The 263,895-nt window shown below is 38.1% G+C and overlaps 30 protein-coding genes, 1 long non-coding RNA gene and 1 pseudogene across 53 annotated transcripts; 15 read left to right on the top strand and 17 right to left on the bottom strand.

The window, feature by feature from the left end:
- The first annotated feature begins 4,720 nt into the window (after positions 1 to 4,720).
- Positions 4,721 to 6,372, top strand: LOC137941395 (myb-related protein Hv33-like). Its single transcript, XM_068786782.1, has 3 exons — positions 4,721 to 4,995; positions 5,092 to 5,221; positions 5,333 to 6,372. The coding sequence occupies exons 1-3, from the start codon at positions 4,863 to 4,865 to the stop codon at positions 6,129 to 6,131; spliced, it is 1,062 nt and encodes a 353-aa protein (XP_068642883.1). The 5' UTR covers positions 4,721 to 4,862; the 3' UTR covers positions 6,132 to 6,372.
- Positions 6,373 to 14,180: 7,808 nt separating this feature from the next.
- On the bottom strand, positions 14,181 to 18,743 carry LOC137941131 (mitogen-activated protein kinase kinase 3). 2 transcript variants are annotated; one of them, XM_068786405.1, is made up of 10 exons: positions 18,486 to 18,743; positions 17,035 to 17,193; positions 16,716 to 16,970; positions 16,215 to 16,433; positions 15,977 to 16,114; positions 15,672 to 15,839; positions 15,416 to 15,529; positions 15,094 to 15,201; positions 14,819 to 14,910; positions 14,181 to 14,704 (listed from the first exon to the last, which is right to left on the bottom strand). In XM_068786405.1, the coding sequence occupies exons 2-10, from the start codon at positions 17,134 to 17,136 to the stop codon at positions 14,344 to 14,346; spliced, it is 1,557 nt and encodes a 518-aa protein (XP_068642506.1). In that variant the 5' UTR covers positions 17,137 to 17,193; positions 18,486 to 18,743; the 3' UTR covers positions 14,181 to 14,343. The 2 variants fall into 2 exon arrangements, with proteins under 2 accessions (XP_068642506.1, XP_068642507.1); XM_068786406.1 differs by lacking the exon at positions 18,486 to 18,743 and having other exon boundaries at positions 16,716 to 16,963; positions 17,035 to 17,112.
- Positions 18,744 to 24,486: 5,743 nt separating this feature from the next.
- LOC137941595 (LOB domain-containing protein 25-like) lies at positions 24,487 to 25,084 on the top strand. Its single transcript, XM_068787076.1, has one exon. The coding sequence runs from the start codon at positions 24,487 to 24,489 to the stop codon at positions 25,039 to 25,041; it is 555 nt and encodes a 184-aa protein (XP_068643177.1). The 3' UTR covers positions 25,042 to 25,084.
- Positions 25,085 to 27,865: 2,781 nt separating this feature from the next.
- LOC137940900 (oleosin Cor a 15-like) lies at positions 27,866 to 28,382 on the top strand. Its single transcript, XM_068786015.1, has one exon. The coding sequence runs from the start codon at positions 27,866 to 27,868 to the stop codon at positions 28,349 to 28,351; it is 486 nt and encodes a 161-aa protein (XP_068642116.1). The 3' UTR covers positions 28,352 to 28,382.
- A 2,095-nt stretch (positions 28,383 to 30,477) lies between these two features.
- LOC137940899 (uncharacterized) lies at positions 30,478 to 30,912 on the top strand. The gene has a single exon (XM_068786014.1). It carries the CDS (start codon positions 30,478 to 30,480, stop codon positions 30,910 to 30,912), a length of 435 nt encoding a protein of 144 aa, XP_068642115.1.
- A 4,940-nt stretch (positions 30,913 to 35,852) lies between these two features.
- On the top strand, positions 35,853 to 39,117 carry LOC137940898 (lysM domain receptor-like kinase 3). The gene is made up of 10 exons (XM_068786013.1): positions 35,853 to 36,498; positions 36,587 to 36,802; positions 36,986 to 37,128; positions 37,403 to 37,492; positions 37,586 to 37,691; positions 37,846 to 37,997; positions 38,214 to 38,311; positions 38,451 to 38,589; positions 38,718 to 38,816; positions 38,953 to 39,117. Exons 1-10 carry the CDS (start codon positions 35,853 to 35,855, stop codon positions 39,115 to 39,117), a joined length of 1,854 nt encoding a protein of 617 aa, XP_068642114.1.
- Positions 39,118 to 52,925: 13,808 nt separating this feature from the next.
- On the bottom strand, positions 52,926 to 57,889 carry LOC137940317 (tryptophan aminotransferase-related protein 2-like). 4 transcript variants are annotated; one of them, XM_068785304.1, is made up of 7 exons: positions 57,738 to 57,820; positions 57,570 to 57,648; positions 56,447 to 56,644; positions 55,452 to 55,755; positions 54,224 to 54,504; positions 53,554 to 53,855; positions 52,926 to 53,314 (listed from the first exon to the last, which is right to left on the bottom strand). In XM_068785304.1, exons 2-7 carry the CDS (start codon positions 57,638 to 57,640, stop codon positions 53,124 to 53,126), a joined length of 1,347 nt encoding a protein of 448 aa, XP_068641405.1. In that variant the 5' UTR covers positions 57,641 to 57,648; positions 57,738 to 57,820; the 3' UTR covers positions 52,926 to 53,123. The 4 variants fall into 4 exon arrangements, with proteins under 4 accessions (XP_068641405.1, XP_068641404.1, XP_068641406.1 ...); XM_068785303.1 differs by lacking the exon at positions 57,570 to 57,648 and having other exon boundaries at positions 57,738 to 57,889; XM_068785305.1 differs by lacking the exons at positions 57,570 to 57,648; positions 57,738 to 57,820 and adding an exon at positions 57,142 to 57,488.
- Positions 57,890 to 66,795: 8,906 nt separating this feature from the next.
- On the bottom strand, positions 66,796 to 77,771 carry LOC137941272 (uncharacterized). 3 transcript variants are annotated; one of them, XM_068786603.1, is made up of 7 exons: positions 77,466 to 77,771; positions 74,224 to 74,342; positions 73,931 to 74,133; positions 69,223 to 69,374; positions 68,724 to 69,033; positions 68,122 to 68,438; positions 66,796 to 67,651 (listed from the first exon to the last, which is right to left on the bottom strand). In XM_068786603.1, exons 1-4 carry the CDS (start codon positions 77,531 to 77,533, stop codon positions 69,282 to 69,284), a joined length of 483 nt encoding a protein of 160 aa, XP_068642704.1. In that variant the 5' UTR covers positions 77,534 to 77,771; the 3' UTR covers positions 66,796 to 67,651; positions 68,122 to 68,438; positions 68,724 to 69,033; positions 69,223 to 69,281. The 3 variants fall into 3 exon arrangements, with proteins under 3 accessions (XP_068642704.1, XP_068642705.1, XP_068642706.1); XM_068786605.1 differs by lacking the exons at positions 66,796 to 67,651; positions 68,122 to 68,438; positions 68,724 to 69,033; positions 69,223 to 69,374 and adding exons at positions 70,232 to 70,288; positions 70,889 to 70,975; positions 71,058 to 71,208; XM_068786604.1 differs by lacking the exons at positions 68,724 to 69,033; positions 69,223 to 69,374.
- Positions 77,772 to 79,046: 1,275 nt separating this feature from the next.
- On the bottom strand, positions 79,047 to 92,676 carry LOC137941769 (zinc finger CCCH domain-containing protein 27-like). The gene is made up of 7 exons (XM_068787344.1): positions 92,258 to 92,676; positions 89,673 to 89,791; positions 88,681 to 89,582; positions 87,369 to 88,574; positions 86,726 to 87,070; positions 85,772 to 86,285; positions 79,047 to 79,430 (listed from the first exon to the last, which is right to left on the bottom strand). Exons 1-6 carry the CDS (start codon positions 92,323 to 92,325, stop codon positions 85,797 to 85,799), a joined length of 3,129 nt encoding a protein of 1,042 aa, XP_068643445.1. The 5' UTR covers positions 92,326 to 92,676; the 3' UTR covers positions 79,047 to 79,430; positions 85,772 to 85,796.
- Positions 92,677 to 93,454: 778 nt separating this feature from the next.
- LOC137940315 (ENHANCER OF AG-4 protein 2-like) lies at positions 93,455 to 97,694 on the bottom strand. 2 transcript variants are annotated; one of them, XM_068785302.1, is made up of 4 exons: positions 97,604 to 97,694; positions 97,300 to 97,530; positions 95,812 to 96,090; positions 93,455 to 94,755 (listed from the first exon to the last, which is right to left on the bottom strand). In XM_068785302.1, the coding sequence occupies exons 2-4, from the start codon at positions 97,525 to 97,527 to the stop codon at positions 93,661 to 93,663; spliced, it is 1,602 nt and encodes a 533-aa protein (XP_068641403.1). In that variant the 5' UTR covers positions 97,528 to 97,530; positions 97,604 to 97,694; the 3' UTR covers positions 93,455 to 93,660. The 2 variants fall into 2 exon arrangements, with proteins under 2 accessions (XP_068641403.1, XP_068641402.1); XM_068785301.1 differs by having other exon boundaries at positions 97,300 to 97,694.
- Positions 97,695 to 99,151: 1,457 nt separating this feature from the next.
- Positions 99,152 to 102,106, bottom strand: LOC137941358 (galactinol--sucrose galactosyltransferase-like). The gene is made up of 4 exons (XM_068786724.1): positions 100,883 to 102,106; positions 100,429 to 100,606; positions 99,965 to 100,332; positions 99,152 to 99,857 (listed from the first exon to the last, which is right to left on the bottom strand). The coding sequence occupies exons 1-4, from the start codon at positions 102,104 to 102,106 to the stop codon at positions 99,294 to 99,296; spliced, it is 2,334 nt and encodes a 777-aa protein (XP_068642825.1). The 3' UTR covers positions 99,152 to 99,293.
- A 4,830-nt stretch (positions 102,107 to 106,936) lies between these two features.
- On the top strand, positions 106,937 to 109,342 carry LOC137942181 (uncharacterized). The gene is made up of 4 exons (XM_068787875.1): positions 106,937 to 107,557; positions 108,351 to 108,440; positions 108,522 to 108,589; positions 108,685 to 109,342. Exons 1-4 carry the CDS (start codon positions 106,937 to 106,939, stop codon positions 108,806 to 108,808), a joined length of 903 nt encoding a protein of 300 aa, XP_068643976.1. The 3' UTR covers positions 108,809 to 109,342.
- A 594-nt stretch (positions 109,343 to 109,936) lies between these two features.
- LOC137941959 (SUPPRESSOR OF ABI3-5) lies at positions 109,937 to 113,838 on the top strand. Its single transcript, XM_068787596.1, has 10 exons — positions 109,937 to 110,036; positions 110,528 to 110,633; positions 110,732 to 110,798; positions 111,113 to 111,176; positions 111,240 to 111,331; positions 111,426 to 111,533; positions 111,790 to 112,059; positions 112,613 to 112,824; positions 112,953 to 113,171; positions 113,429 to 113,838. Exons 1-10 carry the CDS (start codon positions 109,945 to 109,947, stop codon positions 113,522 to 113,524), a joined length of 1,326 nt encoding a protein of 441 aa, XP_068643697.1. The 5' UTR covers positions 109,937 to 109,944; the 3' UTR covers positions 113,525 to 113,838.
- A 682-nt stretch (positions 113,839 to 114,520) lies between these two features.
- On the bottom strand, positions 114,521 to 120,593 carry LOC137942069 (kinetochore protein SPC25 homolog). Of its 2 annotated transcripts, none has more exons than XM_068787744.1 (8): positions 120,369 to 120,593; positions 119,654 to 119,710; positions 119,134 to 119,280; positions 118,427 to 118,540; positions 118,241 to 118,330; positions 117,946 to 118,107; positions 117,665 to 117,852; positions 114,521 to 114,889 (listed from the first exon to the last, which is right to left on the bottom strand). In XM_068787744.1, the coding sequence occupies exons 1-8, from the start codon at positions 120,529 to 120,531 to the stop codon at positions 114,878 to 114,880; spliced, it is 933 nt and encodes a 310-aa protein (XP_068643845.1). In that variant the 5' UTR covers positions 120,532 to 120,593; the 3' UTR covers positions 114,521 to 114,877. The 2 variants fall into 2 exon arrangements, with proteins under 2 accessions (XP_068643845.1, XP_068643846.1); XM_068787745.1 differs by having other exon boundaries at positions 117,665 to 117,876; positions 117,985 to 118,107.
- Positions 120,594 to 123,610: 3,017 nt separating this feature from the next.
- Positions 123,611 to 127,493, top strand: LOC137942120 (leucine-rich repeat receptor-like serine/threonine-protein kinase RGI4). The gene is made up of 2 exons (XM_068787805.1): positions 123,611 to 126,753; positions 126,866 to 127,493. The coding sequence occupies exons 1-2, from the start codon at positions 123,903 to 123,905 to the stop codon at positions 127,363 to 127,365; spliced, it is 3,351 nt and encodes a 1,116-aa protein (XP_068643906.1). The 5' UTR covers positions 123,611 to 123,902; the 3' UTR covers positions 127,366 to 127,493.
- A 141-nt stretch (positions 127,494 to 127,634) lies between these two features.
- On the bottom strand, positions 127,635 to 131,613 carry LOC137942119 (cell division cycle protein 48 homolog). Its single transcript, XM_068787804.1, has 9 exons — positions 131,460 to 131,613; positions 130,938 to 131,100; positions 130,584 to 130,812; positions 129,731 to 130,497; positions 129,409 to 129,630; positions 129,234 to 129,305; positions 128,726 to 129,007; positions 128,242 to 128,601; positions 127,635 to 128,146 (listed from the first exon to the last, which is right to left on the bottom strand). The coding sequence occupies exons 1-9, from the start codon at positions 131,492 to 131,494 to the stop codon at positions 127,850 to 127,852; spliced, it is 2,427 nt and encodes an 808-aa protein (XP_068643905.1). The 5' UTR covers positions 131,495 to 131,613; the 3' UTR covers positions 127,635 to 127,849.
- A 462-nt stretch (positions 131,614 to 132,075) lies between these two features.
- Positions 132,076 to 137,400, top strand: LOC137941149 (25.3 kDa vesicle transport protein SEC22-1). Of its 2 annotated transcripts, none has more exons than XM_068786438.1 (6): positions 132,076 to 132,366; positions 134,356 to 134,570; positions 134,818 to 134,978; positions 135,092 to 135,238; positions 136,117 to 136,193; positions 137,096 to 137,400. In XM_068786438.1, the coding sequence occupies exons 2-6, from the start codon at positions 134,383 to 134,385 to the stop codon at positions 137,177 to 137,179; spliced, it is 657 nt and encodes a 218-aa protein (XP_068642539.1). In that variant the 5' UTR covers positions 132,076 to 132,366; positions 134,356 to 134,382; the 3' UTR covers positions 137,180 to 137,400. The 2 variants fall into 2 exon arrangements, with proteins under 2 accessions (XP_068642539.1, XP_068642537.1); XM_068786436.1 differs by having other exon boundaries at positions 132,077 to 132,366; positions 134,365 to 134,570.
- A 492-nt stretch (positions 137,401 to 137,892) lies between these two features.
- Positions 137,893 to 145,521, bottom strand: LOC137940266 (hexokinase-1-like). Of its 2 annotated transcripts, XM_068785219.1 has the most exons (10): positions 145,245 to 145,521; positions 144,009 to 144,075; positions 143,075 to 143,225; positions 142,794 to 142,976; positions 140,996 to 141,070; positions 140,627 to 140,782; positions 140,413 to 140,511; positions 140,184 to 140,314; positions 138,624 to 138,705; positions 137,893 to 138,511 (listed from the first exon to the last, which is right to left on the bottom strand). In XM_068785219.1, exons 2-10 carry the CDS (start codon positions 144,041 to 144,043, stop codon positions 138,164 to 138,166), a joined length of 1,260 nt encoding a protein of 419 aa, XP_068641320.1. In that variant the 5' UTR covers positions 144,044 to 144,075; positions 145,245 to 145,521; the 3' UTR covers positions 137,893 to 138,163. The 2 variants fall into 2 exon arrangements, with proteins under 2 accessions (XP_068641320.1, XP_068641319.1); XM_068785218.1 differs by having other exon boundaries at positions 144,009 to 145,521.
- Positions 145,522 to 149,467: 3,946 nt separating this feature from the next.
- LOC137940439 (protein neprosin-like) lies at positions 149,468 to 153,949 on the bottom strand. The gene is made up of 7 exons (XM_068785504.1): positions 153,300 to 153,949; positions 153,112 to 153,198; positions 152,783 to 153,025; positions 151,392 to 151,556; positions 151,251 to 151,304; positions 151,005 to 151,151; positions 149,468 to 150,095 (listed from the first exon to the last, which is right to left on the bottom strand). Exons 1-7 carry the CDS (start codon positions 153,648 to 153,650, stop codon positions 149,718 to 149,720), a joined length of 1,425 nt encoding a protein of 474 aa, XP_068641605.1. The 5' UTR covers positions 153,651 to 153,949; the 3' UTR covers positions 149,468 to 149,717.
- Positions 153,950 to 163,246: 9,297 nt separating this feature from the next.
- Positions 163,247 to 166,931, bottom strand: LOC137941928 (uncharacterized). Its single transcript, XM_068787542.1, has 3 exons — positions 166,733 to 166,931; positions 165,833 to 166,016; positions 163,247 to 163,723 (listed from the first exon to the last, which is right to left on the bottom strand). The coding sequence occupies exons 1-3, from the start codon at positions 166,872 to 166,874 to the stop codon at positions 163,501 to 163,503; spliced, it is 549 nt and encodes a 182-aa protein (XP_068643643.1). The 5' UTR covers positions 166,875 to 166,931; the 3' UTR covers positions 163,247 to 163,500.
- Positions 166,932 to 168,537: 1,606 nt separating this feature from the next.
- Positions 168,538 to 180,218, top strand: LOC137941646 (glycosyltransferase BC10-like). 2 transcript variants are annotated; one of them, XM_068787147.1, is made up of 11 exons: positions 168,538 to 169,291; positions 170,244 to 170,357; positions 173,704 to 173,804; positions 173,997 to 174,068; positions 175,110 to 175,191; positions 175,319 to 175,399; positions 175,655 to 175,693; positions 175,913 to 175,978; positions 177,145 to 177,294; positions 177,462 to 177,590; positions 179,859 to 180,218. In XM_068787147.1, exons 1-11 carry the CDS (start codon positions 169,013 to 169,015, stop codon positions 179,874 to 179,876), a joined length of 1,131 nt encoding a protein of 376 aa, XP_068643248.1. In that variant the 5' UTR covers positions 168,538 to 169,012; the 3' UTR covers positions 179,877 to 180,218. The 2 variants fall into 2 exon arrangements, with proteins under 2 accessions (XP_068643248.1, XP_068643247.1); XM_068787146.1 differs by lacking the exon at positions 179,859 to 180,218 and having other exon boundaries at positions 177,462 to 177,926.
- Positions 180,219 to 180,890: 672 nt separating this feature from the next.
- LOC137941647 (uncharacterized) lies at positions 180,891 to 187,568 on the bottom strand. Its single transcript, XR_011110424.1, has 2 exons — positions 187,397 to 187,568; positions 180,891 to 181,152 (listed from the first exon to the last, which is right to left on the bottom strand). It is a non-coding gene; the product is annotated as an uncharacterized lncRNA (long non-coding RNA).
- Positions 187,569 to 188,437: 869 nt separating this feature from the next.
- LOC137941969 (uncharacterized) lies at positions 188,438 to 192,633 on the top strand. 3 transcript variants are annotated; one of them, XR_011110454.1, is made up of 3 exons: positions 188,438 to 189,105; positions 189,217 to 189,284; positions 191,600 to 192,633. XR_011110454.1 is itself a non-coding variant. In XM_068787614.1 (3 exons), the coding sequence occupies exons 1-3, from the start codon at positions 188,790 to 188,792 to the stop codon at positions 191,917 to 191,919; spliced, it is 558 nt and encodes a 185-aa protein (XP_068643715.1). In that variant the 5' UTR covers positions 188,438 to 188,789; the 3' UTR covers positions 191,920 to 192,633. The 3 variants fall into 3 exon arrangements, 1 of the variants encoding a protein (XP_068643715.1); XR_011110453.1 differs by having other exon boundaries at positions 189,195 to 189,284; XM_068787614.1 differs by lacking the exon at positions 189,217 to 189,284 and having other exon boundaries at positions 188,438 to 188,945; positions 189,024 to 189,105.
- A 7,396-nt stretch (positions 192,634 to 200,029) lies between these two features.
- LOC137941137 (high affinity nitrate transporter 2.5) lies at positions 200,030 to 203,744 on the bottom strand. Its single transcript, XM_068786417.1, has 3 exons — positions 203,656 to 203,744; positions 202,104 to 203,543; positions 200,030 to 200,595 (listed from the first exon to the last, which is right to left on the bottom strand). The coding sequence occupies exons 2-3, from the start codon at positions 203,246 to 203,248 to the stop codon at positions 200,220 to 200,222; spliced, it is 1,521 nt and encodes a 506-aa protein (XP_068642518.1). The 5' UTR covers positions 203,249 to 203,543; positions 203,656 to 203,744; the 3' UTR covers positions 200,030 to 200,219.
- A 2,509-nt stretch (positions 203,745 to 206,253) lies between these two features.
- LOC137940897 (high affinity nitrate transporter 2.5-like) lies at positions 206,254 to 207,186 on the top strand (annotated as a pseudogene).
- A 738-nt stretch (positions 207,187 to 207,924) lies between these two features.
- On the top strand, positions 207,925 to 208,455 carry LOC137940550 (putative invertase inhibitor). Its single transcript, XM_068785673.1, has one exon. The coding sequence runs from the start codon at positions 207,925 to 207,927 to the stop codon at positions 208,453 to 208,455; it is 531 nt and encodes a 176-aa protein (XP_068641774.1).
- Positions 208,456 to 208,599: 144 nt separating this feature from the next.
- On the bottom strand, positions 208,600 to 214,288 carry LOC137940549 (uncharacterized). Of its 5 annotated transcripts, none has more exons than XR_011110333.1 (7): positions 214,049 to 214,288; positions 213,235 to 213,366; positions 212,857 to 212,991; positions 210,654 to 210,883; positions 210,315 to 210,362; positions 209,004 to 209,269; positions 208,600 to 208,920 (listed from the first exon to the last, which is right to left on the bottom strand). XR_011110333.1 is itself a non-coding variant. In XM_068785670.1 (6 exons), the coding sequence occupies exons 1-6, from the start codon at positions 214,137 to 214,139 to the stop codon at positions 209,111 to 209,113; spliced, it is 795 nt and encodes a 264-aa protein (XP_068641771.1). In that variant the 5' UTR covers positions 214,140 to 214,288; the 3' UTR covers positions 208,600 to 209,110. The 5 variants fall into 5 exon arrangements, 3 of the variants coding, with proteins under 3 accessions (XP_068641771.1, XP_068641772.1, XP_068641773.1); XR_011110334.1 differs by having other exon boundaries at positions 208,600 to 208,917; XM_068785670.1 differs by having other exon boundaries at positions 208,600 to 209,269.
- A 625-nt stretch (positions 214,289 to 214,913) lies between these two features.
- LOC137941451 (monodehydroascorbate reductase 4, peroxisomal-like) lies at positions 214,914 to 220,529 on the top strand. The gene is made up of 8 exons (XM_068786875.1): positions 214,914 to 215,088; positions 215,263 to 215,410; positions 217,431 to 217,482; positions 217,869 to 217,949; positions 218,136 to 218,254; positions 218,614 to 218,833; positions 219,357 to 219,475; positions 219,593 to 220,529. Exons 1-8 carry the CDS (start codon positions 215,045 to 215,047, stop codon positions 220,328 to 220,330), a joined length of 1,521 nt encoding a protein of 506 aa, XP_068642976.1. The 5' UTR covers positions 214,914 to 215,044; the 3' UTR covers positions 220,331 to 220,529.
- Positions 220,530 to 220,785: 256 nt separating this feature from the next.
- LOC137940490 (pantothenate kinase 2-like) lies at positions 220,786 to 232,382 on the bottom strand. Of its 6 annotated transcripts, none has more exons than XM_068785589.1 (23): positions 232,319 to 232,382; positions 231,344 to 231,666; positions 227,825 to 228,034; positions 227,610 to 227,701; positions 227,323 to 227,439; positions 227,088 to 227,207; positions 226,900 to 226,994; positions 226,715 to 226,808; positions 226,334 to 226,465; positions 224,964 to 225,076; positions 224,620 to 224,812; positions 224,305 to 224,513; positions 224,124 to 224,168; positions 223,980 to 224,028; positions 223,592 to 223,674; positions 223,107 to 223,223; positions 222,900 to 222,963; positions 222,415 to 222,561; positions 222,145 to 222,303; positions 221,801 to 221,884; positions 221,493 to 221,690; positions 221,141 to 221,212; positions 220,786 to 221,045 (listed from the first exon to the last, which is right to left on the bottom strand). In XM_068785589.1, the coding sequence occupies exons 2-23, from the start codon at positions 231,591 to 231,593 to the stop codon at positions 220,956 to 220,958; spliced, it is 2,733 nt and encodes a 910-aa protein (XP_068641690.1). In that variant the 5' UTR covers positions 231,594 to 231,666; positions 232,319 to 232,382; the 3' UTR covers positions 220,786 to 220,955. The 6 variants fall into 6 exon arrangements, with proteins under 6 accessions (XP_068641690.1, XP_068641692.1, XP_068641689.1 ...); XM_068785591.1 differs by having other exon boundaries at positions 232,248 to 232,325; XM_068785588.1 differs by lacking the exon at positions 232,319 to 232,382 and adding an exon at positions 232,022 to 232,162.
- A 9,064-nt stretch (positions 232,383 to 241,446) lies between these two features.
- Positions 241,447 to 243,536, bottom strand: LOC137940896 (MYB-like transcription factor EOBII). The gene is made up of 3 exons (XM_068786011.1): positions 243,401 to 243,536; positions 243,134 to 243,263; positions 241,447 to 241,747 (listed from the first exon to the last, which is right to left on the bottom strand). Exons 1-3 carry the CDS (start codon positions 243,534 to 243,536, stop codon positions 241,447 to 241,449), a joined length of 567 nt encoding a protein of 188 aa, XP_068642112.1.
- A 5,567-nt stretch (positions 243,537 to 249,103) lies between these two features.
- LOC137940895 (type 2 DNA topoisomerase 6 subunit B-like) lies at positions 249,104 to 256,954 on the top strand. The gene is given in 13 exon segments (XM_068786010.1): positions 249,104 to 249,136; positions 250,219 to 250,271; positions 250,389 to 250,497; positions 250,824 to 250,907; positions 251,457 to 251,483; positions 251,574 to 251,682; positions 251,787 to 251,862; positions 251,994 to 252,014; positions 252,309 to 252,505; positions 254,285 to 254,432; positions 255,109 to 255,319; positions 255,734 to 255,849; positions 256,652 to 256,954. Coding segments are annotated over 12 exon segments (1,437 nt in total). The 5' UTR covers positions 249,104 to 249,136; positions 250,219 to 250,226; the 3' UTR covers positions 256,946 to 256,954.
- A 1,602-nt stretch (positions 256,955 to 258,556) lies between these two features.
- Positions 258,557 to 260,248, bottom strand: LOC137941635 (galactinol synthase 1). Its single transcript, XM_068787132.1, has 4 exons — positions 259,919 to 260,248; positions 259,479 to 259,799; positions 259,071 to 259,205; positions 258,557 to 258,977 (listed from the first exon to the last, which is right to left on the bottom strand). The coding sequence occupies exons 1-4, from the start codon at positions 260,246 to 260,248 to the stop codon at positions 258,756 to 258,758; spliced, it is 1,008 nt and encodes a 335-aa protein (XP_068643233.1). The 3' UTR covers positions 258,557 to 258,755.
- Positions 260,249 to 263,895: the final 3,647 nt, after the last annotated feature.

Below are 263,895 nucleotides of genomic sequence, written 5' to 3'. Positions count from 1 at the left end.
CCTGAACGTTGCCATCGATAAGCCTCTGCGATAGACGAGACAATGCCGTTTACTCTGTTCCCCAGAGACAAAGACGCCGAACGCCAGAAATTGACTCCATGCCAAGAGGTATGTTCATGAGTTTCATTTATGTTTTTATTGAGTGTAGACAATAAAAGAGACTTAACAGTGAAATAAAAAGGGCGTAGTGACCATTGCCGACACTAATCTAACCAACTTTACAGAGTTGTCTGAACATCACTCGGTAAGCCCTATTTATTCCAATTTGGTCTCCAGCTAGCTAGCAAGTTCCATCTTTTTCATGCTATTGTGGAACTAATCTCAATTATCTGCCTTCATCAATCATTCCTAGTTAATTGAGTTCAGTTTTGACATGACAATTGTTTGAAAAGAGTGGCACTACAGCTCATACCCATTTTGATGACTTGATCTTGTCACACAACCTCAAATGTTCCACCAATTATGCCCACTGAAAAGCCATTTGTTCTCTAAAAACGAATAGAGTGTGTAATTCCCAATGTCACATAAATATGTTACTCATAAGGATTATGTCAAGTGTAACCATCATTTTGACATTGTCAATGCACTCAAATCAACTTTTGACCCTGAGCAAAAGTGATTATAATGTGCATGGATGGATCAAAATCGGGTCTTGGAAGGAATTTTGACTCTCACACCTCACCACTAGTGAAAATATCCAAAAACATTTCATTCACAATGTACACAATGTAATGAGACCACCACCCACTAGACCAAAAGGCTAGACCAAAAGGCCAAAAAGGCAAGATTATTCCTTTCTATGGAGCCAAGCAAGAAGCCCCTCCTGAGTATTAATCATCTCTTGTAAAAGAAGCTTTATTGATGGTTGATTGGGTCCCATATGAAAAAGACACCTTATATGTACAAACCCCACCAAACTAGCTTCATCCACCATATATGTACAAATTGACCTATGTTGTACACAAGGAGAATGTACAATTATGCATGAGATTTCCCTAACTCTCATGCCAAATCTTATATCAAAATTCTAAAATCTCAGATAAGTTAATTTTACTTACATAAATATCCGTCAATATCGTCTCTTGTATGTATTAGATATTTAATTAGGAGACTAATCCCTAGATATTTTATCGGTGAAGTCTAAATTAAAATTTATGTTTTTGCTTAAACAAATCAAACTTATAAAAGAAGCAAAATTGGTAACAAGGTCCTTACCAATGGCATATTTGTAAATATAACAAAAAAAATTGAGAATTTTGTGTAGAATCTACTAGAAAGCCATTCATCAAAGATGTTGGGTTTTATAGGTAGATACATTGAAAAAAATGAAAATGGCATTCCGTTATTCCTCTTCCCACCAACCCATTATTTCAATGCACGTAAGATGGTGAGATTTGCTTCAATGTGCATCAAGAGACACTTCAACAAACCCATCATCATCACATTATTCATCCATTGGCTTTGTCTAAACATATATGATGCCTTTTTCTTATTCAAAACTTCACGAATAATCAAATTATAATAAAAAACACTGACTAATCCTAGATTTGTTTTTTTTACCAAAAGAAGTTAAATTTGTTGGATTCACACCCATAATAAGTAATACGATCTGGATTCGGCCTTTCGTTATCGAGTATTAGTTTATGATAAGATAAATGACAATAATAATAATACAAAGTTTATAACATATATCTACCAGAGTGCCTAAAAAATGCATCAGTTAACTGTTACCCATTATGTGTTATATAACTAGAATTAGGGTTGTTCTAATCAAGTTTTTTCAACTCAGATTCGGAACTTAACTTGAATAGATAAAAATCCAAGTTGGATTGGCTGGGTCGGGTGTGTCAGAGTGGTTCTGTCCACTCTTGTAGGCGGTAGCTTTTAGCACCTAATAGACCGGTCTTTTGGGTGCATTGACTAGTTGCTGTTATGGTATCAGAGCTGGGCACGCCACGTCCCGTGTTTGAATCCCATGAGAGGCGGTAGAGAATGGGCGGGGTGGGTGTCAGAGTGGTTCCATTTATTCTTGTAAGCGGTAGCTTTTCGCACCTAACAATCTGGTCTTTTAGGTGTATTGGCTAGTCGCGGTCAGGGTGATTAGATTCAAGGGAAGTTGGAAGGGACTCGGTTAGAGTAGAAGGGTTAAGCCCTTCCCTTTTAACTCACCATGGTTCTAACCCATCTCCGAGTTAAGAAAACCATACATGTAATGTGTGTCTACCCTAAGATCTAGGCCCTATCAAACCTTAACACCGTCCACCTTAATTAATCTGGTTTCATAGCCCCTTAAATACGCTTAATTTGTGACGGATCATAAATCGACTATTTTAATGACAACTCGTATGGGAAGCTCATAAACAAGCACTTATACAGAGAATTTAAAACAATTTCTTTAATAATAGCTCCCGCACGTGAGAATTGTTCACATCGGGCCTTTTTAACGAGAAGCTACGTGGCAGGCGGAGAGGGGGCCCAGATTAGTACACGTCACGATGCCGTAGGTTAGGAGCGAGAAGTTGGCGATGAGGTGGCAGAGGGAGGAGAGTGAAGGGTCGTTGTCCAGGGCGTTTAAACGCAGTCGTAAAGTTAGAGCGTACGTGCGAAGGCCGTTAGTCAACGACAAATGTCGACCTTCTAACGACAGCAGTGAGCGGACTCCCGCCACTTTCTCCCTCCTTCACGTTTTCGCGTTTCTTAGAGTACTTACTTATTATAATACGTTAGTTTAATCACTTAATCTCCTTTCGTTTTAGACTTAATTAATCAGCTTCCTGTCACCTCTTGCTCTCGTTCCTTTGTCCTCGAATGCTCTTTTAAACTGTCTTTTCTCTCCCGATCGATTCTGGTTTCAAACTGTAACAGCAATGGGGACTTTCTTTCTTTTCTGTTTTTTCATCGATCTGCTCGGATTATATTGCTTGTCTCCTAAGTGAAGACAGAATAGTAATCTGTTTGATTGCTGGTGTCTTGGTCTTGTTTTGGTTTGTACTTCAATTTGTACTGTAACCATTCTGGATATGGATCACCAGATTCATCAGTAAGAAAACACTGAAACGGTGATATACGAAGTCGTCCTCTCCGATGAGAGTGGATTCCAGGGTTTAGTCTTTTTCATACGATACTGAAACAAATTAACCAAGAAATATTGTTGGGTTTTCATCACCAAGCAGTACTAAACAGTATTAATAAAATGGAACAAAGTGCAGTTTTCTGGTGGGAAAGGAAACCGGACTCCGGTCTCCTAGTTCCACTTTGTTCCCTAATCCCATCATTATAGTGTGGAGTGTTGATTAAAACACCAGAAGGAGGGAGCCAGGGAGGGAGAGAGACTTCAGAGGGGTTAAACTATAGGGTTTTTTCTTCGTTATCATCGTCTAGGAGAACACGCCAGCACTAGAAGTAGATTATTAGGGTTTTTTTTTTTAACGAAAAACTTGAAAAGAAAGGTGGATTTGGAGGGGAGAGAGGAAACTAGCACGCGAGGGTGCGAGAACGGTACTGGTCGTGGGCGGAAGCTTGTTTAATTCGTCTGCCCATGGCGGTTTGGTGAGGGAGGAGGGAGAAAGACGTAGAGAGATATATCATGCAAGGGCGCACGTTAGCTTCAGCCTTCGCGGAATGATTTTGCTTTCAGACCGAGAGAAGTTTGGTGTCACGTGGTTTCCAAATTCTTCGTCCAAATGCACACATTTTTTTCCTTTTTTCCCTTTTTAAAATAATGTTTTCCATTTTTTCTATTAAATAATAAAAATATTAATGAAAATAGAGTAAATTAAATTTAAAAATCCATCAACCAAATTTTCGTTTAAATTTTTAGTAGATAAATAAAAAGATAAAAGAGGGTCAAAATGGGAATAGAAAGGGCAGCCCCGCTGGCCGATGGCCACTGGCGGCGTATTAACCAGTAATTATTTGCATTTAGTACACGAAAAAATCGATGCTGTCGGTAACTCAAACAACGGCTATCGGCCATTATTCACTCCACAATCATTGAAATAAACCAATTTTACTCTTTTTTATTTTCTCTTTTATCGCCTTTTCCTTTTCCGTGACATAATTCTCCAAAAACGGCCTGCCCGACAAACAGATACGAGAATCTTCCACCGGAGATTGGTCGCTACACCGACGCTTATAGGGCACTGTTTGTCGGCCGCCAGATAGCGTTGAGTTGATTGTGGGCTGAACCCGGAAGGGAGCGGTTCCCATCCACCATTTTTATTATTATTTCAGTATCAGTAATCAGTAATCGGTATCAGGATCGACTCATTATTGGGGGACATTATGCGACTGTACTTTGTATATGGAGCAGAAGGTGCGATCATTAATGATCTTAAGTTCTCTAACCATCGAGCCAAGGGATTAAATCAATTCGATTAATGGAGATTTGGGGAGGTTAAGAGCTGTTTTTTAAGTGTCGAAGTCTTTTCAGAGCTGGCCAGATTGGAGGAGGTGAAACCCAGAATCTGAAACCAATCGTGTTGTCTTTTCTCTCTCTCTCTCTCTCTCTCTCTCTCCGTTTCTCTCTGTGTTGGGTGTACATGCTTAAGTTGAAAGCTGGGATTTCTGTGTTATTTGTCTGCAAATGAAGGTATCTTAGAACCCAATCCAGTCCAATGCAAGAGCAGCAGAGTATTTGCGTAAAAACCACTTGATTGCTTCACCTTCTTCTTCTCTCTCCCTCCCTTTCATTTCCTTAACTTGAAACTTAAGCGTGACATTCCTCTTTCTTTCTCTTCTTGATCTCCTCTTTAAATCGCCCGAACAATTTCTTATGTTTCCATTCCGACATCGGAATCAGATCTTCCCTTGTCTCGGAGTTGTTCATTTTTGTTGGGCCTGAAAAGAAAAAAAATTAAAAAATGGGGCGCCATTCTTGTTGTTACAAGCAGAAGCTGAGGAAAGGGCTCTGGTCACCTGAAGAAGATGAGAAGCTGTTCAATTACATAACCAAGTTTGGTATCGGCTGTTGGAGTTCAGTGCCTAAACAAGCAGGTGATTAAAGCCTCGTCTTGGATAGTCTTTTCATATCTGAATTATTTTCAGCCATGATTGAAAATGAAATGACGTTTTCATTCCGTGTTCATTCAGGTTTACAAAGATGCGGAAAGAGCTGCAGATTGAGATGGATTAATTATCTGAGACCAGATCTCAAAAGAGGCACATTCTCTCAGCAAGAGGAAGATCTTATCGTCAGTCTTCATGAAGTTCTAGGCAATAGGTAACCAGCTCCTTTCTTCAAACATTTCACATAAGATTTCAATTTTCAAATGAGATGGAAGGAAAAGAATGGGAATTAATTAATTCATCATTTTCTTTGGTGGGTTTGCAGGTGGTCTCAGATAGCAGCACAATTACCAGGAAGAACAGACAATGAGATAAAAAACTTCTGGAATTCGAGTCTGAAGAAAAGGTTGCGGCAAAGTGGCATCGACCCTAGTACCCATAAGCCACTGAGTGAGGAAGAAGAGAAAGACGAGAATCGTTTCAAAGAAAAAGCATCACGAGCGAAGAAGCAACGGAACTCGTCGACCGACGAACTAGGCCAGGCAATGTTTCTCAATCCAAGCTGCGACAATACAATAAACAATCTAACGAAAAGCATCTTCGATCCTTTCTCCGTGTTCGAGCTTCAGACCAGCACTTTCGATCCCATCTCCACGTTCTCAAACAGTTTACCACTCCAGAATCTAAGACCTTCAGAGCAGACACATTTCGACGAGAGCTCCAATCTCGGTTCTTCATTGGTCCCCAACTTCTCCATCTACGGTTACAGCAATGTAGCAGAAGTTTCAGACAATTCGGGCATAATGATGGGCCGCAACCCATTATTCTTGAATGAAACAGGGGAAAACTCAATCAACAGCAGCAACGGCAGCAGTTTCGCGGAATTCCCAGCTACAGATTTGATGGGAAACTCGGGTTTTACCTGGGATTCTATGATTAAACCGGAACCAGTCTTCCAGTGTCAGATAAACGAGATCAAAGCTCATGAACTGAGGACGGCCGGGTCATGGCGAGATCAGGAGCAGAAACAGATACATTATCCCGAAGACTACAGTAACTTTGCGATGAATTCACTGTCAGAGGATCTAACCTTGGCGAATTATGATCTGTTTGAGGAGATCTAGAGGGTAGGATGTTTTGATGTCGACGGGATGTTGACAGCGCGGGGAGATCCTACTAAAAGCTAGGAAATCCCATTGTTCGAGCTTTCCATTTCCATTTTCGTTTTTATCTTCTTAAATGTTGTCCAGTTACGATTACAGTCACAGAGATAAAGCTTGGAATAATCAGGCGTCAGCCTGTGAATGAGCCATTGAAATGTGTCACATATTTGTAAATGTAGTTAAAAGAATTTAATTCCACATTCAGCAGAAATTTCTTTTCAAAACTATGTTAATTTGGACTCATTTCTTGTTTGTGGCCCATAGAAGCTGAAAGCAGTGTGGACCATCTGGGCATGGGCCTAGGCTTAGATGGATGCTTGTGAAATAGCACTAAGTAACAGAATTGTAATGGAGCATTAATTTCTATTGAATTTAAAAAGGCAGATCATTCTGGCCAGGCAGATGAAAGGGGCCCATTTGAAAACGAAACCCATGGGCCCAGCTTAATTAAAATCGTGCCTTCTTGGGGATAAATGGAACTTAAAAAAAAAAATCTTCGCCTCTTTTAACTTCCCATTGAAGCATGAGAACAGATATAAATGGGATAGATGGACAGTTAGTCTGTCCATGGCGGTCCCCTAAGAGTGATTAAATCATTATTAAGTACAAACTGTTATACCTAATTAAGGAATCAACATGGACATTCTTGTTTAACCCAACTATCACTAATTAATTCCTTATTAACGCAAATGGAGAAATCAGCTGTCACCTAATCCTGATAAATACCCACATGAGAGGGCCTTGACACAATCAATGCTGATGAGTTTCTTTCTTTTCATATAAGCCATTAAAGTTGAATTTGTCAAGGCCTTGCTGGTGGGGGAACCAGAAATTTTTTAGCTGGTGGTGATTTAAAGGCTAAGAAACAGAGCAGAATCATGATAAAAAGGTTAAGAGATAATTGCTCCCATTGACACAAATAAGATGAAATCGTAAATCTCTCTCACAAAATTACGCAAATTTGCATGGAACTTACTCTTTCTTTAGGTCCTTTGACATGAAAAACCAGAGAGAGATGATAAGGAAAAGGTCGTGCAAAGAACGCAAATAAGGTTGGAAGAGGACAATAGACAAGCTCTGAGAGGCGAAGAAGATTAACGCACAAACTGCACTCATGTTAGGTTTTTTGAAGGAGAAAAAAGAAAAGAAAAACTCGAACTCGATTGCTTGTTCAGGAAATGCCAACCAAGTTGAGGGAGAAAGAGAGATGGAAGAGACAAATGCACGGATTTTCTTTACAAGTAGAATCATTTAAACAAACTACACTCAGATACAAGGAGATTAAGGGCCTGTTTTGAACCCGCAGAAAAGAAAAGAAAATGGAAAAGAAAGTTATTTTCAATTGTTTGGTAGTAAAAAATATTTGAAAGAAAAAAACAAAAACAAAGGAAGAATCACTCTCTTAGTTAACAAATTTTCTCTAAAAAAATGATATAATTTGGGGAGAAAAAAAGAAAAAGAAACTTAAGAGAAAATTGTAATCATTAAAATTTTAAAATATTATTAATTTAATTTTCTTTTCTATTTTCCACATAGAAACTTCTCTATGCCCAAACAAGAAAAAAGAAACTCTTTTCATTTCTTTTTCTTGCTCTTCACTTTCTGTGTTCCAAACACAGCCTAAAGTTTCCCTGTTAGTTCACTAAAAAAAGGGAGGATATTCCTCCCTTGCTCCTTAGTTTCCCTGTCCATAATGAGTAGAGAAAGAAGGGTCTTCCCTGCTTCTCGAGCCTAAAATTGTTATCGATCTCGAGCCCAAAAATTTTAACCGAGCTCGAGCCGAGTTTTGAGCCGAACTCGAGCCTCAACATACATTTAAAAATTTTTTAAAAATATATTTCAAATAAATTATATATAAAATTATACATACATTTTACATAAAATTGGGCATGACCTCTACATAAAATTAGGCATAACCTATATATATATATATATAATACATGTATAAGAGGGCATAACATCTTCTTAAAATTGAGCATAATCTATGTATATAATACCTGTATAAAATTCGGCATGACCTCTACTTAAAATTGGGCATAATCAATATACATAATACCTGCATAAACACTCCATAAAATTATCTATACATTCTATAAACACTCCATGAAATTGTTTATACACTCCATAAAATAGTCTAAACACTTCATACACTGTATAACATTATAAATAAACTCCATACAATAATCAAACTCAACAAAATTAAATGAAATATCACTATCAATTTACAATCACCCAAAAAAAAACTATAAATCCATTATAAAATTACAAACTATAGTTGTTTCTCTTAATGCTAGAAAATAATATATGTCCCTGCATGAACAAAATCTCCACCTATGACAAAAACAAAAAAATAAAATTAGTTATTGTCAGATAAAAAAATACTCTTCCACTACTAGTTACTTAATGTTGTTAAAAACATTAAAATTACCATGATGAGAGAAACATGAAAAATCATGTAGCTGGTAGCATTATCTCTACACTCTTCTTCTCAGGCTGTAATCATAAAACAAAAATTTAATAAATAAAACTAAAAATTATATTAAAAAATATCATAATCAAGAATTAATCAAAGAAATTCACCTTTTGATTTTTCTTTACACCGTGAAGAACCCGAACCCAATCATTGCCACAAATTAAAGCTTGAACTGTATTTGGTGCCAAGGAAGAACGATATGAGTCTATTACTCTACCATCAACACTAAATGAAGACTCTGAAGCTACTGTGGATATGAGAATTACAAGGATGTCTGCTGCCATCTTAGATAATACCCAAAATTTTATATGATTCACTTTCCACCATTCTAAAACATCAAAATCATATTGTGAAGTTTCCTCACAACTATATACACATTTTTCAAGATAAATTCCCAATTCTGACCTTGGTGAATTAACTACATCCTTTTGTTTCATATAACTCATTAACTTTGACCAACCTGAACTTGATGAAGGCCTACGACTTGTGGAAACACCCATAGAGCTAGTACTTGAAACAATCTCTTCATTTCTAATATCCACATTATATAAGGATACATATTCATCGTAGATCTCATATAAGGTGCGTCGAACTAAATTTATATTCATTGTAGCTTCCTCCTTAGAATATATCACTGGAAAACACATTTCGATCAACTTTAATTTAACCCTTGGATCCAAAACTGAGGCAACAACCATCAATAAATTGCATTCACCCCAATACTTCTCAAATTTCTCTTTCATTCTACTAACCATTGTCCTAATGAAAACATTTTCATTTGTAAAATGAAAATCCAAAACTTCTTTTACCCTATATACCTCATTAAGGTACAAATTAGAAGTAGGGTAGTCACTCCCAGAAATTATATTAGTAACTGCATTAAAAACTTCTAGAATCTCACACACCATGTCAATCTTTTCCCATTCATCAAAACTTGGCAAACAATCATAAGTTGGTTCTTTAACTTTAAATCTAGAGAATGCATCTTTGAATTTTAATGCAGAAGACAACATGTCATAAGTAGAGTTCCAACGAGTTGGACAATCAATAACCAACCTCTTTTCACCAAGTTCTAATTGTTGTACAATTTCAGAAAAAGTGCGAAGTCTAGCCTTAGACAGATTTATGAATTTGACACTTTCATGCACATTATCAATGATATCCTTAATCTGAACAAGGCCACCTTGGACTAATAAGTTGAAAATATGAACACAAGAACACACATGAAACAACTTTCCACCACACCAAATTTTTTTTCCTTGAAAAATCTTGTTTCAAAACTCTAATACAAACATCATTATATGCAGCATTATCAACTGAAATACTAAAAACTTTATTTTCGATCTCCCACTCTTTCAAACACTTGTAAATAGCATCTGCTATATGAATGCGACGACGAGGAGGAGGAACATGCACAAAACTCAAAACTCGTTTTTGTAGCTTCCAATTACTGTTAATAAAATGCCCAGTAATAACCATGTATTCAATTTTTTGATTTTGGGACGTCCAAAGATCCGTAGTAAGACTAATCTTGTTAATCTCTTTTAACAAAATTTTCAATTTCTTTTTCTCTGCCTCATACACCTCCATACACTCCTTCTTAATGGTCTTACGTGATATTTTCTCATAATTCATATTTGTCATCTTCATTACAAAATTAAATCTCTCCTCTTCTACTATCATGAATGGATGCTCATGCATAAAAACCAATGAGCAACGAGTACTCTCATTTTTTCTTGATCGTATTTTCCTCCAAAATCCATAAAAGGAAGTCCAGATGGACTCTGATCAACATCAGAGCCTGCTCCCACTGGTTAAAAGTTTAAGGTTTTTTGTTTTCTCATTGCCATTTTTCTACTAATGCAGCGTTTCAAATGTCTACTCATATGTGTGGTCACTCCACTACTAATAACACTCAAATTGATTTTACAATGAACACACTGAGCCTTTTTTGTACCATTAAGTGAGACTTCTTTGAATTCCAACCACACATGAGACTTTTTTTGTCTTTTTGAAGTATGGGTAGAATCACTTCATCCTAGAACTAGTGTTAATTATTGATGTCAATTGAGGAGGTGTTGACATTCTTACTTCTACAAAAAAATAAAATTACAAATTAAAAACATAAAGAAAAGAAAGTTATCCAAACAACAAAAATCCTACACATAATTTAAGATACTTGTCTATTCTTAAAGGAAGGTACGTGACATTGTGACAATCGGGAATGACCCTTGTCTTTCAATGCGGCAGAGTCTCTTTGAGGCTGTAGCCCTGCACCCAATAGTTTCCAGTCCAATATACTGATCCTTTTTTTTATATATAAATTTAAAAACTTCTAAGAGAAGGAAATAATCACACCAACATTCTCTTCTAATATTCTGATGAAATTCAACCTCAATACCAAGAAATTAATGATAAAAAAAAAAAATCAACACTTACATAACCCGAAAGTGTGTTCGCCGTTTAGGGATATCTCCAAAAGCCTTTCCAAGAATGAAGGAGCACTGCTAAAACGAAGCGAGAGTTGGAAATTTTGTAGGGTTACGTTGGCGACGAAAAAAAGAACAGAACATTAAATAAAATTTTTACCTCCCGTCAGACCGTCATTTTCTTCTTGTCAACCAAGAACTTCGGATGAAGAAATCGAAGAGAAAGGATAAAAATCGATTGTAAAAAAGAGAGATAATTTACATCCATCTATATCTAACTTATCAATTCAACGAAATATGAACATTTGACAAGGTTTAGGCATCATATATCATCCAATGAGTGAATTTAAGACATCAAAGGTTCACACACAAGATCTCAATTTCCAAAAGATAGAAAAGGAACTAGCAAATCACTTTTGCTAATACATCAAGCCATATAACATTTTTGAACAACAGCAGATATAAGTTCAATGGGAATTAAGAAAGAAGGAGAAAAACTAACATTTTTTATTTTTTTTTATAATAAAGAGAAGTTGGATGCAATTAAGAAAGTTCCTGATTCCATTAACTATAATAGAGTATTATTGAACAGAATATGTTATCAACACTAACATTTTTTGTTTTTTTTACAATAAAGAGAAGTTGGATGCAATTAAGAAAGCTCCTGATTCCATTAACTATAATAGAGTATTATTGAACAGAATATGTAATCAACACTAACATTTTTTATTTACTTTGACAATAAAGAGAAGTTGGATGCAATTAAGAAAACTCCTGATTCCATTAACTATAATAGAGTATTATTGAACAGAATATGTTATCAACACTCAAAATCATGAAATAAAATTCCATTGCTAAAATGTATCAAGTAACAATTTGAATACCATTGCTGTTTATTGCTGAAATGTATGATAAACGTACAAAATTTTATAAGAGGTCAGACACCTAAAAATAAGAAGGCAAAAAAGAAACAAGATCCCAAAACATAAAAATATTTGAAAGTCTAGAATAATAACTTCATTTATGAAGAACAGTGGAATTTGATCAAAAAAATCATTGATAACCAACTATTTTTCAAACATTATAGCACTTGAGCTTAGTAAGTCATTCTGAGATATACAAAAACATAACAAATGACAAGGTGAGGGATTTTTCTCCCCCACCCTTCCTTTCCTTCTTGAATGTCATAACTCAGTATGAAGTTTCCTGGCTCTCAGCCAGCTAGAATGCAATTGATGGCACACTCAAGCAAAAAATAAAAAAAATAAAAAATAAAATAAGAAAATAAAATAGGTCAACCTCTAGTAAGAACATGTGTCACTGAAGCACCATTGAACTATTTGAGGTGCAAACAATTGCAAGAAAAAGAGAGTACACAAAAAAATCATCTAGTGGAGGAACCTATATTACAATACCAACTTCCAGAATTTGAATGCCCCTCACCCACCAAAATCACTTAAAACTAACTTTAACATTAACATTAGGATTGGAATTGTAAAAGAGATTTCCTTGAAACAGTGGAGGTTGTGCAGATAAGACTTGAAATAAGACATGAGAACAAAGAGAATAATTATGACCATCTCTGTTGGAAAATCCATCCCCCAAAGCTCTTTTTCTTTAAGTTATAGAGGAAAAGGAAACATCCTTATACAATCTGTATAAAATGATCTTCCCAGTACGTAGTGATAGTGCATTTCCTTCTATCCTTAAATCAAGAACTCACCGTTTCAAAAAATCAAACAGTATCAATACTCAAAATCATGAAATAAAATTCAACACTCAAAATCATGAAATAAAATTCATACCGGCAGTTTTCTTCCAAGGATTTCTTCCCGAGTGTACTTTGTAAGTTCAAGAAAACTGTCAGCTGCAAATATTTGCAAAAAAAAAAAAAAAAAAGATCGTTATGTTTGCTTAGGCATAACTGCATTCTAATACAGGACATTTCACTTACAAAAACAGAGTGTTTGCCGTTCAGATATCCAAAAAGACTTTCCAAGAATGAAGGAGCATTGTTGAAACAAAGCGAGAGTTAGAAATTTTGTAGGGTTAGGTCAACGACGAAAAAAAAACAGAAGATTAAATAAAAATCTTACCTCCTTCCGTCAGACCGTCGATTTAGTCTCATCGACGAGGAAAAACTTTGGATGAAGAAATCGAAGAGGAAGAAGAGAAAGAAATCGCACAAGAAGAAGAGACAGAAATCACAGAGGAAGAAATTGAGCAATCAAAGAGGGAGAGGGAGAACGAGGGATTTGAAGACCAAATCCCCTATTTCCCCTAAATACCTGTCGACTAACAGCGATTTCCGCAAGAAATCATGCTAAAACGGCATGAAAATGGCAGAGTGAAGTATGGGTTTCGCAGGTGGGAAGACAAAACAAAGAGAAGATTTCCCCAAAAATTTCCAAATCCCCCGATCCTCGAATCGCTCGTTACATTAATGAGTCGACTCGCGAGCCGAACCTGGCTCTGCTCGAGCTCGACTCGTTAATCTAAACAAGCCCATTTCTGAGTTCGAGTTCGGCTCGAACTCGAAATATAATGAATCGAATCGAACCGAAACCAAGCCAAACTTGAGCAGCTCGCGAACCAGCTGGGTTCGAAGCCACCCTTAGGTAGAGCCTCTCTCCTCCCTCCTTAGGAACAGAGAAGAGGGGAAACGCTCTCTTCTCTTGTTTCTTTGCAACCCATCTTATGAACCATTTAAGAATTTAACCATGTCCAGAATTACAATATTTAATTGACTACATTTATAAACACAACATTAAAAGAGCCATATATGAAAATTACCCTTTATATTCTACATTCACATGACAACATAATGCCATCAAGAACAAGCCTGGTCTCACCCTCTGTTCAAAACTGAACCATAGAGTTGAACTTTTTGGTGGGGCAAGGTAACAGGTACGACATCTGAAACAAATCTTACACAATTACATATTTGGATGTTTTAAAGGAGATGGGCAAGAGAGTTGCATAAATATTGGGTCCCACCTGAACATAGGAATAAGGAAGGCAGGTGAAAAAGGGCCAAAAAACTCCTGCCTTAGCGAAGATATTCATAAAAGCTGTTAAATATAAATAAGATAAACATAGTGCCAAAGCTACATGCAAATTTCTTAATTGCTTTAGATTTGGGAGGCAGCAACCAAAACAGCTCTACGTTCACATAATATTCACGTCAAAAAGAGCCGAATCGGTGCCAATTCCAAACTGTGGTTTAGAAAGAAAAAAACAATTAGGAGTGATACCAAACAAATATATATTCCTATTGGAGAATGAAAAGTTCCTGCTTAGCAATGAAGAAGCGCCCAATAACACTTCCCGGCTCCATGATGAACTGTTCATGGAATGTCCCCATCCGCTTGCTGTTGAGGTCGGGCGAAAGATCTTTGAAATGAGGCATTCCCTCTACCTGGATGCCATTTCCGCATATAAGAAAGTGAGTCCCAATTATGAAGGACCCTGAAACCCGGATGGCCACCCCATCCTCTCCATGAGCTCGACATTGCAGAGTTTCTACCACATGAACTAGCTTTTCCTGGGGGCATTCACCTGCTAATGTTTTTCGTACGTTTGACAAAGTTGCGAAGATGTTGTTTGGGCCTGCTGACACTTTATCTGAAAATCTAGAACAAGGAAAAAAGTTTTTTTTTTATAAAGATTAACAAAGAAAATTCGGAGTCCTAAGGTCATTGGTCATCTTGAACTGATTCTACACCTGCACTGAGAAAATTGCTTACTTTAGTGTTGAACCTTGATTATATAAAGTCTTTGCGTGATGCCAGAGCTCATCGGATCCGTCAAAAAGTAAGTAATAGTGAATAGTGAGCGTCTGTCCAAGCATAAATGAGCAGAAATAAATCAACTTTGTCAGATAAGGGTAAATCTTTCTCTCACAGATCAGCCAAAAGTTGTTATGGTTATTCTAAAATCGCTTTCAATTTAATAGTATGGCCAACGGTGTTCTGGTTAAAACCTGGTGGAAATCTTGCTATTAAAAACATCAGCAACTCACATCTGCTAGATCCTTCAATCTCTGTGTTGGATCAAATACGCTTCGGACAAATGCTGTCAGGTCCACTTTTGTCTTCTCATACTTCTTAATAAATGGATGTGATAGAAGCTACAAAAATGCTCAGCAATTAAACAAGTAAACTTTCAAATATGTGGAAAGAAATGCATAATAGTGGTTGAATCAAAATAATACAATTTTCTGAATGTCACAGAACACTTCAGCAATTGGTGCTGAATGAGAAGGGAACTAGGACTAAAAACTAGGTAAAGCTCCCCAACACAACCAATCACCATATCTTATACCGTAAATTGTAATCTTTTACCTGCTCAGCTGTTGGCCTTGAATCAGGGTCCTTCTGCAAGCAAGCGTCAATGAAAGAGCATAACTCTGGGGAAAATCCTGCTTCAGGAAGTGAAGGAGATGGATCATCCAAGATCTACACAGAAGGAACAAATGAAACAAACTACGTTTGTTACATATATGGGCCTTAGTTGACAAAAAGCACAAATTTAGTTTAAATTTAATGGGTGGCATTACCTAAAAGAGAAATGGAACCTAATGACCCAGCAATCTCTCACCTGTAACATGAGATTAACTGGTCCATCATCTGCAGTATATGGAAACTCTCCAGTGCCACACTCAAATAAAGCGAGTCCAAGGCTCCAAATGTCCGCAGGGTAGGAATAACTCTCATTCCGGATTCTCTCAGGTGACATGTATGTAACAGTGCCAACAAAAGTAGCACACTTGAAATGACAATAAGATCAGATGTTAGATATGAAAATTATGATAACTTGTAGCAGCAAAATTATATACCTAAGGAATCCTCAGGATGATTATAGTTCTACTCCACCTGTTAATACAGACTTAGAAATTCACATACCATGGCCACAGAATTCTCTAAACCTGCACTTATGCCAAAATCTGTAATCTTTGGCTCCCCCTTCAGGTTTATAAGCAAATTTGCAGGTTTTATGTCTCTATGAACTAAATGCCTAACTCCATGCAAGTAGCTTAGCCCCTTTAAAATATATGAGAGAAAACAATAAGTTTGGGTGCCAAAAAATGGTTAATAATAAGGAAACTGAATAAGTGAGATGGAAAGTCGTTAAAGCATTCACATGCAAAAGTTTTTGAACCATAGATGAAAGGATTGGCTCTGGGATAGATTTCCTCAAGCGTAAAACATCTGCCAATGATCCACCATCTACATACTCCAAAGCTATGCTGATTTGCCCTGAATCTGGACTATAAAATGCACCATGAAACTCCACCAAACCCTCATAACAGGGTGCCTCACATAAGGTACGTATTTCATTTAGAAGCTGCTGCCTTTTTTCCTTTAAAGAGCAAAAAGTATATTAACATAAGCAGATTAGAACCAAATGCAATCAGCCAAATCATCTTTTCTCTTGTCCAACATGACAGAAAAAAAAAAACATGGAGATAATGCACATTGTTCCATCAACAAAGGCATTGGTGGACAAATAGAAAAAAAGGAAACAGACGCAATACATACATCCACAATGATAAATCAAATTCACAAGTACCAGGAGTTCTAGAGTTGTCTTCACTTAAAATCTAAGTAACTTAATGTCAAGAAAGAGAAAATAGATGTGCACCTTTTCAAAGATGTTAATTTTCTTGAGGGCTAGAATGCGATGAACAGGTATATGAATGGCTCTCTGGACAACACTGCTAGCCCCACAACCTATAGCTCCAAATATGCGCATCTCATGAGAAGCACATCGGTATGTCTTTTCACTAGCATCTGCTTCATCTATGGGCCCGGATGTGCGCTTTTGCAAGCCAAGCTCATTGATATTATAGACCCCACATGATCTACTCAATAAATTCACGGTCCCACCATCTGATACCTTCAGAAAAATTAATGCAGGATAAGAATGATTCCAGAACTAGAATATTGATCGAAAAACGTACCATGTATGAAGCACTAGGATCCATGGTGGTTCCCTCTGACAGGCCTTTTTCAGCATCAAACAAAGGCCTTAACTTCTTTTTCAGCTCCTCCAGCCCAGCCATGGCGACCAATCAGTAATCCTTGATTGATTAGAAAATCCTCAACGAACAGCTCATTCTCTTAAAACATAGAAAAAACAAAAAAAAAATCATATCAGACTGCAGTTAGACCATACCTAACCAAATGCAAAAAAAAAAAAAAAATGTTGAATAACAGATAAAAGGAAAATATAGGAAATTTTAGTAGAACAATGATTTTGTTTAATCTTCATTATTGGGTTCTTAGACAATGAAGATGATCTTAAGATGAATGAATTATCTACATTTTATTTTCACTGTAGTATATACTCTCTCAATCACCTTGCTGCCACTACAGATCATAAAAATAACCACGACTATACCCAATTGACAGGAAAAGACAACTGGGAAATAAGAATGACACCCAAAGAATTTGGAAACACAGAAAATTAATTTAAACAAAATGAAACAGCGTCTTGATTATATCTCATACTCCCCCTATACTATAATGTTCCTCAAAAGCATGCAAAAAAAAAGTCAATACGCAGGTAATAAGCTTTTAATTTGCTTGGTGTATCCAATAAGTTAAATGCCTACCAGTACTACCAAATTTCTCTACTATGCTATTAAGGTGCTCCTCGTTTACCACTTCAAGAACCCCAACTTAGTCATGCAACTTGTCTTTGAACTACGAATCAAGGAAAAACTCTTCAACAAAAAAATGAAAAAATAAAAATAAAGTCAAGATAATTGAAATCAGCCTGCGGAGAAAACACTGTGCAACGAATTAGTGAACCTTCTAGAAGTTTAGTGGTCAGCGTCCCCAAACATGAAGTATGGTAGGATACCTGAAGAAGTACTCATATAGCTCTCTATGATTCTGGTCTGTAGGTTGATTTCCATTCATCCAACCAACAGAACCCAGTTTGGATTGCTTATGGCCTACATAGATTGATTAACTCATCCATGCATCAATTTATTTGAGTTCTCTCATAAATCCGGTAACTCAGGATAATGAAGTTGAGAAGCAACCGAAAGGAGCAGAATCCGGGGACTGCTAATGTAGAATTCCAATTCTACCGATGATACCACAAATATAAAGTCCACTACCAGAAGAAAACGATTCATTTACAATGTTTTCGACAACTGAAATCCAAAGTGGGACAGGATCCCAGCCAGAGTCTTCCGGAGACCGAGACGTGAAACTAAATATGCAGATCCATTAAAGTTAAAGCGCAAATGTAACTTCTAAGCTTCATTTTAAATTAGCAGAAAAAAACTCAGAAAATTACTGAGCCTAAATTTCAAGTGATTAACTACATTTTATGACTGAGCCTAACTTCGATCGTGCACAATCGATCCAACAGAAACGAAAACTGCTAACAATCACTCACAAAGTGAACAAAGAGGCAGGCACAGTGGAAACCCTAGAAATCTGACAGCCGTTCTTCTCCGCTTGTCTACACTTCCGTTTTCTTCATTTCCTGGAATGAAACGCCCAATGTCGGAGCGAAATTCATGGCTTGCCACGAGGAATTTCCTTCGCGCTCGCGGGGTTCGTCCGTTAATTCTGTTCTTCATCCATGATGCGTCGAGTCATAAGATCTCGCTAGCCTGGACCTTACCACGGGTATCGGGATGTGCGTTGTCAGTTGTCACTCGTCCATAGAATGGGCTCGCGGGAAAACGTATGTGCTAGTCCACTAGTCACTAGTCCATGATTCAGCCCAGCCCGCGTTGATGAGCTCAGTTAAATTTTAAAAAGAAAGAGGCCAAACATACGTCAACGGCTGCCCATTATTTCTGATTACAGCCTCATTAGCGACAAAATCTTTCCAGTTATTTTTCAGTTTTTCATTTCTGATTACAAGCAATTTAAAATGGGTTCTATCAAGTTTATGTGACTAGTGGAGACTGACCCTAATACCCATCCGTTTTTTCTCTTAAACGATGATGCCTTCACAAGTGCCGAGGTCCCATATGCTTGCCAAGAATAAGAAACTGACCTTTCCTTGCTGCATTGGAAAGGAAAGCTGCAGTGATCAGTCACTGGTCAGTGGTCACCATTAGGTAGCAATTGGCCATGAGCTCTAAAAACCAAACCAAACTCCACTAAATCCATCTGCCTCACTTCATCTTTCCCATTTTAACAAATTTCAAGTACTTCATCCCTTGTCTAAGCCTTCCAAAATTTCGGTTCGGAACTCGCTTCTTTCCAATCGTGGACTGAAAGAGGGAAAAAACAATCCAAATTGGGTCAGTCTCCACTGAAGGCAATGCTCCATCTGCTGTCCAATCAAGTCTGATGGGAGAATCTTTACTGTCCATGCAAATGAAAGGTTTTGAGTCAAAATGAGTGGGCCAGGAAGATTCTGGAATGGCCTCCACCGTCTGTATGATTTGGACCAATGATTAGACCCTCTTAACTTTCCCAAACAGCAGAATTACACGATGAGAGAGAGAAGACTTAATTAGGGTTTACTGGTTTCTCCCTGGGTGAAAATTGGAATCATGGTTATGGAAAGCAAAAAAGGACCCAGAAAGCATCGGGTCTTTGCATCTGGAACCACTTCAGTGAAAAGAGAATGGGCATTCACAACCATTGCTAGATCGCCTTTCTGTAGGTCAAAGAAAGGCATAAAACAGAAATTTGAGGACAGTGAAACCAAATAGAGAAACTAGAATAAAAAATAAAGCCGTTGAGAGCAGAGATTTGTTAGAAACGGTAATCAGAGTCCTTCATTCACGAGAGACTTATATGAGTACCCATAATAAGATGGTTCTCAAGAAACCCCGGGAGTCTCGAAACACTCATTAAAAAAACCAAAACCCAAGCCTGATCTCCTCCTAAACTGGATGTTTCAAAAAGCCGACGTGATCCCTAAGTCTAGGAACTGATGGATTTGCTTCTTGTGTGTTAAGAATCAAAATCTTGTGAATTGGTGGAGAGAATGATGCTTGCGCCCTTTGGTTTCACTCTCAAGGCCCTACTCCATTTGTCTTACAGGTAGCATTGATATGAAAGTAAGGTGTAAAACTCAAAGAAGAAGATGAAAAATTGACCGGAACTTTTATCTCTACTGCTAGCTATTTGCTCGAGTTTTCATCCTTCTGTTCTCTTACACTCCATCTTTCTTTCAAGCTAAATACAGGGAAACGTTACCCACTGATATGAAAAATACAGAAAACACAGTTTTGAGTCTAAAAGATGTCTAAGGATTTCCATATAAAAAGAGAGAGACTCTGCATAAGATAAAGTGGAAGTCAGCTCTACATTTGTTTAATGAAATCATTCGGCTAATAACCAATAAAGACAATTCTAATCATTGAGCCACATTGCTAATAGTTAACTTAATCAGGTTCCAGTCTTCAATAACCTGACCCACAGGCAGCGATTTGCAGGAAAAAAATAATCCTTCAAAGGCATGATTGGATCACGCAAGCCCTTGGAAGTGGAGCTAAGGAGGAAATAATAAACGGGCATGATCAGATTAAAGCTGCCATGAATATAGTTTTGGTATAAGACGTGGAAAGTATAGGATTAGGGATAGAGGAGTGGAGAAATGATTTTTATAGTTGTTCCTAATCTAGGAAAGTGCTGTAAACAATCATAAATTCAGTATGGCTTGCTTAAGTAAAGATTGGGTGTAATGATAACGGAATTATACGCGTCACAAACTTAAAATGTCTAATTTTTCATTATACAAGTCTAAGAGATAGATTTAGAGCACGTAAAGGAGATTCACGCACCTTTGTGAGGGAGATCATTGTTGATGATACAAATCATTCTCTCATTTTATAAAGGAAATGGGAAGTATATTGTAAACAAAAATAAATAAAAGGTCTATCAGAATCATGGAGACCACTTCACCCTCTCTTGAAGCTTGAAGCTACTCTAAATGAGGTCGTTAGACCCGGATTTCTGGGTTGAGTTGGAACTCATTCATGGGTTTGAACCCTCGAATTCGGGGGGAGGGTGGGTTTCCATATGGAGATGTAAGGTGCCCAGATTGTATTTTCTATTCCTTTCCTTTTGGTTTTACTATTGATCATCTTTTCATTCTTCTTAACAATACATGTCCTAATGTTGGACATCATGGTATTATATGTTTTTGATCATCTCATCATTCAACAGTCAGATGCAGACTACTCATTTGTTATTAAAAAAAACCCAATTAATGAGATATGATGGAGTCATGGGCATGCATCAGACTCTCCTCTAGAAACATGCCTTGTGTTCTTGAAATAATGGACTTCTCATTTTATTTAAAGAACCAGTCCCATATCATTGTCTCTACATCTAAGATCAAAACGCTGGATTCTATAGCTAATCTAAGAACTTGAGTTAATCTGTATTCCATTTTATTGGGGATGGGTGCAAGTTGCTTTCTCCATTGCTTTTAAATTTGGACTTCAATCAAGTTTCTCTCAGTTCAAATAACCATCTGAATATATATATTAATGACATTTTTACTTTCATAATAGAATCCAATCTTCTAAAAAATTCTCTCTGATCTTAGCGCACCCATATGGCTATCTTTCGTTTGGGGGAAGCATCAATGATGTGAAAAGTCCATCTAAAACTAGAGCTACATCTAGCTGAATGAGGTTGAATCAGTTCAGAAGCTTCAAGCAAGAAAGGCCAAAAGGTGAAGTGCTAATAATTTTGTAAAGGCAAATATGATACTGGGTGTACTGTTGCTTCAACAAAAATCAGTAAAAGGATCTTCTGGATTTGAATGGAGTAGTGTCATGGATCAATTAGTTCCTAGGAGCTGATTATTGTTATATAATCATTCCCACAACTACTGATCACTTAGATTCTTATTCCAATTCCAACAGTTCATTGGGTTTCTAATATCTTGTCAAAACTAAACCATTCTGACTCTGTAACTTACCAGCTTGAGGGTTCATTTTCAGAAAACTTATTGGAAGTTTTCTGATTTTTTTTTCCATTTAATTTTAATCTCTTGGAATGGTTGAATCTGCTTGGGTCAGCGCCTACATTGATTCAAACTTAAACTCCAAGAAGCAAACACTAATTTACTTTTTCTGGTCGGGTGAGGATCTACTCTCAAATGGGCTTCCGGTCAGTGATATCCAGGTCGGCAGCACCCAAAAATGAAAGATTTGGTTCATGCTCATGTCTTATTGGAGGGGCCGAGAGTAAGTTTCTCGTGTATACTATTACTTCTGTTCATGTATGTTGACCAGTAATCTAGAACCAGAAGTGCAGGAGATTATTTATTTATTATTATTATTATTATCATTAAAGGAGGCTAACCATTATGAAGACAACAGTGAGAATTAAATTAATGGAGGTTTCAGAGATGGTGCTGATTTTGGGCCTTGAGGTAATGGATTAAGGCAACGAGCGGAGAGACTTCTTTTGGAAGAGACGACGATTTCTCATGCTCTGCTGCTCACAATTAGTGCATATTCAATTCCATTTTTTCTGCCCTTGCTCAAAAGTTGGTATAGAAACTTTCATGACGATGACTGCTCTTACATAGGAGAGGAAATAGTTACATGTATACGGCACCGGATGCCATGAAGAAATAATTTCTGTCTTCAATATTTCTGTTTTCTACAGTTCAAGTACAAAGGGTTGCAGAGTGAGGGACAACGAACACGAGGATCCTCGTTGACGAACGAAGATCGTTAACGAATTTAATTTATCTTTTTTTCCTTCTTTTCTCTTTTTTAAAGAGAGCAAGCCCGAGTCAGGTTGCATTCATTCGTTAATGTTTCACATTATCATATGTGGATATTCATGGTTTAATTTCTAACAAACTGGGCAAGATCCAATAGAGGAATTCATAATGAAAAAGAGATGCTCAGCCTGACGAGAAACTCAGAGTCTCCTGCTGGTGGTTGTATCGGGGAAGTCGGCGTCACTTTTCCCTCTTCTGTTGACACAAGATTTTATGCTGAGATTTGTTGTCATGATTGATCATGAATGAGAATCTGAGTCGTAAATCCTGCGCGGAATTAAGGTGTTAATCTTCAATCTTTGAAAAGAGAAGAAAAGAGAAGAAAAGAGAATCATAATCGATCTTCATCCATGGTGGGTAACGGCGATTTACGTGACTGAAGAGTCGCACCAGTCTAACCTCTGAGAAGCAGTAATGAATGAACAGTGCAGTAAGCATAATTATCAGAAGAATACGGTGTATAGTCACTTAATGGGCTTTTCAGATTTTTATGATTCTCATGAGACGAGAAGTCGTAGTAGCTAAACAGGAGATCAGTCAGGAGGATTATATACCACCCATGAAATAATTATAAGTGCACTGTCATAGACTTCCTTTTTTGGTACCTTCTATTTATTACCCTTGTCTTTTCCCTTCGATTCCTCCTCCATCACTAAATGCTCTTTGCCCCTCTCCATCTCCTTCTTTGTCCCTCAGTTTGCAGGGCTTTCCTCCAATTAGGGTTCTTTTGTCTCCAGGAGTTACCTACTGGACTACCTGCTTTTTCATTCTCTGAGTTATAAATTTCTCAGGAAGGTCCGTGGCCCTTGCCTCGATAACTACAACTTTCGCGATTCGTAAGACCCCCCGAGAGCAGTTTTTTCAAAGAGCTTAAAACAAGGGTCAAGGAACCACACCCTATTCCCCCCCTGATCGCAGGGCCTAGATCAGCAACAGGTAACCTCATGGAGCCGCTCTTTTGCTTACAAATGGGTGCGTGACGATAGATTGGTTTCTGTCAGGTCTCCATCAAGAAAACCAGAGAGCTCTGGATTTGAAGCTTTGATCTTGGCTCTCTTCAAAGTGGGTTTTCTTGGGGTGAGAATAATAGTTGCTACATGTCAATTTACTATTTTTGAAGTAAATAACTGTTAGAGCAGGAGCAACCTAGTAGCTCCAGTTAGATCCACCCTCAGGTAGCTTTCCCAAGAATAGAACGATCTAAAGTAATCAGTGCAACGAAATTATATGATTTTAAAGAATCATCGAGTCGCAGAAAATAGTAAGATATGAAATATGGAGTCAAGATTAAAGGAGCGCTGCAAGAAGCATCGCCAGATTGTAGGTGTTTTTACTGTAGATGTAATGACCAGCTGGTTGTCTCAACCCTAAACCTAGATGTTTGAGAAGCCCCCAAAAAAAGGGATGTGGCTAGAAGCGCCTCGTTTTTGTGCAGCAGCAATACTTTCTCATTGAAGCTCAGTTTTCAGGAGAAATTAAAAGAAGAAAGAACGAAGCAAGTACTGGAGTACCCTAATGCAGGGAATACGTGCAAAGATGGGTGTTGATGAGTCTTGTGCCAGCTTTATGATTATTACTGTTGCTATCAGTTTTTTGTTATGACATATCATTATCGTTATACTTACAGTATCATCAGATCGTCGTCATCATCATTGTCATCGTTTCTGTTGCTTCAGCAAATATGGCATCATCCAGCTTTTCCAATTCCCCGTGCGCGGCCTGCAAGTTTCTGAGGAGGAAATGCATGCCGGGTTGCATCTTTGCACCCTATTTTCCGCCAGAAGAGCCTCAGAAGTTCGCCAACGTTCACAAGATTTTCGGGGCAAGCAACGTAACAAAGCTTCTCAACGAGCTCCTCCCTCACCAGCGAGAAGACGCGGTTAATTCTCTGGCGTACGAGGCCGAGGCCAGGATGAAGGATCCCGTCTACGGATGTGTCGGTGCCGTCTCAGTCCTTCAAAGGCAAGTCCACCGTCTCCAGAAGGAACTCGATGCCGCAAACGCAGATCTGATAAGGTATGCTTGCAATGAAATCCCATCAGCTTTGTCACCCCAGCCGGCTTTGCCTCCCATGACTCCTGTGCGGCAACGAGCTTTTGAATTTGGTAGGAGGGGTAATGGCGGATCTTCTTTCTACTCTCCTGGACTGCAACTTCCTTACCCTCCACCATGGACTAATAATTCTTCAGAAGATATGAATGCAAGAGGAGGGGGAGGAGGAGAAAATAATATGTGACTGAGACACTGTGTGGGTATTTTCTGATCTGCTCTGCAAATCTACCTCTAGTAATTTTCTCCTCATCTGTTACGGTCTGTTCATGGTGTTGTGTGATTGGGTGTTCTTATGGGAAAAAAAATTGTCATGGACTGGTTCTTGATAATTGGATTTTTTTTGCATTTATTGCGTCCTCTACTCTCAGCAAATTCAATATTCTGAAACTATTAATTATGCTTGTACCTGAGGCCAGAGGTTAGGGAAGGCTTTAGAAGAACTGGGTTGATCATCTTTCTGCTCTTGTAGCCTTCAGTGCATTATCATGGCTAGTGACAGATTATAATCTTGAAGTTAACATCTGAAGAGGATTCCTTAGCTATTGTCATAGTAACTTAATAGTGGCTTTAGTCTTGTTTCAAGTCATAATATGCCCATGCTCCTCTTTTGCTAGCCTTTCCTCAAATCATATTTGCAGGACGACTTAAGCTTCCTCTAACCTTTCCTATATGAGGACTTTTTATTGGTCTCCACATATAATTCTTTATCATCAGATTTTAATCTCTAGTTTCAACCCCAGAAACTAATAGTTAAGCAGTTTTTTTTTTTTTTTTTTTGCCAATCCAAAGAACGAAGAGATGAAAGTGTTGCTTTAAATTCATCCAGAAGCCCTTGTTCTCCTCTATGATCTCATGTCTTGTGTCCTATATATGATCATGATCAAAACTGGCTTCTTAAGTTGTCAGCATAGTCAAGTTGAGACAAGGCTGTCCATCTAGAAATTTTCTATTGGTTGTATTTCATATCAAACCCACCTTAATTCTTGTCATTAGAGCTGAGTTTTTCTGGTTTGTGCTTTTCTCATGTTAAATTCATGTATAAACAAGAAACCCATGTAAGAGGGCTGTAGGGATTCTTTTCTTTCTGCCACTAGGAATGATTTCTAATTAACTTAAGCACCTCTGCCTTGTGTACTGGGTACAATCAAGTCACCCCTATAAGAATTAATGTCTGTGACTTTATGGCCATCCGCGTACACAGTTCTATATTCCAGATCCATGTGCGTGTACCTTCTGAACAAAACTATTATTTGTCTCTGGCTCCTAATTTGTTTTTCACCTTTCTCCTTTCAGTAACTCTACTGTTCATTCGTCACCAACACTTTTCAGTTCTCAGACCATGCCACAAGAAAACATATTAGCACATATCCTTTTATTCTCGTTTTTTTTTTCTTTTCTTCCTTCTATTTTCTCGTGGTCGTGTGACAGTGAATGATAAAGCTGAACATGGAGTGGATTACGAATAGATGAATCTGCTTCACTCTTTCTTATTGGGTTAGTTTTCATGGATGCTGCTCGATAGATGAATCTGCTCTTTCTGTTTTGTTTTCAAAAATGAAAATACTGTTATTGCCACATAATATTGACGTCGTTTTCCTGAAATAGAGAGACCTGTAGCTTCTGCTAGATTTGACAGATCAATGGATCGACAATTTCCTTATTTTCATCGATCTTTCCCCCCCTTCTGGCGTTCATCTCATTCCTGATCTTTGCTCAGTCCTCACGGCCTCATGTCCTTGTGTCAGAACAGATAATCCACATTCGTAGAGCACGGGCTGAGCCTTGAAAGTTGAAGGCAGCCCGTCGCTCAAATCTTCCCGGTCAGAGCTTACCCATGAAAACAGAAGAAAGGAAAAAAACCAAGGAAAAAAGGAAGGGAAAAGAATGCCAGGCTCTGCCATTGGCCCTTCCAGCGTCACATCCATCAGATCACACAATTCCTCGGCAGCCACAAGCCCACTAGTTCTCTACTGCCCGTCTTCTCGAAATCGCATAAAAGATCATCTCTCCAAACATGTGAACGAAATCTCAGGTGGAAATCTCAAACAATGCCTCTGTGGGTTATCCGCTTCGCTACCTTTCTCAATCTTCAAAACATACAAACTCGTAAAGATTGAAGGCATGGGATATGTTCAGAGTGCCAAAAAAGATCAGGTCCGAACAGTAGTGGCTCACAGAGAGCAGAATCAGAGGGCCCCATTGCCCCTCTGTGACTGCACTTGTACTTGTCTCCTTGTCTTCTCCTTTTGCTCTGGAGTCTGCCATCTCCTTCCCATGTAAAATGACAAGCAGGTGTAGGAGTGTAGCAGCTTTCGGAGAGAGATGATTAAAAGTTTTTCAAGTGAAAAGAAAGTCCAAATCTTTGTTCTTTGCAGTTGTACTACTCTTGCTGCAGTATTCATAGACTCATAAATAGTTCTAGTACTTGAATCTGTAAGATTTTCCGCCTTCTCTTTCTCTGGAGGACCTTTCCCCTTTCCCCAATTTCACCTTTTCTTGCACAGTTGCACTCAACCCATTTCAAGTTTTTAACCGTCTGCGACTCACCATGCAAGTTTCCGTTCACATCGATGTAAGATCCAAAATTAAATTAATTTCTTAATTTGAATCTTAAAAATGCTTATCTTATATTAATTGAAAGAGGATAATGATAAACACGGTGGGCCCTTTGAATGTGTGAGCCCTTGATTGCCCCAACGACTTAAGGGGCCCCATTATGGAGTTTGGCCCAGTTGCTGTGTCGGCTCCAAAGGGCTTTCAAGAGAGTTAGACTGCATGGGAGAGAGCGCACCTTCCCACAAACCAACAGAAAGGTGTTGAGGAAGACCTCGGCTGTGTCGCGTGAGTTGTGCTCCATGCAGCCATCCATGCCCAGGTAGCTCGCCACGTGGTGACCCTGTCCCACGTGCCAACCTCCTCTCCTCTTTTAAAAGCTTTCACGCCTCTTCGCCTTCGGCCTCGTAAATCTTCCCTAGTAGTGATCCTGGTCCATCCATCGTTCGAGGAAAATGGCCGAACATCAGCAGCACCACCCGGGCCACCAGGCTGGTGAAAGCCTCAAGGGTATCTTGCCGGAGAAGGGCCCTTCCTCTTCTCAGGTAATCGCGGTGATCGCCCTCTTCCCCGTTGGCGGCATCCTTCTCACCCTTTCCGGCCTCACACTCGCCGCTAGCATCATTGGCCTCCTCTTGGCCACCCCCGTCTTTCTCATCTTCAGCCCGGTGCTGGTCCCGGCCGCCATTGTGCTGTCCCTGGCCGTCACCGGCTTCCTTACTTCGGGCGCTTTCGGCATCACGGGACTCTCTTCCCTCTCCTGGATCGTCAACTACTTTAGAGGAGCGCGGGAGAAGGTACCGGAGCAACTGGAGTACGCGAAGCGCCGCATGGCGGACGCGGCGGGGCACGTGGGGCAGCGGACCAAGGAAATGGGGCAGACCATACAGGGCAAGGGACATGAAGGAGGCAGGGGCGGACACGAAGAAAGGAGGACATGAGAGAGCAACGCAAGGCGGTTGCAATAAAGGAGACGGGTTTGATTCTAGTTTATGTTTAGGGTCTCTCGTGGGCGAGAGAGTTCAGTTGAATCAGATCGCGGTTTATGTGTGTCGCCTCTACTGTGTTGGAGTGTCTTCGTTTTTTCCTCGTGTCCTTTTCTCTTCCGTGAGTAAATACTAGTATACATAATAAGTCTAGCGATGTTCTGTGCAGAGTCACGGTAGTGGGAGTTTTCAGTGAGTATTTGTCTGTAATCCTCCTCCTCCTCTTCTTCTTCTTCTTGTGTATTTTCTGTAGATACTACTGAGGCTTTTATTAAGGATATATATTCTGTTCACAAAGTCTGGTCCAAGGAACCTGAAAATAGGGTTGCATACTTTAATTACGTAAAAATTGCAACAACCCAAGTGGGTACATTGTCTTTGAGAAACGAATCAATTGAAATGGCCAGTCCTTGTAAAAGGCTAAAAGCTAAAAACTCAAATATGACATCTCCACAGTCCATCCTCATCAATCTTGAGCACACCTCAGAGACAGAACAAGGGCGACGACTAGCGAGTGAGGACAGATTCACTTTTGCCCTTCTTTGTGTGTAACGAAGGGCTTTCGATTGAAGACAAGGGCTAACCTCGATAAAAGACAATTGGGGTGTTCTTATTGTAGACAAATCAACCCAGTTTAACAGTTAGTTATTCACGGTATTTCAGAGTGCAGGCGGAGAGAGACAGCAATCTCTGTAAGTGGATCAGAACACCACCTGTCGGCTAACAAGAAGTTTCTGGACTCATTCTCGATTTCGCTGTTCAACAAGTTCACTTGTTTGGAATCAGCCGGAAGCGATATTTGTTGCAGGTCTCATAACCGTCCAGGCTGGAGAGAGCTCCAATTAAACGTATGAAAATTACGAGGTAACAAGTCTATGGTAAATGGTAAAGTCAAAGCTTCTATGTTTCTTCCCGCTTGGTCGTCAGTTCATTTCTTCTGATAACAATTTCACTTTTCCGGTTACCCGCCATGGTGATGACGAGAACTTCACAACTCTTCCTTCTTCTCTTTTCTCTTCTCTACACCAAGAGTCATGGCGGCGTCCTCAGCGAGCAAAGCCTCGTCAACCCTTTGGCTCCAACAGTATTACGATAAAAACCTGCAATTCATACTTGTATCACATCTCCAGAGATTTCACGATAGACGACATCTATTAGAATGTATTTACTTATTTTATTATTTTATTAATTCATTTTTATGTAATAACTATATTTTACTATTTTGCCCTTACCCTTTAAAACCTCATCTGTATCCTATAAATCGATGGAATTTTCGTCTTCCCGACTGTGCCTTCCCGACGACAGAGCTCAACGGCTCTTTGCCATTCGAGGTTCTAACATGGTATCAGAGCGAACGATCCGCAATTTCTGATTCTCTTTCAGACGACAACTCTTCCTTTCTCTTTTCGGCTACCGTTTTTCGGCGGTTTCGCCATTATTTCCGACAAAGGGGTTTTCGCCCTTTGTTCAGACGGGACTCTGCGATTCAAGCTATTGGGAGGCTCTTCTGGTATTTCCGGCGTCTTGATTCCGGTGGTTATTCCCGGCAAAGAGGTTGGGTTTTCTTTGCTGCGTTCGTTTTCTGGTTTTTGGGCGCCGATTTTGGGTGTTTTTCCTTGATTCCTTGAAGAGGTATCGTTTCCGGCGCCGAGAGGGTCGCGCTGGTTCTTCTTCTGGCCTTCTCTGGTTGGCCGAGCACTGGTTGGATCTCTCTGGCCTTCTTTAGTTGGCCGAGAGGTGAGGACTCTGTTGGTTTAAAAATCTCGAGGGCAGTGGCCACTTTGGGTATTTTCTGTGGATTATTTCTGCTCGAATTTTTTTCGAGCTCGTTGTTGGATTCTGAGGTCACGGAAACGGATTTGATTTCTTTTGAAGAGCTTTGGTGGTAGATCTGGTAAAAAAAAAGTTATTTTGGAGTTGCATTGTTGGTCAGTGCTCCATGGAAACTTATTCATCTTCAGATTCGTTCAGTTTTTGACGAATCATCGAATCCGTACTATATTCACCACTCGGACAGCCCCAGGCAAGTCCTTGTCTCCCAGCTACTTACCGGTGAAAATTACACTAGTTGGAGTCGTGCGATGTTGATCGCCTTATCCGTGAAGAACAAAGTCGGTTTTGTCGATGGCTCCATCCTTGAACCTCCAAGTGCTGATCCTATTCTGCTCAACTCCTGGACCCGGAACAACAATATGGTCATCTCTTGGATCTTAAATTCCGTCTCCAAGGAACTCTCTGCGAGTGTTATCTTTGCTGCCTCTGCCCGAGAAATTTGGCTCGATCTTTGGGATCATTTTCAACAGCGGAACGACCCTCGTATTTTTCAGCTTAATCGGGAATTGATAAACTTGCGTCAAGACAAGGATTCAGTTAGTACTTATTTTACCAAATTGAAAACCATTTGGGAAGAATTGCGCAACTACCGTCCTCATTATTCTTGTGGGAAATGCTCTTGCAGTGGCGTTACAAATCTTAATGATCACCACCATATGGAGTATATCATGTATCCTTCTTAATGGGCCTTGACGACTCTTTCTCCCATGTTCGTGGTCAGTTGCTCCTCATGGATCTGATGCCCCCTCTTAATCGTGTTTTTTCTCTGGTTGTCTAAGAGGAACAACAACGACGAACTACTCATGCCTCGGGTTCGAATGCTCCCACTGACACAATGGCGTTTGCGGTTAAATCTGACAAGACAAAGGTTAGTAACTCTGGGAACAACAACGACAGAGGTTACAATGCTCCACGCCATCCGCCTTACCATACTTCCCGGACTCCGAATTCCAGTGCTCCTCGGAATCAAAACAAGGGCAAGTATTACTGTACCCACTGCAAGACTGCTGGCCATACCATCTCTCGTTGCTTCAAGCTCCATGGCTATCCGTCTAGATCTACATTCAACACCAAGCAAAATTCTCCTGCTGGTGTTCATCAAGTTTCCCTTGCTGATGCTTGCCCTGGTTCTTCTTTTGTCGGGGGTTTTATTCAGAATCTGAACCCCACTCAATGTCAGCAGCTCATATCCATGCTTTCTACGCAACTGAGTAGCTCAGCAATGGTCACCACTGCTCTAGACTCTTCTACATCCAGCTGCTTGGTAGGTACTTATTTTTCTGTATCCTTACGTTCTCTTAGTTCTTCCACTCCATTCTGGATTGTCGACTCCGGAGCTACTCGACATATTTGCTCTCAAACTCATGTTTTTATCTCCTTGCATGTTATTCCTCATACTACCGTTACTTTGCCAAATAATTCTCATCTTTTGGTCCGTTTTGCTGGTGATATTAAATTACATTCTCACTTTATACTTAAAGACGTACTATTTGTTCCTCAATTCAAATTCAACTTAATCTCTGTTAGTGCTTTAGTTACTGCTTTTGGCCTTACAGTAAGTTTTTTTCTTGATTGTTTTGTTATCCAGGATCTTTCTACCCAGCGGACGATTGGCAAGGGTGACAAAGTCCAAGATCTCTATGTCCTCCGTGCTCAACATTTGTCCTCTGCTTCTCATGTTTTTGTTAGCAATGTTTCTGCCCATGTTTGGCATAATAAGCTAGGACACATTTCTTTCAAGCGACTTGATTTTTTAAAGGATCAGTTGCACTGTGATGTAACTAGATTACACAAAGCAGATCCTTGTTATATTTGTCCTCTTGCTAAACAATGTAGACTATCTTTTGAATCCCATAATCATTTATCAAAATTTCCTTTTGATCTTGTGCACTGTGATATTTGGGGACCATATCAAACTATCTCTTATACTGGCCATCGTTTTTTCTTAACTCTTGTTGATGATTGTACTCAATTTACTTGGATTTATCTACTGAAGACTAAATCTGATGCTATTTCTGTGATACCGCATTTTTTAACATGGTTTCTACGCAGTTTAATGCCAAAATCAAAAAAATTCGATCTTATAATGCACCTGAGTTATCCTTTGTTGATTTTTTTCACGCTCACAACTTTTTGCACCAGTTTTCATGTGTTGAACGGCCTCAACAAAACTCGATTGCAGAAAGAAAACATCAACACCTTCTGAATGTGGCTCGGTCCTTGTTTTTTCAATCACGCATTTCTGTCTCTTTTTGGACCGAGTGTATTCTTACTACGACTTTCTTGATTAATAGAACTCCTTCTCCCCTCTTGCAACACAACACACCATTTCATTTTCTCTACAACCACTCTCCTGATTATTCCCTCTTTCGTGTTTTTGGCTGTTTAGCTTTTGTTTCCACCTTAGCTGCTCATCGCCCCAAGTTCCACCCACGTGCTCAAGTTTGTGTTTTTCTTGGTTATCCAGCTGGTGTGAAAGGTTATAAATTCTATGATGTTGAGACTCACCAAGTTTTTCTTTCAAGAGATGTCGTGTTCCATGAAGAAGTTTCCATTTTCATACTATTACCAGTTCAACTCAACTTATTGACCCCTTTCCTGATTTCGTTCTGCCTCATTCCTCCCTCCATGCTCCGCCTTGTCCTGACCTTGATTCTTCCCCCTTTCATGATTCTCCAGTTATTTCTGGTGTTCCAGTTGATGATCCCTCACCTCCTACTCTTTCTACAATTGTTCCTTCCTCCTCTGTTGTTGCTCCTCTTCGAACATCTACTAGGGCGACTCATCCACCTCATTACCTGCAGGATTATCACTGTAATTTAATTATAGGTTCTTCATCCTCTGCTTCATCCTGTACATCTTATCCAATCTCTAATTCCATTTCTTACCATGCCCTTTCTGATTCGCACAGAAATTTTGTACTCAACCTATCTTCTCAAGTTGAACTTCAGTATTATCACCAAGCCGTGAAATGTCCTGACTGGAGGTTGGCTATGCGTGATGAGTTGGCCGCCCTGGAAGCCAACAATACCTGGACCGTCACTCCTCTACCTCCTGATAAACATACTATTGGCTGCAAATGGGTCTATAAAATCAAACTTAATTCTGATGGCTCTATTGAGCGATATAAGGCTCGTTTGGTAGCTAAAGGCTACACCCAACAAGAGGGTTTGGACTTTGTTGACACTTTCTCTCTAGTGGCCAAATTAGTCACTGTGAAGGTTTTTCTTGCCCTTGCTGCTTCTCACGGTTGGCATCTCGCTCAGCTTGATGTCAACAACGCCTTTTTACATGGTGATCTTTTTGAAGAAATCTATATGGATCTTCCTCTTGGCTACCTTCGATAGGGGGAGTCTTCTCCCTCTTCCACCAAACTCGTTTGCAAGCTTCACAAGTCCCTTTATGTCCTCAAACAAGCTTTGCGGCAATGGTATTCCAAATTTTCTCATGTTTTAATCAATTTTGGCTTTCTCTAATCGAAATTTGATTACTCTCTCTTCACCAAAGGTCATGGTTCCTCCTTTGTTGCACTATTGGTTTATGTGGATGATATCATCCTAACTGGTCATTCCTCTAGTGTTATAATGAGCTCAAACATTTTCTACATACTCAGTTCAAGTTCAAGGATCTTGGTTGTCTTAAGCACTTCCTTGGTCTTGAAATTGCTCACTCCAAGACCGGTATTGTGCTTTCTCAACGTCATTACACCTTACAATTATTTGAAGACTCAGGTTACCTAACTTGTAAACCTACTCGTGTTCCCATGGATCCCAAGCTTAATTTAACTGCCACTGACGGTGACCTGCTTCCTGATATAACCCACTATCGGTGGCTTGTTGGGAAACTACTTTACCTCACTTTATCTCGTCCCAACATTACCTTTGCCGTTCACAAGCTCACTCAATTTGTGGCCCAACCCCGCCTTCCTCATCTCCAGGCAGTACATCACCTACTTCGTTATCTCAAGACCAGTCCTAGTCAAGGTTTGTTGTTTTCTTCTACTTCTTCCTTGCAGGTATGCGCCTACTCTGATGCTGATTGGGGATCATGCCTTGATTCTCGCCGCTCTATTACCGGCTTTTGCATCTTTATTGGTGATTCTTTGGTCTCTTAGAAGGCCAAAAAGCAAACCACCGTCTCTCGCTCCTCCGCCGAAGCTGAATATAGAACATTTTCTTCAACTGCCAGTGAACTTATTTGGTTACAGCAACTGCTTCAAGATTTTCACGTCAAAGTCGACTCTCCTGCGTTGCTATACTGTGACAATCAAGCTGCGATACATATTGCTTCTAACCCTACATTTCATGAGCGTACCAAACATATTGAGATCGATTGCCATTTTGTTCGTGAACGGGTTACTTCGGGCGTCCTCAAGTTACTTCCTATTCGTTCTCCATACCAGTTAGCTGACATGTTCACTAAACCTCTTCTCTCTACTCACCTTTTTTCTTTGTTGTCCAAGATGGCTGTCAAGGACATTTATAAACCACCTTGAGGGGGAGTATTAGAATGTATTTACTTATTTTATTATTTTATTAATTCATTTTTATGTAATTACTGTATTTTACTATTTTGCCCCTTACTCTTTAAAACCCCATCTGTATCCTGTAAATCGATGGAATGATAATTTGATTTTTACTCCCGTTTTCGTCGCCCCTTGCTCTTTAAAACCCCATCTGTATCTTGTAAATCGATGGAATGATAATTTGATTTTTACTCCCGTTTTCGTCTTCCGGACTGTGCCTTCCCGAAGACAAAGCTCAACAGCTCTTTGCCATTCGAAGTTCTAACAACATCGCTTGTGGGAAAGAAGATTACATCGTTTCTGTTCCTGCCATTGTGATAGCATCAACGGCACAATTGGTTACTTCTACAACACTTCGTATCAGGTGCTGCCCGGCGACACGCTCTTCAGCGTCACAAACGAGATCTATAGCGTGTCGTTTTTATTCCCCAAACTGTTGAAAATTTATTTCCTGACTCTTTCTCTCGATGACAGCTTCCAATTCTTTTAATTTCTTAGTAGATGATCACGACGCATTCTACTAGCAAAAGACAGGGGCTAACCTCGATCGAAGACAATCCAAGAGTTTCAATTACAAAAACATATCATCCAAGTCTATAGATTGGGAATTTTATTAAATTAACTATTTTTAATAAAATATTTATCAAAATAACCAACTCATAAACTTAATTAAGTTTCAGAAAGTGGTTAGGGTTAATTAAATTCTATATCAGTGAAGACGGAGACAACGAAATCCGTACAAAAATGTCTAATCATTTTTTGTCTAGATGGGTCGTTAATGGATTCGCGGGGAATTTGAGGTACTGCCAGCTTTTCTTTATACGGTGGGGGAGTGTCATGGAGTCCTGAAGCTCGATTTTCACTGTTAAATAAGATTCTGAAGTTTTTAAATTTCAGGCATCGGCCGGCCTTCATGTTGCAGACAAAGCACTTCTTCTGATGCAGGAATTTCATATGGCGGAAACTTTCTCGAATGAGTCATTTGAGCCAGTAGAAGACAAACTGGTATTCAGAAAATGATAGCAAGCAAGTGCATCCTTTTCCTTCGCCTCCAGTTCAATTCTTCTGATATTTTCAATTTTCCAATTTCCTGAAGCAATGGCGAAGTCGATAACTGCACATCTCTTACTACTCTTCTCACTGTTCTTCTCCGGAAGCAATTCCGGCGTGGTAAGCAAGGGAAGCCGCATGTACCCTTTTGCTTGTTCTAACAATCCCATCAAATCCTGCAGATCGTATCTGTACCACATCTCCAGAGGCCTCTCTATAGTAGATGTCGCCAAATTCTACAATGTACAGACTTCAGAAATAAAACCCATCAAGCGGCATGGCGTAGAAGATTATCTCATCCAAGTTCCATGCAGTTGCGGCGTAGCCAACGGCACAACCGGCTACTTCTACAGCACTTTGTATGATGTGAAGTCCGGCGATACACTCTTCGGCATCACAAATGAGATTTACAGCGGCCAAGTGCTGACTGAAGGAAGAACAGGGCTTCTCGCAGGAGAAACTCTTCCGATACACCTTTTGTGCGGGTGTTTGAACGTAAACGCTGAGATGGTAGTGACGTACACAATTCAGGATAACGATACTGCATCTGGGATTGCAGATTTGCTGTCTTCTAGCTTGGGAGGAATCAAGAGACTGAACACGGAACTGGAAGATCTAACCTTCATTGATGTTGGGTGGGTGTTGTTTGTGCCCACCATCGATCCCAACGCCGTGGTTCCGGATTCAAACGAAAGTGAGTAGGACATTTCCAATACTACTGTAATTGTTCCTGGTTTTTTAGACTACGAAAACATATTTCATTTTTGTAGCATTTTTCACAGAAAAGAAGCGGACGGTACCGATAGTACTCGGAATCGTAATCCCAGCAGCTATAATGGCAACTGCAGCAATCCTGGTTTATCTTTATAGAAGAAGGAAATTGCAGAAAAGCGAGATTAATATAGAAGATCCGAAGGCAAAAACTACTGCCAAAATCCCAACCAGCAAGAGTATAGCTTCCTTGAAAATCCAGTCCTTACGCAGAGAAAGTTTAGAAAGTAAGATAAGAATCGAACAGTCCTTATAATCTTAATTTGAGACTTTTAATTTCGAATGAACTACTCTTTCTGATTCTGCAAACTCGTTCTATACATGGTTTTCTCTCGTTGACGACTCTTAAGCTAGCGGGTTTGATTAGTGGTATCAGCGATAGGAATTTTCATGAATCTGCAATAAATACTATTCTCTGGCAGCTTTTGAGACAGAAAGACCAGTGATATTTGGGCTGGATGAGATTGAACAAGCAACAGCCAACTTTGAAGAAAGCAGGAAGATAGGAGAGGGAGGGTACGGAAGTGTATATTTTGGCGTATTGGGAGAGCAGGTGACACAGTTCTTCAGCACTTTCTTCTTGTTTTTCTACATTATGGTCCCTGAATTAACTTTATAATCACCTTGCCAAGAGCGAGTTAACTCGTTGTGCAAATGAGTTAATCCGACTCTGCTCCAAGTATACGAGCCACAGTACTAATCATGGTCCTATGGTTCTCTGTCTTAATTGGGTGGATCGACATGAATTTTGGGGCGAGTAAAGCGGTTTGATGAGTCGACTCGGCCGCAAATTGCAATTAAGACTGTGTTTGTTGCTTTAACTATAGGAAGCTGCGATTAAGAAGATGAAATCCAGTAAATCAAAGGAGTTCTTTGCGGAGCTGAAGGTGCTGGGCAAAGTACATCACATAAACGTGGTGAGTTATATTGATTTCTCTTATCCTTCAACAGCTAAAACCTCAATAATAACAGAATAGCGTAACTCATTTCTGCAATGAATCTGTTCCAAGGTTGAATTGATAGGATACTCCACTGGCGATGACCATCTCTATCTGGTTTATGAGTATGTCCGGAACGGCTCTCTCAGTGACCATCTTCATGACCCACTTCTGAAAGGTAATTTTACAGCAGTTTTCTTCTTGATATCAAAGTTCCCAACTGCTAGTTTCTTTTTCTTTTTCTGGGTCAGTTCTCATTACGACTCACTTTTATCCACAAATTGTAACTGTAAATTTCTGGGAAGTCTGCAATGATAAATGGATTGAATCAGGTCATCAAGCTCTATCCTGGAATGCGAGAGCTCAGATAGCGCTTGACGCAGCCAGAGGAATCGAATACATCCATGATCACACAAAGGCTCGGTATGTGCATCGAGATATAAAGACGAGCAACATATTACTCGATGAGGGTCTTAGAGCAAAGGTACTTGCAACAGCTTCAGATAGCTCTTTGACCAGGAATTATTCAACCAATTGTCTTGTAATCTTGTGAACCCTTTTTTATCATCACCTCATAGACCATAAAAGAAAATCCATCAAACCCATCTGCTGCAAACGCTTCGTTCTTATTTTCTTCTACCAAAGAAATGGAAGACTAGGGTGAAACAGATTGTGGATTGAGGCATAAGAATTTCTGCAGGTTGCAGATTTTGGGCTGGCAAAGCTTGTGGAACGAAGTAATGAAGAAGACTGTATCGCCACTCGCTTAGTGGGCACTCCTGGTTATCTTCCTCCTGAGTAAGTTTAAAATCGCAAGTGTTGAGCACAAAGACTCGTTCCATATTTTTTGGGTGAAAACTTGCCTTCATTGATGTGGGGTTATTCTTCCCTATTCAGGCTAGTTCAGTTGATGATTTTCACTGTAATTGTTTTCCAGATCTGTCCTGGAGTTGCAGATGACCAGTAAGACAGATGTCTTCGCATTTGGGGTGGTCCTGGCGGAACTTATCACCGGCCTGCGAGCTCTCATCCGAGACAACCGGGAGGCCAACAAGATGAAATCCCTGATCTCAGTCGTGAGTCTCTCTTCACCTTAATCAGGAGAATCCTTTCTGGAACCGGCGGCGACCGTCTGGTACGAACGTAAATCCAGACGTTTGAGTTGCTGTTGTACTAACTTTGAGTTTATCAATGATGTTGGCAGATCTCTTCAGTATTTCAAGCAGAAGAGACAGAAAGCGCACTTGAAGCTATTATAGACGGAAATCTCAAAGGCAGCTATCCAATAGATGAAGTAAACAAGGTGTGTTTGCTACCCCAAATCTGATACATGCCATTACCAATTCGAAGAGTGTTCTTTGCATTTGGTGAATTCTTGTATTTGTCCATAAATTTCTCCTAATTGTGTACTTCTTTCGCCAACAATTTTTTATTTGTAGATGGCCGAGCTTGCCTTTTGGTGCCTGAGTGACGAAGCTGTAGATCGACCAGAAATGCACGAGATTGTCGTGAAGCTTTCCCATATTCTGATGTCTTCCATTGAATGGGAAGCTTCACTTGGAGGCAGCAGTCAGGTCTTTACTGGTGTCTTCAATGGAAGATGAGAAGACCCATGACGAGCTTTGAATGAGTTGCAGAAAGACGCCTACGTTTTACTGGCTACATTACCGTAAGTTATGCAGCAAATTAATGATAAAGAGTTTTGCTGAGGGAATGCCCTTGAGCTTTTATACTGTTTCATTGGGCTTCTAATGGTTATTTTGATGTAAAGAGCAAGGCCGACGTATCAGAAGCCGCCGAATACAGAGTGGGAGGATCCGCTGAGGCATCTGTCTAATACTCGCCTCTTCTTTTGGGTCTCTGCTGTTTGATGTATACTTGATTCCAGGTTAACACACTGACTCGTTTATGGAATCCAAATAAGTTGGTAAGTAGTAAATCCAGATAAAATGTGAAAATAAAGAGAAAATGTTTCTTGTGAGTTGTGAGTTCACCTAGTTCGACGCAATGATTTTCCGAATCATCATAAAAAAACTTTCCCATGGCATCCTAGAAATAGAATGAGAAGGCGCAATGTTGGAGAAGTCCCGCTGCCTGTCTTTAATATCCACGTTGCACCTTTCTCCAAAAGGTTGACCTTTTAGCGTAATTGGTTTCAATATAGTATCAGAACAGGTCGGTCGTGTGTTCGAATCCTCCCACTGTCCCCGTATTGGTTGTCAAATATGATCCCCCGTGTTATCATGGTCCCCGGTGTTGTGGGCGTCACAAGTGCGAGGGAGTGTTAGAGAAGTCCCGCCGCCTGTCTTTAATATCCACATTGCGGCTTCTCTAAAAGGTTGACCTTTTAGCGTAATTAGTCTCAATATGGTATCAGAGTAAGTCAGTTGCGTGTTCGAATCCTCCCACTACCCCCGTATCAGTTGTTAAATATGATCCCCCGGGTTAACACGGTCCCCTGTGTTGTGGGCGTCGCACGTGTATAGGAGTGTTGGAGAAGTCCCGCCGCCTATCTTTAACATCCACGTTGTGCCTTCTCTAAAGGTCGACCTTTTAACGCAATTGGTTTCAATATGGTATCAGAGTGGATTGGTTGCGCTAAAAACTCGAGCTTTTAGCGTAACTGGGTTCAACATGGTATCAGAACAGGTTGGTTCCGGGTTTGACGCCCCCATGTTCATTCTGGGGTGTTTAATTAAATTAATTATGCTAGATGTTCATTCCGGGTTCCGCGCCTCCCGTAAGGGGGAGTGAGTTTCATTACGCAAAACAGAAGAATGAAGAAGAAGAAAACAGGGAGAAGATGAATTTACCCGTTAGCTGTTTCGATTACCGTCGGCTACCACAAACAACGGGAAAGGAATGCTGAACGTGGGAGGAGGGGTGAACAACGAAGGAAATGGGAGTTCCTCCTTCTCGCTCTCTCCCTGCTCTCGCAGTGGCTCGTCGCTCTCAATCCTCCGGCTTCCGATTTCCCTCTCGTCGCCCCTCATCATTTTCTTCTCTTCCGCTCTATCTCGGCCCCTCTACTTTCTCTCTTACTCTCCTGGTGGGAACCATTGTATAGTTATCGAATCTATCTTCTTATTTGAAAGCAAACCATTTTCGAAGCTAGAAATTGGGTCCTTTCAACTGATCAATCATGACGGCGGAAGATGGAAAAACACTTCTTCAGGGGATTTGGCTGATGTTCTTTCGATAGAGAGGGAAATGTTGAATTAATTTCACAACCACACCCACAAATCTACTAATTTATTCAATCCACGTACTTAGTACAAATCATAATGGACACATACACATTCTCATAGCAGAACACACATCCACAAAACATAAATACACAAATAGGGTCTACAGATACAGTATTAAACAGAAATCAAACTTGAGAGAAAAATGAACCTCCTTTCTTCGCACAGTGACACTATTCAGCAGCTACGTCGCTTCTCACGCTCTCTGTCCAGCAATGACAGCGTTGGCTTCTAACCCTGACCTCTTCCGACAACAATCCCGAGTCCCGAGCTCCGGCTCCGGCACCAACAACAAGAGCCTCCCAAACTCCTCTTCCGTCAATGGCGAGAGTCACTCAACTCTCCCTCTTTCGGCTACAACGAGAACCACCCCAGCTCTCTCTCTCTTCCGTCAACAAAAAACAAACTCCCGAGCTCACTCTCCTTTCTCCCCGGATTTCCCTTTTCAATTTCTTCCCTAACGCATCGCCGCTGTTTCCCCTTTTCTGTATCTCCCCCCCCCTTTTTTTCCTTTTTCCTCTGTCTATCGCACCAGACGCACTGTGCATCTTGAACTTAAAACAGAAGGTGGGCCCACACGGGTTGGGCCCACTGGTGTTGATTTTCAACACTCCCCCTCAAGACCAGCTATCACTAGTTGGACTGTGCCGAGCTAATAGCGAAACATTTTGAACTTTCCTGTACTCAAACTCTTTGTGAACAAATCCGCAACTTGATCATCCGTCTTAATTGGTCTCATCTCAATTTCTTCTTGCAGAACCTTTTCTCTGATAAAATGATAGTGCACTTCAATATGTTTAGTTCTAGCATGAAAGACCGGATTCTCCGCCAAACGAATTGCCGACTGATTGTCACAATACAACGGAACTGCATACTCTACTGGTTGATGTAGATTATTCATCAGTTGTATCAACCATGTACTCTCTTGAGCTGCCAGTGCTGCTGCTCGATACTCAGCTTCAGTGGTTGACTATGATACCGTCGGCTGTCTCTTACTACACCAAGAAATTGTTCCAGAGCCAAGCTTAAACACATACCCAGTTGTGGACCTCCTGGTGTCATGATCTCCTGCATAATCAGCATCACAGTAGCCAACTAACTTGCAGTCTTCACCTTTCTTGTACACAAGACCATAGTCAATTGTACTCTTCACATATCTCAGAATTCTACGAACTGCTTCCAAATGAGGCTTCTTTGGATCTTGCATGTATCGACTCATCACGCCAACTGCATAAGATATGTCAGGTCGAGTCAAGGTTAAGTAGATCAGACTACCTACCAATTATCGATACATTGTCGCATCTTCCAAATTTTTTCCTTCATGTGCACACATTTTGGCATTTGGCTCCATCGGCGTAGAAGTCAACTTGCATTCAAGCATTCCAAACTTCTTCAACAAATCTTTGGCATATTTCTGTTGACAAAGAAATATTCTTTCTTGTGTGCGATCAACCTTTAAACCAAGAAAGTGCTTGAGCAGGCCAAGTTCTTTCATCTGGAAACGAACTGATAGATTCTTCTTCGTCTGAAGAAGTTTTGCCTCATTATCACCAGTTAAGATCAAATCATCCACATACACTAGCACAATGGCTAGTTTTCCTTCATTGGCTTTGACAAACAAGCTGGAGTCTGCAGGTGTAACAAAATAACCAATTCGCGTTAAAAATTCAGCAATCTTACCATACCACGCCCTGGGTGCTTGTTTCAATCCGTAGAGTGCTTTCCGCAACTTGCAAACATGTTTAGGATGTTCTTGGTTCTGGAAACCCATCGATTGAATCATGTATATCTCCCGATCCAACTCTCCATGAAGAAAAGCATTCTTCACATCCATCTGCCACAAGTTCCAGTCTTTGTTGGCTGCCAATGCAAGTAGGACTCGTACGGTTGTAAATTTTGCCACTGGACTAAACGTTTCATCATAGTCTAGTCCGTACTGTTGAGAGAAACCACGAGCTACCAATCGTGCCTTGTACCTCTCAATTGACCCATCTGAACGACGTTTGATCTTGTAGACCCACTTGCACGATATGGGTTTCACATTGGTTGGCTTTGGCACTAGATCCCAAGTCTGATTTTGCTGAAGTGCATCAATCTCTTCTTTCATAGTTGTCCTCCACTCAGAGCTCAGCGATGCTTCTTCAAAGGTCTCAGGTTCTATCAAACTTTCGTCTTTGGCGACGGATGCATTGACGTATTTGGGATTTGACCTTCGTGTTCTCGTTGACCTTCGGAGTTGAAATTGTGGGATTGATTCCTCCATTTCACTGGGTTCACCTTCTACATGTGGTTGTTGATACACGCCAGTTTGCCAAGGGCTCTCAGTCCCTCCTTGCTCAACATCATCATCATTTTGATCTCCTGATTCACCTGAACTTGATGGGAGTTGAGCAGTATGCTCCCCCATCTTTTGTTGTAGCTCGTCTCCAAATTCTCTTGAATCTGACAAGACTTCTTTCTCTGAGGACCACCACGAAGATACTTCATCAAATACCACATCTCGTGAAGTGTAACATTTTCCACTCATTGGGTCACAACATCTCCACCATTTTCTCTGGCTATCATACCCCACAAAGATACATCTAATAGCTTTCTTGTCAAATTTACTCCGTAGATGATCAGAAACAAATACATAACATACACAGCCAAACACTCGAAAGTAACTAACTGTAGGCTTCATGTTCCACAATTTCTCATAGGGTGTAGCAAATCCTAACCTTGGTTGAGAAATTTTGTTGATCACAAAGGCTGCAGTCCTCATTGCTTCAGCCCAAAACCTTCCAGGTACATTTTTCCCATGTAACATGCTCCGACACACCTCTGCAAGATGACGGTTCTTTCTCTCTGCTACACCATTCTGTTGTGGCGTGTTGGCACACGTGTACTGATGACGTATGCGACATTCCCTTAAATATTGGGAGAAATTGTTTGAGCTGTATTCGCCCCATTGTCTGTGCGCAAGCACTGAATCTTCTTTCCTACTTCTCCCTCTGCTGACTCTCTGAACTCTTTGAACTTTGAGAATGTGTCAGATTTTTCTTTCATGAAGAGACCCACACGTACCTTGAGAAGTCATCAATGAATGTCACCATGTACCGCATACCACTAATTGATGGTTGCTTAACCGGCCCGAATACATCAGAGTGGACTAACTCTAGCGGTTCATTTGCTTTAAACTTTGACTCCTCATACGGTAATCGGTATTGTTTACCATATTGGCATCCGACACAGATCGTGTCTGTTTGAACATTTACTTGAGGAAGCCCCTTAAGCATCAACTTTTTCACCATCACATTGAGCTTCGAGTAGCTGACATGACCTAACCGCATGTGTCATAGATCTCCTGTCTCATTTTTTTCTTGTCTTATCTACATATGCAGACTCTGCTGACATTACGTAGATTGACTCCAACCGTCGCCCCTCCATTGTCGGTGTTTCTGAAATTTTGAGATCACGATACACCTTCACATCTCGAGGACCAAACAAAACATAGTTGCCTGATGATGTCAACTGAGCCACAGATAACAAGTTTTTCTTCATTCCTGGGACATGATAAACATCTTGAAGTGACATCTGGTTGGGATTATATCGTGGTGTAAATATAGTCTTACCGATGTAAGCTATCGGTAACCTTGAGTCGTTGTCTGTCACCACCACACGATTTCCCTTGTACTCATACATGTTTTGCAACTTCTGTTTATTACCCGTCATATGATTTGAGCATCCCGAATCTACGATCCAATCATTCTTGTAGTCAATCCGTTCAGCCTTACCCTTTAGCAACACTTCTCCCATTTGTTTAGCTAAAACTTACTGCTAACAACTCAGGATAACTTCACCAAAACAAACAACGGTCCCTGATCGTCCCGCTCTGATACCAATTGTTGAATTAATTTCACAACCACACCCACAAATCTACTAATTTATTCAATCCACGTACTGAGTACAAATCATAATGGACACATACACATTCTCATAGCAGAACACACATCCACAAAACATAAATACACAAATAGGGTCTACAGATACAGTATTAAACAGAAATCAAACTTGAGAGAAAAATGAACCTCCTTTCTTCGCACAGTGACACTATTCAGCAGCTACATCGCTTCTCACGCTCTCTGTCCAGCAATGACAGCGTTGGCTTCCAACCCTGACCTCTTCCGACAACAATCCCGAGTCCCGAGCTCCGGCTCCGGCACCAACAACAAGAGCCTCCCAGACTCCTCTTCCGTCAATGGTGAGAGTCACTCCAACTCTCCCTCTTCCGGCTACAACGAGAACCACCCCAGCTCTCTCTCTCTTCCGTCAACAAAAAACAAACTCCCGAGCTCACTCTCCTTTCTCCCCGGATTTCCCTTTTCAATTTCTTCCCTAACGCGTCGCCGCTGTTTCCCCTTTTCTGTATCCCCCCCCCCCTTTTTTTCCTTTTTCCTCTGTCTGTCGCACCCGACGCACTGTGCGTCTTTAACTTAACACGGAAGGTGGGCCCACACGGGTTGGGCCCACTGGTGTTGATTTTGAACAGGAAAGTCTCTGGCGTTCTCATTTCAACGAGAAGAAATGGCTGAACTTGAGATAGGAAAAACAAAGTGACGGACGATCTGCGATCCAGGCCCGTAAAAGGAAGAAGAAATCTATATACTTACAAAAACGAGTCGACTCACTAGCCGGCCCACCTAAGCTTGGATTCACTCGGGTTATGACTAAAACGAGTAATTCCCTTTCACTCGGGTTATGACTAAAACGAGTAATTCCCTTGCACTCGAGTGAACTAACACCCAGTGAAAGTGAAATGCATCTCACTAACAGAACCTTTCTGAAACTTGCAGTGTTGCTTGATGGTCAGGTAGCCACGGTTAGTTAGTACAGGGGGCGAAAGAATCGCTGTCGTGGACCTTGCAGATCGCCATCCTCGTCCACGACAAATGTAACGCCAGGAACAGGTAGACTTCTCTGTCAAAGATGCATCCAATTTTTATTTCTTCTCTCCTTCCGCATCCGAGGCCCGTCATCCAAAACCTGATTTTTCGTCCCAAATCCTTCCATTTCCAGACATGAGGACCCAAAACATCAATTTCCAATCTTCTTTCCCCCTTCCTTCCCCAATCTCAGTTATCAAATGTCACCCACATCTGCTCCTCGCTTAAACAGAAGAGCAGTGAGTATAGGAGTTCCATCCTTGAGAAACAAGCTCACCTTCTTACTCTTCTGGGTCCTCCTCAGATGTCTCAAATCTTGCTCTGACTGCAGTCGGATCCTTTCACTGCTCTTGGTTTCTTTGATTACGCTAAAACTAGAGCGGGTCGTTATCCCGACATTCAACACTACTGTATCCTAGTCCAGATCATGGCGTGGTCTCGAGAATTTTCGCTGGGAATGAATTTTTTTGTCAGAGTTAGTACTTATGTCCCACAATCTGGACATTTTTTACAAACTGATGTCGTCGAGTGAGGACTGTAACTCAAATCCTGCCATACTTGACATGCTTATTAAGGCATATGTCAAGAATAGGAATACTGAAGACGGGTACAAGCATTTAAAAGATGATAAATTTTGGTTTGTTCCTAATATCACCGCTTATAATGGTCTTTTAAGCGGTTTGCTGAAGACTAATTCAGTTGATTTGTGTTGGGAAATTTATGAGAAAATGGAGATAATTCGTGTCTCGTTGAATTCTTACACTTTTAACATACTAGCACATGCATTATGCAAAGAAGGTGATGTGGTTAAAGTGAGAGAATTCTTGAAGAAAATGGAAGAAGAAGGTTTGAATCCAGATGTAGTTACATACAACACTCTGATTGATATCTACTGCAAGAAAGGAAGACTGATTGATGCCTTCTACCTTTACAAGATTATGTGCAGGAGAGGTGTAACACCTGATATGGTACTTATACAGCTTTAGTGAATGGTCTCTGTAAATAAAGAGGTTCATCAGTTATTTCACAGGACGATTCATAGAGGTCAACGCCCTGATGAACTTTCATATAATTGATTTTCTTGGATACTCCAAGCAAGGGAAGTTATGAGAATCCAGATTGTTACCATATGAAATGACTGGATGTGGTTTGGTACCCCAATAGTTTCACTTGTCTCAATCTTATTGAAGGACACCAAAAATGTGGTCGATTGTTTTCTTCAGTGAATTTAATCTCTCACCTCTGGAAATTTGGGGTGTCAATCTCAAATGATGATCGTTCGTATCTGTTGAGTTGTCTGTGTGAAGGGAATAAGCCAAATGCAGCAAAAAGTTTCTCCAATGGAATGTTGCAAACTGCATACCAACCCAATTTGATGGTCTACAGTATGTTAATTGAATCTTTTTCCAGATGCAGTAATGTTACTGAGGCTTTTGCATTGAAGACTAGATGAATGAGAGAGAGATCACGGCTGATTTGGCCAATTATAGAGCCTTTTAGGGTGTTTATGTAGATCGGAAAGATGCGCTGAAGGAGAAGAGCTGATGAAAGAGATGGTTGGAGATGGTTGAGTTAGATGTTCCTCCAGATTCTGTGATTGTACAGATTTGGTCAATGGCTTTCACAAACAGATGGATATTGGTAAAGCAGAGTACCTTTTTGAGTTACTTTGCTGAGAGTTTTCATTTTCATGATACATGAAGTTATAATGCCCTCATCCAAGTCTTTTGTGAGAATGACGATATGAAGAAGTCATTAGAGCTTTAGGATAGAATATTGATGTTGGGTATTCTACCAAACAGTCTTACATGTAAGTCTTTGATCCATGGGTAATCAATCACTTGTAATCGTTTGTAGGTTTCAGATTTTAAAGCTAGGGTCGGAGTTCCATCTCTTGCTTCATGGATTATGCAGTTCTGAACTCATTCATGCCATCTCAAGGAGATCGACTGAGATCCTCATATCAAGGTATGTAATATGCAATATCTCTAAACTTTCTTCCATGTATTTATTTGTTCAAGATCTTAATTCTTCAGTCTATCTCTTAGTTCTGAAAATCTGCCCAAGTCTTTCTGACTCGCCCAAGTCAACAGAGATTAGCAGAACACCAAGTGATTTTCGTTAAACTTGGTTCATAAACAATTTTTGGTCGACTCACTGAGTTTTATCAACTGATTATAAAAGTTGGATGATCTGAGTTTACACAAGAATTCGGAGCAGTCAAGTCATTTGTATATCGTAAGACAGTTTGTTAATTTATTCTTCATTAAAACTATTGGTATTTTCATAGGTTAAACAAATTTTTTCAACAAGATATCACTGTACATCGATAATGTAATATTTTCAAATTGTAAAACCCAAATTAGATGCAGGTTTTATGATTTCGTTAAATAACACAATCTTATTGTAATACTTACAATATATTTAATCTTTAGAATTATTAATGAGTACATGTTTATCCCTTGATTAATATGCCGTGTATATGTATATATTAACTTGGTGTTGATGTTAATATGCTTCCATAAGAAACCAAACCGAGTTGTGTTTCCTTTTTTTCTGAAAATGGAATATTTATTGAGAAAAGAAAGAAAAAAAACAGCAAGGGCAAGGAACCCACTAGCAAAAAAGAATAAAACAAGCCAGCAAGAGGCTGTCAAAGAACAGAGAGAATTGAAAAATAGACTTAGCCAGACTTCATAGAAATAGCTAAAATCTGCTGAGAATTCCCCAACTTCAAAATGATCTGCTGCTGAGTTTGCGTCATGTGAACGTGAAACCGTTTACTCTGTAATGATGTGAGTTCTCAATTTGGATGAACTGCTGATCGAACCTCCTCCAGTTGTGTTCACCCTAAGCCCTAGATATGACTGTGTTAGATTCCCCTCCACTATCACTGAATCTGATAAATGCTGTTGATAGATCTTCAAGACCATTTAAAAGACCATGCAACTTGGCAGAAGTGGAGCCTGAAATGCCAAGGAGACCATAGAATGGATAAAAGAGAGATGTTGTTATGATATTGGATAACTCATCCATACCCAGAAAGACTTGCTGTTATGATCCTAGATGACCCTATCATACCCAGAAGGTTCCAGATTCCCAAGAGAGCTACCATCAAAATTAACCATTTGAGGGAGGGGTTGAAGATGATAAGATAACTGGTCTTTAGTGGGGAGAGCAGGAGGCACATGTTTTCCAATTTTTCCTAATAGTGACTGCATCCACTCATCCAACCATAAATCAATTTACCACTGCAAAATCATATGCATAGCCTGTGCAGCAATTGGGTTGCTGCCCAGATGTCTGTCCCTTCCCATTGCCTTGTTGCTCATAAATGGAAACCTCAGCCACTAGGCATACTCTAGCTTAACTTTGATGGCAGTGCTCTTGGCAACCCTGGGCTATCCAGAATTCAGATGTGCCACCCTAGTATACTATTCTGGACCTTTGGGGATCTTAGACTCTACTTTTGCTAAGCTCATGGCCCTTCTCCAGGGTCTCATTCTCTTCTAGGACCACATGACCGGTCCTCTCATCATTGAAGGTGATTTCTCAGTGCTCCTCCCCCTCATCTGAGCCTCCCTAGTGCCACCGGTGACCCTTTTATGATATCTAGGACATCTTTTTATTTTTTATTTTCTTGTTTTTGGAATCATTTTCCGAGATAACCAATTCTTTGACGGATTCTCTTGCTAAGAATGGTGTCTCTGTCTAATCTCTTGCTAAACCCATTCCTGATTGTTTGTTTTTTGCTCTCCTTTGCTTAATAAAGCACATCAGTTTCAAAAAAAAAAAAAAAAAAAAGAATTCAGAGAGGGAAGCAGGCATACATCTATGAAGCGTAAGCCTTCTCAAAAAGGATTTCCAGACCTCTCTAGCAAATGAACAGAATAGCAAGGAGTGATTGATGGACTCAGGCACCAAAGCATTGAACATAGATACTAGGTTAGAACAATTCATGCCTCTCGACTGCAACTGGTCACGAGTGAAATAATTTCTTCTTAAAGACACCATGAGAAGTGGAATGATGGGGCCCTCTTTCATGACCCTAATCCCAAAAAAGGAGGGGTGGAAAACCCAGGTGATTTTTGTCCTATCAGCTTCATTTCTGGTTCATACAAAATCATTGCTAAGGTCCTAGCCACGAGACATAACCTGTTGCTCCCCAGCATAATCAGCAATAACCAGAATGCTGGCCTCAATGGCAGACAAATCTTCTATGCAGCATTGTCTACTCATGAAATCTTGCATACCCTTCACAAAAGTGGCTGGAATCATCCTAAACTTAGACATAGAAAAAGCCTTTGACTACATACTAGTCATTCTTGGACATTCTTCTCCTTAAGATGGATGGGGTTTGGGAACCGATGGAGGATGTGGATAAGGAGCTGCCTCTCTTCAGCCACATTCTCTCTTGATGTTTATGGATTCACTCACAGCGTCGTCTAAGGTTCCATAGGCCTCAGGTAGGATCCTCCCCCTATTCTCCTTAATGTAGTTGATGAAGCCCTCACAACCATATTCCTCATTGCAAGAGAGAGAGGATGGATCTCCCTGCCACTATCCATTGAGCACTTCTCAGAGGCCCTCTTGATTCAGTTTGCTGACAACACAATTTGCTTCACCAATAGAGATATAGACCAAATAACAAGCACAAAAGCATATTTGAAGCTTATGAAACATGTTTGGCCAATGGGTTAATTGGTCAAAATCTTCACTTTATGGTGTAAACGTTGACTCCGAAACTATTGCTTTGTTCACTAATGTTCTTGGATATGCTGAAGGTACTTTCCTTGTATCCTACTTGGGTCTTTCCCTCTTCATTTGAAGACCTTTAAGATTTTTTTGGAGCCCAATTATCGAGCATTTTGAGAGGCACCTGGATAATTGGCATGGGAATCTTCTCTCTTTGGCTGGTCAAGCAATTCTCATTGTGGCTCCCTGGCTGGCCTCCCCAACTATTACTTGACCTTCCTTCGCTGTCCTACGGCAGTAGCTAATAGGTTGGAGTCACCGAGAGGAGATTCTTTTGGCAAGGTACCTCTACTGATTTTAAGTACCATTTGGTCAATTGGAAGGAGGGTTTGGTAGGCAATAAACATTGAAGGACTATGCATTAGATGCATGAAGAGCATGACTTCTGCAATAGCATGTGGAGGAAAATCATTACTAGGAAACAGTGCTACTCAAATGACCTATGAAATATAGCCACAGCGCCCCCCACCCACAAAAGCGGTGGACCACCTTTTCCTCCACTATGCCACTTAAAGGCAGATGTAGATTGCTTTTTTCTCCAAATTGGCCTTTATTAATGTGTCCCTTCTTTACTTCTCTCTCTCCTTGAGCACATTAACTTTCCTTTGTGGGGAAAAACTAGTAAAAACCTTTGGTTGCTCTCCTTTGTCGTGGTTGTTTGGAATATTTGGAATGAAAGGAGCCAACAGACTTTTGAAGGTAAGCAAAAGTCTGTTGGAGGCCTTCTATCCATTACATTCTCCTTTGGGAGAGTCAGTTGCATGACTCAACCTCCCATCTCCCCAGCGATCTCATCAGACGCAGTTGGAAGGTGGTCATCTACACCTTAGGCTGCACTTACCAAACCTTGTTGCTTGGAACCTTCCTCCTGTGAATTGGCTAAAGTTTAATTTTGATGGGAATTCGAGGGGCAATCCGGGTTCAGTTGGAGGGGGTGGTGTGATCACAGATTCCTCAGGTAATATCCTTCTTGTTTACTCTGCTCCTTTCGACTTTGGAGATGCTATTGTGGTGGAGTTGAGGGGGCCTATTGGGGAGAGTAGACTTTTGTGGGGAAGGTTTTGCCACTAGAACAATCTTCTCAGATATGAATCAGGTGAATTGAACATATCTTTGTTCTACTAGTTGTGCATTGTTACTCTTTGTTCAGTAACTATTAACACCCAAGAATTTGGGGTATTTCTGTGAGACTGCTTGTGTTTCCTGCTTTCCTTGATTGGAAGGTCTAAACTCTTTAACATGGCAGACACGTAAAGGTTCGCTGGTAATTTCTAATTATACTATGTTTGAAGAATTCATCTCTTATGTCAGGTTAAACATATACGCAGTCTCTGTTTTGCACTCTTTCTCAACCACTCTTAACATCAAGGTCCTGGCATAGAACTATTTTATGAGAATGATTTTTTTGGCCTGCTTTCTCGATTGGAATCTCTAAGCCCTTTCATATTGTAGACATGTTAAAATCCTCCGATCACTTCCCAGTAATTAACTATTTCCAATGGTGTTTAAATAATTCGACCGGTTCATGCCCATCGTATTCATAGTTCCAAAATTCCAGTTCTTGTCAAAAAACAGAAAAACGAAGCGACGGAAACCAGAAAGTTAAATGACAGGAGATATTTTATGAAGGACCACCCAGTAATGGTGATAAATGGCATTGAGGTGTTGATAAGAGGGAAAGTTTCAAGCTTCTGTGCTTTAGATTTGGTGATCTTCACTGGCAGTGTTCTGATTAAACCTGTGGCCCTTTGCAGGTTAAAATATTCTGAAATTTTGACCCCCACTCTTCGATATGGGGTTTCTGCAACCTGACTCTGCTGCGGAGTTGATTTTCAGCCTCTCACAAGCTGAAAGTCGGGGAACCCGCCATAGAGGCTAGATTTAATGAATGTGCCCACCTGATTCAGAAAGAGGGTAATTGAAGATGGTAATGAACATATGAGAGTTGCAGTAACTCAGCATTACATTGGTCTGCTGGAGTGTTGTTGAAATGCATTGCATTGCATATTTTTCTCTTTTCCTTAAGATTTCGGCAGTTCATCTTCGGGGGAGAGAATCAGTTCTCTTTTTGTTCAGGTGAGTAAATATGTTATGTAGTTGGATCAGTTTGATTGTCTTGATTATTACTCTCTGAGTGCAAGGATCTAAGACGTATTAGTGCCATGAAAAATTCACCTTGTTCATTAATTGAAATAGAGAAAATGAGATTCCATCTAGAAGGGGTGGACTTTTTACTTCCCTAGACACTGTTAATATGGTGGATCAAACCAATTGATACCAACTTGGTCAATAATCAAACTAGGTTTGATAACATGGCATACGAATTATGCCGACATTTTTTTTTCTTCTTTCTCTTTTTTCAAACCGACAAGGTCTTGCAGAAGGCATCTATTAAATGTTGAAGGACCAAAATAGGAATTTTTTTTATAGTGTCAGATGTTAAAGTTGAGGACAGGAGGTTCCTCATAACGCAGCTATTGACAAGTAATATTCATGGGCCATGACACCCATACAAGCCCTCACCAATCTTAGTATGTAAAAACAGCCCCGGTCGATTACATTCAGCTACACATAAAAGATGAAAACCTGTAACCCATTAAGGGGCAATTCTTGTAAGCCTCTCTAGCTTCCCTGACGGGGAGGGAAAAAAAAAAAAAAAAAACGCAGGCAGATAAGAGTGACATTACATTAGCACTGGTCATGGATGGTCGACAATCGTTCGATGAAAAGGGCAAAAATTTCATCTCGATCCAACATGCTGATCCTAACATACTTGGGGTCATCTCCGAAGTGGATCCCACTGCGAGTCAGGATTTTGTGACTCTTCAGCAAAGCCTCGCAGTCTTCTATTTTTCCTTCGCATTTCAACCACGCAAAAGCTGTAAAAATCGCAATGTACTTCATTAAATCAGAATGTTTGAGATTGAATGGTAGGGTCAGATCTGTTTATAATAAGTGTATTAGCGTTAGATTTGCTCCTTTCCGGTCACAATGGAGAAGATGAATAGGATTTATTTCCGAATAAATGGATTCTATTCACCCTTTTCATGTGATTGGAAATCCTAACTCTGTTGTTACTACACGCCTAGCAAATCTGAACTTGTAAATGGTTGCTTACCAGGATGTGATGTGCACATTTCACCGAAAAACTTGCAATAGTCCCAGGGGAACTCTGGCAAGCTGAAGATGGCACTGCTGTTCACGACTTCTCTCAGTTTGTTCCATCGCTCAGTCATGAGTCGCCGGCCATAATTGAAAAACACATCCATTTCACAACCCATGCCAATCTCATGTCCTTCTCGCACTGTTTGTAGGATCTTAGCAGCCCGAAGCTGTGAATCCTTTGACACCCCGATAGTGTTCAGCTCGATGAATTTTGTCATCTTCCTTGCCACTTCACAGTCCTTGACAAGAGCCCACCTGCAACCCAGATTCAGATAGTGTCAATCAAATTTTTTACTCACTTGTTTCCCCACCGGCCTTTAGCCGAACAAACTAAGCCCTATCCTCAATTTCCTTTTGAGATTGCTTGTAATGTAATGCTGGAGGCTGTCCTTATTAATGTACCAGAAAGAGGGGTGTTTTTTTCACCACGACTCGAGAGTAAAAACCAAGAATTCAATCCTCCACAGTGGTGAAAGGTTGGCTCGAGTTGGGTAGCTTAAAGCACTGACTGATAGGTGCAATAATTACACTTGGAATTTGAAAAGACATGTCTATGAACAACGCATATGAAGACCGCTATAGAGCACTAAAAAAATATTCAGCTTTAAAAAAGAAAGACTTACCCAATTCGGATGCCAGCATGTCCAGTGCTTTTAGAAACAGTAAAGAGCATAACATCATAATCTGCTGGCTCTGTAATAGGAGTATATTGCGGCCAGTAATATGCAAGATCATGGACAGTCTTCCCTCCTTCCTTGTTAATCACAGATTGCCTGATAAAACCATCTGGGTTGTTCGGAGACGCGACCATCTCTATGTATGGTGTATCGGACTTAAACGTGTACGCATCTCCCTGCCACTTATAGAGACCTGATTTTAAGAAGTCTGTGATGAGTGGATAGGACTGCAACAAGAAAGCAGTCAATAAGATTAACTTGAGCACTTTTGCCGCATATGCAGGTAAAGGCAATTTCACTGAATAAAATATGATTCCACATCCTGTTCACTGTATGTTTTGACTAATCAACATATAAAATAAAGAAAATGTGAATTGTCAACAATTGAACAATTTGGGCCATGTTCTAAGAATATACCCACAACACATGTGAAAAAATGTTCCAAACTGTGAGCCAAGTGCGGTGGAAGTGCTTCTCAACAGATACCACGTTGATTCAGACACAAAACTAAGCATCAAACATGTCAAACGTGGCTGATAGTTGCTTGAGTTTGATTATTTAAGATTGACCTTACCATCGTTTTCAGAGTAATATCTACTGAAGTTGGGTTTTTAATATAACCGAGAATCAAGGGAAAGCAGACATGTTTAAGGAGAATACTGAGACGGGAGGACATGGTGGAGGCAAAACACGCACATATATATTTGAACAGAAGAGATATTAAATTAAAGAACAATAGAGGCATTACAATTGTTTGACGTAATGGCTCACTCATTAATGTCGAATTATAAGCCACCAAAGAACGCAAAAGCGGATCATTCATCTGACCCTTTAGAACATCCAGGAACAAGTAACGGGGCAATGTAACCATATGGGTAGGCAAAGAAGCAGGGGAGAGCCACATGCATCTCTTGGTCCCCGTTTTCAGTTTCAATGGAATCATGGCCATGTGCACATGCATCACATGATTAGCGCGTTTGACTACATGGCCATTATGACAGGCCATGAACACCACACAAGCTTGTTATACAGGATTTTGGAGTATAATTTCATCTCAAGTGAGCGAACAAAAACTGAAACACATGGAAATAATTAAGCGAACAAAAACTGAAACACATGGAAATAATTAAGCGAATCAAGCAAAATAGAATTGCAGCTCGAACGTGGAACTCACCGAATAATAGGGAGCGGCAGAGACGACGCTCATGGGCTCGGATGCATCTGGAGGAGACAGGGCATACAATGCGGCTTGGAGCAGTTGGGTTGAACCGGTTCCAACGAGTACATGACGACCCTTAGTCTCTGCGTTGCCTACTAACTTATGCAATTTCTTTATCTCCTCGGCGAATTCAGGCACCAAGAACCAGCAAAAGCTCCCGACATCGGAGAAATAGCTCATGGTTTGCCAGCCGGGAATCACAATTGTACTTTTATCACCTAACTCGCGCCAGAAAGCCTCGTACATGATCGGATCACCACTGCATCGAGTTTTTCATTAGTTCGCGAAATCAAATCGGGAAGTTCGTCAGTGGCGCCACATATACAAAATATAACACTTTAATAATAGAGGCGCCAGCAAAAAGGGAGTAGCTCAAATAATCCCTCCCGCAACCACTAACCGAACACATGGCACCTCTGCCCACCACTGATACACGAGACCAACAACCTCATTGGCTGTCTTACCAGTCGATTTGGTCCAGTCAACAAGTAAACATTCGCTGACCGTTTGATCGAGCGAAGTAAAGAAAAAGTTGACAGGCGAGCCCACATAGAAAAGAGGATCCAAACCAAATAAACCACCGAGAAAGGCAAACTGAAAACTGAATAGAAACAAATAACTTTTTTCCTGTTCCACGTTTTCGGATCCTCTCGGATCAAATCCCAGTGAGAAAACAGGGCTATGCGTGCGCTATAACCTGAACTAGAGGCAGAGTGACCAGGTGTCCGCTTTGAGACGGCGGCGCACAGGTATAGAAGACCCCGTAGAGCATCGAGAAAGCAAGCAGCATGCGCGGCCGAAATTATCCTCAGAAGACACACACGAAAGCCACTAGGAGGAATTCAAGAGAGAGAAAAAAGGAGAGTAAAGAGAACTCATGAATGTACAATGAACAAATCAAAACGAATTCAAGAAAAAAAAGTGCCAATTAAAGATCTCGTTGGACTTACTGATCAAGGTTAATGACGGCGTCGGGGGCAAGCTTATTCCGCGCTCCCCCCGTGCGTCCGCTGCTAATGCGAGGTTCCGTCAGGTCGAGGCTACCCATTCTTTCCCCTTGCTTCCTCTCTTCAACACAAAATCTCCCTTGGCTGCTCCGCTTTGGTTCTTCTTGCAACGACGACTCCCTCTCTTTCTCGAATATAAAGCTGGAGAACGAGAGAGAAATAGCCACGTTTAGAGTAAACTCAAAGAATATCAAGATTCCCAACATACCCCTCTGAAAGAGATCTAGGGGGCTCATCCTGCTCCGCTGAACCGTTGGAAACTGCCTAGTTTAGCTTATCGTAAGTTATTATAATGTAAAATAAGATTAAAACCGTCTTGCGATGCCAGAAATCGCACGCGGGTGCACATTGGATAGATTTCCGCAGACCGCAATGATATTTACTTCTGAAACTGTAAATTTCTTCCTCTCTCGCTCTATTTCCTAGGTTCTACTTCTAAATCGAAACAGATTCCACCGAACCCGAGGTTAATAACTATGGCACCTGATAACTTCTTGGAGTTTGCGAGGGAAAATTTCTGAGATTCGCTTTCAATGCTTGCGGTTCTTCGCATATGAAATAATTTCTTTTCCGGATCTTGCTTCCTTATCCGGAACAATAATGGAGGAAAGAAAAACAGGGGAAAGTGCCGAAATCACCTGTTCCAGCGGTTCTTCAGCGATTTTGAAGCGTTAAGAACTGAGCAAGAAAATCGCATTTTCTTCGGGGAAGGAGCGATACCGTTTTACTACCTACAGACACGGACTCCTTTTGCTTGTCGCATAGAGGAACAATAGGAACGGCTCCGAAATGCTAAAACCATAAGCGATACGAAGCTGCTGCACTTCCGAGCTAAAACCTCGACGACTTCTCTCTTCACACGAATAATCAATACAACTGAAACTAAGAATACGACGATCGTAATCCTAACCCCTCTGCAGAGTCGATAACCTAGAGTTTGAAGCAGAGGCGACCGATGCAGATACAAAAACGGCGACGAGAAGCGAAAGCTAACAAGATTGTTTCTAATCTCCTTTTCGAAAAGCAGAATCTCAAAAGGCTAAAAACAAAAAAAACTCAGATTCACCTCTTGCTTTTTTCGGTCTCAGAGCGGGTGGCCCCAGTCCTTTTCTCGAGGAGGTAAAAGTCGTTGTTCATTTTGCCTCCTGGTTGATCAGAACTCAAAACTGCTAAGAAGTTTAAGAGGAGAGAGTAAACAGTGAAGACTCGAAAAAGCTAGAGAAAAAGAAAATACTGTTTGGGCGATCGAAGAGGCAATGGCGCTGCGAACTCTGTGAAGTGGGACTGACTTCTTTTCGTGCTGGTCCTTCTACTCGATGCCTGCGCTGCCTTCTCTTGATCGCTTTTTCGCTTTCTGCAAATTTTATATTTCCGTCCCTCTGGCATTCGAGGCCTGCTCAGGTTTCCACTTCGAACGGTCTTTATATCGCTCTGACTTCACCACACTGTCAAACTGCTTTCCTAGGCGGACGAGTCATCTTCTCCCTCGTGTACAGAGTCAATAGGTGCTGACGTGGCAGATACTTTCTCACTGTCTCAAGTGCCACGTTTCATAAATCCTTGGGATCCGGAGGTGCCCAAGATTTTCTCTGCCAACAGCGTGAACCTCCGTGCCACGCTGATGACACGTATGAATATCTTTTTTCCGTGTTTTGATTCTTTTGAGCTTTGGTTAGCCCTTTCCGTAATTTCGAAAAAGGCACTACAGTTCCAACAAATTTCAGAAATAGGACTTGTAACTGTCTATTTTTCAGAAGAGGACCCTCTCGTAAAGAGCGGAAGGGTGGGTTTTGGCAAATTAACAAAAGAGCTTGAATTAAATGAAAATCACGCTTGAATTGAAATTCCGGATTTGGATGAAGTTTTTTAAGTCTGGGCGGGCATTGAATTGACGGGAAACCCGCGCAGATACGGATCAGAAGTCACATAAACAATCATGAAGTGAGAGCAATCGATTATGGGGACCATGAAGACGGCTGGACCGCCGATTGATTGCACGCCGCAGATAAGAGGTAAAAATCTAGAAAAAAGACGAAGAAAGAAGAAGAAAATGTCGATTTCCGGATAGCAAACTCCGGTTTGATCGAAATCGAATCCGTTTCGTTTGGGGAGCTGCGATAGATCGTTGTCGAATTCAGCGATTTGAAGATTCTCCTTCTTTGCGCATCAGTAGTGGTCCTCCGCAGGTAAAGCTCGAGGGAGGTGCAAGCTCGGAAGGGAAAATGAGGATGGTCCTGCGTTAACTACCGAAAGCAATAGCTTCGGAAATGGACGATTCGGCAGGTGATTTGTGGTCCACCGGAGGCTTTTATGGTGCGATAGCGACGATTTGGTTCGAATGTAGATTGTCGCGACGTTACGAACCGAACTGCGTGCATGTTCAGGACTGGTCCATTTTTACAAATGCGAAGTGAATACTGACGAGACTAGGGCTGAGATGATGGCAGGTTGAACATGGAACCCGACCCATCCTCTCTGCGCACAGGAACTGGACCTCTACTTTCTGTTCTGTCAAGTTATTCAATCAACAATAAAACCTTGCAAAGCGAGTCTGCAATGGCTGCTGCTGCTGACACTGATTTGTGTGATCCTGATTAGGCTTTGAAGCGGAAACAAATTAGAAAAATGTCTGGTCAGTTCTTTTCCGTTAACTTTGAAAATGAAACGAGAGAAGATCAAAGACTCAAGATGGGATTATTGCTGACTGACATGATCGCCTCTGAAGTGGAATCTCAATGACTTGGTCGCAAAGCTGCAAATTTCAATCAGGGCTTTTAATCATTTGGATTTATTCAAGTCCAAATAAAAATTTCATGTAAAGGGGAGAGGGAGTAGCAAATCCGACAAGCAACCCATCTCATTCTTTACAGACAAACCACTGTAACAGAAAAAAAAAAAAAAAAATACATGAGAAACGAGTAACAGTTGGGCCAACAAGCAGTTCAAAATAAGAAACAAAAACAGTCCTAGGACACTTTTTCGTTCATCAATTTCTCAAAGAAATCTTTTTTTTCCTTCTGACAAATGAACAAAGAAAAACACCTTTGAAAACTTAGATAAAAAATCTACAGCTCAAAGAAATCCAAGAGAACAACAAATATTTCATATGAATTAATATGCATCCAAATATGAAAGAAATCCAAGAGAACAACAAATATTTCATATGAATTAATATGCATCCAAATATGGTGGAGTCTTACAAAAGTCTCATAGGATAAGGTCTCATAAAAAAGTTTCATTTAAAGGTGATTTAATTATGTTAGTCATGTTCAATTGTTCAATTGTTTTAGGACTAATTTTTTAGTATTTAACTTTAGATGTAAGTGGGATAAGGGTAGTTTAATTGTAATTATAATGAATGAAAGATCTTCGAGTCTAATTTCCAAGACAAAAATAAGTTTGGCAATCGGATTTTCTATAAAGAGAAATCGATATATGAAGCAGAAAAGATCAGATTGCAAGAGAGGTTCAAGCAATAGCAAAAAACTTCAACTTTGGAACCATTTTATACCATCAAGAATATGAATAATTATATATCAAAAGAAATATTTGTAAGTCTATTTTTTTAACTATCTAACCAATTCTCAATCTAAATTTTCTAGATAAAGATATAAATCTCGAAAGAGTCAATGGTCATGCTGACCGAAGAAGGAAAAGTACTTAGTTCGGCCAGATTAAAGAGTCTGAAATCTACCAGAATATTTTTATGAAAATAAGTATATTTTATGAAGAAAAGTTATATTTGGATGCAAGTTATCAAAGCTTAATTTCATAAGGAGAAACTTTCATGTCAATCTGATATATTTTTAAGGAGATATTTACAATGGAGTCTGTAAGGGTCAAACTACAAAATGAAGAAAATCAAGAGGTCATAAAAGATTTAAGAATGAAGCTTTTATGTCAATTTACGTATCAACTTAAAGCTCTTTGAGTCTATTTTTTTTTATCAACAAACCATTTCTAATTCCAAACTATATTTTTAAAGATATCTATATCAGAAGTACTAAAGGTCAGTTCTGAAAAAAAAATCTCTTTTTTTCTTCCTATTTTCTCTCCTGTTACATCTCCATGTATTGAAGAGAATTCAATTTCCTTTTCTCTTAAAATCCAAGTTTTTTAGCCAAATTTCTCTTCTAATCAGAGAGTATTGGTCAGACTTAATCACTCCATGATGTGTTCATTCAAGGTATGTAATATCTTGCTTCGATGATGCTTTCAAGTTTTGTTTTTGTTACTTGGCCGTGTATTTTTCACATTGTTAACTTCAAAAAAATATTGTCACCCTATAAAAAGTTATATTTGGAATTTTTTATTAAGTTATATCGTTATAGTCTCCCCCAGTTTTCAAATATCTAAAAAAGCTCGCTTTGGAAGTATGAGTGTTGCATAATCACCTCCTTCAATTTTAAGTTGTTTTCCTATAGTATTTCTTCAATTGTCATCTTATGTTTTTATCATTTTATTGCAATGCCTAGACTCACTACCAAAAGTATAAGAATGTGTCCAACAACAATCTTGAGTCAAGTTTTTTATTCTTCACCCAATAAATCATTTGTGTTTGAGTTATCTTTAAAAAGTGAGTAGTCTCTTTGTTAAGCTCTAAAGTTAGGCAGTTTTTTTGCCATTAAAATTGAGCGGAGTGTGTTTTAGGCTATGACCATTTTGACTGTTGTATGAAGCTTTGTCTTATGAATAGAAGTGATTTTCTCCTCCCACGTTGTATTTTTTCCAAGTTGGGTCTATATGTCTTTTTTATCCCCAACTTGAGGGGGAGAAGTAGAATAAAAAGTATAGAAAAGATGTATTTTGCTCTAAAATATGTGGAAACTTTTATGTGACCAAAATATTCAAGAAAGGGGGAATACAAAAGATAAAGTTTTTGCAACTATGAAGATTTTTTTTTCAACAAGAGAAAATTGAAGACCAAAAATCATTTTCATTGCAAACTAAAGTTATAAACTCCAGCTTGAAGGGGAGTGTTTAAGAGCATATATGGAAGAGCTTTACATGACTCTCACAAAGCCAGAATTAATATGGTGGTCTTACAAGAGTCTCACTGAAGAGTTTCAGTTAAAGTTGTTTTAGTGTTCAATTGTTCCAAGACTTATATTTTATTGTTTAATTTTATTGTTTAACTTTGGGTCTAACTGGGATAAACGTAGTTGTTTTAGTGTTCAATTATTCCAAGACTTATCTTTTTATTGTTTAACTTTGGGTCTAACTGTGATAAAGGTAGTTTACTTGTAATTGGATTATACTAGTTTCCTTTATTATAAATAGAGGTTTCTTTTAATCAAATTATAACAAGTTAGTGAAATATTTCTTCTTTCTAGAAATTCAACAGTCCACCACCATGAGATCCAAGTTGAGGTTCGTAGGCTACAAATGACTCTACAAACAACCGAGCTCTTTGCAATTTCTACTGATCCAAATTAAATACCAAAGTAGCAACCATTTGCACTGGACATTGGAACTATGATATTGATAACAATACTTACATCATGTCTCACCCTTGCAAGCAAATATTTACAGATTGCATGTCGTAAGATCATATAAATCAAACAAAAGTTCAAATCAGTGCTTCAAATAGCCATTATAGCAAATGGGTCCACATAACCCAACAAAGCTAAAACCAGCAGAAAGATAAATACAATCCAGATGTAAATCACTTGTTTTGAGAATAGATTTAAACACGAAAAAAGACATGGTCAATATAGAAATGATGAACAATGGGGTGATGGATCAACATTAAAAGGATAATTTTTTTTTGAGAATCTCACAAGCAACCAATCTATACTTTGCAAATGAAACACACTAACCATCTATAGAACTTTGAGCCAATTCACCACACGCAAGAGGTCGTTTACCAAGAAAACATTCATGTCCAAATTTTGGCTTTATAACTAAGAGAATATAAAAAATGAAAATAGAAAAGGCTTATTCAGAATTCTCCAATATAAATTACAAAAGTTCTCCAAGACACATGCGTTTGACTAGTAATCTACTTAGACAAGTATCTGGTGGTAGTGGAAATTGCACAAATTTAGGTTCCAGGACACCATTGGGTGGTGCTAGAGTACTGTCATGCCAACTTCACTAATCACATGACTATCCTACATCAACAAGGTAGTGCTACTTCGAACAGGGAGTTATGGTGATTGATTTGTCATCTAGTGAAACAAAGAAGGTTGAAATAGATGGAGATTCAGAAGAATGAACGGATTTTTGAGCTAAGGATATTTGTTGTCATTCCTCTTCGTACTCGCACAATACTATGACACTAATAAGAGAGAAGAAGAAAAGAAAAAGAACTCTTCACGAGAGAGAAGGGAGAACTACTTCCTTTGATGATTTTAATTCCAGAGTACAAGGTCCTCTGTTTATAGTAGAGGAAAGTGGTAGAGTCCACGTATAATTAAACTTCATTCTCCTAACTGCATTCCAACTCTAACTCTTAAAGATAAACTTAACATGATAAGATAACTCAACATAATTAGAAGTCTAACATAACTCAAACTCTAACTTTTCTATAAGGACGTGACCATAGGCTGAAGATGTCAACTTGTTGTTTACCTTTGTGGGTCCCACTTGATCTTCCAGCTCATGTGATAAAGATACCAGCTCGTGGTATCTTTGTGGGTCTCACTTGATCTTCAAATCTTCCAACTCATTCCAACTCATGCTTCTTATCTTCCAACTCATACTAGCTTGTGTGATGACTCCTCTTGGCTTCTCATGTCCTCATGGTGGGTCCTACATTGTAACACTCCCCCTCAAGCTAGGGGTGAGAAAACATTGTAAATGCCCAGTTTGCTGCAGATAGTGGACAAAATTTTATGAGTGATTGGTTTGGTGAGAATGTTTGCAACTTGGCTCTGTGAAGATATATGCTTGAGAGATAATATGCTGGTTTAGAATTTTTCTCATATGAAGTGGCAGTCTACTTCAATGTGCTTTGTTCTCTCATGGAAGACTAGATGTGATGTAATATGTATGGTTGCGTGATTATCGCAATATAGATCCATAGGAGCTTCTTTATAGAATCCCAATTCAGTGAGAAGAGATTTGATCCATAGAAGCTCACTAATTGTGTGTGCCAAGGCTCTGTATTCTGCTTCTTGCTTCTCCATGTAACCAAGTTTCCTCCAAACATCGTACAATATCCCGAAGTACATTTTTTGTCATTAGGGGATCCGACCCGTCTGCATATGAGAATCCTTCGATATTGAAGTGACAATGCTTCGTATAGAGAAGCCTTCTTCTTGGAACTCCTTTCAAATATCGCAATATCCTTTCTAGCGTGTGTCAATGACTGAGTTGTGGTTTGTGTATGTATTGACTCACCACACTTACTGCATATAATATATTTGGCCTTGTGACGCTGAGATAAATGAATTTTTCCACTAGTTTTTGATATTTTTCGATATCAACATCTTCTCCAATACCTTATGGAATTGAGGAAAATGGAGGAAAATGCAGTTATCTGATTTACCTTTGGAAGTTGTTGTTATTGGTTGTAGATGAGTGTATACAATGATGTATAAGGTAGATGGTTCCATTGAACGGTTTAAGGGCTGGTTGGTAGACAAAGGGAACACCTAGACTTATGGAATTGATGTATTTGAGATGTTTTCTCTGGTTGTCCGATTATCATTTGTTCGTATTCTAGTGTCTATTGCAATAAATTAGGAGTGGCATTTGTGTCAATTGGATATAAAAAATATTTTCTTTTATGGTGATTTAAAAAAAAAGTTTATATGAAGCAACCTTCAGAGTAATCAAAGGGAGAAGCATAAATTGTGTAGACTCAATAAAACTATATATGGCTTAAAACAGAGCCCACAAGTGCGGTTAGAAAATTTTAAACAAGTGGTGATGTCAATTCGTTTTTTGTAGTGTTGCGGGTGTATAATGTTTGGTAATGATGTGGCTAGCATTGAAGAGGTTAAATCTCATCTAGCAAAACATTTCTAGACTAAATATCTAGGGTTATTGAAATATTTTTTTGGAGATTGAAGTGGCAAAAAGTACGAAAAGATTTGTGTTGACATAGCTAAAGTATGTAACAGATATGTTACAAGAATATGGACTATTGGGGACCAAACCATTTGATACTCTAATAGAAATTGAACATGATCTCTATAATGATCAAAGTGCAAGAACTAAATGATTAGACAATATACCGAAGATTAGTTGGAGAGCTCATATATACAACAATTACTCAATAAGATATCTCATTTACCTAAGTGTAGTGAATCAATTTATGGAACACCCATGTAAAGTCCATTTGAAAGTAGCAAAAAAAATCTTAAATTATTTGAAAGGGTCACCAAGGAAAAGTTTATTTTTTATACGCAGTGATCATTTAAAAATTGATTTTTTTTTCTGATGCTATTTACGTTGGTTCCAAATTAGATAGGAAGTGCACCACTAGTTATTGTGTATTTCTAGATGGCAACTTGATTAGTTGAAAGAATAAAAAGCGAAATGTTTTGTCTTGATCTAATGTTGAAGCAAAATACAAAACAATACTCGCATTTTTACTAAATTGATGTGAGTCTATCACACAAGAGTTAGGTTTATGCATAGATGAATTATGACTAAGTACTGTAACAACCAAACAGTTATCTTTTTTGCCAATAACCCAGTATTTCATAAGAAGAGAAAACACATAGAGGTGGATTGTCATTTTATTTAGAATGTTGTTATGAAAAAAGAGGTAGTCACCCCGTATGTTTGGTCTCAAGAATAGTTTGAGGATATATGCACTTAAGCGTTGGGAAAATATGAATTTGTGATTTACTATGACAAACTAGGTCTTATGAACATATATGATCCACTTGAGGGGGTGTTAGAAAAACTGTTCAAGGGCATTTTGGTCATTTTATCTCAACATATGATTTATACTTCTATGTGATCTTGTTCTGCATGTTCGATTATGTCTAGGGGGTCCAAATTTTATATACATAGGATATCTAGAATAACAGATAAGAAGTTAAGTGGTTTAAGTTTAAGAAGGTTTTTTTTTTTTTGTAATTATGCTAAACCTATCATTAATTAGAGAAGGGGGTCAAGCATGACCCCCAACAAGGGGTGGCATCAAACTGAGCCAGTTCACGAGCGGCTCGAGCTTGGCTTGGTTCTGACTTGGTTCGATTCAAGTTATCTGGATCTCGAACTGGGTTCGAGATCCAAATGAGGCTCGTTTAAGTTAACAATCCGAACTCAATCGAACCATGGTTCGATTCGAAAGCTTGAGCGCCGGCTCATTAACTTAACGATCGGCCTGGGAGGCGGGAGACGAGAGTGGGAGTCGACAAGTCGTCTTCGACTTTATTTGACCCTTCGACTTCGAGTTCAATATTTTCGTTCTAGCTTCTCGAGAATCAGGAGAAAGATGGAAGAAGTCGCCAAAGCACAATTTTTTTTTTTTTTTTGTGTGGTTGTACTGTCTTTGGTTGATCTAGACCGTACATTCAGTAGGGTTTGCACCCAAAAATGAAAGAAGCAACGTTCAGTGGACCAAGGTGTGTAACAGATTCTTCCTGAACTCTCGGATTTACCTTCGGAATCTAATAATCAAGGGCACCGACAGATTGACAACCGCAAAAACTTGTTGCAAGCCATAACTCAAGTTGTTTCGTTTGAGGCTCTGAGTCGGGCTATCACACCTGCTTGGTCCGATGTCGTCTCCTTTGTTTCGACGGGAGAGGAGCACAGAGAAACCCATACAAGGGTTTAAGTAACAATAATAACATAATCTAATAGATATGATTCAGAAAATATTTTGATGCCAAATTTATTTTTTTCTCTTCTAAATTATGGCCCGAATAAGTTAAGTACTTAATTTTCTAGATGTTGATTATTCTTCAACTTTTTATCTTAGGTTATTGGTGATGTGCTATGGATTCATCAAATACTGACCAATTTAATCAAGTGAATACAACTATTTTGTATTCTTACGTGATCTCCTAAGCAAAAACATACATATTTAAGTTTTTTGATTTGTTACATCATATGCTTATCTCACGTGAGAACAATTTGTACCTTATTAAGCACAAATGAATAATCTTTTTTTTTGTTGAATAATGGACCTGGGAATTCTGAATGTCAATAATTGTTAGAGAGAGGGCAAATGCAAAACTACTATTTTTTTACAAATGAATTATTTTTTTTAGTAATTTTTATGCATAATTACACAATTATGAATAATTATACACGGAATGTATAAATAATTATATATACAACTTATTTGACATATATTTTATGCAAAAATTATAAATATAAGTAGAAACTCGAACTCAATTAAAATTATTAAGCTCGAACTCGATTACAATATTAGGCTCGAGGCTAGGCTCAACACGAACTCGAGTTCGTAATATTTAAATCAAACCCAGCTCGAACATAAGCAAGTTCGGGCTCCGCTCGATTCAATGCCACCCCTACCCCCAACAAAATCTGTTTTCTGAGTTCTCTCAAACTTTCCAACTCCTTCCTCTCAATCTCTTATTTCCCTCCAATCGTCAATTGTTTCAGTCTTTCATGCTGGTAAAGCAGCATTCTACCAAATCAAACTAAACTCAACTCTCACTGGGCCAAACAAATCCTGTCACTTCGATAAATCACAGGTGGGGGTATTCTTCGGGTTCTGTTCCCAAGCAACTGACACCACCATTCACACCTTCAACCTTCTCAAGTTGTACTACCCCTTCCTCAGTTCGAGCTTCCTCTCCAGCACAAGTGCTACTACACCTTTGTATACTTGACAAGGAACATACTAGCGGTTTTACATCAGTATATACAGTCACCTTGAGAAGGTTGAAGGTGTGAATGGTGGTGTCAGTTGCTTGGGAACAGAACCCGAAGAATACCGGATGCACTTAGAGAATGTTTACCAGCCCTTCCATTGTCCGTGTTACCAGAACTACTGGAGTGTGTAAGCCATGTGAACTGCAACTTGTAGTCTCGCCAGCATCTACCACCTTGAAATGCCTTCACAGCTGAACGACGAGAAGTGAAAAATATACAAGCAGAGCACTTAGAAGATGGCATCAATTCTGACGTGCTAACCTGGTCACCTTCAGGGTCCTCTATCTCAACTTGAGATAGATCCCCAAATGCTGAAAAAATGCTCCTTCAAAACTGAACCTGACAATGGTTGAATCATTTAACTCATTAAAGAAATAAAAATGGAAGAAAATGGATATGAGGCTTCTGTAGTCCATGAACAAAAAATGGAAAACCAATTAACCATGAACGCCCAAATACCATTTAAATTGAAACAACACAATCTGGGACAAAAGAAACTTTGCAATCACAACATGAGTTATTCCTCCAAAGGATATGACCAGAACGTGGATAATGGAATTGCTGTGACATAAAGAAGATATAGCACCTCCACAATCAGTTGCATGGGCAATGCCCGTTATCCACAGAATATTTGATGCTACCTCACATTGAGAAACCACCAGGAGGAAAAAATTTAGAAAATTCATAGCTACATCAGTCACGATCTTCTACGAACTAGTAATGCAGTTCAGAACAGAAATAAACTAGTGAAGCAACCAATATCTTCTCCTCTAGAAAGAGAGAGAGAGAGAGAGAGAGAGAGAGCTTACATTAGCAAGATCATGTGGCATCGATTGTCCAATTTCAACCAGTTGGCAAGAAATGGAGGCCCTAGCATACGAGTTGGCTGTTTCAAACATTTTAGTGGCAATTATGTCGAACTTGTCTTTAAACCATTTGGGGAAACAATGCTTTCTCCGGAGCAACAGTTCTTATCTTGCATCCTATCTGTGACAGGTCGAATCATGGCACCATTATTAGGTTTCATGGTAGCGAGTGTGAAGACAATTTTAAGGGAAGCAGCTGTATCTGCCTAATGCTTTTCGACAGTCTCTTCAGAAACCACCTCACCCTTGACAGTAATAGCCTGCACAAAGCCAACTTCATATGAACTACTACTTAAATACTGAACAGCCATATCACACCAACATGATGTATGTACACATAAGTATTATTTGTGTGCCATAGTGTAAATGCCAAAAAAGAAATATGCAGATAAAATAGCATCATCCATTTCAATAAAAAAAAATAGTATCATCCAACAATATCATCCACAAAAGGATGAGGATGGCCATTTGGTTTAAAAGCACACCATGACTTCCTGACTTCTAAAAGACCCAAGAAGTATAAGAAATGAAAGAGGATCTCTCACCTGTTTCACCATGCTACTTCGACCAGGTAGTTATGGTGATTGATTTGAAATCTTGAAACACAGATAAGATCGAAATAGAAGGAAATTCAAAAGAGTGAATGGATTTCCTAGTTTTCATTGTATATAGCGGCACTGATCAAACGGATGTAACCATCACGGACAAGGAAGGGACAACGTCCGATGCAGCTGTCGAGATCTCCACCCAACTCGTAAATTCATTCGTTCTTCTGAACCTCCATCCATATTTCAATCTCCTATGTACCTAAAAGTCCTCCATTACCACACTGCAATGTTAAACTAGCACCGTTTCCTACAAGAAAATGTCCCAAAAAAAGTTACCCTCGTAGTAAAGCTTGGATGTCAAGTACTCGGCAAAGTTTCCAAACATCTTCCACCAAGATGACATCCGAACAGAGGTCCATAAGCCAACAAATGACTGTACACCTAATTAAACTCTTTTGTAATTTCAAATTAAACACCTAAGTCAAAAACTACTTACACTCGGCTTAGGTGTTATGGTTTAGATGCCAGTACTTGCATCGCGTTGTGATCTTTCTTTTAGAAATGAGATACACTAACCATTAGTAGAAGTTTGAATAGATTCACCATCCACAAGACCTTGCTCTCCAAGAAAACACTTGTACAAATTTCCTGTTTTATAATCAGCATAACAAACGTAGTTATAATAACAATTTCAAATAAAAAAAGGAGTTTTAAATTGAGAAGATGTATTCAGATTTTCCCAAAGAAATTACAGGAGTCCATCTAGACGCATGCATCCAACTAGTGACTTACCTAAACAAGTATCTGGTGGCGATGGACGGCACACAAATTTAGATTCCATGACCACGAGTGACGACAAAGTACTACCATCCATACTTAACTAAACACTTCACCATGCTACTTCGACCAGGTAGTTATGGTGATCGATTTGACATCTCGAAACACAAAGAAGATCGAAATAGATGGAAATTCAGAAGCACGAATGGATTTCCCAGTTGGGTCTTTGTCGAAGTTGCTCCAAGTTTTCACGGTATATAGCAGCACTGATCAAACGGATGTAACCATCACGGACAGGGAAGGAATAACATCCGATGCAGCTGTCGAGATCTCCACCCAACTCGTAAATTCATTCGTTCTTCTGAACCTCCATCCATATTTCAATCTCCTATGCACCCAAAAGTCCTCCATCACCACACTGCCTTGTTGAACTAGCACCGTTTCTTACAAGAAAATGTTCCAAAAAAAGCTACCCTCGTAGTAAAGCTTGGATGTCGAGTACTCGGAAAAGTTTCCACACATCTTCCTCCAAGATGACATCCGAACAGAGGTCCAGAAGCCAACGAATGACTGTACACCTGATTAAACTCTTTTGTAATTTCTAATTAAACATCTAAGTCAAAAAATACTTACACTCGACTTAGGTGATATGATTTAGACGCCAGTACTTGCATCACGTCATGATCTTTGTTCCAAAAATGAGATACACTAACCATTAGTACAAGTTTGCACACATTCACCACATGCAAGAGCTTGCTTTCCATGAAAACACTTGTCCAAATTTCCTGGTTTATAATCATGAGAACAAAAGTAGTTTAAAATAGCTATTTCAAAAACAAATAGTTTAAAATAGAGAAGATGTAGTCAGAATTTCCAAAAGAAAATACAGAAGTCCACCTAGACGCATGCGTCCAACTAGAGACCTACCTAGACAAGTATCAGGTGGCGATGGACGCCACACAAATTTAGATTCCATGACCATGGGTGACGACAGAGTACTACCACGCATACTTAACGAAGCACTTGACCATGCTACTTCGACCAGGTAGTTATGGTGATTGATTTGACATCTCGAAACACAAAGAAGATCGAAATAGATGGAAAATAAGAAGAACGAAAGGATTTCCCAGTTGGGTCTTTGTCGAAGTTGCTCCTAGTTTTCACTGTATATAGCAGCACTGATCAAACATATGTCACCATCATAGATAGGGAAGGGATAAAGTCTGATGCAACTGTCGAGATCTCCACCCAACTAGTAAATTCATTCGTTCTTCTGAACCTCCATCCATATTTCAATCTCCTAAGCACCCAAAAGTCCTCAATTACCACAGTGCCTTGTTGAACTAGCACCATTTCCTTCAAGAAAATGTCCCAAAAAAAGTTACCCTCGTAGTAAAGCTTGGATGTCGAGTACTCAGTGAAGTTTCCACACATCTTCCACCAGGATGACATCCGAGCAAAGGTCAATAAGCCTACGAATAACACTACACCAAATCAAACTCTTTTGTAATTTCTAATGATCCAAATTAAACACCTGAGTCAAAAAGTACTTACACTCGGCGTAGGTGTTATGATTTAGACGCCAATACTTGCATCACTTCGTGATCTTTGTTTTAAAAATTAGATACACCAACTATTAGTAGAAGTTTGCACATATTCACCACACACAAGAGCTTGCTTCCAAGAAAACGCTTGTCCAAATTTCCTGTTTTATAATCATGAGAACAAAAGTAGTTTAAAATAGCTACTTCAAAAAAAAAAAAAAGTAATTTTGAATAGAGAAGATGTATTAAGAGTTTCCAAAAGAAATTACAGAAGACCATTTAGACGAATGTGTCCAACAACTGACCTACCTAGACAAGTATCTAGTGGCAATGGACAACACACAAATTTACATTCCATGACCACGGGTGACGACAGAGTACACCACCATGCATACTTAACTAAGCACTTGACCATGCTACTTCAACCGGGTAGTTATGGGGATCGATTTGACATCTCGAAACAAAAAGAACATTGAAATAGATGGAAATTCAGAAGAACGAATGGATTTCCCGGTTGGGTCTTTGTCAAAGTTGCTCCTAGTTTTCACTGTATATAGCGGCACTGATCAAACGGATGTAACCATCACGGACAGGGAAGGGATAAAGTCCGATACAGCAGTTGAGATCTCCACCCAACTCGTAAATTCATTCGTTCTTCTGAACCTCCATCCATATTTCAATCTCCTATGCACCCAAAAGTCCTCAATTACCACACTGCCTTGTTGAACGAGCACCGTTTCCTATAAAAAAATGTCCCAAAAAAAACTACCCTCATAGTAAAGCTAGGATGTTGAGTACTCGGCGAAGTTTTCACACATCTTCTATCAGGATGACATCCGAGCAGAGGTACATAAGCCGACGAATGACTCTTTACCTAATTAAACTTTTGTAATTTCTACTAATCCAAATTAAACACCAGAGTCAAAAACTACTTACACTCAGCTTAGGTGTTACAATTTAGACGCCAGTACTTGCATCGCGTCGTGATCCTTCTTTTAGAAATGAGATACACTAACCATTAGTAGAAGTTTGCACAGATTCACCATCCACAAGACCTTGTTTTCCAAAAAATCATCTATGCAAATTTCATGGTTTATAATCATCTGTTAAGGAATGTCCCACATGGATTAGTGAGTACAAAAATCTGGAGTTTATTAGTTGGGAAAAAGGTTTCCTAAGTTGACTAGTCATTTTGGGATAGGGCCTTGGACCCAACTTAACATGGTATCAGAGCAGGTATATGTGGGCCTACACCTAAAAACTATCTACTTGTAGAGCGACAAAAGAGGGCCTACACCTAAAACTATCCACTTGCAAAGCCACAAAAAGATGGCCTACACCTAAACTGCTTACTCCTAAATTATCCACTTGTAGAGCCACAAAAGATGGTCTACACGTGAGAAGGAGTGTTAAGGAATAGTCCCAAATGGATTAGTGAGTACAAATATCTTGAGTTTATTAGTTGGGAAAGAGGTTTCTTAAGTTTGTCAAAGTCCTAGGCAAGAGTACTTCCCAGGAGGTCACCCATCCTAGAATTACTCTCGCCCAGGCTCGCTTAACTACGAAGTTCTGAGTCAGATACCTAGCCAATATAACCTGAAAAGACGGTGCAGAAAGCCAAGTACCTAACTCAGAACACAAACTCTAACAAGAGTGGACGGAACCACTCTGACAAAGTTGACTAGTCATTTTGGGATAGGGCCTTGGACCCAACCTAACATCATCAAAACAAAAGTAGTTATAATAGTAATTTCAAATAAAAAAAAGTACTTTTAAATAGAGAAGATGTATTAACAGTTTCCAAAACAAATTACAGAAGTCCAACTAGATGCATGCATCCAACTAGTAACTTACCTAGACAAGTACCTGGTGGCAATAGATGGCACACAAATTTAGATTCCATGACCACGAGTGACGACAAAGTACTTCCATGCATACTTAACTAAGCACTTCACCATGCTACTTCGACCAGGTAGTTATGGTAATCGATTTGACATCTCGAAACACAAAGAAGATCGAGATAGATGGAAATTCAGAAGAACAAATGGATTTCCCAGTTGGCTCTTTGTCGAAGTTGCACCTTGTTTTCACTGTATATAGCAACACTGATCAAACGGATGTAACCATCACAGACAGGGAAGGGATAACGTCCGATGCAGTTGTCACGAACTCCACCCAACTCATAAATTCATTCGTTCTTCTGAACCTCCATCCATATTTCAATCTCCTATGCACCCAAACGTCCTCCATTACCACACTGCCTTGATGAATTAGACAAAAGCCACGTTCCTCAAAGTCTCTACAGCGCTGATGAGGCACCCCCATATTAAGAGGGGGATTCATCAGCAGCCGAAGTTTCCCCTGTAAACCAAGTGGATACACTATGTCTACGCATCCCTATCAATCCAAATGGACCCCATGATGCATTTTGTATGCTTGAAGCAAAAAGACCAGCAATGGGCCCCCGTGCAACCATTTGTTATCCAAAATCAAGTGTATCAATAGTACCAAATCTACAATCATGATGGCTTCATGGGATAGAGTTGCATCTTCTCCCCCGACCAACAGGGAAACGAGAGAGATCAAAAGGGAACCAGTAAATCCCTGTAACCCACTTGACCTCAGGGATAAATCCTGTGAAGATCTGGGCATTTGCCCAAACCCTCAAAGCTGTTTTGCATACTTTACACTTTCATCAACAGCTAGGCTATGGTCTCTACGAAAATCACTTGCAGAGAAAATATATCCATTCTCATAGGGCTTGTCACGTTTCCTGTTCGGTTTCTGCACAAATGGTTCTTGAACATCTTTATCTGTAGACAGTGACCTAGTGTCCCGTCTTTAGTGCTTGTGATTGTGGTCATCATCATCATCCTCACTAACCTCTTTTTCTTCAAGGTCACTATGATGTCCAGAAGAAGATAAAACCTTCTTTGCCTTCAGTGACAAATTATTTACAGTGGCCTGCACATTGGTGACTGCTGCAGATGGTTCAACAACTTCTGTCTTCACAGAACTCTCACCAAACGTGGTAATGCAACCATCCTCAAGAGCCTGAAATAATGTGGTAATAAAAGTCTTCATATCTGCAAATAAAGAGAAAACAGGCAGTTATGATAGCATTTGTAGACAAGCTCAGCATAAAACAAAGAACAGCATGATCTGATATGGCATACCTAGACCTAGAAAGTCAACCAAATTCTCAGTACAGAGTTGTTCCAATTTTTTAGTAGGCTTATATTTCTTTAACAATGTTGCCACATATTCGGCAAAATTTACTGGAACAGCTTCTGTCCTGTAAAATACAAACAAAAAGTATCAAGAGCACTTCTACAGAAAATAGGACCCACTTCCATATTGATCATGTATTGCCATATCAACACCCATTACCACACGCTGTGAATTCTACTGTAGCACTGGATGGCTGAACTACCTCAATTATCCAAACATCAAATAAGACAATTTATTGATCCATCCATTCAATGCTTATAGTCAAACAGACCGAGAGACTAACTTATGGTTATTAAAGTAACTCAAAAAGTAAATTACATGATGCCATCAAAAAACAATTGTATTCAAAGATGTTGAAATGAAGTTTCTTATGCATATCTTACAATCAACATATATTTTTTATAAACTATCTTGTACAAATGCAAAAACAAGGAACTTAGTTTTTCAAGCAGAAAAAATATAAGAACGCCTCTCAGTTTTTAAAATATAAGTACTTTTCAGGTTTTCTAACAAAAATTGAAACTCCATGACTAAACCATCATTGCTAGTTCAACAAGAGTCGCTAGGTTGTATCTCTCCTCTTTTTGAATTAAATTCACACTCTTTCCTCAAAAAAAAAAAAGGTATGTCAAGAGTGATTCTATTAAACCGTTCTTGGTTGTTAAACACAAAAGGATCTGTAATTGCAAGTGATCACCATTATCTTTTTCAAAGATAGAAAAGAGAAACACAATGACTAAACTTTCAGCCACTAGGTAATAAATGAAAAATTGAACAAGAAATCATATGTTTACAATTCTATAAAGTGGGATAGCTAATTGTCTCCATATTGTTGTTAAAAAAATAAAAAAAGTAATAAAAGAGAGAGTCTCATACAGAATTCAACCAGAATGTGTAACTGCTAACCCAAATAAATAAAACAAATAAACATTCAAATATCTTTCACTAATTACATATTCAAGAAATCAACTATTTGCGGATTGGGCCTTTGGATCAGTGGCTAGTGTGAGGTCATGTCAAGACACACCACAGTCGAGAGTTGAACATTCAAAAAAAAAAAAAAAAATGGTTGATCATTCAAAAGAAAAACATAAAAAACAAGAAATTTATGTTCAAAACAGTTAATTATGCATGGGCTAATTGAAGTCCATCAATTCCGTGTCCAAGGATAACTAGCTTATGGTTGATGTGCAAATCTTTGACACATATTTGAGTTCAATAAATTAAATCTCCCATGCGCTGTCCACTTGGAAGGGTAGGATGCTCTCTACGGCGGGCAGACAAACTCTCCTCAATTCGTGCCTTGTAGGTATCCCAAACTATTTTCCCTATTTCCTACCATGCCCTGCCTCCATCAAGTGGCGCATTGACATGATCAAGAGACGCTTCCTATGGCGTGACACTAGAACCGAGTTTCGTTACCACCTTGTCAGTTGGGATGATGTTTGTATGCCAAAGTCCTTGTGCAATTTTTGGGATCAAATGCACCAAGGAAATGGGTCAGGCCTTGCTCCTTAAATGGTTCTGGAAACTCAACTCCCCTCAGGAGCCTCCTGGAAGCTTATGGTGGCCTCTAAGCTTCGGTGTCTTGGTGATAGATGGATAATCGATGGCAGCAGACGCCACCTCTCTCCTATCTGGAAGGCCATGTTTCATCTGTTTGCCACATTTCATAATGCTATTAGGTTCATGGTTCTAGCCTTCGCTTTAGGAACACGGGTTTGGCTGGCTTGGAGGGGGAGGAGGGTGACTCCAAAGTCGTCATTGGCAGGTGCTCCACCGCCTCCTTCCCCCCATGGCATCACTAACAACTTTTTCTTAATATTATGGACATTGTTTCCACTCCCTCTTGTACTTGGTCCCATGTTCTTAGATCAGCCAATTCTGCTACTCTTGCAATCTTTTGTTGTTAGGGGAGGCCTCCCTTAATGTACTCTTTTGCTTTCCTTCATAATAAAATCACCATCATTTCAAAAAAAAAAAAAAAAAAAATCTCCCATGCATTGTATTTTCTGTTGGTTGCAAGTTCCAATATAATTGGTTCATGTTCAACCAAATAAAAATCATATACATATGACCACAAATTAGGTATACGTTAAGACTTGACAAATCTTTCACAATCTACTATTACTTATGAACTGAATGTACCTCATATACATTAGTGAGAATAAATAATCTACTGCTTAAATTCTCATTACCATTTACTCAGATAGTATATATTTTAAAGGTATGTTGACTATGATCCTGATCCTATGCCCACGCCATGGTCTAACAGTTTATAACTGATTCATTCACTTGGAGGCTTACTTTTATTTAAAGTAACTGCCATTTAGCAATCCAAACCAGTCATAAATTATGTGACAGGGATCTGCCATTTCCCTCTATACTAAAGCATAGATAAGCTGCTCTTCTGACCTTTCTCACCATAAATCCATAGTTGTAATATCCTCTACTTCTATCTATCAATCAATCTATAATTTTAAATATCAACCTCAAGTTAAATCATAAAATGACACTTATATTAATTATGAGAAAAAAAAAATCAACTATATTAACAACCTCTAGGTAGCCAGATAGCAAAAACCAGGACAGTCATTTTCTTGTAACACTCTCTACAGACAACATCAGTATTTCAGAGCTTAACCATTATTACCTCACTTCTTAGAACTTCAACTCAAGATGTTATAAAGTAAGAAAGAGGCTAAATCTCAAGTAAACAGGCACTTCTTGTGGAATAAAGGGTGTGGGGGTTCACCCTATTAAATGACTCTGTATGTCCTCTTAATTTCTTGTTTCCATTATTTTAGATTTCTCTATTTTGAATTCAGTCATTCGGAGATAGTAATGTCCATGAGTGACATGAAGCACACTAAAAATCAATGAAAATATAGAGAAAAGTTAAAACCGTGTCACCACTAACCAAGCTGGTTACAACAGATACCAAAGAACAGAAAGGTCGTAATGTCCATGAGCGATAGAAGCACAGAACCAAGAACTTACAAAAAATCACTGAAACTATAGAGAAAAGATAATACCACAATAGCACTAAATCAAGGACACATTAACGCTTCTAATTTGATAAAGAAAACCAGAAACCAATAAAAGAATAGAAGAAGTACCATATGAAAGAAATGTTCGAGAAATGCCAAGAAGACAAGGAAGAAAAGAATGAACGAATATCACTTACAAGGGTTCGAGATTCTTTATGAGATATCCAGTTAAAGACGATTCCTCAAATTTCATATCTTCAATCATCACTCTTCATCGCTGTCGGAGTTGAAAGGGGACGAACCGAAGGGGAAACGAATGACAGAAAGAAATTAAATATCTGTCGACGACCAACTGCAAGAGCTGTTCGGGGTAGTGCGGTAGGGTTTTTCGCGTCAGAAGATTACCTATCAACTACTAACCGCGGGAGATCTTCCAGGTGGGGTGGTGGTGGGGTTTTTCCGCATGAGAAGATCTCTTCCTGTTCGACCGTGAAGAACGTTGAAGGAAATTCCAAGAAAATTTTGATAAAGAGAAAAGAAGCCAAGAGAACCAGACTCGGAAAAGATTATGAATGAAACCAAGACGGCCTTGAAGTTTGATTTATTGACGAGGATACCCCTCATGCTTATAGACTAAGTTCGGGCGCGCGCGACCTTTCGAGAATCGATACGCATTTGGAAGACGCCGGCTCATGCTTGATGCATCTTGGATGGTCAATGTTGCCTTCGCTCGGTTCTCTACTCACAGTCACATGCTTTTTAGGACTGTCACCCATATAAAAATGGGACGATATATATAGAATGAGTTGTTTTGTACATCATTTATTTAGTAACCAAGGTATAATGGATAATTAGGTAAATAAATATATAAATAATAATAATAATTTATAACCTTATAAAATCATAAAAATCACTGAAAATATAGAGAAAAGTTAATCCCGTGACCACACCAAAGACGACAGCAACGTATAAAGAAGGCACCGCCAAAAGACCAAAAACAAAATATTACTAAGAAGCGAAGTGAAAAAAATAGATGCAAGCTAAACTATGCTGCGCGCAGTTTCACTAAAAGACGGGTTGCGGAATTAAATTGCACTTAGGGTTTAGAAGAAGAAAGAAAAATTCTGAATTAACATGCTCAAAATCTGCTTCAAAAGTTATCTCCGAGATATAGTCCGTCAATTGATTTTTTTTCTCACATTAACGCTTCCAATTTGTTAGGCACAACAACTAAAGACAGTAAAAGGATTTCAGGAAATAATTGCAAGCTTGAAATTTTAGTCTTACTGGAATCAAGGTATTATAAAATTGATCAATACTTGTCGCATCCTACCGTTGCAAATAAATATTTACAGGCTATTATAAATGCCAAATGTAGAAAGATCGGATCAATGCTTCAGAGGGCCATTAGAGTGAACAAGTCCAGAGAAACCCAATACAAGCCAAAACAAGCAGGAAACCCAAGACGGCCAAAACAAGCAAAAGGATGGAATTTTGTTGGGTGCATGGAGAATCACTTCTTTTGAGAGTAGATTTACACAGAAAAAAAGATCAGGTCAATATAGAAATGATAAACAACACTGTAAAGGATCAACATGCAAGGATAGAAAGAATTTGAGAATCTCATAGGCCACTGATCTCTGTTTTACAAATGAGATACACCATCCATCTATAAAAATTTTGCAACGATTAAACCACACACAAGCGCACGTTTACCTAGAAAACACTCTTGTTCAAATTTCTGGTTTTATAACTATGTGAATAGAGAGATGAAAATAAAAAAAAGACCTATTCGAGGTTACCAACAGAAATTACATTTTAACAAAAGAAATACAAATAAAAAAGAGCCACCAACTGGGCGCCAGCAAGCAGTTCAAAATAAGAAACAGATCAATCCTAGGAATAACTAAAAAATCACTTTTTCTTTCACCAATTTCGTGAAGGAATATTTTTTGCTTTTTTTGTTGTAAAAGAAACAAACACTTTTTGAAAAGCTAGATACAAAATCTGCAGCTCAAAGAAATTTAAAATAACTGCAGATATCCTGTTCTTTGGTTGAGAAAAGAGGCGATGGATGGTTTACAATGACCTCTTGGAAGAAGCTCAGGTTGACAATATATCTGCGAGCTTTACTGGCGGTTGAACCCCGAGTAATTACTATCCTGCATACACAAATATCAGGAAATTCAGGACATGAGTAAAAAATCAACTTCATTAATAAACCATTTGTAGGACCCAACAACTATTCAATACATTAATGTAAAGAGTCAGAAAAACTCGATTTCAAGGAGGATGGTAACTAATGCACAACAAATACAATAGTAAATTTATAAATGAAGAAGTTGATTAGAACTGCACAAACAATGAAGTTTAGAAGCCTTTCACTATGTGAAAGTTTCTAGAAACAGAACAAAATAACAATAGTAACAACCAAAAAAAGAAGAAAACTCTTAGCTCTAACCATGCAAACAGCTCTTTGACCCTTCACATGATTACTCAACCTCATTAACATATGCCAAACAGGTACAACAATTGATCAGGTTTAAATTGGCTTGAACTTTTCCAAAACTGGGTTGATATCCAAATAACTTCCATTAGTTGGGTCAAAAATAAAGATCCAAAGCAAGATTTCTAGTTCAGGGCAACCAGGTTAAAAAGTAAAATTTACAGATGAAACAATAAAAAAACACATTAAATTCGCAAATTAACAGTAAAAGAAAATATAAAAATAGTATGTTTATAGAATAACAGAAATAATTAACAGCATCTAAGGGTTCTAAGGTTATAGACTTCATAGAAGACTCTTCTCTTGCCCAATGTCCAGGTTGAAATCAGGGTACAGGATTTAGCCTCAAAGCAACCTGATTAATGATAGGATCAACACCTCCACTGCTTGGGTCGGAGAGATGGACCTGACAGAGTTTGGATTTTGAAGATGAGTCACAGTTACTGGTGCTAGGTAGAAATGGCCCTAGTACTACAAGGTAGTACTTACGAACAGGGTAAGCATCTACTGTCTTTGTTAGCAAACTGGTGCTAGGTAGAAATGGCCCTAGTACTACAAGGTAGTACTTACAAACAGGGTAAGCATCTACTGTCTTTGTTAGCAAATCTACTCAGGAGCATTTTGATCATTTCACCTCAGCGTAAGATTTGTATTTCTGTGTTATCTTGTTCTACATGTTTAATTTCATGTACATAGGATATGTAGAACGGGAGCTATAAGAAGTTAAGTGGTTTAAGTGTAAGAAGGGAATTTTTGTAATTATGCTATATCCTTAAATAGAGAAGGGAGTCAAGCACAACCCCCAATGAACTCTGTTTATGAGTTCCCTCAAATTCTCTCCCTCCTTCCTCTTAATCTCCCAATTAGTTCTCTCCAATCTTCACTTTTTTCATGGTATCAAAGCAGAAGAGAGCATCTAGGAGTCCCATTTTTTTCAGTAACATCCATTTTTGGAAGAGAACAATCTCCTAGAAGAGGGATCATTCAAGTTTTTCGGTAACTGAATGGTAAAAACTCAATTTTTCTCTTCTCTTTCCCTACCTTAACCCTAGAATTAATGGTTCTGCTGCTTATTGAGCAGTTCTCAAGTATTTAATTGTCCCATGAAAGTTTTTTAAGCATTTCTTGGAATGAGCACTAGTATTACCTGTCCCTGTGCCTACGTCATCCTGTTCTAGGCTGATGTCAGCCTTAATTGAAGGGTTTTTGGGATTATTTTCTCTGAATTTGTAATGTGTGCAATTGTTTGAAGGTGATTACAGTGTGTGCATCATACTGTTGCCCTAACCCTAATTTTCTTAGGTGGGGCCCACATCCCTGGTCCACAGACAATTGTTCGGAAAGTGAAAAATTCTAGGCTGTTGTGATACTATTTTTATAGAATAGCTGATTCAGGTAAAGTGTACACACCATCTACAGAGTTTATTGGCTCCAATGGAAAAGATACAATAGCAATTACTTCGAAAAGGTTGACCGGACCAAACTATCTTAATTGGGCCAAATCTATCAAAATGTACTTGAAGGCCAAGAAGAAGACTAAATTTATTAGAGATGATCCTCCAGTCCCTACGAATGATGATTGGGAAGCAGGAGATAACCAAAGTTATGACTTGGATTGTGAATAATATTGATTCTACATTGAGACATCAAGTGATAAATTATGAAACTGCGTAAGTTATGTGGGTGTTCTTAGAGCCATTGTATGCACAAGGGATTAACTTATCTCAAGTGTAAGAATTGTAGACGGACTTCTTTGGTCTTAAAAGGGGTAACGGTTCAGTTACTGAGTACAAAAGTGCATTTTTTGGAATTTTGTAGGAAATTAATGTGTATCATCCTTTTACTACAAATAAGTATGAATTGGAAAAAAAAAATAGAAGCACCTACTTGTTGCCACATTTCTTGATGGCTTGGGTTCTGAATTTGATGGGATTAAAGCCCTAGTACTTTGAAGTGCCTATATTGTCCACCACTATTAATAGAATTTGCGAGCAGAGACAACAATTGTACCCAAAGGGGGTATGTTAAATTGGTGGAAGCTATTGAACAATACTTCTAGTTCTGTTTCAGGTTCCACAAAATCATCGAGAGGTCGTACTAGTAGTGCCAGAGGTAGAGTTAGAGGTAGAGATGCTCAGGTCCAGGTTCAGGTAAAGGCCAAGGTGATGGTAGGTCCAAAAGGAAGTGTATTCATTGTGAAAGAAAAAATCAATTCTCAGATAAGTGTTGGACAAAATTTGGCAAACCAACATGGGCCAATTCAACTACTCATGACAGCAGTGGTGTCATGCTTGAGATAGTGAATCTTGTTACACCAGGAGCTCCAGATGAGTTGTACCAGTTACTTCAGCAACAAGAACAGATTGTGCGGTGATTGGCTCAGTTTCAGTTGCCTCCTCTTCAGCCTTTGTTGCTTAAGTTTTTGCTTCTACTACCACCCTGACAAACTCAGGCATGTCTGCTTTTTATGTGCATCCATCATCTACTTGGGTTCTTGACTCAGGGGGGGCTACCACTCATACATCAAGTATGATGTCTCAATTTTCTAATCCAAACGAGTCTCATGTTAATCTAGCTGACAAGTCTATCACCTCAATTCAAAGAGTCGGTACTACTCTTGCGTCTTTCTTATCTCCTCAATCAACTTTACTTGTTCCAAAATTTACTTTGAATTTGTTGTCTACTAGTCAACTAGCTATGTCTATGAACTATTCTTTAATTCTATTTTACTCATTGCGTTTTTCAAAATCCCACGACGAAGAAGACTATTGGTTCAACACGTAAGAGAGGCAGATTGTATTATTTAGAGATTTATTCGTCAGATAATACCCTACATACGTTACACTCTACAATCTGACCTCTACAGTGGCATTTAAGATTAGGTCATCCGTCTCCGACAAAACTGGTTCAAGTCTTTCCAGAATTTCCATCCAACCTTTCTTTTCAATGTGAATTTTGTCAACTCGACAAGCATCACCGAAGTTCATATCTAGCTAAAATCAATCAATTGTTTGAGGTTGTCCATTCAAATGTTTGGGGTCCTTGTCATATAACTAGACCAGTTAATTATAGGTATTCCGTTTCTTAATGAGGATTTCAGTAGGTGTACTTAGATTTATCTCCTTCGGCAGAAGTCTGAGGCATTTGACGTATTCCAACTATTTTATAATAAAATAAAGAATCAATTTGATATTTCCATTCACATTTTGCATACTGATAATGGCCTTGAATGTAAGAATCGTAAATTTGATGATTTTTGTCAAAGTGAAGGGATCATTCATCAGACTTTCTATGTATTCACTCTTCAACAAAATGGAGTAGTTGAACACAAAAATCATTACTTGCTTGAAGTCACTTGTACATTGATGTTTCATATGAATGTACCAAGTCATATTGGGGTGATGCTGCCCTTTTTTTTTAGTGAAATTGATGTTGCCCTTACTGTTGCATTCTAATAAACAAGATGCCTTGTTCTGTTTATGAGGGTAAAATTCCTATCCAGGTTCTGCTTCCTTCTGCTCCATTGTTTCCTATGTCCCCTGATGTGTTTGGTTGTGTTTTGCTCATGTTATGAGTCTATCCAGAGATAAGTTGTCTCCTCATGTTGTCAAGTGTATTTTCTTAGGGTATTCTCAAACATAGAAGGGTTACAAGTGTTTTTGCCCATATATTACAAAAATATTTTTATTTTTTCATGTAACTTTTTTGAGGATATCTTTGCCGCATCTTCTTCAGATGTTATACCGTCTCCTTCTCTTGGTACTGGATTAATTATTCCTCTCCCAGTTGATAATTGTTCTAGACCTCCACCAAGTGCTACTTCTAAGAAACCATTCTCGGTATATCATCGTCAATAGGTGCACTCTTCTCAGCCTACAGCTTGAACTCCTCTCTTATGTCAAGCCATGACCTTGATTTGCCAACGGATCTTGAGGTAAGTGGCCTACATCTTCCTATTGTTCTTTCAAAGGGTGTCAAAAAAGGTACTCGTTATCCATTGTCTCATTTTGTTTCCTGTAGTTCCTTGTCGGACAAATACAAAAATTTTACATTATCCCTCTCTACTTAGTGTTCCTTCTTTCATGCCAGATGCTCTTTCTTCTCCATAGTGGAAGTAGGCCATGAATGTTGAAACGGAAGTTCTATTAGATATAGGAAAATGGCAGTTATGTGACTTACCTTCGGAAGTTGTTGTTATTGGTTGTAGATGAGTATATACAGTGAAGTATAAGGTTGATGGTTCCCTTGAACGATTTAAGGCTATGTTGGTAGCCAAAGGGAACACCCAGACTTATGGAGTTGATGTACTTGAGACGATCTCTTTGGTTGCCCGATTATTATTTGTTCGTATTCTAGTGTATGTTGCAATAAATTAGGAGTGGCCTTTGTATCAATTGGATATAAAAAATGTTTTCTTTTATGGTGATTTAGAAAAAGAAGTTATATAGAGCAACCTTCAGGGTATATTGCCCAAAGGGAGATGCATAAATTGTGTAGACTCAAGAAAGTTGTGTATGGCTTAAAACAGAGCCCACAGGTGTGGTTAGAAAATTTTAAACAAGTGGTGATATCAACAGGGTTCTCTAGAAGTCATTGTGACCATTCGTTTTTTGTAGTGAAGAGGTTAACTAGGATTGTAGTGTTGCTGGTGTATAATGTTTGGTAGTGATGTGGCTAGCATTGAAGAGGTTAAATCTCAACTAGCAAAACATTTTTAGACTAAAGATCTAGGATTACTAAAATATTTTTTGGGGATTGAAGTGGCAAAAAGTACGGAAAGATTTGTGTTGACATAATTAAAGTATGTAACAGATATGTTACAAGAATATGGACTATTGGGGACCAAACCATTTGACAGTCCAATGGAAATTAAACATGATCTCTATGATGATCAAAGTGCAAGAACTAAATGATTAGACAATGTACCGAAGATTAGTTGGTGAACTCATATATACAACAGTTACTCGACAAAATATCTCATTTACCGTAAGTGTAGTGAATCAATTTATGAAACACCCATGTAAGGTCTATTTGAAAGTAGCACAAAAAATCTTAAAATAATTGGAAAGGTAACCAAAGAAAAGTCTATTTTTTATACCCAGGGATCATTTGAAAGTTGAATTTTTTTATGATGATGTTTATGTTGGTTCCAAATTAGATAGGAAGTCCACTACTGGTTATTTTGTATTTCTAGGTGGCAACTTGATTAGTTGGAAGAGTAAGAAGTGAAATGGTATGTCTTGATCTAATGTTGAAGCAAAATATAGAACGATGTGAGTGAGGTCTGTCACACAAAAGTTAGGTCTATGCCAAGATGAACTCGTGACCAAGTATTGTAACAACCAAGCAGTTATCTTTTTTGCCAGTAACCCAGTATTTCATGAGAGGAGAAAACGCTGGATTGTCATTTTATTCAGGATACTGTTATGAATAAAAAGGTAGTCACCCCATATGTTCGGTCTCAAGATTAGTTTGAAGATGTATTCACTAAAGCGTTGGGAAAACATGAAGTTGTGATTTACTATGACAAACTAGGTCTTATAGACGTATATGATCCAACTTGAGGAGGAGTGTTAGAAAAACTGCTCAGGGACATTTTGGTCATTTAGTCTCAGCATATGATTAATAATTCTGTGTGATCTTGCTCTGCATGTTCAATTATGTCTAGGGGGTCCAAATTTTATATACATAGGATATCTAGAATAGGAGATAAGAAGTTAAGTGGTTCAAGTGTAAGAAGGGCATTTTTGTAATTATGCTAAACTTATCATTAAATAGAGAAGGGGGTCAAGCACAACCCCCAACGAACTCTGTTTTCTGAGCTCTCTCAAACTCTCCCACTCCTTCCTCTCAATCTCTCCCTTATTTCTCTCCAATCTTCAATTGTTTCAGTCTTTTTACACTGATAACATAATTAATAACTTTTACTAATAAATAGAACTTTGATAGAGTTTGATGCTGGCAAAGCAGCATTCTACCAAATCAAACTAAACTCACCTCTCACTGGGCCAAACAAATCCGGTCACTTTGATAAATCACCGGTGGGGTAGGTTTCTTCAGGTTCTGTTCCCAAGCAACTGACACCACCATTCACACCTACAACCTCCTCAAGTTGTACTTTCCCTTCCTCAGTTCGAGCTTCCTCTCCAGCACAAGTGCTACTACACCTTTGTATACTTGACAAGGAACATACCAGCGGTTTTACATCAGTATCTACAGTCACCTTGGTTGTAGTTGATGCACTTGAAGAATTTTCACCAGCCCTTCCATTGTCAGTGTTACCAGAACTACTGGAGAGTGTAAGCCATGTAAACTGCAACTTGTAGTCTCGCCAGCATCTACCACCTTGAAATGCCTTCTCAGCTGAACGACGAGAAGTGAAAAATATACAAGCAGAGCACTTAGAAGATGGCATCAATTCTGACGTGTTAACCTGGTCACCTTCAGGGTCCTCTATCTCAACTTGAGACAGATCCCCAAATGCTGAAAAATGCTCCCTCAAAACTGCAACCTGAAAATGGTTGAATCATTTAGCTCATTAAAGAAATAAAAATGGAAGAAAATGGATATGAGGCTTCTGTAGTCCAAGAACAAAAAATGGAAAAACGCCCAAATACCACTTAAATTGAAACAACACATTCTTGGACAAAAGAAACTTTGTAATCACAACATGAGTTATTCCTCCAAAGAATATGACCAGAACGTGGATAATGGAATTGCTGTGACATAAAGAAGATATAGCACCTCCACAATCAGTTGCATGGGCTATGCCTGTTATCCACAGAATATTTGTTGCTACCTCACATCGAGAAACAAAATTTAGAAATTTCATAGCTACAACAGTCATTTTCTTCTACAAACTAGTAATGCGGTTCAGAACAGAAATAAACTAGTGAAGCTAGCAGTATCTTCTCCTCTAGAGAGAGAGAGAGAGAGAGAGAGAGAGCTTACATTAGCAAGATCAGGTGGCAAAGGAGGAAGAACTCTAAATGCCGTAGGTCGATTGTCCAATTTGAACCTGTTGGGAAGAAATGGAGGCCCTGGCATACGATTTGGCTGTTTCAAACATTTTAGTGGCTGGTGTGTCGAACTTGTCTTTAAACCATTTGGAGAAACAATGCTTTCTCCGGAGCAACAGTTCTTATCTTGCATCCTATCTGCATCAGGTCGAATCATGGCACCACTATTAGGTTTCATGGAAGCTAGTGTGGAGACAACTTTAAGAGAAGCAGCTGTATCTGCCTTATGCTTTTCGACAGTTTGTTCACAAACCACCTCACCCTTGACAGTAATAGCCTGCACAAAGCCAACTTCATATGAACTACAACCTTAAATATTGAACAGCCATATCACACCAACATGATGTAGCACACAGAGATGTATGTACACATATGTCTGTGTATTTGTGTGCCTTAGATTAAATGCCAAAAAAGAAATATGCAGATAAAATAGCATCATCCATTTCGATAAAAAAATAGTGTCATCCATCAATATCCAAAAATGATGAGGATGCCCATTTGGTTTAAAAACACACCATGACTTCCTGACTTCTAAATGCTCCAAGAAGCACAAGAAATGAAAGAGGGTCTCTCACCTGTTTCTCAAATTTATCCAATTGGCGACGAAACTCATTACGCTTTTGCTCCAGCATTTCCTGCTTTTTTCGAAGTTCTTCTTTCAAAACTTCCAAACTCTCCAGCTTCTTTTGTGATGGAGGTGGTCCTTTGGATCCACTTGACATAACAAAAGTTTGATGACCACTTACAGACACAGGAACACTGGTAGTATGTGCAGTGCCCTCTGCCTTGGGAGCTGTAGAGGGAACATTTTCTTTTCGTTTGTCAACTGATGGCTTAAATGTGATATTACCTGCACTCATACCTCGTGGAGCAGTAGACAAAGTATTTCCACTACTTTCATTTTCATCGGGTATGCTATCACGATTGGCCCACCATAGCTTGATGAAGCGGTTTCCCATGACAGCATCTGGTGCCTTAAGTGCAGATTCTGCCTCCTCTCTTTTAGCAAACTGGACAAAGGCCTTTTCACTATTATGTGGAATGTGAATGTCAACAACCTCTCCAAAATTTCTGAAATGGGAGTAAAGTGCATCTCTCCTGTTGTTCTGAAGGGGAATGCCATAAACAAATAGGGTTCGTGATGCTTTTTGAGATGATCTCCCAACATTACTCTGTGCCACATCTGCACGAGGCTGAGGGATGGTATTGAAATTTGATGCACTGGGACCTAAGTCATAGCAATTTCGCTTCTCTTGTGAGGCAACATTGTGAGAGTTAGAAATAACCGCATCTTGACCTCCTTTCATTTCATTTTCTAAGTAGCCAGAACACAACTGACCAGCAATTTCTAATTTATTTCCAGCATTCTTAATTCGGCCCCAAACAGATGACTTTGTACTATGGGAAGCAGTAAACGCTTTACCCACTCGTTCACTAACTTGGGTATGTTCCGCTAGTTCCGTCTCCCATTGAGTATCGGGTTCATTAATCTTGGGAGAGGGAAGCCTAAGACGTGGGCCAGACATTTCTGGTTCATCATTAGACCACAAAGGTTGGTCAGGATCATACAAATCAGTTTCAACGGCAACAGAACTGGACAATAGTCCCTTCAATTCCAGACCATCGTCACCCACTACAGATTTGCCACTTTTACTTGACAAAGCTTTATTGTTTGTAGATATTGATGAAGCGCTGACTGAATGTAGTGGTCCAGGTCCAGCTTGCCCTCCCATCATCCGTGTGCTTGTAAGTGAAACAGGAAGATTGAACAGGGAGAGGCTCTGTCATTTCCAAAGTCATCATTTTATAAAGACAAAGTGCAAAGCAAAAAGACTATCATAAATCAGAAAATGTAAGAAGCTTAAGGTTGAGAAGGAAAAAGTTTACCTGCACATCCTCAACAACTATTCGATTAACCCCATGCTCCATTGGGCACAATTCCCCACTTAGACAAAAGCCACGCTCCTCAAAGTCTCTACAGCGCTGACGAGGCACCCCCATATTAAAAGGGGGATTCATCGGCGGCCGAAGTGTCCCCTGTAAACCAAGTGGATGAACTGTGTCTAGGCTCCCACTAGGCATCCCTATCAAACCAAATGGACCCCATGTTGTATTTTGTGTGCTTGCAGCAAAAATACCAGGTGTGGGCCCCCGCACAGCCGTTTGAGATGCAAAATCAAGTGTATCAATAGTGCCAAATCTAGAATCATGATGGCTCCAGGGGAAAGAGTTGCGTCCTCTCCCTCGACCAACAGGGAAACGAGAGAGATCAAAAAAGGAACCAGTAAATCCCTGTAACCCACTTGACCACTGGGATAAATCCTGCGGAGGTCTGGGCGCTGGCCCAAAACCTCGAAGCCGTTTTTCATACTTTACACTTTCACCGGCAGCTAGGCTATGGTTTCTTCGGAAATCACTTGATCGAGGATCACTTGCAGAGAAAATATGTCCATTCTCATATGGCTTGTCACGTTTTCTGTTAGGTTTCCGGACAAATTGTTCTTGAACATCTTTATCTGTAGACAGTGACCTAGTGTCCCGTCTTCGGTGCTTGTGATTGCGATCATCATCATCATCCTCACTAACCTCTTTTTCTTCAAGGTCACTATGATGTCCAGAAGAAGATAAAACCTTCTCTGCCTTCAGTGACAAATTATTTACTGTGAGCTCCACATTGGTGACGGATGCAGATGATTCAACTACTTCTGTCTTCGCAGAACTCTCACCACATGTGGTAATGCAACCATCCTCAAGAGCCTGAAATAATTTAGTAATGAAAGTCTTTGTATCTACAAATATAGAGAAAGAAGGCGGTTATGATACCATTTGTAGACAAGCTCAGCATAAAACAAAGAACAGCATGATCTGATATGGCATACCTTGACCTAGAAAGTCAACCAAATTCTCTGTACAGAGTTGTTCCAATTCTTTAATAGGCTTATCTTTTTTTAACAATGCTGCCACATATTCAGCAAGAATTAGTGGATCAGCTTCTGTCCTGTAAAATACAAACAAAAAGTATCAAGAGCACTGCAACACAAAATAGGATTCACTTCCATATTGATCATGTCATGCCATTTTTATTTTTTTTAAGAAGTCATGTCATGCCATATCAACACCCATTATCACATGCAGTGAATTCTACTTTAGCACTGGATGGCTGAACTGCCTCAGTTATCCAAACACCAAATAAGACAATTTATTGATCCATCCATTCAATGCTTATAGTCAAATAGACCAAGAGACATTATCTTATGGTTATTTAAGCAACTCAAAAAGTAAATTATATGATGCAATCAAAAAACAATGGTATTCAAATATGTTGAAATGAAGTTTCTTATGCATTCCTTACAATAAACATGTATCTTTTATAAACCATTTTGTACAAATGCAAAAAAACAAGCAACTTAATTTTTCCACAAAAAAAATATAAGAATGCCTCTCCGTTTTCAAAAATTGAAACTCCGTGATTAAACCATCATTGCCAGTTCAAGATTAGTCAGTTAGGTATGTCAAGGGTGATTCTATTAAACTGTTCTTCATTGTTAAACATAAAAGGACCTGCAATTGCAAGTCATCGCCATTATCTTTTTCAAAGACAGTAAAAAGAAACACAATGCCTAAACTTGCAGCCACTGAATAATAAAATTGAAGCAGAAACCATATGTTTGCAATTCTATAAAGAGGGATAGCTAATTGTCTCCATATTGTTCTTAAAAAAATTAAATAATTAAAAAAAAGTCTCCATACAGAGTTCAGCCAGCATGAGTAACTAAACCGAATAAATAAAATAAATAAATAATCAAATATCTTTCACTTATTACATATTCAAGAAATCAACTATTTGCGGATTGGGCTTTTGGATCAATGGCTGTCTAGTGTGAGGTCATGTCAAGGCACACCACAGTAGAGAGTTGAACATTCAAAAAAAAAAAGTGTTGATCATTCAAAAGAAAAACATAAAAAACAAACATTTTTTGCTCAAAACAGTCAACTAAGCATGGGCTAATTGAAGTCCATCAATTCCATGACTCAGGATAACTAGCTTATGGCTGATGTGCAAATCTTTGACACATATTTGAGTTCAATAAATTAAATCTCCCATGCGCTGTATTTTCTGTTGGTTGCATGTTCCAATATAATCGGTTCATGTACAAGCACATAAAAATTAGAGATTTTTGGGCCAACATATACACATATGACCATGAATGAGGTATAATTTTAGACTCGGCAAGTCTTACACATTCTACTATTACTTATGAACTGAATGTACCTCATGTTCATTTGTGAGAATATATAATATACTGCTTAAATTCTCATTACCATTTACTCAGATAGTATATATTTTAAAGGTATGTTGACTATGAGCCTGATCCTATGCCCACGCCATGGTCTTACAGTTTACCACTGAATCATTCACTTGCGAGGTTTACTTTTATTTAAAGTAACTGCCATTTAGGAATCCAAACCAGTCATAAATTATGAGACAGGGACCTGGCGTTTCCCTCTATACCAAAGCATAGACAAGCTGCTCTTCTAACCTTTCTCACCATAAATCCATAGTTGTAATATCCTCTACTTCTATCAATCTATCAATCTATAATTTTAATCATCAACCTCAAGTTAAATCATGAAACACCACTTATATTAATTATGAGAAAAAAAAGTCAACTATATTAACAACCTCTAGGTAGCCAGATAGCAAAAACCAGAACTGCCAGTTTCTTGTAACACTCTCTACAGAAAACATCAGTATTTCAGAGCTTAACCATTATTACCTCACTTCCTAGAACTTCAACTCAAGATGTTATAGAGTAAGAAAGAGGATAAATCCAAAGTAAACAGGCGCTTCTTGTGGAATAAAGGGCGCGGGGACTCACTCTATTTAATGACTCTGTATGTATTCTTATTTTCTTGTTTCCATTATTTTAGATTTTTCTATTTTGAATTCAGTCATTCGGAGATAGTAATGTCCATGAGCGTCATGAATCACAGAAACAAGAACGCACTAAAAATCAATGAAAATATAGAGAAAAGTTAAACCCAAGTTACCACTTGAGTCTTGTACCTCCATTTGCACCAAGTCCAACCAAAAGAACCAAAATTCAGCTTGATGAAATAATTCGTTTTCAAAACAATACTAAGAAACAAAGTGGAAGAGATAGATGCAACCTAAACTGCACAGGGCGCAGTTACACTAAAACACGGCAGTTGCGGAATTGAATTGCATTTAGGGTTTCGAGGAAAGAGAAATTCCGAATTAGCATGCTCAAAATCTGCTTCAAAGTTATGTCCCTAAACACAAGATATACTTCGTCAATAGATTTTTAGTCCCACATTAACGCTTCTAGTTTGATAAAGAAAACCAGAAACCAATAAAATAATAGAAGAACTACCATATGAAAGAAATGTTCGAGAAATGCTAAGATGACTAGGAAGAAAAGAGTGAACGAATATCACTTACAAGGATTCGAGATTCTTCACGAGATATCCAGTTAAAGACGATTCCTCAAATTTCATATCTCCAATCATCACTCTTCATCGCTGTCGCAGTTGAAAGGGAACGAGCCGCAAGGGAAACGAATGGCAGAAAGAAATTAAATATCTGTCGAAGACTAACTGCAAGAGCTGTTCCGAGTAGTGTGGTAGGGTTTTTCGCGTCAGAAGATTTCTTCCTGTTCGACCGTGAAAGGAACACAAAGAAAAAAACGACAAAGAGAAGACGCCAGACGCGGTAATTAAATACCTAAAACCTATTAACCGCGGGAGCTCTTCCAGGTGGGGTGGCGATGGGGTTTTTCCGCATGAGAAGATCTCTTCCTGTTCGACCGTGAAGAACCTTGAAGGAAATTCCAAGAAAATTTTGATAAAGAGAAAAGAAGCCAGAGTACCAGACTCGGAAAAGATTATGAATGATACCTAGACGGCCTTGAAGTTTGATTTATTGACGAGGATACCTCTCACGCAAAAAACGACCAGTTGGGGCGCGACCTTTCGAGAATTCGATACGCATTCGGAAGACGCCGGCTCATGCTTGGTGCATCTTGGATGGTCAATGGTGCCTTGGCTTGGTTCGCTGCTCACAGTCACATGTTTTTTAGGGCTTTAACCCATAAATCTATCTTCTTTGGTATACTATATATAGATTAAGTTGTTTTACATATTGTTTGAGTAGTGATCCAGGTATAATGGATAATTAGGTAAATAAATAAATAAATATTAATAATTTGTAAACTTATAAAATCATAAAAATAGAAAAATCAGATAATGATATACACATAATCCTAAGAATAAATTTATTGTAAAATATAATAAATTTCTGAAATGAATATTATACAATTCAAAGTGACTCTTAACTATTTTTATTTTATTTTTTTTGGTAAGGGAAAGTCTAATTTGAAGTTTGATTTACCAAATAATGGATAAATTATGCATGCATTTAGAATAAAATATTAATAATAAAAATTAATTAAATATATTTTAATTTATTTTTTTCACTAGTTTCAATCGAAAGCGTATTTTCTTTTTAGGTCCTTTTTAACATTAAATAAAAAAGAATAAAAAAATTTATCTGAAATATGACATAATCAATAAAAAATTTGACATTTTTCCTTGGTTTTTCCAACTTTCTGGGAAGGTTTTCTAAATAAGCTGCCAACTCTGAAACAAGAGAAAATAAATAAATAAATATAACCAGTCCCTTGCGAATCCAACAACAATATCATCTAAATAGTCCACACTAGCAATCCTACAAGATCAAGGAGGTATGGCAAGGGCAATGTCACTCAACATACTGAAACCTTGAAGGATCAATTAGTATCAATAGCAATAGATACAACTCTGTACAGAAACAAATTTGATGAACAATCACCGTCCAAACCAACCTTTCTGCGGCTGGACCTCTCCATCATTCATCAGTTTGTCCAGCACGACATTCAGGTCAACTGACTGCCCATTCTCAGTCAGCTTCCTCACTGTCGCCCTCACCAGATCCCTTGAGAACCCCATTGTTGTCACCTTATCAACCACATCATCTACTGGAACTTTATTACTGCTTCCACCAGTTGTAGAGCCACTGCCAACACTAGATGCAGTGGGAATGGCTTGGGGTAAAAGTTGTGCAGTTGGAAGCCGTGAATAACCACTTCCACCAGGGGCAGATGGTGAAGAGTGACCCTGCTGTTTCAAAGAGCCTCCATTGGGAGTTCCACTGTAAGGGTATGAGTCACTGAAATTGGAGCCAGGTTGTGGTGGCCCATATCCAGTATGAAATGGTGCTTGCCCTGATCCAGAATGATTTCCAGACGATTCATATATGTGGTTGCTATGACCGTAAAATTGTTGGGATGGAGGTGATCCACTTGGTGCCTGTGATTGTGGAGCAGGGAGGCGCATATTAGGAGGATAGCTTGGAAGTTGTGGGGTCATATACGCATGTTCATCAGGATGATGACTCAACTGAAGCTGGAGTGGTGGAGTTACAGGGCCAATCACTTGCTGCTGCGGGGGCAGCTGAGAAGGCTGTGAGTATGGAATCTGCTGAAAAGATTGATGTGGCACGGACTGATGCTGCTGAGAGGGAATTTGAAGTTGTGTTTGTGTGTTATCTGATGGCTGACCCAGAGATTGATAGTATGGGTCACGTGGTAATGATGGGGATGGAGCCATCTGGCTCTGAGTTAATTGACTGGGAAACGAAACAGGTGGGGAAGTTGGATTTTGTTGAGATGGAAGTGGAGGTGGCACATTTGGTGGCGGGAGAGATGGAGGTTGAGGTACAGGAATAGGAGGGGGTGGGGTTGGTTGAACAGATTGGGAACTCTGTTGCAAACCTTCTGTTTGTGTTGTGTTAGGGGTTTCTCTTGACTGGTCCAATGGCTTAGATACTTGAAACTTGGCAAGTTGTACCTGTGCCTCAGCTATCTCTTGCTTATCCCGGAAAACCTGCACACCAGTTTGCACCTACAAGAGGTAAATGTAAAGAAATTAAAACACCACTGGTCCTGTCTCGCTTGTTTTATCAAAAACTTTCAGGGAAAATGCCTCACAGCTGGCTCATTACAACATGCAGAAGATTTGAACGAAGGTAAGTCCACTCCCCTCCATCCAATGTACGAGGCCAAATAACAGATTAATAAAAAATTCAGAAAATATAATTTCACATATTACTTATTTTGAAAACAATGAAACACCTGTAAGAACTAGTTATCATCTTGTTTAACGAACCTAGTTATATGCCACTATGGACTTGAGCAGCTCCAAAAAATGGAAGCTCCATTATGAATATCTTGACTAGAATACAACCTAACTTCTTCTGATGAACAAACTGACCTCATATTGAGTGGAATACTGAAGGTCAACTCTGCACCAAGAGGATATGTTTTTGGTTTTTGATTGGTAAGGAAAATCAGGTCTCATGCAGCAATGCTCCCACCCCCAAAGGAAGGGAGAAAAAGGAAAAAAAAATCCTAGAAACTAAATGTAAATTACTAATAAAGTTTGGCTCTAAAAATTGCACTCTAAGAGTTACATGCACCTCTAAGAAAAGGAAAAACTAGAATAAGCAGTAAAAGCTGTCATCCTCGAAATTTCAAAATCAGTTCTCAACTTGTTTATATGGAGAAGGCAACATGGAAGACAATACTTCTAACTACTTCAACTTAGTACTCATCCATTCATAACTTTCAAGAATGAACATAAGAAACAGCAACAATAGGAACCACAAATCTCTAAAAATAGCCAAATCTTGTTCCTTACGAGTGGTAAGCAACAACACAACCATTTTGTCCAGTTTGGGCTTTTAACCTGTGAAGAATATCGATCCTACTTAATGAGCACAACATGAACAATGCCAAGAGCAATAAGGAGTAAACAAGCACAAATATGGTAAATTATATGTTAGTATTTGAAGATCTTAAATGAGATAATAAAGGAACATGGTGTTCTAAGTTCCAGATACAATAAGAAGAAACAACACTCATATGTCAAAAGTGGGATGTAAGCGGAACAGAAAGATACCTCCCTAAGTATATTCTCCAATTGCCTCAGCCTCCCATCAATGGTGCCACGATGATTCCCTATTGAGAGCTTCAGATCATCAATGGAGCTCTCAAGGTGGCGTGCTCTGGTCTCTATCTGTGACACTCGAGCACTAAGACCATCCAATGCATGCAGTAGATTATTAGTATATTTTTGCATAATCCTACCAATCTCAGACAGCACATTTGTATCATAAATGCCCCTTTCCTTTTCTGGAGTAACTTTAGATGAATCAAGTGATAGCTGAGAACCATAATCCTGTGTCAAACATTTATGAGAAACAGAAATTAAAATATCCTTCTAAGAAAGCAAAAGCAAACATAAAATGCACCATAAACCTTATTATTTTAACACATATTGAAGAAATCTTTTACTGGCAATAATGCCTATGAAACACTCCTTTTTTTTGTCTTGTTTATTTTCCAATAAAAAGTCAGTAACGAGAAGCGGTGCTACAAACAGTAAATGTGATACTGCCAAAGCATATAAAGAACTACAAGATAAGGGCAAGGTTCCATAGAAGATCACCCAAACACTAATACAAATAAAAAATGCTGAAGAAGGCAGCAGATTTCAACACTAAAGTGCATTCAGTAATACTTGTCATGAAATCAAATGATGCTCATTCAATTGATAATTATCCTTATGATCCAAAAGATATTGAATATGTAAGGTACACCAACTTCACACATGAAAACTCAGGAGATCTCCGGTTTATGCTTTCAACTACTGCAATAAAACTAGCCTAGCATCAAAGAAACCAAATTGCAAATGCATATAAACAGCAAAAACAGAAACCAACAATGCTCCTAGATCCCACAAAAACATATCTACAGTGAAACAAATGAAACACCAAAATCAGAAACTCAAAACGAACTGCAATGGTCAAGGTATCCATATAGCAGCAGCAACATAACACATAAATGACAAAAGTAAGACGCAATTCACAAATTCACCGAAAGTTCAATGTAGAAGCATCCACTTCCCCAATAAAAGATCTACGCCTATCACCAGTGCAACCTCAGAATGGCTGTGAGTATGGAATCTCGAGAAAAGAAAAGCAAAACGAATGAACCAAAAACAATACCTCCAAAATAAGAGATCAGAGGAGTTGATGAAGGCCAATAGGATATTAGACGTTGGAAAACAAAAGTAAACTAGAAGAAGCTTACACGTTGAAAGTCGTATGATCATCATACATAAACCTTAGAGATGAACAATTTCTTTCCACGTTAACTAGAAAACTTCATCACTAGAGTTCGACTTGCAGAGATTTAAACTGCGCACATTCCTATGAGCTATCCAATAAATCCCATGCCAGTTAAAAACAATAAACAAAAATAAAAACGAGCCGACTAATAGCCGTGATAAATCGATATTCTGCAACCCAATTTCACTAAATATTTCTACCTCATAGAAGACAGAGAAAGAGAGGAACAGAGACGCACCAAATGAGAAAAGACTTACCCTTAAGCTCGATGCGTTCGTCTTAGAATCAGCCGAATTCCAACCCCTGGCAACGCCGACTCCGCTCCCCGCAAGATTTGATGCCGAAGCGAGGCGAATCGGCTGAAAGTCGTAACTAGGCAGGATCTCTTCTTTCTTCCCCGCTCCATTCTCCTCTTCCTGCGAGTTCAAAAGATCCATGATGTCGCTGCTTTGTGATCCCGAAAGCCCCATGATCTGCTTGTCCATGAACTGAGAGGAATTCATTCAGTCCAGTTACCGACGATATATAAGATTGACTCAAGAATCGTTTCCAAATCTACACCTCGGTTTTCCCCAACGTGACAAAGACGAGAGAAGGGTTTGGCGTCGACACTTGGTGCTGTTGCGGGACGAAGGGGGAAACTTAGCCTTTTCTTGAGAGAGTAGGTGATAGAAAACCGACTTCGAGTCCTGGTTATATATTGCCACAATAATAGCGACTCCCTTGCCATGTAATAAACTGCAACCAATTTTACAAATAATTATTTACTTTATTTGTATTTAAAAATAAATTCAACGTTAGTCACTACTTATATAAAAATATTTATTAGTCGTATTTGAAAATACGGCAATTAGAAAGACCACATAGAAATTATCGATTAATTAGTTAAAATATAATTTTATTAAATATTAAGGTATGGTACGAATTTGTTGGAAGATAAGCTCAAACCCATACTACCAAAGAAGGTCCACATATCTAAGATTATTATAAGATGGACCCACAATAATTACTGAACTGGCATTATTATCACATAAGTTGGAAGATCAAGAATAACTAACAAAAGTATCTTATCTTACGGTCACGTCAAAAAAAATTATAATTTTAGTTATATTTATCTTTTATCTATATTAAGTTATTTAATTATGTTAAAACTTATTTTAAGTGTTAAAGTTTTGGTGTAATTGGAACAGAGATAGTTTTATTGTAATTGGTATCTACTATATTTATCTAATATAAATAGAGGTTTATATTCTCTGATTACAACATGTTGTTGAAGTTAATTAAATGTTTTTTTCCATAAATTCAATAGAATTTAACATCAACGAACAGTTAGCAACATACCAGCCTGCAGGTACAAGGACAAGCATCTAATCTCGAGGTGCAGAAACCTGAAAATCCTTAGAAGCCGAGAGTTGTTAAAACTTCAAGAGACCAAGTCCACCGTAAGATAAATATATGGGGCTCGTAATCCATAAAAATAATGAGTCCACTCCACTTTGTGAATACAGAAAACAAGGCAATTTAAGTACTTAATCATGCATAATTCCAAAGAATCGAATCGAGGAATTTGAGAAATTTTTGGAATTGGCTGAATTTGTGGTCAACCACTCTTCGATTCACCTCTGTGTCCTCGTCCCTCAGCTTCTCATTCTTCCGTCTCTGCTTCAATTGTGCCCCTCCAAATTTCCTCTCCCGCCGCCTCTATTTTCTTTGTTTACACCAGCCGTGGTCCCTCTCTCGCCGCCCCTCTCTCATAATCTAACCCTAATAATCAAAATGTTTCCAATCGCTTCCCCTCTTGTCTCTGAGGTCTTCTTCTCCTCCCCTCTTCGCAGCCCCAAATGGCCCTCCTCATTTCTCACGTCACCAACTCTTCTCCTCTCTTCATGGGTCTTCACTTCCTCAGATGTCCCAAACGTTTAGCGGTATTGTTGCTACCAAGGCGCCTGAAATACGTTCAAACACAATTTACTTTGTTCCCAAAGAAATCTTTTCGATTTCCTGCATTTTCTGCTCAAGATGAAACTACAATGACGGAAGAAATTGAAGAAAACAACGTCGGAGGTACTATTGTTACTGTGGATAGTTTTCGTTACTGGCAAAACTCTATAAACATGAAAAGCTCTGAAAGACAACCGTTTCTGAAACAAAAAAAAATGAAGATTACAACAACTGGTCTATACATATTACAAATAACAATCACAGCAAAAACATCAGTCTATTCGTCGATACAGACAGGTTTCGTTACCGATTAAAACAGATATTCAACAAGGGATAATCCTGAATAGTGAGGCCAGGGAACTTGAATCACCACCAGCTTCTCATCATACACGAATTCCACATCCGTTCCGTCAATTCTGCAAGCATTCGGTTTTACAGATGAGAAGACTTTCAATTCTCCTCTACCCTTCACCCCAACTCGAACCACAGTTTCCCCTTCGTCCAACTCCAACGACTGAATTGCTCCTCCGGTATTCAACATATTTACCAAACCAATCGGAGCAAACTCAACCGATTTCTTCGAAAAGACCTTCACCGGAGAGACAGTCAGCAGCTCGAAACCGAACGGGGCGAGTGTAATTTCCACATTCTCTTTCGGTTTCAAGAGCATTAGCCTCTTTGCCTGGTACAAGTATACCGCGAAAGTTTCCACCCCTTCCACATCGAAAGGGATTTTATCATTCTCCCATTCGATATCACTGGGATTTGCAGTCGAAGTGATGTCATGGGAATATTCTGAAGCACTTTTGTTTTTTCTCTCTTCACGGTCCCATCCTCCTCCTTGACAATTGAATGCTCCCAGAGCTCCCGTGAACTTTTCAGAACACACAGATTAATCACAATTAGCAAATATTACAATGGTAATCTTTAAGAAAATAAAGAAAGAAAAAGAGAGTATCGAAGAAGTATGATTGGGTATACCTTATTGAGGTTCCATATCTTGAGCATGGTCTTGCCATTGTGCAATGGGTCTTCAAACAAACAATCCCTCGTCGGAAGGGCGTAATGCTCGCAGCGGAGGATTGTACCGTCGGGCAAGGCGAGGCTCTTTAGCAGATCGAAATCGTGCTTTCCGACGGAGTCGCTAACGTAGATGGGGCCGCCGGAGATTGCACGGGAGGCGGCGTGGAACTTGGCGCAGGGATGGGTGGACTGAAACATATCCCAGTCGGGGTGTATGACGTTGCCCATCCACAGGCTATTGTACGCACAGTGTACCATATGAAACCCTTGCAGCCAGAACGTGCCGTTCGGATCCCCCGCCGGGTCGGTGCACCAAAAGTCATCCCCTGTTCAAAAATATCCACTCAGGCCCATTGGTTTATCCAAGTTCATTTTTCCTAATAAAATATTATTTAAAAACAAAAATAGTTAAAAATACTTACCAACGCGGCCAAGGGTAACAGTGTCGGTTCCAAGGAGCATGAAGTCGTTGCAATGCTCCATGCTAGCAATCACCCCGTTGCCCTTGAAGTGTTTCTTCACCGAGTCGCTCAACGCCTTGTAGTAAGCCTTGGCCAGCTCCACCCGCCCGCCGTACTCCTCGCACACCAGCTCCAGCAACTGTTCCCGATTCACAGTCCACAAACCAAATCAAACCAGAGTTTCGAAAATATTAAATCGTAAACCACAATAACGTACAACATCACTGGAGGAGATTGTGAGAGAGACTTGTCGTCTCTTTCCAGCAGAAGCAGAAACAGAAGCAGAAGGGACCCAGCTTCTAGCTGCTTCGTGAACTGGAAAGGTCTATTGTTTTTCTTTTGGCGAGAAAGGAAATAAAGGGGCTAAATTCATTAACTGTGCCACCGCTGCATGATAATGGTGTCAGCAACTTACATGAATGACATCGACTTTGACGCCGTCAATCCCCGAGGCGGCGAGGTGGGAGTGAAGGCCCTCGTACATTTGGTGCACCTGTGCCGGCGGAACTACCCCGACTGCGTTGTTCACGATCTTGTCGACCGCCAGGTCCTCCATGGTGGTCTGCAGGCCTGGGGTGAGCTTCGGCGGGATCACCTTCGCTTCCGGCATGCCGGGGACGTTTGGCCGGATGCCACCCCAGTATCCGCACAGCGCGTGCCACACGTATACGTGTTCGATGCTGGTGAACGTCTCCTTCAAGTCCCTGACGAAGGCGGCCATCCCGGCGCCGGACTTGGGGGAGGGACTGCGGTAATCCCGGAATTTGTAGTTTTCCTGGAACTTGATCAGCCTGCAAGGCATTTGTTCGCCAGCGGAGGTTCTGTTCATGCCTTCCTGGTCGCTGATGGAATCGTCGTCGTGGCAGATGGACTGCCAGCCGTCATCGATGAGGACCAGCCCCGGCGGACAACCGCCGCTCACCAGGTTCTGGACGCCTTCCCAGATCCCTTCCGGGTGAACCTTCAGGTAAAATGCATCCCAGGTGCACCACCCGAGCTTGTCAACTATCCCCGGCGGAGTCTTCTCCTCCAAGAGCTTGAAGGTCCCCAAATGGGCTCTCACCACTTTCATGGCGTCTCGCACCAGTTTGTAAGGATCGTCGCCAGCGTGCATGTAGAGCACCGTCCGAAAGCTGGAGGCTGTCACTTTTGTCGAGCTGCTCTCCACGCAGATGGCCACGTTGTCGTCCTCCCCAGCTCGTATAGAACCCCGGAACGCTCCTTCGATGATAGGTAGGAGGAGAATGTAAGGCCGCCCAGTATCAGACTTTTCTAATATCATCATCTGGGTCTCGTGCTCGACGTCGCTCCCTCTGCTGCCGATCCAATGCGTCGTCCACCAGACTTTGAATCTGAAAATGCTCATGAATCTGATCCCCGAGAGCTTCCCGATGGGAGCAACGTGCCAACTCTTGGGACCGTCGGAATCGAACCCCACGAAGCATCCGCTGAGGCTAGAGTTGGCCCCTTTGACCGGTGAAGTCGGAGTAACCACAATGTTCGAAGGAACGTCTGACAGAAAGTGGTGGCCATTGACGCAGAACTTTCCACCTTGGAGACTGAACGACTGAGGGCAGGGATGACCAGCAAAATCCATCATCGGGTCCGCCGCGGTGCCTTTACTCAAGTTGGGAGCCATTATTGATCAGCAAAAAGGAAGCGGAAGGTTGATGGATTACAAGGAAAGAGGAAAACAGAAGACAATAATTTGCAGCTTTGAACAAGACTATAAAGATCGGAAGAGAGCCGGAAACTTGGAGAAGACGAATGCCCAACGCCCCAATTTATACATAAACGGCTGCAATGTCGTGCGATGTTATCACTAAATTAAAAAAGAAAAAGATAGAGGAATCACTCAATTCAACTTTTTCCGAAGCTTATCATGAAGATTAAACGTTTAATTCCTCAAAAGATAAAAATCGTGCGTCGTCAATTTCGTCATCCTGAGAGCAAGTAGCAAGTCGATGTAACCGGTGGGGCGTTCGAATATGTGCCTCACAAACACCAACGTGCTCCGTTGGGGTCCTTGTCGTAGAATTCTGTGAACCACCATGCTACTTTCAATCTCCCTAGACAACCGTCCACTAATCTCCTAACGTGGCCAATGCTGATTGGGAATTACGATGATTTCCTAACGTTAACGGTTTTTAATCTTCTTGGTAGTTGATCAGAATTTTCTCGAGATCAATCTTCTTTGGAAGTTGATGACCACATTAATGATATGTTTCGTGCATTTACTCTTAATCGGAACCGTCCCACGGGGAAGCTTCGTCGCTGACGAATGGCACCGGTTCCAACGTCCAAAAAAGTCGGTTGGATGAGAGGACGATGGCGCGAGGGCCCCGTACACTACGTGCCACTACCACTGGATGCCACATGGCACTACGGTCACTCGTCCCCATTCAACGGTCTATACGTGGACCAATCTGATTGTTCCACCTTGTCATCAGTCGCAGTGTATTGTCATCTCCGCCATTACCGGCTACAGTTTTGAACTTTGAACGGACGCTTCCTGCCTGTAGGTATAGGATAATGGGGGAAATTATCGCCTTTACGTGGCGGTCCGATAGCTTATCTTTTCTTTTGAGGGGTTCTTTTTCCGGTACTTCGGGGTTGTTCCTGCTTTCGGTCAAGGGGATGTCCTGCCTTCGGTCAAGGGGATGTCCTGCTCTGTGCTCACAACATTGGCCGCCGACCTTTTCTTATCTTCTTTGGTAGAAACCTTGAATCTCTTTTTCTTTTTCTTTTTTGCTGAGCGAATCGGTTACAGAAACAGAAAACATAACCGCGGTTTGGTGACGGGACGGGTTGTCGTTTTTTTCTAGATTATCTTCTCGGTGATGGGTAAACTGTGCATACGCTCAAGAACTCGTCTATCGATCCGCCGGACACCTGTGTCGAGCAGACGCGGAAGTCGACTCGACGGTGAGAATTGGGTCATTAAACGTGTTGAATCTTTTCTTATCCGAACTTTGTATTTTAATTCTTGCCCTCTTCAACCGAATGACCGACAAGGTAATATGAAAAACAGAAGATCAGATCCCGACAGCATTTCGGTTAGCTCTGTACGATTCAAAGGGACTTTCGTCGTCGCTTGACAGAGAAGTAAATAAGGATAACTGGATTAGTGTAATCACAACCGAACCAGATAAACTGAGTTAATTGGATTAATCAACCAGAATTTTTCTTTCATGTTTTGAAATCATAAAACATAAAAAAATGAACGAGAAAAAGACCCACGTGTTGAGGGAGAGGGGTAGCAGCAGCCTGTAGCCTTCTGTACAGTGAAGTTAGCACCAGACAAGCGAAGACAGTCGAAGTTCGTGGGTGAAGGGGACCATTCGTGCTTGAGCCAAAGAACCAAGACGATAAGAGCAAATTGCTTCGAACAAAACGATTCTGTCCATTTGTAGACCCGAACCCACTGTAATGTCCCAATCAATCAAAAAATCCCTCGAGTCCCCTCGTCGCTACTTGCGAGTTGCGAGAGGCAGATATCAAATTTCGCTGTCTTATTGACATCCAAAGCTGCCATGTTGAACCACAGAAAGCACAGGACGACAGAAGAAAAATATCGGGTGCATCTCTGAGGTGAAGCGAAACCACCACAGATTGGCGAGTACAGTGAGAGTTCATTCATGGCGGGGCCTGCTCGGCTGGCCTTGGTTGCGCTCACCGACCCTGCGGTTTCTGTAGGCAACCGCGTTGTGAAAACTCGTCTTCTTTCCAGCAACTCGAAAGCAGACCGGAAGAGTAAAGAGGCAAAAGACAAGAATGCTAAAGATGCAGATATCGAAATGGAACTCAGTAATCTGTTCTTCAAATTAATCAGAAATCCGGTAATTAGCTCCAAATCAATCAAAGTTAGCCGTAGCGCTGGAGACTGCTTTCAGACACTCTATGAAGCTGTTCAATAAGGATTATCAAAAAAAAAAAATCCATACTCTGGATAACGACGAAGAACTCGGTAGCGTTTGACATGCAGCGTTCGAAAAAACAATAGATAACAAGCTAACTAAAGGACGGAAAAACAACGAAAATCAAAAGGTCGTAAACGGCGACCACCTACAGTGAAAAAACGTCCGACGGATGGGATCGTGAACCGCCGCCTAGGTGACGATTAGCGAACCCTCGTACACGGATCACATCTCGATATGAATATTCGCCTGGTTAAAATTCTTGTCCGAGATGACTAACAAAAGCGTGGACGTCGAATCAGGCCCCCTGCGATGAGAGATTCTCTTCTCCTGAAGAATCCTTCATGGACGATGTGACAGTGAAAGGTCCCATTAGATCTTTCTGTATTGCACAAAGCAGATTCGTCGTGGTTGTCCTTTTAGCCATTCGATGCGGTGGAAATATTCGATTTTCACCTCTGGATGTGTTGGTCAAGAAACATATCGGGAGTCTGTCGCCTAAGCTTGTATAAGTATCAGAGGGCTCTCTTTAGTAACAAACCGACGTCAGGGCACAGAGTCCACATTGTCTAGCTTATTGCATTAAGGTCCCACAAAGATAAAATAATTTATTTAAATAAAACTAACTTAGAGTGTATGGTGTGAAAGTATTGTGATAGTAAAAAAATTAATTATGACGATTTATCCGAATATATTATACATATTGTGTTGTTTTTATGTCAACTGAATTAAAAAAATATATTTAATTAGTATCCAATAAAAATAAGTTTGTTATTTAGTCGAAGATATCATGTTTCTTGTTAATTAAATTATCGTACAAAAATTTAGACAGTACACCCAATAAAATTTAGACTTATCAAAATTTATCTTATGTAAACATAAAAAAATTAATTACCCAAGTTAAAACCCCCATCGATGGTCTAGATTATCAACATTGATCATGACCAGATTAAAGGAACCTAATCACTGGTTGACCAATGGTCTTAATGGTCGAAGTTTTGTGAATTAGATAGTAAATTGTCAAAAGCAAGTTTATATGACAATACAAATCTGTTGTTTAAATAAAAAAATAATCAACGGTGAAGGTGAAGTGGATTGTATAGGGCCGTTGTCAAAATTGAATTTGAAAAGAATGACACTTGAGAGCCACTTAAGCAAACGAGGTGGCACATTTTTGGCATATAACATCACCAAAGGGTAGGGGTGGCATCGAATTGAGCTGAGCCTAAACTTGTTTATGTTTGAGTCGGTTTTGATTTAAATATTTCAAACTCGAGCTCGAGTGAGCCTAACCTCGAACCTAAAATTTTAATCGAGCTTGAGCCCAATAATTTTAATTAAGTTTGAACTCCAACCTACATTTAAAACTTTATATAAAATACATGTCATATAAATTGTATATAAAATTATGCATACATTTTACATAAAATTAGGCATGTCCTCTACTTAAAATTGAGCATGGATAATAAATGTAGTTGAACGAGTTGATTTTCATCCCAAGTCTTTTGATGGTAGACAGATCCATTCAATTTCATTGATAACAGTAAACAATGAAACAAATATTATCTATTTTTTATTTATTTTTTATAAAAATTATCAATTCATAAACAAAATTTTAGAAATAACAAAGTTTTAACTAGTAAATTGACAACTTGGAAAAAAAGAGACACATCAGCATTCATCACTAATGTGGCATCACATCATCAGCCACATCATCATGATATATCAGCAACACACCACGTCAACAAGTTTTTTTCCCAAAATTTTCTTTTATTATTTAGATGACTTCTTTTGAAATTAATATTTTGAAAAAAATTAATTTTTGGTTCAAAATTTCTTATTCGTTGGTACAAGTTTCATAATTTTAAGTTTTAGAAAAATAAAATAAAATGTGAAAAAATTATTATTTTTAATAAAATCACAATTTCACCAAATAACTTTAAATAATAATTTTAATATTTTTAAAAACAATTTATATATTTTTATTTAATAAACTAGTTTTTTCTTAAATAAATTATTCAAATTGTAATATTTAAAAAAATTTGCATAATAGCTTTAAAAAAAATACATTATGTTTTTTAATAATTATTTTTTAAAAAACAATTATTAAATAAAAAAGGTAATGAAAGTTTATGGTTTTTAAAACCAGAAATTAATGTTTTAAAATTTTTTAAAATACAAAAGAACAATTCTATAATGAATGCATGTAGCGGTGACACAGTACCTTGATGACGTATCATGATAACATGTCGTCCACATACCTGATGATGTGGTGATGTGCATGTTATAGTCGTAATGTGCATGTTACATTTCGTTATCGACTTAAGCAATCAAACTTAGGTATTTTTTTATATTAACTTTACAAGTTGGTTATTTTTGTTAAAAATAGGTAATTTTAGAAAATGTAGCGGCCTGAAAGGCTTATCTACCCAAAGATGTACCTTCAGTAACAGGAGAGGGTAGGGTTGCATTCCCGAAGGATTTCAGAGCTGACCTTGGGTAGAAGGCTCACGTCTCGGATCCCGCGACGAGGTTGTCTCCGAAGAGATCAAATGGTGAACTTGCTGAAAGCACTGTTGCCCGTCTTCCATGGGATGATCAGAATATTAGCAGGTCTGAGGCGGCAGACTGTGGAGATAGAAGACGGAACCGTGATGAGCTTCTGGATTCCGCGCAAGTTGGAGAAGAAGAAGCCTGCTGTGGTTTTGCTTCATGGGTTTACAGCAAACGGAATTCTAACATGGATGTGTCAGGTGGTGTCACTCGCCCGCGCAAAGTACGCAGTTTATGTGCCGGATCTCTTGTTCTTCGGCGGGTCAGTCACCTCCAGCACCGACCGGACGCCGGCATTCCAAGCTAGGTGTTTGATCAAAGCACTGACGGAGCTGGGCGTGGATAGGTGCAGCGTGGTTGGGTTCAGCTATGGAGGAACGGTCGCGTTCAAGATGGCGGAGTTGCAGCCGACACTGGTTGTCTCTCTCGTCATCACCGGAGCGGTACCTGCCGTGACTAGCTCCATGGCTGCAACAATAAGCCGCAGCCTGGGCTTCCATTCTTTCTCCGATTTATTGCTCCCAACAACTCGAGAGGGCCTCAGGAACCTGTTCGCCATTGCAGTTTCCCCTGACACAAAACTGATGTTACCCAATTGTTTCTACACTGGCTACCTTAAGGTACATTTTTTCCCCTGGATTTCTTCTTTCTTTGAGTTCCCTGGATTGGACTATCGTTTGCTCAAAGCTTATCAATTAACTTACTGGAAACATGTATGAATCCGAAAGCCTGAAGAAATATATGTTGTTCGTAGAGATCAAACTCCTCCACCTTCGTCATGTTTTCAAGGGAAATTTAGGTTTTTACCCAAATTTTAAAATTTTTATTAGATAAATAATGATGGTTTAAACTTATTTAAAAAAATACCTAATTTTAACTTGTCAACTATAAATGTATACAATCACAGATGACCTATAGGATTTGACCGATTACACATCATTAACATTCAGTGAGTGTGAGTCGACTGACACCTTTGACTGTACACCGAGTGGTGCGCTGAGTGCTGTTGATGTAGTGACGTGTAATTAGTCAAAACCTACGTGTTACTTTTGACTATACATGTATAATTGATTGATTAAAGTTGGGTATTTTTTGAAAAAATTTCAAACCGTCGTCATTTATCTAATTAAGATTAAAATTTTGGGTAAAAAGCTAAACTTCTCTTTTTTCAATTGGTAAAAGAACAAAATGAATAAAATAGGTTACTAAATAAAAACGTAATAATAATATTAAAAATCCTATGAATAAAGAACCGATAAGAATATTAACCAAACATATAATTAATCAATACTTTGCTAAAAAAAATTTAAATTAAAACTATCTACTAATCTAAACAAAATACCCAGCAAATGGCACCACTATCAATGCCGCCATTAAACCAATTATAGGCCTTTAACTGGTTGACTGTTGCAGTCGCTGTTCAATTACAGGGAGGAGAGATCTCAACTTCTAGCGCGTTTGGTTGTCAGCGATGAAGATACCGTCATCCCCAACTTTCCGCAGGTAACTTTTGCTCTGTCTCAAGACTGAACTCAATGGCGTTGTTTTGTTTCAGTATTTAAATTTTCTGTGTTGTCGTTGCAGAAGATACTTCTACTATGGGGAGAAGACGATAAGTTTTTCCCACTCGACCTTGCCAAGATAATCATGGAGTTAGTCCGCTCACAGTTAGCTTCTCCATTTTAAGTTTTGAATTGAGAATTGGATCGAAATTTAAGGGTATTGACATTAAATTGAAATTGTACAGGCAACTGGGCGGCGGCGGCAACACGACGCTGCTGAGCGTAAAGAGGGGTGGTCACTTGGTTTGTTTCGAGCGACCTTTCGTTTACAACAGGCTTCTGAAGGAGCATCTGGCCTCCTGCTCCTAATCCAGTTAAACTCGACCCTCCTTGCTCCTTCAACAGGCTTACAACAGGCTTCTGAAGCGATTTCCCACTGCGCATCTCTCGACCAGCTCGTTCCAGCGCAGCGAACATGTACTTTGCCCAGAGGAGAAATCTTGTTGGAATATGTTTGTGATATGTGTATAGTATTTAACTTTCAGTATTTTAATGAACTAGTCTTTTTGGGTTATATTGATTAGGTATTTACATAGTATCCCCACACATTCGCATGTTTGCATTTGTGTTTGTATTTGGAATTTTTGTCCTGGGTTTAACCCGGAGGTTTGGTTTACGGGGGAGTGTTGGAATATGTTGGTGATTTGTGTTATGAACTGGTCTTCCGCACCTTAAACGGTTAATCTTTTCAGGTGGTATTGGTTAATTATCTTACATAATACCACAGTGGGGTGGGTGTAAGTGTGGGTCCTTGTCCCACTTAATAAACTAGTATTTTAGGGTTGTATTGGTTATGTACTTACATGTTATCAGAGCAGGTTTCGCCCATCCTGCTTTTGAATCCCCGCGCATTCGCATATTTGGTGCGGGGACTTTGCATTTATATTTGCATTTGGAATTTGTCCTGGGTTTAACCCGGGGGTTTGGTTTTCGGGAAAATATTGGAATATGTTGTATTTGACTTTTTGCATTTTAATCGATTAATCTTCTCGGGTTGTATTGGGAATTGGGTCTGGTTTATTTTATTTTTTTATTTTAAATAATTTTCATTAGGAAATTTTATTTTTAACCAATTAATTTCGTTGTTTATGTTGATGTAACAAAATAAAAATAATTCAATTTAAAATAATAAACAATGGATAATTAATAAATAACAAACAATAAAAAATAGTCAGTATTTATATTTATACTAGAAATAAAATATTTTTTATAAATAATAAAAATAAGGTTGAAGCTATAAAAGACAAGTAGATTTAACCTTTTTTCTATTTATTTTCTCATATTTTTGTATAGAAACAATTCATAACATTTCATGAAAGTGAGAGAAATTACGTAATAAATTTTATTACCTTAAAATAAAAAGATTAATTAAAAGAAAATTTTATAATAAGTATTTCTTCCATACGAAAAGCCCCGAAACCGTCAGGGGGACTGGAAACGAAGAAATGGCGGGAACAGAGGAAACCGCTTCCGGAAGTAAGCAGGCGAATGATTGCTTCCAGTGGGACGAAGATTCTCAGCTCTATTTCCATGCGAGGTCCAAACTTTTTCAATATGTTACAGAGGTTGCTTTTCAGATATTCGTATATGTAGTTTCGTCGCCACGAATGAATTTTATTACATAAAAACCCTAACGGGTAATCTGTTTTCCGAAGGCTCATCCGTATGATTCGCCATTTTTAATTGATATACGCATTGATCAATTCATTTCCTAATTTTTTGGAATGGCCTAATCGAGTTTCACAACCCTTTTTATGCTCGTTAGAGAGTTAAGTTTGTTTTGTTTTGAATTCTGTCTTCTTTTAAGTTTTTTTTTTTTTCTGCAATGTTCGATTTCCTCTGAGGTGTTCTATTCGTTTCATTAGAATTCAGACGGTTTATTTAAAGCTCGTTATTTTCTAAGTTTCAATGTCCTGTGAGATATTCCATTCGTTAAATTAGTCAATGTGAATGTTATTTACTTTCTTTTTACCATGAATTGGTTATATTGTTAATCCTGATTGCTGTTGACTTGTGAATCCGCTGCAGTAGTGGTTTCTATCACGATCCGAATGCTGGCTGGTACTATAGCAGCAAAGATGGCCTATACTATACTTATTCTAATGGAGGATACCAATTGTTGGAACCTGAGAAGGTGTTGCAAATTGTTTATCCAGCTTATTTGATTTTTTCGTAATCAATAGCTTGTCTGATATTTTTATTTAGGTATTGGATCTTTTTCTTTTGTTCCAGGGCAGAGAAGATGAAGGTTGTGAATCCTCCGCAGTGACTTCTGATGAGCCTTTTCAAAATGAAGAAGGTAAGGTTTGAAACGAAAACTCAAAAATGCTAACATTCAACACAGACAAGTTGCATTGATTACTTTGTCAATTATGTTCGTTTAGATACCATTTAAACTATCAGATTACCTTACTGTGCAATAAAAACTCTTTGGTAAGATTACATGATTGAGCTATATTACTTGAGCCATGAGCTCCAAGTATGTAATGTTGTTACTAACTTGAATACATGCTTAGGCATCAATTTCAACATTGTTTAAAATATTAAAGAAATAAAAAACTGTTGGGTAAGCTGTAATATGGGTCACTTAATTCATTCAGATGCACTAAACAGGCAAAACCGAGGGCATGATCAATGGCGACATCGAAAAGCTGTGTCCTTGCCCACCATCTGAATGGTTTGTGCTGGCAGAATCTTTTGCTTAATCTTCCTTTCAGAAGCTTTAATTTGCTATGTTCAGGTTGGAGGACACACTTATTGATCTATATTTGGCGGGCTATTCAAACTTGTCAATTGAAAAGGATGAGATGGCAGGAAACTTGGAAACACATGGTGATTCTGACCTGAAGTCTCTCTTTTGCTGTTGATTACGAAATATCGTCTCAGATTATGCAACTATGAACTGGTTTTACTGTTTGCTTTTCAGTTTCATCTACTGAAGAAATCATGCTTGATGCATCTGGTTCAGAGATGATCCTGTCTGAGGAAACAACAGATTGTGTGCAAGGTGCAAATGATCAACCAGAACCACAAGGTAGTGCTCATCGTTCTTCACTTATCTTCAGATCTTGCTATCCTATTGTATTCACAGCTTGGAGCTTCTTCTCTATCTTGTTCATATATCACTAGTTTTCCTGTCCTATTGCTATTGCATAACTCTGTACAAATTTCTCTTTTGTCAAGTTATATATGTTGTAAACTCTGTCATATATTGGGATGCATGCCTATGAAAGTTTGTAGTGATACATGTACATATAACCTAGGATTTCACGCAGAGTATTTTTCTGCAGATATTTCCTGGGAGGAGGAAAATTGGCTGGCCCAATATGGTCAAGTTGCACAAACAGGGGAAGATAGTTTGTCATCTTCAGCTATAGATTTGTGGGATTGGGAAATGGTCATCCAAAATGAAGAGAAAAGGCATCGAGAGGTAGCTAGACTGGTGGGAAGACTAGTGAAAAGGTCCTCTAAGCTTCATCCTTCTTTGCCTGCCAGTGCAACTCTTCTAAAAACAGCTGCCATATGTGAATCACACCTTGATCTGGTACGAGTTGCTTCAGGTTTGTGTCTCTCTTTTTTCTTTTTTGGGATAAAGTCTGTCTACCTAGTATAGAACTTCTAGTGCTACTGTATTTTTTAAACATCTCCAAAACTTGAAAGAAATAGAGAACAGAAGAGAGTTGTATTGATAAATCAAGGTGCAAGAGGCTCATAAGAAGCTATTGGCATCTTATTGGTTTTTGTTTTTTGTTTGTGAATGTAAATGGTTTAAGAAACTGCCTTTCAAAAAAACAGAAAAAGTGTAAGAAGCCATCAGATAGGAAAATACATCTAAAGATGAGAGAAAAGAAAACTTATTTCCCTGCGACATGGGTGTCTAATTTAGCATTCGTGTTCTTCTGTGTGTTGTAACTTGCTAATCTACAATGTAATCTTCTATACACTACTAATTGAAGCAAGAAAATTGTGTTAGCAGACTCTCCAGGAATTTATCCTAGATATAAAATTTGATTTAGAAAAGAAATTTATTAGTGTGAACAGACTTTATTCTTGCTCATGGTGTGTTTGTTTTCTCTTACTCTTGTTCTCTGGCAAATTTATATTTTTCTCCAGGGCAGGTTTATAGATTGAGGACTCCTAACTCAAGATATCTAGCATCCTTGTCAAAATATGATTCTTCCAATCCCACGGGAGACTGGGGCTTCCCTGATTTAGTTAGTGTGCTTAGTACATCCTCATCTGTTCTTGGAGAAGGTTGCGAATATGAATACTCAGATCAGCTGTCTATTTCAACACCTGGTGAGCTTCCATCTGTAATGGCAAAGGTGAGCATTTTGTGAACTGTACCTTTTTTATTTCAGTTCTCATCAAGAAAGCTGATATAAGTATACAAGAGTTTTTACTGTTTTCTTCACACTGAACTACTCTCCTCTCCCCCACCACTCACTTGCAGCATAGAAACCACACATACAGAGACAGGGCAGCTGAGAGAAGAAGTCTACATGGAGGTTTTGGTGTAGGTCCAGGACAAAAGCATCCGGATGGCACTTCTTGCAAAGAGGAGCAATCATCAGCTTTCAGTACAGAGGAGGCTGCTGCTGAAGCTGTCAAAATGTCTTTCGGAGCTGGTAGTTATGGTAGAAGAATTTTAGAAAACATGGGTTGGAAAGAAGTAAGCATCATACAGACATGGTTCATTTTCTTAGGACTAGGCAAACATCATTTTTCATATTGTAAGCCATTCAAATGACAATCTTCTCGTTCCAAGTGCCTGGCTGTATCCACTAAACAAGAGCCTGCCAGCACTGATGTTTTGACCCGACGTGGGATAAAACATTAAGCATAGTCCATTGTAGATGTTGTAGCTAGGATCCCTTGCTCCGAAAATTGACATTCTATATAACCTTCTATTTTGTTGAACATTGACAGGGAGAAGCTCTCGGGAATACCAATAAGGGTCCTATAGAACCACTGCAAGTATTTCAAAACAAAGGGAACGCAGGAATTGGATGGAACCGTCCCTAAGTCACGGTTATTCTTGTTTTCCTCTTACCATTCCTTGGTCGCAAAGAGTGAGACCCTTGCTCTTGTCTGTGACTTGGGTGATGTTTATTTTTAGAGATCCGTCTGTGATAGTACTACAGTGGATGCAAGTATAAATCAATTGTGTACTTCGACTCCTAATTTTTTTTATGTATTTACACAACCTATACTTTGAAAGGCCCTCTCGAGCTGTTTATACGGCTTTTCCCCTCAAAGTGGCCGAGCGGTTCGAAAAGAGCAGATGAATTCCTGCAACCTGGTGAAAGGCGTCAGCCATCATCGTCATTGGTTGTCAACAAGGGGTCTTCTTGTCGAAAATCAGGCCAAGTAAAATTTATTACGTATTAGATTGTTTCAGTTTTTAAAATGTTAGAATAATAAAATTGATGAGACACCTATATCTTGTACAACATTAAGATTTACAGAATCAAAACAGATTGGATGAGCCACATAAGTCGCCATGTCCGGTTTACATTTTTTACTCTTAACGACCTAACTATATGCATATTCGGTATTTTCCCTTTGCGAAATCAGTGAACCAGCTTCTCAACTACATTCGTCAAGCTTCATTTTTCAGGTAAGATGCCAAACCTCTTCTTTAACAAGACCACACTCATCCTATAATCAACCTTTCTATCGTGAACTTTGATTCAGTCAAATAACAAGGGCATCCACAGCATGTCTTGTGGCTTTGGGTCCACAAATAAATACAGCTAATGGAAAATAAACTGTGATTAGAGTTCATTTCATATCTAGCGAATGATGAAACATTTAACCACGAAGTTGTTGATGCAAAATGACCCAGTGATCCTTTGGCAATTATGAACTATTAAGTTTAATTACATAATGTAGGGCATATTTGACGCATCGCCTAAATGCGCTAAGCAATTACAACACTCAAAAACGATGGATCAGCAAGACAGACCCAGTCTTTAATCAGTTAAGCTTTGGCAAAGACATTAACATTAACAGGGGAGAATCAATACATTAATGAAAATCCAGAACAGGACGGAGAAGTTTTGGAAGGGGAGAATCCATAGGCATATGAAAGCAATTTTGGCTTCTAATACAGCAAAAGTTAATTAGACTTACATAGATACATTTCAGGAAAGAAAACAATAAATGACAAACATGTTTAAATTTTCATAAATTACCCCATGGGATAAAAAAAAAAAAAAACCGTCTTATGCTTGCTAGAATGATTCAACAGCATATTTACCTTGGTCATGGCCACCAAATCGTTCAGAGATCATTTCAATTGCAGCCGTATAGACAACCTCTCCAAATCAAGACACTTCCATATACAACAGTAATTCCGTAGTTGTCTTCATGCAGTTATTGTATATTCTGTTATTCCCAAGTACTCAATTATGAGAAGCTGAATAAGATTTTTTTTATAGTATCACTTCGAGCAGGTTACTACTATATGCATTTAAACACAAGTTGTCTTAATCATAATCAATTCAGGCAGCGGAAAATTCATGCCCTACTTCACGTGAGAAGTTGACAATAAATACATTCATGAAAATTTTGGGCCGGGTTACAATTGCCCGTCTGACACATCAATGCAAGTTAAAAGGATGAATGACATACAAGATGTAGCATGGGAGTTTTCAGCAGATATAGACACAGAATAAGGAAAAGACAAAATTACTATGGACATTGTAAGAGAAAGAAAGTAACAGTCCCTCTTCTGTACCTTTTGGGCCAGGAGGTGGGCACAAATGTGTTGACTCCTTAAAAACTTCAGTTACAACAAGATGCAGTGTGATGGAGAGACAGGATCAAGTTAAATAGACTTAACCAGGTTGCATCACTAAATTAACAGGACTAAAATTTTAAGATCCATAAATTTATTTGCAAAGTTTATTTTTAGTTTGATGTACAAGGTACATGGACCTGGCACAGGTTTCAGGCTAGGGTCAAATCAGTTACAGCATGCATCTGAAAACAGCAATAAATTTGCTGTGAAAAATCTAATTATGTTTCATTTTTAAAAACAAAATTATGGTTCACTGAAAAAAGAAGAAGTCTATTATTAGTCAGTTAGCATGATCCCACCAAGGAATACATAAAAATGTGGGTGAAACAATCGTATCATGCACAATTCAGTTCCGAGATGCAAAGGTTCTTGTTTTTCTTTCCCTAGCACTGGAGCCTTGACGCTCTATCCATTACATTACTTGAATCAATCATATTATATGTCATTCGGGTTTCATAGTCTGTGCGATAATTTTAGTTCACTGGAAAATATTGGAAAACAATCTAGGGAGCTCATAAAAACTTGTTAATCATGAGTAAAGTTGCAAGAAAAGCAAGAGAAAAGTTGAAGATCTAACCCCTTGATGCAATACATCATAATGTAGAAGATCTAGCTGAAGAATATATAAAGACAAGAGATCACTTCAAAACCACTCATGCTTATGAAAGAAGAAAGATGGAGACCCAATATAAAAATGCCTGAATTTTTAATTTTAAACTCAAATTCTAGAAATTAATAGTTTTAAATGGAAAATCTCAAAGTTGCAAACTTGTTAGAGAGTTTAAGAAGATGAGTACCTTATTGTTTTGATGGGAAGCATCACTTAAACAACAACTTGTTGATTTGGTTAAATGCTTCAATCAGAAGTTTTTTCATGCAAAATTTTCCTGTTTTAAGTTTGGGTATTTGTTTCTAATTTTTTTTTTTTTTGATGAATGGTGCATATATTGATAAAAAGGAGAAGAAAAATTACAAACCTAGGTCCAGGGGCCTGACTCCACAACAAAGTGTTGGAGAGAAATGCCCGCCTTGGCTTGGGTGTCTGCCAGGTGATTAGTAGAGCGGGGAATGTAATTCTATTTACAGCTTAAATGGGAAAATAAATTACATGTTTCATTACTCATATCCTAATGACGCTATGGGGGCCTAACAGAGTTTGCACACCAATTGATAATCACTTTTGAATCGCCTTCAATACAAAGAGGACCAGAGAGGTGGCTAGAGAAAATTTTCAGCCCGTGCAATAGTCCCGCAAGTTTTGTTGTGGTAGAGTCAGAGTTGCCAAGGGGGCCTGCATAAGAGAAGAGGAGGTCACCAGCTGCATCGTGGATAACACCACCGAACCCGAGCAACCGAGAACACTTCCATCAAAATTGAGCTTTATATGCCCGGGAGGAGGGAGGGCCCATATAGCCATTGTTGGGGGGGGGGGGGGGGGGGGGGGTGAGAGGGCAGAGATAGACCAGCGATTGTTTGCCAGTTTCCCTTGAAGTTTCTGGATCTTTTTTATTTAGGAGCCAAACAAATACTTGGTTGGTGATTGCTCCGTCAGAACCTCAAAATGAGAGGTTTTGAATTTGAATTTCCTCCGGTTACACTCTTTCCAGAGTGCCCAAATGATATGACCAATACAACATGATATAATTATTTTACCTGTCTTTGGGAGTTTGGAGTCAATGAGTGAGAGGACAGCGTCTGCTAATTTCCCGAGGCATAGTATTGGAAGCCAATTTTCTTTAAAAGGGATGTCCAGACCAGATGGGCAAACTGACATGATAGGAGAATGTGGGTTGCCATTTCTGGGGCATTTTTACAGAAGGGGCAGAGAGGGTCCAGTATATGGGTGCCCCGACGGATTAAGGAATCAGAAGTATTTGTTTCTAAATTAGTATAGCCTAAAGTTAGCAAGTCTTTAAGATAAAAAATAAATTCCAGTTTTTAAATTTCTTTTCCAACAAGTAAAACTAAATTTAGAAAGTTCTAATTAGAATCTATTTTGTAGAAGGGACAGCATAAGAGTTTCATATTTTGTTGATTTGTATGCCTACAAAATAGCTTCATAGGTAACACAATCAATCCTTTCTGTTTTTCTCTGTTTGGTATTTTTTCTTAGTAGCAGCAACAACCTTACTTTATATCCTTCAAGTTTTATGTATTAAACTTAAATTCAAAATGTAGTTTTCTTAGTTGTTGTAGAAATCTAGATTACCTACACTCTAGAAGAAACACAACTTTGGTATTCCTTGAATCTAAACCACAAGCCGGTAATCAACTTTTCCAAAAAAAAAAAGGGTAATCAACAAATAAATGGGTAGAACTTAAAAAGAAAAACTAATTTTTTAAGTGGGATCTCCATGCACCTTAAAACGTGGAGAACGGCGAACTGGAAGTGCAGATCCAGGAGATGCAGTTAGAGGCTTATATGGTATGCCATGATTGACTTTTTTTGAAGGTCTATCCAGATCTGCTCGTTGCCCGGTTTGAGACTTGTTTTGACCACTCACAGATACTGAGGAAGCAGAAGCTGTTATACTGGTTGAAGGCATGTCTGAATAAGTGAAATGATGTGGAGCTATTAGAAGAAGACAAACAAAGAGAAAATAATTAGTTTTTTCAAAGATTCACAGGTTCATCAGCCTACAGGTATAATCAGAAAGTTTCAGCAGGTCAGAGATTGCACCATCTGATGTAGCAAGCCGAAATTTTTCTCTAATAGTCCGCACAAACTTGTACAACTCATTGGTCTGGTTCAAGTCTTGAATCAAGTCTTCTATGTTATCCAAAGATGGTTCACAATCTACCACTGATATAAAATAGAAAAGCATACCCAAGATGGGAATTTTTCATATATATCAGATAGTGTGGAACAACAAGAATAACTAACTATTGTCAATACATGAGATTAAGAACACACTAGGAGTACAAGTCATACTTACAAGTGTAGGTATCATTGTCATGTCGAATTGTAAAGGAAAACTTCTTATTTGGACTTTTCAAATCAATTTTGTTGAAAATGAACTTGACCCCTTCAAAAACCAAGGTACAAGAATAATCATGAGGAGGAATTCTAATGCAAATAGGAAGAAATGATAAATCGTGACAGGCAAAAAGGACTTGCTTACCCTGGCCTCCTTCAATGTGGATGCCAAGGACCCTATTGTACCAGCAAATCGGTTCCTGAAAGTCTTCATTGTGCTCCTTGACTTTACTCCTTTTTTGGTCCAGTGCAGCCAAGGCTGACAAGCATGAGAATAAAAACAGACATTCAGGAAAAAAAACACACACACACACAAAAGTGGCAAGAAAACCTTAGGAACCAAATGTAAATTTTTATCTCAATCAATAAATTCTTTAAACAGGACAAAGATTAAGGTTTGAGGAAATACTTATGCAAATCCCTTTCAGAATTAAGAAAAAAGGAGGTAAGACATCTAGTATTCATATGCTTTTAATAGCTTAACACTAGAGATTAGTAAATCTTAAATTTTAATCTGAGTTAATAGGATTCTATGTTCATCACTCTTTTGAAACCCTTCAAAGAGAGGATTTAAATCTCTCAAATCAATTTCATTGTTTACGAACTGGCAAAAAGTTATTTTGTTCAAAGAATAAAAAAGAACAAGGATCAAAATTGAAACTGCAGCCTAAATTTTATCTAGATATTAAGCACTATGTTTAAAACAGAACTCCATTGGCCAAGAAGAACAAAACTTTGTAACAACTGTCTTTATAAACCAATGACATCTACTATAAAAAGTCATAGTAACCATTCAACGACCACATTGAAAATGGATTGAAACATGAGAACTCTAGATTGAATAAACATTACCGAGCAATTGTTCGGATATTATTTTTTTGCATCTATCTCTTCTTCTCTGTTGTTCTAGTAACACCTTCTCGAGTTTTTCTACTCTACTTTTTACGTCAGAAAGAGCTTCAATGGTACTGCGATGCTTGGCTTCCTTCTGAGTCTTCACTGCAGAAGCAACAGATACATTGAAAGGAATACATCAATCTATCATTTCAAGGCTAATCTTATTATATAAAAGATCCAGCACAAGAACATTTTATATGCTAAAAATAACGTGATCACAATGAAGGTCTTCCTCAGTCAGACTAATACTAGAAATGAAACCCAGCTAAGAATCAACTAATAAAAAACAAACCAACAAGGATATCCAAAGCTACTTCAGTCCTATATCTATATACAAAATAAATTTAATCTCAATTGCTATTGACCTAAATAAAGAGTAAATAAAAGCCACTTGGAAACTGAAACAATTCTAAGAGCTGAAGATATTGAGGAATAGTGCTTTTAAAAAAGGAAATAAAAAGAACTAACTGCACACCTGACACCATATCATCTACCTGTTGTCTATGGTAATCCTTCAGTTTCAACAGTTTAACTGCAAAACATTGATAAAAATGAAAATGACAGTCATACAAAGATAAGCATAATAACCACGGTGGTGATACAATAGAGATGCCAACTGAATTCAATCTGAGATACAAAGGAAATATATATTAAAAACTACAGTCTTGCAAATTTCCATTTAATTATCATGGTCTCAGAACTCGGTAATTTTTTTTTTTTTTAAAAGTGGAGTTTAAAGGGAAAAGAAAAATTATTAACAATGTCTTTAACATTGAATTCAATGATGACCAGATTGGAGCAAATGCGCGGCGACCAAAATCTTGAAAATTATCACATTTTTTGTTCTTACTGCTACCTTGGATTACAAAGCCTAGAAAATTCGGCTCTGAATTTTGCAGTAAATATTCTTTCCCTCGAGAGTATCGGGTGAAGTCTAAAAATATAAAACAGGACGCACCAATTCTGGCTATAAAACATGATCAGCCATGATTCTTAACTCGAATTTTAGAACCGTCCAATTAAAATTTTGGACTATTAAGTAAACAACCAAAACATAAGTGTCGGTCCCAAGTTTCTTATCAGTAAACTAGTTGGTACAGAAAGAACGACCAATACTTAGGTGAAGTGCAAAGGAAACTTAAAGAACTATCATGAGACACCTCGGACCTAGACAAGAACACGAAAAATACCTTGATGTTGAGCTGTTTCTTCTGCTTTCATTTTAATCGATTGCAGGGACTCGCACAAAGAGTTAATGGTCGAAGCCGCTTTGTGCCGATGGATTTGCATCTCCTTCTCGGTGATCAACCGAATTTCGGCCATTTTTCGTGGCAAGTCTGAACTTTTCTGCATGATTACTGTGTCCCCGCGTCGCCAGAGAAGGCCGGTTCGAGTGCCCAACAGGGGCTTCGCGCGACTGCTATCCCGCTCTTTCCTTTCTTTAATTTTCGAAGTATAATTTTCCACGCACCGCTCTCCGGTGCGGTTAGCGCATGCAGGCCCAAATAAAGAGCTGTGATGGGCCAAGCGAAGTTTTTAAAGGCAATGGACCAAGTGTCACTTAAACCCCAAAACGGCCCATCCTCTATGCTTTCCGTCTAAGGATGAGTCAGTATCAATCTCGCACGAATGAATGGTCCCGATTCGATTTTATACATAGATGCAGAGAGCACCCGGAGCTCATCATATTGGGTCCAGCCCTCTCTGAAGCCCTTAATATTTAACTTCATAATAAAAATAAGATAAATAAATTATTTAAAATTTTTTAATATATTATTTAATTAAATATAAAAAATAATATACATAAACAAACACGGTTATTTTTATAATGTCTATATACTTAATCAAATTCTTACTATTACAATATCTAAATTATCACTCTTATATACTATTAAAAGTCATGAATATAAAAAATAACTAAATAGGATAATTTATTAATAAAATAAGATAAATTTTTATTTAGTCTAAATTAATAACTCTAAATAGTAATTTAATATAATATTAAAAATCATAAATATAATAAATAAATAAATTTTATTAATAATAAATTTAAGTATTTCCGTTAAAATCCAACTGAATTAGTGAAAGTGAATTCATTTTCACTCTCCCCTTAAGCAACTCACTAACGCTTTTGGAACCACTTTCACTTACATAGTGCTCTGACAGCCCTCAGTCAACAAGTGTGATCACTCTCCACTTAGCTAATTTTTTAATAAAAATTAAAAATAAAATAAAAAATAAATAAATAACTCTTTCTCTTTCTGGTTTATCCATGCCCGATTCCTGCAAATATTTATCCCTTCTTTCCCGAGTTGTCTCTTAGCTCATTCAAACAAAGTCCTCTACCATCATCACTTGTACTCGTATGACGCTTAAATAATGGAGAAGAGTGAAGAAGCACCCTTCGTTCTGTAGGGGCCAACTGCCAAGCCCGGATTGTTCAGAAGCAAATTCAAATGGTGGTTCAGAGAGCACAAACTTACCAGTCAAAAAGAACAAACAAGACCTCCATTAAAGCCCAGTTTCACGCAAAACGAGAGACTGAGTCCGGCATTCCCGACCAAGTGGCTTTCCCACTCATCTTCCAAAAACCCCTTCCTCCTCCATCTCCATTATAAGAGTTGTAAAAATTCAGTCGCAGACGAACACTATATTTTAATCTTCGTTTCTCTTTAGCGCCAAAAGGAAGCCCCATTAGGCTACTAATCTCGAAATTAGGAAAGAAGATAAAGAACACAGTAATCTGACGAGTGAAACGTCTCCTTCAAAGCAAAGGATAGAGTCTAAAGAAGCGGGAAGATGATAATTCGAATGCTGTTCAAAGATTTTCTGATAGTCAAAAGATTTTGTCTAAGCTTCAAGTAAATTGTTGTGACATAACCATAATGTCGGAAGGTACATTGTTTTATTTAATAAATTTAATTTAATAATTTTGACACCCTGACAAGAAACTTCTCTTTCCATCACTAAAGTTTGCAGCTTTTCTGTCTAAGATGCTTCCTTACCTATCATCATAGTCATCTTGACGGTTCATTTCATGGGCCCACGAGTCTAAATTTCATCAATCTGGAACGGTCACATCATTTTTGTTACTATGTCCCGACTCCCAATTTATGCATAAAAGATACCCTATTCCAGTGAAAATTGCACTCTCATTGCATAATTTCAAAGCTCCACTGTGGGCCCTGGGCCCACAATCACAGATCTATTCATCATGGAAACTTCTTGATTTAATCCCTTTATCCCCCCTAAAAGTGGACACTGATTGCCATTTGCCTCTTGGTAGGAGTCTGACACGTGTCCTTCACGTGGTTGTACGTGACACCGTTTTCAACTGGTTTCCGTGACGACATTTTGCGGCCGATGTGGCGATTTATTTTTTTACGCGGTTCTTTTTCACGGATTCGAATGTCACGTGGTGTCATTTTTTTTTCCAATCTAATTTGAATGGGTGCGGCCTGCTGTCTTTGCTCTTAAGCAGTGGATGCACGTGCAGGCAATAGGCTTATTCTCCACATTCTTTTTTCGTTTTACACTTTTGCCCTTATTTTGGTTTTTTTAAACTTGGATTCCAGAAATACCCCCGTTGGGCAGCAGGAGCGTGGCCACTACCTGCCGAAGGCCCTAAAGAGTTGAAGAGGTCCCCACCGGAGCTTAAATGGGAAAAGTGTGGCCCACCAAGACATTAAAGTTTTCAATTTAATTTGAGATAAATTTATGATTTTATTTATTTATTTATTTATTTTTATCAGGGTGGCAATGGAGGTTTGGTACCGGAAACCCTTTTATCCGAACAATCATGAACGGAATCCTGGAGGACGCGAAGAGGCGAGGAGAGGGGAAGGAGGTCGGATGTCGACGTCAAAGTGGGCTTCTCTGCTTTTGATGAGGGTCGTCTCTTCCTCTTGCCATCGACAAAAAAATTCACACCAAAAGCTGTCCGACACAATGGACTCTTTGCCCTTTATAATATCCATCTCCTTCGTCCTCTCCCTCTCTCTCTCTCTCTCTCTCAAACTTATTCCTTACTCACTTCCATGTGCGCTGGACGCCCCCCTCCTCGTGCCTTTAGATTCCTCAATATTTTTTAACTGATATTAACCAAGTAGAGTATCATGGTCACCGAGGCCCTTAGGCGTGGCCCCTATCATGAGCAAAGACGGAGTTACTTCAACAAGAAGCAGTTGTAGTTGAGGCAACTGAGTAGAAGACCGGGAGAGAGACAGTGAGGCTATGGGAGATTAATTTTACCGTGACTGCGTCTCTGTTGAGGTCTCTGTGTGTGAGTGAGATCATTATTCTTTTCAATGGCAGTCATGCGGGATCCGTCCTTGCTACAGCTTGAAGCTCTGTGTTTCCGTTTCTTGAGAATCGAAGATCCGTGTTTTAATAATTATATGAGATGAAGAGATAAAGCTCATAAAATATGGAGGAAAGCTCGTCGCCCATCTCTCCCTTTCACTAAAAAACTCCTTTCCACTGCTCTCCATCCATAAACTAATTGGAAGACACCATCTAAATTCTATCGCTCTGCACCAACATCATGGCCTAGCTGGTCTTGGATCCGGAGATTTTGGGTCTCGAAGTTGCATTTTTTTAAAAGACAGCGACATGGGTGTCTGTAATCTCCCTCATTTCTCCTCCATCTTCACCTCCTTCCCTCCCCTCAAGGCCTCCTCTCCTTCTCGCGCTCTAGTCACCCAATAAGGGGATTGAGTTTAGTAATGCCTTTGATTCGTCAATGGACCTGCCTCTACTTGCTGCTCTTCGTCTCCTTCTCTCTCCTGGCTTCCGCCGTAAGCCCACAAGGTGAAGCCCTGCTATCCTGGAAATGGGCGTTGAATGGATCAGTTGAGGCGTTGAGCAGCTGGAATGGATCAGATTTCACTCCATGTGGCTGGTTTGGCGTCTCCTGCAATGCTAATATGGAAATTGTAGAGCTCAACTTGAGGTACGTGGATCTGTTTGGCTATGTCCCCTCTAACTTGACTGCATTGAAGTCCTTGAGCAAGCTGGTTCTCATAGGGACCAACCTCACGGGTCCAATCCCCAGAGAAATAGGGAATTGCCATCAACTCAGTTACTTGGATTTGAGTGATAATAGCCTCATTGGCGAAATTCCCGCTGAGCTTGGCCGGTTGGGCAAGCTTGAAATTCTGCTAATCAATTCGAATCGGCTCGAGGGGGCGATTCCTATGGAGATTGGCAATCTCACTAGACTCCGATGGTTGGTGCTCTACGATAACCAGCTCAGTGGCGCAATACCTTCCTCCATTGGGAACTTGAAGGGTCTCGAGGTGCTTAGAGCTGGTGGAAACAAGAACCTTGTTGGTCCCTTGCCGATGGAGATCGGGAATTGCAGCAATCTGATAATGTTAGGTCTTGCAGAGACCAGCATGTCCGGGTTTCTGCCAAGTAGTCTCGGCCTACTGAAGAAGCTTCAGAGTTTGGCTATCTATACAGCTCTTCTTTCTGGCCAACTCCCTGCCGAACTGGGTGACTGTACCAGTCTCCAGAGCATCTATCTGTACGAGAATTCTCTATCCGGTTCAATGCCGACTCGGTTGGGAAATCTTCGGAACCTGAAAAATTTGTTACTCTGGCAGAACAACTTAGTGGGGGTGATCCCTCCAGAGCTCGGAAATTGCAGGCAGTTAATGGTTATCGATCTCTCAATGAATTTAATCACCGGCAGCATCCCGCAGTCTCTCGGAAATCTGACCCTGTTGCAGGAGCTGCAGCTGAGTATGAATCAGATATCCGGCCGCATTCCCACAGAGCTGTCCAACTGCCAGGGCCTCACCCATCTCGAGCTCGACAACAATCAGATCTCCGGGATAATTCCTCCGGAACTCGGCCGGTTGACCAACCTCACGCTTCTATATCTGTGGCAAAATAAACTGGAAGGCAATATCCCATCGTCTCTGTCCCAATGTTCCATTCTCGAAGCGGTCGACCTCTCTCAGAACAGTCTTGTTGGCGCAATCCCGAATGGGATTTTCAATTTGAAGAACCTCAACAAACTTCTACTCCTATCGAACAATCTGTCCGGTGAGATCCCGCCGGAGGTTGGGAACAGCGAAGCTTTAGTCCGGCTCAGAGCCAATGACAACAAGATCGCCGGGAAAATCCCGCCTGAGATTGGAAAATTACAGAACTTGAATTTCTTAGACCTGGGTTCAAATCACTTGACGGGGGCGATACCGCCGGAACTCTTCGGCTGCCGGAATCTGACCTTCCTCGACTTGCATTCGAACTCCATAAGTGGGTCACTCCCGCCAACTTTCGGCGATCTCGTTTCCCTTCAATTCGTTGACCTCTCCGACAACCAGATAGAAGGAAGTCTGACTTCCGATGTCGGATCATTGACTTCGCTGACCAAGCTCGTTCTTGCGAAAAACAAAATTTCCGGCATGATTACACCGGAACTCGGTAAATGCATTAAGCTCCAGCTAGTTGATCTCAGCAGCAATGGCTTCAGCGGGGAGATTCCACAGACTTTGGGTCAGATTCCGGCGCTGGAGATTGCACTGAATCTCAGTTTCAACAACCTATCAGGCGCGATTCCAGCTCATTTTTCCAACCTCGAGAGGCTGGCAGTTCTCGACCTCTCACATAATGGTCTCTCTGACGGGCTTCAGTTCCTCTCCGGACTACAGAACCTCGTCTCGCTCAACATCTCTTACAACGATTTCTCAGGGCGAGTTCCGTATACACCTTTCTTCGCTAAACTCCCGGTCAGCGACCTTGACGGCAACCCAAACCTTTGCCTCGCGGGAGGCAGGTGCTCCGCCATCCGCCCCGGCTCTGCACAGGTAACGACGGACGCCGCCCGCGTGGCGATGATCGTGCTACTGTGCACAGCGTCCGCTTTACTAATGGCCGCTCTGTTCATTTTCCTCAAAGGAAGACGGAGAGGGAAAAACGGCGCGCACGAAAATGGCTGCGAAGATGACACCGAGCTGGGGCCACCCTGGGAACTGACGCTGTTCCAGAAACTGGACCTCAGCATCGATGACGTGATAAAGTGCCTGACCGCCGGCAACGTTATCGGCAAAGGGTGGTCCGGCGTCGTTTACCGAGCTACCCTCCCTGCTGGGCACACGATCGCCGTAAAGAGATTCCGGTCTTCGAAGGCGTATTCGGCGTCGGCGTTTTCGTCGGAAATCGCGACGCTGGCGAGGATCCGGCACAGGAATATCGTGCGGCTAATCGGGTGGGGTTCCAACCGCAAGACGCGTCTGCTGTTCTACGACTACATGCCAAACGGGACGCTTGGGGCCCTCCTACACGACGCGCCGGCCGCAGGAGGTGCGGTGGTGGAGTGGGAGACGCGGCTCAAGATCGCGCAGGGCGTCGCGGAAGGGCTGGCTTACCTGCACCACGACTGTGTGCCGGCTATCATGCACCGGGATGTGAAAGCCTACAATATCTTGCTGGCCGACAGATACGAACCGTGTTTGGCGGACTTTGGGCTCGCCCAACTCGTCGAAAGCCAGGATGGCTCACAAAGCGCTGGAGCCATCTCAGCTAACAATCCAAGGTTCGCCGGATCCTACGGTTACATCGCACCCGGTAATTCCCATTTTCCTCGATCTGAACCATACATAAAGCGGGTCCCAGTTTGAATTTTCTCTTACAACCATTCGATTTCTTTAAGGTTAGTAAAAATCTTAATTTTGTGCAGAGTACGGATGCATGCTGAAGATCACGGAGAAGAGCGACGTTTACAGCTTCGGGGTGGTTCTACTGGAGATCATAACCGGGAAAGAACCGGTCGACCCATCATTTCCGGAGGGCCAACACGTGGCCCAGTGGGTTCGGGAGCATCTCAGAAGCAAAAAGGACCCGGTCGAGATAATAGACCCGAAGCTGCAAGGTCGACCCGACTCTCAAATCCAGGAGATGCTCCAAGCTCTGGGAATCTCTCTCCTCTGCGCAAGCAACAGAGCCGATGATCGACCCTCCATGAAAGACGTCGCAGCATTGCTGAGAGAGATTAGACACGAGCCTTCAACTGGATCTGAGCCGAGTAAGTTTGGCGACGATTCTTGCAAAAGAGCGGATGCTCCCTCGTACTCTTCATTGGTTACCCCTGCTCAGTTCCTGCTACAGGGATCTTCACATTGTTCAATAGCTTACTCTTCTTCGTCTGGTGGGATCAGTCGAGGAAGAACTTTGTACTGAAAAAGAGGGATTGAGAGATGTAGTTTGATTTTTTTTTTTTAATTTTAATGTCGAGCGTTTGGTAACTGTAAATGTAACAGGGATTATGGGTTAAACCTAGATGAGCAGAGTGTATAGCAGCAAACAAATCAGTAATCATCTTTAAAAGTGGGGAGAATCACGGAGAGATTTTGGTTACTGCAAACTCAAATTCTTAATTTCGTGAATAGAAGTTAAATTGCTGGCTAGCTACATAACAATTTAAAATACCACAAAAACAGTAATAGAAGTGTATGTAAGAAAGATCAGGGGTTGCCCCCTGCCTCTCGTTTTTCTATTAGTATTCTTCTCAACAAAAACAAAAAAACACGATTCGTACATCAATTTGTGGAGCGGGGGAATCGAACTGCATCTCCAAACCATTACCCAAATTAAAGAGAAAAAAAATTACTATACTGCAGCCTCATAAGCACTACAATATAAGTAATCTTTTGCCAAAGGTTTTTCAGTTGTACAGATCATCATCTTCTCCTGCGGCTGCAGAAGAGAATGGATCTGCAGCAGTGGTCGCCTCCGTATTTTCTGGCCGGTCTGGAAACCGGAACTCGGACCCAAACCCACGAGACTGCTGCAATGTTTGAGCAAACAGTTGATACTTTCGGATGTCCGCATCACTCACACTACGACGAGCATATTTCATGGATTCCTCGAAGTGACCTGCCTTGATCTCTGGGACATCATCTGTTTCATCTTCCTCCATGGCTTCAGGATTCTCTCTGCTCTTCCTTTCCCGCTCAATATCCTATCATTCCCCATCAGAGAATAATAAAATTAAAAACAGCAATTGAATAAACAAGACAGAAAACACCCCAATCCAAACAGTAATATTTGACTGACCTTCTCAATGTTTTCTCGGATGGCATATTTGCAAGCACGTTGGCATATTTCAGTAATATCAGCACCACTAAATCCATGGGTATATTTTGCCAAAGCAGCAATATCAACATCCTTAGAGACAGGCGACTTTCGGAGGCATGCTTTGAAAATTTGCAGGCGGGAAGCCTCATCTGGCAACGGTATGTATATTAACTGATCCAATCTACCAGGCCTCAGTAATGCCGGGTCAATGATGTCTGGCCTATTTGTCGCTCCTATGATGAACACTGTCTTCTTAGCTGTCATTCCATCCATCTCGGTCAACAGCTGGTTCAAAACCCTGTCTGCAGCACCACCAGCATCTCCAACTGAGCTCCCACGCTGAAAGAACATGATCAATACAAGATTAGTTTTCACTATCGGTAACATTCAACAGCACAAAATTGCAACCAAGGACTTGAAGTAAATAACTCAAAATTAAAACATTTAAACTTTGAAGCAATACCTGTGTGGCAATCGAGTCTAATTCATCAAAAAAGAGAACACAGGGAGCAGATCCACGGGCTTTATCAAATATCTCCCTAACATTAGCTTCACTTTCTCCAAACCACATTGTCAGCAATTCAGGACCCTTGACACTGATGAAATTAGCTTGGCACTCGTTAGCAATAGCCTTTGCAAGGAGGGTCTTGCCACACCCAGGAGGTCCATAGAAAAGGACTCCTTTAGAAGGTGACATGCCAAATTTCTCAAACTTCTCAGGGTGCTCCACAGGGTATTGTACAGTCTATCAAAAACCACCAAGATAGTATCGGTTCAATTATTTCAATTGAAATAAAAAGCAAAAGAGAAAAAATTAATATGAGGAGCCCAGTACATCACCATGCGGATAGCAAAACATTCTAACTGAAATGGGATAGAAAATGTAAACATGCCAGAAATATATGCAACAGGCATAGTATGCATCTTCCCAAAAAAAAAAGAAAAATTATAGAAAGGAACAGTTCGCATACCTCCTGAAGTTCTCTTTTGACATTTTCCAATCCACCAATATCTTCCCAGGAAACATTAGGCACTTCAACAACCTGACAATTTCAACAATCAAATGAGCATGTATATTCGTATATATAGAAAAACAGAGTTCCTACTCCATGGGAATATGTAAGATGGATATGAATAAAAACTTACAGTTTCACGCAAGGCAGAAGGATTTGAAGATCCTAAAGCAGTCTTGAAGTGTTCATTAGTGACAGCCATGGAGTTCAGAACCTCAGCATCAATTGACTCATCTTCAAGGTCGATAACATCCATCTTCTCCCTAATGCATTGAAGGGCAGCTTCTGTACAAAGTGCAGCAAGATCAGCTCCTACGTAACCATGTGTATCTTTTGCAACTTTCTCAAGATCAACCTGCAGATAAGAGTTAGATGGAGTTAGTGCAAAGCTAGCAACTACTTTGATTTCTGAAAGAGTTAGAGAAACTGAATAAGGACCCAGCTTAAAGCCTTACATCTTCAGCAAGCTTCATGTTCTTTGTGTGGATACGGAGAACTTCCAACCTCCCAATCTCATCAGGAACACCAATATCAATTTCTCGATCAAACCTTCCAAATCTCCTTAGTGCAGGGTCAATGCTATTCGGTCTGTTGGTGGCTCCCATTACAATTACATGGGCACGGGATTTGAGACCATCCATCAAAGTCAGAAGCTGAGAAACAATGCGTCTCTCCACTTCACCATGTGTCTTCTCTCTTTTTGGAGCAATAGAATCTATTTCATCTATAAAGATGATTGAAGGTGCATTCTTCTCAGCTTCCTCAAAAGCCTTCCTTAAATTACTCTCACTTTCTCCAGCCAATTTTGACATTATTTCAGGTCCATTGATAAGGAAGAAGAAAGCCCCAGTTTCATTAGCAACTGCTCTTGCAATCAAGGTTTTGCCGGAACCTGGAGGGCCATACAGTAAAATACCCTTGGGAGGCTTCACACCAATAGACTTGAAAAGTTGAGGGTGTCTAAGAGGAAGTTCAACCAATTCACGAATTTGAGCCATTTGTTTCCTAACCCCACCAACATCGTCATAACCAACTTCGTTCAATCTTTCTTCATCCTCACGTTTGACAGGTTCTCCTTCACAAAAGATCTCTGTATCTGGGGCAACAACACAGTATTCGCCAGGGTCTGTTTCAATAACTTTAAACTCAACACTACGCATGCCTCCCCTCACAAGGAAAAGGTCACCTTTACGGACAGGTCGATAAGACTCCAAAAAGTATGCTGTTACGTGACTCATAAAGTTAGCAACAGAATTATGGAATGGCATATATAAAAAAGAAAGTTGTAAAACAGTTAGTTACTCTTACGTTTCAAATAAGCATCGAACAGATTGCCAGTGACACCCTCAATGGTGTCATCGATGGGAAGAATGTGGACCTGCTTCCCATACTTCACATCTGGGCACTGATGAACAGACACAACATCTCCAAGGCGTACCCTCAGATTTGCACGGACAACTTTGTTCATCCTTATTTTGGGCTCTTCACATTGTTCGTCAACAAGCACAATACAAACAGTGTCCCTCCTCTTCTTTCCCTGTGCACGCAGAAAAAAAAACTGTTAAACATTTTCAATGGCAAACTTGATCCCACAAAAAAAAAAAACAAAGGAATAAAAGAATGGGAAAACAAATTATTTTTAAAAAAATAAATAAAATTTACCTTTATAAGTATTGTGTCCCCCCGGAAAAACTGCAGCTTCTCCATAGTATCGGGATGCATCGAGACAACAGAATTGTCATCGTTGACAGCTTCATCAACAACAAGGCGATTGGGCGACTTTTTGCGTTCCAGAATTGCAGTACTAAAATCTTTCTTTCCTTTGCTGCAAGAGCAATAGAAACATCATAAGAATCGATCCATTATACCAACAGAACAATTGGAAGTAAACAGAGATATATTCGCACTGATTTCTAAAACGAGCTCAGCTATCTAATCAAACTGCCACGACGACCTAGCTATGTTTTCGCTTATCAAAGGAAAGTTAGGTTTCGGTTATGATAAAGATGAAAAGAACTGCATTTAATAAAAAACCAACGTAAATTAATCCGCCGATCATGAGAGAATATTGGGGCAAAAAAAAAAGGAAAAAGTGGATCTCAGCCCTAATTCTACAATTTCCTCGTAACACATCTTCTGAACGAAACAAACACTTGAAGGGCAGTTAAGGAGAAAGGAACTCACGATTCGGACGAGGACGCTTGGCCTTTGTCCGCCATTGCTAGGGTTTCGTAGTATCGGTAAGAAAAAAGAAAACGAAAATCACAATCTGAAATATGAGAGAACTGGAAGGACGGTCACTGTATCGAATGGTCTCCTTTATAGAGGAGGGAGGAGGTGTTTTAGTTTTACACCAACACCGCGAGATGAATCCTACCCACGCGCCTCGTTCTATCCAAGGATAAAGTGAAAATAGAAACTCGTTAGGCAGGTTTCGATTAAAAACTGATAATCCAAACTCATCATTGACCCAACCCGGTTCACCCAACTCGAGCTCCAGGTTCGGTTCACCTGCCTCGTCATGGCTTGGGGATTGCAAGTTTTGCCTTTTGAACAGACGTGTCTGGTTTGTTTCGTCCAAGACCCAAACCATGATTTTTGTCAATCTTCATTCGAACCAAACCCGTAATTCAACCAACTATGAAAACCAAGTACAGAGACCTGGTTAGTGAGAATAGAAGCGTCAGGCCCTCAACTTTGACCTAGTTTGTCGAGTTTCAAATTTAATATGACTAGCCGAATCACGAGTCAACTCGACTAATCTTGAAACTATGGTCGGTGCACAGGACCTGCGTCGGCGTTAGCATAAGCATTTACGCGTCTCGTCTTTTCGTTGCTCCTGGCTTGGTTTTCTTTTCTTCTCCCGATATATACAATAGACAAATTTTAATCCTCCTTTCTGGGACGAAGGCGTCCTCGTGTTCTTCTCCGTCAGTCTTTCTTCTCATCACGACCTCGACTCTAACTTCTCGATCTTTTGGCACTGCTGTTGATCACGCTTTGATCGGTGTCATCTCTTACATAGGTCAAAGTCTATCGGAGTTGCCCTCCTCCTCAAGCGCTCTCCTCCGACTGCAACCGTGGAACACAGGTGAGACCCAGCTGCACGAAGTACAGATTTTTGAGAATTAAGAAAACAGAATTCCTGTATGTGCGATGTTTGTCTCGTGAAATATCTAGGGATAAATAGAGGTTACTTTATTGGAAATTTGGTTATGAGCGGATGGATTTGGGCATGAGATCTGGTCCTTTTATAGCTGGATCTGTCGTGGGTAACGTAATTATTTCAAGTTTTGCGTTGGGTTCGAGTTATTCTAAGATTACTTATACGGAAACTGCAGACTGATTTTAGTTTTTAAAAATTAAATGAAATAAAAATTCCACTGTAACTCTGGAGTCCTCTGTTAGGAAGTGAGCAATGTGAGAGTTTTGAAATTGTTGAAGGGGAACCCGGTTGATTGTTTTATGGTCACAGTTACCGAAGCATTTGGAGTTTCGTGGTTTTACTCTCCAGGTGCCTTAAGACGATGATTGTACAGAGAAGCTGTTCAGAATTGGCCTGTAGAATCCTGTTAAGAACCATTTCTTTTTGGCTGTATCATGATGTGGCTTGGGTGTTCATGTGAGAAATCTACTTCCACATATCTTGCAGACATTGGAGATGTGTTTGAAGTTAATTGGCTGTGTGATAAGTCAAAGACATTGATTAGTGGGTGGGTTTCAAATTTTCTTGTGTAGTCAACCTTAAAAGTCAGATGTCCAGGGTGGGAATCTCTTACTTGTAGACAACTTGGAAATTTTATTAATATCAGCAATACATGGCTCTGTCTGATAACTGTTAGCTAAGATGTGACTGAGACATTGTTTTTTTTTTAAGTAGTTCCAAAACACTTTTCACATTCTCATATGGACACAGCATTTTTTTTAAAGTGCACAGTTGCTAATCAGTTACATTTTTTACTTGGAGGGGATTTTGAAAAATGGTGGCTCTGATATTTTTTTAAAGGAAAAATATTCAGTTCCTTTTGCTTATTAAATCTTTCGTTTTACTTCTTGCTTATTCCTTTTTGCATGCAAATATGCTTATTCTCCAGGTTTTGATTTTAAATGGGTGAGGAAATGGTAATCACTTCTGATTTAATTTCAGCTACCCATCTATTTAGTTGTGAGTTTTCTTGCTTTCGTAGATAGGGTAGGGCTTGAAACTAAGACCTCTACTCACTGACAACTGAATGTGATGGTTGAGCTAAGGCCCTGTGAATGTTTCTGGCCCCGTCTCGACTCTAAACTTCTAAATGCTCTTCATAGTCAGTAATGCTTTGATCTATCTGCTCTTTGAAGTGATGTACACAGCTATTTTCTATTCTCTCTCGGGAGCTTTCTTAATAAAATCCCTTTTCTCATGGTTAGAAAAATAAATGCTAGTCACATTCATCATGGAACCAACATCTTGTAAGATTTGTTGGCTCGAAGACTCACAATGGCCAAGGCTGCATTTATCCACCTTTTGTGTGTGTGTGTGTTGTTCAATAAGCAAATAGAAAGATATGAATACTTGGTTTCGTTTATACTTCATTTGGAAACATCTTTTCATTGAGGAACTGGCTTTTGTATTCCCCCCCCCCCCCCCCTGCTTTTTTCTGACTTGGTTTTGTTCCCCATCTGTTTGCTGATTCTTGTTACTTCCAATGTGGAGTTGATAAGATGAAAAGTTGGAGAAGAGCTCTGTCTGTCTCCCGCTCTCCCTCTCTGTTTTTCTCTGTTTCTCTCTCTTCCCTCTCTATCTCTCCCCCTCTCTTTCCCTCTTTCTCTGCCCACCTCGCTCGGATTTTCTTTATCTTCTCTCTTTTGAGAGTCCCTCTTGGCAAACAAGGCACTACTTGTAGCATGAATATATGTGATATTAAGTTTGTTAAAAGAAGTTTGTACAGGTGCTAATGTTTTGTCTGCTTGAAATCATGGAGAATATGGATCTGGGAGGAGTAAGTTTCACTGAACAAAGCAATATGCATGTTTGAACTCCTTTCCTTTCTGTGAGGGGCTGCCTGCAAACTTGTGATATATTATTAATCTTTCTTAGTTCTTCCAGGAGTGAAAAACAAAGAGGATGGTGAAACTGACAATGATAGCTAGGGTTACCGATGGCCTTCCTTTAGCAGAAGGACTGGATGATGGCAATGATACAAAAGATGCTGAGTATTACAAGCAGCAGGCCAAGGCCCTGTTTAAGAACCTTTGTAAGGGCCAGAATGAACCGTCCAGAATGTCAATTGAGACTGGTCCTTACGTTTTTCAGTATCCTAATCCAGTGATCTCATTTCTGAGAATCTTCTTTATGCTGTAGCATCGATCTAGATCTGTTCTCTCATTTTTGTTATCCTTTCATAGATTCTGAGTTGTAAACTGATTATTTGCTGGTTGCACATTCACCTGGAAATGGCTTCTTCTCTTCATTTTTCTGCTTTTGCATTTTCTTGTAACCCACTTGTCCTTCAGATGCATATCAGTTTTATCATTTTGTTGGCCTTAAGTACCTCTTCAGCTATATCATTGAAGGCAGGGTATGCTATCTTACAATGTGTGATCGTTCTTATCCAAAGAAACTTGCGTTTCAGTATCTAGAAGACCTCAAAAATGAGTTTGAGAGAGTCAATGGTAGTCAAATTGAGACTGCAGCGAGACCTTATGCTTTTATTAAATTTGGTAGGTCTTTTTTATGTGTTCTTATTCCACGTTTTATTTTATATATTGATATTCTTTACTTATGCTTCATAACATAAAATAGTTAAAAATTACTGTCTTCCTCCTGCTTATAGATACATTCATACAGAAGACCAAGAAATTATACTTGGACACCCGCACTCAGCGGAATCTTGCCAAGTTAAATGATGAACTTTATGAGGTCCACCAAATCATGACCCGGAATGTGCAGGAAGTCCTTGGTGTTGGCGAAAAGTTGGACCGTAAGTTAGATATGTTCCATTTTTTATGCATCTTATATCAATTTATTGGCTATATTGTGGAACTGAAAGCTAGGATAGTGAATATGAAAATTCTTGTTTTAAAAGTTTATAAAATAGGAGTTGATGAATTGGTCAAGGACCTGGGTTCTGTAGAAGTTGGACACCTTGAAGTCTAGGTTCTAGGAAATTACTAAGTATATTATAGTAGCAGCATTTTTGGCATAGTAATCTCTTGATCTAGAGGAGATTTGATGCTGCACTTAAAGAACGAATCATATATTGAATTTTTGGATGGAATTTTTGTCAAGAAGAAGACAGAAAAAAACTGTACATTTTGGGGTCAGGGTAGTCTTCTTGAGGCTAGCTCTCTTCTTTGGTTTGTGGAACTTGGTTGGTTCAGTTAGCTTCATCTAGAGACTTGGTTTGAAATTCGATTTTTAAGCAAATATCCATTATTTTTTTTATGAGAGAAAAATATTCTATATTTAAATACAAAGTAGTAATGGAATTATGCATTGAGAAGTCCCCATTAAATCTGTATGTATCTGATGTGCAACTTCAAAGGAATTCCTGATAACTCCAACTGGAAAGTAAAAAATTGTGTTTATCAAACTTACTATCCTAATACCCTCGTGAGGTTTGAACCCAAGACTTCACTCTGGAAACTCCCCCATGTGGCCTCTTTGATGAATTACAGGGCCTTTGCAGTTACAGTAGTAAATATCTTCTGTTTCTCTCTCTCTCTTTTTCTTTTTTTTTATGGCTACGCCTCTTATTGAAATGTTTATATTCAAAGTTCTGCTGTTTAACATTAAAATACATTTTCATTTAAAAAAGTAAACTTATTCTAATGCCTCTATTGTTTTTTGTATTTGTAGATGTTAGTGAAATGTCCAGCCGACTGACATCTGAATCTCGTATTTATGCGGATAAAGCAAAGGATTTGAATCGGCAGGTAGGCTGTTTCTATTCTCAATAACAATATTTAGCTTCTTTAAACATTTTATGGTGCACATCAGGATCTTTCGACTTGCCTCAGTCACATGCTGAAGTTTGCTTATCAATCATGGAAAATGCTCTGAAAAACAGAGAAATCATGGATTGGCAAAGCACATGAGCATGTTATGACTGTTTGCTGTTGAATGTGTGAAATACTGTGTATTTTCTTGACTGTGAAACTCAATTGCTGGTAGGGTTGCAGTCAGGAAAGGTTGACTTGGGATCAATTTAGTCAGAAGTTTTCTATGAATTTGTGCACCAATTATTTCTGAATTTTTTCTCTCACAATTTAAATTTGGCTGCAATGGAAGTTCTTTTTCTCTCACTCTGAGTTATTGAAGTTCATATTTTTTAAAATCTCTACTGATGCTGGCATTTCAAGAATCAACTTGTTGTACGGTCACATTTTTAATATTGTAATATATTTCAAGAAAGAAAAGGGAAAGAGGAGTTCAGTAATTATCTTCTCTCCACCTTTACTGAATCTTGTTTCTGTCTCTGCTTTTATACCTTTTTTGTTGCTTAAATCTTATGTGGAGCTTACTAAAAGTATTACCTGAGCGTTGCTTTCCTGCAGTTTACTCTTTTATTCATATTTTAGCTATTGTTATTCTGGTAGTTGTTAGTTGTCCTTATTTCAGAGAAAAGAACCCATCTGTCATGAATTTCTATTGCAAACAAACTACAAGATGGCAGTTCTATAAATACATCAGTGATCCATCCAAGAATTCCTCGTTTCCTGTGTAAATCAAGGCGACAATCCATATGCTATGCCTTTCAGTTTTATTTATTATTGTGACATTCCCCTGTTACATTTTTTTAAAGCTCAATATGTGTATCAATATTACTGTTTTGCAGGCTCTGATTCGTAAATATGCTCCCGTTGCTATCGTCATTGGAGTTGTTCTTCTTCTCTTTTGGGTCAGAAAGAAGATTTGGTGATTTAGCTCTCCTTCACAACTTTGGAGTGATGGCAAGGATCACCAGCAGCTCATTTCAGAATTTTGCATGTAGTCTACTTTGAAAGTTATTCTACAGAAGCGGATGTGTCAATTTTTACATTACATTACACTGTATAGGACAAAGTGTTCAGTTCACTGTGAGGAAAGGATCTCAAGTGTAGGTCTGATATGAGCAATTCTTTTAGATTTCTGTTCTGTTGAGAGTCGGAACTGGTCACCAAATTTGGCTTCTCATCATTCCAGTTTAAGAAGTTTAGTTTAAGGTTGTTTTAGAAGTACCCTATTAAATATTTCAGGCTCTGCCGAACTTGGGTCAGCATCAGGGAAAGCAGGATTTTGCAGAGCAGCTTGGGCTCTTAAATCTTAATGCTATCATGCCTGCCATTGAAATTGCCCAAAAAGTCATTTTATCCTCGAACCTATGGTTGTTATGGACAAAACAAAATGGGTTTTCTGTAACCCGTTTTAACTTTTAACTTTTAATTACCATTCTAGTATTTTGTGTCTATTTTATCTGATTATTTTTTCAAGGCACCCAAATTTCTATAATTAACCCAGTTAATAAATAGGTAATTAAACGAAAAAAAGGAAAAGTTAATAAAATGATATAAATATTTAAAATTTAGATAATAAATAATAATAATTTTTTAATTTATATAAACAGTAAAAAATTATATAAATATATACATAAAAAATGAGGGAAACTGCCGGGCTCTCTCAATACCCACTTATTTATAAGAGATGCAGGAATGTCCAAGAAGAAGAATTAAAAGAAAAAAAGTGAATTGAAATTTTTGCAGGCCGGAGTGGATATCCAAACTAGGCTAAGATCACTTCCATGTCCTGCAGCTTATACAGTTCTTAACGATAAATAAAAGACAGCCGAATTTCAAGAATTCCAGAATTCCCTCTGAGATGTAAAAGGAAAAAGGAACAAAACAAAGCAGAGGCGCCTCGTTCCTCTTTAGGACTCATCTGGCTTAAGGTACTGAGAATGAGAAGCCGCAAGTAGAGCTGCACCAATGCCTGAACCATCATTTGCATGCTCAATGGCAACAGTGTCTGCAACTACTTCCCCAAGCAACTCCCTAAGAGTGCTCTGCAAACATGTGCTATATTCACTGTAGTGCTCAAACAGTCCACCGTCCATGGCTACTACTGTTCTCTGTTTTTCGCCATCTCGGACTACGTCTCTTCCTACTTTCTTCAAGATTCCATAGATTCCAGCAGCTGCAAGCCGAGCCCCTCGGGTGGAAACTATGTTACAGATCTCAACAACCACTTTCCGGATCTTGAGGGAAGTGCTAGATATCTACAACAGTTGTCGGGTAAAAACATGAGCAAATCTAGATAGCATTCATGGATCAGCTTAAAGAATTGCAAAATGAACAAATAGCCAGCATCGACTTTTACAGGGAACTTACTCCCAAAATATCCTTCATCTTGGTTCCAACCACCTTGAGATCCGGGGATGAATCACGATGCATCGCAGACATTTCAGGAGTTCTGCATATTTCAAAGAAGAGACTTGTTACTTGCAGTTTATGATACAAGAAAAGCCAAAATTATCAGACACTTAAGAGATGCAAAACATCATTGGGAAGGGAGCTTTTGTATTCTTGGATCATGAAAACCAATTCACCATTCTGTACTCAGTTGAAAAGTGCCAAGACACTGGATTCAAGCTAAAACTTCAACAAGGTTTTTGTTTTCAGACATTCAACAAGTTCTCTATTCTTTGTTTAAAAAAATCGACATGATTTCTTTTGAACATCGATGAACTGCGAGACAGACCTGAGACCACAACAAGAAGTAGCTATTTTGAGCATTGACCCAAAAAATCCATACACAAAGCGTCAATAATCGTATTCCAAATTTAATATGAATTAGACCTCATTTGGTTGAATACAGAAAATTATTCAATGCATTCAAAAAACATATTAACCAACTGCAAGCCATAAAGAAGGTGAAGCATGCCCAACACTGCCCCAGTGGTAAACTATAATCAAGTTTCACTATATTTTCAACTAGATAATCAAAATCCAACAGAGTAACATAGTAGCGCATACAGTTTAAGTTAATTAACATTCTGTGAATGAAATATATATTTCACAAGAAACTTAAAACACACAAAAAGCTAACACAGCATTCGGAAATAGTCGATAAAGCTGAAAGAATTTCAAAGTTCATATGAGGCTTAATGAAATTTGAAATTACTTAAAGAACAAAATTTGCAATACGAATACATGGTTCATGAAAAGCATTAAAGGAATACCAACTGCTCTGACTCCTACAAATTATAAAGGCTAAGGCTTAACCCTAACTATTTCAGAATCCCCACCCAGTCCATTCTGTCCTTGACTCCACTTACTTACCTTTTTATAAGTCAACTTCTTTTGCTTGTATTGAGCCCCAGGTCCTAAGTATGATCCATTTCTAATTTAACCTTCCTCATTTTTCCTAGCAAGGTAAGCTACCAAATAAATAAATAAATAAAATAAACAAGCAAACAAGGTAAGACATTGAAACTGGCTCCACCAACAACCAAACAAGGATTTCAAGTAATCCGAACATTTTGTACTCCAGCACATAAGCTTGTAATTTATTTATATAAATGGTTAAACTCAGGGGCATTAAACATCCAGACTTCCAAGGGCTTCCTATTATTTTTGGATATAAAAAACCAAAGGGCTGATGAGGTTGGCCAATTACATACTGGATTAGATAACACCAGTATGACGTAGCTATGAGCTCATCCTATCTTTAGGCACCAAGATTGGCACCTGTTTCAATAGAAGAAACTATGAAATAAATAAATTACAATGTGCCAACTTTATCAAGACCATTTTTTCTCAAGCAATTCCAGGTAAGAGCTTCAACAGATTTGACTAACTGAAGACAGTAAAAGGATTACAGAGAAACATATGAACCACTCAGCAATGCTGTTTTTGCCAAAGTTGACCTGTTGACAAACATAAACATACCTCAGTACAAATGGTACTTGAAGCTTCGGAGGAACTGTATCACCAAAAAAGGCAGCTTCTTCAGCCATTCTACACAAGACCCTCCGAACAATCTCTCCCAGATACATACCAGACAGCATCTTCTCAAAAATCTACCAACATCAAGTGCACATATCCATCATCATGTTATTCCAGAAGGAAAGACATGAAAATTTTGCATTGGAATAGAACCAATCACGTTCACAAGCACCTGTTCTCCTGGGTTGAGACTATCACTGTCTAATGCCTGATCATATTCTGTTACGGGAAGATGTGATGACCTGAAATTTCCCCATTCCATGTTGATCACCTGCAGGAGAATGAAACTTTTAGAATGTCTCCATCATCAACTAAACTTAAAAGTTTGGAGCATGTTTACTCAAAAAACTTTGAGAAATCAATAAAACAAAGACAAAATCACTAACCATCTCTCCTGACTTAGGCAGCAGACCATGCCACTTAGGAATTGCATGTGCTCTCTCCACATAAGCAGCATTTGTACCCGTACCAAGGATCACAGCAATAAGAACATCATTGTCATGGTATCTACCTCCAGCCAGTGTCCCTATTGTATCATTGACCTGCATAGTGCATTTATTGGCATTTATTTTGAAGAGATCAAAGAATACATGCAAAGGCTACTCACAACTTTAATATCCTCTCCAACAGCATCTTGTAGGATGGTTTTAAAAGTGATTAAAAATAACAACAATAAGCTCTCTTGCTAGAAGCATTTGACAATAAAATGAATGATTAAGTTTTACAATGTTTAAATGCTCCAAATATGGACTTACCAGTGCTGAGACACGCATATCAAGTCTTTGTCTCTCCATAGCCCTTGTGAGTTCAGCCACCACATCTTCCCCAACCTGGTTCAACAATCATGAAATAACAATCATAAAAAAGAAAAGAAAAGAATCAAATATGCGAATGCTCCTCAAACTTTACTACTTTAAAGAAAAAATAGAGATTCTTTCCCTTCTAGTATCACAAAAGCAACCATTACTGCAACTATTATTTCTATCACTACTGCTACTAAGGTTTATATGATCAACATCAGTTTATAGAGAAAAAATAATTTCTAACATATGGTAAAGGATTTTAATGTAGAGAATTTGCTATGGACGAAATTTATTTAGTTTCATCTAAGTTGAAAAAATCGCAATGCCAGCAATCAACTTTAACATGGAAATAAGAAGAGGTTTGAGGATAAAATTATTGAAAAATGAAATAAATTTAAGATGCCTGTTCCTATCAGATGCGGCAAAGGGTATTCTGTTTATCAAAATAATTTTTTGGTAGTACAGTTTAAGACATTACTTTTGAGTGGAAATAAGGTAGAAAGTCTGAAATTGTCACATACATATGTTGCTTTCAATCTCTTGATTCAACGTTTTATTTTCATGAATTGATATCTGGAGTCATGAAAAAGATTTATTTTATTTATACAAAGAAAAGTTTCAATAATTACAAGTTCAGATGTCACCTTCATTCAGAACGTTAGACAAAAAGGTTTAAAAAGGCAATAAAAATAAGTAGCAGTCCTTACCTCGGTCACTACATATCCTGTTTTACCACTTACCCTCGCACTTTTCTTTAATTAAATGCTTGGATAATTTTAAATGGAAATAATGAAAACATAAATAGTAAAAATGTCAAAGAGAATATAGCTACATGTAAGTAAAGACGAGAGAGTGGCTTTTCTTCTTTAGTTCTTAAGGAGATAATTTTTGTAATTCTGTTCTTCTTCCCCATTTTGTTCAAGTCATATCTTCTTTCTTTTCTTATTATCCAACTTATGGTATGTTGTTTCTCTGCTTTCCCTTGTCTTTATCAATTTTTATTTTCATATCCTCAACAAGAGAAATTATGTTTGAACAGAGGATTCACAGGAAATTTTGCAAGAACTGTAGAACACTGCAAGTCTTTCTTCACACTTCACCTTTTCTATTTAACATAGTTATTTTGTTTTAGATGTAAGAAACCTCACAGAAGTTTTACTTGTGGTTGCTTCTAGTATTTTTATCTTTCAAATTTCATCTTCTGCAACATTAAAATGAAATGGAGATAGTTAAAATAAAGGTGATGATGTACAGGGATGGGTAAGAACAGAGTTGAAAATTCAACCTATCATGGATTTAAGCGAAGATGGGGTTTAAGATAGGGGTAGTGGGGTGAGGTCGGGTTTCTATAACACGTTCTCATCCCTATACAAGAATGATAAATTGCAAAGAACTAACGATGACCACTATCAACATGCTTCACATAAGATTGCAACAAGGTAACTCATCAAATAAGTCAGTGTCTCCTATATGATACCACCATACAGTGAATCACTAAAGGGTGGCAAGTCAAGCATTTTATATGTGATAGGATTACTATATATTTGTTTTCTTGTTTCAAACTAAACGAGCCTATATTTTATGATTATTTTCAGAGATCTGCCCGACTCTATTCACTTGAGCAAAATCAGATAGATGAAACATAATGAAAACAAATAAAGACACTTTAGAAAGATAAGCATACTTAAGAATTAAACGAGAGATAATAGACATAGCTACTATTTAATGAAAGAAGGTGATCAGAATTAACCGCATCTTCAATAGAGAATCCCTTTGTCCATTTTATGAGTGTACCAGAGGATATTGATGTCTGCCTCACAGGGAATGAAAATGTAAATCCAAGTTCTCTCTGCCTGCCTACTGAAAGATGGAAACCTTCACCTTCCATAGCCACAAATTTTGCTAGCTCAGCAGCAATATAATCAAATAGAGCCTGAAGAAGCACAAGCCTTTTAGAACATTTGATAAACATATAACACGAAAATGAGATACTGATATCAAGCCAGAGAAGGAAGAAATACAGAGACTTACATCTGAAGTTCCAGTCATTAAATGAGGGGGAATGGAGACTTCAGTGAATTCTTGTTTAGCAACTCGCCCTTCTCTGCCACCCAACTGTACTCTCAGTACACGGAAATTTGTCCCACCAAGGTCCAATGCATAAAATAATCCTTTTTCATCCCTAAAAAGAAAATTAAAAGGGAAAACATGTAAAATAAATCTCATTCCAGAGAGGGGCCAAACGAAGTCACTTGAGCAGATCAGTAACTTCTATTGTAATTTTGTGTTTCAACATGACTTGCTTCTTGACTTTCACTTTCAAGTATCTAATGCTTAAGAAAGAACCAAAGCCAGTACAGTTCGTATTTCCTTTCATCATTCATGTCATCGACACTCTAAAATGAACTACCTCACAAACTTGGATTTGAAGAGAACGTCCAAATGGTAATGTCTATCTAACTTAGTTTCATCGATATGGTACAAATTAAAACTATGTTCACGAACAAGCTTTAGAATAAATTCACAGACTCCGTTATGCTGCTCGAAGAATTAGTCCAACACTCTGTGATAACAAAAAAATTTAATTTCAAGTACAAGGAAAGCAAATGGGTCAAGGAAAACCAAATAAATACTTAAATTATATAGTGATTCTTCTCGTTTGCTTTTAGTCATGAGGAAGAAAAGGCAATTTCAAAGACAGAAGATTGAAAGGAAATATCGTAAGGAGCCTATAATTATTGAATGGACTACCCGTACGCTTTCACCGATGAAACAAGAAAAACATATCACAATAAAAATTTAATGAATTCATTAATAACCGTAAGCTAAATGAAAAAGAAGAAGAAGAAGAAGCAGAAGAAACAGAATCAGAAACAAAAAAGAAAACCCATAACGAACAATAGCGGAAACTAAATAAGATTGATAAAAATAAAAAAGAAGAAAACAAGAGAGCAAATGATCATACCCAGTGGGAAGGTTATCGACATAGCTAATGAGCATCTTCAGCTTGCTCCCGCCCTCGGATGCTAGACCTGCATGCATTTCAACGGCCATTGCATCCGCTACTTGACGCAATTTTGAGGTGGAAGTGGCACATTTCTCTTCGAATTCTTTCAAAATCGCCATAGCGCGGGCCCACCTCCCAGAGTTACGCATCCGGTGGCGGACTATAAGCGCTGCCACCGCGCAAGCGGTAGCAGCACAGAGAACTGCTGATCCCACGGCCACTTTCCCCATAATGAATAATCACGAAGAAAGCAGTAGCAAAAACTAGTTTTTTATGCGATTCTTTCGCGTTTCCTCCAAAATCGCGTCCCAAAAATTACAAAAAAAAAAAAAAACCCACGTTTCTTTAACTGCCGGGAACCTTTCAAGAGGCTTCTGCTCCTCTGCTTTTCAATCAAAGAAAGCCTTCCGACGAAATCTATATCTTCCGAAAGAGAAAAAACCCTAATATGGATCAAGCTTCCCTCCTCCGGCTGGATCTCTCAAAGAAATCTTGATTGCCGGAATTACGACCTTATACAGCGACCAAATCAAGGTATAAACGGGATTTGATTCCCAGCAGCTTCAATCAATGATCTCAAAAATCTCTTTTCCCGTTTCTATGGCGTTAGTCATCGAAACAGAGCAGGCAAGCAAGCAAGCAAGCAGGCAAAAAACTAGGATCTTTGGGCTCACAGTCACTTCTACTCCCTTTTCTGTTGCTACTGCTGTGGAGCGTCCGAAGGAGGGGATAAACAAATAGTCACCTTTTATCTAGAATTTACAAGAATAGATGCAAATGCTAACAACCCATGAGTGCAAGTCTGCAAATATATTTAATCGTACTTGTCTGATGTAAGCCAATTTCAGATAACGACGATTAACGGATAACCATATCAATTAATCTAGCTCCAGTTCAATTAATTGTTACCAAAACGAGGTGCGAAAAGGCTAATCAAGAGGAACCCATACAAAAAGTTAGCAAGAGATTTTTTTTATTTTTTTTTGCTGTTGCACGATTCGATTCCTTAATATTTAATTCACATAATCTCGACTACGGGAACAACTTTTACAGGAACCAAAATCACCATTATTAGGTCAGGTAAAAGAGTTTGAGTTAAACAAAAAATCCAATCTAGTTCGATCTTTTAAAGGAGGCGCTTTCCCCTCGACTGAGTTCAGAGATGGGTGGGAGCAAAAAAAAACCCAACTCTACCTTAACAACGAACTTGTTGCAGAAACTGGGAGCTCTAATTGGTAATTCGGGCGGAAGAGAGGGAGCATAAAGGGTACGGCGGAGTGGAAGACTCCGAAGTAGTGAGAAAGAAGCCTAGGAGTGAGAGGTTCCTTCTTGCCGTGTTCCATCCTACATCCTTCGTCCTCCATCCTACATGTGACCTGTGAACCCGCCTGTTACAAACTTACCACTCGCCTGCAGATTCCTCCAAAAGCCACTTAGCTGGAGCAGACTACCGGAAACTGGTAAGTGTCACGCACTCACCTTTATCGTCTTAAGAAAAAGCTAAAGGAATCTAATAATCCCCGGGCGTTCTACTTCAATCCATTTCCAAGAAGATTAACAGCTCGACCCCCGCCAGCGTAATTCGGCGCATCCGATTCGCGGGATTAATGGAGAATAACCGAACTGCAAAAGGTGAGACAAGAGCGACAGATGTCCAGCGCAGGGCGACACCCAACCCAACCGTTTCGACGTCATGCGTTTGGAGGTATCGCGGAGCGAACCTAACCGGAGCAGGCAAGCGTAGGTCCCTCAAAAGGCCATCACTGAAAAAGCCAGGTTAGGCCTGTGTTGCTCCGAGGCTGAGGTTCGGTCGTCAGTATGTCTGATTCAGGCCCTGCGAAGCAACGATCCCAGTAGGTGTTCACTCTTCACACTCGAATCTCGACTTCCGATAATTTCATCATTGTCCGAAGATAGTGCAGAGGCTTTGCCTGGGCCTTTGTCTGGCTTCTGAGGACAAGAAACGAGGACAGATCGAGCGTGAGGGTGACCAGCTCCTCCGAGGAAGGTACACTTTTCCAGGCGCTATGTCCATACCAACTCTCGTGAACCTTTTTTTTTTTTTCTTTAATGGCAGTAAGGAGAGATTGCAGAAAGCTTCCATCGTTTCTTGATCGCTGGATATGAACACGGTTCGGATTCCGCAAAGGAAAAGCACGGTGGCAGAGGGTTGGATGTTGGAATTCTGATTGATATCTAACCACATAACCATTTGTAATAGCAAATTTTGAATTAAGATTTATATTGAAATCCTAATCTAAATCATTGATCAACTAGGGCCTAAGATTTAAGGTTTAAGGTTTATAATATATTGAAATTACTATGATCTTTGATTCATCATCTCCTGCTTCAATAATTTTAGTAGGTAACATCAAAAGAATTCATTGAAAAACCTAAAAACAAGAAGTTATGTGCATTAAATCCTAACAATAACTTTAGTTTGAGTCGGATCCTAGTTAAATCTTAAACCCTAATTAAACTCTAACTAAAACTAACCATAACCATAACTCTAATTCAAACCCTTATCCAAAAGAACCTAAACCCTAAAGTTGATGAGACAAAAGTGTTGGACTTTTCATTGTTTATTTCTTTTCTTTTTTTATTGGCGAGAATAAGTTACTTTTAATAATACACTTAAACAAACATGGTTACTTTATAATTAGTAATTTAATATAATAAATAATTAAGATAGATTTTTTTAAATTTAAATTAATACAATAATTACGAGTTAAAATTCTAATTATTAATTAAATTAATTATATAAATGTAGAATACTTAAACAAAATATTTACTTTTACAATGTCTAGATACTTAGATCAAATTCTTACTTTAACACTGTCTTAATTATCACTCTTAAATTACTAATTTTGTATAGTATTAACTATAATGAATATAATAAATAAATAAATATAATATTTTATTAATAACATAAGATAGATTTTAATGTAGGATAAATTAATAATATAATTATGAAGTAAAATAAAATTATTAGTTATAAAAAATAAAAATAAACTCGATCGACAAAGCCGAATGGGAAGAATTTTTTTAGGGAAATCAAGGCTGATTGGGGAAATCGAAGCAGAAAGGGGAAAAAATGATAGGATTTGAGACAACAAGAGGGTTTGGACGGTGAGAGGGAAATCGAACCCGAAAGGGGAAAGAATGAGAGGATTTGAGACAACATGAGGGTTTGGATGGTGAGAGGGAAATCGAACCCGAAAGGGAAAGAATTAGAGGATTTGAGACAACAAGAGGGGTTGGTTTGGACGGCGAGTGGCAAATAGAACCCGAAAGGGAAAATTAAAGAAGAGAGGATTTGAGATAACAAGAGGGTTCGACATCGAGGGCATGGTAGCACGGCGAGACAACAAAGCCGAGAGAGAGCGAGAGAGATGAAGTTTGGGAAATAGAGAGGGTCGAGAGATAGGAAAATGGAGGGAATGTCGAGAAAGAGGACAACACAAAGAGCGTCAAATGAGCGAATGAAAGTGAATAAACTGGGTTTAGAGTAGGAATTCACTTTCACTTGTTTGACATTGGAGCGAGTGATCATTCACTTTCACCTTCCCATCGTGTGCATGCACTAATGCTTTTGGGTAAATCGCTTCACTTTCACTTTCCCTCAGGGTGTACATGCCCTTAGTTCACTTAAATACATTAATTAAGTATTTGGGAATAATATAATTCTGAAATTAGTAACTATTTAATTATTTTAATAACTTATTTTAAAATCCAAAATGAATAATAAAAATAAATAAATAAAACCCCTAATAATATTTATATCATATTCCTTTTTTCAAAAATATTTATATTTAGCTCATGCTTTCGTATTTTTGTTTTTGAGGGATAATGAGTCTTAAAATCGGAGAGAAATTAGAGGGAGTAAATGGGAAAGAGCTTAGTTACGAGCAATTCGTGGTGAGGTATCCTCAGAAAGCTAAGCCCGTTTTATTGACTGGATTGATGGATGATTGGAGGGCTTGTAGGGATTGGTCACCGAAGATGGAAAACCTAATCTACATTTCTTATCGACCCATTTCGGGAGTTCATGGTTCAGGTACTTCTAAGTAAACTCACCGGAAATCATCTTTTTTTCTGGATAAAAAATGGCATTCGACTGCGGAGTTCTTGTCCATGACATTGTCAAAGGATGCTTATTTTTGTTTAGTGGAGTACTTAATTAACCCTTTTGGTTTTTATGTACAGATTAACCTAACTTGTTAAATTTCAAGTCACTTTGATATGTTTTGTTCTAAGCTGTTCAATTTTGTGTATAGAGTTTTGATGGAATTTTTCTTTCCATGAAATATCATGAAGGATGTGAAACTGTTGTCTTCCTAATGATAAAATGGTTGGAGCTGTTGCTTCTGATGCTATTATCACGTGGTACCAGAAAATCTGTCTATATCTTACCCTTTAAATTTCATGTTAAGACAAATTGAACTCTACCGAAGAGGAAGGTGTGGATGAAGCAAGATGACTGTTTATAATCAGCCAAGGAATTAAGATAAAATAGTGATTCTTTTAAGGGTTCTATTCCTTTTTGCTTGATAGTATATTTGACACAGGTGAACATGAGAGCAGGAAATCTTGTCTGACAATGGCTTGGCATATAAGTTAGTCTCTTATCTCCAACATCTCCTTGTGAATATTGTTCCCTCCTCTTAGCTTGTTGTTGCCCTGTTTTTGTTTGATAAAATTTGCATCATCTGAATAACTAAAAAACCAACGACTAGCCCATGCCTGAAGCTTCGGAGATTGTAGTTCTATTTTTTTTAGCTACTTGACTGACTCCCTTGCTAGAGAGGGAACTGAAAAATTACTTCTTGCTGTATTCTTTTCTTGCTTTCTGCAGCTTTGATCTGCTCTATTTTATGCATTCCTTGGTCTAGTAAATTCTCATTTCTCAAAAACAAAAGTGTTTTTCTTGTACCAACTTTCTTGTTTCACCTTTCAGAAAAACAATCTTTCATGTTGTTAGAAGGTATAAATAGGTACAGATGCATACTACAAGGCCAAGTTTTCTATTGACATGATACTTTCAGTATAGAGTACTCGTGACTGTAAACTGTACTGTCAAGCCAGGCCATATATACAGGTTCATATTTGTAGATTTCAAATTGCTTCAAAGTGATCCTATATTATTGATTCAAACTGAAATGAGCCAGAGTTTTTTTCGCTTTCAAGTTTGAGCTCAAACCAAGCTCAAGTAAAAACTGAAATATTTGTAGATTTCAGAGATTTTTTCGAGGCGAACTCGAACGGTTTGCGAGCCAGTTTGGTGTTAGGTTGGACTCGATTCTTCTGCTTTGACTTACTCTTGAATTCAGTCACTGGATCAATAAGTTTCGATTTGACTCAAATTAACCTGAAATTTAATAAAAAGGAGAATAGGTTGAAGCTAAGCCCATGCAAGGTAAGGCACACACTAAAAGACCAGAATATATTCACTATTTCCTCTCTCCAAATTTACATTAGGCCCCCCAAATGTAGTACAAAATTAACCAATCTCCCAGTTAGAGAAGAGGGGATAAAAAAATTGATTTTTTTTTCAAAAGAGAAAAGGCAAAAAAGAAAAGAAAAACAAATTTTAATAACCCAAACCAAGAACAAAACCCCATGCCAATTAAAAAAAAAAAAAATTATATCCATAAACATGAGAGCTTCTCATGGACATCTCATATTCCTTCCTGGTCCTCCATAGTAGAAATAATTTCCCCAAACACTGTTGATCCCTCCTTGAATGTCATAGCAATTTGGATGGTCAGCCAAAACTCTGAGATTTGAGAGAGGAATAAGATTATTGTCCCAATCAACCACCTGTAGGTTTCTGAAATAAGAGGCTTTCCCAAACCCTTCTCCTGCAAAATGCCCACTTCCCATTTGTGTTGAGGTGTGGAACCCATTTGGCCTTGTGTTCACAGTCTCTCCACCAAATTGGACCATGCTTCCATGGTTCCTCAAGTGGCTGAACAGGAAGTCTGGCCAATATCCCACTAGTAATCCTGACCCAAACTCTAGCCACCAGTTTCCATGGTTAGGGTCCTGCAAAATAATAAATTTGAAAAATTAGGGTTAATACCTAGGTTTAACCAGATTCAAAAATAAAGATAAAATTTTTTTAAAATAAAAAAATATCTAAAATAGTCTACTCTTTCTTTTTAGTTTAGATAAAAATAATTTTTATTTTATTTTTTCTTCTTTGTCCTACACCAAAGATGGCATTAAAGAGGGAAAGTTGGTAAAAGGACTGATAGGGAATAATCAACAGCAGCTGCCTTTTGCTTTGATTTTCAGAAGAAAAAGCCAAGAATGACGCAAACGCAGAAAAAGAAACAGAAAAGGCCCACGCGCAGATGAAAGACTGACTAACATGGCCCCATTAGATCCTGTACCATGACTGGGCCCTGAAGACAACTGGATCTGCAAAGGAAACTACTGGGACCCCCCGGACCACGACCACTGGCCCGTGCAAAAAGAGAGCCTCCCTCCTTTGGCGTGGCGCGCGCGGTTGGACGTTTCGGTACGTATCTTATACGTAGCATAAGTTAAATATATAATATTTGACATAACGGGTTTATTATATAAACGCGTTATAAGTATTACTAAATGTCGTATCAAATATCGGATACCGGTAGGTCCGATACGATACGCACGACCGCCTTGCGGTTACATTGGTAGCGGTTGAGCCCGCTGAAGAAAGCTGTCAGCGCAAGTACTGTGGTGGGCCGTGAAGAAGCATCGCTAGCTGTTTCTTTCTTTTCGTGTTTTTCGAAACAGAAACGAGATGCCCAGACCCACCTACTTCTTTACGAAGATTGAAACGTGGAAAGATCTTGACGGTTCTTTCGTAGTTGAGATTCGGAAGGACATATTGGGTCTTTTTTTATATAAAAAGGTAAAAAAAAAAAAAGTTTTTTTTGGTGAAATTAATAAAGGTTAACGGGTTTTTACCTTCCAAACGAGGAGGCTGATATCAAACTGTCCGCCATTGTAGGCGGACGTCGGAGAAATCGCAGCTCCAATGGCGATCTTGTTGTTCGTCTGCACAAACCCCGAGCAAAGCAGGTTGTAGCATCCCGTCGCCTGATACGCATCAGTCTGCAAACCCAAAAGAAGAAAACCCATGATTTTCTTTTCTTTTTCTTCCTTCTTTCGGTAAAGTAAAAGAGAACGGTTACCAGAGTTTGTACTACTTACAGTCCAGTAGGTGAAGAACCGAGGGTAGTTGTCTCCATATAATTCTGGGCTAACCTGCGGAGAAGAACCATCGATTGGTAAATACTCAAGGGTAGTGGAAAATATTGAACGTCTGATGGAGACAAAATACGGGTTGCTTGCCTGCCAGCCGGCTTCAATGGTGTTAAGATCATCACCGAATGAACCAGAGATGACCCACATCTGCGATAAGCTGAATTCATTTGGATTGACAACGTGTGGAGCCCATACATTTAAGCTGGCTTTGGCCCCGTAGTACTGATCACCCATAACATACCCAACTGCATGCTGTAATTCATAAATTCCCGCATCAATTCTTGACAAATGCGAAATAAATAAGTGAGGAAATGCTTCTCAGAGCTACCACTGTAGATGAAAGACATCTCTGTTCAATCCTCAATAGAAAAAAAAAAAAAAAAAAAAAAAAACAGGTCAAAATACAGTTTCTTATGCTTCTTCTTTGGAATTTTTTCTTTCTGGGCAAGGGGGAAGAAGTATTGGTCCTTTCTGATCAGGGATCGATTTTCTTCTATCTCTGGGTGGGAACGAAGAGGAAAGAGGAAAGAGGAGAGGATACTTTGTCAAGTTGTTGCTGAGAAGTGAGAACAGCTAGCGGATAGCTTAGAGATGGGCATATTTGCGATGTAATGATTTTAAGAGATTTGAACAGTAATGGAGGAGCATCTCTGTACTAAGATTACCATATTTAGTCTACTCAGAATGCCAGCTAGAGTGTGACTGAACAAAACGAAAGAGTTTCTTTTCTAGAAGCTTTTGCATACTTTCATGGGAAGTCACATCTGAGAAGAGTGGGAATGAAACATAATGTTTTTGCATGAAAACACAGTATTCACCAATAAAATTATTCAAAAAAAATGGCGATAGCTTCATTTTTTACTTGCTGTTCACTGATTAAGACAGAATCAAAATAAAAAAACTTCATTTTTTTTTCTGGGTATCTTTCGGCTTTGAGCAGCTATGGAATGGAGTGGAGCTGGATTGAGATAAATTGGGAAAAACGCAAAGATTTTGAGGCACTCAACTGAAAGTCTGAGCTTTCTTGAAGAAGGGGAAATGGAGTTGTGAGTTTGACTATGTTTTATGCTTCTTTATATTTTGATCTTATTGACGAAATTGGCCATTTTAATGAAAAAGACAGCCTCTTCCGATTTAGCAATCATACTATTAAAATTTGCAGTGTCGTGCACTTCTACAGCAACAAAAACGAATCTACAAAAAAAAAAAAAAAAATGATTCTGAGGTTTCGTTGCTGAATTTTCTAGGCATGAAGAGCAGATTAAAATCTGAGATTGAGGCCAAAAAAGATTCGAAAACTAGTCTTCCATTCCTATTTAAAAATAGATTTTAAACAGATTTTTTTATGAGACTTCTTGTAATCTCGTTCAGAGGAACACTTTTTGAAACTGTGGAGTTCTTCCGGCGGAAAAAAAACGGCAGTAAAACACACGGAAAATTCAATTGGGTTTTTGCCTATTTCAGTCTTGAATACAAACCTCATGCCCGCTGCTTGTAGAATCCCGTCTGACGCGCCTAACGCGTCTTACTGCTCTCATGGCTGGTCTTCTTGCTTTTCTTCCGAACTTCTGAACTGAACTTGCTCTTAGAATATCATTCTCATTTGTTCTCCTGATCGGTATTGTTCCGTCAGGACATGATTCTCCGCCAATTGTCCAAAGCTGGAAGCTTTCTGATACTGAACCCGTCGGCTTATGTCCTTTGGGTCTCTCTGGTGGATCCTACGACGGACACGAACAATCTGTTAAATGTCATAAATTTACTTCCAAGCTACGGAACTGTTTGATTTTTCAAGAACTCGAATTACCAATGGTTTCTGTCCTTGCAGGTTGGGGTGATCGAAAGCCGGCTGGTGATGTGATAAAACACAGTCTATCAGATCGCCATCGGGACTCTGCAAAATGTAGCGGAAACAGAAAATCAAAACTTCGATCGGAGTCTATGAAAGAGAACATTAATCAGAACATTATCCTTGCTGGGTGTTGAAGAAAATGCCTGAATTGTTTTCACTGGAGGCTTGTTGATCTTTCTGAGCTTCTCTTGTGTCCAATTCAGCTTCTGTAATTCCTCTCCGGGTCGGAATGTCTGATTCGCTGGGACAGGATCAGCTGGCTCCGCGGCAACAGGACTGACGGATAGAACAAGTAGGAAAGCAACAAAAATAGGAATGATTGGAGAGATTTTGCAAGAGCAAGAAGCCATGTTAGAGAAATTTTGGCGTGTTTTTTCTGCTGCAACTGTTTGTGTTTGTTCTATACATTGGCGTTGTCTTCTTCTGTTGTCACCAAACCTCCATATATTCCTCGTTTTTGTCCTTGAAGCAGCTCCAGCTCCAAACAAATCCATCCAAGAGACGAAGAAACCATTCAATGGATCCAATAGAATACTCACTCCTTCCGAAACTCAAGAACCAAAAGAAAAAAATAAAACAGAAGAAGAAGAAGAAGAACAGAGTGAGTGAGAGAGAAACACTAGACCTTCTCTTCCCTCCCTCTTCTCTCTCTAAAGCTTCAAATACTTTGTCGTGGGTTCTGACAGACAGACCTTTCAGGCACGACCAGATAAAAAAATATGAAGCAAATTGAATGGTCTTATTAACAGGCCTTTCCCATGAAATGTTGGGGAAGAAGAAAATCCTGGGTCTTTTTTCTGGGTTTCAGAAGAAAAGAAATCAGAAGGGCTCCAGTCTCCAATACAAGGACCGAAACTTTCACTTTCTTTTGATTTAAATAGGCTTTCATGCTTCTGATTACAGTTATTCTTTTCTTTGTGATGGGCAGAAGAATTACATTTGATTCTGGTTATCAAGTTCTTTACTTGTTCCCTTTCTCATTTCCCTAGATGTTCCTTGTGTCAGCCCTTGTAGGGTGGATTAAATACCCCCCCCACAAAAAAAAAAAAAACACAAAGGGCTACCCACTTTCTTTTTCCCTCTTCAGAATTCATAGCTCTGGTCTTTTCCTTCCATTTTCTGCAGAGGGTATTTAATTCCCTTCTCAAAACAGTAGAATTACTCACTTAATTGCATGAACCACTCACTTCTTTTTCTGGGAATGGTAGATCGATTTTTCTTCCCACATTAATTGCACATTAGATTACAAATTCAGAAATTCATTTCTTTTCTTCTTCACACCCCTGCCTGTAGTCCACTTAATTATTTGTTTATAATTCAGTATAAATTGCTCTGTTTTCTTATTAGTGAAGGGAAGTAGTCATCAGTTAGAAGCAAATCTTTATTAATTGGCTCCATCCAAAGTTAGGGGCCCCCTACCCCTAATTCTTCTTTTTATGGGCTCTGCAATGATTTGGCCACTTCCACAGTCTTCCTCTTTGCTTTAAACAAAACCCACTCATCCCCCTCCAACATTTACAAAAGGAAACTCTTCATAGACTGTCACTCTCAATTCAAACCAAGATGCAATAAGATTTAGATATCTCAGTTGAGTGGGGAATAGATTCTAACCCCACATCCAAGGAATTGCAATTTTCAAGATATTCCTTAACAATTTTACTCTGTTATCAGATTTTAAGAAAACCCTTTGGAGATTGAGGAGAGAGAGAGAGAGGGGTTGATGCCACTGGGTGAGGCTCCTCTCTTGGGAAAAGAGGAAGCATATAATATAATTTGAGAGTTTAGTATTACAAGAGAGTATGATGTGATGGAGTGTGAAATAAGCTAAAATACTGCATAAATTCCATCAAAAAGCAAGGGGTATAAAGGCTGCCATGTTCGGCTTTTTGAAGGGGGGGACATAATTTTGAAGATTTAAAAAATTCCAAAAAGTGGGTATTTACAAGACAAAATGATTAATTAGGAGTAACCCCAATTATTAAGAGCCCTTAATGGTTGAATGCATATCCTAGGGAGCCCACTGACGCGTGTGGTTGTGCTTATGTGTGCAGAGGGTTCTTTAGAGAAAGAGGAACAGGGTGACCTTTTGACTGAGAAAAATCATTGCTTACTTTGGTTCAGGGAAAATTAAAATGAATCTTATGTTACTTATTTTAAAATTTAAATTCATTTTTCATGATGTTCTTCAACCAATCTAATACTTAATTTGTTTTTTGTCACCTTTTAAGGGGTTTAGCTAAAAATTGAGGCTCATCCTTGAAAACTTCGTCATCTAATTGAGAAGTATTTCATCATTGTTAAGTAGCAAATAATGAAACAGCTGTGTTGAGAGTGAATGCATGCAGCAGTTTTCTCCACAAACTGCAAATGAATCATCCCTGAAATTGTTTTTAAAAAAGCAGAAGAACTAATGAAGTTTACTCCATGTCTGTGCTCACTTTAGGGTGAAGATGGTGATGGGTCTTGCACCTTTGGGAGGAGAGACCATGTGATCTCATCTCTTTGGTTTGAGAAAGGATTGCCCTTTTCAAAGAGCAATATGGAAAAGGAACTGCAATAATATATTTACTTTGCTTGAAGTACTAAAATAATCTCTCACGATTTGTATTTAAGTAACTAGTATTAGTGTCATCAAGGAATGACCTCAAACCTTGAGAAAAAGTGATAGTCCTTAAGTCGAACATTAGTGAAATTTCGGGTATAAAAGGATAATAATCGGGTAAAAACCACTTGGTTATAATTATCGCTTTAGGGTCTGTTTGGAACCCCTACAAAAAGAAAATAAAAATTTAACCATTATTATTCCAAAAAATAGATAGTAAAAATAAAACAATGATCAAATTCTCTTTTTCACTGACTATTTTTGGAAATAATAATGGTCAAATATTTATTTTATTTTATTTTCTATGGGGTTCCATACAGACCCAGGAGTTTTTTTTTTTCCGTAAGCCATTGTTAAAAGGTCTAACAAAACAATAGAATAGGTAATCAGGCAAAATTACCCGTCATAAATTAGAATAGTCTAACATGGTACAGGAGACATATCTACAATGACTTGTAGGGCTCTTAAAACCACGCAAAGGGAGTATCAATGTGATGTTGAAACATACAATCACCCACTTGAAAGGTTAAAATATACTGTAGGCCACTTGCACAACCCAAAATATACCTTATCTAGTCCAAAGTGGTATGTGGAGCAGATTGCCTCCACTATAAGCTGCTGTTTGAGTAAAAAAGTGTTTGATTGAAATCCTTGATGAGAATGTTTAATACCAATTAGAGAATTTAGAGCTGTTGGCAACACATGAGGGAAAAGATATCTCACAAAAAAGGGCTTCATCACATGCCACCCAATAAACTAAAAAGCTTATAGCTAATACTTAGATTAAGCTCCCATTAGTCCACATGGGTAGGTGACAATGCCCAAAATAAAAGTGTAGAACTCCAAGTCAACCCCACAGATGTATCATTCATGATGTGAGCACTAAGTAATAATTTAAGATTTCTAAGTTGTCTTGGCTTTGAAATGAAGACCAATTTTAAAGTAAAAATAAAGGGAAGGACAGAAAAGAAAGCTTCATCTGGGTCCCATTAAACTAGAAAACCAAGAATGAAGCTTTTCCTTTTGTTTTTCTTTTTTTTGATTTGATGGATTTAGGTATGACCACTCATTAGGATTCAAATGGGAGTTTGGTTCATTGACCAAGAGCAATCTCCTCTAATAATTTCAAAGCCCCTCATAAGAAGAGCCAATGCTGAGCTTTTTGTTGCCCCATGCTTTGATGCAGGAAAAAAGGAAAAAAGGAAGAGGATGTTTCTTCATAACACATGAAGGTTTCATTGCAAAGAACATGTGTTGTTCCCTAAATCCAATTCAATAGGGTCCTTGCTTAGTTCATTGGCCAATCTTCTAGAGATGCCCACATCACTGTGCATACCCAGTAACAGCATTTTGCAACCATGACAAGTCAATAAAATTTTTACTTACAGTGGAAAGGTTCTTGTTCCTAAAGTAAAGTGTCAAAGGAAGGAGTGTAAGGAATCGAGTCAGAGGAGCTTTAATTAAGCCACTACTGTGCTTGAAAATATCAATTCAGGGAAAAAAGGCATTTGTGGTGGAATTCAACCCACCGTGGAAAGTGGGATGGAGCTCATGAAAAGGAATCAACAGTGGTTCGAGTGAATCGATAGTGGTGGAAACTTCTAGTTTCGATGGGGATATAACTGAACCACGAGCACACTTTGAAGGGGGTTTCTCTCTCAAAGAGATTTTTCTTGATTCTTCGGTCTCTTTCTCTCTCTCTCTCTCTCGGACCCTGTGGTGCATCTTAAAGAATAGTCTCTGCAACCACCACCATTAATGACAGGACACCATCGAGGTGCTCCATTGTAGAGTAAGATAGTAACCCATGGTGTATTACGACTTTGGAACCAAAACTCAACTCAGGTCTGATAGATATCAGCCGATACAACCATCTCTTCCTTGGTTGGATAAGGCAGAATCAAAAGGGATATATTACTAGTAAAATAGTCAAAAGAGTCGATTGACCCATGAAAAGAAATTTAGGATTGTAGGCATGCATTTCTCTTTCTCTCTCCCATGATTGTCTAGAGGCCATTGGCTAGCTTTTCTTACCAGGACCGAGCTTCTGTCCACCAAAGAGTGTGCAAAGAAACACAGACATGGAAAGATGTCGCTGACCGGCCTCTCCACCCAAAACCACTCGGGCGTGTTGAGGGGATTGAGTGATGCAAAAGGAATGTTTCCCAATCACTTATAGAGGCATGCTCAGGCATCATCGTGCATCTCTGCCTGCATCATGATGCTGAGTGCACCCACATCATCGTCTGCATCATCATGATGTCTCTAATGAAAAGTGGGAATTGGAGGAAATTTGAGGATTAAGAATGAGGAAAACCAGATGTGGGAATGATAATGGTGGCTTTCTTGACGTGAAGTTTATGTGAGACCATTTATCAAACAGGCGAGCAGCAATAAGAGATGACTGTGCCAACGGCAGCGGCTACTGGTACTGATCAAGCGCCGGCACCACTCCTGATCCTCTTCAACCGACCGACACAGACGAGTCAGACTGGGTCGGTTCTTAAGGTGTGATACAGGGTCTTCCACCAGGATTCTTCAAAACCTGATTTAGGTTACTCACAAGAGAGAATAGACGAGTCTAACCCTATGATCCAATCTGATCCGACCCAACCTACTCCTTTGAAAATTTGAGTCAACCTGGTCGAATCCCAAACTGGGCTGATCGAAAGGCCTTTAGCATAGTATTACCATTAAATGTTCAATAGTATTATAAATATAAGAATTATAAATATTATTAAAATAAATTAGTATGTTAATTATAATAGTGAAATATTTTCAATTTAATTAAAAAATATTTTAATAAATTTACTTATAATTAGTTTAATCATATTTATTAAATTATTTTTAATAGTTATTTAGTATTAAACTAATAATTTTTTCTTAATGAGTTCCTTTGATAATTTAATTATTATTTTTATTTAATAATTAACTAATTTATATATCTTTAAAATTTTTGAGTTTTGTTGCGAAAGTCGAGACTAGGCTGAGACTCGGGGAAGGGGTGGCATTGAGTGGTATTTTAATGGCAGATAAAAGATGGATGAGATAGGCTGATGAGTGCAGTAGACCCGCATCTGGAATTAGGGGTGGCTTCGAACCGAGCGGCTCGAGTTCGGCTCGGTTCGATTCGTTATCTATCGAGCTCGAGCACCGAAATCGGCTCGTTTACCTTAACAAATCGAGCTTGATCGAAGCCAGGTTCGGTTCGTCGACTCACGAGGCGGCTCGAGGTGAGTCGGATTGGTATCGGGATCGGGAGCGGGAGCGAGAGCGAGAACGAGGGGGGGCAAATTTTTTCCTCCCCTCATCACCGTCGAGCCCCTCCCGTCGGCTGTTGTCGCTGCCTCTACCGCCGTCGCAGTTTTTCGTCGACTGTCTCCACCGCCGTCGTAGCTGCTCACCGGCTACCTCTGTGGCCGTCCGTTCGATTTCTTCCTCTCCTCGTCGTCGCCTCTGTTTCCGTGGCCACCGCTTCCGTCGCCGCCGCCGCCGTCGCAGCCGTCATCCTCGACGATAGGTCCTCCCCGGCGCCGTAACCCCCTTCCCTCTGCGTCGTCTCGGCGGAAAACCAGAACCTAAGCTCAGGGGAGAAATAATCTTCCCCCTCCCCGCGCGAAGATGATCTCGCACGTGCGAGATCATAAAGTAAAAAAAAAAAAAAACTTTTTCCTATCAAAAAAATTAAATTTTTTTTATAGAAATAAGTTTCTATAAACTATTAGTGTCTCATGTTTTTTTAAATATTTTTCTAATTTAAAATTTTTATTAAAAATCATATAATTTTCTAAGTAAGATTTTTCGTACCAAAATGGGGTAGAAAACTGTATAAAATTTTTTTGAATAAGTATTTAACAGTTGATGTTGCAATACTTTTAGCATGAAGTAATTTTCATTACAATTTTGTGTTTGATATTTTATTTAATTAAAAATTTATCGATAAGTATAATAATATATAGATTGATTATTAATTTTTATATATTTCCCTAGAAGAGACAATCAAAGGTCCATTTAACTTTCCTAAGAAAATTTTAAAATATTTCTTATAATTTTCTAATAAGTCACTAATAGTAATAAATTATTATTTAAAGGTTTTTTTGGGAATATGTATCATAGGAAAAATATTTTTAGTTTTTCCTAGAATATAAATTTTTATCTAGGGGCACTAAGGACGCCATAATAAATTATGGCCAGATTCAAAAATTACAAAACAAGCTAGACAACAATTGGAGTAAAAAAGATTAATATTGGTGCATTTTAATCCATTATTGAAATTCAATCCTGAACCTCCCCTATCATTATATTTTTTTAAAATGTATGCATAATTTTATATATGATTTATTCAAAGCTACCCTTACGTGTGAGATCATAAACAAGGAAAAAAAAAACTTTGTCCCTTCCTCATAGCTCTTAAAGAAATTGAAAAGATATTTTAGTAGAAATACGTTTTTAGAGACTATTAGTGGTTTTTTCAATAAATATTGAAAAGACATTTTTAGTATAAATATAGGGACCATTAGTGCCTCATGTTTTTTCAAAATATTTTTCTAATTATAAATTCTTTTTAAAAAATCATATAATTTTATAAGTAAGATTTTCTTGCCAAGATGGGTTAGATAACCATATAGAAAAATTTTGAATAAGTATTTGACAATTGATGATATAATACTTTGAGCATGAGGCAATTTTCATAGCAATTTTATCTATACAATTGTCTATAAATTCCATAAACACTTCATAAAATTGTCTATGCATTCCATAAACACTTCATAAAATTGTTTATACACTCCATAAAACAATCTAAATACTCCATACACTGCATAACATTATAAATAAACTCCATACAATAATCAAACACAACAAAATTAAATAAAATATCACTATCAATTTACAATCACCCAAATAAAAACTATAAATCCTTTAAATAAAATCCTATTACTATTACAGACTTACTAGAAAATTACAAGAAATATTTTAAATTTTTCTTAGGAAAGTTAAATGGACCTCTTATTGCCTTTTCTAAGGAAATAAATAAAAATTAATAATTAATCTAATATATTATTATACTTATTGATAAATTTTTAATCACATAAAATGTCAAACACAGAATTGCTATGAAAATTGCCTCAAGCTCAAAGTATTATATCATCAACTGTCAAATACTTATTCAAAATTTTTCTATATGGTTATCTAACCCATCTTGGCAAGAAAATTTTACTTAGAAAATTATATGATTTTTTAAAAAGAATTTATAATTAAAAAAATATTTTGAAAAAACATGAGGCACTAATGGTCCCTATATTTATACTAAAAATGTCTTTTCAATATTTATTGAAAAAACCACTAATAGTCTCTAAAAACGTATTTCTACTAAAATATCTTTTCAATTTCTTTAAGAGCCATGAGGAAGGGACAAAGTTTTTTTTTTTCCTTGTTTATGATCTCACACGTAGGGGTGGCTTTGAATAAATCATATATAAAATTATGCATACATTTTAAAAAAATATAATGATAGGGGAGGTTCAGGATTGAATTTCAATAATAGATTAAAATACACCAATATTAATCTTTTTTACTCCAATTGTTGTCTAGCTTGTTTTGTAATTTTTGAATCTGGCCATAATTTATTATGGCGTCCTTAGTGCCCCTAGATAAAAATTTATATTCTAGGAAAAACTAAAAGTATTTTTCCTATGATACATATTCCCAAAAAAAACCTTTAAATAAAATCTTATTACTATTAGTGACTTATTAGAAAATTACAGGAAATATTTTAAAATTTTCTTAGGAAAGTTAAATGGACCTTTTATTATCTCTTATAGGGAAATAAATAAAAATTAATAATCAATCTAATATATTATTATACTTATCGATAAATTTTTAATTAAATAAAATATCAAACACAAAATTGCAATGAAAATTGCTTCATGCTAAAAGTATTACAACATCAACTGTTAAATACTTATTCAAAAATTTTCTATACAGTTTTCTACCCCATCTTGGTACGAAAAATCTTACTTAAAAAATTATATGATTTTTAATAAAAAATTTAAATTAAAAAAATATTTAAAAAAACATGAGACACTAATAGTTTATATAAAATTATTTCTATAAAATTTATTTTTAATTTTTCCAGAGAAAAAAGTTTTTTTATTTTTTTATTTTATGATCTCACACATGCGAGATCATCTTCTTGCGAGGAAGGGGGAGATTATTTCTCCCCTGTTTTGGTTTTCCACCGAGATGACGCGAAGGGAAGGGGGTTACGGCGCCGGGGAGGACCTATCGTCGGGAATTACGGTGGCGACGGCGAGGAGAGGAAGAAATCGAACGGACGGCCACAGAGGCGGCCAACGAGCAGCTGCGACAGTGGTATAGACGCTGACAAACAGCTACGACGGCGGTAGAGGCGGCGACAACAACCGATGGGAGGGGTCGGCGGTGACGAGGGGGGAGGAAAAAAATTTTCCCCCCTCGCTGTCGCTCCCGTTCCCGCTCCCGCTCCCCCGCTCGCGATCTTGTTGCCGATTCATACCGATCCGACTCATTTCAAGCCGGCTCGCGAGCCAACGAACTGAAACTAGCTTCGGTCGAGCTCGGCTCGTTAAGGTAAACGAGCCGATTTCGAGCTCGATAAATGATGAATCGAACCGAGCCGGCTCGTGAACCGGCTTAGTTCGAAGCCACCCCTAGTCATGGCTATCCGAGAAAAGTTCAGATTGGCACCTTAAATTTACAGAAATATGCTGCTGAAAACAGAAGAAAGATTGTTGCCAATATTGTTGTCTTCAGCAAATGCAGAAATTTTTCCAATTACTATACAATGACTACCCCACTTTTCAAATTGCAAGCTCAGCTGAGGACAGGCCTCTGCAATCTTGAAGATACATAAAACCTGACTAAATAATCTGAGGATTATGCCCGTGGGATTTTAGTTGTAAGGATAGGAGCAGTTATCTTCAATCTTGATGCATTGATGCATCCTGAAGTTGAAATACCAAAGAAGGCGAAGACGGTTTCATTTAGAAACGAAACAAAGTGACAAAAAAAAAAAAAAATTATTTCGACTAATCTTTGCACTAAAAAATATTCTTAACTAATTTTAGTATGAGAACTAGTACACTGAGCCAGAGAACTTACCGGTGGAGGGACCCATTGAAGATATGTTACGATCCGGTATCCACTTCCCCGAGTGTCTGATGAGCAGATGTCATGGCCTGCTGCTACTAGATAGCCTCTTCTGATGGAAATCTATTAGATAACCCAGTTTGCATTGAAAAGGCTAAGCATTTGCCATCTGGTTCAAGCATAAAATTGTTGTATCCTTCATAATTCTAGTCCAAGTTGTGGGACTGCAGAGGCAGGCAGCAGCAAACCAACTTCATTTTCATATATCAATCAATACAATCAAGTGGGGTTAACCAACCAGAACTATCATCATGATTAAAAAGGCAATGGAATCAGCTCAGGTATGTGTAGCAGATCAGCTAAGATAAAAAAACTTCAGATGAATGGAATAGTACAGCACTGAATATTTATTAAATATAAGAAGCAACCTAACTATTTCCACCTGAATCCTTGATCAAGTAAACATCATTGAACAAAAACAGCCTTGTCGGCTTTGCTTTATGAAATTTCGATAGCAAAAGCCAGTCCAGGAAATTCAAAAGAATAAATCTTTAAAACTTCTTTCGACAGAGAAATGACCCGTGAAGATCAATACAAACTTTATGTGGACCCTTTCACTTAGTTAATACTTTCAGCCTCTTCTCTTTCAATAATCCATTCCACTCAACCGCCTTGCGGCTAGCTCCATCATAAACAACATATTGTGGTAGTTTTTTCCCATAGGTCATGAAAGCTCCACCATCTTCTACAGATTTGCCAACAGCTGTTGCCAGGTAACCATCGCAGAGGTTTAAACCTGCTTTGGGTTTTAGCTCGCTCACTAACCGTTTCATATACCTGCACTAGAAGAAAGAAAAATATAAACAAATACCAAGCAGGGAAGACAATAATAGAAAAAGATTAAGTTACATTAACATAAAAATAAAAAGTGTTTAACAGGTGTTGAAATTTCAATAAATAAATTATCTTTGTTAACAAAAGATTTAAAAATAAATATTAAAAAAAAGAATTAAATAAACATTTCCCATATGACACAGGTATCAGCAAAAAAATAGGTAGAATAAGTTTTGAGAACAGAAAGAAACTTCATCTAGGACAGGAAAAGATTCCCTAGCCCATAAAAAAGATTCCGGAGTCCACAAGAAAAATGTTCTCTATACCGCATAAGAAGCACTTATGGAAACACTATCATCATCTCAACTATGTTGGAGTTGGCAACATGTCCTCCATTCTGCTGGAGCATTTTCCAACTCCAAGGTCTTGTCTAACAACTCTTATGATTGAATTATGTGGTCCTGTGAACAGACAACTTTTTTTTTCTTTTTTTTCTTTTTTCAGAACAAACAGACAACAAACATACAAGATTTATTTTTCCACCTATTAATGTTGCTCCCAGGGGATTTGGGTTCAGACAAATCTGCAAAATGTATAAGTTGATTCTTAGTACAAAAAATAAGGAAACTAGCTTTTGAAAGAAAAAATCATCTATTAAGCAGGATACTGGGACAGTCATAACACAGGTTCAGAATTGAAGATGTTTTCTAACTGCAAGCATTTTTTTTTAATGTTACCCCAGGTGAGACTTGAACTGAACACGCCACACTAGAAACCCCCCATGTGACCATTAAGCCAAAGATCCGAGTTCATTAAATTAACGTGCTTTCTAATTTTTCTTGAAAAAGAGAACATATTGTCTAACTACAAGCCTTTAATTAATCACCTTCCAGCAATATACAGCAGTGTGCTGAACTTTTTGTTGTAAAACAAGGTTAGAATAGACCAAGAAAAAGCTACCCCCCAATTGCAGCTGAATAAAAAAGCAAAAAGTGACAGAAATCTATTGGTAGAGTCAACATGCCTTAGCATGTGAGCTCAAACAGAATTCAACCATCCCACAGCAACAAACACTTGATAGTCATTATCTACTTAAGGAAATTGCAAACTTCAATTTTACTGTAAAATTCACTCCTGCTTCTCTTCTTGGCTCACTCCAAGTCTCCAGTAGAATTCAACTATCCCACAGCAACAAAGATAAAATTTTGGAACTTGATAGTTATTATTTACTTAAGGAAATTGCAAACTTCATTTGTACTGTAAAAATTAACTCTCGCGTCTCTTCCTTGCTCACTCCATGTCTCCAGTAGAATTCATCCATCCCACAGCAACAAAGATAACTGTAGCACTTGATAATTATTGTTTACTTAAGAAAATTGTGAACTTCATTTGTACATATACAATTCACTCTTGCTTCTCTTCCCCGCTCACTCCAAGTCTCCAGTATCCGGCTTCCCCACTTTAATGCCATGTACATCCAACCAGATCCCGCCACCACAATAAGAAAAGTTTTTGACTTTCTATATCAGCAGACTTGGCAACACTTTGAATACCAGAACCAGGCACCCTAAACATCTAGGATGACAGTGACTTCCGTCCAAATAGTGTCCATTTCACCATTTTTCAAAGAGATACAGTCTGAAATATGTATCCATAAAAAACGTACTGGCTTACATGCTTTTCCTTTTCATGCAAGCAGTAGCTAAATGGAAAAAGGGTAAAGAGTTATTTCCAGAAACACTCTTGTCATTTTTTACATTGTCTGCTAAGTTTCTTCTTGCTATCATTCTCCAAGAACCATAAGTTCGTAAAAGAACTTTTAGTTCTCCATGAGAGCATTTACATGTCAAGGGTATTGAATAACTGGAGTAGGAAATACGACATTTACAAAGAAACAGCAGATATGCTAAATGCAGCAGCAAAACCTTCATCACCATGACAGCATTATCCAGACCATATTCAGTTAGGTTCATTAGTGCTCCTCCTCCATTCTCCTCTATCCTTAGCTAAAGAAATCACTGACATGCATCCAAGAATTCCCAGAGTTGCCTAATGCTTCTCTATGTAAGTGCAAAATATAGTGCATGGAAATGTAAGAACAAGATGAAATACCAGGTTTTAGTGTAACTTTCAGGCACAACTATATCCCCTCCAATGCCCTTAAGCTCCTCAATTGTCTCTGGCGTACCAGGTTTGTCCTCAATTATGCTAACTGTTTGAATTCCAAGCTTCTTTGCTTCCTGAATTACCTTTTTGCCAATATCACTATCTCCATGATTCAGGACCAGCGTATCACCTTACCAGAAAACATCATCATAAGGAGAGTTAGAGAGGGAGCACTCAAAAACTGAGGGAGAGATATTTTAAGATGTGAACTAATGCAAAACTATGAAAAAGTAACGAAACACTAAATTGTGAGAAAACAAGAAATGAACATCGAAAACATTATAAAAACTGGAGGATGAGCATTTCAACCAACCAGATCCAGTGCAGCAGTAAAATATATGTATAAATGGCAGTCAGATGCGCACGAGACCAATCAATTTATCTGACTACGTATATCATCTAAGTCATAATCCCCATGAGTTCATGACTTATAATCTAACAGCTAAAAGATGGCCAATTTTTCCCATCAAGGAGAAAGCTATTTAAATTTTAGGAATATCCAAAAGCTTAGACCTCAAACACAGTGACTCATAAAAGATATCCATTCTCACTCCTGAGAACAAGGAAAAAAGATGCCACTTGGGCCCCGAAAAGGGCAAATGGTAAAGAGTGTAAGGAAATCACAAAACAACCGAAATGCATCAATTCCAAATTGCCCATACATCAACAGAAACAGTTCACCTTCTTCTGGAGCCAATAAATCACTTAGTTTCCCACTAATTCGCCATTCGACAAAACAAAACCATAAGAACCTCACAGCTCGAGTTAATGCTTCGGAGAATGTGGTTTGAAATTGACAAGATTTGAAAACCGGAAATGCAATAAGGATTTAGGGATTCGGGCTACCTTTGTGCAAAGAGAAGGAACGGAGGATGGGCAACACATCTACCGTTTGAGAACCTGATTCGGTGGAGAAGAAGCTTAAGATTTCGCGACGAAGATTAGGGCTTTGACGCCCGACGACGAGGAATCTGCACAGAGATTGCATGTTTCTTCTTCCCGCGCGTCGAGAACTGGACACACAATCGGGTTCAGTGACTACGGTCCCGATTCTTTTTAGCGAACACACACCAAACATCAGCGCACGATAGCATCAGCGGTTGCCCAAGTAAAATGTTTATGGGTCAATTATCTCCTTTGTAAACTATTTTTAAGTATCAATTAGTCTTATGCCTCTTCTATTGTCATTGTTGGACTTGGCTTCGGAGATCATAGTAATCTTGACCAAAGAAAGAAAAGAATGCATTAGATGTTTCATTTTCACTTAATTCTAAAGTACCGTTTTTTAATGTATGCTTATATTTTATTTTTTCATTTGTTAAATGATGAATAATAAAAATATATAAACAAATGTTATTGCAATTTATGGAATTGTGAGTGTAACATATGTTGAATGTCGTGTAATAATCAAACCGATCTTGGTAGAAGGCCGCTAATGGAACACTAATGAAGCGTATTACTTAAATGACATTGACTATCGAGAGCAACTATGCATGATGGTAGATGCATTTGAAAGGTTTGATAACATCTCGAGGAAAACAAATCATATTAAGAATACTATGTATAGTATCGTAGATAAGCAAGTGGTTATATAATTCTGGAGTACAAGGTCCTTTGTTTATAGTAAAGTAAAGTGGTAGACTCCATGTACAATTAAACTTCATTATCCTGATTACATTCCAACTTTAACTCTTAAAAATAAACCTATCATGATAAGATAAATTAACATAATTAGAAGTCTAACATAACTCAAACTCTAACTCTTTTATAAGGACGTGACCATAGGCTGAAGATGTTAGTTTGTGGTTTATCTTCGTGGGTCCCATTTGATATTTCAGCTCATGTGATAAGGATACCAGCTCGTGGTATCTTTGTGGGTTATAATTAAAATTCTATTTTTTTCGTTTCGAAGAAGCATTTAGCCATCAATTCCAACAAGTCCACCACAAATATTTTTTTCAAACAATTTGATGGGTTAGAAGTTCCCCCACAAATATGTTCATTATGTCTTTAATTGAACAAATAATGATAATATCAGTAAAATTTACTATGATGATTATTTGATCTCATAGGTGTTGAAGCCCAACAACATTCTTAACCGGAGTCATTAGGACATTACCTATTAACAAGTTTTTTTACTCGGAATCAAGATCTAACTCGGACATATAAAAAATCAAATTGGATCAAAGATTATATTAGAATATTTGTTTGTATCAACCTAGACTGTTCTTGTGAGGTTGATTTCTTAATAAGTTAATATTTGAATGGACTAGTTTCTGAGTTTGATTTCTTAATAAGTTAATATTTGAATGGACTAGTTTCACAATGGTATCAGAATAATCCCCCCGACTTGAAATCCCGGTGAATTTATCCTGCCCTCCACGTTAACCCATCCTTCCACTGCACGTGTTTTCTGTCGAACGAGACGTTTCGAAAAACAGCATTTGTAGCTTGCCACGTCTGACCGGCTGGAGAAGAAATAACAAAAGTAAATTGGCATTTACGTAAATGGAAGGCTAGTTTTGTCTTTGTATCTTCTTTTTTGAAGTAGATCAGATGTCTGGCGGTAGCAGCACTGCGATGGGACGCCACTATATTAAAAGGAGCCCCAATTCAGTAGAATGTCCAGGTCACCTCCCCCGCATCTATACGCTACGCTAGTGACTTGCCCTCGGCATTTCAGATAGTTTGGTTTCGCTCTCTCGTAATTCTGTTCTCCTTCATTGGTTCACGAGAATCTCGATATCTGCGTAGCTGTGATCTCTCGCGAGTCAGCTTTGGTTCGCCCTTGATGAGTTTCAGCTTCTATCGCGAGAAAGATCAGTGAAATATCTGAATGTGCTCAATTGGAGACGCTGGAATATCTACATTTTTGGTGTTCCGGTACTTCTATTATTTCGTGTTACTGTAGCTTTACTGATTATCGTGCTCTCATTTCTGTTATATATTCTCTTGTGCGGACCGATCTAATCCGTTATTACTTTCGGAGGCTGTAATGGCGTCCGAGAAGGATATTGTTCTAATCTATGGAAACGCGGTTATTTTCTTTTTGGATTTCGAAGGATTTTGTTGTCAAGAAACGTGTAACCGAAGTTTCGGTTCATGAGTGTCCCGGTAGTGTAGAGTATGGGCCCTGAGCTGGGAAATTTGGTAGTTCCTCTCAAAATGATGAAACAGAAGAGTCTTCAGAAGCAAAAATCTTTCAAGCCATGGAAGAGAAGGTTTTTAATAATGATTGTATTGAGCTTTTGCTTCGGAAGTTTGATACTCATGGAGACTCATTATAGCAGAATTAAGATGTTACCGTTGGTGTCCCATCGCCATATCCAAGTGCCTAAGATTGCGTTTCTTTTCATAGCACGAAATCGAATTCCTCTAGATGTTGTATGGGATGCCTTTTTCCAGGTACTGTTTAGACATTTGCCACTTTCTTTCTCTTCTTTTTGCGATTCATAAAATGGTTGCAAACCAGCACTCATATTATCTAGTTGAAACTGGTTACTCACTCGTTGGATCAATTTGTTCTTAATTACTTGTTGTCGCGTATATCCTTAATGTTTGTATATCTAATCATCAAACAAGTACCAGAGGTACATATTCGAAGCTTGTGAAGCTTTAACCTTTGCATTCTCTTGACGAATGTAGTGACGTCACCATCGTCTGTGGTATTGTTACATTCTTCTGCAGCATATTACTAGGTTTCTAGTCCTCCATCTTAGATGGAAATCTGTTGTATTTTCTGTTTTTCTATTAGTTGATGTTTTCTTTTAAATCTCTTTCTTGGGGCTTACCGCCCATACTCTTGTATTTTGGTCCTTTTGTTTTTTAATTAGTGCTATTATCAATCATTCTAGAAAAAAAAATATTATTAGATTTTATATCATCTTTTAATCATGAAAGCATCATCTTGTTGTGGCAGTGCATGTGAATGATAATTTTTATTTGATAAATACACTTTTAGTGTTCTATTTAGAGAAAAAAAATTATCATCTAGATTTCCTCGTAGCATTTATTGTTTAAAAGAATTTAAGTGCAACAAAAGTTAGTTAGTCACTGATCTCTGAAGCTTGCTTTGAAAAATCTTGGTCTGTTCCTTGTCAGTGTGTGTTATGTTGTCTCTTTCTGGTCGACAGGCTGGTTGATTTGGCCTTGTAAAGGATGTAGTTTCTCATAAACTTTATCATACATGATAAGGAAATTTTGGTTTGGTTATTTGACATTTATGCTATAGTAAAAAAGAAACAATAAACGTCATCCTCTAAATTACTGAAATTATTGAGCAGCATTATTTTAAATGGTAAAGTTTATGCCATTTTCTTATCCATGTCCTTTCTTTTCTGGATTTGTACTTCTGCAGGGGCACAAGGATCAGTTTTCAATTTATGTTCATTCAAGGCCTGGATTTTCGCTTAACAAAGCAACTACAAGATCTGCTTACTTTTATGATCGTCAGCTCAATGATAGTATCCAGGTTTTTTTATAATATTTTTTTTTTGAATAATGCAAGTTTTTATATCATAAATGAATTAGTTCGAAAAAATATTGTACCTGAAATATGTTGCAATGCAAAACGTTAACGTTATCTTTTTTTTGAAATATTATGATTTCATTTTGTAATATAACATTCTTTCCTTGCTGTCCAAGGAGCGAAATAACATCACTTATAATTTGTTAGAAGTCAGGGGTATTGCAGTAATTACACGTGTGAGTAGTTTTGTAATGTAGTCAAGGTGGCCTAGATTAGTAGTTTAAAATTGGTGTGGTAGATATTGTAAAATCTGGACACTTAAGTCTTTTTAGTCATTGATGTATAAGTCTTCTTGTGAGCGGCACTTTTGTCAAGTTTTAAAATCACTTAAGTGAGATTAATAAAAGAGGATGGGGGTCCACTTTTCTCCCCCATCGAGTAGGCTGCACCTTGTAATCCTATTTGCTCCTCTCTTCTTATTTTTTCTCCTTTCTCGTCAATCTCTCTTCCATCTATTTACTTTACATGGTATTAGAGCAGTCTGATCCATAAATTGAAGTTTAAGGTAGAGTTTTTTCTCTTCCTGAAGTCTACAATCTCCCTCCAGGATTGGATTTTTCAATTGCTTCTACTAGTAGCACTTAAAAGTTAGTTCTTTATCTTCTTTTGTGCCTTAACCTAAGGGTTAATGACTTGTGCAGCTGTTTAAAGCAGTTATTCTGTGTCTTTGTGATCCTGTAAGTATCAAATAAAGTCTTGAAGAGTAATCTGGAGTTCTTGTACCTGAGTCACCTAATTTGGGACATAATTTTGTTTGCATAAACATAGTTGGGCTTATATTTGGTGCTGTTTCTTAATCAATTATTGAAATTTTTATTACTAGAGGATTGTCGAGAGTCAAATCTGGGTTTTTATAAACCATAGGTGAATGTTGTGAAGTATGGGATCCACGGGTGTCTGTGCACACTCTTTTTCGATCTGAGAGGTGTTTTTACAAGGTGTTTTGTGTAGTTTATTGCCTCATTGTTATTACTGGTATAGTGGCTACTATGTGAGCATCATTATGGCAGATATTGAAGAAGTCATCACTCTCATTAAGACCATTGAGCCTGTAGAGAATAAAAAATATATTCAAATTACTTTAGTTAAGTTAAATGGGTCAAATTATTTGAATTGATCACGAGATGTTAATAAGTTTTTGATTTCAAAGAGGAAAACAAAGTATATAAGAAGATCCTCCTGATCATATAACTGGAGATTGGGAAACAAGATAATCAAGTTCAAACTTGAAAGTTGAATTCTATGTAGACTCATGTCAGTAATCAAATAATCAGTTGTAACACTGCTAAGGACACGTGGAAGACTTTTCGAGTTTATTTTTTATCAAGAATGCAATTGATCTTGTGTTTATGAATTGTATGTGAAGTTATTTCGTATGAGCTGAGGTAAAAAGATTGTTACAGAGTAATTCACAGAAATGCATGGGGTATTATAGGAAATAGCGGCGCTTCATCCTTTTACCATTGACCCTGTAAACTACAAGGAAAGAAGGATAGATCAAGTGGCTAGATTCCTAGATAGATAAGGACGTGGATATGAGGCTCTAACAAATGTTAGTAGATTTTTAAATAGATGAAAACTTATAACAGGGTGATTAGAGCTAAGAGTGTAGTTCTATCCAAAGCTAGTAGGGTCACTAAGACTTCAGATGCTGCAACTCTTAACCTGTCCTTTACGCCCACTTGATCTAAGACATCTAGAGGGAGGAGGGGGAGTCGAGGACGGGATTATGATGGAGGAGGTTGAAGCCGCAGTTGTGGGAATAAAAAGTGTATACATTGTGGTCGTCCAATCATAATTTTGAAAAGTTCTGAGATAAGTTTAGAAAACTAGTACGGACCAATTCCACTGTATCCTGATGGCATTGGAAATGCATAGGGATCTACCAGTAGCAGACAAGATGAAATTCAGCAACTTCTTTTTTTATTGGACTAACTTGTAGCTGCTTCTACTTCTATTTTTACTGTGGCCAGCACTTCATCCTCAGCCAAACCCCTGATTGTTTTATGTTTATCCTTTATTTTGGATTTCAGAGGGAGTTGTTACATTGAAATTCAACAGGAATTAATATGAAATTATATTTGATAGGTACGAGTTTTGCACACCACATTTTTTTCTACCAGTATTAGTATGCTAGAGCCTGTTGCATTATTATGCTGGCTTTGACCACTAACAAGTTCAATTTTTCTAGTGAATGTGTAGACACATGAATTGAAAAAAGCTGAAGCATGGAACTATATTTAATTTTTTCTTGCTTTCCAAAAAAAATATTTAATGTTTTCATGCCCTCAAATAATATTATCTTTTAATATTATCTTTAATATTGTCTTTGTTCTTTTCTTTTTGTTGGCGATCGTTGTTATTTTGGTCAATTGTATATGAATTGAAGGATGTTGAGTGGGAAAAAGTCCCACATTGAAAATCGGGAAGAAAAATTAATGATTATAAAGTTGAGCAATAGGCCTCCTAAGTGGCTAGTTATTTTGGGATGAAACTGGGCTCAACCCAACATCTAACAGTGGTATCAGAGTAGGTTGTGTGTCCGGGCCGAGGCCTAGTTTGTGACTGTGCGTTGTGGGCTCTATAAGGTAGAAGTCTATGTTATGGGCTCCATGAAGTAGGAGTTTGTGTGCCCCCTTGAGGATTCGTGCTCATGTCTTAGGCATGTTATGTGTAAAGCCTGGACATGTGGGAGAGTGTTGAATTGGAAAAAGTCTTGTATTGAAAAATAGGAAGAAAAGTTAATGAGTTATAAGGTTTAGTAGTAAAGCCTCCTAAGTGGCTTGTTATTTGGGATGGAACCGGGCTTTACCCAACACCCAACAAAGGAAAAGAAAGGATTTTTTTTCTTTCTTTTTTGTTTTTTAATTTTTAGTTCCTGTTACAAAATACTAAGTGAGATTTTACCGTTTGAAATATTATATGGTAAAACTTACTGACGTTTGGACTTTTTATGGATTTCCACTTGAGGGAATGAAAACAGACTACTTGGTTTGTAACAAAAACAATTTCTTTATTTTTTTTTTTCTAAAACTTGTTTGTTCTTAATACCCATTTGAAGTATAGCATGGATGACACTTATTCATTTTCTGCTTCTAATTTCTGGAATGAAAGATATAATATTTGTTCATGCTTAGTTCGATGACTCATCAGGATGGCCAGTGCAACATGCATTTTGATTTTTATTTTCCTAACAAAATTGTCTTGTACTAATTTAGTGTCAGGTGTGGTTGCAATTCTTTCTTTTGTTTCAATTACTAATCTCTAATTTTGCTTGTCCTTGTTCCAGGTAGATTGGGGGGAAGCAAGTATGTTAGAAGCCGAGAGAATTTTGCTCCTAGCAGCACTTAGTGATCCTTTAAATGAGAGGTTTGCATTTGTATCAGACAGGTGAGATTGAATGAGTAATGACAAGTAAAAATTGTCTTAAGTCGTGTTCTTTTGACTTATGTATAGGTCGCCTACTCATAATACATTTATTGGCTGATCTTTTATTTTTCTGGGAATATACCTTTTTCTAGTTAGTAACTGACCTAACTTTGTGTGATTGAGTTGGCTCTTTTCTGAATCTTCTTGTGGCAGCTGTATACCTTTATACAACTTCAGCTATACTTACAACTATATCATGTCAGCATCAACTAGTTTTCTAGACAGGTGAACAGGCCTTTTTCTTTCATCTTTGCAACTTTGTCTATGAGGAGTGATCTTCAGATATATTGTGTTTCTTCTTTTCTCCATTGATATCTATTTTTAGTAACTGGTGTCATATGAGTAATTAAGCTCTGCTAGAAATGCTTTCGAACTCGAAATGCAGATCCATGCTGCTTTAGTTGCCTTGATTTTCAAATGAAGCATTTCAGGCTAGAAATATCTGTGGGAAATAGGATCAGTTCCAAGTCAAGGTTTCCCAATTAGGAGAAGCCAGATTGCAATTACTGGAAAAGAAGGGAGATCTACTCCTCTCTGCCATATCCTACCACTATGTTTCTCTTCTATTCCTTGACATCCTGTCTTCTTCTTCAAAGCCATCACTCTTTTCACTCTTTTCTTCTTTTCCTTTGTCCCTTTCTCTCTCTCTCTCTCTCTCTCCCTGGGTCTCTCACTGATGGGTAAGAGATAAGAGAGACTTGGAGGTGGGGTTTTCCTCTTCTCCTGCCTATTGGCCCATCATCAACTACACCTTTTGCCTATATCCTTCTCTTTCACCATGGTTTTTGCCATGGTAGCAGTGATGCCATGTATCTCATTTACCCAGCCAAGAACACTTACTGGCTATGTCCAAGTAGGGGTATCTTTTATTCTTAATTACTTATTTTAAAAAAAGGCTGCAGTGAGTAATGTAGAATTTTAAGAAGTTTAATTGAGCACATTAAATAGAGGGCTTTCTCTTCTTCCCTTCTCCTTCAAAAAGGTAATATACATTAAAGTTAGGATTATATTAAAGTGATGTCAGCCCTAAATGCTGGTAAACTTGAAACAAATTGTTACATAATTTGGGGTGTAAAAGAATGCCTTATTGAAGGCTTTGTGTACTATTAATAATATATTTTGTTTCCCTGGTATTTGTGATTGAAAGATTTGGTTGATCTTAGGTTATGCCATGTTTGTTTTTGTTTGCACAGTATGAAATCTTTGGATGTTTGTCGGATGGTCAATAGGTTCTAATAGCATCTGGTCATATAATGCTGGAAGCAGCTTTGCTGATAGAAAAGAAGGCCGCTACAATCCAAAAATGCATCCAGTTATTCCATCTCAAAATTGGAGAAAAGGCTCTCAGGTAATTGTTTCTTTCGTTTTGTCTCTTGAAAATTAAATTCCCTGCTTGCTTGTTCTAAAACCCAGCTGCTTAATACCAGCTTACCTTTTGAATCTCCCTGACCATATATCTTGGGTTGTGCCCTTAGTGGGCTGTCCTAATTAGGAAGCATGCTGCTGTCATTGTGGAAGATGAGACAATATATCAGATGTTTCAGCGACATTGCAGGGTAAAGGGTTTCATTATCATGCTTGTTGGAAATTGCTTATTAGATAGTTACAATATTATTGTGTATGTTAATTGTGTTTCTTTTGTTTTGACAAAAAGTTGAATATTCTTAAACAAGTTCATGCATGATAATGAAATAAAATAACTTCTATGCAGGACAAATTTATACCATAGAAAAAAAGGTAGCTTTTGACCTGTTGAGATTGCACAATTACATATATGCTTGTCTTATCTTTCTGTTTGCTAAATGACGCAGAGGAGGTCACTGCCGGAATTTTGGCGGGAACACGCTTTTGTAAGTTTTCCCTTATATAAGATTACTCTATTAGATGATTGTGTTTTTTTTTTTAGTCTGCCTTTTTAATATAATTAAAATATGTTAAAAGGACACTGTCATTATTATCATTACTCGCTGTTATTATGGAGTGGTAGATGTGGTTACTATTATTATTTTTGTTATTGTTTTGAGATACAACTTTTTGCAAACTAATGCATCAGATTGTGTCTTTTGTAGCCTGTGGATCCATCTAAAGAACACAACTGCATCCCAGATGAGCATTATGTTCAGACATTGCTGGTGGTTGGTTCCTTTTTCCTTTTCCTATGATTTGCAGTTTATTTATTGACTAAAGTTGAGTTTAGTAAACATTTACTGAAGAAAGGAACTTAAATTTGTCTTGAGAGTGCTTTTATATATCTAAAGCTATCAGTCCCTTGTAATGGTGTTTCTCCTCCGGGTAAGGAATTCTTGAAGAAGGGCATGGATTTGCCCTTTCATATTTGTCATAGATTTGTTTCTATTTATAAAATTGTTTCTGTTGCTATAGCTAAATGATTCTTATATTCTTGCAAGGTTAATATGTATAAAGACCTACATTTCCCTAGGTTTCAAACTTGATGCCAATGTATCTCTATATTATCACCAAAATTACATACGTACTTGTAAAAGTGCAGTATAGAGAGGATTAATGGAGAAAAGAGGGAGAAAATGAGGAGACAAGAGTGATGGAGAAGCAGCAGAATGCTGTGTTGAATGAGTGCTCAGAAAAGTCGAGTCCTCTCTTTTAACTTTCTGACTTAAGAGAAAATTACATGAAAGGAAAGTTATGCCCATCTTTACAAACATCCTTATAACTTCATATATACAAGTCAGAATTCAATGAAACTTTAAAACTGGAGTGCTGACATGAAGTGTAACTTGCTGTAACTTGATGAAAGTCATATAATACTTTGAAATGACCAAAATACCCCTATACCAGTATTTCAACAGCACTGCTGCTATCTACATACCCCTATATTATCACCAAAACTACATATATACTGCCGTTACCTACATCTGGCTATGCAATCATCAAAATTACATTAATGCTGTTGCTTTTATATAATATAAGTTAACTCTAACTTGAGATGTGAAAATACATTAGAACCCACATAGCTGTGAAATAGGATTCTTTTGCTTTTATAGTCTTAATATAATCTCATTCTTTTAGAAAAAAAAAAGGTTAAAAATCAACATAAGATTTTTAGTTTCAGGGATAGCTTTAGCTGTCTCACATGACTAGTTATGATCAAAGTGGTTGAAGCTTCTTTTGTTTGTCTTTCTAGATTATTATTCTATTGTTACTATTTCATCATCATTTTCTGATATCATCACCATTGTTATTATTGATCCTACTGTAATTATTACTACTACTACTACTATTATTACCATTATCATTATTGTTTACCTTTCGTTTAATTATACAGCAAAAAGGACTTGAAGGGGAGATAACTCGAAGATCATTGACCCATACATCATGGGATCTCTCATCCTCCAAAGTCCGTCAAAGACGTGGATGGCATCCTGCCACATACAAACTTTCAGATGCTACTTCGAGGCTGATCGACAATATTAAGGTAATGAACTCTTTTTGAACATTAACATTTTGTGTCATAGAACAATACCCTTATGTGATCATCACATGCATGAAGTATCGAGTGCTACAGCTCACTAGAGTATGTTGAACAAATTCAATCCCAGATGTTTGCTGACTGTTCTATTGTCATTCTCACTTTATGGACAGGGAATTGATAACATATATTATGAGACAGAATACAGAAGGGAGTGGTGTAGCAGCAAAGGTAGGCCATCTTCATGCTTCCTGTTTGCAAGGAAATTCACTCGACCAGCTGCACTCCGTCTTCTTAACATGGTAAGCATATTACTCTCAGGTCTGTTTATTACTTTTAACTACTACAGGAAATTAATATCCACAGATTAATGTTTTCATGTTTGGGTGCTGTGGTGCATCTTTTTTGCATTTAAAAATGATTGACGTAAAAACGAGTGACAATGATATAAATCAACAGCTTTTTAAGCCATTCGGTTCCATTCCACTTAGGTGTTGGTGAGGGAGTTATTTCACACTACAGTAGTCAGGTTTGTTTAATGCAGTCCAAAAGGTAGTCAATAATTATTTCCTACTTAAAGATCTGCATATAGGGAAGTCTGTAGTCTACTGCAACCTATGGCTTTGATACTGTGAATAATAAGCATACTGTTGTCTGGTGTAAATTCAGATATTGATGTTTGATTGTAAAAAACAATAAAAAAAATCAAGGTTTGATAAAATATTTGATATAATTTAATTATAGTTGAAGTTTTAAAGTATTTATAGATTTGGTGGTCGCAGGTGCAGTCTGTGTGTATGTGTGTGTGTTGAACCAGGTCCCTCAAGTTATTAGTGGGCTCACATTCAATTGTTGTAGTTTGAACAATGCATCAATGAAAAATTGTGGAAAGGACAACTCCAACAACTCCATCTATAAATAGGATGATGATAAGAATATTCATTATTAGATCTAGATAATGTCAATTTCACTACCAACTACCAATACTCATGTTAAGGAAGAACAAACGACCATGCTATTAGGGGTGTAAACTATCTGGATCTGAAATTTTGGATATATCTGAAATTATGGATCCGTCTAACCTTTTTCGCATATCTGATAGGGTATCCATGGTAAATATCCAGATCTGGAATTTTACCTTGTTAACACCCAAAATTGCCCATTCCCCAAGGTTTCAATTTAGAACATCTTTCTCTTTCAACCTAAAGTATAGGCTGTCTTAAAGTCTTTTAGGTTAGGGAATCTTTATCCCTGCGACTTTTCGTTTGTAATTTTCTCGTTTAATGTGATGGTTTGGCTTCTGATAAAATTTCTCTCCATTTTCATCTGGCAGCAACTATTGTTTTCGTCTATTTCTCTCCATTTCCATCCAGCAGGAACTCTTGTCTTTGTCTTGCTCTGTTTTTTCTGGCTAAAAGCAGTCTTCTCCCCATCTCCGATGTTTTTTTTTTTTTTGCCTTTCTTTTTTCCACTTGGGTGTTTGAACTGTATCCTATCCTTTCATTCTAATCGTCCAACTAGGTAGAGTTTATCTTCTTTTTTTTAAAAAAATTCTCTTCTTGTTTTCTGTTTCCCCCAGATTTGAGCTAATGAACTTTTCCTTGGCTCTTTATCCTCTCCTTTCTTTATCAGTTCAGAAGTCAGTAGATTTTTTATATTGCCGTTTTATTTTTCTGTTCATATTATTTTAATACATTTGGATTTCGAGTATTATCAGAATTTGAATACTAGCTGATGAATTTGAATTTTGGAACGACGGTTTAAATTGTTCATCGGATTTGGATATTCAGATACCTATAGAAGGATGGAATTCGGAAATGCTATATCCAATCCAAAACTGATCTGTTTACAGCCCTAATGCTAAAACACCTTTCAAAAAAAATGAGGTAGTCTAAGAACACCTCTTAAGCACTGCATCTACCAGCACTTAAGAATTTTTTGGGTTAATACGACAAAACGTTTTTTCTCAAATAATTGAGGTTTACTAATGCCATGCAGAGTTAACTCTAGGTGTATGCTCGATTCGAATAACCATGACAATAAAGGAGCTAAAGTAGATGTAAGTAAAGCAGATGCTCAGATAAAGTGGATTTGAAAACATGGTATTTTATAGCAGTACCAAGTATCTAATTATATAATGCAACCATTATGGCTGAAAAAAGTTGAATATCAGCATTTATTGGCTAATATATTCCTCATTAGATACTTGAAACCCAATATATACTGCATGATACAATGTGTCTTGGCATTACACAAAACCATTACTGGTTGATGTGCATCAAAAGTTTTTTACTTTTCGATGCACTGGATTTCTTAGTTTACCAGTATTCCTTGGATGAAGCTAGTCATGCATTTGTTTATGTCTATTTGGCTTGGGATGGAGTTGGTTGCCACCTCGTTGCACCAATGCTTTTTTTAGTAATTCGCCTTCCTTTCAGTATAAGAACCGACTTGTTTGATCACAAACTTTGACGCGTGAAATGTCTAGATTCAGGTTACCTTCCTGTTTCACCTTAGCTTCATTATATTTGCTCCTCTGTGATCTCAATTTGCTCGTCACATCTTCGCAGTCTGTTATCGGAGTTTAAGGTGCGCTGACACTGTTAAGAGATGGCCTTTACATGCCAGTGCCAGTGGGCACGAAACAAGGCGCGTATTTTGATCCAACAATGGCATCGTTCCACGAGATAACTGCAAGGGTGAAATTTCTTTTGTTGTAAAGCATATCTCACATGTCAGCAGTGTTCTCTTCTTGTACCATATGGTTTTTTTTTACTCGAGACACTAATGGTATATTACACCTGTTTGTTCCAAATTCAAGTATACCGGCTGAGCTCAGGATTCCAGATGAACAAAATTTCACCTCCGGACTACTTATACGTACAATTGTACTACTTAATATGTATAAAGCAAATTCCACATTATACTGTTTACGGCGGTCAGTATGAACTAATCCATCAGCTGGCATTGGTTAACATTGCTTGGTGGTGCTTTCAAAACGCAGCTCTCGTTCTTAAATTTTATCCTCATCTTACCCTAATGAATTGTCACTCCCGTCTTCCCTTTGAAATGTACAGATTCAAGACGAGAAAAAACATGATTTCGCTCTCTGAATGCATCAGGTGCTGTCTCTTACGTAAAATACTCCTTCCAAAGCGTCCGCTGAACAGAATCTTATCTTAAATGCAAAATAAGCAAATGTAGTCAGATCAATCAACTCAAATTCGTATCAATGTTCCAGCGTTTGGCAATTTATTTTGCCAGGAGTTTGTGTAACCCATGGTATGAATTAGAATCGATTAGTTTATTAGACTATGGAACACCAAAACAACAAAAAATAACGAAAGCAATGGTTGGAATTATACAACAAAAAGAGAACAAATAAACTTCCAGAAACATAAAAAAATATAATTCTAAAGAATCACGCAAAAGAAAAACCTATAATGAATACAAACTTATGAGAGGAGAAGAGACTTACTGAAAAGGCATATGATCTTAACAATGGCTTGACCAGTTGCCATATGGGCTGGAACAGAAAAGGGGCACCAACAAATAAGACCTGGCCCAACCTGATTGGGTAGTATGTATAGAAAACATCGATCTATAAAGAAACCAGGCACAAGAAAGCCTAAACTGTTTAATAGACAAAAATAAATGTTTAGAACAACAAATCACGTTACCACAGCCAAAAGGAGCGCAACAAATATATATATTATAAACATTAAGAAGCCAATATCACCATTCTCTGTCTTGAATCCTTGAAGATCAAATATACCTAGTATATCCACCTTTCTAGGGGGAAGTCTACACAATGCCTTTTCAATCAGAAAGACACAGCTTCTGACTCTCTAAAGGATCCTGCTTCTGCAGCAAAATGGTACATCAGCTTACACAATGCCAGAAGAAGAAACTCAATAACATCTCGAGGAACTATTCAAATATTCTAGCACAACCTCCCATCCATCCATTCAATGGAAATGACTTATGAATATGACTTATGAATATGGGCACAGAACTATGGAAAAACATTTTCAGATAGTTGCTTCCAACAGACAATTTGAAGAAGCAAAAGTAAATTCCAAGCCTCACTTTTGTATTTTCTAGTTTTACTCTTCATAAAATTTCTAGTTTTTCTCCACCATTCATGTATAATTATAGACTTACAGGAGGGAAATGCTTGGATGAAACAACTACCAGAACAGGCCTGGTATTCACATCAGGAAAGTCATGCACATACACTTTTCCAATTGATGCTACAATCATCACAGACTTATCTGCCAATTCTAATACACTGAAGTCTTGATACCATTTCTAACAAATGTGAAGGGAAGAGCAACAAAATATTTTCCTTCTCATCTGACAGACATTCTACATGATAAAGTTTGACAAACATAACCTATATCTGTCTGGAAAAGGGGGAATATAGGACCACGATCACCACATATATCAGTTAAGGATACAATAGCTTTGGTCAGTTGCTTATGGCATCTTCCACATGGAATTTCCGGTCTTTCAGGAACCAGAGGATCATTTCTTCCATTTTTACCAACAGGAAGATCTGGATGTTCTTTCTCAAGTCTCTCTTTTACTTCCAACACAAGCTGCGCAGTCACAGAAATTAAAGTGTAAGGAGCCACACATACACGAACTTGATTTTTTATAATGTCAGTATTTGAAAAAATACCGAATCTCTTCAGGAGTAGAATATCTTGGGCTCATAAGTAGGGAAATAAACCTCTTAAATTGGCCAGTCATTTTAAGATGGCACCGGGTCCAACTTAACCCTACTTTTGTTTCCTTTAGTCAGATCCACTTCTAGGGCCTACTTGTTTATCTGACAGGCTTAGACATTAGATACAGTAGGTAAAAGTTCTACATCTGTTTAGGCTTGGAATGTCTTCAATTTCTACATTAGGATTAGGAAGTTGACCTGCTAATTGGATCATAGGCTAAGTCATAACGAATGACCCCATGATTGCTAGTGCAGACAAGAATCTGCAACACACCAATGTCAATTTGTACGTATGATACATTCATTAGAATAACTCACCACAAACAATTCTACTCTTACCATAAATATGACATCTATAATGACCAAACCAACAAATTAAATGAAAATTGAAACATACCCCATTGCAAGAAGTAACGGTGGCCCTGGACTCTAATCCAAGACTATCAGGGGGTCTGCACATATAGTAATCAAATATCATTGGGTTTTTCGTCCATATAAAAACTGATATCATCACATCCTTCCAAGTAACATTAAGGACATAAACAGGATAAAGTGAAAACACATCATCTTACCCCACAATACCAAGGTCAATTTCCTTTCTGTTAGCCGTGAACTTTCCCCAGTTCCAATTAATGGACAGCTGAAGCAAACTGCAATATAAGTGGCTCTAGGATCCTCTATGCACGTATTAGATGATGTTATTAAAGAAGTAATTACTAACATTCCAAGGGATTATGTGTCTCTTTGCAAGGGTAAGTGTTTCTATTAATAAGCACTCTGAGACAATGAGAGAACCAATTCTTAACCTTAATCAACCTATTGTAGTAAATCTCACTTTTTGAGACTGAGTAGCTGTGCAATAGATCAAATCTCCATAATTGATGTTCTAGCAAAAGAGTTTCCAGAATGTTTTGCAAAACTCAATACTTCCTAACAACGCACTTGGACGCCCTCACCTTGACAAGTCCAGTCAAAGGATCACCACCAGTTGGGCCTCACCTATTGAAAGAGCAACTTTACAGACTTGAGATCCCCTGAAACAAGCAAAAAGCAAGCCTCTGAAACACCTCGGTCTGATGCGTTGGGGAATGGGATCCACCCACCCCCATATGAATGGATCCCATTTCCCCCAACAAAACAAAGCAAGCCGTTTCAGAGGCTTGCTTCTTTTCGTTTCAGGGGATGCGGACTCAACTTAACAAGCAAGGAGAAAAAAAAGTAAAACACAATGAATGAGATCCTAATTTTCCTGTTTGCAAATGGTCGGACCTGAAAAGAAATTTTCTACACTATAAAAAATTGCTTCTTCATCATCTGACTCTGTGTCAAACAGCGAGCTTGTAATGACTGGTGCTTAACTTGCTGATACCAGACCTTGAGTCATTTCAATCAAAAGGAGATGTGACTCCAGAATTTCAGGATGTGAGGTATCCCCGGCGGTGAATTCATGAACCATTCCATTTAATTCAATAGAACTAAACCCAGGATCTTTTATCACATAATTTTCTTTCATTAGCCTCCTGATTTCAAAAGCACTATCCCATCGTCCTTTAGCAACATATATATTATACAGAAGCACATATGAGCTGGTATCATAAGGCTCCAGGTCAATTAGGTGCTTGGCAGCATATTCGCCTATTTCAATGTTACCATGGTTCCTAGAAGCACCAAGAAGAGCTCTCCAAACAACAGCATTGGCTTTCATAGGCATACTCTTTACAAGTTCCCATGTCTCCTCTAAATACCCAGCACGACTAAGAAGGTCAACCATACAACCATAATGCTGAACTTTGGGGTGTATATCATATTTATTGCTCATGAGCCTGAAATAGTGGCGACCTTCATGGATGAGACCAGCATGGCTGCATGCACTTAAAACCCCAATAAAAGTTATATCGTCAGGGTTTATAGTCCGCTGTTGCATTTGCTCAAATAAAGAAACAGCCTGGTAGCCATGACCATGTATTGCAAGTCCTGATATCATAGAGTTCCAGTGATCTATGTTCTTTTCAGTTATACGATCAAATGTCCTGAGAGCAATATCAACATAACCACACTTAGAGTACATATCTATGATGGCTACCCCAATAGCACCATTCAAAGTAATCTTCCTCCTATCCACATAAGCATGGATCCATCTACCTTGCACAAATAAGCCCAAATTGGCTATAGCAGGAAGAACTATTGCTAGTGTGGCACAGTCAGGTTCCACTCGCTTTGTTTGCATGTCATGAAACAGTTCAATTGCCTTCTTGCATTGGCCATTTTGCCTGTAACCAGCAATCAATGAGTTCCATGACACCACATCCCTATAGGGCATTTCACCAAACAATTTGTGTGCAGCCTCTATATTCCCATATCTGACATGTCCATCAATCATAATATTCCAAGAGAAAATGTCCTTACAACACATTTGTTTGAACAGTTCATGTGCAGTCCCCATCTCCCCATGTTTTGCATAAGCATCAAGCATAATATTCCATGAGGTCAAATTCCTCTGTGGCATTGCATTGAACAATTTAACTGCAGCCTTAATATCACCACATTTGGCATATCCATCAATCATTGCATTCCAAGTCACCAAGCTCTTAAAGGGCATTTTTTCAAATAACTGATGGGCAAAGTTGATCTTACCGCATTTTACATAACCAGTAACCATCGTGGTCCAAGTAACCACATCTCTTGAGAGCATACAGTCAAACAGATCCTTTGCAGCATTCATCTTTCCATCTTTAACATAGCCACTGATAATACAATTCCATGAGAAGATATCCCTCAAGGGCATCTCATCAAATAACTTCTGTGCAATTTCAATTTGCCCAAATTTTGTGTGCCCATCAATCATAGTGTTCCAAGACACTAAGTCTCGTTGAGGCATTTTTTCAAACAAATGACAAGCAGCATGGATGTCACCATTTTTAATATATGCATCAATCATTGTATTCCAACAAACAGTATTCCTAAAAGGCATTAGATTGAATGATGTACAGGCAGCTTCAACCATGCCACACTTTGCATACATATAAATGAGAGAACATTGCACAAACATGTCCATTTGATGTGGATTCTTAAGTATCTGACAATGGATTTGCTCCCCTTCTCTAAGTCCAACAAAACGACTACAGGCTTTCAGGACAAATGGGAAAGTGAACTTATCTGGCAAGACCATGTTTTGTAGCATCCTATGGTACAAAAGCACAGCTTCCCATGGGTTACAACTATGTGCATGTCTTCTAATAACAATGTTCCAAATGAAGGGATTAGGTTCCTCTACATGCTTCAATAACTGTGTAGCATATTGTAAATTTCCTAAACTTGTATTTGAACAGAATGCTACAAGATTTCTCATGCCCAAAAGATCTTTGGAAATTCCAACGACGATCAATTTTGGAAGTAAGTGTTTCAGATCTCTCGTAGTATTGCATCGTTCCAATAGAGAGAGACAAATTGCGCTAGAACTTTGAGCCAGGTTTATTTCAATAGTTTTTTATGATTTGTGCGCAAATCAAATGTCACTAGTATTTCAACTCTTATGAATAGATATCTCTAATATCTCAAGATCAATCGCCACATAAATTCACTCCACAGACCTAAACAAACAAAGGAAAGAGAAAAATGTTAAATGCCAGCTTAAGCTTTCAAAAGGAATTATTAGATACTCTAAATGTTTAAATAGTTAAAACTTCAGGGTTCAGGACTATGTATGTATAATGGCTTGGGCATTTAGCTCAGTGGCCACATGTATAATCAAAATTTAAATTTTTTAAAAAAAGCACAAAAAGACTGCCTAAGTATGATATATGCAACAAATATGAGCAGGAAGCAAGAGACAAGAAGGAGAACGATCATTTGCAAAATAAGCTGATATAGTATAGATCCAACTAAGTTAATCCCTTAACTTCAAATCATTATGCTTATTACTATCTTAGACATTACAGAATTGTCTAAATGTGTAGAAATAGCCCTCTAGATTGTTAGGACTTAGATGTCCTAATTCCAAACTAATGCGAGCAATAACAATAAACGCGGAAGAAAGGAATAACAAGCACGGAAAAACACAACAAGATTTATACAGGTTCGCCTCAAGGTGAGACTACGTCCTGTCTTCCACTGCTGTAGTAATCCACTATGAAGATAAAATAGTTTACAAGAGAAATCATACACTTACAGGTGTTTCTCTCTAACCTCTCAGGTTGCAACTTGAGATGCTCCTTGGATTAAGATCATAAAATCCTAATAGCGGTGCCCCTCGATTTAAAGAGAAAGCTAGGGCAACCGCATTACAAGAGTGAAATTCCCAAACTATCCTAAATGAAACAATAGTCAATATATCGCGACTAATTCAGCGTAAGGCATTAATTAGGTTCCACAACTTAACATAGACAACCTTAGCCTTCTCAGAGATGTAGATGTAAGCTTCCGTCATGCACTGACATGTAACTGAATCAGCAATATAACCTAATTGAATTTCTGTTTCATACATCCTGGTTTATTTCCGTTCAATAGAAATTTTAATTCACATAAAACTATGTTTGTAATCAATCAGTTCATTACCCAACAAAACCTGCTCATTACACTGAAACAAACAAATGAAATCCACTCAAAACAACAAAATCTGAGAGATGTAGATTTAAGCTTTCATCATGCACTGACGTGTAAAGAATCAGCAATATAACCTAATTGAATTCCTGTTTCATACATCCAGGTTTATTTCCTTTCATTAGAAATTTTAATTCGTATAAAACTATGTTTGTAATAATCAGTTCGTTACCCAACAAAACCTGCTCATTAAACCGTAACAAAAGAATGGAAGTCCACACATTACAACATCTTCAGCACAGAACTAAAGTTTGATAGTTCAGCAGCAGATGGTAAAAATAGTCCAAATCTTCACGAAGTCATAAACCCCGAAAGACATCTAGTTATGGTGGCAAAAGACCAGAAAACTCAGTATAGAGCTAACTGGCATCCAGAATCCCAAATGACCAAATGCTATTTCCCTTTTACCAGAAAACTCAGTATAGAGGTGACCAGCATCCAGAATCCTAAATGACCAAATGCTATATCCCTAAGGAGAAACGCTCCAACACGTCCAGAAACCGTATTCTAGTGGAGTAAAACTTGTTGACAATGCACAACCGGACGCTCAATGAGAATCTCGTGGACTAATTCAAATGAAACTCTGAGCCTAGTAAGAATGAACTTATTCACATTACAAATAATGATCTAGACCCACGGCAAGTATTTCGTTTATCGCAGAGATTCTCTCGTGAACCATGACTGGATCACACCAGCAGTAACGTAGCTTAAAAAAAACAGACCAATAAGCGAGAAATACGACTAAAAAACGGCTTCACTTGGTGTTCGCGGGTGTACCTCGTGCGTCTGAATCTGTGTGTGCATACTCTGATTTTGAGAGAAGACTTTGCAGAACCGAAACAATTTTCGAAGTGGGACAGAAGAGACGGCGAAAAAGGTGAAAGGGAGGGAAAAGTACAGTGCCATGCCTGAAACTTGGGGCAAATAAAGGATCTCTTCTCTTGTGCCCTTATTTCGGTTATAAGGAAGCAACAACAAGGAAGTAGGCCCTTCCCCACCTATGTGTGACTCAAAGACAACGAGAAAAGGAGAGGTCCTCCAATTTGGAGGGAGATAGACCCTCTCATCTTCCCCTGTGTTTTTTCAAAGTAATTCTGAAAAATTATTATGTAAATATTAAAATAGTAATTATATAAATAAATTTTATTTAATAAAAAATAATTTTAATTAAATGACTATATTATTTACATAATATAATTTCATATTTATTGAATTCATAAATTAAAATAGTAATTAGATAATTATGAAAGTTTAACTTCATGTTACACACATTGAATATATTAAGTAAATAAAATAGGTATCTTAAATCTTAATCATGTATCTAATTTATTTTTAAAATTTAAAATATTAAACTAATATTAAATTATTGCATTTTATATTTCAAGTACTTAATACAACAAATTTTTATTAATTAACAATTAAATAATTAAAGTATTACATAATATAAATTATGTTATTTTATTTTTCGAATTAAATAACATAATTATGAATTTTATTCTTTAATTATAATCAATATTTAAATTTATGTTATATAAAATCATAATTGTTTTTATAGGTTCTCGATTGTTTAGTCCTTCACTCTCTTAAACTATCATTGCGTTCAATCATTTTAAGTATTTAATACTTTAAATTAAAATTAATATAATATATAAATATTTTTTAATATATATATTAATTAAAGGAGTCCACTTTTAGAGTAAGCCAATAGTTGAATGAGTCCCCTTTTTACTAATTACATTTTCATAAAATTCTATTATTAATCTGTTTTCATTGAGATAGGGGAAAATCGTCTACCGCAGACGGCAGGGAAGGAGGGGGAGAGGGGCAAAGATTGATCTCCGTCATGCGTTGACAGAAATTCTCTTTGCCGGAGTAACCAAACCGGTCCGATTCAGTCAAATTGATTTTTCTATTATTTATTTAACACAAACGTACGTCTTATTCAGGAACTATAACGTTGAGTCACACAAACGAAAAAAAAGGGTTCATTCTTATTTATTTTCCACCTCAAATGCGATAAGTCCAAAGCTCTCTCTCTCTCTCTCTCTTTGCGAGAAAAATCCCTCTTTCCAGATTAATTATGACAGTATCCCCTCAGTTGAATTTATAGAGTATCCTCATATTCCTCGTGCTTATTTTTTCTTTCATTTTCAGAGGGTGCTAACATGGCATGGGTTGCATTCAATGTGAAAATATGAACTTGCAGATGGATTTTTTCTTTTCTCTCTCCCAGAAGATGCCACAGTGGAAATGGTTGCAAGAGTATCTTGCTTATTTTTCTTCTCATTCGCAGAGGGTGCTAACGTGGCCATGGGTTGCATTTGATGTAAAACATGAACTTGCAAATACATTTTTAGCCGCACATGATATTTTTATATTTTTTATTTTTGGTTATTCGTATCAGGTTTCATGTACTCGCTGGCGACAAGTAGCTAATGGAGACCCTAAACGTGTTATGGTGGGTGTGGAATTCTTACGCTGGCATGGTAAGACTGTATGGTTAATGTTTATCCAAATGGGACAACCTTGTTCGCTTTATCAACTCCTGCTTTGTGGGCGTTTATATCTTCTTTAGAGTTTCTTGTCCAATTTGGAAGGGACTCGATCTTGGGGAAGGGACTTCATAAGCTTGGAAGGTGTTACTGAATTACAAATTGAAGAGGAGGTAAAAATCTATAGCTTAACAGAGCATTCATGTCTATGGTCTTTCGACTTAGTCCAGAACCTTCTCTAATATTGGACTCTCATGCATGGATCCTCGCCTATGTAAGGTGGACTGAATCTATTTCGTTGTTCTGGTTGTACTGATTATGGTGATCGTTGTCCTTCTTGCGAGTGGTCCTTATAGAGTCTCCACTATGACTCAGTCCTCCAATTTTCCTGTTGTTCTGGACTGTGGGAGCACAGGCACACAATTAAGTGTGTATTACTGGTTAACAAACAACACAAATCATCAGGTTCTACCCACTATGTTGCGGTTACATCCAGTCTCTTCTTCCAGGGCAACTCCTCAGCATGATATAGCCAGTATCACTGCCTGCAAACAGAGCCAGGTCTGGATAAATTTGTTGGCAAATTTTCCTGGATAAGCTCTGTACTGGAGCCGCTTCTTCTTTGGGCAGAGCACTAGTTACCTTTGGGTGAACGTGCAAAAACCCCTGCATTTGTTTTAGCTACAGCAGGTTTACTTAGGTTGCTAGCTGAAGATACAGACTGGGTTTTGCATTGTGCGGAGTCCATATTGGAAAGGCATCATTTAGAGTGTCAGAGTAGCTGGATCAGGGTGCTGAGTGGGAAAGAAGAGTCTTACTATGGCTGGGTTTCTCTGAACTACAAAATGAAGACTTTTAAGCATTTTTGGACTGAGTCAACTTTAGGGGTTCTTGATTTGGGTGGTTCTTCTTTACAGGTGGTTATGAAAGTAAAGGAAAAAAGAGCATGAGAAACACTTCCTTACACCAAAAATTGGTTCTGTAAAACATTGGCTTCTGGCTTATCCACTGCCTGCATTAGGTTATAATGCAGCATTTGAAAGATCAATTCTTATCTTGAGCAAACAGAACTCTCTCAGAGTTAGAATAACTGACACATTGGAACTCAGACATCCTTGTCTCAATTCTGGGTTTAACCAAAATTATACTTATTATGGCAGCCATTTTATAGACTGTGGCTCTGACTTGCAAAATCGAACCAGTCAACATATAGAATAATGAGTCCACTTGTTCCATCTGGTTGTTGATCTAAACTGCCAAGAATGCAAGGAAGTTGCAAAGGCTCACTGCAATCTATACAAACTGCTCAGATTGGTTTACAGTTTGTAGATGATATTCATGTTGCGATTTTTCCAACTGGTCAGATTGGTTAAAAAAAGCCATAAAATCTTTATTCATGTTGCATACCTGAACAACCACGTCATAGAAAATAAAGAAGGATAAAGGAAGACACGTGTGGCTACCAGTGCCTAATGCAAAATCTAACTGTGCTTGATGTAAAATATTTAAACCGAATTGGTTTATATGGTTTCAATTATGTTGGTTGAAGCCTATATCGAGCATGCTTATATATTTTGGGTGCGTAAATTCATTCCACAAATAATTACCACAGTGAAAATTATATTGGAAAGTTGTGCTCCCTTTTTGGAGGAGATTACTAGCTGTATGGATGTATTCTTTGTTACAATCTAGGTAAACTTTTCAAATGAACAGTCTGGGTGTTCATAGTTGATGGCCTAATAACTTGTGGTGATCACCCGGATGCAGTCTTTTTTGCCATTCCTGTTCTAATAAATTATGGCTGATTTTTCTGTTCTCTTAGTGATGAAGGGTTGCGTCAGGTTGGCAGCCTACATGAGTCTTATTTAATATGAGAACACGAACTCAGCCCATAATTGTGATAATGGATATTTTCTTTCCTGTAGGATATTTACATGAAAGAATCTCCAGTCAGGTTCCACCTGAAGTATTTTAGTTGGGTTCCATCCTAAAATGACTAGCCACTTAGGTGGCTTATTGCTCAAACTTAAAATCCAACAGGATGAAACTGTAACTTATTATCTAATTTTGTGGGATTGTTCATGTGAATCTGTATGATTTATATTTGCCACCCACATTGAATTTTAAGGTAAAGAAATCATTAATCAATAATAAGAAGGCTGCACATTCTTGCTCTACTATATTCAGAAAAAGGAAAAAAAAGGCAAAAGAGATAAAATAATTTACTTGAAACTTCTCTGAGGCCGATCACTTGACAACCTTCAGTCCTCTATGACCAGTCTAAACTTGAAGGAAATGTGCACTACCATACATTTTTAAGCTTCCACTAGTACACATTAACGATAATAGTTTTAGTTCATGGCTAAAACCAAAGCACTGTATGAATCTGGCATTTGTTTTTTCTGATTCAATATATTATTGTAATTCTAGTTTTTACTTTTTTTTCTAGGATTATCATATATTTGACATTCTCTGCATTTTTTTGTAGGCACAGATTTGTTGATTCAAACAACTTCCTCCTACATGGTTTCATGCTTTCATGCATTATCTGGATTTTTTGCCATTTACAGTACATTGAATTTGAATCCAAAAGTTAATCTGACGGAGCTTCTGGTGAGAGGTGAAGATTATTCAAGATCATGGGAGGACTTGAGGAACTTCTATAAAACACAGCATTATGCTGAAGAGTCATGTTTCAGAATGCCCAATTTGGCATATCTGCTTGATGATACATTGTGTCTCGGTGATATGGAAATAATGTCTGGCCTGGGGAATGTTTTGATGGACATTAGGTGCTTCTTTAGTTGAAGATCAGTGTCTTCGGTTAGGGATAGCTGAAGGTCTTGCTGATCATTTTGCAATGAGAATGGTAGAAGTGGTATCTTCCCCTGTTCTTGTATTTCTCCTGTTTCTCTGACTTATATTTGTTACGACATGGTTCAGCACAATCTAGCAGTTTTAGGGCCTATGGCATGGGAAAAAGGGGCTAATCAGGGCATCTCACTGCCATTCTGTATACATCCTAAAAGACAGTTGAATTAGTTCCAAACTAGTTGAATTTCAAAACCTGTGGAAGGTCTCTGTAACTTGACTTGGAATGTTGTTTCTATCAAGCAGTTTAATGACTTCTAATATATACAGTGAAATTTTAGTGGTCTGTTAGAGGATACAAAAATCTGTGGTGGATGCAATGAAATCATGATTTTTCTTGATCCAAAGGGTAAAGGAGTCAAGATGTTAACTTAGACAACTTAAGTTACCATGCAGATCATGAACCTCTGGGAAGCCAACTCAAAAAAGGAATTCAAGGAAGATTCTTGTGAAGAAATGCCAGGATGGAAGACCTTACCCCCCTTAGATGGAGAAACCATTTTGAAAATACACATGGTTCAAGGAGGAAATGAAATCCTACCAACATTAGGTAAATAAAACTCCTGCAAACTACTCCCACCAATATTTCATATGAATTATTCACACTTCTGTATTTATTTTTATTTATTTTTTTAATTTGTTAACTTTGAAGATCACAACCTTATATTGCAGAATATTACAAGCAACAGTGGACTTACTTGTACATTGTATTTTTTTGTGTTTTTGTTTTTTAAGTATCTGTTTTTCTGGTAAAATGTTTGGATTTCAACGAGTTTCGTTTTCATCTTTCTGGTTGATGTTTAATGTTGGCCTTGTTGCCAATTGACTTGTACATAGCATGTACACTTAACCTTTGTGGTCTCTATATCAATACGGTAATGTGATAGATTTCATCCCAAGAAAGGAGAGACTAGTACCATAGTGACCCAATTCTGGATGTATATAAGCAAGACTAACAGTCTGCAAAAGACTGCAAGTCCAAAATGGCTCACTCTAGAGTTGCTTACATACCCAATTGACTTGGTGTATGGTATAAGGGTACAGAAAAATTTAGGGAACCTTCAAGTTATAGAGAATTCTAGTGTCTGTCTGAAGCCATTTGATCAGCGATATCTACATAATCTTAGCTATTGTTCCTACCCCTGACTGTGCAACTGGTTGAGGTTCTCATTTGTGACCAAGCCTTGAAAACCTTGTAAATGTATCATTTGAACGTAAGAATTGTAAATAGAGTTCTTAGGGCAAGTGCATACTCCTTTCTCTCTTTTGCTTCTGTTGTGAGTGGGAAGATTCTTTGGTATCAGACTCAAAAGGGGTATCAGACTCAAGAGTAGCAAGAGTGGTGAGAGTGTTTGGTACTAGACTCGTGAGTTTGAATGTTTGGTAAACCATAGGCTCATGTTCCTTGCTTCATCACTCTGGAATTATTTCAAAGCAAAGGAATGGCAGCAGCTGCAGAGGTTGTGGTCATCAAGTGCCGGTGGGCTTGTGTGAAGCACAATGCTTTCTATGACATAGAGGCCCTGCAGGCTCCTTTGTAGCCTCTTGTAAACTAGTAAGACTTATTGGATACTGGTAAGATTTACAGACCAAGTTTGAAGGTTTCTGGTTCTTCACAAGTACTCATCTGCAAGACTATAAAAAATCACCAAGTCATTAGGAGTGAATATTTTCTGGATGGTTTAATGGAAAGATATATACTGCCCCTGAATATCAGTATCTTGCTAATCATAATTGAGAAATTTTCTTTTTTCCTTGAAAATCTATTCCTTTACGTTGAAGGTGATTACATATGATGGGCATCTCATTATCATTCTTGTCCAACTCTTGGGAAAGGTGCTTTCTAGGGTTGGGCCCCTGTGATTGCCATCCTCTAAGCGTGTGGTCATTGTGTCTTTTAAGTGACAAACTGTAATTCCACTAATTTCTCTAAGAAAACCTTCAACAGCCCGTGCCACACTTTTGTTGGCTAAGCCTGGAGGCAGAACAGAATGATGGCTTCTTTTTAGGGAGAAAATAATGGTTCTCTCCTTCCCTTCATGTATATTAGAGATTTTCTGAAGAAAAATGAATTATGAAATCCACATTGTAAGGTTTAATTTACCTCTAGATTTACTTTTATTTTTGTTTACAGGCAGAGGGTTTGTAGCCTAAAAGGCTTTGGAGTAGTTTTTGTTAAAATACCAATCTGGGGGTATTTTGGTCATTTTACACATTACAAAATTTCTTTCATAGTATGGCTGTTAGATAGAGAATGCCTTATTTTATCTATGGTTCAATTTAGACAAGCATTTTACGAGAGATGTAATTTTGAGTATTGAGAGGCATTTTTGTCCTTTTGTAAAATATCACTTAAACCCTAATTAAAAAGAGTGAGGACATGCTTTTTCTGGCACTTTCTCCAAGGTAGCAAGGTTGCTCTTCTCCGAGACCTCTTTTCTCCTCTATTTTCTCCCCAAATCTTATATTTTTCATTATCAGAGCAGTAACGCACATCTTGGGCTGATTTCTTTTAATTTTGTGAACTTTTTCTCCATTTTCAGTAATCTCCTTGAAGGATTTTCCCAGATTTCTGGACTGGTAGGGTAAAAATTTTAATTTTTCCCATTTTTTGCCTATCTTAGCCTCTTGGCAAATGACTATTGCTTCTATTTGATTGATTATTGGGATTTTGAGGTGTTTGATGATCCCAATTTGAAGAAATTCCTCAAATCTGCCTGCATCATTAACCCTAATGTTTGCATTATCATTAATATGGCATGTATCATCCTGATTTCTTTCAATTAGGTAATTTCTTTATCGATTTATGGTCTAAATTGCTGAATTTGATCACTATTGCTTGGAAATTGAATGAATTGGGTGGGTGTTGAATTGCCCTAATTGACTTCGGTGCGGGCCCCATTTGACTATTCAAGCATAGAAATTTTGGGGAAAGTGTTTCTCTTTGGTTGATTGATGCTCTAGTGTACTAAATTGTGGTGTTTTGTGATATTTAATGGCTGAATTTAGTAACAAATTGTTGTCCAGAGGACTACTGAGAGATCAGATATGAAATTCTCTCAGCCTATTCAAATAACTACGATCCGGTTGAATAGATCAAATTATGTTAACTGTTCTAGATCAGTTTTGATGTATTTCATCTTCATGTGCCTATTATTGAAGTCTAGATGGCAGAAGATAATTTAGTAATGATCTGGTTGGTCGATAAGATGGAGTCCAAATTTAGTGACCTGGTTTTGAGTTACAGTACTGCTAAGGCAATGGGCTACCTTGACTTCACTTTTATCTCAAGAAAGTAATTTGTCAAAGATCTATGAGTTATATCTGAAATATTTTAATATGAAGTGTGGAGGTAGATCAATGACATATTACTTCACTAAGATGAGAGGAGCACTACAGGAGATTAGTACATTTCATCCTTTTACTGTAAATGTTGAAGACATTTGTAAGAAATTAAATTAAATTCAAGTAGCCCAATTTTTGGATGGTTTGGGGCCTGAGTATGATGCTATTTGAGCCCAGTTGTTGGCCAATGAGGATGTGATCACCCTTGAGTAAGCTTTTAATAGAGTTATTCGAGGTGAAGGTGCAGTAAATAAGAATGAGTCTAGTGGAGCTTGCTTAGAAGCAGCTACTTTTAACATCCAGTTTTCTACTGGTAAACTTGATGATCAATTTCATGGTGGTAATAATAGAGGTAGAGGTCTCTCTTTCTCTACCTGTGGTTGTGACTGGAATGATGGGGAGGATCGAAAATGTGTTCATTGTGGTAGAACTAATCATATTTCTGAGAAATGCTGGGAAAAAAATTGGCAAGCCTACCTGGTTCAACTATGTAGTCACAGATAAGGATGTTCTCTTTCACGCACTGGATCCTATGAGAAAATTCAGCAGTTAGTACAAGAACTAGGTTAACTGATTACTCTATCTACTGCTTCTCAGACTACTAAGACTCCTCCTTTCTCAGCGAGTGCCATGATGGCCAGTACAAGTATGACAACATTGAACATGTCCCATTTCTCCTCTTGGATCATTGATTCAAGAGCCTCTACACACAGGTCAGGTATGCCCTCCTTATTTCAGTCCATTAATCCATCTCATTCATATCGTCAACTTACTTTAGCTGATGGATCTACCTCTCCCATTTAGGCGGAGGGTATAGTTCATGCTACTCCAAAAATGTCCTTAGATTCTGTTTCATTTGTACCAAAGCTTCCAATTAATCATTTAAAAAAAAATTCCAATTAATCTCTTGTCTGTGAGTCATATTACTAAATCCTTAAACTGTTGAGTAACTTTTTATCCTATGTTTTGTGTTTTCTAGGACTTGTAGATGAAAAGGACTATTGGTTCAAAACATGAGAAGGGAGGGTTCTACATGCTAATGATGTATCAGTTTCTCGAGTTGTGACACAGACTACTGTAGATTCTTCTTACTTCTGGCATTTGCGTTTGGGACATCCATCACCAGTTAAGCTGCGTCAGTCTTTTCCTTTTTTTCCAGCCGATATTTCATTTGATTGCGAGTCATGTCAGCTGGAAAAACATCGTCACTTCAGTTTCCCAGTTAGTTCTAGTTGAAACACCAAATTGTTTGAGTTAGTTCACTCTAATGTATGGGATCCATGTTGGATTCCTAGCCCATTTGGTTTTAAGTATTTTGTATTGTTTATTTATGATTTTAGTAGAGTAACTTGGGTGTATCTCTTACGGGAGAAGTCTGAAATATTTGATGTATTCCTCAATTTTTTCAATGAAATAAAGAATCAATTTGGTGTTTGTGTTCATGTGCCTCGTACTGACAATGGTTTGGACTTATCTTAATCATAAATTTTAGTATTTTGTGTTTCTCAAGATATTACCCACCAAACGTCCTACCCTTATACACCACAACAGAATGGGATGGCTAAACGTAAAAAAAAAACATCTTCTTGAGGTTACAAGGACTCTATTACTACATATGAATGTTCCTAAATCCTTTTGGGGGGATGCAGTTTTAGCTTCGTGCTACTTATTTAATCATATGCCCTCATTTGTTTTGAATGGTCAAGTTTCTCTTCATGTTTTAAAGCCAAATTATAAATTGTTTGATGTGGTTCCTTATGTTTTTTGTTGTACTTGTTTTGTTCATATGTTTGGAACTTTTGTTGATAAGTTATCACCTCAATCTATCAAATGTGTTTTTCTGGGGTATTCTCGTCAACAAACAGGGTATAAATGTTATGATCCTATTCGACGAAGGACATATGTCAACTAATGTGACCTTATTTGAACATACTTGTAAAGTTGGGTCCAAAGCCCATCCCAAAATGACTAGCCAACTTAGGAAACCTCTTTCCCAGCTAATAAACTCAAGATCATTGTATTCACTAATCCATGTAGAACTATTCCTTAACACTCCCTCTCACGTGTAGGCCCTGTTTTTGTGGCTCTACAAGTGGACAATTTAGGTGTAGGCCCTCTTTTGTGGCTCTACAAGTGGATAATTTAGGTGTAGCCCCTCTTTTGTGGCTCTACAAGTAGATAGTTTAGGTGTAGACCCTCTTTTGTGGCTCTACAACTGGATAGTTTAGGTGTAGGCCCACATATGAGTACCTGCTCTGATACCATGTAAAGTTGGGTCCAAGGCCCATCCCAAAATGACTAACCAACTTAGGAAACCTCTTTCCCAGCTAATAAACTCAAGATCTTTGTACTCACTAATCCATGTGGGACTATTCCTTAACAATACTCCATATTTTTCATCCTCTATTGAGCTTCCTGTCTCGCCTAAGTCTCCTTCAGACAGTCTTGTTCCTATTGCAGTTTTGGATGTACCAGTTTCAGTGAGTTTTTGATTGCCTCCCCGTGTTTACAATTGTCATTCTAATGCTTAGTGCCTTCAGCAGTCACCACTACTGAGCTTTCTTCTCATGATCCACCAGCTTCCTCATTACCTATAGATCTTGTTGTCTCTGATTTGGACTTGCCCATTAGTCTACGGAAAGGTAAATATGTGTCTCTTGTTTTTTGTCCTCATCCTTTAAGTCCTTTGCTATGTCATTGTCTACTTCCTATGTACCTTGGTCAGTACAGGAAGCCTTGTGTTCTCCAGAATAAAAACAAGCTAAGGATGATGTGATGAATGCTTTGGTGTCTCGGGGAACATGGATCAGGCATCTATGTGATCCACCTACAGGAGTAATTATTGTGGGGTGTCATTGGGTGTATACTATCAAATATAATGTTGATGACTCTATTGAACGGTGCAAAGCATGGCTAGTGACGAAGGGGTATACACAAACTTTTGGAGTTGATGTCTTTGAGACATTCTCTACTGTGACCCGACTTACTTTAGTACGTATCTTAATCTCAATGGCTGTTAATAAGGGTTGATCTCTCTTTCAGTTTGATGTGAAGAATGCCTTTCTATATGGTGATTGACATGAGAAAGTGTATATTTTTTTTAAAAAATAAACATGAGAAAGTGTATATGGAGCAACCTCCTAGGTATGTTGCTCAGGGGGGAACAGGAAAGGTGTGGAAGATGTAGAAGGTTATTTATGGACTTAAATAGAGTCCATGGGCCTGGTTTAAAAAGTTTTAGTACTATGGTACTACAATTTGGGTTCTATAGGTGCCATTGTAATCATTCCATGTTCCTACTTAAAAGGAAGATTGATATGGTGGTTTTAGTTGTCTGTGTAGATGACATTGTGTTATTTGGTGATGATCTTGATGGTATTACAAAGGATGAACAATATCTGGTCACACATTTCTACTCAAATGATTTGGGCTTTCTCAAGTACTACCTTGGCTTTGAAGTTGCTCGTAGCAAGCGATGTATTGTTCTTTCTCAGAGGAAATATATATTGGATATATTACAAGAGTATGGTTTATTATGTGTTAAACCCATAAACACCCTCATGGAAGTTAATCATAATCTGCATGACACCCAATGTCCTACACTCAATGATAAAACTCAATACCGATAGTTAGTAGGAAAACTGATCTATGCTACAGTTACCAGGCCGGATATCTCATTCGTCGTGGGAGTTGTGAGCTAGTTCATGGAAAATCCTCATAAAGTCCATTTAGAAGCTACTCTGAGTATTTTAAAGTGCTTGGAGGGTGCACCTTGAAAAGGTTTATTGTATAATCAGAATGGATTCTGATGCCGATTATGCTGGGTGTAAGATGGATAGACGTTCTACGTCAGGCTATTGTTGTTTTGTTGGAGGAAACGTGATAAGTTGGAAATGTAAGAAATAGATAGTTGTGGCTAGATCTAGTGCAAAGGCTGAATATTGAGCAATAACTCACATAGTTAGTGAGCTTATGTGGATTAAGTCTGTTTTTCTTGAATTTGGTTTTACAATACCTAACCCTATGGTTATGAATTGTGATAACCAGACAACCATTTTAATTGCCAGCAACCCTGTATTCCATGAGAGAACGAAACATATAGATGTTAACTGCTACTTCATTAGAGATTCAGTTGTGCTAGGGAAGGTGATAACTCCTTATGTAAACTCTTCAAATGACGTGAATATGTATCCATTGGTGACAAGCTAGGATTGTTTGATATCTACTCTCCAACTTGAGGGGGAGTGTTAAATTACCAGTCCAGGGGCATATAGTATGGTTGTTATATAGATAGTGTCTTATTTTATCTATGGTTCAATTTTCATTCAAATTAGACATGTATTTTAGGAGATATGTAATTTTGAGTATTGAGGGGCATTTTTGTCTTTTTGTAAAATATCTCTTGAACCTTGATTAAAAAGAGGGAGAACGTGCTTTTCTGTCACTTTCTCCAAGGCTGCTCTTCTCCCACCTCTTTTTCTCCTCTTCTCTTCTATTTTCTCCCCAGATCTTATATTTTTCAGTTTTCCTATGTGAGTTTCTGGGAGTTTGGCTTTGATTGCCCTGCACAAACTCTGTAGATAATACAAGATCTTCTTCATCTCTGATAATTAGCTAATACTAAAGCTGCTATTTTTGCTTTTGAGTCAAGGAACAAAGCAGTTGCTCAAGAATAAAATTAGTAGTAGATATATTACTTCCTTATTGCAACATATGCTTTAGCTATTTACAAAAGCATTCCTACTACATAGCTTCCAACAACTAGTAACCTGACCAACTTTTTCATTACAGAAATTTAAGCTGCAAAAAGTAGCTAATGGGAAATTTACTCCTAGGATGTTCTTAAATAATTATAGGTCTTGGTGACAAACCCATTATGAAGTTGCTTTTGCTCATACATGAGGTGGTGTTTCATCTGAAGGAGGTGTGGGGGCTGAGTTCACTCTTCTACCTCTTTCATTCTTGCTGTTATCTGCAAATTTCAAGCTTGCTACATGCAGTCCATTCTCTCTCTCTTTCCTATTCCATTCAGACAGGTAATAGCCTTCTTCTGTGGCATTTTCTTTCTTGGATGGGCCGAAAAGCATTCCACCCCATTGCGGAAAGTAAATTAACCATATTGGAAGGGTACAGGCTAGCATCATGATTCCCATGAGAGTGATTCCGGTTTCCTTGGAGTATCTTGAGCCTTTGAAGAATATCAACTGGGTAATAACTGCACCCACATTTCCTCCACCTCCTGTCATGCCAGAAATCACTCCCAGTGACCTGAAAAATTATAAACTTTTGTCAGTCAAGAAAAAGTGAGAATGATAAAAGAAGCGTCTTTTGGAAAGTATGCGGGAGTTTGTTTCGAAGTACTTTTAAAGGTGTAACAGAAGAAACTGAAGTACAATGAGGGTTGACACTGTTTTAATCGAATGGGAGGATGATGCAGAACTTGGTTTGAATTCAAGGAGTAATGAAGTTGAAAGCTTCTTCTAGAGTATGAATAGCATAGATTTCAGCAAACAAGAAAAAAAAAAAAAAACAGCAATCTGAACTCAAATTTAACAGGTAAAATTTCTAGCATAGACAGTAGGATTTTTATAGCTCAATGAAAAATAGCAAACAGAGAAAAGAAAAATACTAACTTCACCCAAAAGGGAATTAAGAAAACTAGAATTTCATTCAATGAAGGAAAGTGTCTTCCTTCTTACATGCGAACTCTTTTATAGGCACATAAATCACCATTCCGGAATTCCTTTGCTGACCTATTCTAGACAATAAATTCTAACTAGAATTTACTGAACTATAACTCTTAGCTTGTTGCATAATAAATTTTAAACAGGAAAGTAACTTCTAACCTGTAGAGTACCATTTAGTTTAGAAACTTAAGATTCTTAGCTAAAACAGGAAACTAAAACTTGCATTCGTTTTTTCTATTTCAACCCATCCAATAGTTGCTTTTCTATTTGGAGCTTTCAATGAAAACTACAAATTTCTTCTTTTTATAAAAAAATTCACTTATCAACTCACCAAGGGGGAAAGAGAGCACACTTGTGTAATCAACATTCCCAAAAAGAAAAGAAAAAGGAAGTTGTAACATTGCAACAAACAGGAAGTAGTAACAAAATTTAACTTTATATTTAGAAAATTGAGCATGGACAGTGGGAATAATCCTACATATGTTGAAGTTACAAAATATTCAGTACTTGTTAATTAGGAAAAAGTCCTCTTATCATTTTAGGATGGATTTAGACCCAACTTTAACATGGTATCAAACCAAGGTGAATGTTTTGTTGGGCTTCCAAATTTTGGATTATCTTTTCGGAGTTGGACTTGAACCCAACTTTAACAAACATATAAGTCAACTCTCTTTACGTTAGGCCTCCTTCTTTCATAAACACAAATCATGGGGCAAACTTGTGTTTGGGGAATTCTTAGCTAATTCTTGAATGTCATAATGTGTTGCATCAAAGAGGGTACTGCTGAATGAGCCCGGTGCAAGATGATGCATCCGATTGTCAGAACTTCAAACTAAAAAAGCACTCTTTGGTTTTACACTAAGATGGTGAAGTAGCATTTTAGTTCAAGTTTCCCTAGAGGCTTCTCCTCTTTGTTTCTATTTGTAACCGAATCAATTGAAGGAGGAGAAACAGGCATCCATCTAATGTACTGTGAATGAGAAGTATAGAAACAAAACACAATGAAACATGGTTTACCACTACAAATGCAAAGAGAAAAATAAGGAACATAGATTAAAATCAAGGAACAGAGGAAAGCAAAAGATTCACCTTCTTGAGACAAAAGGAACCACCCCGAATGTCAGTCCACATGCAGCTTGAACAAAGATAGAGAAACCAATCATCACACCAATCGAAGCTCCCAAAGAGCCTACCCTGCCAAGCAATATACAGAGAACTCCTCCCAAGCTCTGCACCAACCACAGGCTCCACAGCCTTCCCCTCATCCCAAACCTCTTCGCCATCTCATCAGAGAGGAAACCCCCAGCAGGCCGAGAAACTATATTTGCCAATCCAAAACTTGCTGCAATTAATCCTGCTGTGTGGAGCTTGAGATTAAACCTATCAAAGAAATACTCTGCAATTATGTTATCGATTGTCAATTCCACCCCAAAACAGTATCCATAGGTCAATGCAAAGATCCATCCTCTGTAATTTGTGATACCATGGTAGAGAACTTTTGAGAAATCATCTTTTGGTTTATCCCCCGTGTTTTGCAACTGTTTGTAGTTTCCATCTGGTAAGTCTTGGCCAAAGGCCAGGACGGAGAATGCTGTTAGAACTTGGAAGGTTGCAGGGATGAAGAAGGAGATGCGCCAAGCAGTAAATGGGGTGGCACCAAGATGGCAAACAAGGGAGTATAAGAGTGGCATAAGAAGCTGGGTAGCACCACCGCCAAGGTTGCCCCACCCAGCTGCTACCCCGTTGGCAGCGCCAACTACAGGAGCTGAGAACATGGAACTCATCCAAAATTGAGTAGAAACAAAAGTGGCAAGGGAAAAGCCAGCGAAGAATCGAACTAAGAGGAAAGATGTTGCCGAATTGGCAACAGCTGCACAATAAACTGCTGGGGCTGTCATTAATGATAGAGAGGCCGCGGCTAGACGCGGGCCCAAGAGGTCGCATGCAGTGCCCATTGCAACTCTGGCAAAGACTGCACCTGAAACTGAAGCGATGCCAGCATTGCCTATGTCGGTTGCAGTAAGATTTAGGTTGTCACGGATTATAGGTAGAAGAGGCGGTGCAGCAAAGGTGGAGACAAAGCATGCAAAGAAAGAAATCCATGATAAATGGAAGGCCCTCATGTGAGGCACTGCCAAGGAGAACAAATGGAACTCGGTTGCCTTGTGTTCAGAATCAACCGGAAGAGCAAACTTCTTAGAGTCTTTTTCATCCATACCATCAAACCCCTGCATTTTTGGATATCCTTTGTGGTTGGACGGGGGCACTGTATGTTTTTGAAATGGAGGGTATTCTCTGTCTGAGATGGAGAAGCTTTCAGGCTTGTGGTTTACCAGCCATCTTCCAGTCCTCTGTGATGGAGTTTTCCTCTTGAAACACTGTTTTTCCTTTTCTAGAGAGAAAGGTATAGACTGCAAAATAGGATCCTTGACTTGGTTCTTCACCAATCTGCAACTCTATATATAGAAAGCAAACAGAGAGTCCAAGTCTAGTTCATGTGACAGCAGTCTGTAACCGAAGGGAAGCTAACTGGAAATAGAAAGATAGAAAAAAACTAGTTTATGCTGCTTTATTAAGAAACTCCAAAGTTTTTATGGAATACATGCATAAATTCAAATAGTGCAGAAAAAAGAAGTTTCACCTTTCCCTGTTGTTCTTGATCTCAACCTCGGAGGGGGTCCTCTTTGCGGAGATTATTAGCAGTGGGAGGGAGAAGTGAAGAGATGAGGGGGCTGAATCTGAATGGAGATTCTTCCAAGGTATTGACTTTTGAGGGGATCTAACAACTCATACTTGAAAATTGGAGAGAATCTGGGTGTGGACTTGGCTGGCTCATTGAATTCGTATCCTTAAATGTCTCTCTCATTTCTTAATATTAAAAAAGTGAAACGACCAAAGTATCCCTCAATTTGGAAGATATTCGATGGAAGCGTGCTCGTCTACTTTGTTCAGAAATTGCTTCTTTATTAGCCCGCTTGCTTATAAGGTATATGCGGCTCTGCCGCTTGTGAATACCATCAACCGAAAACTGACAGAACCAAGGCCTCATTTTCTTCGTCGGGATATATTGAAACGATATTTTAAGTTTCACCCGGGGACCATTTGGTAATTGAACATTGGTGAAAGATTCGTTGTATAGCGACGTGCGTGGTGTCCCTTCAAAGTATATCCCTGAAATGTTGACCAAAGAATATTCAACAGCTCACGGGATGGGAATCATGCTTAGATCCCCCGCATCCAAGCCTAGGATGCGGCAACGACGTGTCCTTTTTCTGTCCCCATTTCCTTCCTACGTGTAGCCTTGCCTTGTTACAGAAAAGAAGCTCCGGACCAGCGCCGGCCTTCGCCGGCCAAGTTTGGCATCTTAAAAGGACCCACTTGACTTTTTGGATCCATCTTCGTTGTCTGTGCTTGTAAAGCGGCATGTCTTAATCGGTGAATTCGGACTCTTTCATGCTTCTTTTTCTGTATAATGGGCCCCTCTGCGTTTGTCCTTCCTTTTGGCTCTTCTTCTGCCCAATTCCTATATGTGGAAATGCTATGGGTTTGATCATTTGTTGAGTCGACATAAAGTGGTTTATCTCAAAATGATTAGTTAATTTATGATATTTATTTTTCAACTAATAAATTTAAGATCTTTATAGTCACTAATTTATGTAGGATTATTTTTTAACACTCTCCGAAGTGGGTCTAAGTTTGACTAACTAATTTAGGAAACCTTTTTCTCAATTAATAAATAAGTTTTTTATAAATGAATTATTTATAAGAGACAAATTTGACTAATCATCGAGTTACTCAACTTTAACATTTCCTACTATTATACGACCTGAACTAGGAAACCATTGAACGTCGATTAGATTAAGGTGTAATACAACATCTCTAGTATGTCAAATGTGACACCAATAATTAATTTACCTATAAAAGCTTCTGAAGGGGCACAATGCAGACGAGGAACTCCTGAAACTAGAAACAAATGAGGACGAGGAGACTCCTCTGTCACCCCTGGTTTGCTTCAGCAGCCATGATCGACCTTCTCGGATTAACGTTTCTTCGCCGCTTGGATGCTTAAGAGTTACACGATCGGTTTATAAGTGGAGGCCCGTTTCAACTTTCTCGTTTTTTAATGCTTCGATCGAATTAAAGTTCATCGAAACGTCTTCTTCAATCAAAGCCAGGTGGGAACTCTGCAGGCCTCGGAATTGAAGATTATATATTGCATGGCCAGTATATGATTGTGGAGACGAATCAACTACTTACAAAGAAGAGAAAGTATCTTGGGGAGCAGACAGACAGTCTCATATTACGGGGTTCTGCTAGTAAGATACGAATTTCTATATGAAATTAATAAACGGAATGCTAACAGAAGTGAAGGATAAAGGATGTTTACGTTCGTATATTCAGAAGCTCCTCAATGGAAAAGTCACTTTGCTAAATCAGATTCGTTGTTAGTTTTCTATATTGACAAATTTTGATTCTTAATTCTTACTTAAATCTGTCAGGAGGATTTAGTTCTTGTACGTAGACTCGTGCCTGAATTCAACCATACAGAATAAGAACAAATCGTTTAATGGGGTTTCACGGATCATCACAGATCGAACGCTGAGACAGTGCTTCAGTCGTCAAAAGCATTCATCAAATGAGGCTGGTAGAATGATTCTTGCCACTATCCAATATTCCACTTGCAGCTTCCGAATTCGAAGTAAGACATAAAAGGAGACCTCTCCACTTATTATAAACTTTAGCTGGTGAAAAAAAAAGAAGCCCTACGAGCTCTTATAACAGAGGCTTTAAGCTGTAAAAATCATCCGAGCTATCCATCTGATAGTTTGTTTTATTCATTTAACAAGAGATTCAAAGTGACAGGTAGAACTTGAGCTCTTATAAGCAGTTGATCGCCCCAATCAGATCTCTCACCTATCAGCCTCTTTCTGTTTGCTTCCAAAATTGTCGAAGGTAGAAGACTCCAATTATTTTGGAGGATTTCAGCCAAAGAATTTAGAGTGCTTTTATATTCTGAGGTTTCCACGCTTTGGGTAAAGAACGCTCCAGTGTCTTGTGAGAAGTCAGTAGTTTCTGGGTTTCAGCTCTCCAGCAGAATTCTGCTGTGCCTATCTGAGCATTCTGCGTTTCTTCACCAGAGAATTCACAGATTTAGAGAAGCACCCACAAAACCCTAATAACAGAATACTCTTTCTAAATTCAGATACTTCAGATTTTGATCGCATTCGTCCACTTCACAATGGTAGAATTCCCTTACTTCGCTCTTCCAGTGGATGACGATCACATGGCAACAGAGTTGAGAATCTTCTGTGCGGCAAAGCCGCATATGCGCGCATTCCACCTCGTCTGGATATCTCTCTTCACTTGCTTCTTCTCCACATTTGCCACCGCTCCCCTATTCCCCATCATACGAGACAACCTTAACCTCACAGATGCAGACATCGGAAATGCCGGTGTCGTCTCCGTCTCCGGCGCGATATTAGCAACCTGTTATCCGCCTCTCCTCCACAACCGTGGCCCTGCTAACCGTCCCTGTAATCTGTTCAATCTCTTTCACCTCCTCTACTTCTGGGTTCATTCTCTTTCGCTTCTTGGTCGTGTTGTCCATTGGCAATTTCGTCGCAAACCAATTCTGGATGAACTCCATGTTCTCCACATGCGTAGTCGCGTTAGCAAATGGTATTGCAAAACAGGAGGGTGGGCGAGTGTCGGCAGTGGACTAACCCAGTTCCTCGTGTCCATCATTTACTCGCTCATTTGCCGTTTCAACGTTGACTCCACTGCCTGGCGAATAGCATTCTTCGTCCCTGCAACTCTTCAAACAGTTTCGGCATTAGCAGTGCTGGCCTTCGGCCAAGACTTGCCCGACGGCGACTACCAGACGGTCCAGACCTCGGGGACAAAACAGAAACGTCCCAACGTGCTGGAAGCTCTCTCTCACGGGATCAAGAATTTCAGGGGATGGATTTTGGCCTTTACTTATGGGTTCTGCTTCGGCGTTGAATTGGCGATGGATAACATCGTAGCACAGTATTTCTCCGATCGATTCAACGTCAATGTTGAAACTGCCGGGATCATAGCAGCGAGCTTTGGGTTGGCCAATCTGGTTTCCAAAAGCTTCGCAAATGAATTAGAAGAGATTGGAAGAACTAACTCCATGGCTAGAACCTGAATGTCTGGGAAGTTGATTTTATTAACAGGTCTTCAGGGGAAGTAATCTCTGATTTGATGGATAGGAGATTGGGGATGAGTGGGAGATTGTAGGCTGTGCTGTATAGGGGGCTTGCTCTGCGTAATGCTTGGGCGAGCTCCATAATTGTGATGGTAACCCAATTGAACCAGGTCCAACCAATTCCAATCTAACCTGATTGAACCAAACCCAATCATCCTATCTGTTTGATAGTCGGTTTAGATGGGTATGTTTAGATCTAGCCCTTCTCTCTTCATGGATTGTTTATATGAACAGTCTGCCTCATGACAATCCCTTAAAAGCTGGATTTCAGAGGCAAAAATAATGGTTTGACGTTTGAACCGGAATTAACTGATCATACTCGGCAACAAGGGCAGCCAGCAGTTGGGATTTGCTAAACTAAATCAAGCTTTAACCTGAACCGAGAGAAGAAAACCTGCGAGCAGTTAACACAGAATGGCTGAAAAATCTTACGCAGAATAAGGAACAGAGGAAAAAGTAGATAATGGCTGAAACTCAATCGGCGGTTTTGAGTGTTTACCGAGAATTTGGACGGTTTTGAGCGATGGAGGCGAAACCAACGGGAATTCATGTCTGCATAAGAAGGGTTACTCTGGCTGGCCAGATCGGAGCAAGAAACAAGAGCCATCTTCGTCTCCGTCCTGCTTTCTTCGTCCATCACCAGTTTGATCCACCCTTGGCAGGATTTAACTGACAAAGATGGTGTGGACTGCATTGCGTCTCTCTTTGGCCTTGGCCGTGGCCGCGGTTATCTGCTCCGGCTCCAGCGCGGCCTCCGCCAATCTGGCGACGGTGTGCAAGAAGGCCGACCACCAGGACCTCTGCTACTCTGCCGCTAAGCACATCTTCAAAACCGAGACCATCACCCCGGCCGGCGCAACCAAGGCCTCCATCCTGGTCACGCTCGACTCCACCAAGCAGGCCAAGAACATGGCCACCACCATGACGGTCAAGGTCAAGAGCAAGGATTCCATGGAGAGCGCCAACTTCAACGTCTGCCTGCAACTGTACGATGACGCTATCAGAAACCTCCAGAAGTCGCTCGAGAACCTAAGCGACGGGGCCCTCTCCGACCTCAAGATCAATCTCTCCGCCGTCCTCACCGATTACTCCACTTGCGACGACGCTTTCGCCGAGGTGCCCGGCTTGGCGTCCCCTCTGGGCAAGATCAATTCCCAGCTCAACATGCTTACCAGAAACAATCTCGCACTCGCCAGCGTGTTGCAGTAATCTGGTGCCACACCATTTTTCCGGAAGGGGAGGAACTGAGGAAGAGGAGCAGGGACCGGGGAAGTGGACCTTCTTGTTACTTGTTCCTATTAAAATTGATTTCAGTTTGCATGGTGAATGTTCCTAAAATTTTCTACCAATGACATTAATATCATCACGAACACACTTCAACGGCACCATACCAAACATTCCAGAATAATTCATTCATAATTCATTTCCATTTCCACTTTCATATGCCTTTTACCTTTGGTAAATCAAATCAGTTTAAGCACACTTAACTGCCACAAGAAAGTGAAGTAAAGATTCATGTCAGCCAATACCGTTCCATAGTACACAACAAGAAGTCGTGAAAGCATTCAAGTCTGAAGGGCCAGGTTTGAAGATGTCTCTTAGCTGAATGGAGCCTCTTGGGCACCTTCACAGTGATCCAGACTCGGGGCATGTTTCTGACTGTTCATCCTCCTACTGAAGGCAATGAATCACGAGCATCAATAGCAAATAATTTCCAGAAAGTAAACACAAGCATGTATGTGGTTAGTGCCAATTACTTGGCCTAGATTTTGGTTCCATCATCATAAGACCATCAGGTTCTCCCAGCATTGTCTATAAAAACTAGGCAGCAGATTAGTTTCTCAAATAGATGGTGTCTGTAACCTTAAGTCTCCACAATCTCTCCTCTGCTCCATGTCGAAGACTGCAAAATCCACCATCCACCTAGAATTCCTATTAATGTAATCTTCCTGTCAATTAACTCAACTTCTGCCCAGCATAGCAGCATGTAGTTCTTTACTTCGACCTTCTTTGCGAATAATGGCTACATATCACAAAATGAAAGTACATAAGAGTTAACATTCTACGGGGCACATGTGAGGCACCATGATTTGTTTTAGTGCTGGAGTACATTAGGCATAAAAGAAGAGTCCACGTTTAAAAGTGAATGGGTTCACAGATAAAGATTTCTGCAGACCAATCTTCTGGAAAGATGAACATAATCAGTTTTTGACTCAAAGGGAAACATCAAAAAGTAAAACCCAAAATAAAATAAAAGGTTGAGAATACAAATGTAAGGTAGAAAAAGCCCCACCATCCTCCATATATCCTCACTAACAGTCAAAGGAAGATAACGCACAACCTGATAATATCATTTGTGGCAATCCATCCTTCGTTTTTACCTCATTCACTTAATGGATTCAAGTATCAACATGAAAAATGTGCACTACTTTGTTTGAGAAATCTATATATATATATATATATACATGTGTGAAGTGGAGAAACACTAATTCCTGATCTTGATAGACCCAGTAAAAATCTGAACCTCCTTTACAGGAACCAACTATAATAAAGAGGGGGACCCCAATTTCATTGAAAAGAACCTTTTGTTCAGGTTTAATATAAAGAAACAAAGTATTTTTTCAAACAGAAAAAGAACGAGTTGCATTGGTTCCCACGAGAGGAAGCAAGTACCTACCACATGCCCCCGAAGATCTCAGCTTAGCAGTTATCACACTATGTACTACATTTGGGAATTTTTTGTTTGCTAAAATAATATAAATTATCCACAAACCCCCTGAATATATATTTTCTTTCTCTCATACAAGCAGAAACAGACCCGGGTAGAAATTTTGCATAAGATCTCCAACAATAGAGACAAATTGTGTTTATTGCTTTTCAGAAAAAAAACACTTACTTCCCAGTTTGGAAACTTTTTTACCCTTCTAGGAGCATTCACACTTTTGCAGAGCATTCTAAAGATCACTAATGATAGTCTAACAAATTTGAAAAAAATAACAGAACACCAACTCCATGGAAAATACAACATTCCAACAGATAAATATAATGTTGCACATGAAGTTATTTACCTTGTAGCTGTAAAATCCTGGGTTTCGGCGGATTGCCCGGCGACGTAACTGTCCAACAAGACAAATACAAGAGGTAAACAGAGCATGGCAAACATAAAACAACTTATACAAGAAAAGGCGGAAAGATATGAGTTGAATTTCCAAATAACAGCCTTGTTGTTCATAAGAAGATGCAAACAACTATGCAGCCAGATCAAATATAAGTTAATTGAGAAAGTAACTAGCTCCACAAAGACCTGATAAATCAAAGTCGCCTAGAAATTTATATGGCCAACTTTCTATAGTACTATGCAGCAATGAATTTGTTTGGATGAATGGAAAAGGTGCCTTCTTACTCACCTGCTCAATGATGATATAAACTGACATAGGGCTAGGTTTTGTGCACAGCAGGTAAATAGCAAATTTAACAAGAAGATAGAGGGGGTGATCCCCACTCTTGCAAAAAGTCAATGCTAATATAAGAGGAAGCCAAATCTTTCTTATAACTTGGTGTATGGAGTCTGGATCATCATCCAAGCCTGATGTGTCCCAGAAGTTTCGCTTATCTTCATCTACTAAAACAGCATTACCTACATTGGAGAACCACAAGTGAAATAGACTTTCAGTTGAAGGTCACCAAAAACATCTAGTTAGTTTCTAGGCAAAATAAAAGGACCCCTCTCATCATGTTCAGTCAGAAAACAAAGATAACTTTTGTATTGGTCAACCACACTAAAGGACATACTAGTTCTTTTACCTCCTCACCAACAATTTTCTTGAAACCACTGATTGAACAAAAGTTGAAATCTTCTTTGTTTCTAATATATAAAGAATCATTTTTAGCAGTAGGCCTGTGGATCCAACAGGTATATCATATCAGTTCAACCAGAAACTGGTCTACCTAAACCAACTGGTTTGGTCAATCACTTTAAACTGGGCGTGGAATCCTTAGACATAAGAACTAGAAAAAATTAGTTTTCAAATAATATTTTTTTTTTAAATGAGCTTTCAAATAATCTTAAGCATAAACTAGTTTCTATCTTTAAAGGATGATTAAATCTAGTCAAATGAAAATAGACCAGATATCAACCAATAAGAAGATTCAAATACAAGAATGGTGAAAACAGCAAAAGACATACAAAAATAGCACAAAGAAGAAAAGACAAGTGTTTTAAAGGAATTCCATGTGGAAGGTTCAGAAAAAATAGAACAAAAATGAAAGTTTCTCATTTCTACAAGTCAAAAGTGTAAGAAAAAGTCCACAATGCCGCCGAGGTTCTTCACCAAAGCACCATTAGTTTCATCTTAGTGAGTGAATAGATGAATAATGATCTATCAGCTTAATGAGGATGGAGATTGCTTGTATTGGTGCAAGGGTGCATGAACCTGAATTTGTCTACTTGATTGAAGCAACTATCAGGCTTTGCTGCAGATGCAATTACATTATTGGTATACAGAGCTCTTTTCTCAGAAACCTAAAATCTAACTTTCACCTGCTCTCCTCTAAGTCCATGTGCATTTATGATTGGAAGGCTGATTTGAAAAAACTCTGCATTGTGCAAGGAAGAGCTCCATCATTCACAAGATGAGTAATAGCAGCAGATGGATGGCGCAACCAACCTGCATGTAATCCTTTTTGTCTTATCCTCTTTCTTATATTTTGCTCTTCTTGTTGCTTCTTTTGTAAATTTTTGTCTATCATAGCTCGTATTTTTGGTGTTGATGAATTCAATATCTAGGCTTTGCTTTCAAGTAGCGTTGACCATAAGATTGTCAGAGTGGTTCCGTCCACTCTTGTTAGAGTTTGTGGTCTGAGTTAGGTACTTGGCTTTCCGCACCTTAAACGGCTAGTCTTTTCGGGTTGTATTGGCTAGGTATCTGACTCAGAACTCCGAAGTTAAGCGAGCCTGGGCGAGAGTAATTCTAGGATGGGTGACCTCCTGGGAAGTACTCTTGCCTAGGACTTTAACATGGTATCAGAGCTAGGCATACCACGGCCCGCGTTCGTATCCTATGAGAAGCGGCTCCAGAATGGGCGGGGTGGGTGTCAGAGTGGTTCCGTCCACTCTAGAGTTTGTGGTCTGAGTTAGGTACTTGGTTTTCCGCACCTTAAACGGCTAGTCTTTTCGGGTTGTATTGGCTAGGTATCTGACTCAGAACTCTGAAGTTAAGTGAGCTTGGGCAAGAGTAATTCTAAGATGGGTGACTCTTGCCTAGGACTTTAACAAAGATATCAGATTAATCATTGCTTGTGTTTGCTTTCTCAGAAAGCCACATTTAAAAAGAGAATAAAATTTCAAGCTTATCCCAGAAACCATTTAATAGTTTTTTTTTTTTTTTTAGAACATCTATACAGTAGGGTTGAGTGCAATAGAAATTCGTTTATGAGCTTTCCATATCACAGTTTCAAAGAAGAAGGTTTTAGTTTTTCTTTTTTAGCATTTTTTCTTTATGGTTCATTTTTCATGTGAAAGAGCTATCCAGTGGAGTGGAAGCACATCAACACTTGAAAATTAAGCAGGAGCAGACAAGACAAATAGTATTACCAGAAGTAGTCACTTACCATTCAAAGCATATGCCTTGTGACAAATTTCCCGATTACCAGTTGCAATAAAGATTCCAAGAAAACTACCCACAGAGCATATTCTTCTAGCTGGTTGTTCACATGACTGGCAAACTGAGCAGAACTTTTTCAAACCTAAACAACATGTTTTAGAAAGTATACAATTTAATGAAGCTGCAGTGCTGAGCACATGTGGATCCATTAATGTTTCCATAAATCCTAAATCCCAAAAATATATAAGGAAGAAAATAAATTCGACTTTCCATGAGTTGAAAGATGCTTTTAGCATTCACCGTAAGATTAAAAAGACAAAATAGCACAATCTGATATTCAGCAACCATCTTTAATATAATATCTAAGACAAATCCATATACTTGCCAGATGAGCTGAAATTGTGCAGATATTTTCTTTGGCTACTTAAATGAGGCTGGAATCTGGCCAATTGATTTTGGAATATGGGCTCCAAGCACTTCTTCCATCCTTTGAATGGCTCACATTTCTCAACAGCTGCTTATGAAGTGTCAAACGAAAACACCTTATATTGACAAAAATTGCATATTCAAACGACTTCTCTACTTCATACTAACAAATCATGCAGTAAACCGTTTAGAAACTTTATATTTCTAAAATTCAAATAAATACAAGAAAACAACCAAAAGGGGAAAAAAGTGAAAAAACTGATAAACAGAGCAATCACGAAGCTCAATAGACGATTGGATTTCTATCACAGACAATTGAGAGAAATTACGAGAAAAAAAATCTCTTTATTCTCCTCAAACAATTTGCTAGTCCAAATTTCCTCAAACAGGCAAAGATGTGACTTCCATGTATCTTGGGTTTTAGAAACGTATATAAGCATAGGCTACAAGTGACTTTTGGTCAATATCAATATAAGACTGAAAAACAGAATAGCATAGAGAAGAGAAACCTCTCATCGAAAGCGTGACTTCGCGATGAGTTCTGGTACATGAGTGTTTTTAGAATAAAACAGCGATCGAAACATTAAAACCCACGTCATGAATGCAGAGAAGCAGAAGCAAGGTAACGTCTCATAGATGAAGAAAATCGGAGAGACACCTTTCATAAGACCAAGGACGGATAGAGTACTAATAATAGCAAACGCCATCGCACCCATAACATTTCGCTTTTCTAGATGAACAAATGATCCGGAAAAGAAATAATTCCAACTTACGAGAGTCCGTGAGGGTAAAGAGCAGACGTGGCTTTGAAGGAGGAAAGAGTGATGCTGTCAGTGGCCTCAGATATCTTCTCAAACAGGCCATTCCGACGCTAACATTTTTCGCATCTCAAACTCTGCTTTGCACTGATTTCTGTGACTTCAGTCGAGATACCTACTGTCCATTAATCCTTCTGCCAAGCCCTACCTGTGAAGGAGTGCTTGAAAACAACATGGTCACAGACGCACAACCAATTTGGCTAATAGTGGATTGATGGCATATGCTTTGGAGTTAGAGACTAATATGACAAAATAGAATGGACGACATCGGTCTGGCTGGACTTTCAAATTGTACATGGACTTGGTAATGGGCCCTTGGAGTGAAATCACTTAAGGGAAACAAATTCTTTGGGCCCATTTTTTATTTTTTAAAAATATTAAAAAAATTCTTAATAAATTTACTAAAATAAAATTGTCTTGTATAAAATATGACATGTTAAATCATTTTATTTAAATACTTGAAGACTAATTGAAAATTAATTTTAATTAATAATATATGAGTATATAAATGGCTAACCATGGTTCAAACGAATGAAATGGAATAGAAGGGATTGGGGTGGTTGGGGTTTTTAATATTTATATACATTTAGAAATTATTTCAACTGAGGATAGAAAGAGCTTTCCTTCAATAGCCCCTAAACGTAGATTTGTCTGTTGAAGCAATTGAATGCTCCAAAACAAGAAATCATGGATAAATTGGAGAAGAAATCAGAAATGAACTGGATAAGTGCATCGCAAAAAAACGAAAAAAGATAAATGCTGGCTTTTTTTTGTGCCTTATTCGTATCCATACTGCAAATACGTCAATCGCGCCTGAAAAACTGAAAAGCCAGGGAAGAGTAAGACAAAAGAGAAAATTGTTTTTTTCCTCTTCTCTTCTTGGGGGAGAAGAGATTTGCAGCAATTCTGTCGTTCGATTCTTTTCGTTGCTGTATCCACAAAAAAAAGCATATGTCAGATAAGGGAAACAATATCCACACGGACACGGCTAAAAAGTAAGAATCACAGAACGATGACGTTTGAATTATTTTTTGAAGGTTTTGATTGGTGTCAGCATCGACGAAACCCACAAGCTCCGCCAATCGAAATATTGGAATAAAAAATATCTGGGAATAATGTGTTTGTACCTGCCAAAATTTCGTCTTAAATAGAGGCACACAATCTTTCAGAGCTTGCGGAGGAGAGACGAAGACAGATATGGGAAGAGCTTTTGTTTATGTGATTCTCGGAGGCGGCGTGGCTGCTGGGTATGCGGCTCTTGAGTTTTCCAGAAAAGGAATCTCCCATGGAGACCTATGCATAATCTCGGAAGAATCGGTAGCGTTCTCTATCTTCTTGTTTTAAATGTCGTTAGTTATTTATTTATCAGCCTTTGCTAAATGCTCTCTCTCCCTCTTTCTCTCTGTAGTTTTTTTTTTTCTGCGTTTCTGTCGTTGTTTATGATTGACTTAAATTATTTATCCTTGTAATTTAGTGATTTGGTTTATTCAGATAGATAAATAAATGAAAGATTGTGGGCTCATTTCCCTGCAGCTCTTTGAATCGAGGCCTGCTCGAATTTTTTTTTTTTTGTAATATATTTTATTCAGCGTCTAATTTTGCACTTTTCACGGCTGTACTACCTGTCAAACCTATTTACTGGGGAATTTTAAGTAACTGCAGTTTTAGTTCCCTGAACATGAATATGTAAGTTATTAAGATTTGATTTGTCACTTACCAGAAAAAAAAAACAAAAAGAAGAAGAAGAAGAAGAAGCTTTGTTTGGTCAAATTTTCACATCACTCTTATCAGTTTAGTAGCCTGCTTGGGTTCTTGTTTTTTATTCTGTGGCTACTTATAGATGTTTGAGTATTCCTCATCAGATTTATTGCTGTAAGGACTAGACTCGCCATTACTATAAATGTCTTTATACTAGTGATCTAAAGATATGGATGAACTGTACGGTCTGTTTCAAATCTTCATATAATTGTATAAATTATTTTAATTTCTCCCATTGACAAATCTCTATCTCTTCCATTGAGAGTGAAAAGTTTATAGCATGTGAATACATGAGAAGGATGGGCACAGTGACATAGTTTTCAACTTATGTTCCCTTTCTTCAGCAGTAAGACTGAGATAGTTGTTCCATGTTAGAGGACAGTTCTGAAATTTGCTTTTTAAGATTTTATGGTAGCCGTATCAATCACAGCATCAAAGCCTGCCCTCATGTTTTATATTTTTTTGTTTTTATAATACATGGGGAAATTCCTAACTGCTAAGTTTGTGATCATTTGATGCATTTAAAAGAAATCCAAAGTTTTGTGCATGCTGGGCTTTGAATTTACTTCTCAGTCATCAACATAATGGAATGTTTATTCAGTACTTGTTTATAATTTTGCTGAAAATGATCATTCTCAGCAATCCTGTCTTTCATGCATGCACCAAGCATTTTAAGTGGGTTGCTGCTTCATGATATCAGTAATGAACGGAATCATATCTACTCCTTATGTCAAGTCTTTTGGCTGATATCTTTACCAAGGCACTTCCAAAGAAGAATTTCTGAATATTATTTAACTAGCTGAAGTTATTTGAAATGTATGTTCTTGCTTGAGAGGGAGTGTTGAGTGACTTGAGGTTAAGGGCATGTTTCTAATTAGCCCATAGTCATTCACTTTATAAGATTTGGGGATAGTTTAGGAAGTTAACTTAGAAGTGTTTTTAAGTGTAGTAGTATTCGTTGTCTTTTATCCCTCACTAATGCACCTAAGGAGAAGGGATCAATTAATCTCCAATCTTCTGTTTTTTTCTTCTAATGAAAGTTGACGGCTGCTGCTGGATTTCTCTCTAATTTCTTCTATTTTCATCTTCAAGATTTGATTTTTACCACTTTTCACTGTTTATCAGTGAGGTATTCTAACCATATCAATGGTGTGGAGTAAATAAAGAATCTTTTGACCACAGCCCTCTCTTCATATGCACAATCATCTGGTTTGAAGAACATTTCAAAAAGTAAAACTTCTCCTTATGACAAATGATATCTGTAGACATATATAAGGATTAGGATCAGAAAATAAAATAAAATAAAGTAGTTCAAGTTTTCATTCTCAAGTAGAGGGTCCATACATCTACATGGCACCTTAAGATGAAATTTTAGAATGCATATGCTGTGGGTTGTTTAACAATTAAAGAAAATTTTATGAAAATGGAATCAAATTTCAGGTGTGGATGTTCTATAATAGATATGTTAATATCAAGTTTCAACCATCAACTTCATATACATTTATGTGTTTTATTTAGAAAAAGTTCCTACATTGGCTTCCTTGATTTGTGCCTAAAAATTCTGTTGTGTTGTGCATAGGTTGTGCCTTATGAACGACCAGCATTGAGCAAGGGATTCTTGCTTCCTGAGGGTACTTGTTTCATTTTCTGAAGAACAAACTTTTTTTTTTCTTTGATTTTGTTCACATATATTATTCTTTATATAGCTTATAGTTTCATTTTATTACTTAACTGTCTGCACCTTTTTTAGCTCCATAAACTGTGCTTCTCTTTGATCAAAAGTTTGAAATAAAGCTTTGCTTCTCCTGTCTTGGTGAACTTTATTATCGAGAAATAAGAGTTTTTTTGGAGAATTAACAAATATTTTAGGAAGTGAAAGACTATTTTCGTAGGTTGTGGAACTCTTTTGGGTTATTAGACCTTGAAAATTAGATACATTCAGCTCTGCAACTTGAACCGTGCAATTTTCAATTTATCTCTGCAAAAATATTGAACTGTATTTTGGCTCAATATGCAGCACCTGCTCGCCTACCTTCTTTCCATACTTGTGTTGGTGCTAATGATGAAAGATTGACACCGAAATGGTACCGAGAACATGGTAATCGGCTCTTTATTACTGTCCAGCTTTCTTTTTCATTACCTTACCAATGTTCATGATGAATGCTGGGAAAATGCTTGATGAGATCAAACTGTCAGGTTGCTGGTTGAGGCCTTTTTTTTAAAATGTTTTTCATTCTTTGCTTCTTTTCTATATCTAACTGTTAGAAATTGGCTTTTTTCCTAGGAATTGAATTGGTTCTTGGAACCCGAGTTAGGTCTGTTGATGTGAGGCGGAAGACATTGTTAACTGCGACTGGAGAGACTATCAGCTATAATATTCTTATCGTAGCGACAGGTGCTCGGGTATCGTATCTAACTCAACCATGGTTAGAGTCCTGTTTCCATGTTATGAGGGACTTGCTTGACTATTATGCTTGGATACTCTTGATTGGACATGTTCATTTGGATAACGAATTAGATTATATGTGGGGCCTCTTACCCTTGAAGGGAAGCCCTTACCCTCCCTGCTGTCCACCAGCTGGTGAAGCCTGGTTCTAAGCACACAGTTTCAATGCAATTTGAATTTGACTTAGTGCGTGTCTAGTACTGTGGCATTTCTTAACTAATCCAGTAACTTGAACTAAATTCATTATTATGAGGTGGGTCCACCAAAACTCTGTAGAATATTGTCAGCTACAATCTAAAAATATGTTTTATTGTAGGCTTTGAAGCTGGAAGAATTTGGAGTAAAAGGATCAGAAGCTGAAAATGTATGCTATTTACGGAATTTGGCGGATGCAACTAGACTCGTTAATGTGATGCAATCTTGTGTTGGTGGTAATGCTGTAGTTATTGGTGGTGGCTACATTGGCATGGAATGCGCAGCTTCATTGGTTATAAATAAAATAAATGTCACCATGGTTTTCCCTGAGGCACATTGCAGTAAGTATCAGCTGATTGGTTAATTCTCTTCCTCCCCCCCCCCTCCCTTTTTTTCTACTTCCTCACACTTAGCAATAGTTGTGTGGCATTTAGTATTTAGGGTAGACATCTACTATCTGAATGTGTCATGGGTTCAGCTTAAACATCCTGTTTCCTCATCATTAGTTAAAGAACTGGAAAATGATACCGCAGAAAGGAGGAAAACCCATGTAGCCAAACCTCAGCATAGTTTGGAACAACCTCTCGAAGATGATGATCTTTGGTCAGATGCTATTGTAAAATTTGTTGCTTCCCTGTCACTAGTTTTAATGTATCAGTATTTCAATTTGGTATCAAACCTTTTTGCCCCAAAACAAAATATTAGTCTCCTGGAAGCGTTTCTGTTGGAACAGAGAATTGGAGGCTTTCTGAATAGTATCTTGTGCAGTTCATATTAAGGAGCCTTACTGTCACTTCTGATATACTATTTTACCTCTCAATTATGGCATTTTTGTTCTTAAATAATTGCTCTTGATTTCTCCAGTGGCTCGGCTATTTACACAAAAAATGGCACAGTACTATGAGGATTATTACAAATCGAAGGGAGTTAAGTTTGTTAAAGGAACAGTCTTGTCATCATTTGAGACTAACTCCGATGGAAAGGTAATTCCGGTCTATACAGTGTATTGTCAATTTTGAACATTCAAGTGACTTCAAGGTAAGCAATGCCTTTATAAATTTTTGTAAGATAGTATTCAAAATATTCTTCTATCTATTTAGGTGACTGCAGTGATACTTAGGGATGGGACACGGCTTCCTGCCGACATGGTTGTAGTAGGTATTGGCATCCGTGCAAATACTAGTCTGTTTGATGATCAATTGGCATTAGAAAAAGGTGGGATCAAAGTAAATGGACGGCTTCAAACAAGCGACAGCTCAGTTTATGCTGTGGGAGATGTAGCAGCCTTCCCTGTAAAGCTTTTCAATGAGATCAGAAGACTGGAACATGTAGATTCAGCGAGGAAATCTGCCAGACATGCAGTCGCGGCAATAATGGAGCCCAATAAAACAGGCGATTTTGATTACTTACCTTTCTTCTACTCAAGGGTCTTTACATTGTCATGGCAGTTTTATGGGGATAACGTAGGCGAAGCTGTTCATTTTGGAGACTTCTCAGGTAAGACATTCGGGGCTTTTTGGGTCAACAAAGGTCAAATCATTGGATCATTTCTGGAGGGTGGTACGAAAGAAGAGTACGAAGCTATAGCCAAGTTGACGAGGCTTAGGCCCATAGTGCAGGACCTTGATGAGTTAGCAAAGCAGGGATTAGAATTTGCCTTGAAGAATGTTGAGAAGCAACCTCCATCAGTACCTGTAACACCACCACCGGTTCCTTCCAGTGTTGAGCTCCCTGTGGAGAAGCCGGTGTATGCATGGCATGCAACTGCTGGTGTGGTAGTAGCCATTTCCATTGCTGCATTCGCTTATTGGTATGGGAGGCGGCGACGCCGGTGGTGAGAGGACTCGGGCAGGCTCTAATGGTCTGTTACTATGTTCCATCCTCTCTCACCCTCTGTCTTTGATTCTTTAGCATCATTCTTATATCATTATTGTATCCAAATTCTTATGTTTGCTTTGTATATACATTCTGTAGTGCCCTTGGACAAAAGGTTATCATAATTGCTTATAACATTTTTCAAAAAAATTTTCAAGTCTTACAGCTTCAATGAGTCGATGCTTGTGCGGCCTTTTCTTTCCAGATCCACAAGAACACAATCACCAAGTCTTAACCTAAGTTCTAAGATTACCTAAGAAATAAATGGCCATAATAATCTGTTTACTCTAGTACCGTTCCGATTCAAAAGCCAAAACGGATAAAACGAATGAAATGATGAGGTAATTTTACCCTTGTTGGAAGGGATGGGGGACTTCTTATTGTCTTTAGACAACTAACCACATAAGACATGAATAACATAGATAAATATTACTCTAGAATTTTTAATATTTTTGCGTATTTATACACTTAGGAAAAGGTATGCTCAATCAAGCATCTAGGCCCATTTCCTGCGAAAGTTATACAAACAACGCCATTATTGTGTGGTTTAGTAAATTAAAATGAGCAAAGGAAAGAGAATAACGAAACCTAGCAAGCTGGTTCAAATCGACAAACACAATTATATATATTTCCCTGCACCAGCTTTTCGGCCAATCTCTGATTCTTCACCATTGCGAGCTGAGAGAAAAAAAAAAGAAGAGTCCTTTATGTTAAACCGAAGAATTACCACAAGCTTATACAGCAAATAACCCGAAATGTGCAAAAATACTAACCTTTAAAGCATCACATTTGAAACGAGCGTTGAAGTTTGTATGAAGGGCTCGACCCATCCCTTCCAAGATTATCTGTCAGAGGCAACAGAAGAAAATGCTATTTCAGTTCCGGTAAATCTTTTGGGCAGAAGCATTGGAGATGAATAGAAGAGCTCAGAAGGACCACAGAAGGGTCCTTCTGAGCATGAAGTTTGACCCTCATGATCGTGATTGCACACACCACTGGAAGATGAATTTTTCTTTCTAGAAAAGCAAAGGACAATGCCTGAAGCAACTTCAAGGGGTGGAATGCAAGTGTAAGGCATAATGAAACAAATAAAATGACTTAAAAAATTTTTATGACCGCCCTTACCAGATCGGCCTCTTTTGCTGCTGCAGCTAGCTCTGAGCTGACCTGTCGGAAGTCTGTGCAAGGGCTTCCGCAGCCATTCTCCACAACCATCAAAGGAGCTACTGAAGATGAATTCTCTTTCGGGCTATCTTGGATGTTTATCATTGCATCCACAATAAGGCCTCCTGCTTCAGCAGCTTTCCGAAGGATATCACAATGCTGCAGAGATTTATGAGAATTGATACAGATAAAGCTATTGCAGAGGCAAAATAGATAAAAGATGGCATCAAATGAGATTTTCCAAAAGCATGGATAATGCTTAATATGACCTTTGCAGCTTCAGCTACTATCTCGGGAAGTTCGTTTGCTGTCACATCATTTATAGCTGGCAAAGAATTAGCAACCAGAACCACCTGCACCAAAATAAGCACATCGAAGTTGCTACAGATGTTGAGATTAGGATCAAGCCCCTTTCAGACCACAGTTGTCTAGAGAGTACTTATAAATTTAAACTTAATTTGTGGGCCAAGAAACCGGTCTCAACTTTCTTTTGGTAACAATTAAGATTACAAAAATAGTTTAGGTCCAGAAACTTTGTCTATCACAAGGAATTGCATTTAGCTGATAATAAATGCTAAAGCATAATGGATAAGTTCCGGTCATGCGAAGTTACCTCAGTTTCCCTTCTAAGAAATTCTCGAGCCAGAGGCAGCATCCCCAGAACCACATCAGCACCAGAGTTATCCACAAAGAGCAAGGCCCTTTTGTGTGGTTTTGCCTTTTTCTCTCCAGAGCCAAGAAGCTTTTCCTTAAACATATCAAAGTCATCCACCTGAAGCACAAGCACAGCTCAATTAAATTTCATTTTGAAATAAAATTAAGCTATTATATTTGCACAAAATAAAAGAAAATTTCATTATATTGTTAGTAGCCTAAAACTTGCCCGCCAAGGCCTCTGCATCTTTTTGCGGCTCATACGATATATTTCAATTATAGTTCCTTTATGATACAGGTCCACACAAGCGCGAGATCCCCAATCAAATATATTTGCAGCAAGGACGCCTTCAATGAGAGACAGCAGTCTTGCCTCCTAAAAATTAAGAGGATCATGTTAGTAACAACATGGTCTTTGGAAGCCATGCAAACAATATAACCATCGAGTTATCTTTAGAACAGGACAATAGATGCTGATGAGCCTCAGATATTACACAATACTTACTCAGCTCGGATTAAAATTTCTAAACATGGAAGTCAACAATGCGAAGGCTTCCAATAAAAAAAAATAATGCCAAGGTTTAAATTATCTCAAGTCAAACAAAAATAAAAATAACAAAATCTTCAAATGCACTTGATAACTTTTCATTTTGACAAGCAGGGTCTTGTACATTATAACTTATGGATGTCCAGAAAGGGGAAGAATCCCCATACCTCATTCAGACCATCAAGCTCCATCAGTAAGTCAGGTAAAACAGCAAGAGAGGCCTCATTTTCTCTGCACAAAATGGAAGTACAAGAGCAAATGAGAGCATGGATGTGCATAAAGTTGGTTCTACTACAGATGCCTTACAATGTTAAACCTAAGAATGTCATAATTTATGTAAGTAAAAGAATGTCTAAGTAAGAAAAGTAATGAACCTCTGTTTGATTGTTCTGTACGCATCAAAAAACTGGAACTCTCTCAGGCATTCTTCTCTCAGCTCCAAAAGATTAGCGAGGCCTAACTTTCCATATGCAGCTGGCTCTTCCATCAACCTAGAACAAATTGTATACTCGTTAAATTTCACTTCCTAAATGGTGGCTAACAACAAAGAAGTAACCAATCTAATTGTTTATGGAGTTCACTTACTGATAATATCGAAGAATGAAGAAAGCCACTCAAGTACAAGTGGCCAATCAGGGGATGAAGTACTCTTTATGCATGGTTTAATGAGGATATAGATGGGAGTGTTACACAATGTTAATAAACTTTCTGGAATTATAATAGTTGATTTGTCCATCTAAACCATACGAATCCCTTGAAATCACAAGATGAAGTATTCCTTAACATGGTTTAACGAGTATATCAGTTTTACACTATGTTAATAAACATTCTAAAATGCTTTACCAGACTGAGTAGATACCTTGTCAGGTGAGCAAAAAATGCACGTGCAAAAGCATCTCCCCTTCGTTTAGCATCTTCTGTTCCACCTTCACTAGCTACAGCCTACCGAAAATGCACAAAGCAACATTAAACACGAAACATAAACTGTATTGGTTGAATGCAAATACATGAAAGAAATGATAGGTGTGTAGGAACAAAGAAACTGAACCTGGACTAAGTTTGCAAAAAATGAGCAACACACACATACACATTAAAACTAGCCATCTTTCCAAAATCTCCCAAAGCCAACAGAATAAAAGAAGAAACACCAATACCAGAAAATATACAGATAATTTTGGAAAGAAATGTTTATCACCATTTAAAAAAAAATGATCCAATCAAGCACTGGTTAACAAATGAACCCTTACCTTATCAACAAGATCAGGTAGATGATCTTTTAGGACAGTAAACCAGTATCTAGAAAAAAAAGCATTACACATAAGGTTAAAGAATTTTTAGTGTAGGCAATCATGTGATGAAAGAAAAAGTTAAGGTATTGATTTATAGCTTACTCAAGTTCACCATGATCTGATAGATCAACGGTATTAGGTTCGTACCTGTCAATAGGAAGCAAACAGGAACATTAGAAACAGCATCCTCGACTAGCTGATTGTAGTGGGTGCTCAAAACATCTAACCCAGATAAACAAGTACAAAGATTTCAAGTCAACAGAAGAAATACATCATTACATACGCTTTTGGATCTGCTAATAATGGAAACACCTCCAATGTAGGCACAAGATGAAGCACACCAACATTTAAAGTGCTTGCATCAGAGCGTAAGGAATCACCCCTGGATGAAGGACGCTCGAACCCTCCAACACCAGTTGTTCCAGGTTGGACCATTGGCACAGGAGCAATAATCTCTGTACCTTTTTGCACAAACTTCTCCATCCAAGATATCTGCACAGGTATGAGCATTTAATTTTTGTGCACATTGCAGTGCAAAAGTTACAATGGAAGATGGTTCTGGGTAGACATGAACGAGATTAATATAAGGTCTACTTGCCTTCTCATTCAGATCTCCAAGTGGTGGGCCATGAATCTTTCCTCCCACATAGGGAGCACCCATTGGAAATCGCTCCACTAACTGGTGGGCCATTAAGTCATCAAGACCATGTTTTTCATAGCTCATGAATGCACCCAGAGCTCCTAGGAAGCCCTCATGACGCAAAAACATTGCTTGAGCCTGACCTTGTGACCTGAAAGTAGAAAAGAGTAAGAACAGGGGATAACAAGAAAGGCATTGGTCAGTCTATAAAGAATTAATTCAATTTTAAAGGATCTAGAAAAGAAGAGATAACTTGGTCCCCAGACCTTGAACAATATATCAAAAGAATTTGAGATATTTACCAGAAATGAACTGCAAAAGAGATAGTGTCCATGGTGTATGCATGGCCTCTTATGAAAAACCCTCCAAAAAAGATCCGCTTGATCCCATGACGAAGTGCATTCAAGTAAGAAATCTACCACATGGGAAATCAGTTAGGACACCTAAACTAAGCCATATAAAAAAACAAATACAATCATCTCTCTCTCTCTCTCTCTCTCTCTCTCTCTCTCTCTCTCTCTCTCTCTCTCTCTCTCTCTCTCTATATATATATATATATATATATATATACATACATACATAAAGCTGCTAGGGTAGTTCACCTTGCCAAAAAAACATCTATGCTCTGGAGTTGAGGTGAATAAATATGAAAACAACAATCTATACAGTCATCATCTGTTCAGTTGATCTTTTCCACAAAATATAAAACCAGGGAAAATTGGATATACTGACAGCAAACTGAAATAAATGACAGACGAAGAAATTGCTGAGATTTTCCATGCTGTTTCAACTCAAGAGAATAGTGGAGAAAACTTCATAAATGTCGTACTCTGCTGACTTCTATAGAGAAGTATTGGACTTTAATTTCAGTTTAAGCATGAAAAAAAATACCTTCCTTCCTTTCCATTTATGCCCTTTTACCTTTTCTAAAGTGAAGTGCTCTATAGCTTTTAAGTGGGCCACATGGGGGGTTTCAAATATGAGGTCTTGGGTTCAAGTCTGGAGGGGAAAAGGGGCGTAGTGTGCTTGTGCAACCAGCATTCAAAGAAAAATATGTTGTTTAAACTTTCATTCAGAAGGAGGTTATCATTCGGGGGCAGCACATGGCCGTTTCTTTAAGTAAATTCCAGAACAGCACACCAAGAGCACATGCAGCTAATCATAGTTTAGATGCTTTCCTTTTTGCCATTAACAAACATTCAAATAATGCACCAGCCAGGCATATGTTTTGAGGAAGAGTTTGTTAACCACTGATTCATTTACTCCTGATGTTAATCACACAGTTGGGGATGATTGCATAATGACAAAGATAATTTAATCAAAAGAACCAAAAAAACTTTGAGAGAGTAAGGAGAAAGAAAAGATAATGAGACAGTTTTTAACAGTTGAAACCTTTTTTTTTCAAGAGAACTGTTGAAAAACTTATACTCTGATTAAAATTCTCTGATTTAACCTATATGAGGTCCAAGATATCCCACTAATAACCAAACTCTTGTCTTAAGAAATGTAGCTGAATCCCTAAGAAGACCTTTTCTTCAAGTTTGAACTCTATGTGTTTGGATCAATTTAGCCCCATACCACAAAAGCTACCAATATTGTTGCTTTATGCAATTTGCCTTCAACAGAAAAAAGAAAAAAAAATAAGAAGTATAAGGCTTTAAGCACCTCCCACCTGCCCAATGTTGTAAGAAATCATTCGCAAGAGGGAAAGTGAAATATCCTCAGGTCTGTAGTCTGAAAGCTCCTTATTGTCAGAAATAGTCTTCCCAAAGCTAGAAGCAATAGTTGATGCAGACAGACCAATCTATAACCATTCAAAAGCATTTGGTCATTTTATGGAAACGAGATGCTTCAACCAATCAAACTATTGTGATAAAAACCTCAAAGACAAAGAAAAATTGTGTAAGTTTGCCAGTAAGAAATCATTCTTATTGTCCATAAAGTTGGAGTTTGTCCCCAACATTAACTTGTTATTTTGAGATCCACTTTATATTATGAAATAGCTTCTGATGTTGTTTTCAGTTAGTTATCATCAATCCATCTTTCTTTATACCTTAGAATAGTCCATACCACCATAAATATCTCCAACAAGCATGTCTACGGCTCTATTATCACCACGTTGACTAAGCTCCAGCAGTTCATCAAAACTGGAACAGAAAAATAATGTGAGGAAGACATTTAAAATGATATCAAAGAAGTTTAAAAGTAGACACAAAAAAACGAACACCAAAAAATCACCTCTTGCACTTTGTAAGAAGTCTTCCTAAGCCCCAATATGTACCACCTCCAACATTAGTCCCACTAACACGCTGAAAGCTTCCATCTCCGTCCACCTATATCAAACTAACAAAGATGAACAATGTTTCTAAGCTTATAGCTAGACTACAGGTATAAACAGATGAACAAGAGGAAACAAAAGAGCATACTTTAATCATGCTAACACCGGAGCCAATATTAACAAGAAGATAAGGAAACAGATCATTCTCATCAATCTGCACAAATTCTTTCTGACCCTCCATGTGTGTGAAAGCTTCATGACGTATTGCCTAGCAAACCCACCATTAGAATGAGCATTAATGCTTTATGTGTAAAAACCTGGTTGATGTGTTCAGTACTAGAAAATTATCATTACCAAAGATAAATATGTCAGTAAGGATCCACCTTAAGTAAAAAATTAGCTCCAGCCACAAGGCAATCCATCTCATCTTCTTTGTCAAGACTAACCCCAAGCCTTTCTTTAAAGATATCAGCATATTTGTATGCTCCACCACCTGTGGCCTTCTCAGAGATATTATACTTTAGATGTAGATTCACAGGAATACAAAAACTGATCTCACATGACCAAGCCATAGGAACACACAAAATCTTAACAATAATGACAAACAGAGAAAATTACTTCAAAATCTGTCACAGAACATTAAAATAAAAAACTCTTGGCATAAGATTACCTTAATTACAGTATCGTTTTCACCAGCTGAAGAGCCAGAATGCCAGGAAGGTGAATCTTTTCCTACCAGTGTTGAGTTCAACCGCATCAATGCTTGAATACAAAAATTGGATGTAAAAGCATGGCTGTTGTTTCATAACTTTCAAATTATTTTTGTAAGGAAAAAGATACAACACAATTTATAGAAGCATCAAGTTTATCTCATGTTAAACATACCACCACGATGTAGATGTTTTGAGGAAATAAAATCCAAACATTCATTGACCTTGCTGGTCTCAAACTTCACAAAATGGAGCCTCCCACCAAGAATACGATATCTCCTTGTACCATTGGAGAAACCTAACTTCTCCTTCATGCGCCTCTTCCTCTTATCATCAGCCGGCTGGTCTTCATGTCTCGAGAAATAGACCAATTTAATAAGAGACCCTACAACAACCATAAAAAAGTCACTGTTAAATACCATGTAACACATATGAACTAATAAACCCATAACAAAGACAGACAAGGATACCTCAAATGATCCTCACAGAATCATAATGAATACCAGCTATTAGTTATACACAAACATGCAAGCTATGAGGCACATATGGGAGCATGGGTAGGCCAGCAGATCATAACTCACAGAGAATCAATAAATCTCATCAGTTGATGATTCTGTGTAAGAGATGGCCCTTCAAAGTATTGTTGTGATGCCTCATCTACCATGATTGGGCTTCTCAGAAACTATCCATGGCCAACAAAGAAATGTATAATTTTCAATAATTCATGTAGAAGATAGTAATTCAAAGAGAGTCATCTTTTAGGCCCAAATTGTGCCATATTTCCAGGACTGCCTCCTAGCATAAAACTTATTGAAGTATAAACAGACCAGGAGCTGCTTTACAGAGAAGAAAGGCCAAAAAACTCTGATAGATCTAATCCTATTTCTAATGGATGGTCCATTTATTGGAGCACAACACTATTCATTAGTAAGTAAGGCACAAAACAGCGACCATTAGTTCCCCATCTCTTAAAATGATGCAAGAATATTAATTGGTATCAACCTTTTGAAGAAATTAAACTGCACCAGGAAGAAAGCAATGGTCTCCTGGACAGAGCTTGATGAGACATTTCATTCACTAGGGCCATTAAATGGGTGGTCAATGGTGCAACATATTATAATGGTGTAAATAAGAAAAAACTGGAACCCTTGTTACCAATGTTCTCATTCAGGCTAATAAAGTTCTGGTGTTTTTTATGCAATTCATCACCTTTGAATGGGGAGTACACAGAGTTAGTATCCCCTTAAAAAAGATAAAGAAGACAAATAATATAACAATACGAAAACGAATTGCATGTCGTCGTTGTTATTATCATCAGAGCCTTGCCCCAACTTTGTTGTGGATGACTACATGATTTAATTAACTCTATTACTTGCTGATATTGTTGCTGCATGGGCCTTTTTTCAGTGTTTTCCACCACTTCCGTCCACATTATTTCTGATCTTCATGTATTTCTTCTGTCTTCAACTCATCTTGACAAAAAACTTTTAAGATTTACACTACTAAATCTTTGACAAAATGACAAACAATCTCAAACTTCGGCTTTACTCCTAAATTTCAGTAATATATTCATCTCTAGCTCCACATGAAAATACAACTAGGCAGAAACCAACTCTTTGGTAAAAAACTGTACTAAAAACAAGATAGATCAATCCTGATTTCAAAGTCAGCCAACATTACATAGACAATATGTGCAAACAAACATGAAGGAGCTATATGAGCAATTGTTTGTTATGTTGGCTCAAGTCAAATATAAAAAGAGTTGCCAAAACCATCTTGAAGTCTTTGTAAAAATAAATGTGCCGTTCTGGCATATGATAGAAATCTTTTCTCTATTCCACTCACTAACTCGTAAAAAACAAAAAAACTAACACGCATTAAAGCAAATAAAGAAAACAAAAGACTAACTGGTTTGCAAATTAAGTTAATCAACCCTTGAGGCTGTTGAGCAGATTATCTATGTTCTTTTTTCACTTATGATGATGATCCTTTTTTTTTTTTTTGTGGTTGGAACAGAGTGCAAAAGAAGAGGTCATTGCAAGAAGTAAGAAAACAGATATGAAAGGAGGGGGAAATACATAAAAAACAAACATGAGGAATGCAAAAATAAAAATCAAACATAAGCAGTGCAAAAATTACACGAGGGAAAAGCAAGAGGCAGGAAGTCTCCACTAAATTTTGTTTCTAAGAAACCCATCTCTTGCCAAAGAGTAGACCAAATTCTTGGCTTCCCTCAGCATGTTGGCCCAAGTTGGGGAGTTGGGGAGAGATGCGTTGCAAGATCTCAAAACTCATCCAAGAACTTCTGGAGAGTAAATTATCCAAGGTACCTATATGCCTTCCAAGAATCTGTTCATGGCACCACTTAGCAGTTACACTTCTTTAGTAGCCAAAGTTACATGTCCTCAATGAAGTACATTGTTTTTGTATGCTATAGGCCAATAGATGAATCATTGACTAGCATTTATCTCCAAACTTCGAAGTGGATGGAAGTATAATTTATTTCAGGTTTGCAGTATGGTGTAGAACTCACAGAAGTAAAAAGACTTGTATGAGAAAAGAAGTTGGATTGATAATCCACAAGGTACATGATAAGCAGTTATCGTCATAAAAAAATTCTATTGACACTGTGAAAGAAAAGATACACCATAATATTAGTACAAAAAGATACAAACAACAAAGGAGTTACACAATTGAGAGGTAAGAACAAACACTAGAAAAGAGTAGGACAGGTGATACGAAACAGTATATAGTAAAGACAGGACAAAATACTAGAATCAAATCCAAAAATAAGGGAGAAATAGAAAGGAGTAGAAACCACAGTCACATTTCCTGGAACGATAAAGTCCTATTGAATTCCCGAATGGATGCAATTAAGAGAGATCTGTCATTGCAGAATCATTTTCCACAGAGAATTAATAAGGGCCATATTTTACACTCTCATGCAACATCCTTCCCATAAAGCTAACAACAGAACAGAAAATAGTTTATTTGATTCGTTATCAAAAAATAATTTATTAGTTTCTTTCTTATGTGATAAATCACTTGCTTAATAATAACAAGGAAAAGGGACTTCCTTTATGTAAATATAGCTTGATCATGCAAATCTCAAGCAAATATATTTCATCTAAAATAAAAGTCAGGTATCTACATATGGACGATAGTAGCAAAATACACCCAAAAATACATTTGGCAAGAGCAAAATCTAATGTCCATCATTAACAGCCAATGCAGTGGACTTATATTTGATTAGCAAGGTTCAAAGTGACAAAAGGTAATTTTATAGTCTGTGAATTGGGCATGCAAAACAAATAGGTAGAAGCCCATAAATCCAAGTACAGGTACTCAATCAAACCAAATGGATGAAAACAGCAAAAAATATGATACAGGAAGAGTTGGAAATCCGGGACAAAATAGAATCTCGAGAAACGGAACCAAATACTGAAAAGGACAATGAATATTTGCAAAAATAGAGGTAAGTCGAACTGTAATCGACGTGAATATGGGTAATTGCAATCAAATATTTAAAAGGAAAGGAAGTGCAAAAGAAAGGGCCTCCAACACCAATCAGAGGGTACGGAATCACTTAACGCAAAAACGTCGAGTAAACACGTCGAGTAAACTACTCCATTTAAAAGGATTATTGCAACCAACAAACAGAAAAGAGACTCGTAAAACCAATGCTATCTCTAACCTCCAAGATCCAACGCCAGATGTGATATGTCATCGGACTGATTGGGTAAAAGAATGGTCGGATTCCTCTCCTCAAAATTGCCTTGAATTGCAGCCCCACTAACATCAAGCTGCGGTCGAGAACTTGACCGATGGATTTGGTTAGTCGGCGGCGCCATATCTCTCTCCTCCTCTTTCTCCTTGCCGTTGTCCTTGTCCTCCCTTTTATTTTGGAACTGGGCTATTTGGTGGGTTTGTGTTAGATCGGCCATTAAGCCTACCAAACTTCCTTCTCCCTGCTGCCTACCTCCAACTGTCTGCGTAACCGTTATTGAGCGGAATAACCTATATCAGAGAGGAAAAATATCTCATGGATTTTCTTTTCAGTAAAAGAAATCTAAAAGTAAAAATATCAAATAGAAGGCCAAAGAAACGCTTATCGAAACTAACCCAAGAGCCCAGATGAAGAGACGCTAACAAAAATACAACAACATGAAATATGGACTTTCCACAAAAATCAAAACACAAATCAATTTTAAATGAGAAAAACTGTCATCAATAGAAATAATAAAACAGAAAAAAAAAATAGCATGACAAATCAATTCGTCGGTTGCCGTATTTATTGACAGGCACCACGTTGCTGCGGCAACCAATCTCACTTTGCCATGGAATTGTCATTGATTGACCGGAAGAAGCTTACGAGAAATGAGATAAGTGTCATAAAACGGACAGTGAGATGGACAAATGTTATTTGTCCGTCCAAAATCCGCCCATTTCAACTATCCAGCGACCTCCGTCCAAAATCCGCCCATTTCAACTATCCAGCGACCTTATCATCTCGTAAGTGTTAAGCTTCAAATGAATGGAAAACAATGGAAAACGAGCAATAAATAATAGAGAAGAAGGAACTGCGGCAGTTCGCCTACCGAACGCAGTAATTCTTCTGCGATGAAAGTAGAAACTATGTCCAGCTCTGCGGAGATGAATCATAACTCACCTTTTCCTCAAACCACCAAGGTGAGACGAGAGAAATTTGTGAGCGGAAACGACTTGAGGGATACTCGGCCTTTGATAAATGACGATCCTCAAGTCAGCATCGAACGGCTGTACTCGTTGACTGATGCGCGACAACCATATTCAGACTAAACCCAAACGCTTGGCGCATTCAGATTTCCACTTCCATCATTCCATGCGATCAAACGAGTATTCGTAGACAGAGGTTCCGGCCCAGGATCCGGCCCAAGCTGAAGAAGTACAATGTTGTCAGAATCAAGCAGCTGGATACCCGAGCGATACTGCTCTGATTAATGAATTGTGCTCACTTGAACACAGAAAGAACCCAATAAGACTCATCTCCGACTTCTTAGTTGAATCTGGGCCTGAACAAAGACCCTAACGGGCTCTTAGTGAACGGTTAAAGTGAAAGCCATTTCATTTTTACTTGCCCAAAAGCTGGATTTTAGTGTAAAATGAGTTATAGTGAATTCTAACTTGAAACCCAATTCATTCACTTTCACTCGCTCGCTTGAAGCTCTCTATGTCCCCCTCTCTCTTGACCTTCGCTCCATCCTCCTCATTCTCGACTCTCTCTGTTTTTCAACCCTCATCTCTTGAACTTCTGGTCGAACACGTCTCTAGAATCGGCCATTGGCCACGAAGAATTAGTTGTTCGATGCAGACCCGCCGAAACTATATGCAATACATTATGTGGGGCTCAAACCATGGCACTGCTATACGGACTACAATTGTAACTGGAACATCAGTGAACAACGGGTGTACGTGAGCAACTTGAAACACCGTAGATTGTAGAAAATTTATGGGTTGACAACGAGGAGGCGGATCGAGCTAGATTGGGAAAGGAAGAAGGCAGAAGAATTCAGGTTTGAAGACCAGCACTAAATTGTGAATGTGTCGGATCCGAGGTGGCAAGTGTGATATGCAGTTAGTAGTTAGTAGCAGATTAGAGATTTTTTTTAGTGTTTAATACGGTAAATACAGATAATTGCATTTTTTAAATGGGAGGGAGGTGTATTTTGTGAGATTAGAGTGTAAAGTTCTTTTAGGAATTAGTAACCCACTTAAGAAGTAAATAATGAAAGCCATGACAAGTTAGGACCTCCATGGACATTTGAACAAAGCCCAATTTAAGTTTCATACAATTCATAGGTCTCCTACAATTTCCTCGGCAACTTATCATCATTCAGTAATTTGGGATAATCAAGATATGCTCTAAAAGTAACATTAAATTATTTATTATAAAATAACCATGATTATTTAGGTTTATTATTTGTTGAGGTATATGATTCATTTAGGTATATTATAAAAAATAATCCATCATCTTGTTTACACTACTACACTTTTTATTTTGGTCACTAACACAAAAAAGTACTTTCTAGTGCATTTTACATTGAACACGCTAATATGAAAGAGTGATTTACTTTCAATTTCACTTTTCCTTTCCCCAACGATGTTGTTAACAACAAAAATGGGTATATTGTCCCTTTTGCTTTTATCCTAGTAAAAGATCATACTATTTTTTAAGCCAACTTTTCTATTAATGGTTCCTTTAACTTTCATATCAAAATGTGTATATTTCACAAAATATATTTATATTAGATTAATTATTATTTTTGAAATTATTTTTTACCTACGCTTTTTGAAATAGACTGCCTTATTTATAATTTATACTAAGAATTATCTTTATTTTTTTAATTTAATTTAAACTTAAAAAAAAATGGAGGGAGATGCACATATCCTCAGTCCCTCGTCCTCCCACGCAATGTGAAGGGGAACTGTATCCCTTTTACTCAAGCCTTCTAGTCTGTTGAAAGTGGCATAACTTTTCCTTTTATCCCCTCACTTTATTGGTTAGGAGAGAGGAGAAGAGTTGAACTCATTTTATTTTTTTTCAAATTTTAGATTAAGTAAAATATTTAATTAAAAGTAATAAAATATTTATTTTTTATTACAAATTTAAAATAATGAGAGTAATTTGTAGTTTATCATACATAATTTGGATTTTTATTCAAATAGGTTAGGGGATTAAATATTGTCAATCTAAAGTTGCTTGATTAGGTACAGATTCTCAAATTGGCAAGTCTAAAGTCAGTATAACACTTTGAGAGAGAGAAAGACAAAGAACGAGTTTATAGTTCAATTCTCTTGACCAAAATTCAGTATCTTCAAATTTTATGAATCCATTTATTTGATGCTCAAAAGGTGTGTTATTGCTAATAGAAAACAATAGCAAAAAGTACAATTGAATTTTTTTTATTTGACCAAATTTGAAGACAATTATGTGGATTTTGTATGAAGAATTGTTCATATGGTGTTATACCTATTATCAAAGGAATTGATAGGTATTTGTTTTTTACATACCATGGCAGATCATGTTAATTAGTTACTAGTTCAAGTACAATGCATCATATAGTTGGTCACACATAAAAATTGGGCAGCCTTTCACTTTTCCTAGATGAGTAATTTGTCTAGCCACATCATAGTCATGATCTGATCGAGCCAATCACATGTATTATTTGTGATTTATTTTAACAGTTGATTGTTTGTAGGTTCTCTTGCTATGCAATAATGCAAACTATCCATAGATTCGAAGAGACTCCAAAAAGTTTGTTGAACTCCTAGATTCTCTTCATAGTTTGTCTACATTTGACAGACTTTTTATATTTGTTGTACTTTGTGAGTTTACTATGAATTGTTAATATAGCTTGAGAATTGTATATGAAAAAACAAATATGTACTTTTTGCTTGGTCAAAATATTTTGCTAGTCTATGAAATTTATCATGAGGTTGACAAGTTCAGTTTGGAATAAGGTCATAGAAATGATTTTGAGAGGGAACAAATGAAAAATATTCCTTTTGCTTCCACAGTTGAGAGTTTAATGTATACTCAGGTTTGCACAAAACTTGACATTGCATATGTAGTTGGAATGTTGGGCAAATGTCAAAGTAACCCAAGTTTGGACTATTGGAGAGCTGCAAAGAAAGTCATGTGATACTTTCAAAGGATTAAAAACTACAAGCTTACATATAGGCGATCTGATCATTTGGAAGAGATTGGATATTCAGACTCTCATTTTGTTGGTTGCCTTGACTCGAGAAAATTAACATTAGAATATAGTTTTTATAAGTTGGAAGGGTCATGTCTTGGAGAAGTGCAAAACAATTTTTGATTCTTACTTCTACCACAAAAGTAGAGTTTGTAGAATGTTTTGAAATGACATCACAGGTTATATGATTGAGGAGTTTTATTTATGTTTATGAAATTATTGACATAATTTCCAAGCCATTGAGGATTTACCATGATAATTTTGATGCAGTGTTTTTGGCTAATAACAGTACGAGCGGAAGTCGTAGTAAATACATTGGCATTAAGTATTTAGCTATTCAAGAACATGTTAAAGCAAACAAAGTGGTTGTGGAACACGTCAACACTAGATTAATGATAGTTAATCTGTTAACTAAAAGTCTACCATCTATTACTTATAAGGGACATGTTGAACATATGAGACTCAATTCTACTTTGTAGTTTTTATGTGATCGAGATACCCTTAATGTTTGTATCCCATTTTGTTAATTGAAAAAACTCCATTAATTTAATGTGGTTTTCTCTTATTTAGTTGTATAAATGAAGTTTAGATAATGACATTATATATTTAAGTTTTGGTGATCTTAGATGAGCATTTGAAAGTTAATTCATAAGGATATGTGTCACATATGGTTCTCATTCAAAGGGGAAAATTGCATTGCGATACATGAAAGGTAATAATAGCTCTAAAGGACTTATCGTCACGATTCATGTAATTTAAATTCTTTTGTTTAAATATAAGGATATTATATTTATAAGAAACTTTTTGAGGATGTATCAATATTGAATGACACATATTAAGTATTGCATGGGCCAAGTGGGAGAATGTTTGAAACGTTTTTTTTTTTTTTAAAGTTGACCCATTATTAGGTAGTTTCCCTTAGATGTAGGAAGAGTGGGACAATTGTTACTGCCCATCAATTCCAACTTCCCCTTTTTTTATGGGAAAGAGTTTTGAGAAGTTGGTACGTGAAATTTTTCACGAAGAAGAAAAAGAGGATCCGGTTTAGTAAAGAAGCATGTGACTATCAATTGCACTTTGGATAGACTGACCTTTTTTTTTTTTTTTTGGAAATTATTGGAATTTGTCTGCCATGGCAGGAGATATGTATCGTGGCTTCCGTTTTTTAGTTTTTTTGAATTTTATACATTTATTATAAGCTATGCTTACATTTTGCTCATATATATATATATTTAAAATAAGAATCTCATAATACAGAACCCAAGCATTCCGCCTTTGCTTTCACCAATGTTAGTTTTCGAAACTGAGCCATAGGAAATCTGATCCGTTAAAACATTTTTGCCGAGGCTTAGGAGGTATTATTATATATTTTGTATTTGTTGGATTTAGGATATAAGGTCCTCGACCAAGAGAGAGAGAGGGATGACTAAAGAGAGAAAAAAGAGAAACTTTGAGAGAAAAATCTAATAATGAATTTGACAAAGAAGAGGGGAAACTTAATGATCTACTTGTTGCCTTGAACCTCAATTTATAGTTAATGTAGGAAAGTTACAATGACTATAATGTCCTTAGGGTTATAAGCTCTCAAAAGAAAAAGACATAAGTAGATATATATCATTTGCTTTAATTATACCCTTGTGTCATCCTCATGAGAAGATCATTAAATTACACTTTGTACCACCTCCTTGACGTAGGTAAGGTATTTACCATAATGCCAATTGAGGTGTCTTCAATCTCGACTGAGGAAATCTAAAATAATACAATCTTTTTGTAGATATGAGTAGAAGAGGCATCTATAACATACTTAAAATCGCGTCAAAATTCTACAAGAAAATCGAGATTTGGATATTGGAAGTTCTACCTGAAAAATTGCAAGTAAACATGTATAAAATTGAATCCAGGAAAGAAACCTCTTTTCCTATGTTTTAATCGATTTTTGTACCTATGTTGTCAATCGATGATTTTTAGGACTTGGAATGCTTATTTAGTATTTTAGAAATGAGTTAAAATTATTCGGGGTTGTATTATGCTATGATAATTAAAGATGGTATAATAATTATGATTAAATAATTAATCAAAGATTAAATAGGTAAATCAAAATTATTGGTTACAAATTTTAATCAACTTTATTTTAATTTGTAGTGCTTAATATTATATTGAACGATAGCTATTATTAAAATAAGTATATTAAAGATAAATTATCTTAAATATACAATACAATTAATACATATAAATTATCGTTAAAATATTCAATAATAAATAATAAATCATAATCATATTTTATATTGACTTAATATTATAATAAATATGTTTATTCTATTAAATTCATTATAAACATAATTATTTTTATGTATGCTTTATTTTGTTTTTAAGAAAGTTTTGGACCTGATCACAAATATGACGTTTAGATGTGCCACCAATCTCTACGAAGAAAACAATTTAGGTTCATATGTGATGCATTAGAGATGATGTGTACACGAAAATAATACATGCAACCCTATGAAGTGTGAAGAATTGTATCTTACATGGTAATTAGTGTCTGCGATATGTTTTTATACTCATTTATTAATTTGATCTTCATACCTCCACTTGGGCTCTTGTTGTACAAAGTTTATGCACTTTTTCAATTTCCTAAAAACTTTAAATTAATATAATAACCAAAAATATTCAAGAAATAATAAGTTAATATTAAAATATTATCAATAAAATTGTTTTGAATTACAATTAAACCTTATATTTAGAGGAGTTTATATTATGAACAAGTGGCTTTTAAAATATTTATTTTAAGTATTCTTTGGTATTATAATAGTTTTATGGCAAAATAAATTTGTCACTTATAATTGATTTTTTATTTTTTTTCAAAAAATCATATTTTAATTTTTACCTTTATCCAAATAGAGATTTGAAATATTTTTCTATTTTTAAATACTTCTAAAAATATTTATAATCAAATAAAGTGAATTAAAATTTAATAATTTTTAATGATTGTTTAAATTCTTTGTCTTGTATTGGACTGTAACTAATCAAATTGCATTATGTTATCCATAAGCATACGTGCATGTGTACATTTGAATCCTGTAAACATTAGCCTCAAGTACGGGTGTCATCGAGCTGAGCCAAGTTTGAATTTGGATATGTTCGAGTTTAGCGTGATTTGAATACTTTGAACTCGAGCTTCAACCTATATTTAAAACTAAAAAAATAAAAAAATAAAAATATTGTGACGAACTTAGTACCATTGAACTACAGGTTATCACAGAGGAGGTCAAGACTTTACAATTGAACATATTAATGTATAATAACCAGCTTAATAGACCTAAAAGAAATAGCAAACACCTCCATCAGTGATATTTATTCTATTGGCAAATAACAACATTAGATGTTGAGGGACCCAAAAAGATTGAACGATCGATTTAGAGTAAAGTGTTTTTCATAAAAAAAAATATATCTATGCTAATGAGTGGGCTCACAAGCTAACTTGTTGAACTTGGAAAATCTTGCGCACTTGTTATACTTAATGTGTTTTATTTCTAGTTTGAGCTCGAGTCAAACTCAAGTAAAAACTGATGACCTCCAAGAAGAAACGTTGTAGTATACTTGTTCTACTGTTTTTCTCATATTCAACGTGTCATCTATGTAGAGGGATATTTGGAAGAACAAATGAGTTCTACATGAGGTGTTCGTAATTTTTTATTTTTTTGTTGTTGTTGTTGTTGTTGTTCTTTATCGTTCTCTGCGTTATAACCCTCCTATCTCTATGGGTTTCCACAAGCCCAACCTATGGGATCAAATTTCCTAAATTTGGGAACACGTAGAGTCTACATGCATGGGTTCAAGATAACGTGTTACCAGAACAGGGTGGGAAATAAGTTGAGGGTAGGCCGTTTTGGGTTTAGGGTTGGTAGTGTTGTCATGTTGAAAGTCCAAGCATGTTCTACCTATGGTATGGGTGGTCGTTTTTTAAGTTCAAATTATATCCTTTCATTTCCTTGTTTTCTTCTCTCTCTACGTTGAGTGACCCTTCCCTTTTATCCCTTAGTCCAAACCCGAACTCCCAAGTCTCGGATCAAAAAATGAAAATGAACCCAACCGTGCATGTAGTCGAGTTTTCCGAACTCATCCCGAATCAGATTCAGTGGGAATAGAAAGTCGGGTTAAGCGGAGTACCCGACCGCGCATGTGGTCTTTCCGTTCATGCATCCCTTCCGGCTTCTACGACTCCCGTGTCTGCCCCTTTGGCTGAAAAGTCCCTTGTTCGTCCGCTTTTGGCTCCCCAAACGGCTCGTTTCTTTTCCGTTTCTGGCAAACCCTTTATTCCATCCCACGCACCCGAACCAAAAAGAAACTCTCACTTAGTGACCACCATCTTCGCCTAGTCTCATCTACAAAGATTTTCCCCCCACTTTATTCTCTTAAACTCCTTTTAATCAAATAAAGTTGATGAAAGGAAAAGAGGAAAAAGACCCACTAGTACATGAAAAAAGAACCACTTGCCAATCCCAACAAAAAGAAAAAACTGAAATGGGTCCCATCAATTTACGGCTTAAGTGTCACACTAAGTTGATTAACATTACTATAATATAATTTTATAAATTCTCATGAAATAAAAAAGGGACTACACCTAAGATAGAGGGAGGGGGAGAGAAGAAATTCATTAAAAATCCATTTTCTTCCAAAAGTGAGTCAATTTGGGACATCAACATATGTATTTTTTTTAATTATTCTGCTTATATTTATCTTACTATGTCCAATTTTGTTTAAGCTCGACTAATTCTAACTTATTCTACCCAAAACATGCTTCGATCGGTATTAAAAAAATACACTTGGAACCCAGTCTTTGTTTACCCCATGAATGAGAAACCTGTACATGAAAAAAAATGTCCTATTTACCACTGTAATAAGGAAAGGAGTTTGTGATAATACTAAATTTTCATGTTCAATGTATCGTATCTCCAGTATTGCATGATTTGCCATGGATTGAAGGATTGCGATAATACTAGATTTCCATGTCCAATGTATCATATCTCCGGTATTGCATGATTTGTCATGGATTAAAGGAGAGGAGTTGCGATAATACTAGATTTCCACGTTCAATGTATCATATCTCCGGTATTGCATGATTTGTCATGGATTGAACTCGGTTCAACCTAATTGAAAAAGTGTCTTTGGCTTTGTAAGCTTAATAAATTACACTAGTACATACAAGCTACTTTAATTTTAGACTAAAAAAACATTAAGAATCAATGCCATTGAAAGTTTTAGATTCTTTTAAATTATTAAGTAATATTAGAGTGATTAAACTGGCTTATTTGTATTAAACCATCTCGGGTCACCAGTTGGGTTAGTTCCGTGGGTCGACTAGGTTTAGAGACATGATAATGTATCCTGTATGGTTTTCTGACCCGGTGGGTTGACCCGTGATCCGCCCAGTCGACCTGGATTTCAATGAAAGTTTGTTAAAGTCATCCCTTCTTTTTTGGAGAATGATCTCCGACCCAGCTAAGCCGAACTCTGTACTCTTTCTCATTTTTGGTTCGGAAGTCAATGGAAAATGATCTGTTGTGGGCCCCACGTATACAAATATCTAACCACTCATGCCTCTTCCGAACGGAAATAACTATTGGCTCGCGATAGGCTCGTGTCTCCATCATATTCACGTGGAGAAATGCCAAAAAAAAAAAACCCATGTGGAAAATGTGGATATCTTTTGCCCAAACAAAACTTTTATTGCAAGGTTTCCACGTTTTTCCTATTCCTGAAAGCGACCATTTCACCACGTGGGGTTTTCTATCTCTTAACCGCATGTGCGCTCGTTCTCAACATCGTCTTCAACCTGGCTCTTCTCTTCACTCCCTCCCGGGCGGTAAGCAAGAAAAAAAGCACGACTGAAAGTTATCTCGTAACAGGCTTCTATCCATTCCATAAATAGCAAACTGAAGCAAGCAGGCAAGCAGCAATCATTCCTCATCTTACAGCCATACTATAAGGCGCTAAAAATATGTATAATCTCTTTCGTAATTTCGTACACGATGATCTTATTTATGCAAACTGCCTGGATTATTTACTCGTTGGACCAGAGGTCCTCCATGGACCAGAAGCCATCGGAGGATTCGGTGGACATGGTGGAGGAGGGTTGAAAGGCTTCGGGGTGGTTGGCTTCGAGGCACATCGGAGAATAGGTTTCCAGGAGGGCGTCGTCGGTGCGGCAACTGTGGCTGGTGCTTGCGTCGTCTGGGCCGGAGTTGTACTTCTGAATGTCGTAGTGCTCCCCCTGCTTGATCTGCTTCTGGATTCTCGTTCGCCAGTAGTTCTTTATTTCGTTGTCGGTTCTTCCTGGGAGATGCCGAGCGATCTTCGACCACCTATCAGAAATTTTCACAAACCGTTCTTAATTAGTTCAGCTAAAAATCAATGAAGATCAAGAGCAGCGCTCTGAAGTATCCGATCCAGTCAAAGGACACGAACAAGGCGAGTAGATTAGCTGATGACAATTCTGCTACGCCTGAAGCCGACCATCAAAAGTCACGGACAGCTGAGAGATGATATGTATTTCTTTTATTTCTCTTCTTTTTCGTATTATTATCATATAAAATTTCAGAAACGACTCTTTAACAGGAAACGCTTCTGTTCTTCTTCTGTCTTTAATCTTCATTCCAGTTCAGCGTTAGCAGTTTAACCAACCAAATTAAACCACTTTTTACATGAACAATCATAGATATTTCTCTTTAAACCTTCAGAAGACAGCATAAACCGAGAAACAAGTTTAAGACAGATTCAAACATGAAATGACATAAGCATTTAAAACACATTAATTGAAAATCCCGACAAATAAATTGCATGTTGTCGAGATAATTAAGTTCATTAAAAACGACTTAACACCCAAGAAAAACCAACGATTAATGTATAGCAGAATATTTACACAACCACCCTTCTCGTCACCTTAGAGCATGCATGCAGATTACAGGATTAACCTAATCGTATACTTTATTTTCGTACAGTTTATTTATAATAATTATTTATTCTGATTTTTTAAGAAAATATTGATAAGTCAATTTGAATTTATTCTGGCTGAGAACTCGTCGAAGAAAGTTAGGAGTAGGGCCCACAGACAAAAACATAGCTAATCTTGTGGCAGACATGCAGCCACCTCACAGCATGAACAGTGAAATTATTAGCATATTTTGATTAAAAAAAGGAAATTATTATCATATATAATCATAGTGTAATAACACTAACTATGATGGAATTTAGAAGTTTCAGTTAATTTTTAGAACATTATGTAATCTTATGTTCTCGATTATGATTAAAATTCAGGTTAACTTGTGATTTTATTTTAATTATATCAAGATTTGATCATAAAGAGAATTAGAGAAAATCCATTAACCTGTTCTAATTGAGTAGCTAATAGAACAACTTCCAACCTTTCAAGTTTATTTTTTATCTGAAAATATTGTAAAATTTTTGAAAAAAATTATGGGAGTAATTTCGGTATCAAGAAACTCGATCAATTTTGCAGATACAATGAAGACCAAGAGAAATCAACCAAAAGAAGATAGATTTCAAGGGTTTGCAGTTTCTGGGACATATGGAAAAGTACAGTGGAGAAGGTGAAACGATTCAGGTCTCAAGATCCATCTACCAACTTCGGCCACAAAAAAAAAAAAAAATCAGTTTTTATTGTTATCATTATTATAAATATTATTTATCATTTTTCAGTTAAAAAAGGCAACAAAGGAAGAGAAGCTCACCTGTTTCCCCACCTGGAGTGGAGCTCCATGATCAGCATCTGTTCTTCAGGCGTGATGTTCCCCCGTCGAACGTCCGGCCGGAGATAGTTCAGCCACCGAAGACGGCAACTCTTTCCGGTACGCTTTAACCCTACACCCACAAGATTATAAAACAACAAAAAACACACAGGAAACATAAACACCATGAATCCAGAAAAAAAGATCTTTTTGCTTTTGCTGTCATGAGAGCAGGGAACAAGTGAAGAAGGCGATGAGGAAATAACGTACCAGCAGAGCGAGCAAGAGTGTTCCAAACGCCCTCGCCATGGTTGGCGATGTAGTTTATCAATATGAGGTCCTCTTCCATCGTCCATGGGCCCTTTCTGACCTCCACGTCCTGGTTATTGCTGGTTTTCTTATCCATTCTCTCTGGCCAGATAGAAGAAGAAAAAGGAAGAGAGGCAGACAAGGTGGGAGTAGGAGGTTGGGTAAGGAAGGAGGGTTGGCAATTGGCTTTATAGAGAGCCCTACAAATGAATAATGAAATAATTAATTTCCAGCTAATTCAATCTCATCATACGTGCTAAACACACGTGCCATGCACATACATGCATTCAACTAAGTTCGTTATTACTTGATTAATGCATGTTTACTTGTCTAACATGTTGGGGGTGATTTGGGTACTTTGGCAGTATTTGGTGTTAGATATCAACAAAAAGAAGCTCCAATCGAAAATTTCTTTTAAATAGGGATTTTTTTTGAGTATTTGTGTCGGTTTTAAGGGATGGAAAATATTTTCCCAATTTATTACCGGGTATAAATGTAAGAAAACAGATCAAAGAAAATATTTTCCAGTAGGATATATTTTCATATATTTACGGTATGTTATACTGAATTTTTTTATTTTTTTTTCCTTGTTTTGAAAAGGTATGATAGAGCAACAAAGAACGTATCTTGTGGGCTTGATTCATTTTCCATGAATAAAATTTTAGCTTTGGGCCCTTTTTGGCCCACTAAAATTTTCCCATTTCATTCCCTGTATAAATTCTTTAATTCTGTAACTGAATAAATTATAAACTAAGGCATAAAATACAGAATTAAGAGGACAAGTAACTTCTCTCTTATCTTTCTAATATATTATGTGTGTAAGATGTAATAAGCAATGTTGTAGTTAAACTCAGTCCCCACTGGCCTCAACCCGGTTGTGCCAAAATTTAAAGAATGGTTTGAGGATATTATCCATTCTTCTGTGAAATATATTGGGTGCTTGTTTTGAGGAAAAAATCGATTTTAGCTTAAAATTTGAAGACCCAACCAATTGGTCTAGTCTAATTTTACACCGGACTAGTTAAATTGATTTGATTCTATAATCTATTTATGAATAGATGTAAAAAAAAAAAAATGTTAGAATAAGATGCAAAGTGAACATTTATACCGGCCTTGTATACCACTGATTTTATCTAAGTCTAATAAAATAATATATGTCATAAAACTTGAAAATGACACGTGTCTCACTTTAGTTCAACCAATGGTTAAACTCACTAAAACTGGCAATCATTTTTATGGCTGATTTGGTTGTAACTAGGGGTGACATCGAGCCGAGCCAAACTCAAATCTACATGTGTTCGAATTTGACTTGATCTAAATACTTCGAATTGAAGCATAAAATTGGAATCGACCTTTAGCCCAAAAATTTTAACTGAGTTTGAGTCCGAGCTTGAGTCGGGTTTGAACTCTAACCTACATTTAAAACTTTAAAAATAATAAAATTATAAAAATAAATAAAGAAAATATTATGATGATCTTAGTACCATTGAACTACAAGGTATCACAGAAGAGTCCAAGATTTAGCAATGGAACATGTTAATGTATAACAACCAGCTTAATAAATCTAAAAGAAAGAGCAAACACTTTCATCAATAGTATTTATTTCATTGGCAAACAACAATATTAGATGTTGAGAGACCCAAAAGGGTTGAATGATCGATCGACTTTTAGGTTTGAAGTAAATAAGAACAACTATCAACTAACTAAAGCAGGAATTGACGAGAATAATTAGAGAAAAAAATATTTTTGTAAAAAAAATATGATAAAAAGTCGGCTCACGAGCTAACAAGCTGAGCTTGGAAAATCTTGAATTTGGCTTATTATACTTAACGAGCCTTTTTTCAAGTTTGAGTTGGAACCGAGTTTAAGTAAAAACTAAACTAAACCCAACTTTTTTCGAGCCGAGCTTGATTGGGTTAAGAGCCGGTTTGGCTTGGTACTAACAACATTGGTAATAACCTATTTATATTTATTTCCATATTACTGTGTCAAAGTTAATACGCTTAATTAAAAATCCTTACATGCAGACGCCATAAATAGAGCTTCTTCCTACCATTCGAAGCTGGCCGAAGACCACAAGGACCCATCCGAGGCTTTTCTCTTTCTGGGCACTGCTGCCCTCGACAAGCCACACTTTTTTCCCCTTTCGTTATCGCATTAGACCCTCTTACAAGAGTTTCCAATAATCGCCAATAATCTCCATGACTGCAGGGATTAGTGTTTTCAGAGGAGATCTATTTTGTCAGCTAGATGGTCCGTTAAAGTTTCCAGAACTTTATATAGAGTTGAGCTCAATCCTCTGGTTCAGAAAGAACGGCCGTGGCTCAGAATTCGGAAGCTCGATTTAGGACCAGGGGAGAAGAACCCAGTCTGCAGGGGATTGCGTGAGGAGACTTAAGTAAGTTTAATCATTTGCTGCGCAGTCCTGTCTGGGTATGGTCATACCAGGACAAATAATCAATCACGCACCGTTAGACAGTTGTTTCTTCTCTGTAGAGGTAATGACAGATCGAATATTTGTTTTCCTGATATGGGATTAGAAACTCGATTATGATGACGAAGTTTTCCTAATTGCGTGCGCCATGAAGGCGTTCAGTTTTGTGGTTGCCGAAGAACGACGACGACATGGTAATGGAAGAGCAAAGAGCCCACCGAAAACGATCTCTAACAGCTAAGAAATCGACGACATAGAGATAGGTTTGGCACCGAAGAAGCCTCTTCTTTCTCGCGTCTTTGTCCTCTTCCTCTCAACACTCCATTACATCACCACTTGCTTTGTTCTGGTTTATTATCACTTCGTTGTGAAAAATCCCATATGTGCAGGTATTATAACTTTTTGTCCATCATTTAATCAGCCGTCCATAATTTTGATTTTATAAATAATATAGTATTAAAAAACATGAACCTATACTTAGGTTCACCTATATTTTTTTACTAAAAAAAATAAATTAAATTAAATTAAATATATTCTTATTTAGTATTATTATTATTATTATTATTATTATATTTTCATATAGTGTTATTTTAACTTTTTACTTTTTATCAATTTATTAATAAAAAAAATATGATAGCATTCTCAGAGTGGTGGGTGGGTGTCAGAAGTAGTTCCGGTCCACCTCTTTTGAGTAGGTTGGCTTTCTGCACTTAAACGACTCGTCTTTTAGGGTGTATTGGTCAGCCTCTTGACAAACATTGCTATAAATATAATGAAGTTTATCAAATTAAAAATTTAAGTAGAAATTGGGTACATAACCTTGGTTGAATTTGAATTCAAGCTCCTTTTATCTTTTCAATCTAGATATTATAATGCAACAATATCACAATGGATATTTCTCTACATGATGTAGTGGCCAACCCCACCAATGAGATGAGCTATTTCCGGTAGCAACAGATTTTAATCTCATTCATGGCTCTTATATAATTTGAAAATAACTCTAATACCTTATTTTTAAGTACAAGAGGCGTTTTGTGAATGAGTCTTATTCATGTCTATCTCAATGGGTAAATATGACATCAATCGTTCATGGTTTATCTAAAAAAAATCAAATGCAAAAAGAGACAAAGAAAAACATGTCACAAATAGAAGCATGAAAACAGAGATTAGGCTTGCAAAATATGCATCAACTTTTAATGACTTTCTCATAATGGAGATGTATTAGGACAACTTTTTCATTTGTTAGTATCTATGATCTACTCCTTTTTGAGGGTTGAATGTCTACCTAATCACCAATTAAACATTTATTTGTTTTCTTGGTTTGGCATGCTTAAGTAAGCGTTTTTTGGATTCTAAGACACGGTTAGTCAACATAACCACTTAAAAACAAAAAATAATAGAGAAAAAGATAAAATAAGGAAAAACCCTACTTGGACATGGAGTCGTTAGGCACCTCCTCCCTCTTTCATTTTTTCTCGTGGAATACAAATGGAAATAGAAGCTCGTTTCAACAAAAAGAAGAATTATCTTGACCCTTTTTGGCTAAATCATTTATGATGAGAAATTATGTCAAAGTTGTATTTTTTTCAAATAGTTATAGAGATTTTCCAAGTTTCGATTATTTTAGAAGGTATCTATAATAATTTATCTGCATCATGATTTTAGCTACAAAAGTGAAACAATCACCAAGAGGTTTACTACATTGGTTCAAAAGAAATAGACAAACAAAACAAAATAACGTGACATTATTTGTTAAGTTCAAATAACATCAAATCACTCTGTATCGTCGACCACTATTGGATAAATTGGTGTAAAAAACTTCAAAAATCAACATTTTTGAAAAAGACTTATCAACAAGTACTTTTTGATTTTATATGAATCTTATGAATGTATATGTTGAGCTATATTTTCTAATGATCCTACGAGAATGAACTCATTTATTACATAAAAGTTTATCCATAAGTTATCAATGGAAGTCTTGCCATGCCTCTTATGTTAACTAAAATGAAAGTCTACAAGGGAAACCAATCTTTTGGGTGACAAAGGTATATTGACACGGTTCTGTATCACATGATGTTTTGATTTTTTGAAGGAAAAAAAAAAAAGGAAAATGCTGTAACTTGTCTACTAAGAAAATTTTGAGCATGACATGTTAAAACTAATAGTAACTTGTGTTAATCGTTTTATTCTCCAAATATTCCATATAACTACATTTGTTCAACTAGTAAGTGGACGGGAATTGCCAACATTTTGCGAACGTTGAATACAAGAAGGAACTTGCAACAACTATCAATTTGTAAAGATCATCTTTGAAAATGTCAAGACTGGTTGTTGAAGTGCACTCATTGTTTTCTCACTTGTGTGAGGACATATCTACAATAAAGAGTCTTGTTTTTTTTGTAACTATCCCTACAATTTTTGCTAAAATTGGATTCACCTTGCAAGCATATTTTGGAAGAAGGCTTCTCATTTTGAATAGTGTTAGGTTGGTGATAGCTCCTCTCACCTAATATGAAGAATTGTATTTTGGAATTTGTGTCGTCTTCCTTAAAATAAGCAGAATTCTAGAATTTACAACAATTTATAGTCGAATCGTTTAAAAGTCTTGAGTTTATGTTTATAAATTTTATTATTATCATTATTATTTTTTGAAAATCATTTGATGAAGTACCACATGAGTGAATTTATAGAAAATTCAAATAGATTAAGTTAGTCATGTCAGAGTCCTAATCACTCATGTTAGAATCTCATAAACCTAGCTTTCCTTATTCCATCATTGACTTGAGCTCTTCAAGTAACACGACAGGATGATTCAATGAATGTTCATATTCTCAAATATTAGAGACATCTCTATTTTTTCCACGAGGATCAATATTTAGGTAGGATAAGACAGAATTACCGAACTCGTTAGTATGGGCTACTCGAGGACATTTTGGTCTTTCCAAAAAATTTCTTAATCAAGGAAAAGATGGTCCTTTTAATGAGTTCAAAATCCACGGTTAGATCTGTTTCAAAATTTTATCTGGCGGTCAGAAATTGAAGTCTCTCCCCCCTTACATCCTTCACTCCGTTGCCAGGTTCTCATCTTCTCGTCGCTGGCTCCCTGATCCCGCCAAAATAGAAAAACAAAAAACAGCCAAACAGTTTGGTTGTTCGCTTGCTGGTCGACTTTCCGGAGGACAGTCTCGCTTCTGCTCCTTCAGTCGACTGGAATACCTTTCTTTCCTCTGGTTTCGTCCTGCCGTCAGTGTTTCGCTAGTTTGGTGAGATCTCAGAACTACAATGGTTTGGATGATTCCGCGCTGTGTTGATTCCGTAGCGTCACTGATCTCGTGCAGTATTGGAGTACATTGATCTCTATCTCTGGATCCTGTGTTGGATGTGTATGAAATGTTCTGAATGCGTGCGTGACCTAGATTTAGAGATAATGTTCAATTAGTTGATCCCGCAGCCGAGACAACCTTCGTCATTTGGTGCAGAATTAGAGAGAGTATCTGATCGATATGCGTGGATCCTTTTTTTGGATGTCTATAAGATGTTCATAGGCGAAAATGTTTTGAATGCGTGTTCTTTCGATAATAGTGTTGATTTGGTTGGGCCTGTTGCTGAAAGAACCTTCGTCATCTTGTGCTGAAGTAGAGTATCTGATCTGGACGTACGAATCCTGTGTTTGACGTGTATAAAATGTTAATCAGCGAAATTGTTTTGAATGCGTCTACTAGATTTAATGTTCTTTAGATAATATCTATTTAGTTGATCCTGTTGCCGAGTGAACCTTCGTCATCTTGTGCCGAATTAGAGAGAGTATCTATCGATATGCATGGATCCTGTGTTGGATATCTATACAATGTTAATGAGAGAAATTGTTTTGAATGCTCTTCTAGAGTTACTGTTCTTTCGACAATGTTCATTTAGTTTATCCCATAGTTGTGAGAGCCTTCTTCATCTTGTGCCGAATTAGCCGAAGGATCTGATCTATATGCATGGATCCTGTGTGGCTGTGTTGGATGAGAATAAAATGTTAATCAGCGAAATGGTTTTTGAATGTGTGCCACTAGAGCAGTTTCATGACAATGTAGCTGCCTCATTTACTGGTACGCACTACTCCATGTCATATAATATTACCTTATAAAGAGCAGATGACTAATTGGACCAAGAATAAGTCGCTGCTGTATCTTACCTCCGGCTTAAATAGAAAGTTCATGGCTGCATGTTAATTTGCAAAAATATTAAGTTGTTTACTTGCTTAAGTAAAGTGAAGGTAGATGTTATGCTATTTATCTGCTTTGTTTAACATAGGAATCCTAAAAGTTTCATCTAGCAAAAGTTTTCTTTTTCTGGACAGAGTGCAAAATGCAGTCTAATGAGATTTCTCCGGCTCGAAACCTGTGTGAAATTGTAAGAAAATTGAAGGCCACATTTGGCATCCTACATTTCTTCTCATTTACTGAACTACTTTTATGTCCATATTAGTTGTAATTGTTTGATTGACTCATTTTGTAATTTTCCTCTTAGTTGATCCGCTCTGCAATTTGGAGGTGCCGCATTTCTGAAAATCTGTGTCGATTATCTGTTACACTGAAGTGCTTGCATGGTTCAGATCATCCTGTCACTCAAATTAAAGGTAATACTTTTTATTAGACTGTCTTATCTGCTTGTATCTGCATTCTGTAACTATTTTTCTGGTATATTTTTCCCTTGCACATGTAACACTGGAAAAATTCGGTTCAATCTGATTTGAATACTATAATGTGATTCGACTATTTATCACAATATAGAACTGTGAAATTTCTCCTAATCCTTCTTCTTAAGCTTTTCTTTTTTATAAATTGCCTACTCTGAAATTAGAATGCACTCTGAGCACAGAACCTTTTTTAGCAGAAAAAGGGTGAAGTTTGATCAAGCTCTGTCATAATGTTAAGGAAGTAACATATCCTACTTTCTTTATAGTTTCTGATACAGGTGCTGGAATCAGCTTGGCAGAGTTGCAGGGCATAGACTACACAAGGAATCTCACTTCCGCAACAAACTGGGGTAGTCTCCCTTTCCCATGAAAACGTGCAATGCACCACAAATATATATAATTTTTTATATTAAGCTTATGTTTCAACTTCATGAGATGAGGCAGTAAAGTCCAATCATCAACACTTTACCAGCATGCAGCTGTGATGAGACGGTGGGCTATTTTATCTTTTGTTGCACAATTTGTGGTGTACATGAAATTTGAAAATCTTTGAAAGGAAAAGGGGTTTATATAGGAAGGTTAAAGTCCACTGATGCAGGGAAGCTCGCAAATTCATTAGACAACACAACATATTCTTTCCATTGGTCTGTTGCACATGTGATGTTCTTGAATTAGCCGCTGGGATTTATCAACTAAGTTGATCCCCCGAAGAATGCTTCTACAACCCAAAAAGTCTGAGCTCGGCATCAACCCCCCCCCGCGCTGATCCTTTAACTTTCACTGATTCTGTGTGCAGAGGAATAGAGTGTGGAGCCGGCAAGGCTCACTTAACACTATCCCTATGTTTTGAAGACTTCTCAGTAATTGTTCTGATTGAATTTCCTATTATGACTGTGCAGATGGAGTGGTTAGCTTCACTACAACGAGTAAGGCTGTCATTTTTTGCACTTGCACTGCACTAGTTACATTTTCTTGGATTTCTAATTCCTTGATTGCATCTCCTCTTGTGAATTCAGGCATCTGTGACAAAGAAATATATCATTACCGTTTAAATATGAAAGAAACTATGATGACAAGAAGGCTAAAGAGGTTGCCTTCCACACCAAAAAATGTTGGTGCATTCAGGCACGAATCTGGCCATATTTCATCTTCTCCTGTCAACAAATAGACCAATGTTGCAATAGATTTCTGACCGTTGATGTTCTAAATAACTTTTGGTTTCCTTTCAGTGGAAGTGAAGTATCTTTCTCTACCAAAGAGAGCTTTGAGGAACTTATGCCATGGATTATTCAATTTTGTCAAAAGGTCTGTTTTGCTCATTATATTTAAACTGTTTTGCTGTAAAGTCCAGTCAACCGCCCAAAATGCAGAGGATTCTAGGTGGTTAATTTGGGAGTTCTTGGGGTTACTTACAATCATTTTGTTTTTGTTTGCAGATACTCATCTTAAAACTTCCTGTAAGTGCCATTGTTTTGCCATCTTTTGCAATTTTGAATTCTTTGTCTCTTCCTGCCATGTTAAGCACCTGTATCTAGAGGTTATTTGTTAAAAAGGTCAAGCATTCTCATCTTATTCGTGATTCTATTTTTCTTTATATACAAGTATATGCACATATTTATATTTATGAAATTGCCACTGGATTGTGGATTTAACTTTTTCATGCTATAGATTACATTTTTTGGTGCTTCAGCTTTCAAGCAGTAAATGTCTGAATAACTTGAGGTTTTCTGGCTATGTTTGTTTGTTTTAAGAAAGTTGTAGTTGAACTGCAAGTTGAGCATGCGGATAGAACAGGCTCAAGATGCAAGCATCCTGTTGGGCCAAATGAGGACATTTTACTTCTGGACTCCCTGCCTCGTCATGTACAACTAAGCTCAGCTGTGAAGGATTATATTCTCAGCCATGGAAATGCTCTGGAGAATAAGTGTCAGACCTGCTTCTCAAGCAAGTAGGCTTTCTAAATCAACATGCTGGCTACTGAATCTTCTATTCATCTAAATCTTGAAAATATTCAATGTGTATATTGAACAATATTTTAATGCATTTGTTTTGATAGTGTAGATTGAATTTGAAACAACTAGAAGCATAAAAGGGGAGGAAGAACGAACTTGGTTAAAATGGAGCTCTCAAATTTCTATTAGTTTCCAGTTCATCTGGTGGGTCAGAGTAGCAATATAGCAATATAAACAGATATACAGTAACCAAAATTATGCTTTCAAAATATATTTGACACTGACAGTGTTTAAATATCTAAGAAGAAAATTATATTTAATATCTTATAACTTAAATTCATGATTGCAAAATTTAGTGAGCCATAGGTAGGAGTGCACAAGGGGCGGAATAAAATAGAGAACCCGCCCTGACCTGATCCTCACAGGAAGGGACAGGGCAATAGAAAAAACCTGTGGGTTCAGAGTGGGGACAGGTTTTCTGGACCTGATTTATGGGGCCTTATTAACATAATGTGTTTAGGATTTAAAAAACAAAAGACATTTGAGGAAACAAAAAGCTTGGAAGAAAACTAAATGGCAGCTATGCTCCTTTCTCTTAAAGAAAAGACTGCAATAACATTGAAAAAAGGTGTTTTTAAAAGAAAAAGTCAGGGCTACTGGCTGTTGGAGGGATGGCCAGGGATGTAAGCATGGGGTGAGGGACTTAGGAACAGGACACGGATGAGTTTGGATTTTCAACTCCATTATGGGTTTTGGCAAGGATAAGTTTTGGGGTTGGGCTTGTGGGAAGGGTCTAGATTTCCAACCCTGTTCATGGGCTGTCATTGGGACAAGTTTCAGGATGTGCGGACTTGACCAGCATGCACCCCTATGTGATATCATGATGGTGGCACTTTGGTAATTTCATAACTCCAAAATTTTATCAGGTTTTGTATATTTCAATAGTAAGAGTCAATTATTTCTATATTTTTTTCTTCCTTTGTTGAGCATTTCTTTTATTATGCAATGTATTTGCCACATTTTTTATATTTAGGAATTTTTGGTTTCCTTTTTTTGGAACCAAAGTTGTGGATGCAAGTCAAATCCAACCAGAAGAAAAAAATTTGAAGCATAACCAACCTGCTACTAGATTTGGGCTGAGAGGCTCTTTATAATCTGGCTGACCAATTTTTCTCTAATTTCTATCTTGTCCAGTTTTTGTTCACTTGATTTACTTATTTTTTACAAAAATCTTAGGCATATTTTTTTCCCATTCTTAATGATATTCAACTTGCATGTAACCTATCTCAGACTCCAATTTTATCACTCCTGCTTATTATCTTCTCCTTAATCGAGACATTTTTCATGGTTTTCCATAGATTTCTAATGCACCAACCTTTCTATTCAGGAAAGCGCCTGTTGTTCATTGCAATGAACTTTCAACAACCATGATCCACTTTATTTATCATGATGACCTTTGAACAACAATTAACACTTCACATGGGTCTGTTTTCTTTCTAATATTAAGTAGCATGTAATTACACTTACTATTCTTTCTCTCCATATTCTGACGTTTCAATGTCTTACAAACTAATTTTACTATGATGATGCATACATAATCTCCATCATTGTTTCTATGTGCTGTAATTGTTAGGATTTATGTGTGACCAGCTTGTCTGTTTTGCTTTTTATGAAGTAAAAGCCTGATGATGCATACATAACCTCCATTATCGTTTACATATGCTGTAATTGTTTAGATTTATGTGTGACCAGCTTGTCTATTTTGCTTTATAAAGTGAAAACCCCAAGGAAGGATACGGACTATCATGCTGCAAAGGAAAATTGGAGAGTGCTAGAGAAACAGTAGAAGCGGTGATTGTGATAACTGAAGTACTTGAGTCATCAAATGCTGTCTGCATGAATGCATGTGGTAAAACAACAGAGGTCAGAACTCTGGTTTTTGCTAGTGGGGTTGCTTTCTTTTTCTTCTGAAACGATTATGTCCTACACAGCATTGAAAATTTTAGCTAGAATAACCAGGGAAAAAAAACTGTGACCGTGATAACTGAAGTGTACCTGAGTCATCAAATGCTTTCTGCATGAGGCATGTGGTAAAACATCAGAGCTCCAAACTCTAGTTTTTTCTAGTGGGATTGCTATCTTTTTCTTCTGAAATGATTATGTCCTATAAAGCATTGAAAATTTTAGCAAGAATAATCTGGGAAAAAAACTGGTATTTTGATGCATTTATGATAGTGCTCATGGAATAAGTAATCTGACTTGTACTGTTTATAAACTTGGTTAATTTGGAGACTGCCAGAGAAACAGTAGAAGCTGTGATTATGATAACTGAGGTACCCAAGTCATCATATGCTTTCTGCATGAATGTATGTGGTAACACAACACAAGTCAGAACTTCAGTTTTTGCTAGTGGGACTGCAATCGTTTTCTTTTGAAAAAAATTGTCCCACACAGCATTGAAAATTTTAGCAAAAATAACCAGGAAAAGAACTAGTGTAAACGGCTGCACCGATTATAGGGCTCATCGAATAAGTAATTTGCCTATTACTGTTTATAAACTTGATTAATTTGGATTTCTAATGGTGAAGCTACCTTTTAGGTTTTATATTTCCAAGACTTCACACCTTGTTCCTTCCCACCGTCAGCTCTAAATGCTTTGACAAGCATTGACTGGAAAAGCTATGGTTTTACCTTGAAAACCTCTATGATAGACTGTGAGGGTCGTGCTATTCTAGACTGGGAAACTTTACCATCATTTAGCCATGTTGACATTGTTGTACACAAGTTCAGGAGCAAATATCCTTTGTGACATTAAATACATGCTTTTGATTGCTGTTGAAACAAATGTGTAGCACAGTAAAAATGGTATTTGTGGGATTTTAAATACTAGATTTCTTTGCACGTGTATTATTTGTAATTGCACATCCCATCTTGATTTCCTTACCAATTGGATACAAATGTATGTCCAAAAATCCCAATAGGAGGCATAACAATCCGTCTATTTGACCCTTTGTCGATCACCAGTTGTGTATATAATTGGTCAAGACTTTTGGCACATTTGGCCTTTACTCTTACGAGCTGTATGCATGTTTCATGCACTGGTGCTGCAGATGTGGTTTTAACAACTATTTCCATCCCCGTGAGAACTACTTCCAATCCTAGCACCTAAGTTTGGTCCTTATTTTCAACATTTGCTCCTTAACATGTTTGTACATTCATATCACAAACTCAACAGAAGATTCAGATAGAGAGAAATCTCATTAAGAAAGCAATGAAGATTGCATTAGATGATTTGAAGGCAAAATATCCTGGAGATTTCCTCAGTGCACGTGCTGTTGAGGTAATGTAAGATTTTGGGTTCATTTCTCACTAGGTTATGGGGTTTAATATTAAGAAAGAAAAGACCTGTTCTTTTATTTCACCCAATCAATGTTACCTTGAATGTTGTATCTTGCTGCTTTCATCTTTTTAATTTTTGTCCTGCTGAAGTTTCAATCTGTATCTGATTGCTGGTAGATTTTAATATTTCACCTAGGTAAAAGAGATAGATCAGGAAAATGGGGATTACAAAATTAAAGGTTGGTGGCAGTTCAAAGAAACATATGTTCCCTTGAAAACGAACAAGGTGGTTAGGGCATGGAATATCTGAATTGAAGCTAACACATGTTATAAGGGAAATGAGGTAAGTAAAACATTATGAGAGGAGCTACCTATAGTGTTTATTTTGGATTAATCAACCCCAAATAACTAGATTTGGTTACTAGTTGAAGTCCCTTAAATAGTACTAGTCAACTGACAGACATAAGTTTACATAATGTGAAGTAGACACGAGGGAGAGCGATTTATCTGTGTAAGGGCCACCTTGACTTCAACAACTAAACTAATTCAATGCAGTTGAAAATAATGAGCTACTGATATTTAATGTTTAGGTATGCCTACATCTTGGAGGCCCTAATTGATTAAGGAAAAATGAGACAAATAGAAGGAAACAAAGAGCTTAAATTGAAAATGAAATATTTAATTAGGACGCTCATTATCTTTTCTTACGTCTCATTTTCTCTCTAATCAAACAGGGTTGAAATGTATTGAACTGTTGTTTATCTGTATGTTGTAACTGTGGTCTGACAAACTTGTTTCCATAGATTCGGAGATACGTTCCTGATCTTTCAAGATCCATTGCGGGCCTTATACTGTCGTCTAATGATTCAGAGTTTCAAGATGAGTGTGCTTCCCTTCTTGGGCTACAAGCCAAAGACATGGACAAACAAGGGACGGTAGAATCTTGTATCACAGAAAAGATCATTAAAGTTATAGAGAAAAATGACACAAGGCTGAAGTTGGGTAGAGGGGAAGCACCATGTCTTTTTGAAGACTACAACGCGCATGAAGAATACGATCAAGACGATGAAGAAGGTGATCAAATTTTGGACTTGTAAATATTTAAAACTCAGAGTGCGTGAGAATACTCGTCGATTGATTACAACTTGTTTTTGTATTGGCTTCAAACCGAGCCTTCTTGAATAGGTCCCCTGCCTCTTCAGCATAATTGCTCTTACATTGTTAGTGTCCTAGAAGTGCGGTCCACCACCGCCCCCATTACTGCCTACTGGAATACCTGAGCCCAATTTGGATCTCGACCAGGGCCATAAAATCCTTTGCTGGGCGAATCTCTCACTCAACTCCAGCAGTAATAATCGTTTTTTGTTTCACCTCAGGCTGAGGATTGCTGCTTGACAGAGCAACAGTTCGAGCTACAGACCAACTTGTAAACCCGGACAGAATAGTGAATCCAAACTCTGCTACTGCTAGGCTCATCTATAGAAAGCAGTGACTCGCAGGTGCAAGAAGTCGGAGTGCATTTCTTTAAGGTGTCACCGCATCATTCTCCGTTTCCAGAGCATTCCACTATTGGGTGGACTGGAGGGGTTTAAGGCGACGGTCTGACATTAGTGAGGTTGGCACGGAGCCTGGCTTAGTCTTGAGTACTACGAGTTCAAAATTGAAATTGAATTCAAATGCACAAATTTTAATCTCTATATATATTTTTTAAATTACAAAAAAATTATTATTATGATCTTGGTACCATTGACCTGCAAGGTATTATAGAGGAATCTACATATTAGTGGATAACAAACAAACTTAATAGACTTAAAAGAAAGAGTAAACACCTCTATCAATAATATTTATTTTATTGGCAAAAAATAATATTAAATGTAGAGGGACGGAAAAGGATTGAATTATGGGTAATCTTTGAGGTTTTAGGTAAATAAGAGTAATTATCAATTAATTAAAGAGGGAATTGATTAAAATAATTAGAGTAAAAAGTATTTTTTTAAAAAAAATCTATGTTAACAATCAGTTCATGAGCTAACAAACCGAGCTTGGAAAATCTCTAAGTCTTACTTCAAGTTTGAACTCAAGTTAAGTTCCTAGTAAAAACGAACTAAAAGGAATATTTTTTATCCAAGCTCGGTTTGGGAGCTGGTTGGGCTTGATCCCATCCTTAGCCACAAGTAGGAATCTTGGAACCTCGGATGGCAAGATCAATATCATAGTACCTTTAACCAAAGGTCTAGATTCAAGGACATGAATTGGATTCGTTCGGAAGGACACGAGAATCACTAAGATATGGGATATCCGTCCCATCAGAATTCACCTTTCGCGCGTTTGTGTCGAACTTGAGAAAGGTCGGCTTAATACACATCAATTAGGGACAGAATAATCTAAAGTAAAATGACAGTGCTTTATCTTTTTTCTAGAAAATATGCTTTTTGTTTGTGTGACTATACATGAAATTGCAGGTATTTAGGTGTTATTTGAAAAATTAATTTTTAATGGGAGACGAGATGACGTAAAAAGACTGAAGCAGACTGGTGAGTTATTCACTCTCTCTTCTATTAAAAAAACCAAAGCTGTTGACGATAATTAAAACTCATACTTATCTCCTGATTAATTCACACTTGTCTAATTATAGACAAACGCATACTTGCCAAGAGGACCAACATGTTTCTGAATTCTTTAAACACTAGTGTTCCCATTCACTTTGCTTCAATTATTGTCACGTACAGTGACAGTGGGGACTACGTAGCCACTTACATTTATAAATCGATTAGAAGTTTAGAAAAAAACGAAAACATCCTTAATGAATTATAGGTGGAGGAAAGTATCGTATATCCAAACGAAGAGGCTCTCTCGGTTCTTCCAAGGAGGAATAGGCACTAATAACTACGCTGTTCGCTGTTAATCTCAAGCAGCAGAGGGAGCAGGAATGAAAGAGAAGGCTGGTTCTGGCATGGACGCCATGATTGATGGCCTGGAGAAAGTCTCTCCCTCTGACACTGCAGCGTCGTCTGCCTTGAAGTCGAGGGATTCGTCGTTATAGATATCCCACCATTTCTGTACTAGCATCTTAATGTCGTCCCTGTCCATGTTCAATTCTTTTCCTGTGTACCTCCATGGCTTCGACCCCTAAATTCAGAAAATATTTGAAAAAATAAATCTCGTATAGAGCTTCCAAGTGAAAAAATAAAAAAATAAAAAAGGAGGAGAGGGTGAACTTACGGCAGCACAGTAGTGCACCACCTTCACCTTGTCGAGCTCTACGTTCTCTGGATGTCGCCAAAGCATTGCCAGGACGAGGTTGTACAGCAGAGGGATCGGCTTGTATGTTTTCTCAAAATACATGTTCAAGAAATCCTGCCCAACGTTCCAACTTAAAATGTTAGCGAATGAAAGCAAATGTTTTAGGAAAGAAAAAAAAATTGATAATAATAGTGGGAGAATGCGTTCAGCTGGGCTCAATCTATACGACCCAGTATTGATTCTCCTGCCCAATATATACGTCCCATATTGAGAGAAAAAGAGCGAAGAATCTCTGCTAATTAATAGTTCTATTGTAACAGTGCATGCTCTGCTGATCGAAGATCATTCGAAGAGAAAATTTTGGAAGATTGAAATTAGTTATATTACCTGCTCGGCAAAGGGAGTCGGAGGAGTGATCTGCAGAGTCTCGAGGAGGCTCTCGTATGTCAATCTGCTGGGCTCATAGACGAACATCCCGGCATTGAAATAGAGAGGAGGAGGCGAACCCATCTCCGCCGGCCATGTCACCTTCTCCGGGCACTGCTGGCAATACCCGATCGAGTACTGCTTCGAGTGGCTCCATGTCTTCTCGCAGAAACAATCCATCACTGCATAGAAGTACCCGTCCGGCGCATCAAACAGATGGTCTATGTTCTCGTAAACCTGGATGTCCGCGTCCAGATAAATCATCTTACTGTACTCTTCGAACTGCAAACAGACCATGAACACGGATTCAATTAACCACCATTCAATATTAAAACAGAATCACTAATCACAAAGTGGATCAATTGAAATTCGAAAGCTGGTTTAATTTACAGTTTACTTACATTCCATATACGCAGCTTGGAGTAGTTGATGACGTAGTAAGCCATGGCGAACTGAATCTGGTTTTCAGGCGGATAAATCGGCTCAATCTCACGAACAATACAGCCCTGAGACCTGAGAATCTGGCGATGCTCTTCAGGCACATCCGGCAAGATGGCCACTACCAAAGGGTAAGCACTCTTCACCTTACGCAAACCCTTCACCAACCCCACGACGCCCTTCACGTAATCTCCAGTCCCAGCAAGAAACGTCACGTAAGCTCGCTTCGAATACCCAGATTTCATGGTCGAAACCTTGCCAGAACCAGACAGCACCGGCACGCCTGGAGCCATTAAATCTTCTCTTTCGTCTTCCTCTGACTAGCTTAGAGAGAGGCGAGGACTGAGAAGTAAAAGCGCAAGACAAAGCTGCAACTCTACTGGACTCTGTTCCTGAGCTTTCCTTAAGGCACCCAGAGGTCTTAAATAAGCTCCAAATGCGAGGCAAATGGGAGCGAAATGAAACGCAGATGAAATGAGGTGAGCCAACACAGGTGGAAGGAAACGAATGATTATCATGCTATGAACCGTCGGATTGACCCTTATCGTCAGAGCGGACGGTGCAGATGGAATTGGCGTGGTCGGCTTCGAGAGGAGAAGAGTCGAATTGGAAGTCCTTTTCCTTTGTAGAGAAAAGAGAATCCATCTCTTATTGGCCACAACATGGAACCTTCAGGATGGAAAAGTTCCAATCTTTGAACCAACGGTTCAAGTATGTTATGGGACTTGGGGCCACCGCAACTTGTGAGGATTGCGTGATACGCCTGGGACTACCGTAACATCGATTTTAAGGCGAAATATCTTTAAAGAATCTTGAACACCAAAGATATTTCCTTTTCTTTTTAATTTTTTTTTTTTTTGCATAGGTAGAAGATATGGACGGCGATAATGACCTTTTACTACAGTGGGTCCCAGAATTTTGATTAAGTTGACTAGTGTGGGGCCGGATTCGGTCCCTGTCAAGATACGACGCTTTTCCATTCTGGTTCGTTCTACCCATATGAGGCCCAGAAACCCTTGGCCCACTCCTCATGGGACTCGAAATTGGGTGGCCCGCTTCCGTTCAAAGAAAAAGAGTCTAATATTAAGATCGGATGAGACCGTGAGACACTGAGCCTCATGAGAATTTCAGGCTCATTGTTTCATCTCAAGTACGAAACGTGATATGATATTTCGGAGTATGATCCATCAAAAGCCAATCAGTTTATGCCACATGGTGCATAAAATATTCGGGTACGGTGCCGCGAGGACTAGGTGAATTGCTAGTCTTGTCTTCTTCGTCTGGGTACTTAGTTTTTTCCGTTTTTAGCAGTCGCGGCAATTGATGACAAACTTTGTTTGTCAACGTTGATGGAATTATTGGACGTCCGTCTACTTGCCCATCTCAACAAAACCATTGGCCTCGTGTCATTTGCTAGCTACGTCCACTTGATGTTGAAAGCTAGGTCTCTTCCGGAGACTTCCAAGTTCCAATGCCACGACGTTAATTTGATTTCATTTCATTTTGCTACCCGTTCTCCATTTCTCTGTTGTCGGCAAGCTCTTCTGAATGTGGGATTCGTCCCAATGACTGTGCCTAAAAGTGTGGAAACAGCAAAGAATGAACACTTCCCTGCTCTTTTATCTTGGCCAAGGGTCAGAACTTTAGGCATTCGCAGGCTCAACTGGCCAGGTGAAGTGCTTCCATTTGGATCCAAGTATTTTCGCAGAGCACCGAAGCCACGTAAAATGGAACGCTATCCGACATGCATTGACACCGATCAAATACTGTTAAGACTTCAATAAATGGTTGAAGAGTGAGAGGAAGATTTTCCGAAGCCGCTCCGTATCTGCCTTCGTCCGCCACACGTCCGTCTCTGGAGCTCCGGACATTGATGCTTTTCGTCTGAAACGTAGAGAACAAATTAAGCGAAATTACTTGTACAGAAACAGGCACAGTCTCGGCCTCTAATCTTGATATTTCCTCCTACGTGTTGGCTACTGAATGGAAGTGGAATCGAGACAAGTTCCTTTCATGGCTTGTCACTGTTACAAGGTGGAACCCACCATGATCACACGAGTTCATGAGACCCACCATAATCGCGTGAGGTGGCATGATGAGTCATCACACGATCGGGCATCCTTATCACATGAGTTGGAAAATTTGGTAATCTTACTTAATTGATTTATCTTCCCTTGATTTATGTAGATTTGGATAATCATGATTCATGTAACCAGGGATATTAGGAATCCTATTTATATCTAAATATGTAATAAAAATAGTATAAATGGGAGTCTTGGTTGAAGAGTTCAATCAAGCTTTCTACTTCTCAACTTGTGAAGAATCTTTCTCTACCTTAACCTTTTTTTATTATCTCCTCTCTACCCGAGCTCTCTTTCTCTCTTTTTTCTTCTCTCCTCTCTACCCGAGCTCTCTCTCTCTCTCTTTGCTCTTTTTCTTCTCCCTCTCTCATCTTACTTGAGGTTTCAATTAAGGGGTCCTAAATTCAACATTGTATCAGAGTATCAAATTTAGGATCCCCACATCAAAAGAATGCTCTAAGAAGTAATGATCAAAGCTACTCATAAAAGATTTTTTGTGAAGCAAGATTGAAGGTTGTGAGATAACTTTTTCATTTTTGTTATCATTACTTCATACTCTTGGTTTTCTGATCTTTAGAAGATGGTTCAGAGATGATTTTATTTTTGTCTTCATCTTATGAAATTATTGAGATTTATGCATTTCGGATTAGAAGAAGTTTACCTAGGCAGTTTTGTCAGTTTGCAAGTTTTTGGCTAAAAATCGGTTTATGTTGAGATTTTCTACATAAAAGTTTATCATTTTGTGGGAACAAGATTTTCCTGATGAAAAAAATTGTTCTTGAGCCTATTATGAGTGGTTTTTTATCCACCGGATTTCAGAAATCTAATTACTTAACTTCTATGCTAAGCTTCCTATACTCGGTTTTGTGATTTTTTGGAGAATTTTTTGAGAACCACGATGTGGCTGATTTTTCTTAAAAAATCAAACATCAAATTTTGTGTTTTACATAAAATGAATCAAACACAAAATAAAAAGAGGAAGTGGCTAATTGACGCTAATCCATTTGAAGAAAGATTGTTGTTTTTAAAATCTTACAATATCTTCTTGATTAGGCCTGATTTTGTTTGATTTTTGATAAATTATATCTTACCTTATTCATGATGAACAAAATATATACTGGCTTATCCCAAGCTGGAATCAAATATATTTTTGGAATGATATTGGAAAGATCTAATTTGGAATTGCTACCTTACCTTACTTGATTTCATGTTTATTGATTGATTTTTTGTTATTCTCTACAAGGAAGACTTGAGAACTAATTATAAATTTTTTTTTGCCAACAAGTTGACTGGCCTAAGAGGGTTCCCTCTTTTCCTAAAGACTTGATAAGATCGGGTTCTCCTCCCATCTACCCGAGATAGCCTTGGTTGGTCTTGAATCTCTAAGCAGCTTACTTAGGCTACTTAAAATTTGAGTACATTATTACCCTTGAATTGCCTCTTATGGCTGAATAATACATGAGTAACAAGAATAATATTCTCAAGATTACTACCATATCTTTGCGAGGGATATCAAATTTCTTGAGTTGGTCCACATCGGTTTGATGGTTCCTTATAACAAGGGATCTACTTGGTCACCTCACCAAACTTGGGCCAGCCATTGATGAAGAAGATATTGCTTATGCTAAGTGGTTAAAAAATGACACTTTGGTAATTAGTTGGTTTATCAACAGCATGGAAGAATCTATCTCCAACAATGTTATTAATCTCAGCACCACCAAACAAATTTGGGGGACATGTGTTAAGTTGTACTCTAGCTTTGACAACTTACACAAGCCATATGATATTCTCCAAAGAATGTTCAACACTAAACAAAGAGAAAATATCCATGAATATTTGGCTCATTTTAGAGGTCTTCT

Source organism: Aristolochia californica, unplaced genomic scaffold (assembly GCF_029961685.1).
Source record: "Aristolochia californica isolate CCGP_79_NKW_82.1479 unplaced genomic scaffold, dmAriCali1.0.hap1 SCAF_9, whole genome shotgun sequence".
NCBI lineage: Eukaryota > Viridiplantae > Streptophyta > Magnoliopsida > Piperales > Aristolochiaceae > Aristolochia > Aristolochia californica.
Note: the sequence above shows the minus strand (reverse complement) of the source record. Positions and strands in the feature narration are given on the sequence as shown.

What these genes read in the sequence shown, in the direction of transcription:
- LOC137942181 (XM_068787875.1), top strand. Translation starts at nt 106,937, where the DNA reads ATGGTGAACTTGCTGAAAGCACTGTTGCCCGTCTTCCATGGGATGATC. An exon ending in TCTACACTGGCTACCTTAAG is followed by an intron (nt 107,558 to 108,350) that starts GTACATTTTTTC and finishes TGACTGTTGCAG; the next exon opens with TCGCTGTTCAATTACAGGGA. An exon ending in CTTGCCAAGATAATCATGGA is followed by an intron (nt 108,590 to 108,684) that starts GTTAGTCCGCTC and finishes GAAATTGTACAG; the next exon opens with GCAACTGGGCGGCGGCGGCA.
- LOC137941131 (XM_068786405.1), bottom strand. Translation starts at nt 17,136, where the DNA reads ATGGCTGGGCTGGAGGAGCTGAAAAAGAAGTTAAGGCCTTTGTTTGAT. An exon ending in ATCCTAGTGCTTCATACATG is followed by an intron (nt 16,971 to 17,034) that starts GTACGTTTTTCG and finishes ATTTTTCTGAAG; the next exon opens with GTATCAGATGGTGGGACCGT. An exon ending in GATTGAAGGATCTAGCAGAT is followed by an intron (nt 14,911 to 15,093) that starts GTGAGTTGCTGA and finishes ATGCTTGGACAG; the next exon opens with ACGCTCACTATTCACTATTA.
- LOC137941928 (XM_068787542.1), bottom strand. Translation starts at nt 166,874, where the DNA reads ATGCAATCTCTGTGCAGATTCCTCGTCGTCGGGCGTCAAAGCCCTAAT. An exon ending in TTCCTTCTCTTTGCACAAAG is followed by an intron (nt 166,017 to 166,732) that starts GTAGCCCGAATC and finishes TTTTCTGGTAAG; the next exon opens with GTGATACGCTGGTCCTGAAT. An exon ending in GAAAGTTACACTAAAACCTG is followed by an intron (nt 163,724 to 165,832) that starts GTATTTCATCTT and finishes CTTCTAGTGCAG; the next exon opens with GTATATGAAACGGTTAGTGA.
- LOC137941635 (XM_068787132.1), bottom strand. Translation starts at nt 260,248, where the DNA reads ATGGCTCCAGGCGTGCCGGTGCTGTCTGGTTCTGGCAAGGTTTCGACC. An exon ending in CCAAGCTGCGTATATGGAAT is followed by an intron (nt 259,800 to 259,918) that starts GTAAGTAAACTG and finishes GTCTGTTTGCAG; the next exon opens with TTCGAAGAGTACAGTAAGAT. An exon ending in CGACTCCCTTTGCCGAGCAG is followed by an intron (nt 259,206 to 259,478) that starts GTAATATAACTA and finishes AACGTTGGGCAG; the next exon opens with GATTTCTTGAACATGTATTT.
- LOC137940899 (XM_068786014.1), top strand. Translation starts at nt 30,478, where the DNA reads ATGTTGATCGCCTTATCCGTGAAGAACAAAGTCGGTTTTGTCGATGGC.
- LOC137941646 (XM_068787146.1), top strand. Translation starts at nt 169,013, where the DNA reads ATGGGCCCTGAGCTGGGAAATTTGGTAGTTCCTCTCAAAATGATGAAA. An exon ending in TTTGCATTTGTATCAGACAG is followed by an intron (nt 173,805 to 173,996) that starts GTGAGATTGAAT and finishes TTCTTGTGGCAG; the next exon opens with CTGTATACCTTTATACAACT. An exon ending in TGTTTCAGCGACATTGCAGG is followed by an intron (nt 175,400 to 175,654) that starts GTAAAGGGTTTC and finishes TAAATGACGCAG; the next exon opens with AGGAGGTCACTGCCGGAATT.
- LOC137941395 (XM_068786782.1), top strand. Translation starts at nt 4,863, where the DNA reads ATGGGGCGCCATTCTTGTTGTTACAAGCAGAAGCTGAGGAAAGGGCTC. An exon ending in TTCAGTGCCTAAACAAGCAG is followed by an intron (nt 4,996 to 5,091) that starts GTGATTAAAGCC and finishes GTGTTCATTCAG; the next exon opens with GTTTACAAAGATGCGGAAAG. An exon ending in CATGAAGTTCTAGGCAATAG is followed by an intron (nt 5,222 to 5,332) that starts GTAACCAGCTCC and finishes GTGGGTTTGCAG; the next exon opens with GTGGTCTCAGATAGCAGCAC.
- LOC137941959 (XM_068787596.1), top strand. Translation starts at nt 109,945, where the DNA reads ATGGCGGGAACAGAGGAAACCGCTTCCGGAAGTAAGCAGGCGAATGAT. An exon ending in GCCTTTTCAAAATGAAGAAG is followed by an intron (nt 110,799 to 111,112) that starts GTAAGGTTTGAA and finishes TGCACTAAACAG; the next exon opens with GCAAAACCGAGGGCATGATC. An exon ending in TTCCATCTGTAATGGCAAAG is followed by an intron (nt 112,825 to 112,952) that starts GTGAGCATTTTG and finishes ACTCACTTGCAG; the next exon opens with CATAGAAACCACACATACAG.
- LOC137940490 (XM_068785585.1), bottom strand. An exon ending in TCTTTTGCAGTTCATTTCTG is followed by an intron (nt 224,813 to 224,963) that starts GTAAATATCTCA and finishes TTCTACTTTCAG; the next exon opens with GTCACAAGGTCAGGCTCAAG. An exon ending in TCAGATCATGGTGAACTTGA is followed by an intron (nt 224,029 to 224,123) that starts GTAAGCTATAAA and finishes TTTTTTTTCTAG; the next exon opens with ATACTGGTTTACTGTCCTAA.
- LOC137942119 (XM_068787804.1), bottom strand. Translation starts at nt 131,494, where the DNA reads ATGGCGGACAAAGGCCAAGCGTCCTCGTCCGAATC. An exon ending in GGGACACAATACTTATAAAG is followed by an intron (nt 130,813 to 130,937) that starts GTAAATTTTATT and finishes CTGCGTGCACAG; the next exon opens with GGAAAGAAGAGGAGGGACAC. An exon ending in ACATGAAGCTTGCTGAAGAT is followed by an intron (nt 129,631 to 129,730) that starts GTAAGGCTTTAA and finishes TCTTATCTGCAG; the next exon opens with GTTGATCTTGAGAAAGTTGC.
- LOC137941137 (XM_068786417.1), bottom strand. Translation starts at nt 203,248, where the DNA reads ATGCAGGGGTTTGATGGTATGGATGAAAAAGACTCTAAGAAGTTTGCT. An exon ending in GTTCCTTTTGTCTCAAGAAG is followed by an intron (nt 200,596 to 202,103) that starts GTGAATCTTTTG and finishes ATAATTTTTCAG; the next exon opens with GTCACTGGGAGTGATTTCTG.
- LOC137941969 (XM_068787614.1), top strand. Translation starts at nt 188,790, where the DNA reads ATGGGTTGCATTCAATGTGAAAATATGAACTTGCAGATGGATTTTTTC. An exon ending in GGCCATGGGTTGCATTTGAT is followed by an intron (nt 188,946 to 189,023) that starts GTAAAACATGAA and finishes TATTCGTATCAG; the next exon opens with GTTTCATGTACTCGCTGGCG. An exon ending in GGAATTCTTACGCTGGCATG is followed by an intron (nt 189,106 to 191,599) that starts GTAAGACTGTAT and finishes ATTTTTTTGTAG; the next exon opens with GCACAGATTTGTTGATTCAA.
- LOC137940549 (XM_068785670.1), bottom strand. Translation starts at nt 214,139, where the DNA reads ATGGCCTGTTTGAGAAGATATCTGAGGCCACTGACAGCATCACTCTTT. An exon ending in GCACAATTTCAGCTCATCTG is followed by an intron (nt 212,992 to 213,234) that starts GCAAGTATATGG and finishes CATGTTGTTTAG; the next exon opens with GTTTGAAAAAGTTCTGCTCA. An exon ending in CAGGATTTTACAGCTACAAG is followed by an intron (nt 209,270 to 210,314) that starts GTAAATAACTTC and finishes TGTGATATGTAG; the next exon opens with CCATTATTCGCAAAGAAGGT.
- LOC137940317 (XM_068785303.1), bottom strand. Translation starts at nt 57,889, where the DNA reads ATGCCAGAGGGACGGAAATATAAAATTTGCAGAAAGCGAAAAAGCGAT. An exon ending in CTGCCGCTCCCTATTATTCG is followed by an intron (nt 54,505 to 55,451) that starts GTGAGTTCCACG and finishes TTCTTGTTGCAG; the next exon opens with TCCTATCCACTCATCACAGA. An exon ending in AATGTGCACATCACATCCTG is followed by an intron (nt 53,315 to 53,553) that starts GTAAGCAACCAT and finishes CGATTTTTACAG; the next exon opens with CTTTTGCGTGGTTGAAATGC.
- LOC137940550 (XM_068785673.1), top strand. Translation starts at nt 207,925, where the DNA reads ATGGTGTGGACTGCATTGCGTCTCTCTTTGGCCTTGGCCGTGGCCGCG.
- LOC137940900 (XM_068786015.1), top strand. Translation starts at nt 27,866, where the DNA reads ATGGCCGAACATCAGCAGCACCACCCGGGCCACCAGGCTGGTGAAAGC.
- LOC137941769 (XM_068787344.1), bottom strand. Translation starts at nt 92,325, where the DNA reads ATGATTGGAGATATGAAATTTGAGGAATCGTCTTTAACTGGATATCTC. An exon ending in GTGAAGAATCTCGAATCCTT is followed by an intron (nt 89,792 to 92,257) that starts GTAAGTGATATT and finishes TGTATTTTACAG; the next exon opens with GACAGAAGCTGATCCACTAA. An exon ending in GGTTGACTTTCTAGGTCAAG is followed by an intron (nt 89,583 to 89,672) that starts GTATGCCATATC and finishes CTATATTTGTAG; the next exon opens with ATACAAAGACTTTCATTACT.
- LOC137940896 (XM_068786011.1), bottom strand. Translation starts at nt 243,536, where the DNA reads ATGGATAAGAAAACCAGCAATAACCAGGACGTGGAGGTCAGAAAGGGC. An exon ending in CACTCTTGCTCGCTCTGCTG is followed by an intron (nt 243,264 to 243,400) that starts GTACGTTATTTC and finishes TTGTGGGTGTAG; the next exon opens with GGTTAAAGCGTACCGGAAAG. An exon ending in CACTCCAGGTGGGGAAACAG is followed by an intron (nt 241,748 to 243,133) that starts GTGAGCTTCTCT and finishes AATTTCTGATAG; the next exon opens with GTGGTCGAAGATCGCTCGGC.
- LOC137940898 (XM_068786013.1), top strand. Translation starts at nt 35,853, where the DNA reads ATGGCGAAGTCGATAACTGCACATCTCTTACTACTCTTCTCACTGTTC. An exon ending in ACGCAGAGAAAGTTTAGAAA is followed by an intron (nt 36,803 to 36,985) that starts GTAAGATAAGAA and finishes GCAATAAATACT; the next exon opens with ATTCTCTGGCAGCTTTTGAG. An exon ending in TGAAATCCCTGATCTCAGTC is followed by an intron (nt 38,590 to 38,717) that starts GTGAGTCTCTCT and finishes TGATGTTGGCAG; the next exon opens with ATCTCTTCAGTATTTCAAGC.
- LOC137942069 (XM_068787744.1), bottom strand. Translation starts at nt 120,531, where the DNA reads ATGCAGAAAAGTTCAGACTTGCCACGAAAAATGGCCGAAATTCGGTTG. An exon ending in CCACATTGAAGGAGGCCAGG is followed by an intron (nt 118,331 to 118,426) that starts GTAAGCAAGTCC and finishes TGGTTTTTGAAG; the next exon opens with GGGTCAAGTTCATTTTCAAC. An exon ending in GAAACTTTCTGATTATACCT is followed by an intron (nt 117,853 to 117,945) that starts GTAGGCTGATGA and finishes TCACTTATTCAG; the next exon opens with ACATGCCTTCAACCAGTATA.
- LOC137941451 (XM_068786875.1), top strand. Translation starts at nt 215,045, where the DNA reads ATGTCAGATAAGGGAAACAATATCCACACGGACACGGCTAAAAA. An exon ending in GGGATTCTTGCTTCCTGAGG is followed by an intron (nt 217,483 to 217,868) that starts GTACTTGTTTCA and finishes CTCAATATGCAG; the next exon opens with CACCTGCTCGCCTACCTTCT. An exon ending in TTTCCCTGAGGCACATTGCA is followed by an intron (nt 218,834 to 219,356) that starts GTAAGTATCAGC and finishes TGATTTCTCCAG; the next exon opens with TGGCTCGGCTATTTACACAA.
- LOC137940266 (XM_068785218.1), bottom strand. Translation starts at nt 144,280, where the DNA reads ATGGGGAAAGTGGCCGTGGGATCAGCAGTTCTCTGTGCTGCTACCGCT. An exon ending in GTCGATAACCTTCCCACTGG is followed by an intron (nt 143,226 to 144,008) that starts GTATGATCATTT and finishes TTTTCTTTTTAG; the next exon opens with GGATGAAAAAGGATTATTTT. An exon ending in TGCCTAAGTCAGGAGAGATG is followed by an intron (nt 140,512 to 140,626) that starts GTTAGTGATTTT and finishes ATTCTCCTGCAG; the next exon opens with GTGATCAACATGGAATGGGG.
- LOC137941272 (XM_068786603.1), bottom strand. Translation starts at nt 77,533, where the DNA reads ATGATTGAAGATATGAAATTTGAGGAATCGTCTTTAACTGGATATCTC. An exon ending in ATAAAGAATCTCGAACCCTT is followed by an intron (nt 74,343 to 77,465) that starts GTAAGTGATATT and finishes TGTATTTTACAG; the next exon opens with GACAGAAGCTGTTCCAGTAA. An exon ending in GTGACCTTGAAGAAAAAGAG is followed by an intron (nt 69,375 to 73,930) that starts GTTAGTGAGGAT and finishes ATTATAAAACAG; the next exon opens with GAAATTTGTACAAGTGTTTT.
- LOC137941358 (XM_068786724.1), bottom strand. Translation starts at nt 102,106, where the DNA reads ATGGCTCCCAACTTGAGTAAAGGCACCGCGGCGGACCCGATGATGGAT. An exon ending in TGTTACCCTTGGCCGCGTTG is followed by an intron (nt 100,333 to 100,428) that starts GTAAGTATTTTT and finishes ATTTTTGAACAG; the next exon opens with GGGATGACTTTTGGTGCACC. An exon ending in AGATATGGAACCTCAATAAG is followed by an intron (nt 99,858 to 99,964) that starts GTATACCCAATC and finishes TGTTCTGAAAAG; the next exon opens with TTCACGGGAGCTCTGGGAGC.
- LOC137941595 (XM_068787076.1), top strand. Translation starts at nt 24,487, where the DNA reads ATGGCATCATCCAGCTTTTCCAATTCCCCGTGCGCGGCCTGCAAGTTT.
- LOC137942120 (XM_068787805.1), top strand. Translation starts at nt 123,903, where the DNA reads ATGCCTTTGATTCGTCAATGGACCTGCCTCTACTTGCTGCTCTTCGTC. An exon ending in CTACGGTTACATCGCACCCG is followed by an intron (nt 126,754 to 126,865) that starts GTAATTCCCATT and finishes AATTTTGTGCAG; the next exon opens with AGTACGGATGCATGCTGAAG.
- LOC137940439 (XM_068785504.1), bottom strand. Translation starts at nt 153,650, where the DNA reads ATGGATTTGTTTGGAGCTGGAGCTGCTTCAAGGACAAAAACGAGGAAT. An exon ending in CTCCAGTGAAAACAATTCAG is followed by an intron (nt 153,199 to 153,299) that starts GCATTTTCTTCA and finishes TACATTTTGCAG; the next exon opens with AGTCCCGATGGCGATCTGAT. An exon ending in CTACAAGCAGCGGGCATGAG is followed by an intron (nt 151,557 to 152,782) that starts GTTTGTATTCAA and finishes TATGAATTACAG; the next exon opens with CATGCAGTTGGGTATGTTAT.
- LOC137941149 (XM_068786438.1), top strand. Translation starts at nt 134,383, where the DNA reads ATGGTGAAACTGACAATGATAGCTAGGGTTACCGATGGCCTTCCTTTA. An exon ending in ACTGGTCCTTACGTTTTTCA is followed by an intron (nt 134,571 to 134,817) that starts GTATCCTAATCC and finishes GTACCTCTTCAG; the next exon opens with CTATATCATTGAAGGCAGGG. An exon ending in CAAAGGATTTGAATCGGCAG is followed by an intron (nt 136,194 to 137,095) that starts GTAGGCTGTTTC and finishes ACTGTTTTGCAG; the next exon opens with GCTCTGATTCGTAAATATGC.
- LOC137940315 (XM_068785301.1), bottom strand. Translation starts at nt 97,545, where the DNA reads ATGAATTCCTCTCAGTTCATGGACAAGCAGATCATGGGGCTTTCGGGA. An exon ending in CGAACGCATCGAGCTTAAGG is followed by an intron (nt 96,091 to 97,299) that starts GTAAGTCTTTTC and finishes TGTTTGACACAG; the next exon opens with GATTATGGTTCTCAGCTATC. An exon ending in TGGAGAATATACTTAGGGAG is followed by an intron (nt 94,756 to 95,811) that starts GTATCTTTCTGT and finishes TACCTCTTGTAG; the next exon opens with GTGCAAACTGGTGTGCAGGT.